We start from the raw sequence: 288,358 nt of genomic DNA on the forward strand, positions 1-288,358 counted from the left end.
TAAACAAAAATTGACATCCGCTCACATCTCATAAGCATTCTCTCACTGATACCGCAATGTTATTCCACTTTATCCACATCATAGTTTTCATGTTGGCAGGCACATCAATACATTTTTTCTTTTTTTTTTTGGGAGAGAGCGAAATAATAAGCAAACAAACAGCACACAGTGTAGGAAGGCAGGCTTCTACGGCCTCTTGTCAAAGTCAATTAGAGTCCTCAGGTAATGACCCTATTTGCATTGTAAACCAGGCCCACGTGTGAGAGGGCTAATGGGGCCACTACCTGAGGAGATTAATTGAAAGTGACATTGCTTGAACTCGTTTTTTCTAGCACAGCCCCCTGAAAGATCTTCTCATCTTATTTTAATGCCATGCCACAAGTCTAAACAGAGAGGTCAAGTCATTTCAAACTTTGACACGAGCGAGAAGAAAGGACATTGTGGTGCATTATGTACACAGCTGCATGCTGGCCGTGCTGCTTTCTCGCTGTGAGCCGCGGCTATACTGCAGAGCAATGCTCAAAAGAGAAAAGGGTAACTTTAATTTACATTAATTTAAGTGTTACTCACAAGGCATCGTACGGCGTCACATTAAAAGCCCATTAAGAATGCATTATTAAAGAAACTTCATAAGCTCATACTGCATGTACTTTAACACTGTGCTAAAAACCTTTTGGGGAAACTATACATCTAATAACAACCGCGTACAAGGTCCACAGTCCATTATGGAAAACGTCACAATGTACAACAATGCATGTAATTTTCTGATGTGTTTATGGAAGTGGAAGACAGTTGTGTAGATGCTGAAAATGACAATATCCTTATCATTATCCTTTGGCACACACAATGCAATGTTATTAATATGTCAAAATTTCCATATCAACTAACTACCAGGTAATGACAGCTATTATGGATCCTATGGATTCATGGAGGACTGGGGGTGGGAAGCGCATGCAAACACATTCTGTGCAATTTTCCACCGCATGGCAAGGGGGCATTGATATTCCATCTGGAACAAAACATGCATAAAGAAAACTGTCACATATTATTGTCACCCCCTCTTATCCTGTCTAATTACTCACATTACCTGTAATTATAGTATGGCTATAATATTATCAATATACAGCTCTCAGGTCTATCTCTAATATGAAAATTAAGCAACCAAAACACTATTACAGTATCCCATCTGTTTCTCCCCCCCATACAAAGCAACAGGAAAAGCAGTAATTTGTTCTCTTGGCCGAGGGCAGGCGATGTGCATTTTCAGAGCGGAAGAGTTGTATTCCACCCAGCTGAGCAAGGCTGGGTTAGGAAGAAGGGATAGATAGATAGGTGGATGGATGGATGGATGGACGGCTGGACGGATGGTTGGAGGACGCAGCCACTTCCACACTCTAATGACTTATTTAATATTGTAAGAGAAGTGACCTTGAGATCAGAGAAGTGCTGAATTTCTCTCCCCAGATGGCAAACAGAAACAATGGAGCCGTCATAATTGTGGCATTACAATCCAGCACACAGCCAGCGAACAGAGGGGGATTGATTAGAGGAGTGGAAAGGTGGACGACTTTGTGAAAAGGTCGTTGCACACTTTACCTGGAGTTTTAATATTTCCAGCCCTCTCTATAAAAGTGGAAAAGAGTGAAAGAAAGAAAGGAAAAGAAAAAAAAAAGCAGTAAGAACTCCTGTGTGATTAGAGACTTTCTGGACGGTGATATTTTTCCAAACGCATTAGTGAAATAAGATGGTAATTTCCTGGGGCCAGGGTGTATCCAGGCAGAAAATGATAAAAGGAAATAAAGATAGAAATGGGTTGGAAATGGGAGGTGGGGGGTGTCTTCCTCTCTTCTCCTGCAGCAGGTGGGCTGGCGTGGAGGTTAATTGAGGGGTTAACAGGGGGTGGTGTCTGCTGAAGGTCAGACTGCTGTTCCAGCCAGCGGGAGGTCCCTGCTCCCTGATGGCCTAACAGAGTGTTGTCGGCCATGTTTCCATGTTAGTGCTGCTGCTGCTACATGAGCACCTCCTCTAATGGAGAAAGGACCAGAGGAAGGAGACGGAGCAACACAGAGCTGAGGAGGGGCGGAGTGGACAGACTACAGATGGTGGCAGTCTTCAAGAAAAAAAAAAAAAAACTGCAAAGGAACTTCTTGCTGTACTGTTGCTCTCCCACTTTGAAGAGGAATTTTAAAACAATGGTAAACTAAAATATGTAATTTTTGAATTCAGTGTTTTTTGTCAAATGCTGCAAGATGCCAAAGTCATCTTTTATGTGCAGAGGCCTTGCAGTTGTGTTTTGCTGGGAATTAAAAGATACTTTCACCTGTAAGAGTGGAGTGATCCAATCCGAACACCACCTCACTTTTTGTTCCTCCCACGCCTGTTTGGTTGACTCCTCAGCTAAACCTGATATCCTGCACCAGGCTCAATAAATAGCTGTGAGTAACAATATCTGTTACTTTGTTTGCATGTCATGTTGATTTCATGCTGCTCCCGGATATAAAGCCACAATTTAATTTTAGCTAGCAATGGCTTCCTCACATCAACTCCACTACTACAAGCCTCCAAACTGCAGTTTCTTAGTGAGTTCAACAGCAATTCTATAAAAACATTTGCTTAGATACTGCTGCAGCACTAGTAGTAAAGACTCGTAGCTATTTCAGTTCCAACAAGAAGGATAGTTTCACTTTACTGGACAGTTAGTTAGTCTTAATTGGGTCGAGGAAATATTGTTCCCTTGTAAGTGGCGCTAAACCAGCCCTGTTGGAATGTTCTTCTATAGAAAATGCAGCCCCTAAAAATCAATTTTACTTCATTTTAGTGCCTCCTAGGAACTCTCAGATCTTGGTGGACGATGAAGATAGTACTCAAGAACAATAGTTAGGAAAGAAAAATCCCTGTTTTTAAACTGAGCTTACCATGCCTTTAAGACCATGTTCGATTTATGGCAATCAAAAGACACACAAGGAATTGTCTGACTAACACTGTACTGCATTAAAATTAGAGGGATGCAAGATCTGCAAGTGGCAGCTGCACTACTAATGCAGGACGGTCTGCTGGGAGAACCACTGTGGCTTCTGCTACAGTCAAAGTGTTGAGGACTGAAGGAGGCCTCGTTTATTGCTTTAAAAGCCTCATGAAAAAAGTCATTAATTTCAACAATTCACTGTTTTGCCTTTTGGCCAAGAGTTTCTTTAATCCAGTTAAATGAATGTAATAAATAAATAGTTTTCCCATACACACACTTTCCCCAACACATAAGTGGGTTAAAGTGCAAAAGTGAGGTCATCACTGACTCCTGCCAGATGAAACAAACAGAAGCAGAGCTTTTACATGATTCTCATGCTGCAGTGGTAAACGGAGGTGGTAAGTTTTAAGACAAGCTGGTAATTTGGTGGTGAGGGATTTAACCTCATTACCTCTTTTTTGGGAGAAAATCTCTTTCCGGGTTAAGTCCTGTATTGGCTGGATTTGGTGTTATGCTGTTGACACGAGTTAATCCTCATCTCAACAAGTGGAGAAAAACATACAGAAAACAACAAGAGTGCAAAAGAAAATGACCTTCATTACATCTTGATAATGTTTTATTTTCAAAAAATGATTGATTTGAGATCAGAGATAATATACAACTGACAAAATGAGTTGCAGACTCAAGGTAGAGAAAGGATGCACCATGATGAGAATAAGAGGATCAAGTGTGAGGCATAGAATAAAAAAAAAAAAAAAAATCAAAACCATCAGAGTACAGTCTAGAAGGACAAGTAGCTACATGTATACACTGTTTCTTTTGGGTAATTCTTCACATTATCTATATAGTGTTTTCCTTGCACTCTTTAGCCGGCAACCAACTTGTGGCCGGAGTTAATCATAAACATGAGAACGAGGTTTAATTTCATACACATTATCTGCCGCAGAGGTGCCGATCCAACCTCTTTTACACACAATAACAATCCGCCATTAAGAGGAGCTGCACTTGACAGCACATTATCTTGGTTGGCGTGAGGAAGGGCCGTTTTTTTTTTTTTTTTTGTTACCATTTAGCAAGCAGTGCTAATGAGGGCCAGCATTAAGTAGCATCACTTAAACAACATCAAAGCAAATCTCCGAGACAAGAAAATGACTCCACTGGTGATTCACCACAAACTCATCTTGAGATACACAGAATTAAGGAACGGAGGGGAAAAAAAGGAGAAGAAAACTGCCTTTACCCTGCATTAGTTTACCATTTCAACTCGACAGTTCATGATTCCTTTTTGTATTGTGAGTCAGTGGGCTTGATACCCGAAAGCCGCTTACATAGTAACCAGGGTCACCATATTTTAATTCCTTATCACGGCCTTCTTGAAAGAGTGCAGTTCAACAAGTCATACTTACACAGTATCAAAGATACATTGTATGTAAAGCAACATCACAGAGAAGACCTGTACCATACGCAATTGACAAAGTCTAATCATCGATGGTTAATACTATAGGACTGTCATTGGAATAAAGGAATAAGCTCCGCACATTTTACTTCTTAACATGTGTAGTGTGCTAGCCAGAGCCCATTGAATTAAAGAAAGTCAGCATCTGCATTGTATTTCCAGTAAATCCAAGGCTTCAAATACATCAAATCATGAAAAGCGAGATGAGATTCTTTGGCTGTAGACGTTTTCCAGCATTGAGTAACAAACTTTGCAAATAATTATCAGCTCATCAGCAATTTGTGCAGTTTTGCCGAATAAAAGGCCACTTGAACTTCAAGAAACCCTTGAAATAGAAAAGCAATGTTATGTTCCCAGAAAAGTTCTCTCTTTTAGCTAATCTTTGGTTCCAGAAAGTAGACAATATTAACACTGTGATTTTTTTTCCCGTTTCACACTTTGTTCCCTTTCTTTTGGTTCACTTTTCGTTTTGTTTTTTGCAGTTCTACAAAGCTACAGTAGATGGTGCGAAAATGAAAACCTGTGTTGCAGAACTACAGTATGCAACGTAGAATTTTTGAACTGTCACATAACCTTTTACAGTGTCACACAGTACTGACTAAAACTGCGACTTCATTTTTTTTATGAGCATCAATGAAACAACTGCAATGACAATAAAAAAAAAAAAAAAAGAATAAATGCAATCATGTTGTTTAGTGTATGCAAAATACTGCTTAAAGTAAAGACAGGGCAAGACAAGATATCAGTTGAACCATATTCCTGACATAGTAACAACAAAATCATCTGTAAGGCAGTCTATGATAATACTTTTTAAGCAACGGTTAAAATGCTTGTCAACATGAAAAACTAACATTTAAGACTTACTTGAGTCCATAAGAAGTTTATACGTTGAGTTTTAAAACTAGAGCGTATCTGGAGTTTATTCTGGCCCCTGCTAAGCCGGTTTTGGTGGAGAAGGCTCAGTATCTAAACAGATCTTTCTGAGTAGGCTTACTGAACACACACACACACACACATACACACACTCCACCAGTTACTCAACACCCATGCACACACTCAACAATCATTCAACATAGCCAAACACACACACTGCCTCTCTCAGTGACCATACGTGTTTTCATCGTGGGTCCAGTCCCCACCCCAGCAGAGCCACCCAGTCCCACCCCAGCAGGGGCCTCCCTATGTGGGGAAGCAGATGCCGCAGCACTCCATACAGATTTCCAGACAATCAGAGGACTCGCAGCAGGCGTCCATGATGCCACAGTCCATGTCGCAGGGGCAGTTGCAGTCGTCGCCCATGTCGTCTGCGCAGCAGCAGCAGCAGCAGGCCTCCGATGTGCAGGTGCCGCATGACGCCTGAGCCACCACCATGTTGCAAAGTGTCAGGAACTCACAGAACAGGCAGGCCAGGATGCAGTGGACGCAGCAGTCTGGGGGCGCACCAAACCATCCGGGCGGGCGACGAAGTGCGAGGTCAAATAAATAAATCAGTGAATAAAATAAAACAGGGAGTACATGAAGAGCATGCAGCACACAAAGCCACAAAATACACTGACATAAACATCTGGTCTAGATCTGCACTGGAAAGAAATGGTGAACTGCTTAAAAATTAAAGAATGAACAAAGTGGGAACACGTAGGAGAACAGAGAACTGACAGGCCATTATGCATAACAAAATCTGACTATAAAATCCAGGATTTGGCTGATCTCCTTCTGCACTGTATAGGTCAGACAGCATTTCAATCTAAAATCAGATTGGAGCCGATACTGTATATGTTACCCTGGTATCTTTATTGCTTAAGTGACTTTGTTTAAACCTTTTCAGATCCAAATTCGTGGAGAGAATGAGAGCTCGAACACTCATGCACCCCTGTGTGGTGCAACGAGTTAAGCCTCGCAACGCAAATCCATGTACAAAAAATATTCTCAGACATAAGGCTCCTATTTTCATCACAGGATACCAGTAGAAATCATCTGAGGAAGATGTCTGCAGTGCTCTGAGTGAGTGAATGAGTGAGTGAGTGAGTGAGAGTTTGCTTTCATGCTTGGCAGGTGGATGCAGGTGGAACAGACTGGTTGTGTGTTAGAAAGAATGAGCCAGCCAGGCAGGGGGACTTAAAGAGAATCAGGGAAATTCAAAGAAATGAATTCCTCTCCTGCAGTTTTGATTAGCGGACTGTTAAATAATTGTGGCATTATCATGCAAACTGGCTGGCCTGATCACATAAAGATGATTAGCAAAGTCCGAAAGATCTCTCTGGCAAATTGGTGTGTTAATGCAGGCAATGCTCACATCGCTGATTAACATTTAACCTCCTCGTAGACCCTCTTCTTATGTGGCTGGTGGTGAGTTTCAGTTTGTTGTTTCTCGCCCATTAAGAGTTCCCCTTTAAATTACCAATGGGCCCATTAACCACTCAAATCTGTTTTTGAATGGCTGAATTCCCGATGATTAGTTACATGTTGCATTTAAAATGCTGCCAGGGTTTGTTTCAGCGCATGATAAAAAAAAGAGAATGAATTCAGCTTTTACTATGCCATTTAGTAACTTCCACAGGAGTATCTTGGTTATCCTATTCTAGCACACATTATGGTGTAAAAGAGCTCTTGTCCCAAATACTATAAATTCATTCTGAAAAAAAAAAAATTACTACAAAACTCTGAATTCAATTTATCTTATATACTGAGCTTCCTGTCTGTAAAGGTATTATAGTTTTATCAACTTAAGTCTTAATTTAACCATTCTCTGTATAAAAAAATGTGGTGCAATATACAATGAAAGCAGAAACAAATGAAAACATGCAGAAGTGGTTAATACACAAAGTGAGGCAAACAACTAGAATTGCAATTGCACATCACTACAGAAAACTCACGTACATGTTGACATTCAGTGCATTAAAGCTGGATTAGTTGGAATTCTGAAGAGAGATAAAATTATGTACACAATTTGTTTTCTCATTAAGTGCACCACACAAAAACTTCTGCTGCTGTATGAGAATCACGAAGTCATGTCAGATCGCATCCAATAAAAAGGTGCCCACAGACACTCCCCGCAGCTACCTGTTTTCATGAACCGGGGCGAAGCGCAATGCCGCTACTTTGGAGTGTTAAAAAGGCATGATGTGGACGGATGCAGAAAAATAGCATTACAAACAGGGCACATTTGCATAACTTTCATCAGCCCATCTTGAGCTGTCAGGAGGGGCCGTTACTGATTGGGTTGGAGGGAGAGCGAAAGGAGGAGAGTGTGGAGGACGGCATGGGAAGGCAAGCTGAAGACCGCTGGATGCTCATGTTTGATTAATCAAAGTAGAGGAGGATTTTTTTTTTCCTCTTTTTTTTTTTTCCAGTGCTCAGGGCTGCAGAGCTGACCAGAAGCACTAGCTGACTGTGATACAAACAAGATAGAGAGGGGAACATGAAACGAGCAAGCGTGTTCGCGCGGGTGTGTCTGTGAGTCCGCCTGAAGTTTGAATGCATTTTATTATCCTTATCTAAGGCCGTAATGCTGTCAGTGAGATGGGAGATGCATGAGAATAAATACTTCATGTCTCAGCATCTGACTTGGACACGCGGGAAACCACCATGAAGCAGACTGCTTATTTCATGACAAATTCTCCACTGGTAGCCCTTGTTAATATACTGCACCCTTGTAATGTATATGTATCTAAACGCTGCACAATGCCAATGAGGGCAGAGTAAGTGCTGCTTGGCCACAGCTCAGAGAAAACCTCAAAAGTTCAGCCTAACAAACTTTGAAGGACCCAGAGGGTATAGCCATGCCAGCGATCAGAACATAACAGTAGACTGTGAATACGATATAAACACAGTACATAGGCATTAAGCAGCAGCCGGCCATCTCAGCTATTCACTTGGATGTATAATTCAACACCAGCGATTAGTCTGGATCTTAGAGAGCCCAGCAAGGAGGAGGGGAACGAGGAGGGGGAGGTGGGGTGGGGGGTCGTGTACTGTACACAAGAGAGCTGGACGCAAGGCACATCTCCATGAAGATGGGTGGGAGCGGGAGGGGAGATGGTGGTGGAGGTGGGGGTGGTGGGGGGGGGGGAGTTGCAGACAGGCAGACAGAGAGACAGAGCGAGACCAACCCAAAAGACAGAGAAGAGAGAACAGTGTACACTGACATTGCTCCTGTTCAACGTCAGCGAGAGCGGCCGATGGTGCCCAGAATCCATGAGGCCAAAAAACAGCGTCCAGCGCCTCTGAGGAAATAGTCTGAGACATCTGGAAAGCTAACATCAAAAAAAAAGAAAAAAAAAAAAAGAAAAAAGAAGGCGTGGGGGGGGGGGGCAGCATGACACAAAACAAGCTGGATGGGCCTCAGAGCAGCAAGCTGTGCAAAACATTCAAACTCACAAAGAGAGAGAGAGAGAGAGAGAGAGAGAGAGAGAGAGAGAGAGAGAGAGAGAAAGGGAGGGTGAGATAGCGAGAGAGAAAAAGATAAAGAGAGTGGGAGAGAGTGAGCAGAGGAAGCCTCGGAGGCTGAGGGAATACACAGAAGGCGCACATGGGTAAAGAGGGCAGAGGATATGGGCTAGAGAGCGGAGGCCCACCACATGCAGTTTACAGCGAGTCAGTCTATAATGCATGACCGAGGGAAAAGTCAATGCTGGAAAGCTCGAGTGCGTAAACACACATACACACACACACACACACACACACACACACACACAGGACTACCGCTTAGGCAAAGAGAGGAATATTTCACAGCACCCGCAGCCTTGGCCCTAATAGCCTCCAAATGAGGCTAAAGTAGCTCAGAGACCTTAATTGATTACACAATAAAATACACAAACTGAATCACAAAAGAGCCGTGACGACCTCCCCCCTCGATGCTGAACAAAAGCAACGCAGTAAACGGCTCCTCAGAAGCCGAGTGTTATCATAGATTGGTTGCGGTGCCAACACCGCGTGCCAAGAAACACAGGGAGCGTCAGAATCCCCAGAGCTAGCTCCTGCTAGCTAACGCCTTTTATTTCCTGTGTTCAGGGGGCTGTTTAGGAGGCTAATTTCACAGGCAAACAGATTATGTTAATCCGTGTAAACATTCAAACACAACAGCTTGGCTGTTTTCCGGGGGGAAATAAATACTTGAGAGCGAACATATTGATTCAGAGAGCACGCGACTGCAAATAAGCAACACAAAAGCTATAATGAGACTGACTTACTGGGCGGCTGGTGTTGCTTTTTTTCTTCTTTTTTTCTTTTTTTTTTTTTTTTTTTACACCCTCTCTCTTCTCTTCTTTGCCAATTAAGATGTTGAAAACATGATGCCTGTGGATGCATCCCGCCTTTATTCACAAGGTACTGTGGATGTATCTGCCTGCCTACTTGCCTTTGTTAGCCTGCGACTCAATCTGTTGCATATTTCAGGTGATCCTCCATCAAATAAAGATTTGACTGCCATCTTTTATTTCAAGATCTTTTATTTCAAACTGTATCTCAGCCTGCTTGGCATAGGTTTTTCAATAACAACTATCATCACATCTTATTTTTGGGCCTAACTTTGGAGTAAAAGCCCACATGAAGAAAAAAAGAAGAAGAAGAAAAAACAAGCGTCAAAGGCCTCAGGTCAGATGAATAAGTAAGCAGGTAGTGCCCCCTCTGCTCTAGCACCCACATACACACACACACACACACACACACACACACACACACATACATGCAGTCACTGAGGGCTTATGGGAGGGGACATGCAATGGGGCACTGTTAATGAGGACTGAGATGGTTCTGGTGGGATGGCAGGGGAGCTGGCAAGGGCCCAGAGAGGTGTGAGGAGCCATGAGGGGCCCATAGCAGACTGGTCACAACACTTAATGGGCCCCCTGCGCTAGGCCTTGTTAGGCAGTCACACCTATCCGCCCAATGGTAATGGACCACCCAGTCGCCTTCATTACTAGACTCACCTCGGCCTTACACCTGACAAAATGATGGCTACCCCGCGTCGCAGGAACTCTACGAGTTGTTGTTAAGGACAATAAAAGTCACAGGAACCGGATAAGTTATCATTTGCTAGCCGGCAGCAAATAATACCAGAGGTCTTGAGCTCCCATCATTAAAAGGTGAGACAAGGTAAGAATTTAATGTTGCTATCTTATCAGATGATGGTCTTTCTGGAGGGCCTCACTTCAACAGCGAAACACACATGAGGGAAAGGAATTGGCAAGGGGGTGATGGTGCGCTCATTCCTCTGTATGACCCAACATGAAATGAATTTATGACCAATAGAAGGTGGAATGCACAGAGAGAAGTGTGCCAGCAAATGTCAAAGTGTTAGTGAGAATAGCAGCAAAGCAGCCAAAATGACCATATCAGTGTGTGTGTGTGTGTGTGTGTGTGTGTGTGTGTGTGAGGGGGGGTCTGCACTCTCTTTCTGTTGCTGGTACTTTGTCTGTGGGTGCTCACCCTCTGGTAAAGGAGGTTTCTGCGACCCTGTGGAGCTGCCTTTGCTGCGCCGGCTGCTGTCGCTGTTGACCGACAAGCTGGACCTCAGCTTCCTCTGCATCTTCTGCGACACGGGCGTGGACGGATGCTTCCTGGGCTGCTCTGTCGCCGTCGCCGTCGTGGTCGTCGCCGCTGTCCTCGTGCCGGGGTCCGTCCCGCCCATGGCACCCGCGCTGATGCTGGCACCACAGGAGCATGTGCGCGTGGCCCCGGCCCTGCCCACGCCAGGGTGGATTCCGTTGCTGTTACTCAGCGGCGGCATGCCAGCGCTGCTGTGTCGAAGGCCATTTTGGTCCCTGGCACCGGCAGCGTCTCCCTCGCCAGGCTCCGAGGCCGCTGGCTGAGATGTAGCTTGAGGCTGAGCTGGAAGAAAGGGACAAGAAGGGACGAGGGTTATCACTCTCTCTTGTGAAGCACGAGTTTGGGTGTTGGGTGCTTAATTTCACTTGAGTTTTTCTCCATTTTCCCTGACACACATAATATATTTATCCAACTGCAAAAACTCCATTCAACCTTGTCATTCAGGTTCACAAAATGCATGAAATTTCAAACTGAAAACCCAAGTGTACATGAAGGGCAGGCAATGAGAGCTGCAACTTATTCATTCCTAGACAAAATTCAGAGGCTAATGCAGAGGATAGATGACTTCCAAACACTGAAACAAGCGCACATCAAAAAGCATGGGCACTTCAGTTTGAATACTTATTGGTACATCTAACTGAAAATATTTCTGCATGCAGCAATTTACCACTTTAACCAGAGCGGCATCCTAAGCAGGTATTTCTGCTTCCACGATGGCAAAGGATTTGCAGATTCCTTTTACAACCAGCGGTGTAAATGCTTCATATGGTAACTTTACTTCAACTTAAGAGAAGTTGGTCTGCACTCTCCACAGCACGCTCTTCACGTATTTTATTCACTACTGCTGAAGCTTGTGATGTTTAGTTCTTACAAACTGAGCGAGCACAGTAATGGAGATGTACCATTCTCAGCCAAAGCGAACCTGCAAATTTTGAGACTAAATCATATCTTGCCACCATTTTCTAACATCATAATATCGATCATATGGCAAACATTTCAAACAGAAATGACAGAGAGAGGCAGGAGAATATAGGAGCCTTATATGTGACAGGATCACAAAAGCCCCTGCTGCAGGCAGACAGGCATTTGTGGGAGCAGTACCCAGGTGAGTTAAGAAAGTGTGAGAGAATGAGAAAAAGAAAGAGAGATTAATGCAGGGAAAAAAAAGAGAAAGAGGGCCTATGATACTGTGCATATACAAAATAGCTGCTGTCTCTGCAACAGTAATGATTTCCCTTCCTCTCAAAGCTCCGAGATGGCCTCAAATAGTGTTTCTAAATGCATGTGTGACAGCCACGGAAAGTCAGGAGACAGCGACCTGTCTGATAAGACAGAAAGCAGAGAATGTGAGTGAGCAAAGGAGGTGGCATTTCACTGCGAGGAACACCTGCACATTCAGCTCTACTGGGACTTACTCCTACATTACCTTCCTTCCACATCAGAGCCGGTGTGCGTGTGCACGCGCCCGTGCACGGCCAACTTATTGAGATTTTGTGAATTATTCATCCCTTTTTAAGTCTACCTGTATGAACTGTACTTATTCACTTTGTCTCTTCTATGCATTCTGTATACATTGAAGATCTTCTCCACTAAAATCTGGATTATGCCTGACATTACCTGCTCATATCTGCAAGCCGAGGAAAGCCCTTACAGCCATGTTAGCAATGAACGGCACAGAAAAGGGGATTGATACAAGAGTGCAGCTGTCCAAAAACCAACAAACTTTCCAAAGTAGATGCAAACACAGAGCTGAATACAATGTTGGTGCCTTTCTTTCCACGTCTATTTTTTTTTTTCTGTCAGCTCACCAACAAATGCAATTATAGTTAACAAGAGTAGGAGAGAGTGTGGGAATCGGGCCTTGTGCTTTTTAACAACACATCACCCTGGGAGAGGCCGGACGTGAATGTGGATGTAAAACAACGCAATTAAATACAGACACTGGGCTTTGCCTTCTCCTCATTCATGGGTCTGCATGCTGCTTCAATAAACAAATATAGACTTTAGGGATCAGGATTCCATGCAATTTGAATTAGACAATTGGGCAGCACAAGAGAGAATTCATTATGCAGTGATTTAAGACCAGGTTGATTGATCTTCCTCTCCCAAAGACAAAAGCCTTGGAGCCTGCCCATGACATTGTGGGTGAAGACCAAGGATTGCTAACAAGGAGACAGAGAGCGGGCTAGTTTGGCTGTTGTTACTCACTTTTAGCCGAGACAGTTTCAACTTTTGACATGTTTGTCTCTTACCTAATTCTTATGCCATGTATTTTTTAACCACTCTTTTCTCTTTAATAGTTGGCAAACTTTTATTAAAATAAATATTTATTTACATAGGTAATAAACTGCACTGATTGACATTCACTGAGCTTTGTCTAACTGGTCCAAAATGCAATCACTCCCCACGGTGTGTGCCAAATTCATTCTCCACACAGTACACTGCAACATTAACAATGCACAGTAATAAAAATGATCCTATTTCTTTCAGTATTATAAAGTCAACACAATATATGGGCGCCTTTGTGGCACCAAAGTCCCATCTATAGGATGACAGACACTCACAGAAACAATTACCCTTTGTAGCTAGTAACAGACTTTTTTCCTCATTTAGGGTAAGGGAGCTAACCGCATGGGCTCACACACTCTCTCTCTCGCTCACACGCGCGCACACACACACACACGCACGCACACACACACGCACACACACACGCACACACACACGTGTGCAACAAGGCCAAAGTAAGTCTGAGAAGCATAATTACCTTTCCTTTTGAGAAAGTCAAGCTTTCAATTTGCAAATGTATAAATAGTTATTAAGAAACCACCATGTAAAACCCAGAGCACATAAGCGGCAACTCGGGTTTCCGACAAAGTGCAGGGCCTGAAAAGTGGTCCAAACACAAGTCTGCAGAGAACTGCAGCAGGTTCCTGGACACACACCATCACACAGTCTTTATTTTTATCCTGATGAACACGGTGACAGAGATGAATGGACATAGGGGAGTAATATTCATAATCATTGATCATGATAATGATGATAACGTCAGAGATGGCAATGACGGACTCGTACAGTCACTGTGAGACAAATGAAGACATAATGGGAGAAAGCAGAAATACAGTAGACCTTGTTGCTGGCGCTACACTGCTAAAGGTTCAAGTTTGAGGGATCAAAAAGTTTCATGGGTCTGCAGTGCAGCAAAGAAAAAAGAAAAAAGAAAATATTCTATATGATCTGTCTAGCTCTTGAAGAGCAATTTAATTTTCCACTGTATACTATAAAGCTATGTCTAATACAGATTAACATGGCAACCAAAAATGCTTCAGCAAAAAAAAGCAGCAGACAGAAAAGTCCATGTTAAACTGTTTCACAGTCATTGTGTATTTTGATAGTGTAAATAAATGCAAATTTATTTTGTAAATTTAGTTTGTAAAAGTTGCTATATTCCTCTATCCCAGAATGCACATACAGCCTCTGCAGTTTTTAACTACCAGTTTACACAAAACTGAACTTAATACTATGATCATAACCAAATGTGAAAAGAAGTGTGATTACTGATCTGAGTTTTAAACTTCAAGACTTCAAAAAAATGCAAATATCAGCTTGCCTGATGGTAAACCCTAGAGGAGTGATAGATGTACTGTATCTGCAGTGTTCCTATACCACACCAAGAAACACGGCCAGCATCAAAATTTGATATGAACAACTTCCAACAAGTTTGAAAAAATCATAAGCGATTAAAATTGAGGAGTTGTGTGGTTTACCACCAGCGTGTAGCGCCGGGTAGGTGTCCTGAGATAACTGAATGCACACAGCCTGACAGGTTGCATTAAAACACCATGTTTTGGAGGGAGTGATGGCCACACATACACACTTCAAATTGGACTTGTAACCGCCCTATTTCTAGCACATCAACAACTGTTGAGAGTGTACATTTGTAGTTGAATAAAACATGGTATTCCCCTACACACGCTGTCACACACATCACAGGGGAAACTAGGGGGTGAGTGGTTCTTGACTGTCTAAGCAGCATCCCAATTTGGTCCCAGCTACTAGTAGCTGACAGCCTCAAATATCTGGGGAGCATTTTTAAAAGGCCAGTGTTTGATGGATTCATGAAGAACACACAAATATAATTGCCATTTGTCACCGAGTCTTCAGTGGCTGCGCCACACAGGGACCGAACACCGGAGTGCCTGGAGAGCAGTGGAGCTGCACGGGGGATCGCTCTGTATGTAAAACCGAGTATATAAACACCTCCGTTTTTGTCACGGAAAATAGGTCCTACAGGAGGGAACTGGAAATTGTACCCCAAAGACACACAGGGAGGGAGAATATATATGTATCACAAGCCTACTGAAACACACAGATGTACACACACACACACACACACACACGCACACACAGGCAGGCAGGCAGACCTACCAGGAAGAAATATGCATGTATGCATGTCAACTGAAACAGAGCTGTATAAACAAGAATTCTAAAATAGTCGAGAACATGAAAATATAACACAGAGGTCAAACCGGGCAGCGTGGCGATTCTCATTTGCACATTACTATGCCGAGAGTCACAGGTAAGGCAGAGAGCCGATTGAACAACCACAAGCTCTGTGTTTCTAAGGCTCAGTCCTTTTTAATATTAATGCCCCTGAGACAGAGAGAGGGAGAGAGAAGGAGAGAGAGGAAAGGTGTTTGCCTAGGCTTATTAGAATGCCCATCATAAGGAGCATACAGTTATTCAAATGTCACATCATGTCAGCCAAATAAACACCCCAATCCAGATCTTGTATTCATCTCCTAATAGCCATTATTACACAATGCTACAAGTTTGAGGGTTAAAGCACACTGAATAGAATATGAGAGAGGCACCTTTATTCTTAGTCCTGAGTCGCAAACGGCAACGGGCAAAATGCACAGTGGCAGTTAGCTGTGAAATGCTAATTCCACTAACACGGCCGGTGTTTTGTTTATCTTTTTGTGCCTCATATTAGAAAAACATGTATATTTTCTGCTTGGCTGGCCGTGTACCTGCCTGATTGAAATGCTAATTTGTAAATGTGCAATGACCTAGCCGGGCTCCTGTCACCCCCCCACCCCCTCCCCTCTCCCAAAACAGCCCGAGGTATCGTCTCTCCTCCTAACAAACAGCAGCGGCTGGAACAGCCCCTGCCTTTCAATCCAAAGGGATATATTTTCTCATTAGAAATTATACATCTTCCCTGCCCATATTTATAGACGCAAAACCAGGGGAATTATACTGCAGAGAGAGTGAGAGAGAGAGAGAGAGAGAGAGAGAGAGGGAGAGAGAGAGAGGGAAGAAGAAAATAGCACGATGAATGTTATTACAAAGGGCTCTGATTGAAATTTTCCTTGGGCATATCAAAGCCTCGTTTACCGTTTGACCTTCCAAACTCCGGGACAAGGACTTTCTTTATTGTCTGGAAGGACGCGTTGGAAGGAGCGGACGAGCAACTGGAGGCTCATCATTCAAGTGTCCGATCACAACAAAACCCCCCTCCCTGACCGTGATTAGTATCAATATAATGTGGATTTCTGCAGTGTGAAATGAGAGTGAATGGGCTGTGTCAACTGGAAATCATGAATGAGCGTTTGATTGGAAAATTAGAAAAACGGCGGCGCGAAGACGCGGGTGCTGCTATGTGAAATCCGTGGCCTTGTCTTGAGTGTTTATGGACCATCTGACACCGGCTAACAGAAATGTCACTTGTTCTGACAGAAACGGGGGGGGGGGGGAGAAAAAAAAGTAACTCTGTACATCGCACGGCAAATCCCGGCCCTGTCAGATCAATCACGGCCTGTGTAAAAATACGCACGCGGTGTCATATTTATCCAAGGTAAATGTTGATGACGGTGGTGACACGGATGATGATGATGATGGTTACCATGATGATGCTGATGAGAGGTCATCTGACAGTGTGGAGGAGAGCTAAATTACCCCATCAGCAGTGGTGACTTGTTCTGTGACAGGCCTCTTAACTCTATTAGCATCTTATTCCAGCCGGGAACATTACACTTTTGTTCATGTCTCATTTTCTTCAATATGTATCAATATGTAATGAACAGTCAACTCGGTATTGCGCGGCTACTTTTCAATGGCACTTTTTTTTTTTTTTTTTTTTTTTTTCCCCATCTATCCCCATTTAATTCTCAGTGACGGTCATTCAAATTTGGCTCCTCCAACCTGCTGAAGGCAACTGACACTTGAAGAGGACGTTTAATATTATTTCCGAGCTCCCCCTGCACCACCTCCCTCTCTCCGCAGCCCACCCCCGCCCCCCTCCACGCCGACAAGAAGGGAAGCGAGGCATCGGGGATTTACTAATTTCAAATTTGTCAATTTTGCTGCTGATTGAGTGGAAAAAATAACCCCCTCGGACCTTGTTCTGCTTAATTACATTTTACAGTGGCAAAGGCAACTTGAAAGACAAGAGCTTGATTTGACGACCTGAACCTTTCTTTGCACTTGGTATGGGAGGTGCTCTGTGTGTGTGTGTGTGTGTGTGTGTGCTGGGGGGGGTGAGGTAATCATCAATTATCCTTTGATTTCAAAACGGAACATTTTCCCAGATTAATATGTCTGACTGCTATCTAAATCATTAAAACCCCCAATGAGATGCCATTTTCTCTTATACTGTATGAATCACATTGGGGGGGAAGTCATTCACACACACACACACACACACACACACACACACACAACCCCCCTCCCCAGCTTTGGCCATTGAAGTCTCTCTTTTATTCTTGTCTCTTCACTGTTGTGTGGAATTTGGCATGGCGCTAATTTGAGTGTTACTAATGTAGCAGAACACAAGACATCAAGTACACTGAAAGCTTTACAACCTGGGTGCTGTAAGAGACACTAAATGGTGCCTTATTCTCTCTCTCTCTCCTCATTTCAGAGATGAACTTGCACGAGCTTGTTTCTGCATTAGGCTTTGTCAAACGCCTTCATTCTCCCCTCATCTGTTTCTTTCCATCCGAGGGGGGAGAAGGAATGTTGTAAAAAGGCGGCCAAATGTGCGATTGCAGTATCTTTAAAAAGCTGCACATCTTGCACGGATTTAGGCTTTACACAGCTAGCTACCACAATTTCTAGAAAGATCAATTATGACGTGACTCAGAGCAGGCCTGAGGGAGCTGCCAGGCTCCATACTCCAAAAACGTGCTCCACCCTCTCCTCGCTGACGACTCAAAACAAAAACGGAGCAGCAGAGAGCGGGAGTCAACGGGAGGGGAGGAGAGGGAGGGAAGAGGGGAACGGGGGTATTTTCAGTTTCAGTTACATCGATGACTCAAATATTCCGCCGGTTTCAAAATCTCCTTGCTGAAGTAGAAGTTCCACAGGAAACTCGCTAGTTTGAAATTCAACGGCAGGCGCGCTGGCAGGCACATGCGCACATGCCTGCTTATACACATCCACAAAGACATAGAGGCACACAGCCGTGCGGACATACAGACCATCTACACACACACACACACACAAAATACACTGTGCATTTCAAGTTGTATGTGTTATACTGACTCGGTCACTTTAGAAGTGAGAGATGAAAATCTGACAGTAGCACTACCACTCCCTAAAAGCCAGAATCCAGCTGAGGTCTGTCTCCGGGTCAGGGAGGGGATAGACAGTCTATCAAAATACCCCCAGACCTAGTTCCTTTATTTGCTCAGTATCAATCTCAGCATTAACCCTCTGCTAATGGGACAGCTGTGGGTCAGCGCCTCGCGTCTTCGGGGTGCCAATCAAGGCCTTAAGCTGGGAGATCAGCCTTTGGGACAGGGGTGCTCGTCTGCCTCTGAGTGACTTTTTAAACGCGGAGACGGCCGTATCGATTTTAGCTCTAGCCTGAGAGAGGGGAGGGGGTGCATCACACTAAGCAGGGCCTGTGTCAGCTGTGGCTGCCTGTGTCTGGATGGGAGCCAGCCAGGGTCCCCGGTCACCCTCCACTGATCAGGGGGCCTGACAGAATGACCTACCAGAGAGGCACTGAACCTGCAAACACGAAGGGGGCAAGGAGCTGGAAGCTCGAGGGGGTCGGCGCTGGCGGGGGCAACATCAGCAGAGATCTCAGTAATAGAAAAGGGTTTTAACCTTAATGTTAGAGCCAAAACCCTGTTAGAGGCCAAGTAATCCCCCCTGCGCTGCTCTCATTTGAAGTAGCTGATATTTCTCTTTTTTTCCTCTCTCTCTCTCTCTCTGGCTTGTGAAAGGCACCAACACTGTCTTGTGTGTGGGTTGAGTCAGTAAACACAAGCCGAAACTGTGGAGGAAAGGCAGCCTATCACTACTGCAGGTGCATCATACCTGCCTTACCAGATATGTTACATATAGTAAACTATTGGCCAAATGACACCAAAACAGCATGAACCGATTATTTACCCTGATTCTCCTACGAAAAAAAAAAAAAAAAAAACATTGTCGTCCTCCTCAATCAACATCCCAGTGTTGTCTGGAGTCTGACCTCAGCACTTATAAGAGTTCAGTCCATAAATAGAGGTATGCATATCTAATCATTTGGCTCAAGTATTATGAATCTCTTCAGAAAAAGATAAAAAAAAAAAAAAAATACATTGAATAGGCTTGGGCACTTCGGGTAAAATATGCTAATTAGCATACTTGAAATTTCCCATATGAAATCTATCTGCACCAAGACAATGAGAAAATAATTACAACAGAGGTAGAATTACAATGGCCATTTTAATCAACCCCTGCACTAGCATTTCACCCTATTTATACAGTTTTTGATTCCGTGACCCACTGGTAAGTAATCACTTGAAAATTACGGCTTGGTTTATAATAGGTCTATGCTTCAGACACATTATTTCTGCAGAGACAGGGGTCTGGGGATTACAATAAAGATAGGAATCTTGCATAACAACAATCATCATGCGGTTCCTTTAACTGAAAAAAAAAAAAACATCCTAGGAAAAGCCTGGCATGTGGTTAAAAAAACTTATGAGTTACTGAGCTGACTTTGGAATACTGATGAGGACAAGTGTGACAGTTTGAGAAGTTTGATTCTGTACTTGTTGTGCATTCAAAGTATCATGACACTGGAGATGAGAATGATGATGATGATGCACTTGCCCTTTGTTTTATATTACTCTAATTCATAGCTACTCCACCATTTAAATATAAACTGGCAGTGGTATCGTAACAGTATATGGTTGCGCATATAACTGTTAATTGTTGCACTAGCAAGGCATCTTTTTGCAAGATGGGTGCAATTATGTGATACACATCCATTAACCAATCCATTTTTAGCGCTTCTCTCAAGTGTCACATATTCAGTTCCAAAAGGTCAATTCTGCACCCAGGTAATAACCTTGAAGGTTTGTCGCTAAAAAGCCCCATCAGGGATTCACACAAAGGCCAGCCTAATGTCTTTCTTTTCAAAAAGGGAGCCACATTATTTGACCTTCCTTCCTCACAGAGTTTCCTTGAGATAAAAGAAGACTTGTTCTTCAGCAGCTAGTAAGGTCATCTTTATCCACCATAGAAGCGTTTAAAAAAGTATTTGACAATCCAGTGAATAATGTGACGATTAAATGCCTAAAACTGGTGTTGGGTCGTGGCAATTTATTTCGAGGCAGGGACTAGAGAGCCAAGGCCCTGTTTGCCAGAGATATCAGCTGCTTGAAAACCCAGAGAGGTCTCTTGAGGAATGTCTGTCTCCCCCACGAGATTCTCCCTCCTCCCCCAGGATAGTGGAGCCATGGAGGACCCATTCACCGACAACAGCCTTACAGGCAGGGCAGCAATTCCGCATTTTAGTCTAACAAGCCACGGCGGCTGGTAAATCCCCCAAATAATCAGTCACTTTCAATTTTTTTAACAGCAATTTGGGTTTTAAAATAGAATAGCACCTTCTGTCGTGGTGATAATTTCCCATCTTGCTTACAAGTCTGGCTCCTTCAAGCCTCAGCGGACGCTGACAGTACACAAGGATAACACTGTGCCCCTTATAATGGAAACACTGCTTAAGTCGAGAATGAAATCTTAAGTATCTTATTCCTTTACACGCCACGGCAGCTGTTTAGATGAAACTTTGAATTAAATTGTGCTCTCATGCAAACAAATGGGCTCCGAGTGAAAAAGTTCTGAATGATTATGGATCTACTTTTTTGTTTCGCTTTGTTAGGAAAGAAAGAAAGAAGAAAAAAAAAACGATGTCATGCTGAAACATTAGAATTTGTTTCCTCTTCTTATGATGCAAAAAAAAAAAAAAAAAAAAAAAAAAAAAAAAAAGCACTGCCACACGCGAGCTTTGAATCAGAGAGTGGAGGAGAAAAAAAGCAAGATGCGGGATGTGGGCAGGGAGATGATTTCTTATTGATTTCCTGTTTCTGCAGTGAAGAAGGCTCTCAATTACTCCTGCCAGCGAGCTATCTGATTGGTCAGCGCAACAATCGAATCCACAATAAGGCTGCTTGGTCAATGACACAAATAGGCTAAACGGAATCCCTCTCAACGCAAGGATTTCCAACTTACTTTCATTTACCTCAGACAGACACCACCGCACAAAACTTCACAAAGATTATCATAACACAAATTTGGGGTTTTGCCTTTATTTGAAGTGACTACTTCATGTTCTCGTAACTCTCTCAAAGGAGAAGAAGCATATCTTCCTTCCTTTCAAATTCCCTTACCAGACAGTCTGTGGGGGGGTGACATCAATTACAACGCAAAACTGTTGTCACAGGGGCTTATCTGCTGAGATGAAAGAAAAGCATGCCTCCCTGCAGAAGTGCAATACTCCACACACCTGCCAAGCAAGAAAGACCTCTTGACAGAAAATCTTTTATTTTTTTCTTTTTTGCAACCAAATCTCTTTTCCCCTCGCTGCTTCAGTAAACAAGCCACTGGCAAGTCATTAAGCCGACAACCGAAAAAAAAAAAAAAAAAAAGAAGGCAGGAAAAGGCGCCCTGGAAAAGTTAACAACCTAGAAACAAAAGATCTGTTGTGTCAAATGCAAACACAATCCTTATTATAGCCGGGCACTTACACGGATGGAAGCAATCAGTTTCTATTAGCCTCGCTTGACACCTCTCACTCTTCTTAGAAACAATAAAACACGCGCGAGGCTTTGTGACCCGCAATCTGTGGCACAGTGTCAACTCATTTTAGTGGGAAACAGTGCATCTTGACTCCATGAGACCTGCTACCAGCAGCCTAAAGCGCGTGCATTTCAGTGCCAAATTATTGCTTTGCACCGCGTCCAAGTGTAATGACATTTGCCAAAAACAAAGCGACAACATGGGGAGGTGATCGGCGGTTGTTAGCAAAACATTCAGCGTTGAACAGGTTGTTTCTATTATTGCAGAGTGTTACAATGGGACTGGTGGAAATAGGGTGTGACAACTACATTCCATGCGCTCAGAAACAAATGGTGAGAACCTTCCCATCATACGAAATTAGTTTCCCCTATCATTTTCAGAGGAAACCAACTGGGACAACATGTAATAAGATGCAAAGGGGAAAAAAACATTTTGTTTAAAATATAAAAAAGGTTACACCAGATTACTGGCATGGCAAGGCAGACTATTGGTTAGGGACACATCACATGATCAACCTGAGAAGTGTCCACAGACATAAATACAGCATGACACATCCTTCCTCATTTTTATTGATGCTGTTGCGTAACATCAATCCAATGTTAGTTTGTGCCGTTATTCAAAGAACAGCTGAATAACACACCGTTCAACAAGAGAGCACTTCTATGCACTGGCACTATTCATTTCCAATAGGTAAATGTTTGGTGAGGGGTAAAAACATTGTGGCTCAACTGCAATCAGTGCGTTGAAACAGTCCGTGCCAGAAGTGCAAACAGGATTTCCTCACTCCCACAACACAGGGCTGAGGGCTGGAAGGAGAAGCAAAGTGGAAGCACAAGCCAAGACTTGGTCATTACGCTACAATGAGCGAGCAGGCACGTTACCGCCGACTGGCCAAGACTGTGCCACGAGACCCCGGTGCTATCTGAAGATTATTTTATTTGGAAACGTTGAAGTCGATATTTTAGTTGGCCCACCTTATTGCATGTATATGGTGCGACTGTCATAACAAAAACCTTAACATCCACTCGACTGTTCAAGCCTGTTCATGGGAAAGTCATGAAAATATAACTAGTTGTTGAATAAAACACTGCTAGACATCTAGTTAAAAGCTCAGCCATCCGACGACGCCAGCTAAATAGCCTCATCATCTTCACTCTGTCCAATTAAATTGCTCATTGTTGTTTATCATTAAAATAGCACGATGATATCCTGCTGTCCACCCACAGCTTTCCCAGGTCGTTAAAACTTACTTCTTACAGGCTCACAATAATTAGGCTTCTCCTCGGTCACGTGACTCTGCCCTTCCGTGGATGGTTCCCTGGGAGACGATGTTCTTCCTGATGATTCACTATCACAGGCATCTAGGATCACAAGCACCCAATGTTGAACGAGAGCAAAGAAAGAACACCAGTTACACACGGCAAAATATTATGCTGCATAGTGACTGCATGTGTACGCGAGGAGGAGACACTAACTGAGAGCACTCTGGTTGTTTATTTTAATGTTATCCCATTAAGAGCTCAACTGTTCTAAATTAAGGTGAATTACAGCCATTCCTCCAAAAACAGATGTAAACTCTTAGTGCAGGTCAGCCTCAGTGGACCAAATATCAGGGACAGCTAGACGAGCCAGAGGTGCAGAGGCCACGCTGCCTATTTTTGCCAGATAAAACACAGGCCTTTGGCAAAAGCTTGCACAACATGGTGGGGCGGTTCAGGTAAAGGGCCTGCCAGATTTCTGGATCTCATTTTCTCTCTCCCTCTCTCTCTCTGCTCCCGGGTGTGCTCTACCTGCCAAGCTTCTTTTACTGCCATAAAGGCAGCATTCATCTAAATTGGAAAAAGTATGTAGGCAAAAACCCTCGACCTGATAGCTATGCAAAAACAAGAGACAGTTTCACTCATCCCTCTAAACCGTGTCTCTTGGCGTCTTGACACAAGGACTTGCTGACGCTTTGCTCGCTGCACACTGCTGCTTTGTTCAGTAAATAAACCTTCCACAATGACTTTATACATTGATCTGGTGCCAGCTGCCTACTCATAGATCCTGCTTGAGGTTTCAGTATGACAAGTCCTGCAGTTGCATAGGTCTTAGGCCCCACTGGTGTGGTCCCAGACCCGGGTGAAACTGTGAAGAATGATTCAGCAAAACATGACAATCCCGTTTACCAAAGCTGGACGTGTTGATGCGTTTGTTCCAATGCTGCTACACTTTGTTTTGTAAGCAATGATGGATGGCGAAGTGGAATGAATGGTGCAGACTAGCAGCTCTAGATAGATATGGCACAGTCCCAGCGTGGGGCTGATGTATGGTGAATCTTTACCCCGGGTGTGACTGCTGAGATCGATGCACCATTGCCTACAGTAGCAGCAGTTGCGTTAGCAGCAGTACTGTATGATGCATCGCGGTATTTAGTGATCACAGTTCGAAATAAATTGGTCTATTCTCAGTACATCCACAGTCCCCAGAGAGGGAAAATCCAGTCTTAACTGAGAGCGCCTTTGAAGGTCCAGCGAAAATCCATTCGCAATCCACCAGCCCCAGTGATTGCTTACTTTGTCCTACTTTGCTATTTTTTGACAGTGCCATAATGATGCTTGGTATAAATAGGATGGTTAACGGTTCATTGCTTGTTTGAAGAAAAATGAAAAGGGGGGGGTGTAAGCTTATTTTACATGTGATAATCTTACGGGCAACTAGAAAGTTAATTAAAAACTATAATTGGCTGTGGTTGCTGTTAATAGTCACCAGGGCGTTTCTTCAGTCTTTATTGGGGAAAAAAGGAAAAACATTATCATGCCTAACGCTGCAGCAAAAATACCGATGTATACCAAAACCACATGAATCTAATTTACGAGGATGAGGGTGTTATTGTCCATAGTGGGCTGATGAATGCTGACAAGCACCTGCAGATCATTAATGCATTCACTGACTCATTTTCTATATTTATATTTTACATTGTATTTTTTTTCCCCTCATGTTTGACCAAACAAGCAACACGGTTTCCTGGCGGAATACGTGTCTGGTGTTTATAGCTCAGTTTCATTAGCAGCGCATTGGCAGCGTGGGAAACACACACACCCACACACACACACAGAAAAAGACAAACAGCACACAAACTTGCACAAGAGTGAATTTCACCTGTGCACTGAAGCTTTTCATAACATCGGGGGTGTGTCTATATACTTTCGTGTCACAACACCTAAACAGACACTTTGATCACATCAACATTTTGTCTAAGGAAGCTCCAAAATCTGATTTAGGTACAATATGGTGTCAAACAGGACAATAACATAATGAAGGTGAGTACAATCCAATCAGGACGGTCATGCCCATAATACTCTTACACTATCCTGCTATCAAAGCTATTACTGTGTTGCTCATTTGGCTGTGGGACCCTCTTAAACCCTTTCAGGACCCCCTGATGGAGATTCCTGGACATCATGGTGGGAAGCACTGATTTACACTTTTATTTCACATGCCATACACACTCACAGGCCTACAGTGTGTGCCCTTACCGTTTGAGGTTGGCAGCAGAGGACTTGTCTCTTGGTGAGGGCCCTTCCCTGGCCCCGTCGGCCCATCCGGAGGAAGGACGGTCTCCTTGGACATGAGACAGCCGTCTTGTTGGGACACACACAGCGGAATAAGATCCTCCCTTTCCCTCAGCCCTCAGCGCTGTGAAAATGAATGTCTCATCATGAGCACAGGACACAAAGTCACACCGTGCAGGTTATTACTCAAGTTCAGGAGCTGTCTGCTTATTCACACGCCGAGAAAGTGACGTCGGTCTGCAGTAAAAACTTAGTGGAAATTTCCCCTCTCTCCCCTCGCTTTCGCTTTTTCACATAAACTGAAAGAATCCATATGCAACTCGTTTGCTCCGAAACTCTCGGGGTCTTATCGAAACGTGACCGACGCTCGCAGACAGAAGGTTTACAAAACGGAGATATGTTTATAAAGTACAACCTTACCTACCTTTTAAACATGACAACTCCCCTGCTTCAAGTCTGACTTATTCCCCCATCCTTCCTTCCTCCAAAAAGCTTTCCTGAGACGCTGGGAGGGAAAAGAAAATAAGTGAAAGCGTGATTTGCGTCAAGTAACACACACACACACTAAAAAAAAAAGTTTTCAGCAAGTTAACAATGCGTCCTAATCTTCAAGTTTTTTTTTTTCTCCAGATGTCGACGCAGGAAAAAATAACAATAATAATCCTCCCGACGGCTTCGACGCTCAGAGGCGGTTGTTTGCTGAGGATAGTTGCGTCTAAAACATTTTCATCATATCCGGATTCCTGCAGTGGAGCCAGGAAAGCCACTCTGCTCTCCCTTGGCGGCAGAAAAACTTCACAAAGCCCTCCCTGAGCTTATGACCCACACTAACTCACTAAAATAAAATAAAATAAAATAAAATAAAATAAAATAAAATAAAATAAAATAAAATAAAATAAAACAAAATAAAATAGAATAAAATAAAGAGATGGATGGATAATAAATAATTTAATTAATTAATTAATTCAAACAGTAAATTAGCCTTATTTTAGTAGGTTAAACCAACTTATCCTCATATATCTTACATATTAAAGCTATTGTGATGCACAGTCTACTCTGAATTTCACATAAGACTTCAGTTACCCTTTAAAGTGGCTAAATTCAATTCCACAAATATGAGTAAAAAGCGTACAAACTCATTAAAAGTGAGTTTATCCCAGATTTAACACACATTAGACCCTGATGATTTTTCCTTCCATGGACCCTGTTCAAAAATGTATAGCTGTCCATATTGAAGATGGGGTGGTAACACTGCAGTCCTGGAGTAGGCCTCCACATTTCTCACTGAGTTAACTTCTAATGACTGAAATATTAGTCAGATTAAACTGTCAATACACTTAATGGAACCAAATGTAAAGTTTAAATAACTTGCACTGAATGACTATTGATGAAAATTGTCCACAGTTAACTTAAAAAGTGTATCATTGTGATGTTTCGTGAAGCTTGGTTGCATCAAAGTAATTAACAGAGAAATTTCAAAAGACATCCGTTTAGTCACTTTGTGCTGAGTGTGTAGCTCCCATAACAGTAATATTATCTAGAAACACAGTCATTTCCACCAAAAACATTTTGCAACTTGCTGAGTTTTGCGTCATTGTGAGTGTGACCTCTCAGTGGCTGAAGGGTCGCTGGTTCAAAGTTCAAAAACTGCTGAGTACTCACTCCCCAGGGACTTTCTTTAAAAATTAGTTATAGAAATGCATTTGAAAAGCCATCAACTAGAAATATACATACCGGTTATTCCACTAATGCATACCAGATCTATAACTTTGACTATAACTTGATCTACAACTTCTTTAGTGCATGTATGATATGCAACATTGTCTTTCAGATCTCTCTATTTCTTTTCATATATAATTCACTTTAGATAAATGGCGAGAGAGCCCCATGCAGTGTCCTCTGTGTAGTCAGTAGGCTATTGTTAGTGCAGTGTCTTGCTGATTGCCATCATAGCCATTGAACCCTATTGGTAACAGTATAAGTGAGATTTAAGCCCTGGTAACATGAGAGTGTGGAGGTGATTGATGTGAAATATGCCCTCCCTCATTGACTGGCTGAACTCCATTTTCTGCTCCTAATGCAGAAATCACTCCAGGTCCCCGGCATAATGATTTACGATGAATCTGTGTCAATGTTGAACTCGGCAAACCCCACGTAATCCATCTTGCAGATATACCTACCTACCCCACCCCACCTTGCCTCCTCTCGCCCGCCTGTCCCTTGCCTTTGCAATGGGAAGGAGAGGAGGAATGCGGCATTCTCTCTCTCTCTCCCTCTCTCTCTCTCTGTCTATAAGTGTTGAATCCATTACAGGGCTGATGTGTAATCACAGAGGGCCTCCGTGCCCCCTCAGACTGTAATTACCTGGATACAGATACTCCCTCACTCCCTCCCCTAGAGCTGCTCGGAGCCAAGAACTCCGTTAACCAGCATGCAGTGCTTTCAGCCTGCCTATCTGGGTGGCAACATGGAGATATATTTGAGAGATAGGCCCTGTAAGAAATATCATGGATGAAATTGCATTAAAGTAATGGGATTTTGACCTTCCCAGTGTAATGGCCACGGTTCGCATCGGAGATTGAATCATGCACAGTGCAAATCAAAGCCTGCACCTCGAAAACACTGACTGCGAGGTTCCCCCACATATGGAAATCTTCTGAGGACTGCACACGCAACACGACTGCACCGTGAAATCAACCCCCGTTGTCTTTGTCTCTCTCCTCTCACTTACATAGTGACACCGCTGTTGCTGCTGACAAACATTATCTTGTGTGTGATCATGTGCGTAGTGTCACCCATCCAGCCCCTCCTCCTCCTTTGCTGCCTCCAGAATAAGTCAAAGTGGAGCCGGCTGTGTACACACAGTAGGCTGTCACACTGTGTCAAGCGGCAGTGTCAGCGTTGCATCTGTTGCAGTCACATCTCAGAAGACACAAGGAAACGTCTCTCTGTTGACTTCATCTGTTTGTTTGGCAGCCTGCCTGATTGCTGGAGTGTGTAGTGGCGAGGAGAGGAGCCGGCTCAGTTGGTGCACACACTGCCGACAAGTCTAATCCTCCTTTGCTGAGAAGGAGGGAGCCTGGCCCCAAACAAACACACATCTCTGTCTCTCTCTGTCCCTGATATACATGCACACACTCCAAAACCATTCTCCCTCATTCCCACTGCAAGCGCTCACCTTACCCTCCACTTACATGCACTCTGTGGCAGCCCAAGCGTCTGAGGGCTTTGCTCCTCGTCTTGAATGCCTTTGATAAACAATTGAGAAAGAAGAGCATGTGCAATCTATTTTAATACAATAACAATAGAGTAATTGCAGGCTAAGCCAGACAATCTGTTGAATAACATGAGTCAAGGAACCAAGCTGAGCGGTCCAAGTGTTTTGTATGCCGGGGTACCTGCGGTGTTAACTACTGGGCTACCACAATGCCCCCTTATGAGGAGCTTTTTGCCAGCCATCTGTGCTACATGCATTTGGTTTTTGTTAAAGAGTAAAACTTTTGCAGGAAAAGAAGCTGAAGAGGAAAAGCAGGGCTATAGGACAGAACACCTGTAATTATCCCTAATGAGCTTATTCTTCAGCCGACTGTGATTCCGATAGAAATACTAAAGTTTGGAGCATGTTGGCCCTCATGTTGGCTTTAATGGCCAGGCAAAAGAGCTGAGGCGTCGCTTTGAACAGCCAGCCCCGCTGCAGTGCACACCCGTACCTGATCAAATCTTCAAAGATTTTACGCGCAAGTCCATGCAGAATGAGTAGAACTTAATAAGTCTGGCTTTTTGAAGCGAGAATCCAATGTCGGGCTGACCGTGACACCAGCTGAACCCTGACGCCCTCGTATGATTAATAGCATTATGGTAAATCTCTTTTTTCAAGGAGGGAATCGTTTGAGGCTGTCTGATCAAAACATTCAACCTTTTATTGGTCCAACTGTCAGAGGAGGCAGACTTTGTTTTTGCCAATTTGGATCATTCTGTCTGCCTCAGCTGACATGAATAGGGCATGAATTGATAGACTCATTAAAGCCAAATCTCTCTGTCTCTGTGATCACAATGAGGCCTGTTACTGTAATTGATCGGCGCTTTGAATGCAAACAAACACCCTATTCCTCAAGGGACAAGGACGCAAGGAGTTGAGTAATGACTGACTTTCTGCTTGTATAGCTACACATCTGGATTCCAAGTTTGGATGGAGACAAGGGTGCACATAATCAGTAGCAAATGTTCACATAGACGCTCCAGGCTTCATAAATATGTATCCCTCGGATACTGAAAAAGAATGGCAGGTGATTGACGATTACTGTTGACGTTAAAAACAAAAGAGCCCACTCGGCAGGTTATCATGACAACTTTGGCCAGGCGATGCAAAATCCACATGTGAAGAAGGCGCCTGCACCGCAGCTTGAGAGCGCCTTCAAAATGGCTACCGCCGGCTCCCCAAAAATAGACTACAAGATCAAAGTTGACACCCATGTGTGATTAATTTAACTTTATTGACACATTTCCAAAGCCACTGAGACAGCAACTGTGTATGGCCCATCATTCAGGCCTATTGGGGTGCCGTGTGCTGATGTTTTGATGATGGGTGGTGAAGTCTGGTTTAGAGCTTATTTCTAAATGCAGAGGCCACTTGATAAAAGGCGCGCAAACACACATGTACCAAAACGTACACATTCATGTGAGGCCCCTCCACTTTTGCAGCTACAGTGTCTCATCATATGCTGTGACAACTTCCACCGTGGGAGTGTGTGATTACATGCTGCATACCTGCCACTCAACTTTTGAGAAACAGCATCAGCGTGGACGATATAAGTGCGGTATTAACACACATAAAAAAAAATGCAATGTGAAAATATCCCTGACAATGATGACTTAAAGCAGCATATGTGATGTAAGTCTTCAGGTGCATGCAATGGAGATGCTCATGACAGGTGCATCTACTGTAATAATTTTTTTAATTTTTTAATTCAGTGCATTAAGTTTTGACCCAAATTCCTTTATGATCTACAGACGGTGAGTTCTCACCCTCAAAAGTTTTCATCTTTGCTGTCCTTTGCTGCCTTTGTTGTCCAATAGGAACTGATAATGAAAAATGTCAGACTGTTTGGATTTCTGTGATCCATCACAGATTTGTGATTAGCATAAACCATAAGCCAAGATAAAGCGACACTGGCTAAAATCACAGTGGGATCCTTATTTGTTAAGGCGTGACGCCACATAGCCTGTGTGTCCTGCTTTGAGCTTTCTCACACGGTGCCTGTACATACCCCTGAGTCCTGTTAGTGAAACCCCCCGGGTTGAGGCATATCAAATTTTACCCACATGCACGCGCACATCCATGCACATGCGCTCTCCCCCAACACACACACACACAGGCACAAACAAGGCACTAGCACACTACCATAAACATGCATGCTCTCTCTCTCTCTCTCTCTTGCACACACACCTGCACACTCGCACACAAACATGCCTCTTTCTTGATTAATTGGATGCCCTGCCTAAGCTGCCTAGATTAGGCTTTCACATAGAATATAATTTAATAAGACAAATTCAGGAAGTGTATGAAATCTCTCATTTCCTCAACAGAAATGTGAGTTTTAATTTACCTCATGCTGAGATGTGCTATGGTCACCTGCAGAGAGCCAATCCACTGCGCATCGCTCGGCGCATGATGTCTGGCTTGGACAGAATGCGTCGTTAAAATAAACCCCCAATGCCAATTTATGGAACAGCGGTCAAATATTTATCCAGTTGATGAGCTGGGCTGTGTGTTCCTCGCTGACAATAATTAAAGACAAACCAAAGCTAAAGGTGAGCAGCAGCCATGACATCACTTCACAATGGCACCCAGATGGCCTGTTTTGAATAGTGTGTAATGGATGGCACAGAAGTGGTGTGATATGTTATCATTTCCTTCAGGAGCCAGTGGAACGGGGTGACTTATCAGCAGATTGTTGTTGTTGGCTGATATTTGCTTTATAAAAATAGTCCAAAACTGTGAAACTGGCACCTGTGTGACCTTTATTTCTTGGAGTATGCCAAAAAATACAGCTATAAAAATGATAATATAGTACAACATAGTGTTTAATGTAATGCAAACATGTAATGTAAAAACAGGCATGACTAGAAAGTTTAACTGGGTTGTGCAATCGCATTTGAATTGGATTCATACAAAAATGCATTTAAGTGTTGATATCAGTATCGAACATCATAAATGGGAAGATTTTGGATATTGTTATAAGCCAACACATCAATACATCATTGACGGTGATAGGTGAAAGGGGAATTTGTAACATCCCTTTGGTTGTTATTTCCTGTTAGGATGTTTCAGTGCATTCTGAGTAAACATCCGTAATGTCACAGTGACTGCTTATCCAACCTGAGTTAATCTCAACAGCTCAACAGCTGCACAATGATGACTTAAAGCACAATGATGACTTTTCTCACACTGGCAGCTGCGCTGCCAGTGTGAGAAAACAAAATAAATACCTCACTGATCTACTCCTTTGGCCCTGTTCTTCATGGGCATGCCACAGCGGAACATCTCAAACTAATTCCCTAAACTGGAAAAAGGACTATTATTCCCTATGTTACATCACACACACACGCACACACATAATAGCCTCCAAAGATGTGAGAACGAGCCGCCATGCTCTGCGACTGCTCTGCTGTATTCCCCATGCAGTCACCTGTTACCTCAATGGAGGCTATTGAGACGTAGGAGTGAATGGGTATGAATGGGCCCGGGCTGTGTGCTGTGGGAAGGGCCTGTTGTGAGAGCTGGGGTTTCTCTGACAGGGATCACAGCCTGAGGTGCTGTGTGTGTCCAATGAACAGTGCTCAGCACCCTGGGAGAACAATGAGAGCAGAGCAGCTCTGAAAATCAATAAACCACTGGAGCTCTCCATGGTTTCCTTCATAGAGAAATAACAGCACACTGTAGTCTATCTGTGTCTCTCTCTATCTGGCTCTGTCTTTTTCTGCACTCTTGTTCTCTCTTGTTTTCTCTGTAGACAAACATACTTATACGCACATTTAGACACTTAGACACACAAGGTGAAGTAAGGTCGCAGTGTGTGTGTGCGTGCGTCTGTGCATATGTATGGATGAGCTGCGTACCATTATGTTTGTACAGAGATATAATGCACAATATACAACAGCTGCATGTAAACACTGACTCATCTGCATGTATTCCTTGTGCACAGAGGATATTTTCTATACATTCAGTGCTTAAATATGCCCTTTGAAATGTCACATCTAATCCATGGACTCACAGCATTAACGTGAAGGTTGTAAGACGTGCGTGGAAACAAGCCAGGACGGGAGAAAAGGGGGATTTTGAAAATCTCCCATCAAAGTTGTCTAATTATGTTAATCAAGAATTCTCCAAATGTCAGCATTGCTGGAGAGGATGAGATTTGGAGAGAGTAAATGATGAGCCGACCAATCGACTGGACCAAGATGATAGTAATGACGTTAATTAATTAAAGTTGGACCTACAAAAGAGGCAAGCTTAAATCCTGGGCACACTTCAAGAGTGAACACATGAATTAATATCAAGTATCAGTTTGATACAAGATAAATATTTTCTCACGCTGAATCAGCATAGATCCACTCCATGTTTCTGGAAATGAATGAAGTTTTGTTCCAAAATGAGATATCCATTCAAATATCCACACACAGTGACAGTGACTACAACTATTGAATGATAGTACAAAATGAATACAAAAATGTGCTTTTAAAATGCTATATGAAAGTATAGAAATGTAATTCTTTAACAGTTTCACATACTTAATAATGATTATTTGCAACATAATTTCCCCTACACAGATCATAGTGTTTTGAAACAAAACTGCAAAAACATAAGATCGTTCTCTGACCATGTATTAAAAAAACTGGGGCGGCTGAACAGAGTTGGCAGCCCTCTTTATTTCAGATCAGAGATAAAGCTCTGTATGCCTCATTCCAGAAGAGACATGCTGATCTGAGAGCAATATGACCTGCAGAGAGTTGCAGAGAAATTAAGTGTAATACTTCAGCAGTGACTTTATTAGTACTCTACTGTATCGTAAAAACATTCAGCAATTTTCCTCAGAGTTTAATAATGTACCTATCTGTGTGTTTGCTTGAGTCTATAGCTGTCTGTCTTTTTAAGACTTACAAATAACAAAATAAAATGTCCAGTTGCAGTGCACAGACAGAATAAAAAAGTGGACTCTTTACACCGAAGAGAAAACCTTATGAGTAAAAGTGATAACTTTCTGAACTTTAAAACCCTACCCGCCTACCTCAGGGACTGAAAAACAGAAGAAAACAGATCATAGCTATATCGTTCTCGCTCTTCAAAATAAAACTCCTTTGTGTGCAATGAAGCAAAAGGCTTTAAAGTTAGTGTTAAGCACCGGGGGGAGGCGGAGGGCTCGCGGGGCGGTGTACAGTAGCAGGCTAAAACAATCAGCCTGTTTATTGTGTTTGCAATAATTAGATCACTGACAGCGGGAGGGTTTTTCCCTCTGATTCTCTAATTTGATACAGTATCATCTCATCACCATGCCGCAGGTTTCCCACATAGGGAGAAAACATTAATCTAATCTAACACTTCATTCAAAACTCCAGGGGATCCTCTGTTAAGTGTTGCAGTCTCTGACTATTAAATTAATGTTGTTGTTTGTTTCATGATGAAACAAATAGGATATGCGTAATAAATGAGGCATGTTGCTGAGCAGAAAATTTGACAGTTTATATATGCTGCACTCTGGAGGCCACGGCATAATGAATGGGTTTATAGAGCATGGCTTTTTCACTAATGTACACAGTGGCTGCGATAATTTACTAAAAGCCTTTAATGTGTGCAGAAACTTTTAGCCTGGGAAAAACCGATAACGTAAGCAGTTATTGGTCAAAAAGACTGTCTTGGATCTATAATAAGTCACAATAATGACTTTGAACACTGACGATGTTTTCAGAAAATCTGCAAATTAAATACAGTGTCATCACTTTGTTTGCTGGAAAATGTTTTTCCAAAAATATTTGCATGTCTAAAAGAACCTACCTTCCCAAGTGTTTCTCTAATATACATATATGATTATTCAAAGGACACAGGAGTAATTTTCTACATTTGTTGTTGGAACAATGAAGCTCTTACACTTGTACTTCGAACTATTAATTGCGTGTATTGTTGATGAACTACGAATTAAAGCTTATTCTCCTGTTGCACTGATTTCTCTGTCTCTCTGAATGACGGCGCCGGCTAAATTCACAAATGCAGCCGCAAAATCCATCTCAAACATCGTTGCGATTCCGTACAGTCAATGATGCATCAACCATTCTTTAGGCCACATGCACCGACTATGGGAGTAATTCCCATGACGCCGCAGAACACACAGCAATGAGCCTGAGACAGAACAAAACATTACACCCCATTTGCATGTCATTAGGAAAATGGGAAGCCGTCACCCCCTATGGGTTTAACCCCTTATAAATATATTTAAATATATAAATATCATGAATACATTAATTGGCATTGCCCTCACATCGCATCACTAATAGCAGCCATGCTCCCACCATAGAGTTGTCTCTCATGGGAGAGGGTGTGCTTGCAGACGGTTGCGGGCACACCTGGAGACACACACACACATGCACAAAAACAAAAGCCATAAGCCCTCCACACACACATCATGCACACACCTTGACCCTGACCTTCTCGTAAACACACACACACACACACAGCCACGTCCCCACCCCCTTCCAAAAACGCATACACCTCCTACGTCCATCCCCACACCTCCCTGTCACATAGACCCACTCTCTATCTGACTTTACAACACCAGCCCATCTCTCTCTCTCTCTCTTTCTCTCTCCGTCTCTCTCCATCTCTCTCTGTTCTTTTCTCCCCTTTTTCTTTCTTGCTTTCTCTCTGTTTTCACGGTTCAGCGGAGAGAGCAATTACATCAGCGTCGGTCTGGCGGCCTGGAGATGAAGAGCCGTGTGGCTGTGGGCAAACACCTGGCCACGGTTAGAGGAGCAGAGCAGGAGCAGGAGGAGTAGGAGTCAGAGGGGGAGGAGGAGGAGGCGCAGCGTGGACAGATGTGCTGCAGGTTCTTCGGGCCGCGGGGAGGCCTAGGAGCCAGCCGTAATACCACAGCCTCATGATCAGCACAGTGTGTGTGTGTGAGCAAGTGCATGTAGGGAGTGGGCAGCCATGTGGAGGTGTGTGTGTGTGTGTTTTCTGATGGGGAGCAGTGAAGCACAAATGTTGGAATTCACAAGGTGTGTGTGTGTGTGTGTGTGTGTGTGTGTGTGTATTGCAGCAGAGGCAGTGAAGCCCTAAAACAACCCCCTATCACAACCAGTTAACGTTACAATCCTTCACAACAGTCAAAACTGCGTGCCACCGAAGTTTTCAGGCTATCCATTCAGCCTGCGTCTGCCTTTCTACTTATTGACTGAGTCACAGCCATTTGCATTACAAAGGGAAACAGTTTGGAAATATGCAAAAAACATGTCATCTCTGATACGGCTTCAAAATTGCTTCAAACATGCCCCAAAAAAACGCTGCATACAGTTAAGCGCTGCACTGAAAGTTAAATGTAAACAAAACAATAGCATGTAAAACAAGATACTGAACTTCTACAAGTGAAGAGAGAGACATCAAGAGTGAGGGAAATAAATGAAGAAAGAGTGAGAGACTTTGAGGAGAGAGAGAAAGGTGCGTGAGAATTGCAGATTTGCCCTCTGACCCCAGTCTAACCCTCCAAGGTCAGTGCAGGCACACATGTGGCTGCCATCTGGCTTCCAATACCATGACCCTGTGGCTCATGTAGCTTTAATGTTTAGCTTTGCTAAAGCATTAGCATGGCGCATGTGAATAATCTTTCTGAGTGATTTAGGTGTCTACTTTATCATTAACAGGGAAACTAACCAAAAACATCTTCTCAGTTCTTGGTACAGCCCTTTCATGAATTGTTAGCTGCCAATAGTTGCAGTTGGCATAGCCTTCAAATTCCTCTTTTGTTTTGCAATTGCACTTTTGTTTATCAAACCTTATCTGAAAATGTTCATTCTGCCTTAAGGCAATGTAGACACAGGAAATATTGCATTTTTTTTTGAGTGTGTGTTGAAGAGAAATACTGGCTTACTTTAATGAGCTGTTGCTGGTAACAAAAGATCTGTTTGGTCAAGCTCTGCATCAGGATCAGGATGTGCTTGCTTTAGCTCAAGCTGATAGAGCAGCTCTGCAGCAGCAGATCTAGCCAGTGCAGTTCTATCTGCAGCTGCTGGTCTGTGTGCTCTGCTTCTATGTCAAGCTCTTACTCGGAGCCACTTGTTGCAGATGAGCATGGAGCCACATCACGCCTCCTAGCCAATTAACAGTAAAATAAACCCAAACAGATTTCCAATTGATAAATCTTTAATGATACCAGGGATTTTACACAAATGCACACTTGACAGTGCTAATTTAAAGCAAATACGAGGCTTGATTAAAAATTCCCCAGCCATGGTAGGGGAAGATAAATGTTTGAATAATTTATCAGATTTAATTGACACGACTGCGATGTTGTAAACAGAAATGTTTTGATGTTCGTAATGCATTTTGACACGATGAGATTTTGGGACGGTTCCAGGGAAGGAGTCGGTGGAATGCTGAGATAGTGTAGAGGAGAGATTCAGGGGAGGAAAAGCACAGGGAGATATGAAGAGGAGGAAGAGAAGGAGGCAGTGGAAGAGGAGGGAAAGTAAAGAGGGTGGTGGGGGATGAGTGGGGGATAAGGGTCTCCTAATTCATAGGCTGGCTGTGAGTGCGCCAAATGAACTTTTCCTACTCTCTATTTACATGTAATTCCAGATCAGGCTGCCTGTAAAAGTGCCACCGGGTATTTTATAATAACGAATTTGGGAAAAAAAAAAGGAGAAGGTAGGAAAAGAGCTATGAGTATGATAAGGAGGTGAAAGCGATCAGCAAACACAATGGTACACAAACCTGGGAGCCAGCCCCGGGCTAAAGCACTTTAGTTTGACCCCGAGAATGTGACACTAAACAAGGATGTAAATACTCCGAGCTGCGGAGAGGGAGGAGGGAGAGCGAGCGAGAACGAGGGAGGGGAGGCATTCTCAGGCGAAGCACATAAGGTGTTTGTCACAGTGCGGCGTATAAACACACGCACACGTGGAGATAGATAGAGAGCGAGGGAGAGAGAAGGACGGCGAGGGAGGAGAGGGGGGTGGGAAGAAAGCATCGGAAACACGGAGGCAAAACAGAGGAGTCTTGTCATGTCCAGAGGCTTGCGCTCCACTGGGAACCTGGCTGGGGTTACGTGGCCTGCAGGTGCGGGGCCACCACTTGTACGATAAGAAACCGATCTGCATGTGCCTGCCTGCATGCCTGTCCGCCCGGCCCCTGGTAAACATCCCCGTTATCTGCAAACAAACAGAGTTTACTAGTGACTATGAATGAATACATCAAATTTTGATGGAATTGCCATGTCGGGCTTCCCGCGCTCCGAATGCATCTACACCATGATACAATGTACACCTGAATACATGAATAGCCAACAAGGAGGCCCTTGCTGTTTGTAGGGGCAATGTTGACTGAATTTTTAAAGATGTTATTTTGATTTGACACGACTGGCGGCTCAGTGGAGTGTGGGGGGATACAGACAGCCAGAGGAAAAGGGAGAGAGAGAATCATCCAAGGCGGCCTGTGTCTGGGGAGGGGGCGGCATAAACAGCGGTGGGAGAAGCTAGAGAGGACGGAGACACAAGACAATCAGCCGGTAAGGGATGGAAGGGCTATACTGACTGCCATGGGGATGTACGGCACAGGCAGGGAAGGGGGAGGGGACAAAGACACCGAGACGGAAGCCAGCAGATAAGCAAAGACCCTGAGACCGCAGACCCCCCAAATAGAGCCCAAGACATAAAAGCACATGAGGACAGGCAGATGCAAAGAGATATTGTAGACGCACGCCTGCAAAATCAGATGTCAGCATTACCGACCTCGACTGCCTGCAGGTAACTTGAATAACTGGTGCAATTTGTTTTTTCTTGTTTTTTTTTTTTTTTGTTTTTTTTTTTACTCCTTCAATTTATTTCCGACGCCGCGCCGGAGATGTAATTCCACAATGCAAAAGGGGGCCAGGAGCGAGGCTGACATTACAACATGTGTTTATGTTGCCCGACAATGTATCGCTTTCACATCAAAGGATAAGCCTCGCCCTTTCGCAAAGGGAAGCGGGGGGCGAATAAGCGGGGCCCTCCTCTTTATTAACTCCCAATCAATAAACATGCACTCGGTGGTAAGGTAATCAGGAAACACTGGCAAATGGCCTGACAATGTATCAAAGCCAGCGCTCGGAGGCAACGGCACAAACTCTAACAAGCAGTTTATTACCGGTAGCTGTTACTGACATTAGTCAAAAACCAAGAGAGATAAAATAGAATAAGGAATGCGGCGTGGCTGGCTGAGTGGGCCCCTCGGCTGAGAGTGTGCTCCTCTCGCGTTTGATAGCTGCACGCCTCCTCTTTGATATGATAACAAATATAAATTGTTTAAAAACATCAAATGGGCAGCAAGCCGGAGCCAGACTTGCCGTGACGGTTGTCTGATCCAGGGGGCGACGACGTGCCTCGCGCTCAGACACGGGTAGATTCTGCTGCGGGCTTTTGTTTTCAGCGATGTGGTCTGCCGTTACCCACCATGCCTCTCGGAGGAACGGGGTGTCCACCTGAGATCCAAAGCCCCGGCAGAGTTGATTTTTTTTGGCCGTGGTCGGCTTTGCAAAGTCACCGCGGAATGACTTTTTTGTGCTTTTGTCTTTAAGGCTGGGTGGTGGATTTCCCAATTTGATTTGATTCCGATTTACAAGGCCCAATTTTGATTCTGTATTGAATCAGTTTCGGCTATTTCAGTTATTCCAGTTTACATACAACTTTGCTTTCGTCAACACTCAGCATACTGCCACCATTCTTCGTTAATTTGTTCGAAATATGTAAACTCAACTCGGCTTCTACAGGCTGGAAAGTAGGTGTGCTGCACATAAAATTGACCAAAAATCTTCACACATCCACTGAAAAAAGGCATAAATTAAAAAATCGATGTCTATGGATTTAAAGAGTCAATATTGGATTGTCAAAATGAAGATCATGACTAATCAGAACATCAATATTTTAAGCCCTCCTTGCGTAACCTGTCCTCTGCAGCCACACTTCCGTTTCACCCCTTTCCACCCTGTCTTCATGTCTATCCCTGTTCCCATCTGCCTCCGGTGTCCCTCCCCTCTCTGGGGTGTCACAGGTTAACAGATCTGTGTCTCTCCGTCTCCTCCCACCCGTCCCCGGCCGTGCTCTCGCTGTCTGGGACGTTTGTTCAGGGCCGTCTGCTCGCCCCCGGGGTTCACGCACAGGTGAGGAGCCAAGATTGAAACCGCCGCTCCTCCCGTCTCTCAATTTGTTTGTTTCAATCTCAGGCGTGGCTCACATTTAAAGGCGGCGGGCGGGAGGGATGGAGGGAGGCAGGCAGGGAGGTAGGGATGAGTTTACAAGCCTCAGGTACGGTGAATGGGTGACTGAGAAGATGTGGAGGGAAAAAAAAAGCCAGAGAGCCAGCGAGAGAGAGAGAGAGAGAGAAAGAGAGAGAGAGAGAGAGAGAAAATCTCATCCAAATAATTTTCACCCTGCAGGCGCTAAAATGCAAATCACAGATCAAAGAGGTTTGGAATGGAAACTGGCAAGATTGGGAGAGAATATCACGAAGCTGGGGTTATATATGTATGTTCAGGGTGTGAGAGAGACATGCTGCACCTTGGTAATGGAGCTGACCTGTACTCGAATACCACCCCCAAACCCCCCCACTGTCATTTTCCTACCTGCCTTCCACCACGGTACTACACTACAGTATGCTCTCCAGTAATTTAGTTTTTTTTTTTTTTATTTTATTACAGTAGCTGACTCTTTCTCTTCTCCTTTTCCTCTCCTTCTCTCTGTTACTCTCTCTCTCTCTCTCTCTCCGTTTCAAAAGCGTCAGCCTTTTCATCACTTGGCGAGTACACACAGTTTACACAGACACAGAGCTGCTCGCGAGGCGGTGGCAAATTCCCCTCTTCAGTGGTGATACTGAAGGGATGTTTAGCGGCTACGGTGGCCCTTGTGCGCACGTCACCCCCGTTGCGGCGGGCCATTCTGCCGCCCTCATCACACTTGAAGCCCCGGAGAACATAATGTCAGGAAGGAAGGCCGAGCTGCGCCTAATCGCTCGCACAATTGAACAACAACCAACTTTGGAATGTGTGTCTAGTGAGCGCAGGAGCTGGCAGGGACACCCGCTTCAGATGTTTGAAATATTTGGAGTGGTGTTTGATGTAGCTCTGCGAGAAAAAAAAAAAAAAAAAAAAAATGGGATCGTCGCAAAAATGCATCTGGGCAGATCCTGCAGCATATTAAAACTGTTAATTCGAGACCTGCAGTCTAAATAGCAGGCGAGCTCACATCTGGCTCTATAAACACAGATGTGAGGTGAAAAGAACATGAGGGGGGGGGGGGGGGGGGGTAGGTCAGAGAGCGGGCTGACCTATAGATAGAAACAGAGGGGAGTGGTGTGACTGGGGAGAAGGTGAGGGCAGACGCCATGTAAGGACTCCCTTCATTAATGCCTAATTAATGTCTGTCTCCCCATTAATGCCTAATTAAAAATTAATGTCTGTCTCATCCACCTGAAGCTGTCACAACGTCTCCTCGTCTCCTGCATTCTGACATTAAATGTGACATCTTTGTGCTGTTTGTCGCATATTTTTTTGTCGTCTACTTGTCTTAAACTAGGTTTTGGGAGCCCACCAGTGAGGTTGCAGCCTCCAGATCACTTTTGGTTCCTTTTTTTTTAATATATATATTCTCGTTATTAATCATTTTGACCTTGAAATACATTAAACCTGAACATGAGAAAGCTGACAGGCCGATTGATACATGTATTATCAACTTAATCTATGTTTAAATATGTATTTCTTGACAAAAATCGGTGCAGAAATGCATCACAAAGCCTGAAGAGGGAGCACTGTGTAAGGTGCATTGAGTGTATTGTGAGATTGGCAGTTGGCAAGTATTTTTTTTTTCCTCAAGCAAAAACATTTTACTGTAATTCCCTGTGGCAGCTGGTTATTGCTGTTGATAATCATGCATTGACAAGTCAAATAATTAGGTAACCATGGTAACTTGGCCGATGAGGTAACTTCAGTGTCAGGGAAAACTAGCTAATGCTAACGTTTTTCAGATTTATTCATTTATTTGTTTGATTTTTTTGGGATGGTAAAACTTGCTTCACATCACATCAACAAGTAGCGACATCCATGATAAATCCAAAGATATTAAACAAAGTAGTCAATTTGTCAATGAACTTTGGAGGTGATGGAATATCTTAACGACAGTATACGATATAATCCCTGGCCCTTAAATGAAGTCACTTTTCCGTAGCTGTATTGCTTATTGATAACAGAAGCAGAAAGATATGTCAGTGACAACACTTTTATAATGCCTTATGTTTCACTACAACTCAGTATAGGTGATGACAGGCTGTGTCGGAGCTTTCCAAAAGCAGATTTCTTAATATTACTGGGAGCCTCTTCTCGTGTTCTCATTTCCAGTTTGGACGTCCTGCTCGTCTCTATCGGCGCAGCGCTGCAAACTGATGGGAAGCAGCTGGGGCCGCGGAGCTGCCCTGCGTTGCCATGGCCACCGCTGTCAACACCATCTGACCTGAGAACCTGAGGAACAATCGTAAAGTCTGTCCATGAGGTGGGCATCCTCTAATAAAGTGTGCACATTCAAGATGATGAAAAAAAAAAAAAAAAAAAAAAATCACCTCACTGTCATTCTTGTTTTAAAACAATGACATCTGGGAAAGGGAATGCGAGATGATGAATTAAACTATCATTGTGCATTAATGCATTAATGCAGTGGTGAATCACATTTACCTGTCATCAAAAGGAATGCATTTTTTTGAGGCACCGCTCTCTCTTTCTTTCCGGTGACAGTGCAGGAGCAGGTGTGGCGGTTGTACTTCCTTTCCCCGGCCCTGTGTGCCATCCAGAGCAGCACCAGAGGCTCGGGCTGATGTGGATTAGTGATTCGGGGCGCTCTGACTCGCACTGCCACAGGATTGGGAGCACAGCTGGTTTTTTACAGTTGGTCAGCACAACCTGTATGGGGCCACAATCACTCTTCATCCAGCCCACTCAAAGACACTGTTTCCTCTCAGCTCCACTCTCTCTCTCTCTCTCTCTCTCTCTCTCTCTCTCTCTGCCCAGGACCAAAGTATTTGCCTTTAAATGTAAATCCATAATCCTCCCTCCCATCTTTTCTTTCCTCTCCTTCCCCGCTACCCTTTCTCCTTTCACTTTCCTGCGCATATCTGTCCACCCATCCCTCCATCCTCTCTCCCCGTGAGCGCAAGCACCTCTTCATCCCCTCGTTATTGCCAATCCTCTGCATTTTCCAGTGCCCAGTGTCACCTGCTTTGTAATCTGATTACTTCACAGAGGAATTAGTATGTATATTTAATGTAGGCATTTTTTTTTCCTTCTTCTTTTTCTCCCCTCTCTCTCTCTCTCTCTCCTCTGTTCTTTTTAAATCTTGATGAGTGATGCGGGGAGGAACAGAGATAGGGTGGGGTTGCTCTCCTTGCATGTCTGGCGGATATGCCAGGGCCATGCTAATAAATGACAGCTGATTTATGCGTCTGTATTCTTTTATTTATAAAAAAATAGCAAGCGGGCTGATTTCTGATATTAATAATACAAGTGGATCCACTTTGATTAGGGTTCTGTGGAGAGCTGTGCATATTCAGCATTACAATTAAAGCCTCTGATGTGAAATAGGAATGACACGCTAATGAAGCGAGCTAGCGAGCCTGAACCGCGACTGTCCAACAGCATTACGGCCCATCTCGGATGAAGAGTAATTATACGAGGAACACTGAAATGTCATTAAAAATCTTCAGTAAGTGATTTAACCCACCATTCCTCACTAATGCTAGATATTTCTTTTTTTTTTTCTCCTTTATCTCCTCTTCCCCCTCCCCACCACACATCATGATCAACTCCCTAGGTTTCTATTTTTCATGTATGTGTATTTTTAAATTTTCTCTTCCGCAAGCCAAACTTTGAGTTCTCATTCAGAATCTCCGCAAACAAACAAACAAAATAAAGACATCGGATGCCTCAAAACAGACACTCATCGGTATTGGAGTCAAAGATGCGGTTGCGTTGCTCTAATTTAATTGCACTACATCAAAACTTGCTGCTAACTGCTGGTGGTGGTGGTGGTATGTAACCGAAACCATTTCATAAATTCAGATGAAGTGGCAATTAGAGCCAGATGCGATTCCCGTGGAATGAAATGAAGATGATCCTGTCGCCTCTTCAGCTGTAAACACTACAAAACCACTCGCATTCTATCCAGCTCGCACGGCCTGATCCAACACAACTAATGTGCGAGAGCGATATAATGCAGGGGAACGAGAGGAAAAAAAAGAGGTGATAATGGGAAAGAGTGTGTTCGAGGGGAGTGTTGTTTCTAAGAGGATTTAGTTAATCTGATTGTGCCCATTCATTCATGTTTGATGTGCTTATTTTCACAGGCAGCAGATTTACCAGCAGCCGCCAAGGATTGTTGTTGTTTTCTAACGCAGTGGAAAAACAATTAATGAGCTATATCATATTACCATATCATATCCATTACCACTATTGTCAAGTCTCTCTGTGCTTGTGCGTGTGTATGTGTGTGTTGTAGGTGGTAGATAACGCCACAGGCAAGAATTCATGAATATCAGCAGTTTCTCACCATTTTGTTGGCTTAATCCCTTGTTTCAGTTGGAGAAATCGGCATTTCTCTTGCATACATTAAGTCGGTCCCTGCACACCTCGCCCATACAAAGTGAGCTGTGCCTTTACGGCGAGACCCTCTGATGTAATGATGAGTGATTTATTTTGATTTATTTTTATTTTTGTATTGAGGTTACACTGTTGTTTTTTTGTCTATGTCAGCAGCTCCAGTAGCAGCCCCCTCTCAGTGTAAAACTTCAGATGTGCTGTTGGGGCGGGTGCGTTCTGATGCAGGTTTGCATTAAAAAATACTTTTCTTTGACCAGTGTAAACACCAAAATTGATTAAATATAGTATTGCATCACTAAAGATGTGCATTTTTAAAGGTGCGCTATGCAAATTTCGAGGCGATGTAATTTAAGGCCGTGTAGATGCAACTGTCAAAAACCATGGAAGTCTATAGGGTTCCCAGCATCGGATACTCTGATAAGTTACATGCATGTTCCTTTTTTTTAAATTTTAAGTCAGCTGATTCTTAACGGCCCACACTTACATAAACCACAGGCAGTTTTGCATTGTGCGTTTTCCGTTATTTCTTGTTTTGACGTTCTTGTGGCGTCTCCCTCGCTGCAAGTCGCCGCATTTTCCCCTCTGCCGCCTCAAGTGTCAAACTATTTAATCTCTCCTGTAGGTGAGCACTCGCGTGAGCTGTGGGAAAGGCGCGGGGCAGTCCAGATCCTCGCCCCTCGCTGCCTCCAGAGATGCTGACAAGACAACCATGTGACTGGCGTGATGACACCGCGCGACACGGCACCCCAAACCGGCACCGGCTCGGAGGATGGGTGCTGGGGGAGGAGGGGTAGGGTGACGGGATGGGGCAGTGGAGGGATGGCGGTGGGGGGGGGACAAGAGTTCCGCTAGCCCACCACCGAACCAACCATTGTGCCTCCGAGCGATGCAATTATTTTTGCACTGCGTCCAATATCAACTCGAGAGCAATGCAAATTATTTAAGACGCGCTTTTCAGGGCTCGCAATTATAATAATGATGATCTCAATTAGCGTTGCCATTGCCTCGGACTATTTAGCAGGCAATTTTGCAGCCTGGGGGCGAGGGTCTTCGAGAGGGCCGACACGCATTGTCAGGTCAGGAGGGGTGGGGTGGAGAGAGAGAGAGAGACATAGAGACGGAGAGAGGAAGAGAGAGAGAGAGTCAGTCCTTGCACTCTTAATCAATAAACTGTGAGATTAGAGATATTTACCACCCTATCCCACGAGGGGACAGTCCATAAATTGACCTAATTGGTCAGTGTTGGAGATGAGATGAATGTTGTCAACGTACACCATGTAATTTGAAAGGGCAGGATGCAAACATTGGGATAATATCAGTTGGGCTATTACCAGTGTGCGGGGAAACTTGACAGGATCTATTAAGTTGCACATGGCCAGTTAAAGTCAGAGATGTTTATCTTAAAGCTACAGCACTTACAAGTGTAGCCTGGTGTCCTCCGAAGCCATTTCTCAAAGGAATCGCTCTGGCTAAAGTGCATGAATAAGACGTTCAGACGTGGAGAGATGCGGGCCCTGTTTGATTTAATGAAGTCACCAAAAGCATAGTGCCACTGTCAGTCAAACCCTGGCTAGGCCTCTTTCCTTTAAACAGATTTTTGAAAATTAACTCTGACCTATTTAAGTGGATTCTCCCTTTTTTCCCCCCTCTCTTGTAATATACTGCACTGCCACTGTGTATTAGAGGGACTTCTCTCCCCCCGCCGTTCATGTGGAAAAGGCTTGCACCACCAGCTACCCTTTCTTTTATTCATCGCACTGTAAATAACTCCACTTTATGAAAAGCAGCCAGTGTGACTCACGGATACCTCTCTAACCACAACCCATTATTATTTCATGGCCTTTGAAAGAAGGGTCTATAGCAGGCGCTCTCACACTTTAATGTCGGAGCTCCCTCTGATGTTGTGTAGTACACAGCGGCCCTTGTTGCACTCCGTATGCGATCCCTCACTTGAATTCACAAACACTTCCAAGTGCATAAATAGCACGGAAGACGAGTGCCTCGCGAGCTAGCTAATGCTCTGGAACGCCATTGAGGAGATAACAGGAGCCTGCCACGGCTGATGCCTGGGACTGTCATTGGGGGAAAGAGAGGGAGTGTGTGTGTCTGTGCCTTTTTGAAAAATGCTGTTGTTTTCTGACCTCTCATGGGACATCATATGGTAAGAGAGAGAACATGCATCGGCGTTACGATTAAATGACCAGCGGACATGATTCAAAGGGTCCCACGACGTCCCTGAGCACCCTTTGGAACGTGTAGAAGGCTCTCGGCATACAGACGAGCTAATGGGCAACCTATTGGTCATGGTAGATTCAGTTTGAATCTCAATGAGTGTGTCAGTGAGGCTGCTCCATGACCGACAAGGTGTGGTAGGCCTGCTGGAGTTGATTTAGCCACTTGGTTCATCATAGCGTTTCGCCAGTCAACACCAATCAATCGACGGGCACAAGGTGTTTTTTTTTCTCGAGGTGTCAAGAGGATACCGCCGTCCTGAAGACAGACAACTGACAAAAACAGAGTCAAAGCTGCAATAACACAAACCGGATAATGGGGACTGTTTACCCTCGACTGACAAAGAGCTCAGAAATAAGAAGCACGTTATTAATGAGTAAGTCAGGCTGTCAGCTGGCGTCTGCGGGGCCCTCACTCCAATCGGCCTTTGGTAATTCTGCATCGTTCACCTTTTAAGCTGCAATAATTGAAACTGCAAAAAAAAAAAAAAAAAAGACAGTGAGCAGCCAGTGAGAACCGCATAGACTCAATCATGAAGTCACACGCTCATTGCCGGTTTGTCAGTTGAGTCTAAAGGGTCCTCACTTCAGCTGACGCTCCGCTTTTGCACAGTGCACCTTTAAAGCGGCAATAATCAAAATTACGACAAAAACAAAACAAAACAAAAAAACACTTTATCAGCAAATTTGGTCAATGATGAAAACCATGTGGACTCCTCAGTTGAGTCTAAATGGTCCTCATTCAAATCAGAGCCCCTTGGCAAGTTCGACCAGCGGCGCTTTAACCGAGTTTTGCGTCTTTGTTCTCTCCACATGCTGTGCGCCTAATAACCTGACTTTTTTTTTTTTTTTTAACATGAACATGAGAACAGACTTAATAATGCGGTCTGCGCCAAAACCACTTTTGCAGAATACGGCCCACAAGTGAGATTATTGATGCCTAGCTGGGTGAGTCACTTCTTACAAAACCCTTTCAAAGGTATACAGCAGTACTTCAACGTATACTGGGACATGCTTGCTGTGCATGAAAGCGCCGGGCTTGAATCGTGCTGTATGGAGGCTAAACCCATTACAGGTCCAGAGGGGTGGGCGATACAGCGCCTTGTCCCGCTCCTCTAAACAAGACTCTAGGTGCTGGAAGCTGGAACAAAGCCTTGTAACATATACATTAAACTTTAATTGTTTTTTCCAACCCCTTCCTTCACATCTCTGAAGTAGTAGCTCCTGAAACGTTAAAAGTGTAATGCCAGCTAGATTTTCATGGCTGTGCCTTTGTAGAATAAAAGATATATGTGTAACAGAGGGGGTAAGAAAAAAAAAAAAAAAAAAAAATAGTACTCCCTGATGCTGGAGGTAGACAGTTGCTTTTCAAATCCTAGTTTTGGTCCTTTATTTTATTCAGCAGTGAAATGCCATGAATACAGAAAATAATAACGGCTGTTACAATTCTCAACCATGACCTTCTAATGTCAGAGAACCTTTAACGTATGGACACAGTACACGGTAATGAAAAGTATCAAAAAATTAGTTGAATCTCGATCAAAAGGAAATAAAACAAAAAAGTATTCACCAATTACATAAACATATGTGTTTGCTACAGTCCCAATTTACTGTATACATAGGGGGATCATATTCCCAATTATTAGAGAAGGATAGCAGTAGAAAGGATACATGACTCAACTGCCAGACATAATGCTTCATAAAGTATGCACAGAGGTACAAGCAATAAATACACACATTAGGTTAAGCCTTACAGCTACGCAAAGCAGATGCAGAAAAAGCAGGTTTGCTATTAGCGAGCAATGAGAGAGAAACAGTAAAAATTCAGGTAAGTCAGAAAAGAAACACTGAGATTTTTTTTCCGCTTAGAAAAAAGTCTGGTAAATTTATGGGTCCACCAACATTTTTTTTTACATAAGTATGCACAGTTATCAAAATACAGACAAAATCAACCCAGAAAATCCAGACAATCCTAAAATCTAGTGGAGGAGCAGATCGCAGTTCTGGAGGTCTTTCTGGTATTATGTGCAAGCAACTATTTTAGACATTTTTTTTTTTTACTTAATTTATACAAAACCCATGCAAATCTACAGGTAATATGCATTCTGTGGCTGACAGGTTTTATCCTTCCCAAAACAAAACAGTATATCTGAGGTATGCACTCCTATGCATTGTACGTACATTTAGGCCATCGTCCTGATGATTTTTATTATATTCTTTTTATTAATTCTTGTTTCCAGTCCACCAAATGATTTTTAGACATGCATTTTTAAAACACAATATTCCCTTACAGGTAATCTATACATTATCATTCTACAAATGTTTGAGGACAACCTATTACAATGCAAATCTTCCATATCTTGACGCAGGGAATGTAAACGTCGGTTTGAGCCATGTCCTATGAGACAAGCGTAGTAAAGTGTAACAGCTCTTGTGGCATTCTAATAACTCGTGCAATCTGTCATAATTGTTCTGAATTTGTTGTGCAGAGGTAGAAGCTTTTAGAAAGCCTTTTTGGGTAAGTGGGAGAACCCTTTTTTCTTTTTTTTTTTCTTTTTTTTTCTTTTTTTTTTTTTTTTTTTGAAAGACGCAGCGTCCCTTTATTTGGTGTGATAAGATTATTATGAACGTCGTCTTCAAGTCATTTTGCTGACTCCAGCTAAGTATTGAAGGGATAAGCTTTGTTCCTGGGCCCAGTACCCTCTTGAAGTGGAACTGGCATGAGTGTGTGTGTATGTGTGTGTGTGTGCGTGCGTGCATGTGTGCGTATGTGTACTGTGAATGCCTGATGTGCCTGTTTGTATAGTACTGTATGTGTCTGTTGCAACCAATTTCTTGGCCTGGCACAGCACTTGAAAACAACACATGCACAGTGTGTTCCCATTTTGCTCAGAGCGGGCACACACACTTTGCTCGTTACAGTACAATACAAAGCCAGTCAGTTCTTTGACAGCATACATTTTCTGCAGCTGGAGATTTACCAAAACAAAGGACCAAGAAAGCTGGCAGACCTTTTAAAAAGCTCAGGGCCTGTGTATCTGTGAGTGTGTTTGCATGCGTGTATGCTAGTCTCAGAAAGGGTGTGTGTGTGGTTGGTTTTATCGTTTCTTTATCCCATACAAGAGGAGGCAGAATTTTGTGTAACTTTGGTTTGACTGAAAACAGAAATGACCATTTAAAGCAACGACACTTTTCTAGATGACATTAGCTGTGAGGGAAATGATGGGACGTAGTCTCCACAATAGCTACTTCTCTGCGGTCACTAGAAATACCAAATGTGTTATAAAACGCTGGCTATCTATACAGAGTACATCAGTGCAGTGAAGGTAACACCAGTTGTATCTATATAGTTAAGAAGCTATGAAACACAATGAGTATTTGATGACAGGTTAAAGCAAATATCACCTAGAAAAGGTTCCCCTTTCACCTTAGATATCCTCTTCTACAATGGCTATTATTATTTGCTTTTACATGGTAACCAAGCCACATCATTTCATATCAAGTTGAAATTATGACTTATTTGGCTTCACTAGATATTTTTAATGTTTGGTTAGCGATGTTTTCAGTTTCGGTTTCGACGCGGCTCGGAACAAAACCGCCACGGAAATAAGACGTGACATTAGTTTGACAGTCCCACTTAGAACATTACATATTCACCAGGTTAGAAAAAAAAAAAAAAGAAAACAAAACAATGACATGATGTGTAACACAAGCTAAGAAAAAAAAAGAAAAGAGGAAAGGAAAGTAAAAAAAAAAGAAAAAGAAAAAAGAATGGTCAAATAACAAGCTTCACAACAACACAATGTTTCTGCACTTCCATTGAATACACAAATGTTTTGTTTTGGTCATGATCCACTTTTACAGTTAGCTGCTCTCTACCAGTCAAATCACCAGCACAAAATGCCTGTAGTTCAAATATCACATCACCTCTTCCCTACATCTGGCAGAAATCTCCTCTACGCTCCAAAGTGGACGTTCTACGAGTTCTCAAATTACACATCAAAATCAGTATTTTTTTTCCTCTCTTTCTCTTAATCATCTTTGTACAGGGCTAAACGAAACAATCCCAGAGGTTATTCGAAGGTAGTTTGCGGAAAAAGCTTCTCTTTGTACTAGTTTAAAGTCACAGAAGGCTGACCAAGAGGAGTTTGGTGGCTTCTGTCTATAAGCTATTGGCCATTGCTAGTGTTGGCTTTGGTTTCTAGCTGTTGCCTGTGACTGTTTGCAGGTAGACAAAGCTTTAGAACGAGGAGGTAAGGAGAACGGCAAGAAGAAAATTATGCAGAAATGCATTTGTTTCGTAAATGGTGCTTTACACAAACAATTATGCAGTAATTTTTTCCCCCCAACTTAATTTCCTGTCTTTTTTTCCACTTTTCATCACAAACAGATAATAGACTGGAAGCCAACTTTTTTTTTTTTTTTTTCTACAGCTGCAAGAACAGTCTTGGTACCGCAGTTCTGTTACTGGTGTGACTCAGGGAATGGCATTTACAGTTGGTGGTGTCTAAAATCATATTCTGAAATTAACAATGAAAAAAACAGAGCTGAAAATAAAATACTGGTTTTCATAATAGCAACATACAGGCAGTGACACTAATTTCTGAGACTACTCCTGTGCAAATGATAACAGAGCAACAACTTGAATTGAACCAGCAATTGTCTCTAGACATCAACAGCTACTGTGGGTTGAATTATTCACAAACGTAAAACATCTTCCTTTTTTTGGCAGTATATGAGGCCGCTAGCTTTCAACAGAACAGATTTGCTCATTTGTTTTGTGTTTTTTTTCCCCATCCATGAGTTCATCATCCATATCTGTCGTGTACTGAACGTGGCCACGCCATCTCAAATGAAACAGGTCTCAAAGAGTTATTTTTTTTAAAAATCAGACATCTCATGCCTGTCATGTTTGGGGATCCCAAAGGGCTGCAACAAAGAGTTCCTTTGGGCCGGTCTCCATCCGGATGCATGCTCAATAAATAGTCCCAGTGGTGAGAGAGACAGAGAGAGAGTCAGCTGTGTTCGTTTGGGTTGTGGAGTGGTTTCTAGTCTTGCAGGAGGTCTGTGTGAGAGAAACAGTGCGGCTGGGTGGAGGGATACAGTGACCAGACCACTGGTCACTCCAGGTCCTCTGATAGGTTCCCTTCCTCCAGCTCCCGGTCCTCCTCCAGCTCTGGACTGTGATTGGCTGTCGTCACCAGTGACATCGGACAGTCGTCGTCATCCATGTTCAGTGGCTCCTCCTTAACGTGAATTGGTGGCCTGGGAAATACAATATTAAATCGTTCAATTTTTTTTTTTTTTATGTAATTAACTGAATTACTTGAATTAATTATTTATTCATTTCTAATTTTTATTTAATTTTGATTGTTTTTTTCAACCCCAAAATTCTTGTTTTCTGTGCACTAAGCAGTTTACAGTGTATGGTGTGTATTACAGAGAGCAAAATGTTACTTAAAAGACCTTGCAGATGCCAACTAAACACTGTAACTCACATTTGATTCAGTCTGATATGTGCAAAATTTACTGCAAAACACCTGAGAATAAAGGCAACAAGAAAAACATATTAAAACACATGGCTGTCACTATAAAATAATAAGTTAAACAGAGAAAACCTTTTTGGCCGTCAATTCTCTTTATTGCATATGGTACAGATCTGACAGATAAACATTTTGTTGACAGCACTGCAAGGTATACAAGAAAGAATTTAAACTGCCATTACATGCATTATATAGTGTGGAGTAACAACCATGTTGTTTGCGAGACGCTAATTCGACATGACGCCTCACGTCTACTGTAAGCAAGCGCATGAAAATTGCATGAAAAACATGGCCCCTGTAAGGCCGATAAGCTGTGATGTTCCAGACATGTTTGGCATTTAAAAGTTTACTGATGACACCAGGTTGAAATACATGAAAAAGGAAAAAGGGGAAAAAAACAGGCCACATGATAAATAATGGAGAATTTCTCATCCCCGAGCCCCCTGGAGCAAAGGCAGAGGAGAGGCTTTTTTTATCTAGTTAATAGAAAGCGCAGCCACTCGTTAATATGCAGGGGCTGTGCGTGTCGCTCCTCAAGAGGAAAAACCGGCAGCTAGGTTCTGCCATTAATCAACTTCAGCCCCGGCAGTTCGCTCGGACACCATGATACATGTTTTTAACTCTAAATGGATGAATATCTTTAGCCACTGTCAATAAGTGCTGGGCAAAAACCAGCAGCGCTGTGAGCGGGACGCCTCTCCCTTCAGAACAACAGAGGAGTGGGCGGAAAAAAAGTGTGGAGCGACTAACAAGAATAATAATGCTGTCACACACAAACAAGGCTTAACATGATCCGGGGCCCTAGTCGGGGAGAGGGGTTTGTGCCACGATGATAAATCTGACAAAACCTAATTATTTCTGACACGTTGGATGCATCAGGAAGTCCCCCTAGACTTTGAAAGAGGAGAGGGTGGAAAGGAGAGAGAGAGAGAGAGAGAGAGGGAGAGAGAGAGAGACTTATCAAGTAGTAGTCAGTGTATTACGACGAGTCTCACAGTCCCTCTCCTGGGTTGCCTTCATCAGTGATGGGGTGGAGAGGGTGTGGGGCTTTGAATTTGAAAAGAATTTTAAAAGGTACAGATGACTTTAATATTCAGAGCCAAATAAATTAATATTCTGATGTGGTAGGGTGAAGGGAGGAGGCTGGTCTTAGCAGGATGCAAGTGGTGCGATGAATATTTCTGTTTGTGTCCTCAGATTCACAGAGGTGGAGGAAACCAAAAGCCCGTCTCTTTGCCAAAGGACAGAGCAACAGAGGAACACAAACCCTGCTCGCTGTTGTTCAGCTCTGAGGCCAGCCAGTGCTGGAAATGTTACACCATCAACACCTTTTATACCCATACACACACATCCAGCCTTGATCAACTGCATCAAAAGGCCCATTATGGCCTATTGAATGAAAAGGCCTATTTTATCAAGCAGCAAAGCAACCTACCTTCTGTAACACATTTGTACATGACTTTCCTTGCTAAATAAAATCAGATTATACTCATTTGATTTCCTTCAGTGTTGGTGTATGAAATCCTTATAAATCAGAATAAAACCTGAGATCCCCTTGAGAGAATTCAGCATGTTCTGAGTTTTTTTTTTATGCCTTTCAATCCCATTTGATGCCTTAAAATTTACTGAGAAATAAATTTATACAGATAGATGTTACTTTTCAGTGAGCAGCCCAATTAAAACTCCCACTGCTGTTACCAAGACAATTTGTTTCAAGCTTAATGTCAGGCTACCTCACTGAACAACAAGAAACCGAGCCCTTCACTCTGTGAACTGTAAATATTTGAAGACTGTCACCACAGATTTATATTCTCAAAATATGATTAGTAAGTTTGCAACCATTACATGCTGAAAAAATATTATTAATATCAGTTGGTAGTGAATGCATCACATGAATCACTACATCAATAATTATGTTTTCCCTTTTCCTTGTATTTCACAAACAAGGGAGCACATGAAAACAAACTTTAACAAATGGATAGTTTGCATAATGGAGATGGCAAACTGACTGCAAATTACGCTTCGTAGTAATGCAGGCCAAGAACTTGTGTTGTGTATTGAAGGAGAACACAGTTTAATGTGAGCCTGTGGCCACAAGTCAAACGTACAGATTAAAGCAAAGGACCTTGCCAGCTCTCATGGGCTTTTTCATCCGTGAGTCATTTTTTACGCGCCAACATATTTGTGAAGCTTTGAAGAAAAATATGCCACATTCACAGACCTAAGATCTCTGGCACTTTATTAGGACATGTGGATGAGCCATTTAGTCCTTAATGACTAGCTGGCATTATTAAGTCACTCAGGAATAAACGCTGGACTTTGCAGTGTAATAAATACGAGGCGCTCTGGGTGAGTGTGTGTGTGTGTGTGTGTGTGTGTGCATCAGGCGGAGATGCTTGCTCTCACATCAGTTGGAGATTAGCAGCAGCATTCATGCAGAGGTATGTCAGGGATGCAAATATGGTCATTAGTCCAATAGGTTACCAGTAGACTGGGGAGGAGAGGTGTGCACAGGAGGAGGTGGGGTGTGTGTGTGGGGTGCATGTGTGTGTGCGTGTGTGTGTGTGTGTGTGGAAGCGGGGTTAGAGGACAGGCGAACATCCTTTTCTAATTCATTAACTGACACTGAGGAAGGGTGGTTGCTCAACTGTTAAATAGCATAATTTTTTAATATCTTTATATTTTTTAATATTGTATGTATTGTTACATATAACAGTATAAAATAGATTGATAGCAAAGAGAAGCATTTGCTTTTGTCTGAGTGCATGATGAGAGGAAGGTGCACGGTCATTTGAATATATTTTCAAGTCTAATCTTTTGTTTTCATTCTAAGTGGCTAATTTGCTGAGGTTGGCATCTTAATTTTAGAGTTGCCGAGTCTTTCCTAGTATACAGCACTGCTTCTTTAAAGCATACCCTCAAGGATGCATGCTCACACACACAGACACACACACACACAACATGGCCTGGAGCGATCTGGGTTGCGGTTAAGCAGATAGCATTAACCTTTAGATGTTGGGGAAGGGGGAGGTTTGGCTAATTGTTCGATTCATGCGGTTGTGCTGAGGAGGCCTCTCCTGAGAAAGGCCCATGAGGTGATGATGTACTCTTTAGTTTAGTGCTGCGAGCCTCTCCATTATTTAAACACATCCTGGAAAAGCCAGCCATGAAAAACACATTTCTTCCATTTTGAGGTTGTCATGGCTGTGTAAGGCAGGCGGGGACGGAGGGGAGGGAGTGATGGATGGATGCATCGTGCCCTCCACAGCCACTCATGTCAGTGTCAAGGCAGTGTGACCAGACAGTGTGAGGAAGCAAGAGAGCGAGAGAGAGAGTGATAGAGAAAGAAAGAGAGAGAGAGAGAGAGCTGTCCCGTTACTAAAAGTTAAATGACCTGGGGGAGTGGATACACTGGGATTCAGTCTAGAGCCAGGCAGATTTGCTCCACTTAACACCCCATTTCAGAGTGGAGTAAACACATCCAAATAGATTAATGTATGGAGGTCTGGTTGGGATAACTGAACACTCGTTTGTTCTCTCAGATACACTCAGAGAGCGGCGTGGGGCTGGGGAGCTTTCTTTATCCACTCCAGCGGTGGTTAGCTAATGCTGGCTGACTCTGCAACATGTGCTTTAATGGACAGTGGAGGCAGTGTGTTTTTTAATGCATGTGTGAGTGCATGTACCTGAGTATGGGAGTGTGTGTGTCTGAGGGTCACTGATAAGCAGTGTCTGTGTGTTTGTGTGTGTGTGTTTCTCTTTGCCCTGCCCTCAGAACTCCTCAGGTTCGTTGGGGCGGACCCGTATGACATCACTGAGTCGGGGACAGCACGTTTTGTTTTACACATTCCTGAAACTCACATGAAATCAATTTTCAAAAGTGCCTCCTCTCTTAGCTCCATTAAAAAACAGAGATGAGAAAGGGAGAGATTTTTAAAGTAATTAATGCTACAGTTAGCTGCTAAATATTAATAGGAACAGCCTTGCATAAAATATGGCAGCAAAACCACTACAATGCAGACACTGGTGTAATTAAAGATGAATTTGTAATAGGGCCTATTTATAGACTAGTACTAACTGTTATCCAAAACGTCAAACACACCTCAGGAATCAGCACAGCACTGTTGAAATTAATACACCCGAGAGATAGAAAGAAATCTGCTTATGATATAGAAATTGAACCTTGCCCTTAAATCATGGCGGGACCTGAGAAAATTCTGGTACAGTGGGTTAAATACATTTATCAGGCAATTAAACTAACAAAGGGTGTAGAGTGGAAAGCTTGTGGGAGTGTGGGGGGGAGGTTCACCATGTAGTGCTGGCTGAGTCCTCCCTCTCTTGGCCTCTTCAGGCCAATTCCTAGCAAATCCCTCTATCTCATATCACTGGGCAAATCTCTCCTCAGTGCACAGAGCATATCATAGAGGCACTTAGTAATGCTTTTCTCAAATATAATACTAGTAGTACATCTCTAAAACTGAGCATACCGAGATGTGGGAGTGTGTGCATGCAGTTCCATTTGCATTTACATCTACAGTTTTAGGCATTTAGGTTTTACTCAGCGGACACTCAGTGGTCCATGGACACGTTTGCTGTTTGGTTAAGGGCGGTCTTTCTAAGCACTGGCCACTACATATTCATCTGGGTGTATAATTATCGTTTACATGTGTAGTTTACGTGCACGTGCAATGCATACAGCACGAACATGCATGAAGGATGCCTTTACACGTTTTTAAATCGTTCATCAAGGACAGCTTGATCAAGAGCTTGACTGCATATTGCTTATGTTTCAACGTTTCTTGCTGCGTTTTCTGTTTTGTTTTATAATACCTGTGCTGCTTTTCTGACATTTTTGGTCATGACTTCCTTGTAAAAAAAAATTATTCATGTCAATTCCTGTTAAAATAAAGGTAAAACAAAAGTATTTAGTTTGCAAGGACTTACATGTGTCCTGGTGGGGAGTAGCCAGGGCTGCTGTGTCCGTTGGTGTCCAGGTGATCGAGTGAGCCGTTGAGCTCCTCATGGGCGGACTGCAACAGGGTGGGGGGGCTGCCGCTCAGCGTACCGGGAGGACTGCCACCCAGCAGTCCTGGTGGACTCCCGCCCGTTAGGCCGGGGGGGCTTCCACCCATCAGGCCGGGCGGGCTCCCACCCATTAGGCCATGGGGGCTACCACCCATCAGGCCCGAGGAGCTGCTGTTCATCAGACCGGGAGTGCCCAGCAGAGGCAGGGAGGTCTCAGCAAGGGCAGCCTGAGAGGAGAGGAGCAAGAGTGGGGGGAGATGGAGGAAGGGAGTGAGGAATATAGGGAAAGAGTGTGATGGTGGTGGAGTGGGTGAGGAGCAGGGAGAAAGTAATGGAAATGGGATAATGAAATGGTTGGATGTGGGTAGGGGAGCAAGGTGAGATTACAAGGGGTGAGTGTTGAAGAAAGATGGGGAGAACAGGGGAGTGATGAGAGGGCATGACGTAGGAAGGGACAAGAAAGTTCATGTGTGTGAATGCAAGGAAGGTGGACGGAGAGAGCAGGTGGTAAGTTGTGCAGGGGTGGGGAAAAGAGGCAGGGAGGAGAAAGAGGGGGGAGAGAATGACGTCAGTGAAGTTTGCTCAAAGATTTAAAGCAGTAATTATCTTTACAGGACAGGTTTTACAGATTAGGGTCAAAGATGGGTACAAGATGGGACACTGAAAAACACAGGTGCCTAAGTCCCAAGTTTCCATTCTGTTTTGGGCTCCTTTCTCCCCCTGCCACAGCTTGCTGACAACTCCCTCCCCCCAAGTTGCCATTCATATACCCTTGTGTGGTGTGGCTATTAAAGAAGACCCCCAAAAACTTTACCTCAAAATAATAAAAACTCCTGACACTTTCGCCTCCTGCGCATTAAAGTTATATACAGTGATTAAATTTTTAAAGTTTTTGCCATGAGCACCTCGCCGGCGTACACTATGAAGCCAAATCATTTATGACAGCTTGGATAAATATTAATGCACATGCCCTTGCATTTGCACATGCTGCTATCAATCTAAGGTGGCTGCCACAGCTGAAAGAGGGAGAGAGAAGGAGCGAGTTGCTTCCTGACTCTACCACAGGGTGGCCTTCTGAGCCTGACAGTGCGAGTGAGAGACAGAGAGAGAGAGTGAGAGAGAGAGAGAGTGAGAGAAGGAGGCATGAGAGGGAGAGTAAGCAGAAAAAGCAAAAACAGAGAAAAAAAAAACTTGCTCCTTCGTATGCTGATTTTGATGGTGGAGTACTATTATGCCTAAAATGGCTTCTACTGAAATATACAGCAAGCACAGAGACATAGTGAGTCATCTGGTCAGTCAGTCGGCCAGTCATTCACTACTTCTGCCAGCCAGTCAATCAAACAGGCAGCCGGAGAGTCCTAAGTTCTCCTGGGTTTTCATTTCATACCTGTAAGCTGGCGTTTAGTGCTGCTCCATAGCCAAGACTGGAGGGCAGGTTCTTGACAAGTGTTGGGCTTCTGGAAACATGATAAAACACAAATAAATCAACATATTAGATTAAAATCCAGTTCACATTATAACATATTATGCATTAGGGATACAGCAATGTGGGTAATTAAAAGACCATTACTGATTAGGATTTTTTTTTTTTTAGCTACTGATAGTTGACATCTTGTGCTGATATTCAATATCACTAAATTGTAAAAACAAACAAACAAACAAACAAACAAAAAAAAAAAACACTTACTAGAGGAATTATTGTTTTACTGAAATGTTTAAATGTAACCATAATGAACACAGAGAATATGTCAAGTTCAAAATAAAAAGATGAGAGAGATACAAAAAAGCTGGAGATATCACACTGATATCTGATATCTCCAAACAAACAAACACAAACAAACAAACAAATAAATAAATAACAATAAAAAAAAATAAATAAATACATAAAAAAGGCAGATATTGGTCTGATATACTGGTAGCTGATAAATCAGTCTAACCCCACTATGCATATGTTATATATTAAAGGTCTCATAGCAGGGAGAATATGGAATATATGAGAGAGAGACTAATGGTTTATCCGTGGAGATGTGGAGACAGTATGTGATTTTCTATGATTTCCTTCGACCTGTGCTGGTATTACGCCGGTGACCCCCGGATCTAGATCTGAGGAGAGGTGACAGAATGCCTACCCTGTGATCTTCTGCGACCTGCGTTTCTGGTACTCCACCTCGTCTACTGTCCACACTGCGCCCTTCACGTTCTCCACGCGCACAAAGCACTTGTGCAGACTGAGGTTGTGGCGCACGGCGTTCTGCAGAAATGTGACAGACACAGAAAGGTCACGGGATGAGTTAAAAAGAATCATATTCATTCATTATCCATCACAAAAAAGAAGAACACTTGGAAATTGATTTTTTTTTTCTCGCGTTTTGAAGAAATTCTTAACATTCACGCACCATTGATTTAATTAGTAAAAATTGAGTGAGAGTGAATGCTCGTACAAGTCCTGCACACAGTACATATCAATCAGAGTAAGTAGGCTAAAAGGAGGTAATCAGCATAGCGAATGGCTTATGGTGGTGACAGAAGTGGTAATGCCGGGCTTGATAATGGTGATGTCAGTAACCCTCTCTGCTCCAGAACAGCATTGCTCTTAATGGACACATCGCTTTAAAGATGACAGTATTTCAAGAAAAAAGAGAATCACCAGGACACCCTTGTATTGGTGTGTGTGTGTGTGTGTGTGCATGTGTGTGTGTGTGTGTGTGTGTGTGTGTGTGTGTGTGTGTGTGTGTGTGTGTGTGTGCGCATGCAAGAAGGATTAAAACTAACTGTATCTGACATCTAGATGTCCAAATATTCTGCTCGTGATGTCATATCAGGTATTAAATGAATGCTTACTTTAATGAGATAATTATATCTTACAAGTTTATCATCAAAGCTTTACTGTGTGCATTTTCAATTGTAATAAAAATAGGATATATCTTTCTCACAAAATAAGACACAGTAAGGTGTATTCATTAATTACAAAATAAGGGAAATCTAGAAAAAAAAAAAAACCTCTCTTGTATTAATATGAACATAATTAAAACATGCATCAGACTCTACAAATAATAACCTTGGCTTTAATATCCCTGCCTCTCATATTTATCATCTCCAATGATAAATATGCTTGGTGTGTACTGCTCTTTCTCCAAGAAAAGGGGATTCAGAGAAAAACTCATAAGCAGATCTCGCATCTGACCTGAAAATCCCAGGATTTGATTGATCTTAATGCCCATGGCTCTGAATATGATAATTTTAATATTAATGAGCAAATGAGCAGTTTTATTATGCATGCTATATAGTTAGAACTAATAAGCTTCTGGGTGAGAGAAAGAGAGAGAGAGAGAGAGAGAGAGAGAGAGAGAGAGAGGAAAGTGAAGTGGGGGTGGAGGGGTGTGTGTGTGTGGGGGGTATATCCCTCTTTTGAGCTGATGAGACCAAGCTGAGATATTAAACCACCTTTCATTTCTTTCTTTCCTTTCTTCTTTTTCTTCTTCTTCTTCTATTTTTTTTTTTTTAACAAATTCTCCCCGTTAATCAAATGACAAGCCCATCGCTGATCAACCCACTACTGCCTTACAAAGGGGACTGTGGAGCTCTACATGTAAATAGATCACCTTGGTTATTGTGCTGCGACGGAGCCACTGAGACAAGATATTTTGAATGTCATTGTAATGCCACAGATGTTGTATCGCATGCACAGAAGACTGACACTTTTCTAAGGAAGCCAAAAGAAAAAAGAAAAAAACAAACAAACAAACAAACAAACAAAAAAAAGGGTATTTGAAAGGGCATGCGGTGCCTTATCTGCACTGTAACTGCAAATCCTCTGACAACACACCGTGCCGCAACACAATGGCATTACACAACAAAACACGACGCACACTGTACCTAACAAACTGGAAAAGGGCACAGATCTTTTTGCATGACCTCCTGGATTGGCGATCACACGCCCATACGCTCATTTGCATCCCGAATCCAAATTAATTCACTTTGCTAAATCTAGTGCCGCGCCATGCCTTGCATACTGATGAGGGGCTGCCGTGTCTCCCCTCCAATCCTCCGCGCAGCCACAAAGGCCAAAGGCGGCTAACGGACGGCGTTCAGGGGCCACAGAATAAAACACTGACGACACCTAACGCGCGCAGAGGCCATCTTTATCAGCAGGCAGACACACTTCTGGTTAAAAAAGTGCTGCGGGGAAGACATTTTTTACCATCTTTGTGTAGGCAGACAGGACAATAAAGTTGTAGGGACAGATATACAAATGGGCCCTTTTGTATTGGTAAATAAAGAGTGTTCCCTCCCTGACAGGCCAATTCTCACTTTCCTCTCTGCTTTAGTTCCAGATGAACATGCACTCAAGCCCTCACTTGGGCAAATATGTGGCTCGCTGCTATGTGTGTGTGCATGTGTGTGTGTGTGTGTGTGTGTGTGTTTATGTGTGTGCGTGCATCTTTGGCCTAGACACAACCCCCTTCACAAGGCTGAGAGCTGGTTAACAGGCAAACAGCCATCTTTCATACTAATTAACCAATGATATGCAAGAGAAGGTGGTTTCAGGATGAGGAGGAGGAGGAGGAGGAGGAGGGGTAACACAGAGAGGGAAGGGGTTGAGAGAGAAAGAGAGAGCCAGAGAGAGAGAACGAGAGACAGAGAGAGAAAGAGAGAGAGAGTAATTCTGTGCCTCTCTTAACAAAAGGTGCTGATGATGGAGTGGCTGGCGTATAATTAGTGCGTCAGAGCCCTCTCCTCTCCACGCCAAGCCTCCGCTATTAATTGCACCAAATTAGAAAACGATATCAGAGGCAGAATAATTCTTTCACTTGTCATTTCCAAAGAGAAAAAGGCGGAATGGGGGGGGGGGAATAAAACAGAGAAAAATGGGCTCTATTCAAGAGGCAGGTTAAAAAGAAAGGGAGAGAAATACTAATCACTTGATACTGAGTAAATAAATGCTTTGCTTAGGGTTCTTTTCTGACTTTTCAGAGAGGAGGGGGGTAGTCTTTATTCAAAAAAAAAAAAAAAAAAAAAAAAAGAGGATGAAGGGCAAGATTTACCTTCCAGGTTGCAGCGTTGCGTCTGAAGTACGCAAACGTGCGCGTGAACCAGCTGTAGATTTCATTAAGCGTTAACTGCATATCATTAGAGTCCATGATAGCCTGAAATGAGATGGCATCAAATAATGGTTTACTAACAAGCCTGTGCGACGGACACACAGACACACCAAAGCACACATACACGCAACAACCTCACACACATGCAGACACTCACACACACACACACACACACACAAGGACTAATAGAGAGTGTGTGAGTACCATGATTCATGCAGCAATTAATTTTAATCTAATCAGGCAAAGTTAATTTATTTCCCACTCACCTGTCTTATGAGGGTTGCATAAGTAAATGGCGGTCTGACATCTGCGTTCTTATAAAACTCGTAGTTTGGGGCAATCTCTGGAAAAATAAATACTGTGTCACCACCTGAAATAATTGGTAAATTTTATTCCTTTGGGTATCAAATTTGCTCAGGGTTTCATCAAATTAAAAGGGGTGAGAGAAAAAAGAGGGGAGAGGAAAAAAGAGGGTGGGGATACATGGGTTGGAGAGGGGGGGGGTTAGAGGGGGCACATCAAATCAGCATTTTCCATGTCTAACAAAATGCATTTTTAATTAATCTCTCTCGTGAGAAATCTTAAACACTAATACATCCATAAAATGAGATCTGTGTAGATAGTTAAGGTGAAGTTGAATAATTTATGTGTCTTCACACTAAACACAGGCAGAGTAAATATAAACATCAAAGACAGACCGTTTAAAATGCAAAGCTTAATACATGGAATGTCTTAATGTAATAAATATTGTATTTTTCCCCCCATTATTTGAACTTAATTAACATTCATGTAATATTTATGCACAGAGGAAGTTCCTGTCTATTTACATATATAGTGATTAAACATAGGCTTGCTTTTATAAACCCACCAGACGTCTGTTACAAACAACAAGCCTCTGTGTGTGTGTGTGTGTGTGTGTGTGTGTGAGTGTGTTTGTGCTCCTTTATGTCTGTGTGCTTTTTGTGTGTGTGTATGTGTCTGTGAGTGTGAATGTGTGTGTGTATGTAGACATGCGTGTGTATAATTTATGTGTGTGGCACATGTGAATACAATATGTGTGTGTGTGTGTGTGTGTGTGTGTGTGTGTGTGTGTGTGTGTTAACAAAGCATTCTAACCCCAGTGTTGGATGAGCTTCAACACAGAGTAGCATGTATAGGGCAGTACCAGGGATTGGAGATGTGTAACATTCAATTTATAATTTCAACAAACGATCAAATTGGAATAGAGATTCAATTCAAGAACAAAGCAAAAAAAAAAAAAAAAAAAAAAAAAAAAAAAATCTCCAAGCAAATCAGAATTCTCCAAAATAAATTTTAATTCATGTCAAATCACTGGCACAACCCAATGGCACAAATTGAGCGTGTGTAAGTGTAAGTGTAAGTGTGTGTCTGTCAGGGTCAGCCTGAATTCATATTCAATTCAAGCAATTCAAGACGTGGCTTTTCTTCAGAATATTAAAAAAAAAAAAAAAAACCCTTTCAAAGGAGTCACATATTACATCTCAAATGATCAAATAAATCAAATCAAATAATTGTGAATGAGCGCTCTGGCATTAACCTGTGCTCAACAAGTTTAAATTCACATTTTGAACAGGCTGAATTGAACGTGAGCGGACCACCCTGACTGAGTGTGTGTGTGTGTGTGTGTGTGTGTGTGTGTGTGTGCGGCAGTGCTGAGTAGTTGGTCCTACCTGACGACAGGGGCATGGAGTATTTGTCGGAATGGCGTCTGCGCATGGCTCCCATACTGGGGACGTTGGCTCCGCCCAGTACTGAGGGTACCTGAGGCATGGGGGCCATGGGTGTGATAGGCGCCGTGGGTGTGGTGGGGGTCTGAGGTAAGTTGGGGGGTGACACTGAGGGCAGGTTCTTGGACATGGTGACGCTGGACACCAAGTTAAGCTGAGGAGGGCGGAGGAGGACGATAGAGTGGCAGAAGCAGGAGGGAAAGAGGGAGGGAAATTGGGTTTAAAAAGGCAGGGGGGGGGACGAAGGCAGGAGGAAAAATAGAGATACGCAGAGTGGAGAGAGAGCGAGAGAGCAAGAGAGTGAGAGTGGGAGAGAGAGAGAGAGAGAGAGGGGGGAAGGCATTAGTTTGCGGTTTCTCTGACAGAGCCGAGTGTCTGCTCTCCTCCTCTCTAACACAGCTGTGTTTCCACTAACAAGGCTTGTGGAGAGGAGCCAGCCCATCTTCACTAATTACAACCACCAAATTGTATCATAAGAATTCTAATTAGAGCACGCTGTTCAAGATTATCCAACGATCGGCCCCCGTGTTATCCCGGCCTCACCTCTTTTTATCTCTCTATCAGTCTCTCTCTCTCTCTCTCTCCCTCCTTCCCTCCCTCTCTGTCTCTCCACTACGGGCACCCAGTGAGTGGATTGTGCACTGTGAGAATCTCGGAGAGAGCAACCACCTGGCTAAGAGAGCCGGTCCTGCACAGACACGGTGTCAGACCCCGTTTAAAAATCTGTCAATGAGTGGAGATCTTAGTTGAGTTTTAATGATTGTTTTCAATCAAATCTCATTTTCTTGATTCTAATCTGATTCTTTCAGCCTTGTTTTATTTGTAACTTTGTAATCCCACTTGTTTTGAAGCAAGTGGAATTCCCTCTCCCGATCACCAGCTTTTTTTTTTTAGTTTTTAATTTGTTAAAGAAAAAAAATCAGACTAAATGATTTAATAGGATACATTTTTGTGTGTTGAGTTCAAACATGAATGATCAGCTGCAGATTTAGAGGTCATTCTCAGACTTTGGGCACATTCAGCACCCCTCACTTCCAGGGGGTGCAGGTAGCAGTTTCTTTCTCATGGACACGATGACAAGACACTTGACTGTTGATCAAACACAAAGCGACACTTGTGGGAATCAAATCTGCAACTTTTCCATTGCGGGGCAGTCTCTCTGACCACTGGGCCACCCGGGTGGTTTCTTTCTTCCTCTTATTCAACATCAGTGACCAGAGAGTGCTAAGTTAGCCCTGGCGTGAACACCAACTGAAAAAGCGCTTGCTAATCGTTTGGCTTTTCCACCACTTTTGCGTTTGCTTCCCAAATCTCATGTGAGAGGCTCCAACCAACTGGAAAATTCCTAACTGACCTTTTAGTCTCTGCGCTAATTTAGGTGGAATGGTAATGACATTGTTACATATTCAAACCAAATTGCCTTAATTGCGAGTCTACGAGTGGAATGCATCCGTTGCAAGGGTCTGAATTAAAAGCGACTTGAAAGATGGAAGGGAATGGGAGGCTGAGGAGAAGGGAGCGAGGGAGAGGGAAAGGTATCAGCGGTCATTTGTGGCATGTGTTGATAAATACGATGAAATGTCAAGTTTGAGATACTCTGGTGGATGTAGGGCTTCGGCTGATAATTACATGCCCACTTAGCTGTAATGAGCTGCTACAGGGATGGTTTGGGACAAAGGCTGGATAGCATGTAAAGGCCTCCACTGAGGACAGAGACTAGGGACAGGAGGGAGGAGAAGGAAGAGAAAAAAAGGTAAAACAGGGTGGAGGGATACACACTGAAAGATACACTAACATCACTAGGTCAAAAATGAGATAAAATACCTAATCTAAAAGATCATGTCAAAATGAAACAATAATGAAGCAATGTCTCTGCATTACTGCTTATCTTTTTTTCTATTCAAAGGGAAAATAATTGATATTTAAACTACACTCATACTGTAGCAGTTCAGTGAAGCCCTTTAACTAGTTTTCCTTTTTGTTTTACAAGTGAAAGCACACAGAAATGCACATGGACAAACATGCACACACACACACATTTACATGGCCACTGAAAAATAAATATTAATCCATTTTCTCTGCCAGATGTGCAGTCCTGGAAATACAATGTGTACAAATCCCCATATAATTCATACTGGGTGAGGTCACAACAGTGTATGCGAGTGTGTGAAGTATGTTTTGTGTAATCCCTCATTCCTTGTATCCCGCATCAAACTAGAAGGCGAACCATGAATTACTGACTGGAGGTAGCACCAAGGTGATTTCATAAACTGTTAAATAACCAAAAACACTTCAGAGTGAGCCCTGTTGACTGTGCAAATGAGTGTGTGTGGCATGCAGCTTGTATATTTATGATGTTAAGACATATTTTTTCTCCTGTTTTTACTCCTATTACGTAGGTAAGTGGTCCTTCAACTACAAGGTACAGCAGCGAGCGGAACATGTTTGCCGGCATGCAATGCCATATTTGCAAAATGGAATTGATTAAAGTCGAACAGAGAGGGGAGTGAGACGGGAGAGGCAGAGGTGCACTTTGTCATCTCTCGCTCATCTGAATATGTATTCAAGGTAGGGTTGAGAACGAGAGGAGGACATAAAAAGGCAGAGATGTGTGTGTGAGAGAGACAGAGAGAGAGAAAGAGAGAGAGAGGTAGAGAGGGAATGAGAGAGAGAGAGAGTGAGAGAGAGAGACAGAGAAAGAGCTCATTATTCAGGACTTGCAGCCTTGCTAACTTTGATTCTCATCCATCCATGGCATGGCCAAAAGGTAGCATTTAATGAAGTGCAATTCAGAGAGTAAATGGGGTCATATTGGAGACAGTGCACCAGTGTCTTGTACTCATCTGGCACTGATTGTTCATGGGCTGCACTGATGAACAAATAGGACTTATTTCTAGCCCTGATAATACACTCAGACTATTCATATTTATCAAATGTCTGGGTTGTGTCTATCATGCACTCATGTACTGCTGCCAATACCTCCGTCTGAAATCCACCAACCATCTCCCTCGCCATCTATTCACTTTTGCTCCAACTGCACACACAGACACACACACATACACACACACACCACATGTGTGTCTTCTGCTCTTTTTTTGCCCTTTGCCAAATCTTCACCTCAGCTCCCTTTTAAAAAGGGGAGCCTTAAAACTGAGGACTTAACTGTTCGTTTAAGAATTCTGTCTGAATTGCCCCCACCATCAAATGCAATTAGCTGCTCTTTCATGTGCGCTTTATGTAATGCAATACTTCATTAGCATCATTCATTCATATTCAGGCATGGATTATAGGCTGCAAATTCTTTATTGGACGAGATGGAACCAAGCTGCTGTAGTTTTGAAGATTAAAAAAGAGAGGGAGAGAGAGAGAGAGAGAGAGAGAGAGAGAGAGCGATTGAATAATAAATTGGCAAAAAGGGAGTTTGATTCCTGATGGAATTATGGGATAATTATGCTATCTTGTGATTATCAACGTTCTATGATGGGAGGTGATGAGGAAAATTATTCTATTGAAATTAGGCACTTACTAGGCAGCAGAAACATGCTAACAATGTTTTTGCTCTCCAAATATTTCAAAATGTCTAAAATTACAAGGAAATAATGTTTGCAAAAATGTAACATTTTGATATTAAATTCAAATGCTGGTTGGTTTAAACACACTTCATTTGTAATCATGTAATCATGTATCTATTTGGAGCATGAACAATAAAAATCAAAAGACAGAGAGAGAGAAAGAGAAAAACACCATTTCTACACAGACATCATTTTCTACCATCGATGACCTCCTTCAAAATTTTGGATTTTTTTTTTTTTTTTTTCTTGTAAGCAATTTCAGCAGAGCTGTGGGCATTTATGTCAACACTACATCATCTTTACCGCTTGGCCACGATTTTCAGGTGTTTGTTGTTAAATGACATATCTTCTCCTCTCTCACTCCCCTACTTGAGTGCTGCTGTGGCCGGCAAGCCAAACAGTCATCAGTGGCCAACAGGTTGTTTTGGTTATTATATCTATCACAGAGAAATGACCCAGTGTTTTAGCCGAGGACTCTGCGGCTCTGCTATCTAATACACTTCCAAACTCTATTGTCCTCTCACAGCGCACAATACCTGATAGGCAGCAGATGTAACTGAGTATTACAAATCCCATTCCCCTTCCATCTTCTATCACTCACTCACACACTCTCTCTTTTAACTGCCTGGTGGTTAAACTGTTCATTTTCTGCCCGGGGGCCTCATTCATACCAGAGCCTGTTTACGGTAGCCGGAGCAATATGCACTCACTGGTTTGGGAGATGACTTGGGTTCCGAGGGCCGCATGTGCAAGTGGGCCATCATCGCCTGAAGACGCTCACGTTCTTTAGAAAGCTGTTAAGAGAGAGAAGGGGAGAAGAGAGGAGAGGAGAGGAGAGGAGGAGAGGAGAGGCGAGAGGAATGAGTGTAAAGAGTAATGGATGAGTGAGAATAAAGAATAAAAGAGAGAAAAAGAGAGAGAATTGAATTGAGAGAGAGAGAGAGAGAGAGAGAGAGGGAGAGAGAGAATGAGTGAGAGGCAGTTATAAAAATGAATTACATTTTTTTCCCCCAGACTACAGCAGTAACACTTCTTGTGGTAAATACGCTCTGGTTGCTGTGTGTCTCACTTTTCTAAACAGAACATAAACACTACAGGGTCAGGAGAGGGCTGAGGGAGGGAAGGAAATGGAAAAAGAGAGACAGAAAGGAAGAAAAAAGAAAGAAAGAAAGAAAGAAAGAAAAAGAAAAGAAAGGGAAGGAAATGCAGAAACAAAGAAAGGGCTAGTGTAAGCCTAGAGATAAAGAGAGACACAACAGTCTAGCTGGTGATATAACGGGAAGATGAGAGGCTGGGGGAAGGCAGGGGGAGGGGGGTGATGTCGGCAGGTCAGGCAAAACAAATAGCATTTCATCTTTTTGTCAATAGCAGAATTTAGGTCAGCGAGGCTCTGACAGTAACAAGCTAGTTGGGCCATAAATTAGGTGGTCCTGAGTGTCTGCTGAAAGTCCTGTGGACACTGTTAGGGGGTTGGAGCGCAGCCAGCAGCTGCCGAGAGGTGAAAGGGTCTTCCAAACAGGGTGCCAGGCAGCCCCGCCTCCCCGGTCCAGTTAGTGGCCCTGGCCATCGCCTATCATCAATCTAATTCACAAGGAGTGACAGGGACCGGACCGTGTGAAAGGCTCAACCCCCCACACCCATAATCTACACACACACACACACACACACACAGACCGATGCAACCACGCAGACACAGAAACACACAAGCAAGCAAGCGTGCACACATGGAAGTGTGCACATACACAGAGCTGGGCCTCATTACTACTGTCGGCTCTCAGAGAAAAAAGAGAGAGGGACGGAAGGAGTGAGGAAGGAAGAAAAGAAAAGAGACAGGATAGAAAACAGAAACATACCACTGTAATTGGTCACACTTTAAAGTATAAGCTTCACTAGCTGTGTGTTTCGATAAAAAATAATAAAAAAAAAAAAAAGAAAAGCAACAGGAAAAAAAGACAAAAATTAAATAAATAACACATCCTTTTCTATTTTGTTTATTTTTTTTTAACACGAAACAGGAATTATTCATTTTTTTAAGCCCCCGTCTGAAAGCCTAACAAATAAATACATACTGTTTATCGGAGCAGAAAAACAACTGTGTGTGAGGGAGAAAATGGTTGGCTTGGATTCAGATCAGTATCAAGCCAGCCTAGGCCTCTGGTCGAGGACAGGCTGAGAGAGAGGGAGGAACCCTGGGTTACAGTGGGATCTCTTTATACTGAACAAAGTCTGAACTGCACATTTCAGACATCACAGTTCTGATTTTTTAGAGAATACGAGCGCTGATCTAGAAGCTAATTCTCCGTCTTCTGCCTGTCTCAGCGTCCACAGTGTACCAAAATGTACTTGCCTCCTGAGCAAAAGCCTATGCAAAATGGGCTAAAGCGCAAAGTTTGTAATAAGTACAGGTAGTACAAACCCCTCAGCAAGGTGCTACTGTGTTATAGATGTGTGGCTGTACTTTTGCAGCAAGAACTACCACAAAAGAACTCAGGCCTCGTTTCACCGGGCAGACAGGATATTTCCATTTACCGTAGCACTTTGTTTCAGCCTAGTTTAAAACACATAAAGTATTTGTTTCTGATGGAAGAGGAGCAGTTGTCTGCAGTGCTGAGTAATAATGTCGCTCAATCAGCGCTCTCATTATCTAGCCAGCGTGACTTCTTAATAAGGTCACGCTCCACCTACTGAAAATAGTTCCCTCCTTTTGAGCTTTCTTCAGGTGCAAAGTGCAGTTAATTAACACAGCAGACCGGCAGAGATGCGCTCGCTATTAATTGGAAAGAAAGGGAGGGGAAAAAAAAAGAAAGGAGAGAAAATAAAGCACACGCTTAATTCAATTAAAACAGCCATAATGGCTTTCGTTGTAGGGCCCGAGGATTCCTTTGTTTAGTGGCTTTGTTGAATTCAGCAGGTCCTGCTTGTCTGCGAGTCTTAAGGGGACCACAGTGTGGCCTTTCTCTCGCTTCAGTAAGTGTAACAAACATTCAATATGAAGAAAGGATTTTGAACGTAAACTTTACTGGTCTGAGTAATGACTTCAACATTAAAATTAATGTGCTCAATAGCAGACAGTCAAATGTGACACTAATATACACATATAACTCGTGTGCCAACATGCATTGTACTGTGTTAATGCTCTTATGTGCCTGAGACAGAACGTACCTGTATTTCCAGTTGCTGCACCACTTGCATCTGGACTCGACACTGGGCTGTGCTCCGATCATCTAGGGCGTGTTCACTGTTAAGGTGCCTGGAGAGAGGAGGAGACGGGGGTGGTACAGAGGGTGAGAGAGAAGGGAGAAAGGAAGTGTAAAAAAGGAATTTAAAATATGTCCAATGTGTTAAAAAGCTGCTGCAGAAATATTAAATCATATTCATTTCCACCGTGATTAGAATTACGGTGAATAATAATTGCAGTATCAACTTCACTGCTGTTTTGTTTTAATGTTAATGTTTCTATACTGGAACAATTATCCATAGGATCCAGTTATGAGCCATTGTTCCCTGTGAAACAAGGTAATTATACGTAAGGCAGTAACTCCAACATGGCTGTGTGCAGCGCCATGTTTAACATGACAATAGGCCTGCGCCAGTTTAGATGGCTAACTTCAGTGCCACCCTGAGCGCTGCCGTCTACAGAGAATAAAAGATGCTAGCCCAGCAGAACGGCTTTGTCTCCTTCGTTTACAGAAAACAATACACGCGATTTAACACCAGCAACATTTGACACAAAAAGCAGCTCTTCAACTGAAGGTGCATTATCCAGCAGCCGACATATTAAATGTATCTGGTGTGTTCGCCTCATTAGAAGAAAAAGGCAGCCAGACAGCCATAACAGTCAATGAGGGTTTTTGTCTTGATTGGATTTTGTCTGCAGGATACAAAAGAGCCTCGCCATTAAGATAGACCTTTATTCCCCGTAAAGCACACATGCATACACACACAAAGTGTGCGCACACACACACACACACACACACACACACACACACACACACATATAAAACACAGTAGAAAACGTACGGGGAAAAAAGGGGTTTCTAAAGTGTTGTGATGCTGGGTAATGAGCCTCTATCTAAATGATCATTGGTGACAAACTCACAAAGCGGGCTTTGAGGAAGCATGCTTATGAAATGCCAGAGCTGCCACTTTCTCTCCAGTAATTATAGGTTAGCTTGCAGACCCTTCAATGATCATTTACAGCGCTGCCTCCAGTGCATTAGGGGGAGTGCAAAATCTCTCCCTCTGCCCAGCATTCACTTTGTCTGACACACACACTTGCTTGCTTACACACACAAACGCATACATGAATATGGATACACACTGGCTCGCGCACAAAGTGTACGCACGCACGCAAACACAAACACACAAACATGCACACACCCACACACGCACGCTTCCATCACACATTATTCTTCTATTCTTATCTTCCAAACCCCTTACTTACTGTTTATCTGCAATATGCAAAACAATACAACTCATTGAGCCGGCTTCTCTTGGCGTGCCAATCAAAGCTGAACGGGACATTTGTAATCACAATAGCTCAGTACCTTTCAATTATAGCCGCGCACATTTAAAACCATTCCATCTCATTCCTGCTTATGCTTTTGTAACCATTTCAGGTCTAATGCTCAGAAATTTTCCATTATAAATCAAGAATGAGGTAGCATTAAAAGAGGAGGTGTGGGGGGTGGGATGGATGAGGGATAGAGGGAGGAAGGGGAGGGCCGGACGGGTGGATTTCTCCAACCCTGTGCCTAATTGCTGTTTCAGAATGCGCATGCAAAAAGGGGGGCATTTCATTAATCATTTAATCACGTCTCTCGCAGGATGAGGGAACTAATGTTGCAAATACCCTTTTCATTTCACTGCCCATAATGCTATCTTATGCACTTGATGTATGGCGTGTGTCATGAATTACAGCTGCTTCAAAAGCACCGAGCGGGCTGCTCGCTGTCCCTGAAGATACCTCATTACAAAAAAAGAGAGAGGGAAAAAAATCTTTATTAAGTTTGCCTCTCATCGACAAGCAGCTTGTTTTTTTTTTTTTTAATATGTGTGTATGTGTGTTTGTGCGCGCGCGTGCGAAGGCCTCTCGACAGTCCTCCAGCCAGTTATTTTCCTCCACACACCTTCCACCACTGGCCAGTTAGCAAGGCGATTACAGGCAGATTACTGCATGCACATATGAAATATTCAAATAGCGGCATGTCCTACTGAACATTAATAATGCCACACAAAGACTGGGAGGGAGAGAGGGAGGGGGAAGAGAGGGAACAGAGAGACAGACTCACAGGGACAGGCAGACAGAAAACAATAAAAGAGCACTTTATTTACCAAGACATGGTGAGAGACATACCTCAAACAATACCTCATGTCACCGTCTCCTCTCCGAACCATAAACTCTCTGCTCTAATAACTCAAAAATAAATTCTACCTTCTGTCCTCAACTCTTAATCTATTTCCTTTCCAAGCACTTCTCTCTTACATGACTTCTCTATGCATACAGCAAATTCTGTACCAAACTGTGGCCCTGATCTTTGTACTCCTGCCTATTGATTGCGTTTGATTTTGAAGATGTAGGAATTATAATCTCATTCTACCACGGCACTAAGTTGCTGTGGACAACAGTGTCAGCTAAATGCCTAAAATTGATTGCGGTATTGCAGATCAAAGAATGAAAATAAGCGTGACGAAGCAGAGGAAGCAGGGAGAGCGACTCCCTGCTTTCGTCACATCGCCATCCTCGTACCAAACTGTTATTCAAAGCGAGAAGTGGGGGCTCAATGTGAAGAAGGGAGATGCTGAAATCAACTGTCCCACTGCCTGGCCTGCCTAGCTATCACATGCCATTAACGCCTCACTTTAGAGGAATATTGATTTGTGTTTTGAAGAGGGAATTACCCATGTGATGAGGACTGGCCAAGAGGCAAAAAAAGGGGAGGGGGAGGGAAGGAGAGAGATGGAGAGAAGTGGGCATATTGAAGGACAGATAAAGACAAATATAGACAGAAAGACACAGAGAGTCTGATAAATAGAGGGGAAGAGAGATAGAGAGAAATGATGACTGTTGAACCGATACTCCACACTGGAGTTGTTATACCAGCGAAACACAACCTTCTTTTTTGCTTTTGGCAGTCTCTCCGCTCTTGTGAAAAAGTAATGCAGTGGTTTTTCCCCACGAACAAAATCTCAACAGCTGTGAATATGAATATGTATGGGCCATGAATGTCCACTACGGGCCCAATAATAAATCTGCTCAAGCCAACAAACATGGATGACACGGTTCCGCTAATTGTCTGTGTGCATTATGAGGGGCGACATAAGCCCAGCAGAGAATTGCAAGTTAGGCCTTCACGCTGTTTAAGTGTGACACACAAACACAAATGCATGCACACTCAACTAAAGGCATTCACACACACACACACACACACACACACACACACACACACACACACACACACACACACACATAGAGACACAAGCATGAATAAACAACAGCACATGCATGCACACACAAGAATGCACACACTGTACAAAGCATATACATACACAGCAGCATATATAAACACACACATACACACAATGGCATGCATATACACAACCACATATACACAAGCATGCATATATATGTACACACACACGCGTGCGCGCACACACACACACACACACACACACACACACACACACACACACACACACACACACACACACACACACACACACACACACAGTCTCTCTCTCTCCCAATGGTGGCAGTGCATAAGTAATGCCCTCCGTTTTAAAGGTCTTGTCACAGTGCAGCAGACATGTGGTGGGGTGGAGGGGAGCACCGCTATCCAGGGGCCGGGGGCCTGCCTGACTGCCTCCACTGCGTGTGTGTGTATGTGTGTGTGTGTGTGTGTGTGTGTTTGAGTGTACACTTTAGAGAGAGGGAGAGACACTCAGCTGCTGCCTTGTGGGTTTAATTAGCAGTGGGTTATAGACACCAACGGTCAGGTTAGCGGCTGAGCTTGCCATTTTAACATGGAGCCAGCCTGCCTGCCTGCCGGTAATAAGGAGAGCACAATGGTGACAGGGAGGGGAAGAGTTAAGTGTGTGTGTGTATATCTGCAGATACGTTAGGATGCGTATCCTTGGAAAACCAAGGAGCTGGTGGTGGACCTCTGGTGAAGCAAGAACACCCACCTCCCCTCCCAGGGACAGTGAGCGGGGTTTGCTTGGACAGGTTGGACAAGACTGAGGCTCTCCACAGAGAAGGACAGAGCAGACTGTTCAGGCCCTTCAACGTGTGCACTAGGCGTCTACGGATGTTCTGCCAGTGGTGGTCTTCTTTTCTGTGGTGTGATGGGGAGGAGGCATCGGGGTTTGTTGTGCCAACAAACTGAGCAAGCTGGAACTGCACAGAGTGGAGGCAGTGATGGAGAAAAGGACGAGAGAGAAGCTGAAAGCTATCATGGACTGTCTATGCCAAGCTGAGGTGGCTCAGGAGCACGATCAGCCACAAACTCATCCAGCACAAGCCTCAAAGCGCTAGACTCCACTGACTGAGACTCTCAACTCTACACCACTCACAGTTAAACTGTCACCACAGATATGGCACATGGATATACAAACAGATACTGTTTGCGTGTATGTACTGTAGATCTATTACAAACAGCATCCCAATCCGTCGCACCGTGTGAAGGCCAAGTCTGACTGCCTCTGCCACCCTGTGCCGGGCAGCAGGGACCGCCTCGTGGATCACCACGGTCACGTGCTGTGCCTCAGAAGCACAACTTAAAAATTTGCTCACATAACCTGTAAGTGGCTACATCCACAGCTTGCTTGGCTTATACATACAGTACACACAGATACAGATATTGCATGTGTGTATGTACATGTGGGGTTAAGGGCCACAGTAGGGACAAGACATGCATATGGTGAAGGAGAAGCACCAAATTGGTCATGATAATCAAGTTCCTTTTTTCAGCTGTGGGTGGGGTGGGAGGGGGAAAAAGAGAGATCAATATGTGTAGAAGTCTATGCAAGGACTGTAGGAGAGCAAAAAGAGCATCATATGCAAATGTACAGATTCACAGAGCAATGCAATTGATATGAAATAGTTAAATATTTTTGTGCTCACGTTCTGAGTGGTGGTACACTGATATACAGTACATGACAGCAGATTTATGCATTTACCATATGTGCTCCCTACCAAAATAGCTATAGCGCATGCATCGACGTTGCTCTCACTTTCTCATGTAACTATCACATACACTCGCATGCGCACACATGCATACCCCCCCTCCCTCCACACACCCGCCACTCAAGAAACACTCGCAACGATAATATTTCATTTTGAACTTCAGAGAGCTAATTCAGGGTGCCAGCCACCTCGAGGCTACCTTTTCCAGGTGCGAACACTTAAAAGAACACTGAAGAGCTATTAAATGCTGATCTTGACAAGTTTCTCCACGCAACAAAACAATAGATGACTAAACGTGTCACTGCCGCTGAGCTGAACTCCTACAGTGAGCGACAAGATGCCGGCTTGACTTGAGCCCCCCGCCCCCCCCATGCAACTCACACCCAGCCACCATCTAAACTGTCATCTAAATCTGACACCCGCTTTATGTAACCCCGTTTAAACTGCGCGTGTGTGTGCGTGCAAGCGTGAACGTGCGTGTGTGTAGACGACTGGCATCTCCGAAAAAACATGAAAGGACTCCCTCTGACACCGACAATCGCTCCTCCAAGGCACGCCGCCAAGCAGCCATCTTTGTTCTGATGACGAGCCTGTCTTCTTTGTTGGTGACTGTTTTCATGTGCCGGGTGGGTTACAGTACAGAGCCAGCCTCTGACTCACAGGGATGTGTGAGGGAAGTTGAACCCGTACACCGTTCTGTTTTGTAGCAGCCGATGTTCTGGCAAGGGTTCCCTCTGAACCGTCTGCCAACCTGCGCTTTCGCTTTCATGTTTGAAATCTAACCCTTTTCTCTTTCGCTCTCTTTCTGTCTCCCTCACTTTCTCTCTACACCGATGCATCCTTTTGCATCGGGTCTCCGGCTTATCGGATTCATTGCCACATCACTTTATACGGTGTATCTCTGCCCCTCACCTAAATAAGCAGCTAAGCTACCTAGACACAGTATCCGTACAGCACACAGACTTAACGTTTGTTTGCGTGTGAACCAGGAACGCGGTGCATAGGGATAGACTGACGTGTTCTTTAAGGAAGTGAACTGAGGTGATAGGACAAGATAGCAGAAAGCCTGCTAATCCTATACGGGCTTGCTGTCTCACACACACATCTGTTCCCAAGCTGCAAGGCAAACTCCTCTGCCTAGACTAGTGCACATATAGTCTAGATTGAACTATATACTGGAAACATTATGTTAGATGATGTCTATGGATGTGCTGCGTCCCCTTTAGAAAACTGATAACCACATTGCCATTTATATGCTGCATTATCCATTGGGGATAAGCAAACAGACTTGTCAGTATAGTTACATTATATATTCACCTCTGATTCATTTAAACCCATTGCTGTCAATTGTGGTTCCTTTGGGTGTGCTACATGTGTTGATAGAGTGCGAACATGCAGCTAAATTACTTATCCTGCTTGTGCATATGAAAAATTGGTAAACACCATTTCTCTTAGAATCATTTTTTTTTTTTTCACAGACACACCTATTAGCCTTAATGCACAAGCTAGTGCTGTAGAATTAGCAAAAGCCTGACCTAAATCCTGCAGCAGCTCCCCTTGGGTGGACTAGTTCCACTGAATTTTCAGCTTTCTGCAACTTATTACAGTCGCTAGTGTAGAGAAATGCATAATTTGGAAAATGTGCCAGAACAATGTCCCGATTTCAAGAGTTTATGCGAATTCACATGGACATTTACACCCCGTGAAAAACACTCGCCAGATCGTTATTTCACAGTTAATTACAAATCTAATTAGAATATTCAAATGAAAGCTTTCCCTTTCTTTTCTTCTCTGTGTTTGAGCGGGGAGCCATGGAAAGAGTGATAGTGAGTGCATGCAAGAGAGGGAGAGGGAGAGGGAGAGAGAGAGAGAGAGAGAGAGAGAGAGAGAGGAGAGAGAGACTCTCTCTCAGTGAGTGGCAATGTGATAACCTGTAATCGGCAGCGCTGCAAACACCTTCTTCCTTTGATGTCCCCCCGCTAACATCCTGGCAACAAAGCCGGCCAATTACAAATGAGCTAATTAACTAAATTGTTGATGGAGCATGAAGAGTTCATTCGCTCTGGCGCCTGCACCATGACAACAGTGAATGGGGCCTTTGTTGTGGAGGTGAGTGCGCGGCCGTGCGAGTTGCCATTAGCTTTTGACGCTTTTTCACAAACCTATCAGGCCCTTCCACGCTAGTGAAGGAGATTTGTTATGAATCAGAGGTGGTTTGAATACTGTGCTGCTAGAGCACAGCCATGTCAACTGCCTGTCTGGGTGTCTGGTAGGTCAAAATGGCCCTTTGAGAGGCAGCATTTATTTATTTATTTTTTGCCTTTGTTAGGCCCATCTGTAGCAACACAGAACGGTGATGCACCAGTGCAGGAGATAATGCTGCTACTGATGATGTGCAGAAAGGCACCCACAGAGTTAATGGGAAAGAGTGGCAGACAGGCGCAATACTTGGATCCATATGTTAGTCAAACCTACTTCAAAAACTGTCCGAAGTCCTCACAGATGCTCTCGCAGCCGGGCCACTTACACACGCCATGACCGTACAGGGAGTGGGATCCTCCACTTTCCTCATGTAACGAGCTGTAAAGAAAAGAAAAGGGAGGGAAGGAGGGAGGGTATTAGTGTGGGATCAAGACAGAGAGAGCGGGAGCAGGGGGCGGGGTGGTTTCAGGTTAATCACAGAGGCTATAATGGCTTGAGGTGACTTGCGGCTGTCAGGTTACAATCAGTACGAAGAGGTCAAAACAGGTCAGTTCAACAGTGGGCTATTGAATAGCTGAACAGCTACGAGAGAGACCAATTAAAACGGGGAAGTCAGCATGATTTCTTGATAATGGTGGGGTGGCATTCGGAACGGACCAATATATTGGCAGTCTATCAGTTTCAGTTTTTAAATGCAATATTTGTTATTGGCCTGGAAAGTACTTTTACTGCCGACATTTGGCTCTTGATTGTGAAATCTGGCATTCTTGTGACCTTTTTTTTTTTTTCTAGGACTCTGTCATTACTGTAATACAAAAGTCAAATTAGCAGCAGACCAGCACTAACAGAATGCTTAGAAAAGCTTAACGTGTTTTGCGCCTGCATCTGCAGTCCAATTCTTACAAAAATTCATATCAGAATTGGCGGTAATGGGTGCGGAGGTACTGGATATTGCTGTTATTCCATCCCTAGTATCCACCCATGAAAAAAAGACGGCAAGAATAATTAAGACATGAGATCTGAGAACTGAGAATCTGAAGCTCCCCACCCAATCCAAACCCTCAGAATAAACAACTCGAAAAAGGCCGTGTGGACTGATGTGTGAGAAACGCCAGTTCAGCCGACATCACCGATGGAAATCTACAGGGAGCCGGAACTTTGCCTCCACCGCAGCCGCCATCCCATCTTGTAAAGCCATTACAGAAAGAGGGGGGTGGGGGGTGCTTTCAAGTAAACATTAAAAATCCAGACGGCCATATAATTTTCATCAGGAGATTAATACTCTGTGTAACTTATGTTCTTTGAGGACAGGGAGAGTGGGGGTTCTCTGGCATTTCTCAAATGGCACCCAAATAAGTTACGACCCTGCCTAGACAGCACATCCTATTTAAGATGACGGTTTAACCTTTAGGCTTGCCGCTGGTGTACGTGTGTGTGTTTGCGTCTCTGTGTGTGTGTATGTGTGTGTGTGTGTGTGTGTGTGGAAATAAGAATGTGAGAGTCTTGCCGTGTGCTGCTTGCTAGGTTACGCCTGTATGCATATGTGTACGGTCAATGGCTACATGTGTGCAAGCCTACGTAGGGCTGATGATTGTGTGTGTGTGTGTGTGTGTGTGTGTGTGTGTGTGTGTGTGTTTGCGTGTGTATGAGGAGTGGCAGAGCTCACACAGCGTTTTACAGAGAGGCTTTTCCCACATCGATCCGTGGCATGTTAGTAAGCAGCAGTCCTTGACAATACTCCTTGTTCGATCATTATGAGACGCCACACACCCCTCGGGACACAGGCAGATAAAAAGTGTTTTTTTTTTCCTTTCTTCCCTCTCTTCTCATTCCCTCCCTCCCTCTCTCTCTCTCTCTCTCTCTCTCCCTCTGTCTTCCAAGGGATGTCTTCCTTCTAAAGATATCTTTTTCAAGCCCCCTTTTAGTGGTGCTGGAGAGATAGCATCTACTTTAAACCAATTACACAGCACTTCCACCTCCAGTGTGAGTCTCTACCACAGATCCACACACACACCGCTACCCTACGTCCTTATTATAATATCGCCCAAGAAAAGCCTTTGAATAATGCATGGGCCAGATAGGCAGATGTGTGAACAGTCAGTGTTTTGGTACCGGGTGCATTTATAAAAGACGCCATCACAAGGATAAACATCCTGGAAACGCCACTCAAGGCATCACGTATTCTGTTTACATGACAAGCAAGCAAGGAAGGTAATTTTCAAAAGAGAAAAAGAGAGAAAGCACTAAATACTTAATGTACAAGGAGGTTACCTTGTCTTGCCTGCCAGAGAGGCTTGTTGTAAGCATGCCTGCCTGCCTCGCTGCCTCTCCCTGCTTTTGATATCTGTGTGCAAGCTAAGTGCGTTCAATGGCACACGCGGTCCCCTGGGAGAACAAGGTTGTTATTTTTTGAATATTAGCAAGACGCTAATAAACTATTGAACAAATAAACAAAGCATCATGTTTCCCCTGCAGGAACAGATGCTGTTTTTTTTTTTTTCTGTTACTCTAAACGAGGACAAATACGCTACATGGGAGTGCGGAGTTCTGATGTGTACCTACATTAAAACACGACACAAAAACAAGCTTTGCTCCGGCACTGCGTGGGTCCTGTTTGCATGTGTGACAGGTAGCTACCAAGCCGGCGTAACTTTTCTGTCATTTTCATCTTCTTTCCTCCCTACCCTTCTCCTCGTTGCTGTATCGAATAGTGTGGCTGACATTTCAATGCATTACCTCTCTCGCTCCCTTTCCCGTTCCCGTTCCCGTTCCCTCTCTCTTCTGTGGTTGAGGGCGGGGGACTGTCCGTTGGCGATGGAATGGTGGGAGATGGGCGGTGATGCTTTGGAGGGGTTGGAGGAGGAGGTAGTTGAGGAGGAGTTGTTGGTGGAGAGGTCTAGGCCGCCGCCGCCGCCGCCACTGCCACCGGCGCCGGTGCTGCCGCTTCCGTGTTTGATGCCGTTGTCTTCCATGCCGTGACCGCTGCCTCCGGTCACGTCCTTCCACAACTGCTGGAGCTCTGCAGGGCTCAGGCCAGCTGGAGAAAGAGAGAGGGATGGGGAGGAGAGAGAGAGAGAGGGAGGCAACAATAGAGGAGAATGATGAGGAGGGAAATTGTGCAAAAGAGAAGTGAGCAGGGAGGGAAAGAGAGAGACGAGAAGAGAAGAGAAGAAAGCGAGGGAGGGAGAGAAGGTAGCAGGAAGGAGACAAAGAGTAAGAGAGAGAAAAATGGAAACCATTAAACATATATATCGAATCAATACGGCTGCCTGGCTGAATGCAAACCCTGGTATCCGGTGTGAGACTTTTGCCAGCCCACAAAGCTGAAACCCAAGGTTGCAAACTCTATTCAAGAGCCTGAAAAGATTCGCACGGCTGCATGTTTCAAGGCCTTGCCCTCAGTGAGCAGCTACCATCCTGCACTGCTATGCTGTTGACCTGAATTTGAACCCAGCCACCCACTCACACTAACAGAAGCACAGTGAAAACAAACACCCGTGTGTTTCCTCTCTGGCCAGTCTGTCCCTGCTGACTGTACCTGTTACAGCAGATCACTCCTGCCGTCTTCAGTCTGGAAGTCCGTGCACGGCTGTTCCCGAAATCTCCCTCTGTAATCTGCTCCACAATAACAATCTAGTGTTTCAATCCAATCTAGGGGAGAACTGTGAAGCATTGATTACAATGGCTGTGGCTCTCCACATTACACGCGTACACAACGTCTCTTCCCGCTTATGATACTATCTGTGAGATAAACGAGCTTTGTCCACCCCTTGTTTTCAACCTGGCGACTAATTAGGCACTCTTCGCTCCTGTTATTTCTATCTCACATCTTCCTGCCTGTTGTTTTATCGTCCCCGCCATTTTGGTGGTAAACAACAAACATAGGTGTTTACTTGGCTGAGGAGGAGAAAATGGTGCCGGCTCTCTCTGTCCTTTTTTTTTTCCCTTTCTGTTCTGCCTGGCTCTCAGAGAAGGCAGTAAACAACAACAACAACAACAACCAGGGAAGGAGGGGGAGAGGAGAAGAGAAAAGAGGAGCGGGGGAATAGGAACAGAGAGAGAGAGAGGGGAAAACAACAAACACAAACACAGGCAGAGCAGAGCTGAGAGACAGTGAAACAGAGGTAGACAAAGAAAGCAATAATCAGACAGAGAGAGGAAAAGAGAGAGAAGGGAGGACTAAAAAAAGATTGTGTAGAGTTAGGGACAAAGTGAAAGGTAGAAGAGCATACCAATGAGAGGAAAGCAGACAGACAGACATATTTAGAGATAAAGCAGGGGGAGAGAGGTGCATACCAATGAGACAAACAAAGACAAGCAGATTTGGGAGACAGACAGGGAGTGTGGGACAGACGGGAGATAGACAGCTGACTACAGGAAAGAGGAAAGAAAGACAGACAGGTGCACATGAACTGGCAGTAAAACAGAGGGACGCACTCATAAACACACTCACACACAGACACACACATCATGCAGACACTTAACTCCCCTCCCACCAACCTGCAGACAAAGCACAGGAAGCATGTGACCACCGGTGTGGCGTGTCACGTGCTCCGGACCCACACAGCCACATCCAGCACTCTCACTCCTCACCCCCCGTCTCCACCACTCCTCCTGTCCTCCTCTTACCTGGCGGGGGCAGGGTCTGTCCAGGCAGGGCGGCTTGGCCGGGGGCGGGCCCAGGCAGCGACAGCAGGCCCTGCCGCTGCATGTTGAGCAGGTGCTGCTGCTGCTGGAGCTGCTGCATCTGCAGGAGCTGCTGCTGGAAGACGAGCTGCTGGGCGGCCAGCTGCTGCTGCTGCTGCTGCTGCTGCTGCTGCTGCTGTTGCTATAGAGAGGAGGAGAGCAGAGGAGGTAGAGGAGGGAAGAGGAGAGGAGAGGAGAGGAGGGGAGGGAAATTACAGATGAATTAACCACAGAGACGGAGAGGAGAGAGAGGAGACGGAAAGGGAGTGGGGATGTTGCTGTGTGCGCTCGCTTGCTTCCGCCATGACCTTAGCTATACTTTCTCTGCCTCAGTCCTCCTCTTCTTTCTGTGGCTCTGCACTCTCTCCCTCTCTCTCTGTGCTCACTTACTCTCTCCTCCGTTTTGTTGGCTGGCGGTTCCACAGTGCTGCTGCCTTCTCCTCTCTTTGCCAGAGCCGCCTCACACACACACACACACACACACACACACACACACATCTGTACGTGCGCACATACAGAGGCACACATAACAGTGCTGATCGACCAGCTCTCAAGCCTGTCAGTGTATGTGGCTTGTGATTGTGTATGATACTAAGCCTCTGGTATAATCCCCCCTCCCACCACCCCCGCCTCCCCTCCACCACTGATAGTTAATTGTCTCGCCTTCACTGATGGTCTGTTACAGCTTATGTGGCCAGAGGGAACTGGCAGAGAGAGAGATTTACAGCATCATGTGAACATGCACGCAGACACACAAGTACACAAGCGTGCGCACACACACACACACACACACACACACACACACACACGCACACGCGCACGCCACACCTCCTCTCCCCCTTCCACCCTTCCCCTCCCTTGCTCTCCTCACTGCCTCACAGAGTTGTTTACCGCGGGGGCCAGACAGGCGGTTGCGTAAGCCCTGTGCAAAACAACAACAACAACAACAACAAAACGAAAACATCAAACTCAGCCACCGCAGCAAAACAACTTGGAGAGCGAGTGAGCGAATTTGAGGGAGAGAGAGAGAGGGAGAGAGCAACAAAAAAAAAAAAAAAAAAAAAAAAAAAAAAAAAAGCTTTGGCTCTGAGCTGTAAAACAGTGCCATAACAGAAGGGCCTCTACTGTATTGTGAGAAACACTAAAAAAAACTTGACATGGACACACACACACACACACACACACACACACACACACACACACACACACACACACACACAAAGACAAAATTCAGGTACTACTTAGTTATGAGTATGTGTTGTAATATTAGATTCCCACAGATGTTGCGCACTTTAATGGGAGATAGTCAGTTTTTCTACAGTCACACACAGCATACAGATACGGTTTAGAGCTGGAGAATGTAAGATTGAAAGAAAATAAGGTTTAACTGTGATTTTATTTGTCAGGTTTTGTCCTCAAAAGAAAGTCGCTTTCCTCCGCTCTCCCTTCTCTGGGCCCTCCTCTTTCAGTTCAAAGTGTATGTGTGTATAGCATATGTGCATGTTATGCTTGTATGTTTGTGTTGTGTGTTGTCCCTGCTAAGGTGGTTGGGAGGGGGCGGCGGGGGCTGAATAATATAGCGACGCCCACCCCCCACCCCGGCCGTCCAGTGTGCCTCAAGAGAAATAAGGGAGCAATTTCTATTCCATATTTGATGGCAGGGCCCCTGAAAAACTCTATTCACAAATCCAAACAGAAACAAAGCCGCCGGGAGGTCAGTTGCGGCTTCCTGTAGGGCCGGCATAATGGGCTGCTTGAAGAGACTCAGAGATGAGAGAAAGAGGGAGAGTCGAAGAAGAGAGAGAGACGGAGCATGTGTCTTCCTGCGGTACCTCCTTTTTTCTCTTCAATTTAACTGCCTCCACACGTATTGTTTGGATTTGGCCCCGGCCTCGCTCTCGAGGTGCGACGCCGCGTTACGCTCCAACCTGGCTACACAAACATGGCTGGGGCTGTCATTGCTCGTCTCCTCCTCTCTGATTGTCAGAGAGAACAGGAGAGAGACATGTCTGTTGACCGGCTGCCTGTCAGTGTGATTTATGAGCATCGCACACTCTAACTTTAGGAGTAGTGTGTGTGTGTGTGTGTGTGGATCCACAGATACAGTTTATTAACAAGTAGGAGCAAAGACCCTGGACTCTCTTGAAAGAATGTGTTTGTGTGTGTGTGTGTGTGTGTGTGTGCGAACATCCTTAGAAACAGTTCATTAATGAAATCAGTTGCAGGGTCTCTACACTGCAGGAAGGTATCAGGTAGGAATGGGAGACATCAACAAATCAACAAGTAGATGTCAACTTTGTCGACTGTATACACAACAAAATTTAGTTTCCCTCTAAAGCAAGACCTACGCCATTTAAAAAAAGGGACATTACATAAGATTCTTACAATTGGATTGATAGTTTAACAATTACAGCACATTTTGGTGATTCTAAAAGGGAGTCAAAATGTAAGCTCCTGGGTGACAAGAGCTTACCTTGACGGTGATGATGAGTTTCTTCCTGTACACTTTTTTTTATGATTAGCACTTTAAAAGAAAATCCAAACACCATATCTGTGTGTGTGTGTGTGTGTGTGTGTGTGTGTGTCTGTGTGTGTCTTACCTCTTTAGCCTGCTTTCCAGGGTGCTGCTGCTGGAGAAGCTGCAAGTGAAGCTGCTCCTGCTGTTTCTTATAGAACTCTTGCAGGTGTTGCTGCTCAAACACACACACACACACACACACACACACACACACACACACACACACACACACACACACACACACACACACACACACACACACACACACACGCACAAACACACACACAGATCAGGGTACATACTTGTGTAAATACACATCTGTCTCAAGTCAGTGCTATTCATAGGCTGCCAAGAAGAGAACAGGCTTGCCCAAAGCACTGTTTGATTTCAGTTTCTTGTCAATGTGCTTAATTATGTTATTAAGACATATAATTGTAATTACCATTTCGGTGATGTATAGTCACTCTAACTGATTTATATGTAAAATTGAACAAAGAGCATCCCTTTCAATTAGCTTGTTGATGTTTTCCCTTAATCTTGGCAGCACTGCTTCAGCATATGTTGGTTAAGCAGAAAACATTATTGAGCGTTATAAATAACAGTCATTTTCTACTGCTTTTGGCATTCGTATCCTGGCTGTCTTTCACAGTCTTCTCCATATGGACTTTTAATGGTTTGGCGCAGTTCTGTAGGGGGCAACAATTCATCATGTTAACTATGCATTTGGCTTGCCGAATGCACTGACATCCTTTGCAGTGGTTGAAATAAACACAGCAAACTCTCGGAGGAGCAGGTTCACCGCTTTGAGCTGATTCCTTTAACACGCATACTATGACAGCCACTTAAAGGATGATTTTGGTTTTATTTCATGTGAGCCTCAGATGGGTTTTTGGCCTGATGGTGTAGCTAGGAAACCAGGCCACTGGAATGCATGGTTCAATTCTGCGGTAACTCCCAAACAACCATCTACGAAATTTACCTGTCACTAATGTTAAATGAATGGGAGCAGCAATAGGCAGCCGAGGTGAAACCATAACTTGGCCGTTTTTGTTCCAGAAGTAAGAAAACGCCATTCATAATCCCAAAGATGCTCTCAACTACACACATCAAAATGAACTAGCACAAAAAAACATAACAGGGCTAAACAGTATGTTGTGCATTTCACCTTGGGTTTAAACAGAAACAGTGATCAAAATCAAAAAAGATTTTAACATTCGTCTAAAATGTAAAATTCATTATTTTAGTGGGTTGTAATGAACACCATTTCCCACAAATCTAAGGCAGACTAAGATGGTCACACATTTAATCTCAGCAAGCTTGACAGACCAGTGTCAGAGAAAGAGGGGAGCCCCTGGGCCGATTTATTATTGGGCCGTCGTCAAAAAAAAATTACAGGAAGTGTAGTTATCAAATGCTAAAAAGACAAACATAGTTGTACCTTTGGTTAAAATGACAGTATGGGGTTTTATTTACAATGACAATAGCAGTGCCCAGTATGAGCATAACAGCCCACAATCATGTTTCTGCTTTCCTAAAGGATCAACAAAAACACCTGCTGTGGGAAAATACACAGTGGAACAGAACAAAGGCTAACCAGGACGGGACTTTGGCTCCATCTTGCCGAATGTTTTACAATATCTCCAACTTATTCTAGTCACCTTTAGTCAAGTTTAATTAACAACAGCTCTATGCTGAATGAGGACACGTTTTGACCCCTTGACTCCTATTTAGTATTGTTAATGCTCAAGATATGATGCAAAACCCTGAAATATCACATCAGTGCCTCTAAGAGAGAACGCTAGGAACCTTTTAGGCTGTTCTGCAACATGAACTGTGCTTCACCATAACTGACCCCGTGTCCTGCATTGTGTTGTATGCAAACTGTTATGTACACTAAGACCGTTTAGTAATGTGCCAACATCTGGGACTGGCTCTAAATAAATGCTTTCAATTGTCGTATAAAAGACAGCGACAACAGTTACAGCCACAGCAGTGAGACCGCAATCAAATCAAATGTCTAAGCACTCTTAATGAAGGGAAATTAATCGGAATGACTGACATACTTAATTAAACAATTTCTCATTCTCTTTCCCTTAATCAAATGTATGAATGAGAAATGTATTCCAACTCTGACACAAGCCTGTGTCGAGTGTGTACTTTTACAGGATGAGTCCCGGTATTACATCATCCATCACCTATCATCCGACTTCTGGTGTTCATCAGAACCGTGCCCTAGTCCCTCGGTCCCTGATGGAAGCCTGTCAGGGAATTGAACCAGCGACACGCCAGAAACAGTTAATTAGAGGTGACACGAACAAGTACGTCAATTTCAGCTTCCTCTTGGTAAGTGTGTCAAGGGCACAGGCAGTGGTGAGTTGGCATGAGCTGTGATACACCGGCACTGTGGTGACTCAGGACATGTGTGCGTGTGTGTGTGTACATGTGCGTGTGTGTGTGTGTATATGTGCGCCTGCTCACACCTTGGTGAGTCTGCATGTGTCTGTCTCTTGTGTGTCTAGATTTCAGTGTGCCCAGGTGTACATGGTTGCATACACTTCTCTCTCTGGGTGAGTGTGTGAGTGCGTGAGTGTGTGTAAGTGTGCGTGTCTGGTTATGTCCAGGTGTGAGCATGTACGCATTTATGTGTGTGTGTGCATGCAGCATACCAGCAGGTTGGATCAAGGTGTGCATGTGTCTCCAAGTGCTAAAATGTCTGTGCCTGTGGGTACATGTGTGTATACATATACTGTAGGTGTAGGTGTGTGTGTGTGTGTGTGTGTGTGTGTGTGTGTGTACCTGCTGCAGCATAACAGCCTGCTGCTGCTGGAGCAGGGCCTGGAGCTGCTGGGGGGAAAGCACCTGCTGCTGGAGGATTTGCTGCATCTGCTGCGGCGTGATCACCTGGGGACTCATCATGGCCACCGATACTGGAACCTGGACAGGGTGAGTGATAGAGTTAGGAGGGGGGGTGAAGTAAAGAAAAAGAGAGAGACAGGACAGAGAGAGAGAGAGAGAGAGAGAGAGAGAGAGAGAGGTGGACGGTTAGGATTTGAGTGCAAAGGAAAGGTGAGGAGATTCGGCAAGTGGGTGAGGATATCGTAGGGGCGCAGAAAGAAATGAAAGCATGAGCGCATGAGAGGGAGCAATAAGAGAATGGAAAACAATGTGAGCGTGGGAGTAAAATGGATGGAGGAGGGGATAAAAAGGGAGAGAGTGGGGAAAAAAAAAAACAGAGCATCGGAGACGTGTGTCAGGTCTAGTGGCATGGCTCCACTGGGAGCATGGTAATTGGTGACCGAGAGGTATGGAGAGCAGGCCTCCCATGGCCCTGACGGTGGCAGCCTAGAGGAGATGCTGAAGGACAGATGGGTGCTGTGCCTTTGTGTTGCTCATTTTATTTTCCTGCCTCCACCCCGATGGGAAAAGTAAGGGATTTAAATAGACATAGACCTTAATTAGCGGGACCCTTGAACTCCCCCACTTTAGCACGCCTATCAGTGCTGCTATTGTGAAACAGCATAAAAATGCACAACTCCAAAGTTGATTAAAATAACACTGATGAAGTGCACAAATGGTGAGCAGCATCAGTGTGATGTGGTGGGTCGTAGCTGGGAGGTTGGGGTTCATATGAAGCAGTTTTTTTGACGTTGGGAGGATGATTCTTTGAGGAACCGCTCTCTGTGAAGGGGGGGAGGGAAAAAGGAAGCGACTGAGTCTCTGTTTATGATGGAGAGAGAGTTTTTTTTTCTTTTTTTTATCAGCTGCCTTCTATAGTGAACAGAAGTTTTTCAAGTTTTTCATTCTCACGAAAGCAGCCAGAGGCACAATTGTTTCTCTCTCTCCGCCGACATTCCATTTTGAAAAATTTATGTCATTTTTTTTAGGTGATAACAATCATTAAAATACGAGCTGTCAAACTGCAGCTCTGTAGAAGAACTTTACCAAAACAAAACAAAGATACATATATTTCCGCCAAATTCTTCTAAGACAGCAGAGCAAGCGACTTCTGAGGCAGCAGATCAATAGAAAGAGGATCCGTTGCTCATTGCTTCTGTCTTTGATTGTGTGCACACATCCTAACAGGGGAGTGCGGGCTAACGTTTATATTACGCAGCTTCAGTTCCTCATGCCTGCTTAAAAATTGAACAACTTGTGTGGAGAAAAGACAACCCTCTGTTAAATTTTGTTTACTTTCCAGTAAAGTTTTGAAAAACAAGATGGATGAATGATTTGGTATCCACTGCAAAAAAAAAAAAAAAAAAAAAACTCAAAAAAAAAAAAAATTCATCTCTCCCCTTCACTGAATAAGGATAACATATTTTAAACACCGCATACCATAAACTATTTACTGTTTACTATTGCCATCAAGAGTGAAGTCATTTACATCACCTCTTCTTTTCTTTTATTTCCTTTAAAATGTAACAGAATCAACACTGTTGACACTGATCCTGTTGTTTTGAGCATAAAAATAAGTGATAGACTTTGGGCTTGTTGCTGCATTTTGTCAATAAAAATCCTCCACAATCAGTCTTGTGTCATTAGTACACTACTGAAATATCCATATGTAGCAACAACTTCCCATGCACTAATTGTGCTGGTGTTTAGCATAGAGCTGCCACAACAGTAGCTAGCCTATATGGGGTGTCAAGGGGCCAATAAGACATTCCTGTCCTCATCGCCAGCTAATCAAGCTGCCTTGATTACTTTCCATGCATGTCTCTCCTCCCTCCCTCCTTATTCCTCCTTCTCTCCTTCCCTCTCTCTGTCTCTCTCTCTCTCGCTCTGTCAGGCCTTGACACGTCCTTGTTTAGCTCTCCTCTCCTCGACGCCCACCCCCCACCCCAGGTTTTCCCCCCTCTTTGATTAGCCGAGACATTTGCATGGTCACTACACATTTTTCATTTTAGAAGTCATTATGCATTAGTGGCTCCTGATCGCCCGCCTTGACTAATCCTGATGAACTGAAAATCACAGCTGAAGGTCAACTTCCAGCCGGCCCTGCTGCACATTCATATTCATATTCAAACAAATCCTGCCTCCATTGTTCATTAGGGTCTTAGAGAGAAGGGACTCCATCTAAGGTGGAGGAGGAGGAGGAGGAGGAGGAGAAGGATGTTGTGGTACATCTTTTCTCCTCTGGACCCTTTCTGTAAGAGCGCAAAAGAAGACACATCCACAATAAGCGAGGAGCCGAACAAAAGCCGTCAAAAGTTGCAAATTAAACAGGCCGTGTGTAATTATGCAAATGCCTTGCTTACACCTTCAACGTTATTAACCCTTAAAGGTACATTTGCTAGGTAAGTAATTACCCCCGCAGTCACCCCTGGTTTTGTGCTGGATGCTACGACAATGGGACGAGTGCAGCTGAGAAACAACATGAGAGATGCACTCATTAAGAGCATTAATTGGTTGCCGGCTCAAAGATGTTTTGGTTTCACAAAAGGGATGTGGGCTTCGGCACATAAGATTTTCAAATGTAAATACAAATATATGTGTACTGTGTCCATGCAAATGCAGATACATGCAAAGATGCAGTACTTTTAACATAGTATATTGAGATTAATGTCCAAAATCCACAAACTCCAACAAAGGAACAAACCAGAAAAATCAGTCAGGAAAAAAAAAAATTCAAAACAAAAACAGCCAGCATACAAAATCGTCCAGTGCCTTTTACACTTTCATTCGCCTTTTACTGAAGTGATGGGTGATAATCATCTTCATTTCACTGCTGCTCCAAATAAAAAGAGAGGGAGAAAAAGAGAAAGAAAAGGCAGGGGGAGACAGAGAGGGGAGAGAGGGCCTTGGCCCACGTCCATTGTGAAGTGCGGCACAATGCTAATTCCAGCATTTAACTGCATGCTTTTCTGCTTGACGTATCAGAGGCTCCAAGATGAAAGCAGATAAGTAATTGCTCTCCTGATTCTTATTCTTCACTGACAACCCATAAATTTAATTTTACACACACGTTCATTTACATTTTCGAGTATATGACATGATAATTGCAGGAATATAACACCTCCATTCTGCAGGATACTGCACGGGGGCTTGATTGACGTGAGCGGTGAATTGAAAGGAACAGGGGGCTGAATTGCTTCTCCTCGAAATGATTTTGCCACGAAGGGACAAAATTAATGAGCATTTACTGGACGACAGCAGTAGCGTAAACATCCACAAACCATGAATAGACTCTCTCTCTTTCTCACCAAGGATCACAGAAGACGAGCCATGACATCCAATAAGGCTATGCTGCTGTTTCTCTGTAATCCAAAAGGCTACATTACCAATACTCTAAGACACAAAAAAATGTTAATGGGATTTTCTAAATCATTTGAAATTAGCTACAGTTGATGTGGCCACTGGGGACCTTAATAACACAAATGGTGCTTCTCCTTTTTTTTTTAATATGTGCAAATTTTGAGGGAAAAAAGCTGGTTTGCAAATGATTTTTTAACAGTCCTTGAATGTAGTAATTGACTCATTGACATGTGTTTGAGACATGAGTCTGTTTTTAACAAGCGTGTGCTCACAATGTCAACACCCCATTTGTTTATGTCGCTCATCTTAAAAAGGCACAAGAGGAGACGGTGGAAGAAGATGGCTATATTGATGTGAACTTTGAAGCCATATGGTTTGCTCCCAAAGTTGGAGTGCAGAACAAAGGACCTTTAAATTGGCTCCTGATGTGAAAACACTGGTGGGGCCCTCACCAGAACAAGCAGATCATTACATCGCTCTCTTCACACCGTGCCTGTAACCAGCCACTCCAGTACCTTGCGAAAGGTCAAGCTCTTCCATGGAGTGCTCAGGTATCTCTTCCAGGCAGAGTCAGCGCCCAGGTCTCTCGTTATGTTTGATTTGACTGGGCATTCTGGCATTAAATACAAAACACCAAATCTACACTGTGTGCTGCTCACTGGCTGGCTAATTCAGCTGTCTGCCTCCACCTATCCGGACCAGTGGACAAATGCACTTTCAGCAATTACACCCACTCCACTGTGCGGCGCTTTATCTTTACGACAATGGGTTTTATGAGCAAAATCAAATTACCTAAAGCGGGAGATAACTGGTGTATCGGAGCTCAAACTTAAACAATTAAGGGAAACTGGCAGAGAAGAATTCATTTTATTCCACTTCCTTCCATACGATTCACTTAGCGGTAATAAGCAGGGGGAAGTTGGCGATTAGATGTCAGCCATAAACATTGCAGGGGCAATGAACACAGGGCGGGTATCATGAATGGAGGCCAATCCAGTAGTGCTGGACAGGGGTCTGAGCCACGCTACAGATACTGTTAAGATAAATGCAATGAGGAATGGAAGGGTCCTAGCTGGTAATTACGGTGGATCCTTGGCAGGGAGAGTCACTGTTAATTAAAGCGCGAGGTCTGTTTTACCCAGAGAGAGACAGAGAGAGAAATAGAGAGCAAAAGAGAGCGAACAAGAGAGAGGACCACCACTCCTGCTAATTCATCTCAATCCCCTGAGCTCCCCAGGGGGCGCAGGGCCCCAAACTCAGACCCCCCTCAGAGCCTCTGGACTTCTGACCCCTCAACTCCCTTTCAGCTGACACTGCTCATTTACTAGCCAATTACTGCCAATGGTGGCCGCACTATTATTGATAGCAGGGACTCTCCAGTCAAGGACCACCAGGACTATCAGGCAGCTGGCCCGGTAAGTGATTCAGAAGTGCAAGAGTCTCTGGTATGTGTAATGAAAATGTGAGTTTATCATGTTGAAATACATATGTGATTAAGAAGCAGTAAATGCATGCACACACACACGCACACGCACACACACACACTCCCACTCAATGCACATCGTGTATTCAGATTAGGGAGATCAATACTCTAGATTGTCAGGACTGGAGCTAAGTAGATTACTGAATGTTTTCCCAAATCAATTTCCGTGGCAGTTTGGCAGCAGTGCATGGGAAGTGCAATCTATCATAACATAAAGACCCATCATGTAAAAGCCTCTAATAAAAAGCCTGAGGAGATTGGGATGGGCTTAGCGCAATTTCATATGGATTTATCTCTACATAGATAGTCATTGATTAAGACGAGCCTCTTGACTATACTGCAGCTGCATGACATTGCGAGTGATACTGTTTGTGTCATTATCACAACAAATTGTTCCATTTTTATCGTTAAACTGACACATCTCACTCCCTCCTGACGCCTCCCCGCAGGTGCACATACTTCAACGGCAAATGAGAGAGGCAGACAGAGGGAGGGAGCAAGAGAATTGGAAAAAAAAAGTGAGTGCCAAGAGAGGGGAGAGTGCTGAAATAGAAAGAAAGAAAGTGAGAGAGGGAGCGCAAGTCAGAGTGAGGAGGGGGGGGGGGACGCTTTCCTCTGATGTTGCAGGTAATATGGCCTCCACTGGATCAGTCTCTTCATCAAGTGACACACAGTAAATTACAAGTGCTTCAAGCAGCTCAGTGAATTATGGTTCATCACTTGGAAAGGCTTTCCCCCTCACCACCGGGGCCCAGGCGTATCAGATCTGCCGGTTAGGATCCAATTAACACCCTGGCCAGAATCATCTGATTGCATGTGTAAGGGCTGGTATAACTCGTTTATTGCGCCCATGTATCTTCTGTCACAAGGTAAATTTGTTGCTGCTACATCAAAGGTCTGAGCTACTTTTTTTTTTTATCCCTCCCTCCCTCTCACTTTCTCTCAATCCCCCAAACTCGGCTACCTCGCCTTGGGGTTGCATTTCAACTTCTTTTGCATCACAATGATGAACCTGCTCTGTCCTCGCAATTTAGCAATCTTGTCCTGTAGGTGTTGTAAATGCAGGAAAAAAGAGGTGGGGAGGGAGATGGGTAGAGAAAAAAAAATCTTGTTTTCTGGTTACAAAAGCAGTAACCAAGGGTGTTTGACTAAAAATGTGCTGACGTTTTTTTTTCTTCCTCTCTCTCTCTGAGTCAACAGAAGTTTTTCTCATGAATAACAAAATATTTTCCCCTCTCTTTTTTCCCTTCGCTGTGATAATTTTTCTCTATTTTGAGATCCGACCAGAGGGGATGCAGTGGAAAGATATATTCATAAATGTAAATGTGAACTAGCATCCTTTAGCCATACACACTGAAGTTAGCTAACCTATACTCAAGCCTAGCGTCACAGCCCTTTTCCTTGCATCTGTGTGGGTTCCGGATGAAAGCCAATAAGCAGATGAGCGTGGCTACAGAGATGTTGTGATATTGGCTCAGCGGTGAAATGTGGGGACCTGACCTTTAAAGTGTGACACTCCCCACAAAGGCCCAATGCCCACAACCCATGTGATTGGCCAGCGTGAAAATCTGTAGAATCTAAAGAAAACAGATCTAAGAGGACAAAATCAACATCTCTCCTCATCCATAAAACCTTTAACATTTTCACTTTATATCCCGCATAGCGGGATTGGACTAAGGTTATTAGTATGGTCAAAACGTATTATGAGCTGGATAGTGTGGTACACTGCAAAAAAAACAACAACAACAACAAAAAAAAAAAAAACTACATCTTCTACATCCATTTAATCTCATATCAAGTGTTTAAAAAAATGTTTTTCTTGAAACAAGTGAAAAAATCTGCCAGGGGGATGAGATAATCCCACTTGTTTCCAACGCTTTTCAACTTGTTTCAAGAATTTTTGTAAATGAAGCATAATTTTCTGGATATTTATGAGCTGATCTGCCTTATCCGGCCCTGTTTCAGCATATTTATACTCGCTCCAGGAAAAACTCCAGAAAAAAGAGGAACGGTATAAGAAACAAGTGGGATAATCTCATCTCAATGGCAGATTTTTTTCGCTTGTTTTAAGAAAAGCGAGAGTTTAACACTGAATATGAGATGAAATGGCATGTGTGTGAAGCACTCAGGTTTTGAATGTCTAAGGAGTGAACATTAACTAGAGGGTGGAAGTCAGTGGGAGGAAGGGTCAGGGAACATTTAACAGCAACGGGGGCACGTCCGATCTCAGCCATGCCTGGTGATCCTTTTGTCTGGAGTGTATAGTGCAGGAGAGGCCACAGCTGTTTCCATCATTCCCTTTTACACACTTAAGACACCTAGCGGGAGAGGAGGCTGCTTTGTTCATTTGCAGCTCTGTGTGTTAGAGGAGCTCGTTAATGCCCCCTCACACTGTCAAGTCGTCCATCTGACTCGCTCACAAGACAGGGCTAAGGGTCATTCTAGCTGTTTTATATGCGGCCCCTGACATATAGGGGGTGTGACTGTGTCACAATGGGAGCCTCAGGGTGACACCAGAGGAGGATATGTGGTCAGATAGTCGTGTGTGTGTTTGACTGTGTGTGGAGTGCGAGTGTGTGGGTGTTTACTCAACCCTTCCCTAAACACCTAGCACCTGCTACAGTGAAGTTTGCCTGGTGAATCTCAATTCAAATGCGCAGCACTGTACCCACCAAGCTAATTATCTAAAAATTGGTTTTCAGTCAGGACAACTCACGCATAGGAAATGTATTTGTTAAATGATGAGGCATGACAAAGAGTTTGACTTTTCCGGACTAGATCATATTTGATGGGGAAAAATGCAATCCTCCCAAAACATAAAAACTGATTTGAGCAGGAGGAGTTCGGAGGAGGAGGGTTAAAGTGAGAAGCAGCAGCAGGGCAGCTAGACAAGCGAGCTGTAGAGGTAAGCTTCAAAGGGCTTTGAATTTAGGGAGTGAGATGATGACTGGTTAACTATGAAAAGTGCGCCAGTCAGCAACCAATCAGATGATGGTACCGGGAGAGTTTCCTGACTGAAGCAGCTCAGCTCATTTTTACATGCACTGAAGAGCTGCTAAAGTCAAGCCAAGCCTGATTGTTTAGCAGTCATGATCAACGTGCACAACAGAGCTGGAAACAAACTAGACCAGGCCTAAATGAAGCTGCGTCTGACAACTTGATGACTTTATAAAGCCATCGCCACCGTATGTGTGTGTGTGTGTGTGTGTGTGTGTGTGTTGTTGGCTATGTGGATATGCATTGTGTATGTGTGTATGAGAGGGAAACAACTGTCAGATTCATAGGCCTCTGTAATCCTCTCCGTCTCTCCTTGTCCGCGTTTCTTTATTTGTATTCCAAATGTCAGTGTATAAATGCCTTTCAGAGGGGGATATTGCCACAGAGAAGAGGAGAGCGAGGGGAGAAAGGAGAGTAAAGCAGAAACGAGAGGGTGTTGTGTGCCTTGGGAGAGCCGTGTAAGCAGCATGGCGGAGGCAGGGGGATTTACAGGGAGAAATAGGTGTTTATTGAGTGCTCCCGTGGGCTTACTGTGTAATAATAGACCTGTCACATTACGCAAATGTGGAGAAGCAGCTTGTGTGTGTGTGTGTTTTTTTTAATGTGTTTGTGAGACTGTGTTTTTACATGCGTGTGTGTGCGGGCACATTTGATTGCCGTAACGGCATGCCTCCTTGTCGTCAACGACTGCGACGCAGTGATGAGCGAGAGGACAGAATTAGTCAAGCGAGAGCCTTTGGCTGCTAATACACGTAATTAAAACTGCAAGCTGAGGCACTTAGATGCTTGTGTACTAAATAATTTACATGTCATGATCTATGGATCATTTCCCGCTCTTAAATACCGAAGAAGAGAAAAGAAAGGGAAAAAAAGACTGGCAGAGGATTTATCAGTGTCTCTGCCATAAGCAGGATGTCATGGTAATATTAATCCCTTTACTACTTTCTACTGTGCTAATCATACTAGGGGATCAATCTTCCTGATTCCTCCGGTGGAAAATGTGTAGCTTGATTGCCAATGACTCTTATCAAACTGTGAAGCTAATAAAACATGGCACCATGGCTGCCGTTGTGGCCTTATAATCCAGGTAAATAATGCTGCTTTACTGAGAAAACTCCATTAAGACGGGAATATTAAAAAGCCTCTAGTGAAAAAAAAAAGGGAAAGCAAGCAAAACAGGTTATTTTAATCAAAGAGGAGTTTCCACTGCTTTGTGCTGATATTTAGTCAACGGGGCATCACAGATAAAATGGCATTTGAAATGTCTGGATTCAAGAGCACACAGCTGTAAAAGTGACACTTGAACCAGAATGTATTGTGTCCTGTTTGTGCTGGTGTGTAAACCTCGCGGACCGCTTCTCAGCAGTGCCTCTCCTAAGATGCTCTGTGTGGAGACTTTTTTGGAACAAAGAGGTGAGGATGTTAATAAAGGCTGGATCAACAGATGGATTAGCTGGAGCTGAGGACAGGCCGCTCACCGGGCCCTCTGATTCATATTGATTCATATCGCCGACGTGAGGCTAGGATGGAGTAAGCAAATGTAAATATTCAATATTTACCATCTGCTGGTGTTATTAGAGGCAGGGGCTTGGACATGGGCTGACGACTATCACGCACACACACTGCTCTCAACCAATATTGTTCTTTCTGCCATGTATGTATTGCACTGGGTGACTATGCAGGCATTTGTAGATCAGGCTCCTGCTTGTTTGAATGTGTTTATTTCAGCATACAGAACCTCAAGCAGGGAAAGTGCAATGGACCCCATCAGTAAGCTACAGGGTTAGGAAGCTTTTGATTGTCAAACAGTTCATGTTTCAAACTGCTTAAGTAGGGTTAGGCGATAGATCAATATTATGCAGGCATGTTATCATGACATATCATATATTATGTGATATGAGACTAGATATCATCTGGGATTTTGGATAGCGTAATAATGTGGCATGGCGTAAGTGTTATCTGTTCCTGGTTTTAAAGGCTACATCATTATAATATTTTATCCATATTGGCCATAAAATAAATAAATATAACAACCTGCAAAAGTTTATGTTTACAATCCTGTTACTGTGTTTGAATATGCTGATAATATTAACACTCTTGACAGGGGTGAGTTGAATTATTTAAATGCAAAAGCGTGACTGCACCTTTGCCAACCTTATCTCTTTGCCAGTGCGTAATTAGGTACACAGGGGTGTGACTCCAATTGAAGGTGTCGCCATTGTTAGACTCTGTGAAAATATTAACGGGTGAGGTTAACGCCAATTTCCCCGTCTTTAATGAAATGCACAGAGCCCCTAATGAGGTAAACCACCGCTCCTTGATAGTACTTATTAGCCGAGTGGAGGGCACAAACTCTCACACTTCAATTTTGAAGGCCTAAAAATGAATTAATTTTAAAAAAAGAAAGGAAAAAAAAGAAATAAAAACATGGAGCAGATGTCAAGGGGCCTTACATAATTTGACGCAGGAAAACCAACTAACTGTCTTGTTGACTTAAATGAGCAGAATGAAAGACTCCAGTGTGAGGAAAATCTTAACAGAGGGGAAAGAGGAAGATTGCAGGCAGCAGATGCGGCAACAACACGTGAATGTGTATATATGTGTGAGTGTGCAACTGCCTGCATGTGTCTGTGTCTGTGTGTACAAGTGTGACCTTTTCCAAATCACTGACAACAGAAATAGACAGCTCTATGAATCAATAAGGTAAATTAGCGTTGAAGAGTGGAAATGACAGCCAGTTAAAATTAGCTGTCTGTACACTCCACTAGGCGGGCTGACATGTCTTTCAAATAATAACCTCTGGATCTTCCAGTGTGTCAACAACACTATAGATCTACTGTAGAAAAGCATAAAGATCAAAGATGTCCTCCAATTTGTCCTCCTACCATACAAGTGCTAATTATTTTTAAACTCCTCGGTGAGAATTATTGGAATGGGCGATATGGGCAAATGCAAATATCACAATATTTTTTTTTACTGAATACTTCGATATGGATATGTAGGGATGACTGCTGGTGCTTTCATACACACACAGTATTTCTGACAGCAGGTAAAACAGTCTGATAAGTTCAGAAAACTGCACCCTCTTACTGTAAAAACATAGCACTGATGCCATATTGCAACATTCAAAATCACAGATGTTATTTAGTTTCATATCACGATATCGAAAAAAAAATTAATGTATCCCCATTCCTAATTAGAACAATGAATAAAAAAAAAAAAAAGAGAATAGGGTATCTGACAGCTGAAAATATATGGCAAAACCCCATTGTGACTTCAGGGGGAAACTTTGGTCTCTGAGGTCTGTCCCTGTTGTGTTTTTCTTGCATCTATGTGGCGTTCACCTTCCTCGGCACGGGTTTGTCCAGACTTAGAATTCCAATGACAGGTCCGAGGATTGCGCTGGCAAATCAAACACACTTGTGGAACAGAGGAAATCTTCTTTTCGGAGGAGCATGTATTATGGATGGACTTAAGAGATTAGACCGGGAGCTGCTTTACCTGCAGTGGACGCTGCTTGTCCTGGCTCTTTGGAGATTTCAGGCCACTGCCTGGCTGCTGCAAGAGTAATTGCCTCGCTGCTTGTAGAGCCTTGAAAGAAAGGAAAGAACACAAGACAAAAGACAGAGAGAGAGAGAGAGAGAGAGAGAGAGAGAGAGAAAGACAGACAGGTAGAGAGAGAGAGAGAGACAGGTAGAAAGATGGGGAAGAAGGGAGGGTGGAAGGGAGAGAGAAAAAACAGCAAACGATTAGATTTCTTGAAGCTGACAGCAGAGTTAATTCTAATTTCCAGGGACAAAACAGCTATCTGTGACTGAAAACCCTGTCAAACATCACCTGGTATTTTCAGGAACACGCTCCGGAATGATTAACACCACACCGGAGATACATTTTAGTAACAATTCACAGAGCCGTGATCAAGGATAAATACAGTTTGTGTAGCACACCCTTGAAGAAGAGGGTGGAGGGGTGGGTGGGTTGTGAAAGAGAGAGAAAAAAAAAAAAAAAAAAACCTAAGCGTCAGTAGAATTGACCTGTCTAGTGTGTGCTCAACTGAAATACCCACTTCTCTCTGCAAATTACTGCCATTTGCATATTCATAATATCAATTTGAAGTAGAGGCAGCACCATGTGAAGTGTCCCCGGGAGCTGTAATTAAAGTTGACAAAATCAACATCAGATTACCTTTAGAGTGAATTAACTAGCAGCCCAGGTTTTACACTATGCATTAAGGGTGCTTATGAGCAGAGGATGAGTGATTGAGAGATTGAGAGAGAGAGAGAGAGAGAGAGAGAGATCTTTCCATGCCTGATGAAATTGGTTCACAGCTGTTTACACATGGCAAGAGGAATTAGAAAAATCATACGAGTAAAATGTAAAACATTTGTCATCAACACCCTTTGATGTATTTGCCAGATGTCGAGATGATAAGAATCGGAGAGGCTCGGATGTGGCACGATGTATTTCTCTGGGGTTTGATGGGATTGCAGATCCCCCCCCCGCCACCCCCCGCCTGGCTGTGTGTGTGTGTGTGTGTGTGTGTATGTGTGACAAGCAAGCTCTGGCATCACAGGTACGGCGGCGGCTGGGCTAGCTGCTTCACTCCGATTCTTCAAGAGCAGACGGATGAAAGAGTCTGGCAGAAAAGAACATTGCGCACAGCTGCTGCTTCTGCTGCTGTTCCACGCAGCCGTACCCCGTATCCTTAAGGCCCACAAGCATCAAGTGGGAGAGGAAAAGAAACGCTCACACTCACACACACTCACACACACACACACAACAACAACAACACAACAACTTCACAGGTGTTTCTCTTTTTTTTTGATGAAAAAAGAAGAGGACGAGTAGGAGGAGGAGAAGCAAGAAGAGGGTAAAAAAAAAAAAAAACTCTGATGGAGAGTGACACTTCTTCAGGAATCAGGGGCGCTTGTTTTATTTTCTGGTGCTTGCCAGTATCCATGACAACAGCTGCCTTGACAGGGCGTGCATATGGCGCAGCTCTGCCAGTTGGTGGGAACAATGTTTGAACTAGTACATTGAGATCCTGTGCAAACAAGAGGAGGAGACAGGATAGAGAGAGAGAGAGAGAGAGAGAGAGAGAGAGAGAGAGAGCAAAGAGGACGAAGAGAGAGGGAGAGGAAACGGGAAGAGGGAGTGAGGTAGTGAAAAAAAATAAGATAAAGGGGGAGGAGGAAAAAAAAAAAGTTGCCACGTCTTAACCCCTGGGGGAAAGCAGCCACCCCCTGATCAATTATGAAAAGACAGAGCTGGGGGGGCTGCTGGGAGGGGTGGGGGCAGGGTAGGGGGTTCTGTCTGTCTGGCTGCTCAGGAGGAGCCAGGCTTTCTGAACTAAAGTAAACAAACACATTGCACTGGCGCTGGGTCCTAACTGCATTGATCTGTCTCCTTGGTAAGAGGAGCCCAGTCGCCACTAGCTTGTGTGAGTGCGTGCACGCATGTGTGTGTGTGTGTGTGTGTGTGTGTGTGTGCTGTGAGATGTGTTAGCTGAGCTATGGACTTAAACATTAGAACACAAACACACACACACACATGCACAAATGTCTGTCCAATGCGCCCACACACACAGATGTGCCTGTGATGCACACACTCTCAAACACACACAGAAATCACATCCAACGCTCGAGCCAAACTCCATCTCCAATGTGCTGCCAGATACAAGAGGTTTTGTTTGTGTTTTTGGACTGACTTTTTTCTTTTTTTTTTTTTTTCTTTTGGAAACGGAAGGGAAATCAAATGGTGTTTGACTTTGACCACCTCTGACTGAATGCAAGAGACAAAACAACAGACACTCAGCCAATCATTGCACTAATTAAAATTCAGTGGTCAATTAATCTAAGCCTGATTGGTGAATCAAAGTAATTATAAGGCTTACTGAGTCCTACACACAGTAGTTAAGAGGTGAGGCTGGTTGATGAGTGCGGACGGATGGAGCTGTTGAGAGGAAATGTTTATCTATCTGTGAATCAATAATGACTTGCCGTTTCATACCCAAAGTCAAGAGAGCCGCTCAATATATCACACATAGTCAAGAGTAAACAAGAAATAGATGTTTTTAAACAGGACTTCCAATATCCACGCCTGGCAAATATTGGGGTGGGTGTGGAAGAGTGAGAGGTGATGGCTAGAAGCAGAGAGATCAACTGCACGACGCTTATTAGAGAAGAAGTCTGGTCGGACTGCATAATGTGTAATTTTCCAAAAATAACACAGAGCTTATCAACACCGGCCAAACTTTTCCAGAGTGGTTTGTCATGCCCAAAACTGTCTGTCACCTCTTCTGTCAAAGTGAGGTTAGCCAGTTCCATCTGTGACGCTGTGGAAGGTAAGAAATAAAAAAGGCCCTGTCCCTTCACTTTCGCTGCCTCTGAGTATTCAGCCATTACAGCAAAAAGCACCAATTTGTGCCACCCACTTCCCACTCCACACAGACAGAAAGCTGAAACCCATCTCAAAGCACAAAAAGCGGCAAATGCCAAGGAAAGTCATCAAAAGTTTGCTGAAGAGCTGGTGGAGCGGACAAAAACACAGACGAGTGCTGGCGTACCGCCTATTTAACCTGGGTTGCTATGCACGGAAAAATGACATCCCCTGTCCATTAATGCACACATTGTATAAACAGCACAATGTGACACATTCTTGAGCATCAGAGAGAGAGAGCGAGAGAGAGAGACGCTTCGAAAGAGTCGGGCCCTGCTACATAAATAACAAGGCACTCAGAGGCATATTTGATGTTGATATCCATCACTGAGGGTGGAAAGAGGAAAAAAAGAAAGAGGGGGAAAATAACACACAGAACGACCGAGACCGCGACACGGGGATCCTTATGAAAATAAGATTCAGCCCAAATGGATCTGGTGTAATTGGTTTCAGATAGCGAGGTCAGGAGAAAGGCGATACAGGCAACTATTATGCGAAACGGACTGAGAAACAAGAATGTTTACACAGGCATTCCTCTGCTACATTAATAGGCATGCAGAGATCACTGGAGAGTGAGAGAGAGAGGAGACTGACAGAGAGGGAGGGAGAAAGAGAGAAAACTGGAGAAACATGTGTCAGCCATCCATCCATCCTTCCCTCCCACTATCCTTTGCGCTCCCAGCCTCAGTGTTTAGACTCCATACAGAAGAGGGTAATAAGGAACCCATCACAATGCACCTTTGTAAGGAGCATACCGAGATCTTAAACAAGCATGAAATACATTAGCGAGCCCTGCCATAGCGGGCCACACCATTACAAATCTCCAGATTGCTTATTGTGTCTGGTGGAGTCGAAGGGGTACGCGTGAGAAATAAGTCATCTAGCAAGAATGTCAGTCTTTCAAATCCACCTAGAGACTGCACAATGTGCAGCCATGACATTGGAATTGGATATATCTGAGGAGCTGTGACATTGTGTTTGGACAGTGCAGATCACTTCCTGGCTCAGGTTAGGTTGGGAGTTGTAGTCATTAGGGGATATAACGGATATTGGAATGATGACATAGGTATGAAATAAGCTACCTTCATAGGTACCTCTGCACATCCCTGTGGCCTGTGCAACAGAACAGAGCTGTAAACACAGTGTATCAATTATTGATAACTAAGTATAACAATAATAGATTTTTCTATGGTATGCAGAACAGATGTTGTGTGCATGCACTTGTGTGAGTGTGTGTGTGTTTGTGTGTGTTTGTGTCTGTGCGTGTGTGTTTGTTAAAGGGAAGTAAAAGGCTGCTGTTCAACACTAGGCCGTCGGCCAGAACAACTCCAGTCATGCTGACAGCCCTGACAACTCTCACACACACATGCACACAAACACAAACACACACACACACACACACACACACACACACACACACACGCACACCAGGCTTATCTATCTTCCCTTCCAGGAAACACATACAGACAGACACAGAAGGAGGGGGAGGAAAACAAAAAAGAAAAGCGAAAGGAGGAGGAGGGAAATACAAAAAGTGCGGCACTTTATCAAGCTGGAGGGAGTCGCATGCCACGGAAAACAAGGCACAAACAGTTTAAGCTGAACAAACAAACATGGCTGATTGGACTGAGGCTGGCGGGCGGCTGGCGGGGAGATAGGCGCTGACACTACACACCAAAATATTTACACCCTATCTCCTTATATAAGTGGATTCAGGGCAGAGATGGATGGATGGATACAGATTTGGAGGGGCTGACTGGAGAGGATAGACAGACGAGAAGAGGAGGGGAGAAGGATAAGATACAATGTCTGCATACAAAAGTAGAGACTGAGAGCGCACTAAGTTTATAAAAACATGAAACGTGTGACCCAGGAGCATTGTGGGAATGGCAGAGGTTCTGTGTAGTCTTCATATAATGATTGAATTAGAGTGTGGTGGAGTGGCATAGTGATTAACGAGACTGTCCTGGAGCACAGGCTAAATCCCTGCAAATTACAATTTGTGTCCATTACAGCTACAATATAAGACTCATGCATTGCCCTACCTGTCTGTTTATTCTGTCAACATTATATTTGAGAAGGTGGCGAGGCAAAGCCAGCAGCAACACAAAAACTTGAAATAATAAAACTGTTATCCGTGCAAGAGGTTTTGACATATCTATACGTTTTTGTAATGCCTCCTGAAGAGCTATAACAATGTGCACATATTATGGCCTTAATAGCTTTAATGTTTCATACTGAGGAAGACTTAGTCCTTATTTCCTATTGAGCACAAAGCACAATTTAATTTTTTTTTTTTAAATGTATGTGTTAAAACTTGATCTTTCGACCCGTGTTTCCAAAGTGCACTTCTTTCCATGTTTCTTTATAAAATTGACCTAAATCTCACATAAGGAAAAAAATATTAAATTAACTTAAAAAATGAACTTCATCCTTATTTTTTTTTTAATGTTTTATCTGCCATTTGTTTAACTTGCTAAATTAACACGACTACCTAAATTTATAGGATCAATCCAACTCCTGATGTGTACAGGCCTCTTTGCTTGCTATTGATCCCATTCACCTGAAGTGACTCTGGCACCACAAGTACAAAAATTCCTATCGTTTCTTAAAAGGTCAGGCCTGGCAATGACGCACTGGTGGCTCGACAATGGCTGCAAGTTCAGCTGTCTTATCGCCTCCACAAAGCCCACACAAAGCAAAATACGCTTGGATCTCCGCCTCTGCTTAGCTGAATGCTCAGAAAAGGAGAAGCATTATGGCGCAAAAAAATGACACTTTTTGATGAAAGAGACAGTAGCTGGGGGAGGGAGTTGACACAGGAATGCGGGTAGACCCAGGCAAGACAAACGAGAAGTAAACAGCAGGTGTGTGGTCAATAAGGCTGGAGTGGGCAACAAAGAGAATGCGAAAGAAAAATAAAGAAGAAAAACTTGCGTGCGAGAGAAAATGAGGGTAAGAAAGAGAGAGAAAGAGGGATGACTAACTCACAATTTTTCACAACTGAACCAAAGAAATAAGAAAGAAAAAAAAAGGGATTGGGAAAAAAATGCAGGAGTAATGAGCATTTTTATGTATGACTCAATAAATCAACAGTCTGCAGTGAACGAGGCAGCGAGGGAGAGAGAGAGAAAGGGAGGGAGAGGTCCATGGAGAATCTGCTTGGGCCGCGGGACGGAGGGAAAGCTATCCAGCAGAACAATGGGCTTCTGTGTCCCGCTCCACTCTGTCTACTACCACAGAGAAAAACTCTATATCTCAGTATTTTCAGCTACCTCAGCTTCCTCTTTCTCTCCATATGAAGAGATTCATCCCAAAAAGTGACACCTACTTCGAAGGCAACAAAGTAAGACTTGGTATTAGATATTAATTAATTCATTATCTGTCTTGTGGCCGTTTCTTGTTGCATTCATATTATAAAATCCTTAATCTCTTATGAACTTCTGGTTTTGGTCGGCCTCTTCACCACACTTTGAATTCTTCTCTCCTGCTCTTGCTCTTGCTCTCCCTCCTTCCTTCGCTCTAACCTCTCCTCTCTCGATCTCAACATATCCATTACTCATATCACATTATTCATTTCTTCCTCTTGTCTTTTCTGTCTTTCATCCTTCCCTCTTGCACGTCTCTCCCCCCTTGTTTATTGATTCTCTAGATTAAGAATTCCCGAGGTGGAGGATTGTAACACACAAGCATCAAATTATTTTGGGGTGTGCTTATTTGCCTTTCCGTTGCATCTATTTGGCCTGTGTCTGTAGACAATTATGCCTCCCCAGCCCCAGACTCAGGTGCTAATAATGAAGGACAAATAGAATCATATGTGTAAACTTCCCCCACTGATGAAAATTTATATTAACTTTCTGCCACAGTAAACAGAGCTGCATAGCTCCACCCTCCCGGGAGGATTGAGGAGATGAATTCGCTCGCTCCTACCCCAAGAAGAAAGCAAGAGCTCGTATAGAGAGGGTGGGAGGGGAAGGAGAGAAGGGGGGTCTTCCTTCATTGTGTAACCTCACACTTATTTTTCCAGCAAAGAAGACAAAACATGGTTCTGTTTTGCCCATCAGAGAGAAAGTGTGTGTGTTCAGGAGGGGGAGAAGGGTGTATATGGGCCAATACGTGTCTGTGAAGAAGGTGGGATACCATGCCAGCAAAAACACATAACATGGGCAGCCATCGCTCACTGCAACCACTAACATTCACTAACTTCCTACCTCAAGCTGTTATCACCATGTATATCCCATGCAAATACAAGGAAGTATTTGTTCTAGCAAGCGGGAATAATATAGTTTGCCAGCAACATGTGTGCTGAACTTTGCCACAGAACCCCCAAACTGAGCTGAACTTACAAACAAGACTGACTTATCGTAATGCAAAACTGCCTCTTGGCCACCGGGTCTGAAAGTTTGACCATAAAGTGAACTGTCGCTAGCAGCAGTAACCTTTGCTGTGTTTAAGTTAAGGCACTAAGTCCTCAATATATGGCTCTACTCCTCAGCCCTATTTCCCATCTCACTGTCTCAGTGCCTCTTTTCCACCCTTCCTTACTTATGAAATGCAATTTACCCCCACCCCAACACACAGTCTCTCTCTCTCTCCTTCTGTCTGTCCTGGTGGCTCTAGCAAAGCCTTCATTTTCAGCCGTGCTGTATCACTGGGTTTAGATAAGGTGACGGCAGGCCCATTCAGCTGCGCTCTTTATCTGCTGCTGCTCTTAGGGAAGTCCTTTACAGCCGAAGAACTGAGCGCTACCACAATGTACTATCACAGAGAGAGACAGAGGGAGAGAGAGTGAGGGACACAGACAGAGAAACACAGCGAGAGAGGGAGAGAGAGACAGACAAAGAAGAGGACTGTACTTCACTGACATGACAGGGAGGTTTTGTGCATGGGTGGAAGACGGGTGAGAGGAGAAATCTTGTTTTTTGTGTGTTTGTGTGTGTGTTCGGGGATGGCGCAAGTGAGGGTGAGTGTGTTTTTAGCGCAAAGCCACACACTCAGTTGCTCATCCCCTTCCCTGACCTTGCATCCACACACAAACTGCAAATACACACGTGCATTCTCCCTCTCTCTCTCTCTCTCCCCTTCTCTCTCCCTCCATCTTTCTCTTGTCTGCTTGCTCTCTTTCCTGAAGCGCTTGACTTCCTCTTCAGGTGATTATGATCCATCTCGTTTTCACAGTTCTAGGCGAGTGGAGGTCACACAGTTGGATGAATACCTGCTATGAAATGTTGCATTCAGAGCAGCCACAGTACATTGAGAGCAGCGGCTGAGCCCAGTGGAAAAAAGGGGACTGTGGAAGGGGAAGGAAGGGCCTTAGGCAGCAACAGTTTTATGGCAAAGAAAACTACACGTAATCATTCCATCAACAGTAAATGTTGGCTTGATTTTGGATTGGGCACTAGAGATGCCTAGTGGTTAGACAGGCTGTCCTGTAACACCACTTCAACACTAAGCATGAAGGTTTAACAAGTCATTTTTTCTTCTTCTTCTTCTTCTTTTTACTTGCTAAAAAACACAGTTTACATTACTGCAAGTCCTGCATGCATATATCACCTCCTGGTTAGCTGGTGTTGCAATCTTCCAACCCAATGGAAATGCAGCATTTTTGCCGAATTCACATTTTGCCGGTTTCTTTTACATCACCCACTATGAGCATAAGTCAGATTCTAATCCAAAAGATGGTGATTTAGTGATAATTTAGCATATTTCATAAATTAACTTTATGCTGACTTTAGGATTGCCTACCAAAAAAGTAGAGCATGTCTTGTATCATGGCACTTTATGCATGTTGCAAATTAGTGGGTGACCCGTTTACACCTCTGCCAATCAGATACAAGGCTAACAATCACCTGGGACAGTTGTAGGAGACGTAAGACTGAAGTGCAGGTCAATGCGTTTAAACTGAGCTCAAGTCGAGGATGGAAGTGGGATTTTAGATCAGTGTGAAAGGGGTATAAGGAAAATCTTACAGCTTTGAAGTATGCCTTGGCATTCAGTGAGCCTGAGCCCACAGTATGTCTCATGAGTTTCCTTGTGTTTCTTTTGTGAGTGGAGGGCAGGCAGGATGAAGTTGTTTTCCGTGGAGCTTGTGTCTGTCTTTGTTGACAAGCCCTTATTAAGAGGCTCCCACTCCAAAGAACATGGCCAGAGGCGACTAGCAATCTGACTGTGGCACTGGAGAACAAGCAGCCACGGAAGATGTGTGTTTGTGCAGAGTGCCAATACCAATAGACGCTGCTGAGATGATGAATGCACGCTCACAAACATATGTGCACTGTGCATACGACACAAATGCACACACATGAAGATACACATGCACCACACAAACACAGAGACCCAAACACACCAAACATACACAAAACTGTCATCAGGATAAACAGGGAGACAGGACGGCACCATGGCCGTGCATCTGCTTGCCTACCAAAGCGGAGCAGGGCTCATGAAGCAAAACCTGTAACACTGTTTGACGGCAAATATAGCACACGGTGCCGGGATTATTTTGAGAACCAGGTCCGTAGTGTTCAACTGTGTGTGAAGAGGATCTTTCTAAGGCTGTGTGCCCATTGAGTGCATGCATGCGTGCGTGTGAGTGTGTGCCAGGTCCTGTCTCCGGGGCGCTGCTGTTGCAGGTCAATAGTGTGAGTGTCTGTCTGTCTCGTCCTGAAGAGCTCAGGTTGAGTGCTGAGTCTAAGTGTTACTCTCTCTGGGGGTCGATGAGAAAGCACTCTGACCTTAGCTGCAAATGACCTCACCTTACCTTACTGCATGTCCAAACCTCAAGTTAGCAACAGCGGCGGCATTAAAGTCACAATGACATGAAAGATGATTTTTTCATGTCAGAATATTCAACTATTTAACAATGTCAATGAATTCACTAAACTTATATATATATATATATATATATATATATATATATATATATATATATACAAAAAACTATTGATAATATCAAATTCCGACTTCTTCATCCTGTGTATCTTCAATGATGCTGTCATACTAAACCAGTAGGTGGAAGCTAAAATTTCACTCAGGAAAACCACCACATTTTCAAACAGTCATACCACTCATCAAATAAACCCACCTTTCACCAACCAATGTTTCCTGATCTGATCTGTGATCAGCGGTTTATAACATAGAGATGCCGCTCTGTGATAAAGTCTGCTCCAACAAGCTGTTCCAACAGTGAGTAGGCTACATTAAATTAAGGAAGCAAGAAGCTCTCCGAATGCCATTTCAAGACTTTAACACAGTGAGCATGCAGTACACAGCAGATCTTCCATCTGTGTACCACCACAATACCTTATTTACAATTGTACTTTGCCGCACATTTTACCCTTATCGAACATTTGTAGCTCCTGGAATTTGTACATTGCACCTGGCCATACTGTGGCTTTTGACAGTATTTCGATTACTTGTTCAGCCCTATTTTAGACTTGATCAGTTTCCATTCCCTGCCACTAACCCAACGCAGGAAGACTCGCCAAAGCTGCCAGCTTGGCTGTGTGATGGTTATCACACAGTTTACTTTAATTTACATGGCTACCTTGTTGAGCCATTAGCCCCCGTCACCTCAGTGAGGTCACCCTGAGTTGATGGTGATGGATCTCTGAATGAAGGCCACACTCCCGCAAAAGATCACCCCGGTTAATAGCCACTACATCTGCCTCTGGAGGAGCCATGGATCTCTGTCACTCTCCCTCCCCTCTCTCTGTCTCTTTGCTTATGGAGCACCAATCCTTTGCTCCTTCCTCCCTACTCTCTTTTTCTTTCTCTCCCCTGCATTCTGCCTCGGTGGTTGTCTTGTGAATATTCCAATTAAGGTGCTGTGTGTTTGACCTTTAAGTGAGCTGCAGAAGATATAGTTATCTACCTTCCACTCTGACACCCAGCGTCTATCAATCAGTGTTCCACCCCCAACGCTCACCAGAACAGGCTACTCGACTGAGCTGGGCCTTGTGAAAAGTGTGTGTGTGTGTGTGTGTGTGTGTGTGTGTGTGTGTGTGTGTGTGAGAGAGAGAGAGAGAGAGAGAGAGAGAGAGAGAGAGAGAGAGAGAGACAGAGGTGTGAGAATGAGACACAGAGCGAGCTATCATAGGCACAGACTGATTAGGACTAAGGTCAGCACAGAGGCTGGGTGACTCCCATTGATAAAGCTGAATAAATGCATTGAGGCATGTGTATGAATAAATAAACATACACAACAAACATAGCACCACCCATGTATATTCTTGCTACATACCACACGCATACACACACACACACACACACACACACACACACACACACAAAGGAACGTTAAATATTTTTCCTTGCTACCTGGCTGGCTGAGCCTTGCTTCCATAAACAAAGCCTTTTTTCCAGCAGCATCCTATATCACGGTTCTGGGAACAAGCAACCGTGAACAAAGTCATACTTCTTTAGTTTCATTCTTATTCTCCGCCCTTTTCCAAAGGGCTAATCTACATCTTTCATTGAATCAAGAATGGAAATTCACAAGAAATGCTTCTTTTTCAATTTCATGCTGAAGTAGCTCAAGTTAGTGAATGTAATTTCTCCTAACAAGAAAATTTATCACTCTGTCGCTCACTTAGTCTGGCCATGTGAGAAGCGGGCCTCCTTTGTGCATTTTTTTTTTTTCTCAAGCTTTGATGAATGTGCCAAAAGCATGATCACTCCCTTCATAGCACTCCATACAAGGACAGAACAATTACACTGGTTATTAAAAAAATAAAACCTCTGGTTGAAATCTATATGAAAGATAAATGACATATCATTTAGGCTTGTGGTGAAAGCATTACAATATGAAGTCAAGTCTAAACCAAAGGGGGATGGTGGATGTACAAATACTGCACATACTAACATGGACATCAAATGTTGGTCTGAGAATTATGTAATGGTGCACACACAAGCTGGTTGGCACACTGGTAAAACACATATGGATAAGGCAATAAGAAAAACAAGCATTTCCCAGGGATTTTGCCAGTGTGATCATCTCTTCTCACACATTTAAAACTTGAGCCAACAAAGACGTGTTTTCTCGCTGTGACAGAATTTCATGGAAAGCCTAACGATGCAAAAACCTCCCAGAAAGCCATTTGAAGTTTTGTGCAAATTATTTTTATCGGTTTCATGCTGAATTGGATGATGAAGTCCAAACAGGTGAAAAGGAATGCATGGAGAATAGTATCGCTGAAACAATACCACGCATGGCCAAGTCACCGGGCTAATGTATATTTATCATGTAAACTTCTGATAAATGCATATGCAGAAACAATCAAATCTCTGGGTTTCCATTGGAAGCTTTTGCGCCACGGACTCAAGCGTGAAACCAATATCAGCTTAGTGTCTAGTCAAGCTTGAAGCGCTGCGCCTTGCCCACAAAGCATGTTCTGCATATGCTCATGGACGTCACTTTTATCAGGGTGGAACAAGCAGCTTTCCACTGCTATCACTGATCAATTCGTGCGAGTTAAGTCCCCCAGTGTGGGTAAATAAGCAGTGGTTAGGTCTTGATGAGGAATGGCAGGCTGCCTGAGCAGAAACACTAGCTGGAGAGAGGTGGTCTGCTGCTATGGACTCCTACTGTGACTTCTACTGAGTGGAAATTCTGGTTCGAGTATGGCTTATTCACCATATTTCCCTAACACAAGTGTTAACTTTACACCCAAAGATTTGTTTCCCAAAGGAATTCATTTGAAGCGCTTTTTTTCTTTGTAAATAACCTCTGTAAAACTATTGTAAAACTATTTGTTGCTGGCCTCATTTACACAGAGTGATATGATTGACAATTTTGTAAATTCATCATGACTGTTCCCGTCAGTAACACAGATGTCAGCCCACCTTGACAGGAAAGGAAGAACCTGACCCTGGCTGATGCACTATAAAACCTAGCAGCTTGAGCTCTAAAGCCGGCAGTGAGCAGAGCCAAAGCCAGTACTAAGTGACATGTCACTCAGTCTGTCTGTGTGGAGCCGTCTATTCCCCATGGCCTGGGCTTATTTACTGCATTTGTATGAAAAGCTGTGAAGAGAAGAAAGCTGAGAGCCTGGCTGGCCCTCTTACATATGTATACAGTGTTTGGAGGCAATGTGTAAAGAGCATCTCCCTTTGCAGCCTGGTAACGCCACAGCTACAAACAACTTGGGAGAAGGATAGAGCCATTTATATATTCAAAAATGGGTCAGGGATGAAGGTAATCGGGGCAGCAGAGAGCATTAACAAGTGTACAAAAAAAAAAACAGCTCACTGTGATGATACCTGGAATCTGTTAGCTGAGATTCTGTCAAAGCTTTGGGGAGGGAGAACTGGCAATGTTGAAGATGCTACCACTTCCTGCTAGTCATCTTCTTAACCAGATTTGAAGTCATTTTAATATTAGTTAGAGAAGGGGAGGGGGGGTACACACAACAAACCACCGGGCAGGCGTTTCAGAGTCTGATTTGTTACTATTCATGGCTAAAGCGAAGAGGAACTGTAATACTAGACATGCTTGTTAAATTCACAACGCTCCAAAGCTGCCTTCTAGCAAATCCTGCCTCTTGGTTGTCAGCTTAAGACGCCCGGGCATATGCATATGTAGGATTTTTAAGCTCTGTTAAATGGATAGCGGTGTCGTGGCCTATCAAATGACTGTAAGCCACTTGGCTTTTTTTTCAGAGGAGGAACCATTTGCAGAAAAGCAGGCAGCAATGCGTTACCACATACTGCATCGCAAGGCACCCCCCCACACACACTTTGGTACAGTGTGTTTTTTCCACCCTCCAGTTAACTCCACATCAGAGGAAAACAGAGCCATTTACATGTATGTATTCAGGCAGAGTGTGACAGCACTCCACCCTGCCATATTAATGACTAGTACTCTGTTTAAAGCAATGACAGGGGAGTGGCAACAAACAATGACAGAATGCCTGTTCTCAATTGTGAGGCCACGAAAGATGAGACACCATTCACCACCAAAGCAGTTCGCAAATAAATTATTGTGGAGGGTATTGAGCTGAAGCGACTGCTCAGTCCCCTCGGAGTGTGTGTGTGTGAACGTGTGCAAATGTGTGTATGTGTGTTTGTGCTTGCGCGAGTGGACTTATAGATCCAGTCCCATTTATTTCCCAGAGCCAGAGCGGGGCAGTTAGGGAGGCGTAAAAGGAAATGAGTTGTGAAGTGGCCATTGATCCTGACCTGCGCTAGGTGGGCTAGAGACTGCAGGTCTATTGCCCACAGTATGTGTGACTGGATGGCTGGGTATTATTTACACTGAGGCGGTTAACCCTGGCTCAGCTCACTTATTCACTTATCATGGGGCTAAAGCAGTAGCTATAGAAAGCTGAGGAAAAAAAAAGAAATAGTGTCAGGTCAGTCAAAGGGCTGAATCTGGATTGATTGATATCAACTGTAACTGCCAGAAGCTTACATTCAGTGCATTCAGCCTAACCATTAAAATCCAAAGGAAATAACCGTCTAACTCTCTACTTTTTATGGTTACAGTTGTACAGTTTCTTTTATCTCTAATGTATCTCTAAGGACAAAAAAATAACTTGTCAAAAATGTGAATTGTGTGGCACAAGCACACACACACACTGTATGATCTGTTTTGTTCTACCTGTGCTACCCCAAGACCTGCACACCGCTCTGCCTTCACCACTTCTTCTTCTAGCTGCTCGAGCATAAAATACCCATAAGTGTTTGTTTCCACCAGATTTCACTCTGCCTCGGTCCCTCTCTCTCTCTCTCTCTCTTAAACTCTTCCTCACTTATATTCCTCCCTCTCTCCACTTCCATCACTTTATTTCTCGCTCTCCCTCTGTCCCTTTCTCCTCGTCTCTCTTTCAAACCTTGCAGCTTGACATTTCGCATGCTCTCGGGGGACTCCTGCGCGAAATGGAGTTACTGGGAGAGCGCCACTGTAAATTCCAGGAGGCCACATGTAATGTGTCTTAAACATAGATGGACAGCCCAGGTTTCAAGGATCTGAAGAAAGAGCAGAAGGAAAAAAAAGACAGAAGCGCAGGGGGAGGGAGAGGAGGAGGAAAAGGTGGTGACTAGATTGATAATAGAATAATACAGTGTTTTGTCTGGGGAAGGGTGAGCAAACAGCAGCTACGCTGTCATTCATACTCTATATCTTTAGTGTCATCATGAGGGGGGAAACCACAGGCCTATATGTCACAGGCCTATATGTACTGCTCTGTACAGACTGTCTGCTGATAGCCACTCTTGAAAAAAAGGAGTATGGCTTTCATTGTAAATAAGTCAAGATACAAGGACCACCAAGCAAGAGCTGTCCTTTTGCTAAAGGAAAAAAAAATATTTTCAAAAGACATAAATGCTGACACTATCCATGCCTTCTGCAGGAAAGACACTTATCACGCCCTTGCAGCCTTATCTTCACCTAGATGATGATGACCAACAATAGCCTACTTTATGAAATCGTTCATATTTCAGAAGAAGCCTTTTTCCTGTCCTGAGAGGTGATTGATGCGCCAGGCTGAGGCCAGTGTCTTATTTACACAGTTGAGTGGGGCAATCTCAGGCCTGTAAGATAAACCTAATGAGCTTCTTTGTGTAAGGGTGCAAATGAGAGACACCATCATCCCTCCCTCCCCTGCCCCCTCCTTCCCTTTTCATCCAAAGGGGACAGTCTGGGTGATTAGGCATCTAAATTATGCTCAAGGGCAAAGCCCAGATTTGCATCTTAGGTGTGTGTTTGCGCGTGCGTGTGTGCCTTTGCCTGACAAGCGGTAGGATGGATCCTGCGGTGGATGCGGGTACACAGCATCACAGTGACTTTTTAATGTTGTAGTGTTTTCCCTGTGGGCCGCGCTGAAAATATGGAGGCAGAGACAAACAGAGGCCTCGGCAAGCTGTTGTGTACTGTGCACCAGGCCTGCATCCTTCGTACTGACAGTAATTATAAGTCCCAGTGGTCGACACACACACACACACACATACGCACACATATGCACACACACAAATACAGAATGCCAGTGGAACATTCTGTGTCATTAGACTGTTTTAGCGATAGAGAGTATTTACCTGCACTAAACAGCAAGCTAGAGTGGTGGTGATAAAAGGGAGGCAAGTGCACATGTGCATACACACACACACACACACACACACACACACACACACACACACACAGAGTCACTTTGTCCTTTGTCTGTGGGGCAACTTTCTCCCTAGTGACTCTCATTTTTGGGGAGTATTTCATTTGCCCCTAAACCCTAAAAATTACCCATCACTTGCTGTCAAATTTCTCATCCCTTCTATTTCCTCCAGCTAAACAGCTAGGCAGGCAGGTTAATTGCTGTCACTCTCATGTTGGACCACTGCCTAGCTCTCGTGTAGCGACAGCGGTAGCCTAGAAGTAAGATGGCACCTTGGCGCACTCATTGTAATTTACGTCAAAATGTTGCAGTCATTTAAATGGGTTGGGGTAGTTTGCATTTTGCTGCATCATGTGCCTCGGGAAACCACTAAGAAACCTGTCTAACCAGTTCTCTAACTTGCAGACCTCTGCGTTCTCAGTCTGCACTGCTGTGTTTGTGCACAACTGTAAATAACTTGCAGTGCTTAAAAACAAGTTCACCTTTCAGAAAATAAAAATAAAAATGCAACCATGCAAGGGGTGAAATAAAACAAGAACTAATGAACAAGCAAAAGCAAAAAAATATAAAGCACATATAATTTAGGAAAACTGTAAATCCTACATTTCACAGTCATAGCAGAGAGGGTCATCCCCATAGACAAGTGGAGGTCTTTTGTTACAATTTAATACATAACACAGATCCCTCATCTTGCTCTGAATATAAATACCCATCCTACAACAGTTAGCCCATTGAGAGGGGACGGTGCCACTAAGTACTGGCTCATCAATCCCACTGATAACCCTAGTGGGATTAAGTCTACAAGCTACTGTAATCAACTAACAGGCCCATAATGGGACATTATGGTATAGATCCAAAGATCAATGCACAGCCTCCATGTACACACATAGCAGCACATAGTCATAAAACACAGGCCTGACCACAGCCAATGATGAATTGATTAGCAATATGAACCCAGCACATTTTATGCTCTTTTTTGATGAGGGAGCTTTTATGGTGATGATATGGTTGCAGAGTAATTAGGGCTGTGCAACATTCATCATTTGCTCTGATACATATCTCCAGCTGGCAAATTGCAATCAGATACAGTGGGTATCTAATCTGCGATCTCAAATCAAATTAGGTCTATTTAGACAACCTTGGGAACAGGGTGATGAGACCCTGACAGAAATTAGGGTCTAGATATTCAATTGTGACACAACGGTTATTATTCAGATACATCCACATCTGAGCGTGCAGCTTTCACACTGAAGACAATGACCGGACTAATTACAAAAACCCAGACATATGCAGAAATTCACTCCTAAATAGACTTACTGGGTCTTTATTATTTATTTATTTATTTAGTTAGTTAGTTACTTAGTTAGTTGTTTTTTTTGCTCTGTTAGCACATGCAGCTATACATATTTTGATGTGAAAAAAATATCTTGTTAATTCCTTTAACCCAAAAGGTAAGAATAAAATAAATCACTCCCATGTAACTTGGTCTTGATCTGTGTCCTTCAAGCCTTTGGCCAAATCTAAGGCGGCGAGACCTTAAGATGCTGCTTTTCTAATTATAGCTGCAGGTGGTATTTTGGAGCTGCTAGGTAATGGCAGAACCCACAGGGACAGTGGAGAATTCATCAGTGCTTATTATTAATCATCCCCCCAGCAGCGTGATGAGAGACTGGAGCTTCTATACCCACCGGACCACTCAATGTCATTCCAAATATGGGTGAAAAATTACACCCAACAGCCCTGCTTCAAACTGGACTCAATGCAGACATGGACTGGAATTTTCTAGCTGCACGCAGGAAAAAAAAAAAAAAAAAAAAAAAAAAAAAGTGATCGAGAAACAGGCTCAGGCATGGATGTACGTATGTGTGCATGAGCACTGGAACGCATACATGCACACACATGCACAATGTCATTCACTCACACTCTCTCTCACACACACACACACACACACACACACACACACACACACATACACACCTGCCACCATAACAATCAACACCTATTTCTGATGAATACACTAACAGCTCCGAAACAGCAGACGCCTGTGCTAACAAATGTTTAAAAAAAAAAAAAAAAAAAAAAAACTCCTTCTCTTCTCCTCTCTTCCCTTGGACCCAGCACACTCTCCGAAGAGACAGAGTGTGAGCGCGCCACAGGAAGTGTGTGTGAAGTTAACAGCACAGGGCCCCTGTTTTAAAAAGCCTCCAGAGACCTGTTAGCTGGACCGCTCATTTCAATGTGTCTGTCTCCGCGCTGGGAGAAGGCTTGGGCTGGCCTCTTTACAAGGCGCACACTGTCAAGCACCCCCCTCTAAAGCCCCCCACCCACCCACACACACACACACACACACACTCCACCCCACCATGGGCTCTTAGCCGTGCGTCCATCTCAGAGACTTAACTAGACACTTTATGCTTACGTCGCTCTTCTCTCTCAACACAGTGGACCTTTTTCAACGGCTCAGCTTCCTTTGTCACTAGCAACTTTCTGGAAACACACACACCCACTCAGACACACACACTTAAGAATTATCTCACCAACCTGACAGAAAAATGAATATTATCATTTCGCATTATATTACATGGAGAAATGTAAAAAGGTTTATATTAATATGGCAAAATAAATAATAATGATCACTGCATAGACATGCCCCCATGTCCCCTTTGCATCCCTTTTGAGACACAAGTGATGTGCATGCTTGTTATTGTGACACTCTGCATTACACTGGGGGGCTATGGTACAACAATATCTTTACATCCAGATTTCTATTTTACCCTCTCTCTCCAGTGGGTGTTTATCTGCAGTCTTCTACTCAGCACTTTCTAACATAAAACAGAGTGATGAGTGAAAGAGGGAGAGAACTGACCCCAATCAGAGGTGTGTGTTTCTGTGTGTGTGTGAGTGTGTGATGAATGGGGGCCATGGTGCTGTGATGCCACAGTAGCCACCAGCAGGATCATCGGTGGTGGTGCCAGGAATAGAGGATGGATGTGTGTGTGTGTGTGTGTGTGTGTGTGTGTGTGTGTGTGTGTTTGGGGGGAGGGAGGGACTTATGGACCTGCAGGATATGCTTCATTCTGCTACACTGAACACCCCCAAACACACACACACACACACATACACACACAGCACAAACATACAGACAAGCAAGCATCACCCCAACCAAACTAACCACAGGGCTTCAGCTGCCTCCATAAGTGCACGCACACACACACACACACACACACACATAGACATACAAATATGCAGTTGCATGAAAATTCCCTTCAAACCAAAGGGACAGCACGCATCATTACAAACCCGCGGTGTTGTCCCCCTCTCAGCCCAAAGCACAGCCCTCCGACCTCGTCTCCCACTGCTCTTTTGGCGAACTGTCAAAGCCATCATTCACCGTGAAAAGACACGAGAGACACTTGACTCCTCTACTCCACTGGCGCCTGACTTTCACAACTCCTGCCCCCCTTAACAACCTCTCCACCCCAACCAGCCCACATCCATTCATTCTCAGTGTGCACTGACTGAGATCAATACCACCAACATGATTTGCCATAGATTAAAACAAGCATGTAAAAGTATCAAAATGATGAAAATAATGTGAGAATTCAGCAAGATATTTCGGATTAATTAGCTCTGCAATCGTGTGTCCAGCTAAAACAAAGTTATCATGCACAGAGGACAATAAAATCAATATAATAAGAAATAACTAATCAGAGGAAACAGCCTTATCAAGTTTGTTCTGGAGCCAGTCCCACAGAGGGAAGAAACTATCTCAAACTATATTTTAAAAATTCCTAAATTACCTTTTTCTGAAGCTTAGTTGAGGGAAAGTGAGCATGCAAATTAGTCTTTTAAAAGTGTCCCGGTCAAAGGTTTCTCCCTCGTCGGTGTGTCCCTGTGCGAGTGTGTACATCTGTGTGTGAACCTGTGTGTGCACGCTGTGTGCGTGTTTGTGTGTGAAAGAAGCCAGTAACTAACTACTGCCGAGTTAGGAGGCCCTCTGGTGGATACAGCACTGCCATGACACACACACACACACACGCACACACAGACACACACACATACACACACACAGAGACACTCTCTCTCTCTCTCACACACACACACACACACACACGTGCATGTATGATAAAACACACAGAGATGCACACACACCATCCTTCGCTCTCGTTCTCTCTCTCTCAAACACACACACACACACACACTCGCACAGAATTTCCCAGCCAAGTCCATACAGAGGTCCCACACACGTCCTCTCTCTCTCTCTCTCTCTCTCTCTCTCTCTCTCTCTCTCTCTCTCACACACACACACACACACACACACACACACATACATTCAGATGGCCTCAGTTCCAACGGGCACTATGCACACACACACACACACACATTCACATAGCAATAAAATCCAGCAGAAAACAATTAAATGCAAAAGCAACTAAAGCACATCTGCACCTCTCTAACACAGTGACCAAACCACAGCTACAGGGCAAAAAACATCTGGCCAGCACAACAAACAACTACCTAGATTATTTACCAACAACATAAACAAGCGATGACATAAAAACACTGCCTGTTCTCTTACTAAAAAACACTTCAATTCATTAATTAATAAAATACAATTATTATATTTCGGAGTGCCTCCTGCCTGTGTAGAAAAGCCCAGTGCTGCCTGAGAAGAGAGCAGAGTGTGAGAGGAGAGGAGAGAGAGGGAGAGAGAGAGAGAGAGAGAGAGAGACGGAGAGAGACGAGACGGGGGAGAAACACAACTTACCTGCTGTTGTTGCAGATGCAGCAGCTCGACTGTGCTTACTTCGCTGCTCGTGTCACCAGCGCTTGATCTCCCATCTCTACTGCCAGCCTCTAATTGGCTGCTGCTTAGGGTGCTCATTCCATTTTGACTCATTGAACTGTTGCTTATTGTCTCTGTGGCCGACTCCTGCATCATCATGATTTAAAACCTAGAAGTGATTAAGAGGCACCAGTTAGGGCTCTTCTTGTTACAATTCCCCCCCTTTTTTTTTCCCTCCTATTTTTTTTTTTTTTTTTACGCTTCCATTATCAAGCCCTCGGTCCCTCTCTGCAAATTAAAGCATTTAAAGAAGAGGGAGGGGGGAAAGGAAAAGGGAGGGGGGGATGCAGGAGGAGCAATTATGCATTCATTGTGTAAATGAAGCAATACAAAGAGATGCACGTCCTGGTGCTGTTTGAAAGGGAAGGGGTTGGTGGTGGTGGGGCATCTCAGCGTGGCAAATGTTTTTAATCACTAGGATGTGGCCACAAATAAAAGCATCTCGCAGCAGCCATGCATTTTTTTTAGTGGCATTTTCGAATTTTGTATTATTATTACAATAATAATAATTATTATTATTATCGTTGTTGATGTTGTTATTATAAAAACAAAATGCTTTTTATTGGGAAATATGGAAAAAATGTGTTCACACAAATGCTTAAACACATAAATGAACTGATCAATTCTTAATATCTCACTCACACTTCAGCAAAGCCAGGCTACACAGACAGAGAAAGAGAGAGGCACTCCTAAAATATTTGCCGTCTTGAAGCTGTCAGGATTTTAGTGTGCGTTGCGTCTGAATGAAGTTGCCTAATGACGCAAAGCTAATCATGCAAAATTAAAATTTGGTGGAGGGGAGGAGGGGGACTTAGGAAAAGGAGGGAGCACCAAATCACATGGTGCAGACTGGTGATGAACACTATAATGGTTTTGTCCTCTTTGCTGTGGCTAAATAAAATCTGCCTTGCAGGCTTCCATAGAGTACAGATGCTCATATGTCATTTATTGGCTTGATTCCTTTTTTTTCCCTCCTCTTCGTCTTTAATCAAACCTCATATATTCATTTATTTTGGTGACATTTAAAACATTTACCGCTGCTCTCAATGGGAGACAATTAAAACAGACCGTGAGCTGCAATCAAACTATGTAGTGGGAGACCTACGGACCAAGACACAATTTTTTACAACGGCAAATAAATGTAAGATATTGAATTAATTCTGCCAGCAACTATTAGATATGAAAAGCTGGGGAGAGAAAGAAAGGGAGAAAAAAATCTATCAAGAATATCACTAATGATTGTGCTAAAAACAGCATAAATTATGCATATTACCTCCTCTCTCTCCAGTAATAAATGTTTTATCATTTTCCCCTGCATAAATGCTCTGTACCTTCACCGGGGCAGCAAGCAGCCTCACCAACATCAGTCCTCACAATAAATAAAAGACACACTCAGACCCCACAAACACCAGCCAAAAATATACTCTAAAATTATGGATTGTGTGCTGGTGCTATTTGGGCAATAACTCTATTAAATACTATTAATTCAAATTTGATAAAACTGGGACATATGTTTCAGTCTCTTTTCAATAAATTACTGTAACTACAAAAACACCCCTATGGATGTTTTTTTTTTCTTTCTTTTTTTTCAGCAGCCATGTGGCACATCATTATGTATGTTAATTCCTATTTGAATAGTAGTTTTGCTCCTTCTCCTGACTGCCCAGGCAGCGCCACCTTGCCACCCTCCCACTGTCACAATTAAATACACCAGTTTTTACACTTTTTTTTTTTTTTTAAACAAAAGTGCAATTAACACCAGCAGGCTTTTTAAGTGTGAGCATCCTGTATGTGTCCCACTGCTTTTGGACAGAGCAAGATAACGCCTGATAATCAAATGCAACCCCACACGCACTCAACAAAAGAGGAATGGATGATGATTGTGTGTGTGTGTGTGTGCATTTGTGCTTGTGTGCCCGGCCTGCCTGTGTACTGTGAGTATTCTTTGGCCAGTAAATACCATTTTAATGGCGGTGTGTACTTGTGCCTCACTCTGCATGTGCATATATATATGTGTGTGTGTGTGTGTGTGTGTGTGTTTGACAAGGGGCAGATACAGGACAGGCCTTAAAGGATGTCCACAGCCAGGATAAACAGGATCCAGGCAGGGAGAACAAACAGGGCTGAGCTGTTACACAGAGCAGGGCGACAGCTGCCCGGGACACAAGTAAATAGGGAAGAGGCCAGGACAAGGCGTGCTTGTGAACAAACAGGCCCCTGTTTAACACTGCACCGCTCACTACTGATGGAGGGAGACAGACAGAAAGATACAGAGAGAGAGAGAGAGAGGGAGAGAGAGGAGGGGGAGAAGCAGACAGAGGAAGACAGAGAGAGGGAAGAAAGAGAGAGAGAGAGGGAGAGAGAGAGAGAGAGAGAGAAAGGGACACGGGGGGGAGGGAGGTGAAAGACTGGCACATTGTGACATCCAATCCGGTGATGAATCTGAGCATAAGGAACTCAAGGCTGCAGCCGAGATCAGCCGGCTAATAAGTATTCAAATTAGGTATAAATTTTACATGCCCAATGTTTAAAATATTCAGAGAAAGACTGTCTGATTGCCTTTACTAGGATTTTATGAACATTCTAATGGAGACTGGATCTCTCTTTTTTTTTTCTCCCCCCCCCCCTCCTTTCTTTCTTGGAACGGCGATGGATGTTCGGAAAACTTGAAGATATATGAGACGAGGAAATAAGGATTTTTAATAACATCTGAATGCAATGCAAACTACCACCAAAGTCCAAGGAAAATTGCTACTTCGATATTAACAAGCTGATGGAAATTTGCTTTTAATGCACTTGCATGTGATTACTAGTATGTCATAATACTGTTTAAAAAAATAATAATAAAGCGAGACAGAGGGAAAAAATTAGATCGCTGTTCACCTCATGAAAAAAAAAAAAAAAATCTTGGAGGATTATTTGCACCTCATCCACTCACAATACCAACTCCCTGCTTAATCTCACTGCTATAATCTTCCCCTCTTTCAGAAAAATTAAATCTGTTCAATATGTCTAACTAAAAAATAATGATAATGCAGATATATGCAAAATATATTCGCAGAGATCAGATGGTGCTTTAACCTTAATGACAGTGGTGAGATAAATTAATTAGCCATCTAAAGGCGGCATTCAAATCTGCCAATTAGAATGTCAATTAGAAACACAGCCAGGCTGCAGTGATGAGCAGGCCACCGAGCCGCGGATCTGACTGTGGGGGTGATGAAACTGTCAAAGAGAGAGAGATACACACAGCTGCACACGCACACTACCCTGAGAGAGACACTGGCAATACACGGCACCTGAGGGTGTGTGTGAGCATGTGTGGTGCGTGCGCGTGTGCGTGTGTGTGTGTGTCTACCACAGGTCTCCCACGCCCTACGCTCCCTCTCCCTGAGGGGTACCAGCCCTGACCCCGGCTCAGCCTGTCCTAGCACCAACTGGGTCGGAAGCAGCCATGCCACCCCCAGCTACAAAACGGACTGGGGCCCTCGCTGCAGTCCGCGGCGATGCAGGGGCTTTAACGCCGCATGAGTGAATACAAAGCTGCTGGCTCGCCCGCGCGTGTGTTTGACATCCCATAAATTGGCGGTGTCCTGCATTTCGACACAACCGCTATTTGATGCTATTTCCTCAAGCCATAATCTTCCAATGAGGGAGAACCTAGACCGCTTATTATCATGATCGGAAACACTGAGAAGGAAGGCTGTTATTGTCCTGGTAATACGCTGGTAATTCTGTAGGTGTGTTGCTTTGGGAAGGAAGATTATAGTGATACAAAGTGTTTAGGTTGTGGGGGGGTGGGGAGATAGTAGGAGACGGAGATAACTTGATGCTGTCTAAATTTACTGTACTCAAAGATCACAGATGGCTCCATTTCTATTAAGGCGGGGTAAAAAGAGATGTTTCCTGATAAAGTTGAAAAAAAAAAAAGAGAGAGAGGAAGACAGGCACTTTATTTGCAAAGCCTCGCACAAACTCCAGCTTTTGTCTCATTCCTCCTGTAACCGTACCCACGCTTGCTATTCCTCTTTGGCTTGAGCAAATGTTTACTCTTGAATCTTGCGCTGTGTAAATCTGTCTCTTCCATCAGGTGTGGAATCTGAGCGGGGGTCCTGACGACGTATTCGGCCCCGAGATTGCGAGAATTTCTTTTCTTTCTTCCGAGAAGTGACACAACAAAGGTGTAGGGAGCATCGAGTCTTTCATTGCCTCACACTCACTCTCACTCTCACTCTCTCTCTCTCTCTCTCTCTCTCTCACACACATACACACACACACATATCATTAAAGGGGAAGGAAGCAGCCCTCCATCTTTGTTTGGGAGCTCTAAAAGCCCTTAATGTAGCCTCATTACCTGGCCTGTCTCCCGCTCTATCATGTGCAGTAAACACACACTATGACACAGGCCATCCATCTAGTGGGAATACACAGCTGTCTGCTGCGCTCTAACACTGTCTGCTAGGGGGAATTTAACACACACACACACACACACACACACACACACACACACACACACAGTGGCACACACACGTACGCACACACCCGTTACTTTGTAACACATAACGGGCTTGACTCTGGGTCGTTCAGAGTCTCTGGGCTATACGTTTTCAGAGTGAGGATGTTCTCCACTGTGTCTTTATCTACAACACTGATCCATTCCCTCATTTTGCATGCATGACAGTTAAATATATGTATAAAACAGATTTTATTGGGGGGATCAAAACAAAACAAACAAACCAAACCAAACCAAACAAACAAACAAAAAATCTAAATGTAACCACTAAATCTGTGATCCCAGAAGTTCATTCATTATCAGTTCACAGTTCAGGTGGCTGGCTAGAATTCTTTTGGATGGTGAGATCAAAAAAAAAAAAGAAAAAGAAAAAAAAAATAGAAATTACATTTCACAGTCTGCTGACTCCTCACAGCTCTCTGATCAAGTCGAGATATGGCTACCATTTAAAATAATCACAGATTCTGTGCTTGAGTGAAATTAATTCATCATTGCCATAAGTTACTATGCATACAAAATAAAGAAGTAACTGGGCAAGGGTAAGGGCTGATATATTCAATACTTCAGATTGCTTAATAAATCAAAATGCCAGATATGTGCTGAGTACTTAAAAATAGTGCTTAAACCGCTGCATTTTAAAATCATAAAACTGATCTAAAACCAAAAAATCAAGTGCAAAAAAAAAAAAGTTTTAAATAATTCAATCTTGTTCAGAGGATTTGCACAATTTTATGCCTTCTGTGAAAAATTTCTCATAACCATGTTTGTTTGTACATGAGTGTGTAATTTATAAATTTTTTGGTAGGTAGTTGTACAGCCCATGGACGCTATAAGCACTTTATTACAGCCCTGTAGCCTCAAGCAGTGAGTTTAGAGTGAGAAACGGAAAAACGACCACTTGGAAAGCTCCATTCGACAAAACCCAGTCCCCCGGATTAAGCAAGGCAAGCCAGACTGCCGTGCCTCAGAATTAAAAGCTTCCTTTTTGGCACTGAAGGGCCACCATAAAAGAGCATTAATGACTACTTCTTATAAACCTGTGTATGGTAATGGTTTCTGCTCTCAGATAGAGGAATTTCAAAAGTGGTTCACCGGTGAATAGAGATTGCTTTGGAAAGAGGGGGCTGAAGAAATCATATTTACAAAATCAGGAGTGGGACAAAAATGAAAAGAGATGAATATGAATAATGGACTTTGCCTTTTTTTTCGGGATTAACATTATTCAAAGCAACAGAATCAAATGTGGTTATCTCCTGTCCAATGAGCCCTACATTGAGAAAACCTCAGTCGTATTTCAATTCTTCATTTGAGCTGACAATAAATTGTAGTTCTGTGATAGGAGACATTCAGTCAAGAATGTTCAGAACTTAATTCTCTTCTATTTACAATACGGAGATGAGACAGAATGAGATAAAAGACAGACTATTGCCACAGTGTGTGACTGTCTGTGAATGGAGTGTGAGAGTGTGTGTGAGAACCAGTGTTTGTGGTGTAGAGTGCAGAAAAAAATGATAGAAAGAAAGGCAGAGGAGAGAGTGTAAGTGCATGTTCAATTGTACAGCCTGCACAATGTCTCCTCAGAATCATGCATTAGGAGCCCATGAATAGTGTGCATGACACTATGTTAACACAAATTCATTTCATATGAATACCGCCAGCTCTGAAATCCGACAATGGTAAAACATTTACTGCGCATTGGGCTATCCAATTACAAGAAAATAAAATTAAATCTAAGGCCCACATCAAAATAGCATATTAAAATCCACGGACTGTAAAAAAGAAAGACAAAAAAAATAAAAACAAAATCTGGAACTAAATCAAAGTCTATCCAATTTCCTTTGCCTAACAAATATTTTCAGTCTGTCTCTACAGTAAATGTGCATTTCGAGCACATATTTCTCTGGCACAGCACAGCCTTCACAGAGAGAGGAGAGGAGTGGAGCGGAGTTTTCGACTGAATTTAGGCTCGTCCCATATCATTTACATGTTACCCATCAGGCACCTCATTCTGCTGAAGCAGGAGACAGCCCCCCGCCGTGGGCGAGCAAAGACAGTGACGAAAGCTCATCAGTCGGCTCTCATTTGCATATTCGCCAATTCCATTAATTAACTCAGCCCACCTAATCAGGGCTAATTGACCTATAAAGAGAGGAGGCCCAATTGTCTCGTCCAATCATCTTTACCTAGAGTAGAGGAGGCGCGTCGATGAATGCAGGGCACTTCTGACCAAACTGTATTTATAGACCTCTTATATGGAATTATTCCACCGAGAAAAGACACATTTTACTCTGTACCTGAACTAAAATGATGGGGATGGAGCTGCTTTGACATGGAGCTAGTTTTTTTTCCTCTTTCTTTTTTTTTTTTCTTTTTTGCTTTTTAACAGAGAAAACGGACTTGACCAAATTCTTGAAGCTGTTCCTGTGCTCTTGTCAAGAGGAGAAAAGGAAAAACAGAGGAGCTAATGATGGCTGCTGTAAGCGGAGGATGGCCCGCCTCTCCGGTCCTCTCCTCAGCACAGCAGCTCCAGCGGACAGGCGCAGGGAGCCAGCCGCGGCCGGCACAGCTACAGAGACATAGCTCATTGTGACGTTTCCAGTTATTTCTGGTTGATTAGGGTCATTATGTCCCCAGCTCTGATTTATGTTGTCATTCCCCCTCAGCAGTCCTGCATCGATAGATCTTAATGAATTGGTAAATAAGGGTGAAGATTGCAGTTGACAACACCGCAACATTTCTCATTCATACCAGACAAGATTTATGTAACCAATTAGGAGCATAACGGGGGGGATTGGTCAGGAGAAAAAATAATCTTTCCAGAGTAAAATTACCCAAGTCTAACCCTCGACAAAACAGATAATGGGCAGTCTTTAACATCGGCTTAGTCACACTCTCTCCCTGGCCCGGCTGGGGATTTAAAAAAAACTGCTTAAAAAAAGGGATCACTTCTGCCCTTCTTAGGATTAAGAAATTGATTTTACAAATATATACAGCGACTAGTCGACAGTGTACACTCCCTGGCTGGCTCACTGCACCTCTCCATTTTAAAAACACACCAGACTAATCACTCCATATCTGAATAATGTCCAAACCAGAGATGATGACGGAATCAATAGATTAAAAATTAAGCCCTCGCCAACAAAGCGCCACTTTGATATGGAAATGGTAAATTCAAGTAGCTACTCCTGCAACCCCCCCACCAACCAGTCATCCCAAACAGAACCAATGAAAATGAGAAGAAGGGGGAGTGTGTGAGAAGTGTGTGTGTGTGTGTGTGTGTGTGTGTGTGTGTGTGTGGCAGGGGGACATACAAATCAATTGTTTCTGCGAGACTTCACTTAATGTTTGATACATCGATTGAGGAATCATCATTTGCATTTTTTAATAGTCTCGTATTTCAATTATTTAATTTTCAGAGTCCTACACTGGAGTTCTAGGAATCAGCTAGCAGGCAAAGAAAGGCCTCTTTGTCATTAAAAAAAATTCAGATAAAAGTGGTGATCATCAATAGCCAGCGACAGGCCAGGAAGACCCATAGGGCAAGAGTGAACAGAGGTGGAAAATTAAAGCAGAGTGATACGGGAGCCGGCTCCTTTCAGCCTCTCTCCCTTCAAGCACATGCAAATGAGGCCGTGCTGCTTAACTGCATCATTTATGTGGATAATAGCGGCATCATCATTACGGGAACTCAAATTAAATTACATCACAATTAGCATAACAAAGTGATTGGTTAAACTTTCAAAACAAATAACGCGGCTCTGCTAATGAACAGTGTTAATTGGCCGGGGTGCATTCTAAATAAAACATGTAAGTAAACATGTGTTTTAGTTAAACAATTTCAAAAATCTTCTTTTTTTTTTTTTTTTGAGTCATAGACATGGAATAAAAAAAAAAATAGAAAAGAGCAAAAGGCTCAAAACAGAGTATCGCCAGGGGGATTTGTAAGCTGAAATATAAAATGTGTAGCATTTAATTTTATTGCACTAAAGAACCTATTATATGCAAGACTCTGGAGAACAATGTAAATTATCTGCCTTCAAAATGGAGTTGGGCCAATTCTCCATGTGAACTAATCACATAGCTCATTATGCATTAGGGTATTAAATTATGAAGAGGAGTCCCTTTCGCATTCCTGCACAAAACCCTATGAAATGTTAATAATATGCCCACAATAGCCCAATACCATGTCTTGCTCACCCTCATCAATATTTAAGTAAACAAATTATCCCACTCGCCTTTGATAAAGATAATTAGTGCTTCACCGCTTATCAGCCTTGTGACCTCTCTCCTCTTCAAACTAAACATCTGCTCCATAAAGTTTGGGATCCTTTTCATGCCAAGAAACGGGGGAAAATCCAAATAAGTCAAACTTTAAATAAAAGCTCTTGTAAAAAAAAAAAAACACATATCTGCAAATGATTAATATTTGATCGTTATTAGCTTATAAAAAAGGTCTTACAGTGACTGCACCCCTTTATTCTGTTTAACCACCATGAGCCGAGTGGTGAATCTCTGTCTTCTTGATTTTAACGATCAGCGATTAACCTCCATTAGCTCAACGAGCAAGTAGCAACATGGCAACATCTGAAAACAACATGGTACACAACAAACTAACACTGGAGCAAAAAAAAAAAAAAATACCAGTGTATGAGTTCACACGCACACACACATGCACACACACATGCGCACACACATGCGCACACTCACTCTCTCTCTCTCTCTCTCTCTCTCTCTCTCTCTCTCACACACACACACTCACACGCACACACACAAGCACACTGACACACATACACATACAGTTGTACACGTGCACCACAGACTCACACTTAGCCATTCATCAGCACTAATTAAGCAGCAGATTAACAGAGCCCACAGACCAAGGCAGCACGCCTAAACAGTGGGACGGCCAGCGGGGAAGGCAGGAGACACAGCCCAGCAATAAAACACAACCATTAAACACAGCCCAAGAGCCTGGAGTCGGCTACGGATGACAGAGGATGGATGGATGGATGGATGGATGGAAGGATGGATGGATGGAGAGACAGATGGATAGAGTCTGCCTGGCTTCGTTTCTTTTCGTTTTTTTTTTTTTTTTTTTTACCTGAAGGTGAGGAGTGTCAGAGAGCTTGACCAGAGAGCAGGGAGTTTGCCGCTGCTGCTGCCGCCGAGGGTGTCTAGCAGCAACGGCCGCGAGTCGACTGGTGTCACCGCGTGGAGAGGCAACACTATCTGTGTCATCACTCCAGCCCTGTTTATGGGGGATGGCATCATAAACAAGCCTGCTCCCCCCACCGCCTGCCACCCACTACCCACCCCGTCCCCTTCCCCCGCTCCCGCTCTCTCCCTCTCTCTCTCCCTCCTCTCCCTCTCTCGCCACCCAACCACCACTGTGCCATTCATGCATACTTAAATCACCCTCGCCCCATTAAAAAAAAGAAAGCCCAGACGCCTCTCCTGACAATTATTCTATCATTTCCAGTTGTCACCGGGGCAATTACCGGCCGACCGGGGCCCCCTCTGCGGCACGGACATGCAGGCCCGATAGGAGAGGCTTGAGCTGGGGGAGAGGAAAGAGTGGGAGAGAGGAGAGCAGAGGGAGTGTGTGCCAGTCCATGTGTGTGTGTGTGTGTGTGTGAGAGAGAGAGAGTGTGTGTGTGTGTGTGTGTGTGTGTGTGTGTGTGAAGGAGGGGGGGAGAAAAAAAAAGTGCACAAAATGGAAATTTATGGCAGAGACACGGTGGCTTCTCTCTCTCCTGACACTCTGGAAATAATTAGACCATCATTTCTTTCGCCTGCCGCTGATGAAATATATCACAATTACCGGAAAACACTACTTATCATTTCATTCCACTTTTTATTGTCGTTGAGAGACACGGCAATTATTCGGCAGGTCTCTCTCTCTCTCTTTCAGTATTTTGATTTAAAGAGTGACCTTCAAATCTGATTCTATTCGTTTGTATCTGTTACTTTTTGCAAGTAAGTAAGTGTGAGGCATGGTTGCGTGTGGAGGTACCTGTGTGTGTGAATGAGACGGTGTGTGTGAGTGTGTGTATGTGTGTGTGTCAGTGTGTGAGGGAACCTTCACACGAGGAGCAGTGTGACTCCTCGCAGGATGCTTGCCGGCTCTCTCCTCGCGCCTCGGCTGCACGCTTTCCAAGCGGCTCGCACTGTGCTCACTCTAATCGCACATCTGCTTCTCTGAGGAGCACTCGCTCTCTCTCTATTTCTTTCACTTGCATGCACGTGCGCACACACACACACACACACGCTCTCTCTCACACACACACACACACACACACACACACCCCGCCGGACTGCCTCTTTGCTTTTCTCTAGCCGGTATGCCTGGGCTGCAGAGAAGGGAACGGAACAGCAGCAGGGCTGGAGGACGCTGCTACGAGAGGCGCAGAGCCTCATCCGCCACAAAGGTATGTGCGCCTGGCTTTATTCTAGTGCAGTTCAGTGCTTTTCTCTTCAGCTCTGATTGTGTGCATGTCAAAGTGTGTGTGTGTGCATGTGTGTGTGTAGATAGAAACGCTCTGAATGGGATTAGTTAAGAGCTGAGCGGCAGTCGGTAGCCTCCACACTGTGCTCTGGCAGAGAGTGTATAGGGCTCTTAAAAACAATTAGCCACATCACATCAATGCATTACCGAGCAACACGCTTACCATCTATCACAAAGTACTGCTCCAGTACTACTACTACACATCTAAACAAAGTCACTATAACAAACACAAATAGTCCATGACTGCATAAGAAGGAGGGAGAGGGATAAATTGACCTACCTTTTAAACAATGAGAGAGAAATCCACTCTCCCCGGTAAGAAGCATTTGAAGAAGTATTCTCAGAAGCCTGGGAGCATTAGTGTGCATCAAAAATGAAGAGAGGGGGGAAAACGCCACCGGTAGAAAACACAGCATCAGAGGGGGGAAAAAAAAAAGAGGAGAAAAGAAAAAAAAAAAAAGAAGAGAGAGAAACTAGCTGACGCTTGCTGTCAAAGACATCACCAAAGAAGTATTTACAGCGGTATTTACACTAGTGCGAGGGGAGAGCACCTCTGCCTGGTCACGTCCGAGAGATGGCTGGCGTTTCAGTGCTGCCTAATTAAAACAAGTCAGGCAGCCCCGCTGGATTGTTTTGACGCCTGAGGACCAATAGTACACAAAAACCAGTGGCTTGATCGGTGGGGTAGGGGGGCTGGTCGTGGGGAGCGGAGAGAGGAGGGGGCAGAGTGGTGAGAGTTGGCAAGGGAAGGGTGGGGGGTGGGGGTGGTGGGTGTAAGTGTAAGTGTGTGTGTGTGTGCGTGTGTGTATGGGGGGGTTCAGAAGAAGTGTTTTGTAGAGCAATCTGAGAGGGGAGGGAGTCCACAAAGGTTCAGGACCAGGGAGACCTCCACACAGCGAAAGCTCCCTCACTTTTTCTCAAGGAAAAACACCGAGAGGACTCTCATGCTCAACATGCTTTCACCGCTGCCTCATAAACGCGCCTCTAGTTTCCCGTATTAGGGCAAGCCTGCAACAAAGTGCCTGGCAAACTTCAAAAATAGCTCCCAACATAAGAGAAAAGTGGAGATTAAGTGGAGAAATTAAAAAAGGGGAAAAAAAGGGCAAAACACATAAGCTGACAAACATTTCACAGCTTCCCCCGCCGTAACCACAGTTTCCCGATAAAGCTGGGTTTACCGCTTGACAAATGGCAGATGTGTCTTTACAGATGTTCATCAAGCTTCAGATGTTTCAAACAAGTCCATCCCACTGAATTACTATCTCAAATTGTGAGTGCAGAATTGCCGGTCCCCTCCGCCTATTAGAGAAGCCCGGGCAAGCTGAACTGAGCTGAATTAAACTGGGCTGAGTGTGATGTATCGACACGCTTGCAGTACTGTAAACAACGCACACCAGGCAACGAGATGGAACATTTAGGGCTAATGGTGTTTGCCAATCCTTTTGTCAATTTTCTTTTTATTCCCTCCTCTCTCTCTCTCTTTCTCTCTCTCTCTGTCTCTCTCTCTCTCTCTACTTCCCCCTCTCTCTCCTTCCCTTGCATGCCACAGATGTTTTTCTTAGTCGCTCCAACAGACAGGAATCTACTGGCAGAGAAGAAAGGCCCGGTCTCCCCCAGGAGAGAGGAGAACAAAGCCCCCAGTCTGCACACAGCAGATGCAGAAAGCCAGTCCATCTGCCACCAGCTCGCCATGCCACATGGGCTTGAGAGATTTAATACAAGGGGGGGCACTTTTTTGTTTTTTTGTTTTTTTGATTTTACGCCTTCCTATGTTTGTGCCAAATATATACAGCCAAAACAGGCACAGGGAGTATAATGTGCTAGAAAGGAGGCCCTAAAAGTACACGAGCCGTAGCCCACCCACCAAACATCCACTCCACCCACCACCCGCCTCTTTCTCAGAAATATCTACAACACACTATGAAAAATCTTGCAGGAACAATGTTGACACCATAGACTTGAGACGCAACACAAAAATTAAATGTGCGGTTACACATTAATAAATACTCACAGACATACATATACACACATGCACACATGAAACCACAGCATGGTGTTAGCCTATAGGGAGAGCAAGAACGTTCATGTTTGGAGAGAGACACCCAGGGCAGCCATGACAGATTTATTTAGGAAAAGATCTAGCCCCTAACTCGGGGTAAGACCACTTGAACTCACAGCTCTGAGCGATGCGCTGGCATGATTTAACAGGCTCCAAATAGCGCATTATCTCCCCGGCTCCACTGGAGCATATTTCAGCTGTATGATATCATTATTAAGAGACCAAGATAGGCCAAAAGATTTAGCATTTTGATTAGTGTCAACTGTCTGAGCTCTGAGGCAGGGTAAACACTAAACAAGGAGGGTAGAGTGAGAGAGACAGAGGCGGTTGAAAAGAGAACGAGAGAGAGAGAGAGAGAGATGACAAGAGTGCAAGAGCGAGCAAAAGAGAAAAAGACAGCGAGAGAGGCAAAGAGGGATAACATTAAACAACTGCTGTTAATTGCTCTAAGCATCCACATTATGCCAGCAATTTCTCCCATTTCTCTTTCAGCGCTAAGAGCTTGAGGCTAGAAAGCTCCTTCAGCCCCTTTAATAAACTACTCTGAGTGCCTCACTGGAAAAGACAAACAAGAGGCCCCTGGCCTTAGAAACATTGTCTTCACTAGAGGGAATGCTGTGCCTATTTCTACGCATCTGTGACAATTGTGTGCCTCCCCCCTTCAGGTATTTATTTCCTCTTTCTCTTCTTGCAGTGCTTTCTGCTGCCAAGGTCAACAGAGACAAACAGGCCCACCAGCGTCTTGATGTGGTGGCAGGAGAGCAGCAAGAGAGAAGGGGAGAGAGAAGGAGAAAGAGAGGCATGGGTAGAGGGTACGATGGGGAGGGAAAGCAGTGGCGGCTGGTTACCAACCATGGCAGAGTCAGCAGCAGAGGGGGAGCGGCAGCTCTGTGATGCAGTGCGACGGCGTGACGACGATGGCGACAATGTCGCTTTCTCCGTCTCCCGGCACTGTTATCATTTCCGTAGTGTACACACACGTATGCATACACACATACACACAAAGATACACATACTACCACTAACTATTAATTTTCAATTAAAGCCACCATGAAGCATATTGCCTGGTGGGCGTCAGACAGCGTTGAGGGCCAAAGACAGCTTTTCTCCACTCTTGCACACTATACGCCATTGCTGTGCCCTCTTCGTTTCTGCTACCACCACCTCGCTACTACCGAGCTGCTACAAAGTATCAGCTATGCCACAGGGTTTGTCAGACAGCGGCAGCCCAGCCTTCAGCAGTGTGAATCACTCCTTATTAACCCTTCAACAGCCATTAGCCTGAAATAATGCACATCAACACTGGAAATGAATGGAATTTAGAAAATACTTCTTATATTGTGAGGCTGATGCTTCCTATGTGCCTTTGAAAAAAAAAAGAATGACCTTTTGAAATTCAGCAATGCTATCAGCACAAAAGGCTAAGAGAAAGAGAAAGGTGGAGGGAGAAAAAGACCTTACGTCTTTTGTGTGCGATGACTGAGAGAGTTGAATTTGTTAGGAGCCCAAGGGCCAGTGGTATCAATGATGTTCACTTTGCATTGGGAGGTTATCCACTTGACCCTCCTCATATCCTCCCTCCTCCCTCCTCACATTTATGAGCCAATGAGACAAAATGAAGTGATTTTCCTGCTTCTAAAAACTCCCACATAGTAATCACCAATATTTCCAAAGAGCAAAATACCTCACACATGAAATAAAGCACACATCAGCACCATTAAGTAGCTGCCACACAAATGTTCCACAAGCACAAATCATGAGCCACTCAGTCCTACCTACAGAAAAAAAAACAGCCAACAAGGCATAATGAAGGGGTAGGGCTCTCTTAAGTCCTGGGCAACGCTGATCACACAACATGTTGCTTAAGGCCAGAGAGCGGAGACCATTACGGACCGGTGATTATATGAGTGGAAGGCAGCACCGTTTTAATATACTGTACTTAAGCACCGGGGTATCCATGGCAACTTGCCTTATGCCATGCATTCAGAAAATCCCTAATGAAATGCCTATTAAGTGGCTGATAATGACAGTGTCCAAATATATTTGCATATGTATTTCAGTGCATGAAATGAGAGCAGTGCAGAAAAGAAGAGAGTCGTCCGATTAATGCAGTCACAACAGTAAATATATGCTGTGTAGTTTTGTTTGCTTTTCTTTTTTTAATTCGATGACATATAATTGCAATTTTTAAAATCAAGAAATATGAATGGAAACTGTTTATATATGAATTGTGGTCATTGTGTATACAAAATAATTACTGAATAGACACACAGTATTTTCATGAAACAAACTATAAAATATAATCCTAAACTACAAAGTTGTGTTGACGGAGTGTGAATTGAGGCCTCACTGCTTTTCTCTGGAAGTCTCCACATGTGACTTGCATTTGCAACTTGGCTGGGTGCCCAACAGGACATCCCTGAGAGAGTGTTTGCTCGACTTAATATCAACAGGCCGGGTAAGCAGCTAGGGGGGGAACTGTCCGGCCAACCCTGGCCTCAGGTTCCTATTGAAAATAAACCAGGCTGCACATTCATAAGGCCCAGAAATATCAACACACACCGCAAGGAGCCACGTATAGCACTCAGCAGCGTTCCGCTGGTGCCTCTCCAAGGCTTAATGATACCTGCACCTCCCCTCCAGCTGCTGCTGCCGACGCCGCTGCTACACACAGACAGGCAGGCGGGTGAGAATTGAAGTATACATTACAACAGAAAAATAAAAAGAGATCGAAATGACAGAAGTCAGACAGTTCAAGCTGACTGGGCCTCTTCAAAAGAAGGAGCGGGTAGACCAGCGACAGACACTCCAGGTTAAATTGGCCCTCCTGTGCCTCCTTGTCTTTTCCCACTACTGCCCTGGTCTAACCCCCTCCCACCCCCCACCCCCCACCCAAAAAAAGAAGAAGAAGAAGAAAAAGAGGAAAAAAAGGTTTTCTTCAAAAGCGTATTTGAATTAAACAAGTTGATGAAATCAAAGGCTCGGTTGTGCCGGGTAAATTTAAACAAGCAAGTGCGGCTCACAGCAGTTTACCTATTATACAGCAGATTGGAGTTAGATGAAAGAATGGAGCATGGCAGACAACTTCCCTTTTTTCACAGTAGTAGATATTATCATATAGTAAAGGCTGCTGCAGTTTAAATTGGATTCCTACTCAGGGAAGAATACACGCTACTGAGTGTTTTTTTAATGTTCCAGGTCGCTAAGGTGTCATCAAGATGAAAGAATAGCTTAAAAAATGTGAGGTACAATAGCCGTTTCATGCATTCAGATTTCCTGTTAAGGATGAATCTGAAACCCATTTATGACAGTGATCTGTAGTGTCTGAGGATCCCACAGCTCCAGCTCTGCCAAAAAGATTATCGTTCCCAGAACCATGGCTACACAGTTGAATGGCAGCAAGACAAGCTCCACTGGCAGTCAAAAGAGCACAACACCTGTATATGCTATGCAACAACCACTACCTAAGGTCTGAGGAATCTTGTCAATGCATTTGCAAGTAGCATTGAAAAATACTTCTATGCAGGGTGACAGTAATATCAAACACTGACTGAGAATTAGATAACGGACAAAGTTTGGGAATTATCTCCGGAAGTTATTGAAATGTGGAGCATTCTCTTCTTTGACTTGAGACTTGAAGGCTTGAGTCCTCCGATTACCTCAGACTTATGACTTACTGCTGACACAGTGGCCATCCATTCATGACTAAAACACCATTCAACTAGACACCAATTACACCTAAAAAACCCTGATCAAATTAATTCAGGAAAATGGCATCCCACCAAAGAATAATAAACTCATTATATGGAAATTTCAAACTCTGCTATTCTCCACACCGCTGCTAATTCAAACCTAATTTTTACTAGCCACTAATTTGAGGGCGAAGGGCGGGGGATAGGAATTACATCTGGAGGTAATTCATTGTGTGGAACTGAGCCCAGTGGAGGCTAGGCTGCTACCCACCCCCACCCCCACCCCCCCAAAAAAGAGGGAAAGACAGAGATGGAACTATTCAGGAGTGGGACTTCCGGAGCTCTGAAAAGGCACTTTTCACAAAAAATGTTTTCATCATGCTGTCATCAGACAGGGGCTGGAGAAGACGTAGGTGTTGCAGGCATAGGCAGAGTCAGAAAGAGAAAGAAGGAGAGACAGACACAGTGACAGACAGAGAGAAAGAGAGAGAGAGAAAAATCTTCGAGGAATGTGGGACTTCGTAAATGTTTAGGGCTCTTCCAGATGGCTACACTGGCTCGAGTGGATGACCTGGACTTCTACTGAGGAGCAATGACAAGTCAGCGGTGTCTCTGCAGAGAGGTGCTAGCTCCAAAGCCTCATAGTTTCTGATGAAAAAGTCTATAAAACCTCTGAAGTGGCCAGCTACAACTGGGCTCCTGGAAGTGGCTGCTTAACCAAGAGCACACTTTGCCAATGATCTGCTGTTTCAAAGCACTGAGTAGAAGGTGTCCCTTTATATAGTTCTTTTTATATGCAAACTTAATAGTTATCAGCTAAGAAAAATTATGGAATATTTATGAAAATAGTGTTGCAGAAAAGTTTGTTGGGCTAAACTTCTCTACACAGGAGAGGGCTTGATGCTGTGTTTGCCATGCAGTGGACTTACTTGAGGGAAGACGTCTCTCTCAATTACACCGAAAGAACGACAAATCACACCGATCAAGTTGAGGGAGAGAAATGAAAAGTTTGGCTTCCAACAATCAGGCATAAAGAAAAGTCCTTGCAAGAGGACATTAACATTTGATAGAGAAACTTGCCACAATCCCTTCAACACCAGAAGCCCCTTCCCTCCACTCCCACCCTCTGCCACCCCTCCGACAGAAAATGTGTTTTCCAAATGAAAATAAACGGAGGCTGGCCAGTTTGAGGCAGTCATACTCTGGAATATGAGATCAAATAAAGGCTCCTGTGGAGGCTGAAAGGAGAAATGAAATGGCTTCTGAGGGGAGATGTACCGGGTAATAAAATTACTCCTTTATATCTTCCTAAACGGCACATGTTCCCCTGGAGTGGGTAAGGGCTTCACTTTGGTCAAAGACAAGTATGCAAGTGGCAATTTTTCCTTCAGGGAAGATTCCCTGATACACTTCTTGAGACTTGGCGCTCTGCAATTTTCTTGAAAACGAGAAACTATTTCAGCAACAAGTTAAGCGGAACTTTGGAAGTTTCACTTTGATGATGTGCTGGTACACGCTGTCATTGAAAGCTATGTTCCATTAAATTGGAACAGCAAGATGATTCATAAGTCTATTGCTTTTCAATGAGTTCAAACCAGGCTGAAATGTTCAGAAGAACAGTTGCATTTTGCACTAACACATGCAGTTGACTTAGAACTGACCATGATGTACCACAAACATACTGAATCATCTCCTGGATGAAGAATGTCACCACTTTGAAATGGGTTAGATATTCCAGTTATACAAGTGCCATTCCATTTGGCATTGGGGAAAATTTAACGCAAAACAGTCTGAATGTAACTACCTAAAATCATGCAATTGATTTGTAGTCTTAAAACGCTAGTCACAATAATATTCGGATGGAGTATTTTTTTTTTCTTTTTTTTTTTTTTTGCCACAGCAGAAAGAGCTGTATTAGAGGAAATTTGCAATTGGAGGGAATACATTATAATTCATTATACAGTAGCTATTAAACCTTCAATAAAAAGGCTTTAGTACAAGGATTGAGCCACTTATCAGACCTACTCACTACCTTTAAAAGCTGTCCATGTTCAGTGCTCTGAGTGGCAAAAAAGCAATCGCTGATGACTTTGAAAATAGGACTAGATGTACAATTTATCAAAACAGAAATGGCTGGCGGGGATTTGAGAGACATGAGGATTGTAATTGTTTGTTCAAAATCATAGGAGAAAGGAAGACGGCAATTTACGGAATTAAAAACAGAAATTCAGAGACCTCATTTTTAAAAGTTGTCAAAAGAGTGGCTCTGGTAATATTGTCTTAAACGGCTATAAGTAATTTACAGAAAAGTGTATTGTTCCCTAAATTTAAACTTTTATCAAGTAGAAAACCTTAGTAGCTCTTCAAATACAACACTGTTTTATCGTGTTCTCTTAATGAGGTTAATCTAAGTAGACAACAAATTAAACAAATTACTTGCAGATGCACACACGAATCCCTGCAATAACAAATGTGTGACATGTTTCTCCCCAGCAGTTTGTTTTATTCACTCTTGGCATGTAATTAAGCGGTTTACACCATGTTGATTATGTTTATACTGCAACCATGAATTAATTTCTGGTACGAGCATAATGGTGAACTGACAATCAAGTGACAATCTGCAAAGCTGTTGTTTACAAACATATACAACTGGAGAGCATTCTCATTACAGATTCCACAACACCAGAGCCCAAAAATAGTGTGCGGAGCCTGCACAGGCAGCTTAAAACGCTTCCCAAGCTCTTATTGTGGGTGACTCTTAATTTACACAAAGGTGCCCAATTATATTTAGAGGCAGCATTTTCAATACTTTAGGAACTTAGGTGGCATCATTAACTTCCTATCGCTATTGCCTTTTGCCCCTGTCGAAGCCTGTTGCAATCTAGTCAGGAAGACGGATGGCAAAGGGGATGTTTCTGACAGCTTAAAAGTACCCATCAGCTGCCTGCGAGACATCTCCCTGCACATCCAGCCCCGCACCTCCCCAAACAAACAGCAGACTCCACTTCAAATACATAGCAGGACTATTAGGTAATCTTCTCCTTTGTTCACTCTCCCTGAGCCTTGGTGACTAACCTCCATCTCTCCCTGTTCCAACTCCTGCCTTCAAGCTGACGACACAACACTTTCTGCTGCCAGGATTAGGAGTGTGCCATGATGAATGGCTGGAAATTATCTGGAAAATATACACATGCTATCTTATGTATTCAGCGGGGAGTATTTGTTGTGTCACGATGACAGTACCAGTATGGGTTTAAGGCTGGAGAGAAAAAGAGAGAGGCGGGAGGCAGCACAAGGGCTCTTTGTTTTTGGACAGGACAAATCTGAGGTTTCCTTTTGGATATTCAATATCCTGAAAGGTACCAAACACAGTTACAGTAGTCTAGTGTCTGGGGGTTTTTGGAGGGGAGGGGCACAGAGTCTCTCTAAGTGTGTCTGTGAATTGTTGCATGCTTCTTATTCAATTGCTGAGTGGTTTGCGTGAGTCGCTTCCAACAAAGCCTGGCAAATCAATCAATCTGTGAAGAAATACCTCTTATGCCAGATGTGGCACTTAAAAAAAAGACTTGAAAAAGACTTGCTTGTATTAGGGGCTCAGAGGGTCCAAACAGTATAAAACTATGTTGAAAATAAGATATTTATTACAAATGAATCAAGCTGTCAAAATGCTACCCATTCCACTTTGAATTCCTGCTTGTTATTTTAGGTGGCTTCTCTAAGGCGTAGCATGTCAAATCTGTAAGAGTGTAAATGTCTCACTCTGAAATATATCTTCGCTATTTACCTTACAAGTTGCCAAGGAGAATGAAAGACAAATGTTTCATTAGCAGGTGACGTTTTTTTTTTCCTTTGTTTCTTTTACAAGTCTACAGTAGTTCCGCTTCTTGACACATATATGCACGCTCACGCACACACACAGTACAATTATAAATGCAAGGCTTGCTATAGGGAGCTGAACTTTTCACACCTTTCAAAGCCACAAAATTGGATGGTTTTGTGGTTGTGCAGCTGCCGCTCCGCGCTAATGCAAGGCGGTGTCATATGAAAAATATTCCTCTCCCCAAACCACAGGGCTGGTCATTAATGAAACACAGGCCGCGCAGTGAGGTCATACAGAGTCTAGATTTCAGCAGCCACACTTAAAAACCGCTCAGAGAGAATAGAGAAACATGAACACAAATCAGATTCCAGCTCCAAGGACGGGGAAAATAAATAAATAGAGAAAGGCACTGGCCCCTCTCACATTTTCCCCCAGCGCTCTGCAAACAACCGTCAACTGCAGCTCAGAAACAGCTCACAATGAGAGCAGACTAAACAATCTGATCCTGGCCAAGGAAAATGCTAAGCAACTCTGCACACAGGATGTCTCAACCTAATTGCCAACTATCAAATCTCACAATGGAATCTATCCATTTGGCGAAATCTTCACAGCAAAGTTGGCAATATTTTGTTGTGTTTAAGAGTGTCAACTTTTCTGACCAGGAGATGGGGGGTGTGGGGGAGGGGTTTGGGGAGACAATTATCGAGGATTTGATTTGTAGCATATTCTTGGATTCGGTCGGGTTTAGTGAACTTTCAGGAACACTAGCCGACTGCAGCGTGCGCCAAGAGGATAAAAAAAAAAAAGTTTTGTTAGATAAAGGTGTTGCGGGTCTTGTAAACGAATAATTAAAATCCTCAGCATTAAGATAAACAGACTAAATAGGTCCCTGAAGACGCGCACACTCAGGAAGGAGAGAGCACAAGAGAATGAGAGAAGAGGGGGGGAGGGAGGAGGAGGGTAACTGGCTGCATACTGGAGGTGGGCACGAGAGGGTAACTGGAACCATGGGACTGGTATAAGAGACAGGGTTACCGGGAGGGACCAGGCTCTAAACAGGAAACTAATGGGACAGTCTCCACCATGCACCATGTGGCATTGTATTTTCCAGCCAGTCAAAGCCACGCGTGCAGAGAGCCCATGACTTCAAACAGCCAAAATAGCAGCACATTCATGAAACAGAACAGAACTACTGGGAATTAAAGAAGGCAGGGAAAAAAGAAAACACACACAAAAAAGGTAGCAGGCCTCGACAGCAGATGGTAAAATTAACATTTCAACAGTTCCTTCCTTTCATGTAGGTCTCGGCAGAACTTTTTTCTTTTTCTGGAAAAAAAAAAAAAAAAAAAAAAAAAAAACGTAAGAGGGGCTTGGGTTTTGGAAAGATGCAGTGGTGAGAAGGCATCTGGAAAAGGGGAAGAGGAATATTGGCTTATTGCTCCTGATGGTCCACCTCTATGAAAAATTAAATAGGTCTGTTTTGCAGGTTTCCCCTCTCTGGAGTGCCCTAAGCTGTGTTATGGAAACATCATTTCGGTAATTTATACGCCAAAGAACACCTGGTGATGAAAGAAAATAAACTTGTTCTCCCTTTCCTTCTCCTTTTTAAACCCAACACTTTGAATTGCTGGTTTGTCTTTGATGTTTCTCATTTCACCTTTTTAATGTGCACGCATTTGACTTATTTTGCAAGAAGTTGCCATCCACTGTAGTGTTAAGTCGTTTACAAAATGCTTGTCAGATGTCATTTTGGGATCTCAATAGTCACTTCAAAAGGCATTGTAGAGATGCTATCATGGGGAGGCTGAAAGACTGAAGCATCTCTAATAAATAAAGACCCAAACAATGGACAGCCTCTCTCATTTTCCAACCCTGTCCAATGGAGCGGCTCAGTAGTACCCATTAATTTGGACACAGTTATGGCTAAATTACATGTGTTCCACCTCTGTGACATTTTAAATGCAATTAAAAGCTGGTTATGGAAGTGTGCACGGACTTCCCTGTGATGAAGGGAAATCACTGACGTGATTAACATGCAAACGAGCTCATGCTGGCAGACTAGATTGGGGTTTGAAAACCTCAATTACTTTTGTGTGATTATCTATTTACCAGTACACAGATTTCCATTTCTCATCTCCAGCCGAGTCCCCCATGCACGAGCCTCAATTATACATGGCCCACCTTTATTTATGATGCGCACGACACTGAAATACAAGCCTGGGTTATTTTTCACAGTGATGTATCGCCTTTTTACAGACCGTTCACGAGGCACAGCCACCAGACCAACACTTCCTAATGCCTAACCATTTGCTTTGTGAGCATTTAATATCATCTTGACCCCCCCAGTCCATCCATCCAGCCCCCATTTGAACTCAGTTTAATCCCCCTACCCAACAGACAGAGGAAAGAGTAATAGACAAGGGGTGAACATTTTTTAAACAGATATTTTTCTGCCTTTGTACTTTGTCCTTTCAAAATGAAAATGTTTTTCACTGCATCAACTAGCATTGGAGGAAGGAGCAGATTGAAATTATGCAGCCACAGAATCACTCCAGGTTTTAATACAGTATGTATCAGCTTGTTGATGCAATTATCAAAGTAACGCCTGGCAGCACAGGAGGAATCTAATTTAATTCTTTTTAAATGAATGAATAATGACAGAATTCCAGTTTTAAGAGATTTTCTATTGAACATTTACATTACACTGAAAATTTACATTACATATTTAATCAGGCATGATAATAATATACAGTAGAAAACCTTTAAAAATCTTGTTTCTGATTTTGGAAGAGCAGCATATAAACAGATTCGGAAAAAAAAGAATAAGAAAAAAATATATACCTACAACCAATCATGACCCCAGGGAAAATTAATTAACTACTGTACAGTAACTGCCAGTTTATGTTTTTGCTTTTTCAACCATTTTGTTTGAAGTTTGATTGTTTTTTTTTTCCTTTCTTTTTTGCTGGTTTTGTTTTTGATATTACAGTTTATAATTTTATTGTTTGTCAATGTCCCTGCCTGTTTTTTTTGGTTCCCAGGGAGAGAGAGGGAGAGTAATACACATATATGTGGCACAGCCGGGCTTTTCACATTGTGCCCTGCATACATAAAACATACCCTGTTGCTTCAGCTGGAGCAAGAAGGAAAACAGTGCCATCAAGTGAAATTTTTGAGGATTCCTCAAACACCTCGGCAGATAGATCTATCACCTGATCACACTGCGTACAGCAGAAGTATAATGTCCTCTTCTTTGTTTCACATCAAAAGTCTATCCAAAAAAGACAGAGATTATTTTTTGGGGGGGGCGGGGCATACTGTAAAGCAGCTTCTCAAAGGGCAGATGAGAAGAGACACCTTAGACTCAATCTCTTGCTCGTCTTTAATTTAATATGATTTGGAGATATATTTTTTATCTTATTTATAGGTCTATGTATAATATTATTTAGAGGTTCTCAAATAAATGACATGCTTCTTACTCTGAACAGGATTATTAGGCACAGGAGTGCATCCCAGTGAAGCAGTTAGATAATGACACATGCACTGAACACGGTGCTTCACTGATTCCATGCACAGGATCCTGTTCAAGGTAGCCCAGGAACAAAGGGAATCATTATTACTATGTGAACCCAGTTGCCAGGACTCAGCTACAACACTGGTATAAGGTAACCAGAGCAGGTAGCAAAAATGCAGCGGGATATGACTCAGTGACGGAGTGAAACTGGTGCTGAGGGCTGGAGTCATGAGTGAGAGAGAGGGAGAGAGAGGGAGAGAGAGAGATTAAGCTTAGATAATAGTAGATAATGGACAATTAACTCAGGCTAGTAGTGCCAGCTGCAGTGAATAGCGGCTACTGCAGCAGCAAGTCCCCGATCACCACTGAGCCATATTCACAATGGGAATACAGGCGATATCAAGCTGCAGGCTATTGGGCCTCAGAGACGCACACACTGCATTAGCAATCTCCACGACGCCTTCAAAACAATGCTTGCCACCAACAAAGTGTCCCAAAGTGCAAACGCAAGCACTCTGGCGATGGGAGAGTGCCAGTCAAAGTCTGTGGTGCCATAACCTTGTCCATTGTTTCATGTCCTTTCACCATCAAAATAAACCCAGGAGCCGTAAAACCATTAAAAAAGGGGCATGCTGTCATTCCTGAGTGCAGAAATAAAAATTAGCATAATTAAACCTATATAAAAGCTAATTACATAAATAAATGAGCGAACGTCACCACTGTGCATCACAGAGATGATACGTCTGTTCATATCAGGGGCCTCAAAAGTGTTTCTACTGCCCCCCACCCCCACTCCACTCCCTTCAAGCTCCATCTAAATCTATTGATCTGTGAAACACAGGGACCCAGGGGAGGCGATTCACTTAATATCATACATCTAATGATGAGATGAATAACGATTATACCATTTGGTAATTAAACGTCTTACAAACCATTTAACTGACTGCGCGTCAGGAGGGGTCGCTGGAGGTCATAAGGATTGTTTTTCATTTCTCGCTCGGAATGAAAGGAGGAGACATGCAGGAGGTATGGTTGAAGGTGTGTGTGTGTGTGTGGAGGGGGGGGTGGTGGTGGTGGAAAACAGTCCGTGACACAATGGTGAAAACACACTAATGATTGTTAGCAGCCACGACGCTAATCCCTAATGCTGTCAAGACTTTGAAGGGAAAACAATTTGGAGGAGGCGAAGAAAAAGGAGGGAGGCAAGACAAACATCTCACCTTCCTATGAATCTGAGATTTTTTTTGTATATATTTAGAAATCTCATTAGCTTGCGTGTGCATCTTTTCACAATACGAGACGAACGAGTGAAAAAAAATAACCATGCATTTAGTGGAAACAGGAGAGAGAATGAAGAGGAGGGGGTTTTATGTACCTTCCTTTTTTTGCGAAGAGTGTGTCTGATCCTTACAAAGGTGTGTTAAACACATACTCTGAGAGCCAATTTGCTGTCAACATCCACAGCCCTAATCCGTACTTACAGGCAATAATTACCAACGTTGGCATGTCAGTTTGTTGTTACGTGGACGGGCACATTTTCAGGGCCTGTACAAAGGCTTATCCCTCCCTGTAATACATTGTATACAGCAAGTTATGGGAAAGAGCCAAGTCAGGTGACACACCTCCACAGGGTAAAGTTTTGAAAGGTTTTAGGGGGTAACACAAAAAACACTTGAACACTTAGCAAACTAGCCTCCCCTTTCTACCCTATCCTCACAGGACTAACAATAGCTTTTTTTTTTTTTTTTTTTTGCTCTGTGGCTGGCTCCGGCGCATTCACACAGCATTTAGTGACAGAGAGATGTGTGCCGTGCTCCTGGCTCCTTATTGAAAGATAGCTAGTAAACATTGTCATTCCAAAGAGAGACAGGATTAAAGCCTGCTTCGCCCATTGAGAGGAACAGTACACTGGGAGAGAACGGGAACAATAGCCAAATGGAGGACGGTATCACAAGGGTCCAATGTCTGCCATGATGAATATGTGGGAGATTATAACCCATTCCATCATTTCCATAATGTAAAACTCTCTTTCTTCTTCACCCGCAGACTATTCACTAAATAAATGAGAAAACTATCACCCGCGCAGAAATATTTGACAAAAGGCAGAGGGGAGGGAGACTGAGTTCTGAATGACCCTGTGCCTTTGACAATGCAGCCGCCATCCAAACGCATTCGGAAGCAGCGGAGTGAGTAAGACCTGGTATAGTATTTATCACTGGGCACAATGCAAATGTATTACCATGTCACCTATACCACTTTACGGCGCAGAATGGAACCACGGTGAACACAAGGGAGTTTTACATAATACCAGGTGAAAATATGAGCACAGGGCTCTTCAGATGTGTGGCATTAGTGCCTCGCTCGCGCTCTCAACTGGAGGACATGAACAGAAGGATCATTCAGTGGACATTGGTTTAAAACCTGTAGTCACAAAGAGCCAGGCCAAGCATTTAACCAAAGCGCTAACTAGTCGATCTCATAAATCCTGCCTATTTCTCCAAAAGCCGACTGACCTGAACGAACAGAAAGAAATGTTTGAGAGAAAATCAGACAGGAAATTTGCACAGCAGAGTTAATAGTAGAGGAGGGGAAATAGTTGAAATAATGCAGACACTTTGGCTATGGATCTTGCATTCAGTTTGACTCAAATCTCAAGTTGAGAGTAGTGGAAAAATGTTTTATTTATAGTCGATAACTTTTCTTTAAAGACAACGTTTAGAATATCTGTGTAAGCTATTTTGGAAAGGAGAACTTCCTTGAAATACAAGGAAGTTTTCCCTGTATAAATATAGATATATATATATATTTATTTTTTTTTTTTTTTCCAGTCATACAAATGTCTTTAGCATTACAGTATATGCTCACAGTGTCAACAGCACCTACAATAGTGGCTTACATGGTGACGGTGTAAGTGCACCCTTGACTGCAAACCTTTGAATCCAACTGTTACTTTTCTAGAGAGCTCCTCAAAAAACATTAAACTTGTGAAATTCCTGAGCCATAGAAAATACCTCCCCACCCTGCGCTCCACTCACACCTCAACATCACTGACACCTCTTCAGCCATGTGTGTGTTTGTGTGTGTGTGTGTGTGTGTGTGTGTGTGTGTGTGTGTGTGTGTGCATGTGTAAAAGAGAGACAAAGAGAATGCCTGCGTGCATAGCTACATGCGTGTGTATGTGTGTGTGTGTGTGTTACCTGCCAGATCACTGAAGTCCATTCCAGAGATTTCTCCCATGGTAACCTATTTTATTTACTTTATCTCCAATATAATGCTTCAGTGAACATTAGCAACTTTGAGACATAAGTTTCAATCAGTCGTCTGGCAGCAGTGAGAACGCGTGTGCGTGAGTGTGTATGCCTGTGCGCACATGGGTGTGTGTGTGTGTTCAGCCAGGTGCAAAGAAGAGATGAACACCAGCACCAAAAGGACAGCATAGCTTCAAAACGAAGGACTGGCAAAAAGGTCCCAAAATAATACAAAATAAAAACAGACAGCAGAGAGAGAAGGAGTGAGAGGAAAACAAAAGGATAGTGCGAAATAGAAGTTGGGAAGAAAGTGGATAAATACACTGTACAGGACAGAAGGGAGAAAAACTGTGAGGGAAGGGAGTGGTGTATTAAAAAATAAAGGCGAGAAGCAAACTAAAAAGCAATATTGTGCTGGGAGAGGCAGAGAGAGACAGGCAGAAGGGAGGGCAAGAGAGAGACAGATAGATGGAGTGATAGAAATGGACAAAAACAAAGTGAAGGAGAAAGCATGAAAGGGAAGGGAGACGAAGTGTTCTCCCTGGGTAGTGCAGAGCAGGTCTTGTCCAATAAACACAGGTGAGCAGCTCGACAGGCCAGGACCACCGGGCTGACTGACAGGTGAGAGCTCTCACTGACCGCCAGCTTTATGTTACATGACATGAGGAGTGCAACTCAACTGACGAGGAGAAACTGCCTCCAAGACTCAGAGTGCGAGTGGAGGAAGGAGGGAGGGAGGTTTGTGTGAGAGGGCGCATACACCCATACACACCCGTGCACGCATACCCACAGCTGTTAAAAATGCACACACAGTTGCAAACACAAAATACTTTCACACGCACACATAAAAAAAAAAAAAAAAAAAAAAAAAAAAAAACACACAGAGACAGACATGGGTAAGCCATGCCTTTTCCTTTCACAGGTGAGCAGGAGAAGGAAACACCCCGGTGCTTCAGTCACTTAGAGGGAGAAAGTGAGGAGTCGCAGGCGGGGGTGCAGAATGTATGCTGTGTGCCGACTGAATCTTTTCCACATGACGGGCCTCGGGCTGTTTTTGTCAACTGCACTCTGAGCAGTGAGGAGTCAGGTAGTGTGACCACATGATTGCCCAAGAGGCACCTCGGTGAGAGGGGGTGAAGGGGAGAAATGGGGAGAGAGGGAGTGAAAGGGAGAGAGGGAGAAAGAGAGAGAGAGACAGAGAGAGAGAGATAGGGGGCCAGGGACAGGACCGATGCAGCACGCATGATGAGGTGTAATCACAAACCCCATTCAGAGTGCAGTGGAGTTTGTCAACATACACACATTCACATTCCACTGTCTGTCAGCCCTATGACCCAAATCGAGCATGCTGTGTGTGTGTGTGTGTGTGTGTGTGTGTGTGTGTGTGTGTGTGTGTGTGTGTGTATGAATGTATGTCTCCACACACACGGGCGCTTTCTGCCCATTTCGCCTCCAACCAGGTAGTAACAGTTGCACTGTCTAGGCTTGCGGTTTGTGGTGAGGAAGTCAGATTCCAAGCTCTTGTAGTATTTCGCTGCCGCCTGTATCCCTTTTCAAGCCACGATCAAATGATCATAATGAACAAAGGAGTTGGCTTGTTGCCTCTGGAGTAAAAGCTTTTTCAGTGGCTGTGACCGCGCAGTTTGATTTGAAACTTTCACTTGAAAAAAAAAGGAAGACAGAGAAAGAAAGAGAGGGCCATAACTTTTTAGAAGGCATTATCTCCTGAAGGAATCTTAAGAATGTTAGGACTAGGACACTACAAAATGTGTCATCTTTTTTAATGAAAATACGTAACGCAAAAAATGTGTTTAGATGCATTATATGCCATGAAAACACCAAATGCAAAGAAAGAAAGAAAGAAATTCTGGGTGTTAACAGTATTGTCATTTCATTTAGATGTGTATGAAAAAAATCTCATTCCGCACATAATAGGAAACAGAACTAACTTAATCTGATTTACATTTATACAAACCTTCTTTGTATCTGATTATTTCAACAATGTGTGTCTTATATCACCACAGGAGGCCAAAATCCCTTTGTCGCAATTGCTTCAGAGCTTGAAATAATACGGTAAAAAGAGCTGTGTTCCTAAGAAACCAATTTCTATGGATAACAGATGCGACATTATTAACACAATGTTTACACTCTGGAAATGTATGTGTCTCGAATATTAAGAATTTAGCATTGATTTATTAACAGTTCTTGACTGCTCTAAACATTGTAATATAATATGAAATCCCTGAGATAAATATCATTTGTCAACAGGTTAAAAGAGTGTAGTTTTAGTTTATGTCGCAATAACAAATTCCCTATAAAACACTGGTCTGTGAAGGCCTGACATAAACCGAGGGTTACGTGTGCTCGCTGAAAAATGGAGGTGGATGACAGCTTGGTGATAACACACAAGTTCAATCTGTCAAGACAATCAGCATTTAGACTTTGGGAGAAGAATGCACGACTGTGTGAGACCGATTCATTGGACACGATCACCTGCAAGTGAAGCCACTCATAATTCTTCCCACCTGAAATAAGGGGTTCAAACTAATGTCAGGCCGCTCTGATGTCATGCCTGCCTGGGGTTGGGTTTCACAATAATCTCAGGCTCTTGGAGAAATGCCATCAAGTCCAGCTTCCGCACCCAAGCTTTCTCCAATTAACTTGCAGGGAAAGAATAACACACGAAACACTAGATCCCTACTCGTTTATAGAAATTAAGCTTGTGCATGCAGTATTTGCAATCAGTCATTTCCAGAGTACTTAGCCATGGAGGCCAATGTGTGCCTAACACAAGGTGTACCTATACCGCTGGATAAAGCCATGTGGATATTGAGGCCACAACCCCAAGTTTCATCTAACCTCAAACACCCTGAGCGTAGTTAAATTCAGACGATTTTTCTAATGAATACAGGTTAGAAAATCCTGCATGCTGATTTCCTTTTTACATAGACAGTCAACTACATCTTCTGCAAAGCAGTTTGAGAAACTGGCATTTTGAAAACAGAGGGTGAAAGATAAAGAAACAAGAGAAAGAGAGAGGAATACCATAGGCAGCCATGTGGATCAATAGACTCATTGAGCCTCTCTGTCTTCTCTATCAGGAGTGATAGCAATACTCGTTCTGAGCCTCTAGCGTCCCTCTTTCTAACTCCATTCTCATGGCAACTGTGCAGTCTGGACAAATACTCTCAGTGCAATTTCTTTTCTTCTCCTCTCACCGTCTACCCTGCATCTCCACCTCCTCTGTGTTTCTCTATCGAGATCCTCATTTCTCTTTCACATCAGACAGGAGCAGGATAAATAACTGACACTTGCTAAGAAATGGTGAAGGGAGAAAGATGTGAAATGTTCAGGTGGAGTAGGAGGTCTGGACTGAATAGATCTGAAGTCAGATGCGTTAAAACAATTCAACCTTGTTATGGTTATATTTTGAAAGCGATGGGAACCCGGCATGATGGGTTACATATGGCGCATTTTCGCCAGCACCGAAGGACAGGAGGGAAAGGCTGAGAATATACATATCAGGTGTGAAAGATATTTCCTGTGTGGAAATAATATAAGTACAATTCCAGAGTCTATTTAAAAGCAAGCCAGCTCCTAATCCGAGAGATCAGCAAAGAGCAGGACGTCACTGGTCCCCCCACTTTTGCTCCAATTTGCTCACAGCACGACACTATCAGACACCAAACCAAACCTCATTAAACCGGAATATGGAAACTTGGGGAACTTCCAAAACTTCTAACTTCTCTCCCTCCCCTCCTCCCTAAGCGCGAAGACAAAACAGTAGACCATAGAGAGAATGGCGCATGAAGAACAGGAGCAGATCCTTGGGACCGAGAGTAAAAGGAAGGAAGGGAGGAAAAGAAGGGAAAGCAGAACCTTTGATGAGTAAGACTTTTTTTGTTAAGAGAGGGGGCTTAACTTTAAAATATTCTGGGTGGCAGTGAATGGGGGATTGACCAATGGCCCTGATCTCAGCCACACACTGGGGCACTGGGGTTAATGGTGGATAAAGATTAGAAAAACGGGGGTGCTCTGCCTGATCTCCATCCACCCCCCATCGTTTTCACCTTCTCCACCAATCCCAAATCAGCTAGACAATGGGGGCTGCCAATGGGGAATGGTCAAAGTCCCTTTGATTTCTGCCTCTACCCCCTCGACTGCTCCGAGTGCCCAGGGTAAAGACCCGTGGAGGTTCCCACTGCTCGCCCACTCATGAGGAAGACAGTTAGCAGGCTCAGAGAAACCATTTGAGGATTGGAAATGGAATGACAAGAGGTCTCTGATCTATGACAAGAATCAATTTCAAATTGGAAATGTGAGCAGAGGGCTGTTCCGTCCAAGCTGCAGCTTCTTTAAAGCGGCCAGAGATATACTTAATTGCTGTAGATTTTTATATATGTGTACACTGGCACTGCGGACTACAGCGCTGGGGCAATTATACTTTTTTTGCAATGATTAGAAGACTTTTTTTAGGCCAGCAGATATGCAGTAAGAGTTCATCTTTGAAGATTTAACTGGATACTAGACAAATTAAGAACTAATATTCAAATCTCTTTTAGGTGGAAAAGGAAATCTGGGTTCTGCTGAGGTCTGTGAAGATGGGACTCTTGGGGAGGTGTACCTGGGTCTGATGCCCAGCCACCCAGCATCTACACTCCTGCCCACACGCTTTAATCATATCTGGACCTCAAAGGCACAACTCTGCAGTGGAGTATTGAGATAAATAGATTTTCTCCCTTAAGTCTGGGGTAGAATATCTAAATAAACCTATGGCCTGGATTCAAAGCAAACTGACAGTATTCTCCGCCTGCAACCTTGAAATCATCCATCTTCATAAACTCACCAGCTGCCTTACTATGCTGTTGAACATATAGACAGATTTATTTTTATTATTTATATTGTAAAGATTGTAAAGGTGACTTTTGCAACTAAAGTGCGAACATTACAAGTGACAGCAAATGGAACACATAATCACAATTTATCACGGCAAAAGCAAAACTTAACAAGAACTAAAAACTTTTTTCAAATATGCCATTCTTTTGACCAAAACCTTGAGTTTTCATTTCCAAACATCTATGGTTAATTCAGCAACGCCAATTCTCCTCCCCATCACGACCTCAGAGGACCGTCTGGCAATGTGTGTTTATGTGAGTGTTTGTGAGTTCCAGTCTATGGGAGAGCCACTTCAGCTGTGTTTGAGATATAATTGGTGTGTCCCATTATTTGGCCCAAGATTCTTTACACTCATTCGCGCACTGACTTGGTGACAAATTCTTCCTGGTATCATTAGCTTGGGATAGAAAGATATCTATGTCTGATTGAGTTTGCAGGGCTACAAAAGATACACAATTGGCCAGTTGTTTGAAACTGATGGCTGACATCAGGTATTGGCTGTTAAATTTAATGTTCATTACTAGTTAATATTCAGCTAAAATGACACAGGCTTGAGGGATGAATTATCAGATCTCTCTACATGTCTGATGACTGTTTTTACTAGCAAAGTGCATCAGGCTGTCACATCATGTGGTCATGTCATGGTCATCATGTGGTGTTTTAGTTATGAAGACTCTGCTTTTGTTGTGTATTAGAGGTAAGAAAACTTTATGCAATAAAACTTACACATCTAAAAAAACTAAAAATGACTGGTGTCACCAAAACCCTGCCTGAGTTTGAATAAAAATCTCTGGTAAGTAAGAGGACTTTGTACAGGACTTTTCTGTTTGGTGTTCTGGCTGAGAAATGTGTAGATTTTTTTTTTTTTTAGATCCTAATAACGCTTCCAATACTTCATTTTTCATATTGGTTTCAAAATACTACTTTAAAAAAACTCTTTGTTGACAAATGTAAGTGCATTATAATCCAGCTTAAAATTTACTACGACACCTGCTTTTTGTCATAAAATCAGAACACACCTCACTGATTTCCTCTATAAAAACTAAAAGGAAAGATTGGTTTTCATTGTGAGAAGTGAACAATTTCAAACTCTTTCATACCTGTCCAGACCATAAAGGAAGTATCAAGACCAAAAATCTCTCAAGTGCTGACAGGTATCATTTTCTGATACCTTCCTCTTCCGTTTTGTCATTCCAGCACCCAGGACTGTGTTACCATAAAGCCGACCCCCACCAACAATGACTGATGTGGCTCATTACAGTGCACACGATAGTCTAGATAAACAGACAACACTGGGCATGCGGAGGATAGTAAAACTTCTTTCACTTACCACTTCAGAGTCTAGAGAGTGTGTTTTCTGGCCTGTTCTACGGACGCAGAGCGGGCATATTTCATCCTGAGAGGAATAATGGGAATACAGACATTTGGACTTAAAACAGAAGGAGTATTCAGTGACAAATGTGCTCATGTTTTTGTGGAATTTCTATCATTTCTGCAGTGAGTTGCATTGCTAAGGTAACGTGTTCTTGCTAACATCCGGTTGAAGCCCACGTGACTCCTGCTCACTTTATTCTGCGCTTTTACACCACAAATCTCAATCAAGGCATGCGCAAAGTAAAAAATAGAAAACATAAAAATAGCTGATATCCACGCTTGCCCACATTTGTTGGCCCTAATGCATATCATAACTTCTAAGCTAGAGTAGATTGAAAATCCTTGGGGTGTGAAAACCAAACAGGCACAACTGAAAGGTTGCCCGGCAGAGGGGGAATTCTATCAAGGTGGACAAGATGAAGATTTGTTACATTTGAGGGGGAACGGGGCCCCCTTGACCTCAACTAGCCACTACAATCACCCAAATAGAATAGAGCTAACAACGGCATGGCACCAATACAAGAGACATACCTTGCCTCTAGACAGGAGAAAGATAAATAAATAAATAAATAAAACTTGACTTTGATGTTGATAATGGACTTCAACAGTAATTAAAACAAATAAAATGCATTAATGAAACTTACTTTTTAAGATGAATTATCCTGACTTTTTTTTTTTTTTTTAATAGGGATACTGCTGAAACTTTAAATGACACTGTTAATGCTACTCTAATCTTTCTCAAGCTGAAGTTTTCTTTTCTTTTTTTTTTTTTCCCCTGACAGATAGACATGAAGGGACCGTGTTCCTATACTCACCCTAAAGGAAAAAACTTGCTGTTGTTGTCCGTCACAGGAGTGGAAGGAGTCCAGCGATGTCAGCTATCTGGGATGAGAGAACACGTTAAGCATGCCGTTAGTCGAAATCTATTTCATGACGCAGTAATTTTCATTTCTTTTCCCAGGCGCATCCAGTGCTGGTGCAGACATGTGTGGGCTAGATTGCGTCTTGCATAACTGTTTTCTGTACGGCTTGTAGGTGAAAGCAATAAACTTCAGAACAACAAAGTGCACCTGGATTTTGCTGTGAAGCATGTGAGAGCATATGTGTGTGCGCGCGTGTGTGTGTGTGTGCGTGTGTTTGTGTGTACGTATGTGTGTGTACGCACAAGCAGGCAATGTACAGTACATGCTATCGCTACAAAGAAATATGTGACAACACCACCCCACCCCACCCCCACCCCCACCCCGCCTCGCTCCCTCTCAAGTTGAAGGGTGCAGTGCCTGGAAGGCTCAAGCTCTCAACACTGAGTAAATCACGCAGTTAACCTGACACGTTTGATTTCTCATGTACTTTCATTCAGTTGTCTGTATCAAAGGACACATGCTGTGGCATCTATGCACTTTGGAGACCATGAGTGTTGATGGTTTTTACATTAATCATACAATTACAAAAGCGCACAATACTGCAGTTGCAACCATAGACTGCCAACTACAGACATTTTACTGGGCATATATCACATTTAAGTATTAGCAAATTTTTAAATCCTCCTGAGAGCTGCTACCCAAAGCTGGAAGGGGCAGAAAATGGCCTGGATGTTCCTCTCTGAGATTTTTTTCCCCCTTTTATTCTCCCAGAATTCCAATGACCCCTACAGGCAACCAGTGACTGCTGAATCCTAAGGAATGTGCTCTCTGAACTGTACAAAAAGCCCTCAGCCCCGAAGAGCACTGCTGAAAACAAAACCTGCCAACTGCTATAATTTTTCACTGTTTTGAGTTTGCGGAAAGTGTCGCACAGATTGCAGTGCAACATTTACCCAGAAAGAGGGTGGGGGAGCAGCGGACACCAAACCGTGCACTATCTGCTGGGCAAACAGCCATGAAAAGGTTTGACAAGGTCAGTATAAAGAATCAAACAGGGCTGTACAAAATCATATCATTCATTTGTATTACCCATTTCCACATACTGCACATCTATGAATAACAAATATTGCACTAGGTAAATATAGACATGAAGAAATAAGATGGCCAAAATATAAAAATGTAATGAGGTTGTACAAACAGTCTACATGAATTGACTAACACTATTAACCTTACAGCGAAGTACAACATAAGAGCCACTTTTTTTTTTTTTTTTTTTTTTAAACATGTATATAATTTGGATAAAAAACATAATTTCAAGTTAATGCTCCTTTCACTGAAAATGATTTGCTGGTGAGTTGACTTCAATATCACAACACCTCTGGGCTGTGCAGATGTCATATTTTATTCACTGGAAAAGCATTAGGAATGCTATTAGTCTGTATGACCTTCAATTCATGGGGATTTACAAATACCACACATATCTTTATGCCAAATACAAAACCATCTGTAAATTCTATCAACTTATAAATACGGGAATTGCATTCAAGTATTCATGAAGGCCTAATAATGCTATAGGCTGATATTTACATAAAGCGCTCGCACACTAAGTCAAGATAAACTATTTAAGACCCGGACCACAAATACCTCCACATCGCAGGAAAGGAGGGTCCTGTGATGAAAGAGGACATTATGCTAACAAGTCAGATTACTGTACACAATAACTTTATCTTAAAAGTAAATACCATCCTTGGTGTTGGAAAAGAGGGGGGCGTTATGGAAAGTCACTGGCAATATTTTCTGTGGGGACCAAATGCCCCTTATCTGTGTTAGTCGAGCAATTCAGGCCCGCCCGAACAAAGATGAGTCTTCAAACTCATTCTATTCATGGTCAGACGTGTAATTACCCTCAGCTCACAGTCTAGACGTAACTGCATTCACAGTATTTAAGACCCCCTCTGCAATGTGTGGACGCCTGCTCCTGCCGCCGAGTCCTGCACGTTAAATCTGTGGGCAGATAAATTAGCGAAGAATGCAATAAAAAAGACACAATGAGAGGAACTTTATCCTCCCCGCTGCTAAATGAGATTTCTTTGAAATGCAGATCAGTGGTGCTAGATTAGTGAATTTTAGCTGCTGTCAACATCATAACAAAATACAAATGCGATTGTTCGCTGGCGCCTTATCTCCTTGCTTCCATCTGCTGGCTGGTTATTTACTCCCCCTTGATTTACTATGCAGATCTAAATAAGTCGCATCAAAAGGAGGGCTTACTGCACAATGCCTTCTTAAGCTTCTACATCAAGGTATTTGAAAAACCGGTAGTCACATGAAAAGGCTGCCCATCAAAGGCACATCTCTAATGAACTCTCCCATATCAGAGGGGGTTTGTGGGGCCTGGCTTTAATGCCGTCTGTGTGGGGAGAGAGAAGTAGAACTAGAAATCAGACCCACCAAGCCATGGCTGAGAAGAGAGGGGACGACAGAGAGGGGGAGGAAAAGGAAGAGAAGATGAAGAAGGAGGAGGAAGAAGAGGAAGGCCCCAGTTCTCAGATGAGATTAGCTCACCAAATGGACTACCACTGAGTCTGTCCATCTCTCCATTCATTCTACGAAACCCTAGGCTGAGGGAGCTACTCATAAATATCAAAGAGTATAATAACGCTGATTAGCACAGGTAAGAGAAAGTTAGAGTAACACTTAACTGGACAACTAGAGAGTTTTACTTTTGTTTCTTGCTATTTTTTTACAGGATGGGGCTATATACTGTATACGGCAGAATATAACAGCACAACCTCAGAGAAAGGTTAATGCAGCACCTTCACAAGGCTCCATCATTCAGTTCAAAAAAGCTCTGGGCGATAGATTGATATTATATCAATACTGTGACATAAGACTAGATATTGTCTGACATTTTGGCACAAGTGTTGTCTTTTCCTGGTTTTAAAGGCTGGATTACAGTAAAGAAGTGCAATTTCATTACTGTTCTAGCTGTCCTGTTATTTGCCTCTACCTGCTTGGTCATCATCATATCAACATTGTTAATGACTGTTATCAAAAAACTCTTCTGTCTTATGAAAGCACCAATAGCCATGCCTACAATGTCATAATATCAACAGAGGTATTGAACCAAAGATACTGCATCACAATATTTGATTTTATCCACATCTTTCAGCCCTAATTAGGGTGTCAGACAGACCAAAGAGCATTAATAGATAAATGCTCAAGATGACATATCAATCCAGTCCTCAGAAGGAGAGAGAGGGAGAAAGTGCCTCTTAAAGATTTTCAAATACAGGAAAGAACAGCGTTCTCTGCTATTCTGCCTTCTCATTCTCCCCAGTTCTGCAAACAGCTTTGGTAATCTCGCACAGAGCTTTTGCATTACGCTCCTGCAATAACCTTTAATTTCATGGTGTATTTGTTGCATTCAGCACACAGGCCGGATTACAACCGACAATCTTCAGACTTAAACCGAGAAAATAAACTGCATGGCGAGATCATGATCTGTACCCCCCACCCACCACCATCATCACCGCCACTATCCTGCTTTGTAACAGTGTGTCTGGATGAAGGGGAGACCCCCACCAACAAGCATGCAGTTTACCAGCGAACAATTAGCCCTGGAGCAAGAGCAGGCCCAGCGCTGGCACATGTGGTTAAGAGGCGAGCGCCGCGGGAGAACACCAGATGATGAAGGGATGAGGACAGGAGGAGGAGGAGGGAGTAAGGGAAGAGGATAGAGGATGTTGGGAGGGGGTGTATGTGGCGTGTGCCAGACACGCGTGTGCCAGTCTTTGGCTGCTGGGCATGTCCTGCTTCATTCACTGACTGCCATTCTTTATGGAGAGAAAAGACTAAGCGAGAAAGGGATGACCCCCCCCACCCTTCTCAATTTCAAGTCGATTTTGACTCAATCTATTCTCTCTGTGTCTGAATTTTAGGCAGCCATCCAGACTGAGAGTTTTACAACAACGAAGGCATCCTATGGCCGCTTTGCGACGGAAACCCAACTTCTCCTCGCCTCCCTCCCCTCACCCCGCCTCAAGCATCTCTCTGTTGTGTAGCGTGCCAAGTGGGCCCAGTGCCAGTCGCATTTGCAACCACGAGGGACCCTTGTCTTTTTGCCTTGCCTAATGAAATGACAAAACAACAGATTTGCATATGCAGAAACAGGTGTTGTAACAGGTTTGACTCCTCTTGACCTAAGCTGTGTTAAAGAGAGGAAATGCAGAGAGAGAAAAAAAAACATGCAGGGAAAAAAAAAAGTTTATGACCAACAGCTGCCTAGAGGTATTTAGGCTCTGATGGGCAGTCAAGTCTGCACCATCTGCCCTGCTGCTCGCCAGAAGTGACAATCTAAATTAAAAACCACTCATCAAATATCATAAAAATAAACCATTGTGTTGCCGCGTCCATATGTTGTGGCTGTTTCATCTCGTTCTCAGAGTGCAGCTTTGGAGAGGGAGCTTCAAGGCCTAGCTGTGATCCAGGGAAAATCCAGAGAGCCGCACAGTAGCCTGTAATTACCCTCCCACCGATCCCCTGTCTTCAGACCAGAGCCCTGCGTCATCCTACACATTATCCGAGTCCATCCTCTCCACATTACAGAAGAGAAAAGTTACCAGAGCCAATGTGGTGAAAACATGGCCATTGTTTAGAAAAGGATCAGGGGACTGCCATCCAAGAGCACAAGCTGGGTGTTCAAAGGGTGAAAAAGGGGCATACACTACACTTGCTAGTAACTAGATAACTGCTGCGTTTTATGCAAATTTGCCACGCAGGAAATAACATACTGCAGTGGACTGTGACTGTGTGGCTGTGAAACAAGGCAAACTGGAAAAAAAACATAAACATTTCTGAAAATGTCAAATGTCTCCCCTGCACATTATGACCAAATTATGTCCTGACCCAAAGGGCTGGAGTGGAAACATTCCTTTTGTCCTTTACTCAAAGACACAGCTACTGTACAACAACACCCCCTCCCACCACCGACCCACCACCACCACCCAACCCCCACTTCCATTTTTCCTCCTGTTTTTATTTAGACGAGTGAGACAGAAGGAACAAACCTGAGACAGTCGTGACCCTACGCGAGTGTTGTAACTTGTTCTAGAGCTACGCCGGCAGAAGGCAGCACCATATGCCCTCAGCCCCGAGCTGGATGCTCTTTCTGCAGCCTAATGTGCCTGTCAAAAACCGTTACCGTCACAAATCCCCCATGTTTTTTTTTTTTTTTTTCTCACAACATGTTTGAAATAAAGAGTGTTTTTTTCCCCTCTTTCTCTCTCTCTCTCTCTCTCTCTCTCTCTCTCTCTCTCTCTCGGGGTAAAGAGGAAAGGTCCTCAATGACGTGCGAGGCGCCACTGAAAGCAGGGTCACTGTTTGTGTTCCTCGTATTGAACAGACCATCATACAACCAATCAATAAGCCCACGTTTCCTGTAGCTGAAGCTCAGCTGGTATAACCATGCATACATTACACAGTGGCCAACTTGTCCTGCATCAACATACTCTATTAAATGTGTAACATGTTAACCGGGCCATGTATCATCAAAGGAAATTTCCCTCACTATAGAAAGTATAAAGCATAAAAACACACTTTTAACATTAATTTTAAGCATTTCTATAATTTATTATTAGTTTATCATTAAATATATTTAAAATGCATGGAATTTGCAAATGTATTCTCTTATCTGTCAAACAAAGAACTAAAAAAATTAAATAATTTTAAAAAAAATACCTGGATTTGTTTTCATTTTTTGCTATCAATCATTTTGTTTCAGCAGATGTCATTGCCAGAATGGTGGATATCTCGTTTTTGGAATAAAACTTCACATCATCACGGAAGCTCAGATGTCCTGACGATGCATAATTCAACACTAACCAACTTTTCCTCACTATACTCGTTCATTTGATGATTGTCAATCATCAAATGCCTTCATCAGAAAGAGGTGTCACAATATAAAGCGCTCAAAAACAAATGGCTGTGCTCGCTGGGTGCCACTGTTTGCCTCAGTGCTGTCTCACTAGGTTTTGCCTGTTTACAAGAGTGACAGGCTGAATGTGGACTGAGCAATGGTGACCTTGCCTTTTACCATGAGTGACCCTCCATCTTTAATTCAGGGCAAGACCCCAAAACCAACACATTCTTTCACACCAGTACACTGTCCACGCTGTCTCCATCTGACCGTGACTTGAATAAAAGCTGCCATGCCTTCACACCGCACTGACCAGCAAGTAAACATGCAATTGTTGGCTGGGCAAGAAAGAATGAAGGAAAAAGAAAAAAAAAACTAAGGGCATAAAAAAGATGCAAGGTCTGTGGCTGTGTGATTCAAAGGAGGAATGACATAGTTTATTAGATAAACAGGTTGACAGGTCAGATGGTGTTACAGGCCAAGCTTATGGCATTTTGAAGGGTCAACTCAAGGGGAAACCATAAGGACAAAGTCATGATCAAGACCATGATCCTGAGAGCTCTATTCTGGATGAAAAAGCATGAAATGTTTTACATAGCTGTGATAAAGCAATATTGAACACACAGACCCAAAGTTTGTTGATCTTTTCTGTTTCAGACGGTGAGGTTATTTGCACAAGCCAAACCTACACTTTTTGGCCTTTGGGAATTGGGCCATTTGTTTGTGGCTACAACAATCTTTGCAGGGTGCCATGATGACATTCGATATAATATTTAGAAAACAATCTTTTTGGAAGGTTTTGACCCTTAATGTTTTGGACTAAATAAATGCATAACCACAAAATCATTCACAACATATCCAAGAAAACAGCAAAGCAATAAAATCTTTGAAAAACACATTAAAAAAAAAACTACATAACCATGAAATGAGATGAAACAAATGGCCAGTACAAAAAAGTTGGTGATACAGTGTTGACCTCTTTCTCAGACAGCTCTTAACTCACCCTTGTGTGGGTAGCCTGCAATCTCCTTTCTAATCCCCATCCCCTGACCCCACCCTGCACAGCTTTCTCCGGCCAAAGAGTCACAGCATTTCTCGCTCACAACAGCGTCGAGTCCGGCTTAAGAAATGACCCAGAGCGTAACTAAAAAAGTCTGAGCTGTCTCAGACTCTTAGTAACTGGGGCACACAAAACACTATTACTGTGATGTGGATAATTACAGTGCAAAAGGGGGGCCTCTTAAGCATGTAATACACTCTTTTATCTTAAGAAGTCAATCTCTCTGAGGCTGACAGCTTGCACCATATGATCCTGGTAAACAAATACTTTTGCGCGGCACAAAAGTGCCATTAAAGGCCAAAACTGTCAACACAAATTCCATTCTTACTGGGGGGAGGGAACCGAGGTGGGAGGGAGGGAGGTGCGGGAAGGAGAAGGGGAGGAGAAAAAAAGACTTGATCACTTCTGGTTGCTTTAACTTGCATGGAGGTTGTCATGGAAACATTTCTATGAAGTTAACGGGGATAAAAACAGAACGCTTTCCCGTTTAATTGCCTTTAAGCTTAGTGACAGGGTCGAGTTAGCTATATATGAAAACACAGAGTGAGTAGGTTACATAGATGGACTCAGTGAGATGTTTAGAAAAGCGAAGCTTGTGCACCACTCCCTTGATTATTCTGCCCATTTCTCCCCCCAAACACAGCAACACCTCAAGAGTTGAGCAAGCAGTCTGCTTCATTACAGAGGTGTTGGGGGATGGGTGATGGTGCAATTCAAAAGGAAATCCAAAAGTGAGCAAGAGCTGACCTATTTGTTTCACTGCCTAAGAAGTAGCTTGACTCAAAAAACAAAGCAGATTTGATACAGGGATAAAATCCACTCTATTTTCCCCCACTCTTCACCTTGTCTGCACTTTCAACCAGAGCAAATGCAGATAAAGTTTTCACAAGACTCTCAGAATGATAAATAAATTGCAAAACATTTTCCACTCAACTCAGCTGGTGGCAGCAATTTTCATATCTGAGATAAAATCATGCGTCAACCCGTGATCACTGAGCTGAAAGCTGAATCTTAATTTTGATAAATGATTGAAATGTATGACAGGGTATACACATTAATCCTGTGGAGGACAATTCATTTTCCTATTACCATAATATAGAGCACGACCGCCTGATGATGAATGCAGTAATCAAAAAATGGACGCAGAGTGGGGAGAGTCAGGGTAATAAGTGCACTGCTCCCAACAACGGTCCGCTGCCATTAGTCCCCCCTCCATCTCTCCCACTGCCTTGAAAAAAAAAATAACACAAGCATCACTTTTCTACAACACAAAAGTGACCTTGGTGACCACGCACACACCCGCTACGACATGTAAGCAACAAGTAAACAAGAGTGCACGGCTGTTACAAATACACTTCAACAAATGATTACAGGGGTTCTCCAACAAGGGGCTGATTGTGAACTGTCGCTGACATATTTCACAAGGGGCATTTATTGTGGCCTGGGCTTTGAAGAGTGAGAGCTGCTCAGTGAGGGGGGAACTGGCCCACACCTGCATAACTGAGGAGGGAACACCTGTGCACCCTGCGGCTGGAACAAAGAGGGTCGGTCCTGCTAATCCAGGGGTGAAAGCTGATCAGAGGACAGGCCCGAAGAGTTCAGCAGCTCCCACTACCTTGTTAGCCATTCTTAAAAAAAAAAAAAAAAAGTTACACCTATTGATTTTTTTGGGCCGCAGTGATTGCAGAACAGTGGCAAGACACTGAGAGAGTGATATAGAAGAACAGAGGTGAAGCTTTTTATAGCTGGGGTTTAGCTTAATTACTCCGAGTACAGGTCTATCATTCTGAAAACTGATAAGCTGCCAGCATCACTGTTTGTTCTGGACAACGAAAAAAAAAATGGAATATTAAAATGGAGCGAGCAAGCACGGTAAGGTGTTGTTGACTGCTGATAATCATAGACAATGATCATGCTGGTAATAAACTGATGATGATAATTAGAATTATTCAAGGCTGCAGCCTGGCTTTGCTTCAGGGTTGAGGGATTTTTAGTATTTTCATGTATATACGTCTCAGCTTAGAGAACTGTATTGATGTTTTGTAAAAATCAGCACTGACAGAAAAAAATCATTTCTTTTAAATCTACATGCAATATCTGAAAAAGTGTGTGTGTGTGTGTGTGTGTGTGTGGCACAAGTGATAACAGCATCTATAACCTTGTAAGATTAAAAAAAAAAACCTACTGTATACTTAACACTGCTTTTTAAAAGTCACATAGACGACTGTAATTTAGAATAAGCTAAAATATACAATATACTTATTACAAGTTAATAATTGACTTTGTTTTAAATATTTTTCTTGCAACTATTGCCCCATAGCAATACCCAAGAAATTCTTGCAAACATCTGCTTTGCTATATCAATATTTTTAAATGTTCCATGGCATTAAGGTGCGCACACTGTGACATTTCATGATACTTTAAGTATAAGATCACATTGCATAAAAATGTAATAATTTATAATCATCATGAACATTACCATTATTATTTGAACAGGCTATCTTTTAGATGTGGTTTGGAGATATGTGTTATTGCTCGCTGATGGCAAATGAAATGAAAAATCCCTGATATGCACTTGACTTTGCTCGCAGCCTGACTTCACAGTGGAAAACGTTCAAACAATACGCAGACGGGCAACAATAAAATCGGCTTTTTGAAAAGTCAGTGGTCAGCGTTCAAATAGCAAGGCACAGGCTGGACAGTGCGGCTTGACGGTCCTCACATAAAAGCACCGACTGGTGTGCTACGATAAGTTAAACATGTATTAGCTGCTCTGCATTTAAAAAACACACAGCAAGTCCGTATGTTAGGTGTAAATTATTATGTTGCCCGCCGGCTGCCAAAGCGCTGGGCAAAACTTGTGGCCGGTCCACTTCCTAATTCAAGTGCAGTGGACACACAAGTACAAACTAAAAGAGGGTGGAAAGAAATAAACACTTGCGTGGAAAAAACTTACCACGAAAAAATGGCAGGTATATTTCCCTCTTGGTAAAGTCAAAGGGACACACCAGGTGAGAAGTCGTCGTCCTCTGTACTTGCAGAGATCTTCACACGTGACTGTCCAAGTTCACCATAACGCAGAGAAAATGAACAACAAGCTGCAGAGTAAATAAAAAGCTCAAATATTCCTCCGCTGGGCGCTGCTGTCGGAGACACACACACACTCTCCCGCTGTCTTCCGTCAACGCTGCTGTTATTACTAATGCAACAGAGGAAAAACCAGTACACTGAGTCCTGTTTGAATGACGCGCAATGCGAAGAAGAAGCGGCTTGTTTTTTTGCGTTACGATTCAAACACACATCAAGCTGTATCCCAGCAAGCAAGTATATTTGGGACTAGAAACCCCCCCAGGGGAGGCACTTGCTTGTGCGCGGAGGTGTGTGTTGTTATTTTTGGGCGTACTGCGACCCCGTGTGACGTCAGGTCCACCTGCTCTGTAAACAAAAAAAGTATTTTAAAAAGTTTGTTGCCCCGCTTTTGTCAACGTTTAACATTTTTACGGGTTTGGTCGTGCAGCTGACGCCCCTACCAGAGCGTTCAGCGTTTTGCTCATGGACGCTTCGACAGGTTGTAGCTGGGGATTGAACCTGTAACCTTCCGGTTACGGGACTGTCCCTGCATCCGCTACATAAGCAAATAGTGCGTCCATTTTTGCATTTGGAAAACTTGAGCTCAAATGATGGAGGTCTTGTCCAGATTTAGATTTTACAGAGTCGGCTCACTGCAAAGGAGTTTGCAAGTGGGAAGCCTATATGGAAAAATCACAGTAACATTCCCATAATGTTCCTATAATATTCCAACAGGGACTTGTAGTTTGTCTGTGAGTTTAAAATGACCTTATAATACTTCATGGTATTTTTTAAATCTACAAAGGTATCGCAATGATATTCCTAAAGGGACTTATGGTTTTTTCTGTGGTATTTGTGTAGTATCAGTCTAAAACGTATTAAAAAGACTTTCCTCCAGCTCTTTCCCGTAAGGGCAATAGCCTGCTGGGACTGCTGGAAATTAGGGTAAAGGAAATGCACCGATAGAAAGTTGAAACTAAATTACTGGCTGTAACAATCGCCTGATCCAAATGAGGAAAAATTATACAGGCTATCAGCAACGTAGCCTACAAGTAAAGAAGATAAACTATTGACTATACTTAACGTAGCAATCAATTATGGCATTTTTGATTACATTATTATACACATTATTCATACATTTTACAAATCGTATATGCATGTTCTTTATTCAGTAACTTACCAGTTTCTAAAGAAAAGACGATTAGGCTATAGATTATCACTTCGAAGTGTAAATAGGCAACAATATGTGCATGAATTGATAAGACAATTTATCATCATATTATGGTAATTACATTTTAGAGAATCAGTTCCATATTCTCTTGTGAAAACGTTTAGACCATTAATTTGATCAAATAAAAGCACTTTTAAAAAACTATACACGGAAGCGGGATGCTCCACGTGTTTGACTTAAGGAATGTCCCTGGTCCATCCTTTCATATTTTAATGCGTCGATTTAATCTATTTAGAAATTTAACAGTGGGTCCGCAGCCACTCATTCATTGAACAGTCAAAAATGCGAAACATCTGCTGCAAAATCCCCCTTCTCTCTTTCTCTCTGTCTGTCTCTCTGTCTTTTTTTTTTTTTTTTGTATTAAAAAGAAACTGATAAGACGTTGACGGTTTAAAAAAAAAAGACCAGTCTATTTTTTTAAACATCTGAAAAAACAGCAGAGAAGTTTTGAAAAATTATGAATCACGGAAACTCCCTTGTCCCATTCTTTCAAATATCTCGACTTTATTCGGCTATGAAGTTATTGCAATAGGAATTACTGATTCTGACAGCAATTGTGTGCTGTTTGTATTTTCTTTTTAAAGTCTGGGGGTACTTCCCAATTTGTCAATATGGCTTTAGGATCCGCCATAAAAGCTGCGATTCTTTTCTGGCCATTAAAAACACAAAACATTCAACATCTTGTTTGCATTAACATAACGCCTGCCAAATTGGCTTGTTGCTGATGAATGATTCTTGTCACGCCTTTACAAGAGTCAAAATGCAGGAATTATCCTACACTTTTTCCATATGTCCACACTGTACTAACAGATCATAATAGGAAAAAATGGCAGTCAAATGTAAACTCAAATCAGTTATATTTATTGCCTTAAAATATGCATTATTACATTTTAAAACACCAGAGGGACAGACCTATAAAATTGGCGAACATTATCTATAATGGCATGACATTTTATTTTTTAAACACATTTTAATTGCTGATAAATATTCGATTATGAATAGTCTTAAATAGGAGGAAACAACATCTCGGAAGTGATTGGAATTGGAAGGGAGAAGAGGTAATGTGGTCAATATGTGAGAATTGTGGTGTTTTGCTGCCACCTACTGGTCATTTCTTGGTAGTCTATCCCAGTGCGCACACAGGACTGTAGGTAACCCTCATGTAGAAACCCCATTCATTTTTTTTTTCTTGTTCTTTTTTCTTTCTTTTTTTTCATACTAAATTGGATGATATTGAATGAACATTGCTCCGCAGTTGAAACTCATTATCACATAAGACACAAAAAGTAAAACTGCAAAGGCATTTGGTTAGTGTATTCTGACAAGCATTTTGCTCTGATCTTATAGTGCCATCTGCTGATATACATTAGACATAGTGATGTACAGTTCATAAATAGGATGTAAGGGCATCAGAATGTATTAGCCACCATTTGAAATCAAGTGATATCTGCACTTTTACGGCAATTAACAATATAACAAAATATGTCGTGGCAGGCATTCTAATTGTTTTTGACATATTTATAACAGGTTCACAGACTTTAGACTCTAAATTTTGTATGTATTTGATGACAATGTTCACTCAATCAAATTCACAAAGGACTAATTGCTGTCTGAACTCTTCAGTGAAATCCCTCATATATTTATTTGCCTTTACAGAATTTGCAAAAGACATTTTTTGTGATACTATCTAGAGACTAAAACCACAATTTTGAGGTCTAAAGAGAACCTGTTTGGCTTCAAAACACAGAACAAAAGATTCTTTCAGGACAGGAACCAGTCCACATACCTGCAGATTGTATAACCAAGTGCGACAGTATATTTACAAGATTTATTGGATTTTCAGGTATAGTTACACCACATATCCAGGATTAGTTCAATTAAGCTTCCTATCCGAGACTTGCGCACACACGCACATGCACGCACACATACACACGCAAACACAAACTGTGTCCACTCTGCAGAAGGACACCAGCATGTAATCTGCAGTCTTATGTCCCAGGATGCAATGAACCGAAAAAATTAAGGCTGCATCTTAAGCAAATGATATGAGAGGCTCTTAAGAGGTATTTGATCCAAACAACTGCAATACTTACTTAACTTAGCTGCCTCTCCAACACTGATGGAAAATAATAATTTGATACATTATTGATCTCAACAGGGAAATTCTGTTTGCGTGCAACTCCGGAGGGAGGTCGGGGGGCACGGTCAGGTAGAGGACAGCTCCTTGCAGCAAGCACAAAGTCAGTGTCTGTCCCAGGAATCCTTAGTTTGCTCTCAGCGCGTCAGGAAGTTGAGGATTAAAATGAATGTCACCCCATGTCAATAATTGAGAACTTACAAAATAAAATATCCAATATATAACAAAGAATTCATCCAACAAAATTCCAATTATGGTCTATTTTACAGTATATTCAGTAATTCAAGTTGACAGAATACCTTTGTCATTTTATAAATGTTCAGTTCATGCAAGGGTGGATGTATTATGCTTTAAAGATGAACTCTTCAAATTGGCAGTTTAATCAAACACGCAATGAGTTATTTAACATATGCTCAGGAAATAGAGCAACAGATAAATTAAGGCAGGCTATTAATCAACAATTTGTTGTTGTGTTTTTCAGTGAAGTGCATGGTAAATTTTCTTGATTTTGGTTTCCACATCCAATGAAACTAAACAAGTAAGTGCAAAAACAAAGTCAATGCTGATGAACGTTGCTCGAGTTTTGTGTCCTTCAAGTCTGCTAGTCTTGATAGAGGCTTCTTCTCCCTTGGCCTTGAAGCAGTGCGCCTATATATTTACATTTAGTCAACACAGCACAAGGTGGAAAGATGAAACAATATCTGAGAGCAAAACATATTAATGCAATATGGAAAAAATAACCACAGTGATATCAGGCATCAGCCATCAATGAGCACATATATGCAAATAAGCACGTACAGGTTCTGCTTGCAGACACATGATTGTCACAGGGATTGAACACACAGCCTTTCATGCAAAAGTCTCACTAATCATTAACCTGTCCTGTTTACCACAGACATAAATAAACCATTCCATGACCTGACATATTAAAATCCACATCTCAGCCAATAAGATATAGGGACCCTATTTATATTTCAGTTGTGAAGTCCCATGTCACTTACACTCATTTAATTCCTCTCAGATTAATGAGCATGGAGAGTTGAGGATGTGCAGGAGGAGACAGCATCGTCCTGGGACAAAAACTGGCCATCCTCATCATCACCCACATACAACAGGCACTACACAACACCACCGGCCACCATAGGTGAGTGTGAAATCTACTCAAGTATTTTTTTTTTTTCATTTTCTTAAGAGGGAAATGTCTTGGTTGAATGTGAAACATGCTGAACTCTGACCTTCATAAGCAATTGGACACAGTCATGCTGTTTTCCCGTGTTCATTTGCCATTCTCTTATTACTGTGAATGTAAAATGTCAAGGACAATGAGGGTTAAGGGCAGATTGTTAGCTTGAATTTGGGAATGTTTTTACACCCAAAATAACTGAAGGACAAAACCACTGACCACGTAGTTGCAATGCAGTCCATGCAGCATGTATTTTTTTCCTGCAAGTGCAATGTATAATTTTTTTTTTATTTCTTTTCATAACCAACAAACATATTGTGAGAGGATAACTGACTTACACTGGTCTAGTTATATGTGTCCTATTAATAGGCCTGGCTCAGACTCACAATGTTCAGCTGTAACCGGACTCCATCTGTCAAGTCACGTCGCGCCCGTTCTCCCTTCTACAGTATCACTGCAGTCAGGGTTGGGGCACTCTGCTTTGTGCCACCCTCCAAGCCGGACAGACAGCAGGACAGGCAGACGGGCCTTTCTGTTTTCTAGACTCAAATTGTGGCCTCTGGGGTGATTACATCTAATGGAGGCTCTATACACCCCAAGTTGGGAGAAGGATATGGTGGGGGAGGAGGAGGAGGAAGAAGAAGAAAATACTGAGGCACAGGGGGAGGCAGGAATGGAGGCCTCTTCCCCCATTGGCTCCACAGATGAGGAAACAGAAGAAGACTCGGAGCCGGAGCCCCCACCCGTGATCCGCAGGAAGGTGTCGTTCGCCGATGCGTTCGGCCTGGACCTGGTGTCTGTCAAGGAGTTTGACAACGCTGACGTGACAGAGTCCGTGGTCAGCGAGCCTCCTGAGAGCGAGGTGATCGGTCCCTCTGAGGAGTTCTACCTGTCCTGTCTGTTTACAACACCCTCCACCCCAGAGGAGCTGGACCAGAGGCTCAAGGAGCAGAGGATCGAGCTGGAGAGCATTGAGCTTCTCCCAGGAACCACCACTCTCCGTGGCATTATCAGGGTGGTCAACCTCACCTACAGCAAGTCCGTTTACGTCCGGGTCACCCTGGACAGCTGGACCAGTCAATTTGACCTGCTAGCAGAGTACGTGCCTGGGTCCAGCGACAGGAAAACAGATCGGTTTGCCTTCAAGTACTCTCTGGTGCCTCCCTTTGACAGAGACGGGATTAGAATGGAGTTCTGTCTGCGTTATGAGACACCGGTGGGCACTTTCTGGGCTAACAACAAGGATCTGAACTATGTGCTGTTCTGCCACCGGAAAGTGAGGGAAGTGAAGGCAAAAGACCAGGGGCCTCACGTGGCTGAGGAGAGTGCCAGCCTTAAGGGCAAGAGGAGCTGTCTCAAACCTAACAGGTAATGGTGACTCTATTTTAAGACATACAATATCACTGCTGAGACACTAATGTATTTCAGACAGACAGAAGGCCTCATCACCCTTAAATATCAACCGTTACTACCATTACATGGTAATCCGTAATCTGCCTTGAGGAAGAACACCGAGCTTGAAATGTGTTTCAACTTAGTATAGCTGCCTTACCGAACTTATTTTGTGTCCATTTCTTGCTTTGCAGTACTTTTGATTTATACCACTGGTGGTATAAACAATTTTAAAACTTACAAAAAATTAAAACAAAATAAAATAAAATAAAACTTATCAAAACAAGCAAAAAAATTGCAATCTCTAACTAAATCATCTAAAATCTTGACTAGACTGTCAGAAATAAACCAGAAATAGATGAAAGGAACCACATTGCTGCCATTTATTGGCAAAAAAAAAAAAAAAGAAAGAAAAAAGAAATCAGTTTTGACACAAAAACTTTCAAAATTGCTCAGAAAATGTAAATCATCCTAATGAGGGGTCGTAAGGATACAAGATGATATTGCTTGCTGAGTTGCCACTGTGTTTACAGTAAAGTACTTCTCAGAAACTTTTCAGTGATGGATGTTTGGAGTCTCTGACACATACCACCAATTAAGATCAGGTGTCTGTCCAGGTTTCCATGACATCTAACCTTGGTAGTGAGAGACAGATATGCCTACTCTTTCTTTTTTTGATATCAATTTCAACATCACCTGCCATTGTTGCTTTTATGCTCTAGAAACTATGTGTCTTTATTATGTATATTTTTTCACTACCTGTGGAGGCTGTACCCATGCTAGCACAATATGGTGTGATTTTCCATTGTGCTTTGTTCAGAATGGTTTAGTGTGATGTAAATGTGTTGATGCTGCACCTTATTATACATAGCACATATATGGAACTTGCATACACCCTTCGGACACTTTCAAAGGGTGTATGCAAACAGGATCTCAACATATCAGCAGACACTTATTAGAATGAACCATAATATTATTAGGGCCTGTACAGATAAAGAGAAGTATGAGTGAGATGGGGGAATAAAATCAGTGTACCAACTTTTACAGCTTCTTGCACTTTCCATAAAACTGACTAGATCAATCCAACTAAAAGCTCTAATACATAGCAGATTTTTGCTATTTACTCCTGCACCTCAATCATGAAGATTCGGGGTGCTGCAGATTAATGGACAAGAATTGCGTGCAACCCAACATGATCCTGGTATTTTGAGCATTCAGTGTAGTTTGATCACCAAATGCCCCAGAGGCCCATATCATGTAACTAGTACACATAACTATATTGCATAAGATACAGCAGGCTATATAACATTGTGGAATTAAACCCCTCAAAACCCCTGGAGAATATAATACCTGGACACTGTCTTCATTTGTTCAGTATTATTTATTCAAGGCGCAATATTATTTTATATTGTTGATTTGATAATGCTCTGCCTTAAAACATGTTAGAGAGTTTCTGTACTGTTCCTGCTCCCATTCCTTCCTGTTTTTGAACCACAGGAAGGGAAGTGACGAGGAAAAGATGAGCGAGACCGTTAAGATAGAAACAGCTTCTGTGGGTGTGTATTTACCACTGGTTGCATGTGTGGGCGTGGGTCTGTGTGTATATGTCTGTGTGCATGTGTATGCGTGTATGTTTGTGTCATTGGGTGTGAGTGTGAGTGGGTATATACTTGCCTGAGTGTTTGTTTGAATGTGTGTATGACATAAAAGTGTGCATGCAAACTTTGAACCTTGAGCTTGTAAATCTGAGTATCTGAGTCATTTATTTTGCAGAAGCAGCTGCAGCACAGAAAGCAGAGGAGGCTGACAGAAAGACAGCTGACAACACAGAGATACAGTCTCTGCTGCACCATGAAGAACACAAACCTTCGGTAAAGTTTAATCACTTGTTTCAAGATGGATACTTTTGATAGTTTTAAGATACTAATGTCAACCATAAATCAACATTACCAAAACCATAAAACAAAACAGCTCATTTGATGAACATGAAATGCTGTATATGGCCATACAAGTTCAAACACAATTCTTACTTGTCTCCAAACTGTAGATATAAACAGGCGTGCTAATACTTGTGCTCTTTCTGCAGTGGTATGAATGATAACTGAGACAGAGATGCATGTAGGTGTAACATACTGTTCTGTACTGCGCTCAGTGAACCGCAGAAAGGGATAGCACGACGGCTAGCACGACACTTGAGAAGATGCTTTACATTCCCCGAGATCCTGCACGTGTAAACTGTTAATAATATCTGCAACCTGTTGCTTGTAATTGTGCAGTAAATGTGATGATGTAAACAAAAATAGGCCTATGGGCTAGGGTTGCAACAGCATTGCAATGCATTGCATCATTGCAGTAACATTTTATTTCAAAGAACATTTGATGAATAGCTCATGAAGCATTTTAAATCAAGGAGCCACACAGTGATAAAAGTATTGATTTTATCCCAAATACTTATTTCATGGCATGTGGTTAAAATGAGGATTTAATGAAGCTGAGGACCTCAAAAAACAGCCACTGGGCTTTTAGCCTCTGGTTATGATTTAATTTAGTTCAACTATGTTCACTTATCTTGAACTCTGACCTTGTGTTTTTGATTGACAGTTGGAGAGCATAAAAAGCCGGCACAGAGCAACAAATTTGACAGGTGCACAGGACTACTTCTCCCATAGGAGGCAGCAAGCACCAAAGGCATCTTCAGCTGACTCAGCCAATGGCCTGGCAGATTTCCAACCACACATGCTACATCATCAGCATCACCATTCTCCACTTTTGCCAGCTCCATGGGGCAGCTCCACCAACCTGTTTCGTATCCGCCAGAAGAAACGATCCAACCAGAGACGGCAGGTCCTCACCTACCACCAAATCCCGCTGCTCACACTGGACTGGAGCGATGATAAACCACAGCATTTGGGAACTGCTGATGCGGATGATATGTGGACTGGAATTAAAACAGAGTTGTCAAAATCTCCACAGGAGAGTAAAGACAATACGCCTTCTGTGAGTGAGCTGTGGGAGGCCTTTCTCAATGGCACAGATGAGGATAGGGCTGAAAAATCCTCTGTGTGTGATATATGGCAGGCCTTTCTTAATGGCCCAGACTGTAAGGATCATTCTGGTCTTCCAGAATCAGAGTGGCTGCAGACAGCAGCATCGGTGTCCCCCTCAAACCATAAAGAGGAGCCCCAAGCCCAATATGCAGTAAGTGAGGAACAGCACACATCTCAGGTGGGTACAGATACACCCGCCTACGAACCTACACACACATCAGCTGAATGGCAGCCGGTGTCACACACTCCCGCAATGCTGTCGGCTATTGCTGCCTTGAATGCTGAAGAGCAGCAGCCAGCAGAGGTGTGTGTCAGCGCCCCAAGAGATGACAACGTAGCGGCCCACGATGCATCCCAAAAGGCAGAGACAAGCCATGTAACAGACACTCTCCAGGAATTTGGCCTCACGGGGGCAGCGCTTGTGTCCGAGGGCTCTGTTGACAGTTCGACTCAGTGGCACAAGCATGCAGTCTGGGAGAGAGAAAGAGAGGGAAAAATAGTAAGAGGAGGAGGAGGAGGAGGAGGAGGAGATGAGCCCCTTTCACCCTATATAGCTGACTTGGTAACAAGCTCTGGGGACACAGGGACAACAGAGATGACAGCAATGCCAGAGTCTCAGAATGCCAGCGCTGTTGATAAGATCTCACAGGGAGCAAGGCTGGCTGAGGGTCTTTCTTCCAGCGGGGAAGGGGAGGTTACAGGTACTGCACACAATGCGACGGATGACATGCTGGCATTTAGGGAGACAATCAGACAGGGGACAAAGGATGGGGGGAGGTTTGTCTTATTCACATCCAGACAAGGAGTGGAGGAAGGGTTCACACCAAACTGTGCAGAAGAGAAAGTATATACAGAAAAAGAGATATTTAGGCCACAGGAATCAGACGAGTGTGAAATCTCCCAGAGGTATGCAGATGAAAAGAAATGTGAGGAATTCAGGCCGAACCAAAATAGTGAAAATGCATTAAAGCAGAAGGAGACAGATGAGGATGAAATGAGACATGCACAGTCACATGCAGATGAATTTGAACCAAACCAAACACATCAGGGAAATTTCAGGCAAAGGCAAATAATGGCAAGTGAGTCCAAATCACAGGAATCGGAGCATGACGAAGTGGCATCAAATAACAAAGACCTAGAAGAATTCGAGAGGACAAAGACAGCAGGGGAAGTTTTACATTGTGCAGAAAGTGATGAGGCAAAGAGACAAGTTGGTGCAGAAGTTGAAATTAGCCAGGTAACAGATGAAGAAGCATGGCAACGTAATGAAAAAGCTTTACAAGAGAATTCCTCAGTCAGGCAGTGGGGAGACACATTAATGATTTCAATAGCGCCCGATAAACCGTCAAGGCCAAACCCAGCAGTTGAGGAGCTACACACCCACGAGGAAAAAGAGGAGGAGAACTTGACACAGACACAAACAGAAGAAAGTGAGGAAATGAAATGCGGTGAAACGGCTGAGTGTGTAACAATCCCAAATCAAATGGAGGAAGGTACAAGCCAGAGTCATGCTGGAATAATTCAGATAGAACAAGGGCCTTGCAGAGGAATAAACGCGTCAGTACAAACACAGGTATTTAAGGAAACACAAACAGCAGAATCAATAGAAACCGAAAAAGTCTTGAGAAGTGACCAAGAAGGTGACGGATTGAGAGCTTTTCAAATAGATGAATGCGAGCCAAACCCCACGGAGATGGTAGAATTGGGGTGGACGCAGACACAGGGAGATGTTGAGAGTCACAAAGTGGAGGATGTAGGCGGTGAGATAAACCCACAAGAAGCTACGGTGAAGGAGAAGCTTGCAAAGAAAGACAATTCCACAGACCTTCAACACCAACCTGAGATATTAAAAGAGATAGAGGAAGATATGAATCAGAGAGGCAAAGACGAGAGGGTGAGTACAGGAAAGCTGAAAATGGAAGCATCGGAGGTGTCGATGGGTGATCCAGAGAACACTCAGGAGGAGGGTAAGAATGCAAAAACTGAATTGAAAGAACAAGAGTTGCCAATAGAGAAAGGTGAAAGCTCTCCGCACATTGAATGTAAAAAATTCTCGGCGGGAACAAAAGACACTATCACTGCAAATGATATCGTAGCACTTGAATTGATAGAGCCAGGTGTGGAGGAGATATTCACAGAAAGACTTGGACAGGATTTGGTCGAGGGGAGTTTGGGAGAGGTGTTAGATCGGATAGATGATGTACATGCCTTTGAGAGAAATGGGGATATTGTAGAGGGAACAGAGGCTGGGCTGGTAGATATGCCCGGTCTTATACATGATAACCATCTGACAAAGGCTGAAACTCTCTCTGAGCCAGATTTAAATGAGGCATTTGACTCTGGTGTATTCTCTCTCACAGAATTGGAAACAGATCCACATTTTACTGCGAGTCCAGATCAGTGCCTCAGTCACTCTTCAGCCACTAGCAGTGATAAACCATGTTCAGTTGAGAATAGCCACTCATTGACTAAAACACCCCAAACTCTGAGCTGTCTTATGCCCACTGTAGACAGTAACCCTTCACGAGAAGAAACTACCGAGACAGACGTTCCACCAAAGCCACCATTACTTGTGAAGGATCAGGAAAGCTTCAGTCAAATAAAAGAAAGATCGGTCTCTCATCAGGAGATTCATAGTCAATCAGATGACTGTGCAGCTGTTCAAAGAGAGGGCTTTAATCAACCAGCCCACCCATCTTACGAGAGCCCAAGTCCCTCTTCGGAGAAGTTGGACGAGGCTAGCGCTCTGGTATGGTGGAGTGTGTTATACTTCATTTGTCATGTAACGAGAACTCTCGTCTGCGCCCTCCTAGTTGCTGCATTCTTTGTCATCACTCTCCTCTATGACTTCCCAGCATGCTTTGCTCTTTACGTATTTTCACTATGCTGGTGGTTTGGTCAGTGGAAGAGGCATCGGGTGACCGTGACCAAGGGGATGGTGGAATAGGCTCAGGGTTGGGGGGAAGGTGGGGAGGAAAAGTGGTGGAGGTGCTACTGTATGTGTAGCTTTTCTTGACATCACCATAGGCCTCAGACGTCAGATGTAATGTCAAGGACAAGCCTTTTTGCCCAAACGTGGAATTCAAAATCAAACATATTTGCTCTGTGGAGGGAAATAGATTGGGTTTTCACATAGATATCTCTGTCAAAGTCCGTGATTTAAGCCAATGTTTAAAACATGAACATTTTTATCTGCACACATTTCTTTCTTAAATGGGACTGGATCCACTGAGTTCTGCTGCTGTTAACAAAAGGTTAACACTGCTATGCATATTAAATTCAACACAGCTCAATGATGTGAGTTCAGTGAGTGGTGTCAGGCTAAACTTAGACCTGGAATGACTCTAGCTTGCTATTGAGACATTAAAAAAAAAAAAATACTAGCAAGCTACTATGTCAGTTTCTTGTGCCATTGGGTAATCTTTTGTCAAGAGTGGCAATAAACATATTATGATGGGGAAGAATACCTCAACTCTATGTGAAATGAATCATGACGGGTGGCTAACCACTTTGCTATTAGGAGTTTTTCAATTAGACAGATTATTATCAGGTTATAAAACGTGTGTGAAAATTTCGCATTTTTACATACAAGTAAATGTTCAGATGTCATTATTATGAAGGAATAAGGAAAACTCAATTCACTTGTCCCAGAGACAGTTTTTTTTTATCTGGAATGTCTCCAAAAAGGCCAGCAAATGATGATGTGACTTCTGAGGCCTGTGTCATTGTCAAATTTGATAACTTTTGGTATATTTAAACAAATGAGACTATGGTCAAGGCGAATGGCAACCTCTATGTCACACCAATGGTATTGTTAGATTTTGCATTTCTCAGAACCAACACTGCCTTTCCCTGTAAACACTGTTGCTTCCTGTCATAAAGATGTTATTTCTTGCCTTCCTTCCTTCCCTCCCAAGAGTTAGTCCATTTATGCTTGTTCTTTCTTTGGCTTTGCTGAGGACAGTGAACAAATTGGAAGTGATATTTTCAATCTGCCTTTCGCTGCTTCCACCATCTAAAACTGAAAAAAAAATCTGTAAAATGTTTGTCTGTGAGAACAGTGTTCTCTTGCTGTTTTGAGCTGTAAAGCAATCTCACTTTGTACCATAAAGCAATGCAGCAGACTTCCAGTGAAATGTAAGATCAGTAGAGGCTGTCATTCTTCTCAGTAATGGTCTCATTTGTTGTTCTAATATCCCAAAATTAATGTGGCAATGATGTATTGATGCCAAGATGGTACATGTACAGGTAGCACCCGTAATGTGTGTGTTTGGTTGTGCTTGGTTGTGTTTGATGTTTGGTTGATTTTTTTTTTTTTTTTCTCAAATCCTCAAATGATTTTCCCAAATTATAGGATCAGGGGAGGTTTGCAAATCAAACCTGTTCATTGCAACCACATATTAAAAAAAATCAGGCAGTGGTAACACTTTGCGTCTTTATAAGGTTTACAAAAAGAACCAAAATGACATTTGTCAGTCACTGGAAGGGAGAAGCAGTTCAAATGGTCTTGAATTCAGCTGAAGCAGTTCAATATTAAAATAAGAGTGATTGATTCTAATTTTTTTTTTTTTTTTCAATTCAACATCTAAATCTGAACTGCTCACGATGAGTCAACCCTGTTTGTTATGCCTGTTGTGTGTATGATGTGTTTATGTTTTTGCTGTGTTTTATGGGCCCAATATCACTTTACACAGTGTACCAAATGTAACAAAGTGATAACGTGTTTTATTCCAGTAGATGAATAATGTGTGGTATTGTAGAGTTGGAGGTTTGAAACATTTTCCTTTCTTTGCTTTTCTTCAATAAAAGAAATTATTATGACTCAAGAAACAATTTCAAACTTTTATTTGGTCTCCTGGACAGATGGCTGGAAAATGGCTGTTCATTATATTGATTTCTTCTACATTTTCTCATGCAGTGTTTCAATACATCATGACCCCACCTCTGGGAAAGGGGTCAGCTGAGGCAGGAAACCATTAGATTATCAATTATTTCCACAAGAACTCAAAACTGTCTGACTGAACTCAACAAACCTGTTAATCAAAGCATATGATACATTTTCACAAATGTTGGCTGAAACTTTAAAAGTTGGCTATTTTAAAATTGAGTCTTGCCCATTTTGTGACAACAAACACCCAAACTAGTCCTATCTATTATGTTTTCAGTTCTCACCAAAATTATAACATATTCACAATGGAAAACTAACTTTTTAGCATTTATTTGAATATTTTGTAGATCATTTTAAAGGGACATATGGGTGTGACACCACACTAGTTGCAGACCCTCTAACCCATATGACTTGTATGATATGATGCCCATATGATATGATCACCACCTGTGATCCAGAATTTGGGCCAAAGCTGCTTGTCATCTAGATTGGGAAAAAAAAAAAAAAAAAAAAAAAAAAAAAAAAAAGAGTCTGGCCTTTGCTATCATGGCTGTGAAACAAGTTGCCAGAGGCCAAATTAATGCAATCTTCTAAACCACATTTTAAAACTCACTTTTATAGACTTAATTATATGCAATTATCTTTTATTAAATGCCCTTGATCTTCCTTTGTGGTTTGATTTAATTTTTCCTGAGTTTTCTTTTTGCTTTTTACTAACTGTTTTTGACTTTTTTTATGCATTTATAAAGGGCTTTGTAGCTTTGTTTTGAATGTTTCTGCAGAAATGAAAAATGTTATTTCTCTTAAACACATAACCCCACTGTAAGCTTAACAGTGACTCAATCTCTCGTCATCTGCATTTCCAACACAAATACTAATTTTTTCTAAAGCCTGTGACACGTCAAGCTGATGGTCAGCTGCTGGTCCTCTCTGGGCCATCACTGGTCCAATGACTGTGTACAGTGGGTGTGGGTGTGTCCTACACAATTGGCCCTCATTTGCCAACCAGCTGATTCATCTTGTTGAATTATCAGAGGCCAGAGAGCTTTCTGATTGGCTGTTTAGCCTTAGTGAATCAGGGCATAAGAAGACAAAGAGAAATTGGGTGGTAGCAAGCTATCAAACTTTCTTCATCAAGCAGAGGACCAGGGCCTGATTGTGCCAGTGCCAACTTTTCATCAGACATTCTTTATTTGTAAAATGAATTCTTTAGAGATTCACAGTGGTGTGAAAATTATGCACTAACACTGCTTTGTTTCTTTATATTTCCATGGTGCTGAGGCCTCTTGTATACTTTTTTGCCCCCTCTAGTCTCATTGTGGTGTCACAAAAGACTCCCGGTACTGAACTCCCTGACTGGTTTACGATACTTGCTTTGGCAAATTGTGCTGGATACAAGTGTCGGCTAAAGTCTTAAAATGTAAACTTAAGTTGTTGAACTTAAGTGGAGACACAGCTTAATGTATATATGAGGCTTTATGAGCACCTTATATGAATCGTTGGCATTATCTGCTGTCTGTAGTGTAATTGGAAAACGTCACGTGTTCTTGCTGGCAGCGGTTCACAGACAGAGTGTGTATTTTCAGCAGCCATATACTCTTTCAATATCACTCATTTAAGTTGACCCTCAGATGACCCCCTTTGCAGATACATATAGCACCATAGAGTCAGCAGTTCCTTGTAGGTGGGTATCATAGCAAGAGGTAGCATCAAATTCATCAAATTAACCAAAAATGTTTTGAGCAGTTAAAAAGCAGAATTGAAAGATTTTTAAAGGGCATCATCAATAGAAATATGCCTGAGTCGACATCAAGGGTTTCTTTTCTGCTGTGGACTTTTATTTTTTATCAACCAAATTAAATTATCAGACAAGTCCCGCTTTTGAACTTGTGCACCTTTGGTGTAAATGACATGCCCCCCATCCTTGCTGCTGTCTGTAAGGCATTTATCCTTACAACGTCAGAGCCAAGTCACAAGACTTGGAATGCAGTCAAATTCATACAGCAAACAGGTCATCTAATCTCTGGTGCTTATGTGACTTATAAGTATTACATTAGAACTTGGCCAATAAAGAATATACCAAGTGTTTCATTCCAAAATTTTCTCTCCTCCTTTTGATAATGTGACACCACAAGTAGGACCAATTTACAGGATGCATGCCATTGCATGTGTGCAACTGTACATATTATTTGTTACCCAGGTGCCAACTTGGCTCCACAAAGAACAAAACAGACAAAATAATTAAACAATATGATACTTACATGAGTTTTTAACAGTGGTACAGGCCATTGTATGAGTCCGTCCAACTGCGACATTTTTAATGAGAGAGATGATGTAGATCACATGTTGATGTATACTTGTATACATAGCACAGTTTCTGCTTGGGTATGTGTATTAGTCCACCACACGCTGAAAGATCTCTTGTCACTGTATGTGTTAGATAAAGCGGCGCTTTGAGTGACACTACAGTTCAGTAGAAGTCACTTGATCCTGTCTGGGGTATGCTGACCTTTTGTAAACTGGCGCCGATCCCATGCTGGCACCTTTTGTAAACTGGCCAAAAGCCAATGTTGGCACAGCAGAGGGCTGCTCTTCACAGGGCATTGCTGTGAGAAGGCACAGCACAAACTGGCAAATCCAGTGTGCAGAAGAAAAGGGAGTAGTGACTACAGAGAAATGCATTATGGCTGTCCAGAATCTAGTTTAGCTTCAGCTGCAAGGCTACTGAGTTTACTTGCCATAAGTGACAGCGTTATATGAACTGACTATCTCACATGCCAGCATGTGAATGAATCACTTTCACTGGGCAGGTTGCCCAGTGAAAAACACCAAGAGGTAACTATCTGCTAATTAAGAACAGGATCCTCTGTGTGTCTTACTCGTGACCAGGACAACAAGATCGCTAAAGGCCCCTCCAGCAAATTATTTAAAGGTTAGATGGCCCTTTTGGGCCCTCCCAGGCACTCCCACCCTTCGGCGGCCCTGGTTGGGAAAAAGGCATTTTTACCTATTATCAACACAAGGTAGTTGAATTGTCTTGATATAAAGTGCACTAGTATGAAGACAAAAAGAAAAACATTTGATCACTTGATTCTATGAAATTGTTGAATTTATCTGATAAGCAATGGAGGGAATTTAAATTACCTCATGCCACTGGCAGTTTTTGATGTGTTAAGGAAAATCTGATGCCAAGACTCAAAATCAAATGACTTTTTAAAATAGGTATATTTGTTTTGCTGCATAAAGCTCAGGCTACAACTTACCCTCAGTTCATATCAGGTCATTTAAGTTCCTGATTGGGACCAGGGAGCCAAGTTAATTGACTCTCTGGATCACACCCTGAACCTTGTGATACAAGTCTTGACTAAAAAGAGAGCACATCATCAGACGCAGTGCTCTCCTTCTCTCCTCTCACATTACTGTATGTATGTATGTGTGTGTGTGTGTGTGTGTGTGTGAGAGAGAGAGAGAGAGAGAGAGAGAGAAAGAGTGGGAGAGAGATGGAGAGAGAAAGAGAGGTGTACTATAAAAAGGCTCTCTCTATCATGTGAGAGATATTCTTAGGCAAGCGTTCTGGTATTGAGTATTAGACGCAAGCTTCCCGTGGCCCGATTTCCATCATCATCCCATCAGTTACTCAAACATTTATTATTCCTTCCTACTGGGGAGACTAAATGTTAATTATATGTAAAAGGAAATGCTGAGGCAAGGATGCAACATGGATTTAGTTCTATGCAGCAGTGAGAGGAGAATACTGCTACCACTGCCAGCATTAAGGGCTTCACTCCCAAAAGTGCTACCCATGCTAAAATATGCAAGGCACTTTGGATAAAAGAAAACCAAATGGCATAGGCCAATAGCATTTAATGATCTGACTGCAGTATATAAAAAAAAAATAAACTCCCATTTTCACCAATGCCAAAGTGCAATCTTACCTTGCTGCCAGCAGATGGCAATGCAGCCCCAGTGTTTGGATACTCCCCATGCTGATCTGAAACAGAAATCACAAAATATGGGAATAGTGCAATCACCTCAAGCACACATTTGACACCATCTGCATAATCCTAAAACTGAGATGTAATTTTGCATGATAGTGGGCCGACCCAGAAAACCACAAACAGATAACAATCTATGTTTTTTCTTCCCTGTGGCAGTGTTGCTGTGCAGTGCACTGCCGGGGACAGGAGGGTGCATGAGGACATTGTATGTGAGAGGATGAGATCGCAAACCGAGGCAGGCCCTCGCTGCGAGGCCTGAAGGGAACAGAGGCACTCTGCTGACAGACTGGAGACCTGACAGACTGCATCGTCTACACTCTCCCCAGTCTACTGAACCACTTTTTATTCATTCGCCTCTCCATTCTGCCTTCCCACAGCCTCCCTCTTGGCACCCCGTGGTCCCCTCCCTCAACCTTCAACCTTGCCAGTTCCATCTCCCCACAGCCCTCCTTGCCTCCCTCAGCTCCCTCCTTTAAGACCACTCACCTTAACCTAACCTTCCCCTCTCTCCTTTACTCCCCCTTTCCCTCCCTCAGTCCACCCCTTTCCATCTTAGTCTCACTTCTGCCCTGCTTCCTCCTCTGATTGTTACCCTCGGCGACTCGACATTCCCAGATGTCCGTCAGCGCTTGCATCAGTGAGGCAGCCGGGCTCTCTGCTGTTGCCACTTGGCATTTGGTAGCTGTGCGTACATGGGACACCATCACCTCCCATTCACCACTAATTGCAGTATACTAACCTTCAGAAGATTCTTCAGAGATTAAAGCAGTGGAGTGGTGCCATAAGGCTGCAGGTTGTTTGAGTGTTTCCTGCATTTGCTGTCACACTAAAAACAGCAGAGACCACAGCAGGACACAACTGATTAATAGTAGCTCTATATCATCAATCAATACAATAATGAATCTACTGTATGTGAGCTCATTTCCAAAATGGTATGTTTGTAATAAATGTTATCATTTTGTTAACAAATGATATAAGCCTATTATCCTTTATCTTCAGCTCGCTCGGTCCCATTGGCTGGTTTGTCATTACAAATGCCTGCTGCTTCATCAAGCTTTGTTCAAACACACAGAACTGTATTTTCAATTCTAGTGGGGATCCGAAGGTTTTCAAAGACAACAAATATGGCCTGCTGAATTTTTTGGGAAATGCATATAAAATTATGCACAAGACTAGATTTTCTTTTTGATGTAATGGTGCAGAAGTAGAACATTAGCACTTTGAGTTTGAAAATTTCAGTAAATATAACATATATGTGATCAGTAGGTGATTTGTTATTTCAGGGGGGATGGCCAAATGGGAGCCCCCCCCCTGCTCCCACACCACCAACCAACACACACACACACACCCATGTACATGTCCCAAAGGACATTGTTGCAGGATGCCTTAACCATAGCTGTGAGATGTCTAATTATATCATATATGCCTTGCTTAATTCTTGATACTTTGATTTGACAGAACTGCTATTAGAATAAATGCATATTTTGCGTGGGCCTATTGCTTTACTGGATGTGGACATTAAGCAGTTTGATCATGCTTATGTTTCAAAACAAAACAGAGTTTTGATGGCATAAACTTCACCTCGGATTATGTAGCTGTAGCAGCTGAGCACGGTGCGATGATGAGTGCAGGTTATCTGTAGTCATGTCTCCCATAAACTATTTTGTTTTTGAGGTGGCTTGCTCTGGGATGTATTTTCAGCAACACAGACACTACTGAATTATCATGGAAATATTCGACGAATACTACAGGAATACTACAGGCAGCAGTGTGTCTCGAAGATCCTCTTCCTCTTCTGTGACTACAAGCTGCTACTTGTCAGTTTGATTATAAGTTGACACTACTCTATAGAGTATATAGGCTGCAACGTAGTATAGAATTGAGTAGTTATACTTTAAAGTTTACAGAATATTATAGATCCAAGATGAAACTCGCAGAAGGACAGGATTGAGAGAAAAAGGTATAATTACAATCCTGTCTGGTACTTCAGCACCATGGACAGCTCCATGGATTTATCAATACACAGCATGGTCAGGTGACGGATACTGTATTTCAGAGCCATGAGTCAGGGCCATACATTCTACCTTGCACAGACTTCACAGTTAAAGGATCAATGAGTCAAGCAGACTAGACTAACATATTCAGCTAAACATTCCTTTTGCCCCTGCACTCTCTCTGCTATTGGTGGATGGAGAGAGGGTGTTGCATGTCAACAAGGGGATTGCAGCCTTGGTCATTTTGCTAATATGGGGGATGGCATCTCTCTTCATATTGCCTACTGAGTATGATGTAGCTTCAGTGAAGTGTTGCAACTTGCTGATACAGAATATTTGTGTGACATGCAATATGGGATTTTTTTCTAAGCTGAAATTAGAGTTCAAGGGGTTAAACGGGATCACGCTGTCACTTAAAAAAAAATCTCGTACTGGAATCAAATATATGCTTGCTGGATTCCACTTTTAGAGGGCACGTTATACACCATGTCTTATGTTCTTATGGTGCTCATTGCAATACTTCTAGTGCCTTTGCTTTCATTCCCAGCATAACAGTGAGCTGACAGAGTTGTTTGTCATCTTTAGCACTGTCGACTGGGTTTGTTTCACCACAGCGAGGAGGTGTGAGAGGAGGATGAGGAGGAGGGAGAGACAGAGATTTCACACATGAGCAATACTGTATTCGCATGGGGTTTCATCATGTTTAATCACTATTTTGAACAAAAGAGAGAATGAGGTGAAGAGGAGTTGGGGAGAATTAATGTGCTCTGTAATGTGCTGATTCTGAATGGCCACACTGGATTCCTAACATGGCAAAAAAAAAATAGAATAATGTTTTGTTTTGTTTTTTAACATTTCTTTCTTTTAACAGGTGAACAATTTCATCAGTACGGGAGTAGAAGTTTTTAAATACGCTGTTCCAAGGATTTTATTTAATGAAGTGACATTATCTTGGTCCTGTTCAGGTGATCAGCCAAGATAGTGCCATTTCCTCAGGAAGTCTATTAAAGCAAAAAAAAGCTGCTTCAGGAACGAATGAAATGCTCTCACCCCAATTCACCTTTTTAAACACAAATAAGAGCAGTAGGTGAAATGATTTGTTTAGATAGACATTTTTTGCAGCGCAGAGTGAATCATGATGAGCTGTTTTTCTGTGCTGCTCTGCAACTCGGCCCACTAATATGAGGAGACGTGCCATTCCTGAGAAAATTTCCCTCAGGCGGCGTGTCCTGAACCTTGTATAAAAACCACACAGGCGGCCAGTTCCTTGTTGTCTGCAGGCCACAGTGACAGCTAGCAAGCAACCTAGCCACCGGCCATTGTTAAGCAATATTTTTAATGCCAGAAATATGCCCTTCACCTTCTTCATGTAAAATTCAAATAATGTCCGATCACCCAGGCTACAACTACTGCACCTATGCTATATATAATGCATGAATCATTCAGGATCTTGCAGATAACTTATTGCTACCAGTCTGTTTTCATGAAAGATCATATTGCAAAATAATCAGTTCTCCTTATCATTTTCAATCCTGTTTGCCGTGGACATTCACATGGCTAACACAATGACAAATGGATATAGTTGAGTTGTAATCTATAGGAGAGAAGAGTATGAACGCTATACTATGGAATTTTTTTGTTGTTGTTGTTGCTTTTTGTTTTCTCTTTTAACCCTGCCACCCCATTTGTCTCAGCAGTGCTTTGACAATGTTGCACTTCTAAAACAGTTGAATTGGTTTAAAGCCTGCCTGCACTGAAGTTCTGTGCCAGTGAAAGCCATTTGAAAATTAAGGCTAATGTCTTTGTGCTGCTGTTTTCAATGGAAAGGGCTCACCCTGCTTGCTTCTTAAGGACCCAATTCACACTGTGTGAAGTTACATGGGTCTTAGGCGACGTCAGATCCACACATTATTCCTACATTTTTTCTTTTCAGACATGGACTATTGAACATGTTCACTGAAGATTTTGAGTGTGCTTTCACTTGTACACAGGTTTATTCAAAACCCTGGCTTCTTTTCCATCGGCCCATGGAGTTTTGAAGATATTCCACTGAGGTAAAGTCTTTAAATATTGTGCAGCTTAAATTCACTTTGATGGTGTGCAAAGACTGAAATGCAACTGAAACATGCAAAATGTATTGGATCAAAATGTATTTACACATTTGAAAGATATTTAAAATAAGATATTTAATTTTCAAAGATCAAATACAAGTTTCATATGACAGTGTACATGTACATGACAACAATTTACCGTGCAGCTCATAAATGAACCTTCAGTCATGCACCGTCATCTATGCAAGACACATTTTTTTAGTCACCTATAATATTTGGAAAGATTATGAAATCTCTCCTTGATTAGTTGTCTATGCAGAATGTCCATGGTGTGACATGGTTCTGCAAATTATTCAAAACCCAACAAACTTGAAAGATCCAAGATCAGTCCATGCATAAATACTTCATAAATGGGCTGTATGTTAATGATTTCTTGGAACCTCCGGTCACTTTGGTTGTGCCACCTCTTTTGTTTGATATTTGGTTCATTTCATGATGCTGATTATGGCTACAAGTTATTTATCTATCTATCTGACGAGGCATTAATATATAAAAGGCAATAATACTAGCCATTACTCATATATGCAGTAAGTACACATATTTAAGTGCCAATGTGTTAGCCACTCAAATAACAATTCTCTCGTTTCCATTAGAAATCAAAAACAGGTAAAAAAAAAAAAAAAAAAAAAAACTCTGCTCATAATTGTGGTTTAATTTGCCTCTGTGTAATCAGACTAGTTCTCGACACCACCCTTCCCTCTCCACTGTTGCTCTCCATGCCAAGTGCATTTTTCAGAGGACTACAGGGACTAAAACTAGGGTATCGTCATGCTTGAAGTCAAGTCTGCATCTTGTGAGAGGTTACATGTTGCCATGAATGACTGGAGTGTAAATATTAAAAAAAAAAAAAAAAAAAAAAAATCTTAAGCACCACTTCACAAATTTGTGATTGAATAAACTGAGGTGGTGAACCTCATGTTGACCCAGCAACTTGATTGCAAATCCAGCGTGTCTCAAATAAGCCTCCCGTGGTTGCATAGCAACAATGGGGCAAATGGCATATTGTCCTCGTCTTTTCTGGGCAACAAAATAATTTTTATCAAGAAAATGTTTAACTTCTTTGGCAAAGGCACATTTTTCTTTGTATCGTCATTCCAGAAGTAGAGAGAAATTTTGCTGTTTGAGGAGTTTAAGGAGCTTAGCTTTGGACTAAGTGATTGAAAACAGTGGTGAGCTAAAGGCTTCTAGGGATCAAACTTGACACGTGAAAATAAATATCCATCAATAGCCATTTGTGGATAAGTTATTCCCAACAGGTCAGTTAAGGTCAAAAAGATGTTCTCAAGGATTAAGTTAAGGCTTAGGAGCATGGACTGGAAGAATCGGAAGGGTTAAGGAAAAGCTTCCGAGATGACCAGGCAGGCCCTGAGTGTGTGACAGTCCAAAGACGAGCAGGCGGCCTCTGTGAAAGCCCTCACTAAATCTGTCTGGATGCCATTTAGAAGCTTGGCCTGACCTAAATGTCAGAGCAACATTTGACAGAACCATATAACTCTCTCCCTCTCTCTGTCTCTCTCTCTCTCTCTCTCTCTCTCTCTCTCTTTCTGCTGTCCTTTCTCATTCCCTCTGTCCTTCACTGCCGCTCTGTGATGCCGGTCTCACAAAAGGGTTAAATCACTCAGACACAGCTCTTGGTGTCTATTCATTTCAAAGGCCCTCAGGCTCCTATAAGACTGGTATAATAGGAATTGAACACAGAAGGGCCCGCAAAAGCTATTGACCTTCTCTTGTGTATTCTTGAACCTCTTAAAAACGTTTTAAAGCCTAAAGATATATGTTGTTCTTACTATTAAAAAGTGATTACCAGCATCCATTATGGCTCATTTTTCACTTTTAAAACACACAGTTGTTTCAAATTAAAATTTGATGGCTGAAAATACACAATCCAGCTGGATTCTTTGTAAATGTAAAAAGGACAGATGATTTTTTTTTTTAGCATTGGTAAGATAGAGTTTTTATGAGAGTCTTTTTATGAGAGCCAGAAACATTATCCACTGATTTTGTTGCCCTCTTTATAGTGGAATTGGATTTTGAGGCTAAGAGTTTTGGGCAGAAGGGACAGATTTCTGGGTGATTCATTAAGTGAGTCTTAGAGCCAAGGTAAACTGTGTCGTGTTTCGTGTTCATGTATGTGTGTGTGTGTGTGTGTCGCATGCAGATGTCTTCATGCATGCATGTATCTTTTAAACTACATAAAAGATCAAGCATGTGTGTTTGTGCCAACTACAAGATATCTGTGCATGTGTGGGTGTGTGCGTGAAGGCACACAAAGGCTGTAGCATGAGAGAGTGTGTGTGTCTGTGTGTGTGTGTGTGTGTCTGTCCCTACAAGATGCATCCACAGTCATGTTTGTGTGTGTATATGGCTCTGTGTGGGCAGTTCGGATTACACAAAGACTGCGCCATATTGAGACCAAACATATTGTTGGCAGCCAGGCTCCCATGAATGGGCTTCATCATGGTGGCTTCTCTCTCTCCCTTGCTCTCTCTTTTTGAGGGAAAGGTCACTTGACGAGCAGGCTCTCATTTTCTCCACTGATTCTGCATTCATCGTTCCCTTGCTCTATTCTCAGCCGTCCCATTCTCCTTTTCTTTTCTTTCTCTGTTCTGAGCACATTTCCCTTACCCTGGTTTGCTCTTGCATTTATGCTGCAAAAAAAATCTCCACCTTAACTGGCAATTTTACATAGAATTGAATCCCATCATCAAATTGTCTTAAGTGGAAATATATGGCATCTGGGTGTGAAAATGCCACTTGTTTCCAAGGCAAGGCAAATATTTTTAAAGATTTTTGGGGTGATATTATATATAAAACTGCAAGGTGAAAACACCAAATTATCTGGCACAGATTGTTTCACTTGTTTTGTGAACAATAGGACTCACTACTAGATTGAATGCCTCAAACTGAATGACAACACCCAACATTACCTTGCTCCATTTTTTCCATGTCATTCTCCTCGCTACTCCATTCCCCTTCCTAACATTTATCCTTTCTTTGTTGCTCTCCCTGCCAGCTCGCGGCTCCTGCCACTTCCTCTCCTTCTGTTCCTGTCCCCGTCCCCCCTTCACCTCTCCTTCCCTCCCTCTCTGCAACTATCTCTCCCTCCAACCTTCCCTCTCTCCCTCCAGTGTGCTCAACACTAATCCTTCTGGGTCAGGGATTGCTTGACTTGCCACAGCCGACTTCTGCCCTACTGTCCCTCCACACACACACACACACACACACACACACACACAGATACACACAGGCAAGGATGAAAAGGCATGGCAGGGGAGGTTAAAAAAGAAGCGAGGATGAGAGTAGGACAGAATAAAACAGATGGAATGAAGGAGTGCCAGTTGTTGAGAAGAAGGATTAAGAGGGAAGGAAGGAGAGAGAGAAGAGATGCAAAGAGAGACATAAGTTACAGTAGAGCAGTTGGATGTGCCATCAAAAATAACGAGGTAAAGAACAGGCAAGTAATGGAAAAAGCATGAAAGATAGAGAGGGATGAGAGATGAGGAAGGATGGAAGGATGGGCAATCATGTTGACAGCGAGAGGAGAAGGAAGAAAAATGGAAAGAAGCTGGGAATATACAGTAGATAAAAAATAGGGCTGTGGAGTGCATGTGTGACAGGAATGTGGGACTTTAAAGAATCTCGGGGAGTGGAGGATAAAGAAAGGAAGCAATAGAGGGATGAGGGGGATGAGGTGCGCACCCTGCTGCTGTGTACGAGGTGACCCTGAATCCGATCGATTTTCACTGGAACATCTCGGCTACCTTAAATCACCGGTGTGTACGTGTGTATCTGTGATGTGTGTGCACGTGTTATTGTCTGTATGCCCGCTGTCTGTGTGGGTGTATGACATAAATCTCCTGGCCAATGACACACAGTGTTTAACTGCTCAGTCCAAGGTGCCATTCAGTGACTTTTTATTACTGCTGCCCTACAAAACATGCACCAGGACCCATCTTCTGGTAGACAGGGCCTCATTTTCCCCCTATATGTGTAGCAGGGCTGGACTGGCCATCTGGCATATCAGGCATTTGCCTGGTGGGCCGGCAAGTCTTTTGGACTGAACAACCTTATTATTTATTTATTTATTTATTTATTTGAAATGTTGAGGTACAATGGCCCATTATTCATAATTGATTCTGATATTGGCTCTTTGGACAGTGAAACTTTTTTTTTTTTGGTTGCTGTTGCGGTCTGATTGGCCCATTATTCATGACTGACACTGGACTGGCCTAATCACAGCTGAGGGCCAAAGCCCCCTCCCCCTTGTCCTCGGCTGCCAATCAATCAATCAATCATTTATACCACAGACAGGTCAAACAAACGTTAAAATGGAAAGGAAGCGCAAGGGAGGCTGGGAGAAATTGAGAGAAAAGAAATAACAAGCCCTTCAGGCAGATGCTGCCAATTGTGCAAAACTTTGTTGTCTGCTGCAGCAGCTGAAGCTGGCAGAGGCTCCTCAGCACCTGTGGCAGCAGTGGTGACTGATGATGATGGAGGTGGTCGTGAGGGGGATGACGGTGCTGGGAAGCTTGAACTTGCAGTAAGACACCCCCCCTCCCAAAATTTCAGGATCCCATCACATCTGGCTCATCTTTGTTCAGCCACCTCTGGTCACCAGGGAGTCAGCCGAGAGTGAGTGAACTGGTCCATTTGTCCACAGCCCTTACCACTCTGCTTTGTGGTGGTTTAGGGGATCAGTACCATCATCTTTAAGGGGACCACAAGAATGGTGTACTTGTGAGTGGTGTTCAAGCAATTAAATAAAAATATTTGAAAAAAAAAAAAAAAAAAAAAAAAAAAAAATCAGTCATAACAGGGCTCCAGCACCTTTGGTATTTGGACCCCTAGTAACTACCCTTGGCTATTCATTTAACATAATAGGTTATTTTAGCCAGACTCTTAACAAAGTCTTTTCCTGACTTTCTCTGACAGTTCAACATTTTATATGGTCAGTTTATGTAGCGTCTTAATTGATGAGTTATACATTTTTTCCACAAGGTTTACATGTACTCTCAGGTTGTTGTAGGTTTCCTTCACATGTCCAACAAAGTCTGTAAAATCACAGTTTTCATATGTAAATGTCAAACAAATGAAATATTAAAAAAAATCTTTCATATCTTACTACTTGAGATATCAGGCCCATATCAGGTCCATACACACATACTAAACCAAAAAAAAAAAAAAAAAAAAAAAAAAAAAAACATGCAGCAAACACTTTACATTAAGTGTACATTAACTAATGTTAACTAATGCTTTACTAAAATTAATTAAGCATGATACTCAATATGTTAACTAACATGTATTACACATGAACACTGACATTACACTGGTATTAAAAGCACAAAAAAAATATCTGGATTAAGTAATGTTATACAATTTCAACATTAAAGGAATACTCCAATGTATATACACCCTATGTATATATGCATAGGGTATATGTACAATGTATATACCCTTTTCCTGACTTACCCAGCCTGAGAAATGATGTTCAATACTATTTTCACTTCTGTGCGTCCAGTGGTTCACTTCCTATCAATTAGCATTTTGTGTTAGCTTAGCATAAAGACTTGAAGCCTATGGGAGTCATTAGCCTAGCTCCATCAAAGTGAAAAATAAACCAAAGCTGCCTTATTTACCCAATGTATCATGTGTATTTGAAATACATGTCTTGGAATTAAATTAAAATGAAAAAACAAAACAAAAACTAGATTCTCTTTAGTTGTTTTAAGAAAAGATGATGGACTACTAAACACATTTATCCTTCCGTCTTTTGCATGGCTGATGGTATAGGTAGATCTGGCACAGATTAAATTATAATTCACTGCTAATGTGTAGCAATGTATGCAGTTGTTCATGTTTAATTGATGCTAGCAAATGCATTAGTTAATGAATACTCTTGCCCTCATTCTACAGTTAATTAATGAATTTTATCACTGGAACAGAGGTGAGTTAATGGGCCCTCACATAAAGGAAACTTCCACCCAAAACATGATTATTTTGCAAACACACAGCGATGTGACAGTTCCCATACATAACTGCCTAAGCATCTGATTGAGATACTTCCCTCCTGTCCTCTGTCCTCTTGCTGTGTGTCCCCTGCTCATTGGCTGTCTGTCAACAGCACTCACTGGAACACTGCCCCCCGCTGCTCCCTACACACACACACACACACACACACACACACACACACACACACCATGAAGAGGGCTCCGTCTGAGCCTGGGGTCCCTACGGGTCTGATTAATGCTCTCTCCACAGGACTCCCAGTGGGAGATCACTCACGCAGCACACACTTGTGTATATATGCACAACTCTGGTCTACACACACACTCACACACACACATAAAAATACATACACATTCAGCCAAACACAATGCATACACACAGTCACAGACACAGGAACACACAAATGTGTGCTTGCACATGCATGCCACACACTGACACTGACAGCATGGGATCTGCTAATGATGTCTTTGCCTCCAGAGCTAAAGGTATGGGCAAGAGGGAAAGACATGTTCTATATAGCACTATGTCACTTCGCCAGTGTGTGTCTGTATGAGTGAATGACTGTGTATGTGTGTGTGTGTGAGTGCATGTGTGTGTGTGTGTGTGTGTGTGAGAGAGAGAGAGATAGAGATTTGTAGTGCACTGTAGTTATCCAGCTCTCTACAATGATATAGTGAACTCCAACAGACCAATAAGCTATAAAGTTACAATTTTTCTTGAGGGTACATACTTCGAAAAGCAATTTTTCAGGTACTAGATTTACTGCGGTTCATCACAGTTCACTGGCTGTTGTGGAAGTTAGCGTCTCTGTTTTGTGAAAATGGTTTAGTGAACAATTGCACTCAGGCACTCAAGATACAAGCTGTAGTGAATAAAAGGCAGTGCACCACTTGAAGCCCGACTATGGTAACCTCATCATCCTGTTCATTTTCTAAGCTCCTCTGAAAATGGTTCAGTTCACAAAGTGTTGTATAATTATCTCCCCCAGTCACAGTCCCAGTAAAAATGAGATTCCTTTCTGGCTAATGGAAGGAATCTCACTCCAGTTTTGCTGCCTGTTTTCACTGGATATTTGTATTTGTACGAATTAGTCGGGATGCCCTTTTTGCCCGGCAAAGCAAACATTTGCTTCCAAGGCATGTTAGAAATGTCTCACATTGCCAGTGATGTCAGTTGAAAGGCACTTAGATGTGGCAGGGTGGCCTAGTTGTTACAGAGGCTGTCCCATAACTGGAGGGCCGCGGGTCCCTGCAATAGTCATGTCACCATGGATAAAAGTATCAGATAAATACTTTAAGATGCACCATGTAACATTTTCATGAAAGAATAATGCCTAGTTTTCAATCTAAGTAGAATGTTTGGTCTGAACTGAACAAGAGAAAGTCCTCCCATTAGCTATGCAGGAAACTTGTTAGTTTTGCTCATATGAGCCCATGTGGTCAGGAACAACCAGTGTTTCCACTATTATTCCTAACATGACAGTATTCTGAATTTGATACAGTTCATGTAATGTAGCAATGTAGCATTTTCTGATTGGGACATGTCAGATATGTCAATATTGTTCGGGTTTTATTAGCATTCTTTGGTCATGTAAACAGCACATTCAGACCATGCATCTCAATTGGAGTCTCAGCCAGCCAACAATTTGCAAGGCTGGGTTAGAGATGCATTCATAAAAGAAAAAAAAGCCCACATTTCTGGTTGGAAGGAGAAGCATATCTACTTTTAAACATTATGAAAGACTTGGATATCAAACAGATTTTTGAATTCCAAAATGCCAGCCTTTTCAATAAGGTGGCAGGATGAATAAAAGAAAGAGGCTGTGCTCGCACGGTTGAAAAAGTCGGAGTGTGCATGGGGCAATAACCTGACTGCTAAAGTGCATGTAAATACCTTAACTTTTATCATGTGTGGCAACAAGCATTGCAAAATCACAAAACTTGCAGAGCGTGATTTTAAACTTTTTCCATTTTGGAGTTGCCTGCTCTGTAGCTGTTCATGCTGACCTGTGACCGGGCACCTTTCACTGTACCACAGCTGGATCCCACCACTAAAATAGTAGAGGGCTTTAGGCATGTCACCCTGTGTCAAGTGACACAGCAGAAAGCAGAAGAGGAAGAGGAGGCAGTGTGGGATGTGGAAGAGGCAGAGGAGTGAAGCAGAAGGAGAATTAGGGAATGTCGCTGTGTGAATATATGATTGAGATATCTAGCAGACTGACAAAGAATGAGCTGACTCACTGAGAAACATAGGAAAATACAGAGAAACGCAGAGAACACAGCTGCTACTACAGTATAGCTGGATTCTTTAAAAAAAGAATTATTATTTCTTCATGCGACTCTTTTTTTTATCATGGAAATTGGCTGAACTATATCAAGACCTTCTTCACTGAGCGGAAATTGTGTCCAAGGGAGGAGGCTATTATCCCTCACCTTGAAGTGCTTAAAGACATACACACATACACATGCATACACACATAAACATGCAGACTCTTTATCTGTCCATGGCTTTCTCTCTCTCTCTCTCTCTCTCTCTCTCTCTCTCTCTGCTAACAAGGGGAGTGTAAGTAGAGACAGGCCTGTTATGGTTCACTAGCCATGGGGCTAGTGCAATGTGAGGGGATGTGCGTGTGTTATACTGAATGTGCGTGTGTGTGTGTGTGTGTGTGAGGTAGAGAGAGAGACTGAGAAAGTAAAGGAGATAGGGAGAGAGAGAGCAGGCTGCCAAAGCCCAGTTTTCCTCATTGCTTTTTACACCAATTGATTTTAGTTTGAGTGACAGGCCAGAGGAAACAGCACCTCAGCCTGCTGCTGTCAGCTTATGTGAAGAACTGCCTCTCTCTGCTCCACTCTCTTTGTCCCTCCCCTCTTTCTCTCCTCCCCTCTCTCTATTTTCTTCACCTACACACACACACACACACATGCACAAACACACTAACTTCCCTGTCACCTCTCTCTCAGTCACTCTCTTCACTCCAGTTGGCTCTCACTCAGGAATTCTGAGCTGTCCCTGAACATCTGCCGATCATACTTTTCTTTGCCATTCCGCGTAACCTTTAGTGAACTTTTCCTGTCGCATCAGTCACCGGGGTGGAGGTGGGTGGAGGCGAGGTGGTGGATGTTTTAATAAGCCGGACAGAGTGTCTTTTCCAGCTCAAAGTGAAGGAGCGGTATATTACATTAAGAGGTGCGCCGGAATGCAGACAGACTTAGGGAAATGATATGCCTCGAATCCTGCCTGTCAACACTCCATCAGAGAAAACATATCATAAAGGGCTTAGCGGCTGTATACCTTGTCTGCGAGCACAGCAAGAGGGGGCGGAGAGCCAAAGCCGCTTACAGTGGGAACTGCTGTGTTGCCATGGTGACCGTCTTTGCATTGAATCGATAGAAGAGAGATGCTTGGATTTCACACCCCTCCCTCCATTTAGTTCTTTTTCTTTCTTTCCGTCTTTGTTTTGTTTGTGCGATGTGCATGCACATTCGGCACACACACACACACACACACACGCACACACATTCTGATGCACATTCACAAGCACACAAACACAATATACCGCAGAAAGAACACACACCCATTAACACACAGACACTAATGTGCAAATATGCACACAAAACCCACAATCCATGCACAATCCATGCACGCATACAGACACACACATAGTATATGCCTGCATACACATACACACACGCATTAATATACACAGTCACTCACACAAACACACATTGCTTGGACGATTTACACAGGCCACCAAATCTTGTTGTTTTGTTTTTCTATATCCCTTTCTTGCGATCCAGTTTAGCCTGCGGAAGAAGCAAAGATACATAGAAATAAATCAGACCCACATTCCAAATAAATAAATAGCCCTTGTATGGTTTAATGCAGCTGGCCCTGAAAGACCACAGAGAGGCAAGAAGAAAGGATGGCGTTGCCCCATGCAGTGGTGCCAGGAGGAAATTTAAAGGTGGCAGCGACTTCTAACACGGCCTGAAGTCGTCTTTGAGGATTGTCAGATCGAGTCCTGAAATGCCACGTCGGAATCTGCACAGATCTCAGGTTCCCTTTCATTTGCCTTAGCAAAAACATTCCTGTTTTTCATCCCTCTCTGATGAGCAGATAATGATAAAAGTGTAAGGTTTTGTATGATGTGTCATTCCAATTATCCTTTGATCAAAAATGCCTTTGATGCAAAATAAGATGGACGAGGAAAGATTAGAGGGGTTCATATCATAGATGTAGAATGGACAGAAAGGATATGTGGTGCAGGATCATGATAATTATCCTTGACACTCTCTAAAATGGCTGCCACAGTCACTTGAGGTCTTTGTCTTTAGGAATTGGGTGTGTTTGATTTGCGGACAGTGCCCGGCACTGTGCAAGAAATGTCAGAGTGCTTCATCGGAAATTTGGAATGCTTAACACAACTATGGCTGGTATGCTCAGCTAAATGAATCCTTTGCCATGGTAACAGGTCTGTGTTTTCAGAGTTTCATGCACAGAACCTATGTCTATTTCCATGACAACGTTATGTAGTATTCTATAGCAAGCAGCTAATAAGTACCAGCAAAATGACCACTGGAGACTGCAAAAGCTTCATGTTTGAACAATAAGTGCCCTAGTGCTTTATTGTTTCCGATCTTGTAGTAACTCATATGGAAACATTAAAATTTTTAATATATGAACATCTTCTTAATACATATTATAAATACATGCATTCTCCCCAGTTTTTCTTTCACCAGCCATCTCTGTCATATGCATATGTTAAGCAGGTTTTGGTGCATGTGTATGATCATATGAGGGTAGTTTTTATATATTATATATATAGGATACACACATATGTTCAACATGTTCTGCTGCACATATATCACTATATATGTTCATATATTTCCTTACCAGTGCATATGGAAGAGGTCAGGGTGCAACAGTCTGCCTTTTTCTTGGTGTCATGTTAATTACAGAAACACACTATTTCTAAACAACCACATACCAGTGCCTGCACACCATAGAAACTGAATACAACTATTGTGGGTCTTTAGTTCATGGCAACTTGGAGAATTGGTTCACCTTTACCAACTATAGCTTACCCCTTCATTGTTGCCGTGAGCACACCTTATACCTACCTGCTGTATCTGACAGCTCAGCACCTTATTACCTACCTGTTGTCTGATTATTAAACAGAGTCCCCTGCACACTGCAACTGTTTATTACTTGTCACTTACTCACTATATGTTTTACTATGTACATATAGATTCTGTGAATATGCCATTCATTTCTTATTCATTATTATTTATATTGTATGCTTATTTGCTCCCTGTATGTGTAAGTTATATTATTACTATATATATATTTTTTTTATTTTACTTGCACAGTTGCTGGAGTAGTTGCAACCCCATTTCACTGCTGCTGTACATGTACAATCATGCATGTGACAAATAAACCTCTTAAATCTTGAATCATGAGTCTTGACTGACAAGGAGAGATCCACTGAATAGCCAGGTGCTCGATTTGTCACAACAGACACATCAATTAAGTCAATTAATCAGTTCCTCAAAGATGGCTGCTGGTAGATTCACTGGCAATGCTACAATTCCCTATAAAATTCAGGATCTATCCATTCAATTTCTATGTTGCACATGCACACACACAAAGAGAGGGCACTGTGTCGTCTTAGTGAGCCGCACAGCTATGAGCTACCCTTAACTTCAAGCATACATACACAGGCAGTGAGACAAATGCACACGAATACACACACAGACAGTGTTTCTAACCCCATTACCAAAGAGTTCAGTTCAGTCCAGGCTTACCAGGCAGCATCCGTGACTCTAGAGATGGGGAGAGTGATCCCAAGCCTGGCAGGCTGACTGTAATACTGTACATAAACACAGGGGAAATGAAATGTCACCAGTGTGGCCGTGATTGACAGAGCACTCATTTACCATCACGATGGACCCAGTGACCCACACGATTTGACCAAAGAAAGTCAAAAATACCGTTACATATATATATATTTTTTTCTTTTCCCTCTCTCTGTCTCATTCTCTCACCGCCCTCATTTTAAAAGAGGGGGATGGGGATTCCATTTGAACAGGCAGCCACGGTGTCGCTTGTGGGAGGGAGCATGACTCAGAGAGAGAGAGCTAGAGAGAGAGAGGGAGAGAGAGAGAGAGAGAGAGAGAGACAGACAGAGTGAGAGAGGGAAAGAACATGAGAGGTGTCTTCCATACACTAGACGATGCAATCCTTAGCAGGAACACAGAGCGCGTTCCACCAATGGCAGCTCACGCATGCACCGACGCATGGAGGGTTTCCACGGCTACCCCCAACCTTCCTTACCATCACCCCCCCACCCCCTTTCCTTGCTCCTCTCTTCTTCCTCCTCCTCTCCTTTCCTCCTATGCCTTGGAATGAATGTCAAACAGCTAATAAACACAACAGCATCGTGTGTGTATGTGTGTGTGTTGTGTGTGTGTGTGTGTGTGTGATCACTGCATGCCCGCCTGTTCCAAATGACCGCCACAGTCGGCAATCAGCACATCCTCTTGTCTACACGACTCACGCTGCACAAATGTAAGACACACACACACACACACACACACACACACAGTCAAACGGGCAGATTACACCGTCCCCCACCATGCCTGTCTGATTTGTTGAGTATTCATGTTTGTATTTGTTTTGCTCACAGTGGAGGATTTAATATACAGCCATGCCCTCCCAGTTGCAACATCTTAATGCTAGAGCTCTCGGCACTTGAAACTCCACCACAATGCACACTTAAGGGATTTGAATCCTGACAGAGATTTCCATCATTTGGGGGGAAAAATGACACTGAAGGAAAAAAAAAATGATGGTACAAGAGTGACAAGAATGATCCATAACATAAAATTAGAACAAATTATGGTGCTGACAGTATAGGTGACATGAGTCATCAGTTCACAAAATGATGACCCTTTTACAGACTGGATTCTCTCCATTTTCTATTTTTTAGATATTTAATGAGGCATAACATGAGGTTTCATTTTCAAAGTGGATCTAAAAGTTTTGAGATGAAACTCCTCAACAAGACGGATAATTTACACAGTGGAGTAAAATATTGTCAAAACGCACCTTTAAATGTCATTCTGCTCAGTTTAACTGTCCACACTGGTCCAGTTGGACAACCACCAACTTTCTGTATGCCCAAGTGCCTAAATCAAAGGGATCTTTGTCCACATTAAGTGTATTAGCATCATCATGCTTATACAATGGCCACTTGCCAATAACTGAAACAAATGGGTGAGCTAATTATTTAGGGTGCAACATGTACAGTTTTTTGTATGTGTCAGATTAATATTTGGCACAGCGAGCACACTAAGCAATTAGGCTAACATTACTGAACTTGAGCCACAGCATTGTACACATTGTGAATTTGTCAAAATGCATTAAATACAACACATAACTGCACCAAAATGCCTTAACTAGCTCAGGGTTGATTTAACATTATGCCACTGGCTACTGCTGCAAAATAATCACTAGCCATTAGTTTATTATAATGGTTAGCGACAATAAGATTGATATAATGAGCACTGATACATCTGATTCAGGTATGTGCAGTGGCCATTTTATAACGATATGTATTTGCTAGTATCTGTATTTGTATGGATGTGTTACTACTTATTGTAAAATGACAAATCCATGCACACATATTGCACTTGGTGAATAAAGCGACTTGGATACATTTGAAAAAATTCTCCCTGTACTGTAAATGGAGGGAGAATTGTAATCTAAGCTATCTGTCCCGATCATAGTATTTCAGCTGTTAGATTGTGATTTGAAAGAGCAGATGGAAGGGGTAATGCAGGGTGCTTGTTGCTGGGCGGACTGGGATAAGATCACAGCTATTGAGCAGAGGTATCTCTGAGAGAGCCATGTGATTATGTTTAAAATGAGATGGCCTGAGGCAGCTTTCTGTGTGTGTGTGTGTGTGTGTGTGTGTGTGTGTGTGTGTGTGTGTGTGTGTGTGTGTGTGTGTGTGTGTGTGTGTGTGTGTGTGTGTGTGAGTGTGTGTGCGCGCGTGAGTATCCATTACCTTTGTGTATTTGATACAGGAGAATGTGCACTACTGTATTGAGATGTGTGAGCTGTGTGAGATGTATGATTTATGTGCCTGGATGACACACAGCAGTGTGTGTATGTGCATGCGTGTGTGAGTGTGTATTCAGATACAACAATGGGTGTACATGTGAGCATGCACAAGTGTGTACACATCTGCAAGGGAAGACGCATCCAGTGTGCGTGTGTGACAGCATACAAAGGTGCATTTATTTTGAGGTATCTCTGCACAAGTTGCGCGTGTGGGTTTGTACTGTATGAATGTACACACGCACGCATGTTTCTGTGTGTTGGACTGGCAAATGATATTCTAAATTTTCGCCTGCATTTGGATGTTTGATGTGAGTGCAGGCAGGCGGCCTGCTCGGCTGCTGTGAGAAGTGGCACACTCGGATCATTAATCAGACTCGACGGCACAGTGGGTAGCAGGCAAGCCACAGGAGAGCGCTAATGCATGCAAATGTATACTCGTTTTGGGGGCAGGTTGAGCCAAGGACAGAGCCTAGCCAGCAACACAGAGAGAGAGAGGGAGGACGAGAGAGAGAAAGAGAGAGAGAGAGAACATTTCACAGCTCTAGGGTGGAGGCCATTCCACTCTGCTGTGGTCCATACAGCTGGAGCACGAGTGCGTTTGAAATCAACATGACAGATGAGAGAAGGTAAAATCGGAAAACCATGCACAAGAGGCAAAGGCAGGCAGATGCAGACCCGGAGTAGCACCACTCAGTGTGCTAAATATTCAGATATGATAATATTATGTTGTGCTGGGCAATCACGGCAACATTTGACTGGCCAGATCTCATTTCAACAGCAGTATTATCCCTTCTCCAATAACCTCATGCATAATGTGTGCATTTTCAAACGAGCTTTTTAAGCAAGTCATTGGTTTACATGCATGGCAAATTTAGGAGTGAGAGCTACTTCCTGCCGAACAAGAGCACAGCTTTTGCATTCCAGCTCTGATTCGTATGCTCAACACTCGAGCCTCATTACGGCTGGGATTGTACCTTGGTGGAGATAACCTTACATCACTTTTTGAGATGAGCCTTTTACAAAGGAGCTTAGAAATCTGAATAGTGACTGAGTGATGATATCGCTGCGGGTGGGTGTCAGTATCACTGAAGGTAACAGAGGCTCTAAAATCCTCTTTTCCTCCTGCTACACTGTTTAATGTATTATGTGTTACAACCACTTTGTTTAACCAGTGTTCAAGAACCATATTGCTTGGTGGATGAATGGCATTTCATGAATAAAAATTAATATCAGTAAACTATTAATTAAAATGAAAATGTAACTATTTATTGCTTGTATTGTTTAAAAAATATTTTATTTTTATTTTTAGTCTTTTCATTTTTTGTCTTCAAAATGTAACTGGTATGACTCAAAATTCTCATTTCAGATTTCAAAAGCTAAGCTGATTTTGCAACACTTACTAGAACATAGTAAGTATATTAACCCGAGTTTTCTGTTCTGTTTGTTGTTTCATTCCTTCTGTGTTTTATCAAGCCTTCCTGACCTCCCCTTTACTGTCATGGACTGCGTCAAACATGGGAGACATCAATAGGGGCAAATACACACACACACACACACACACACACACACACACACACACACACACACACACGTGCACACAGCTATCATCGTCATCATGTCATCCTCTCCCGGGAAAACATCTGTCCATGGAGCTAATGGCCTGTGAATGAAGGTTTCACTCTTCCCCTGGTTGGTTGGAGGGATGGATGGATGGATGTATGGATGGATGGAGGGATGGAGGGATAAATGAAAAGATGGAAGGAACGAGGGATTGTTCTGCTCTTGCAAACAGGCCATTCAGGGAAATTCCCTTGGGAAAGAGCTTTTTCAAGGTTGTGTCCTACTCCTCTGGCTACCTCAGCAGAGGCGTGTGTGTGTGTGTATTTTTGTGTGTGCGTGTGTTTAAGTGCATGATTGAGTGCATGTCTATCTATCTATCTATCTATCTATTAATCAATCAGTTCATATAGATATAGATATAGGTGTGTATGTGTGTGTGTGTGTGTGTGTGTGCTGACTCGGCCAAGTGCCAGAGGTTCCCACAAGGCTCCCAGGTCAGATGCAGGGTCAACAGCTGTTGGCGAGGAACGCTCCCTGTGTTCATTTTGCCTGGAACATGAGCGAGGCTCAGATGTGCGAGAGTACCATGAAATACATTGTGATGACATTTTTTTCCACCTAAAATCTATCACTCTGGGAGGTAAAATGCCACTTTGTGAATGCATGGCTACGTTGTGGATTTTACATAACCATAGCCATCAAAAGGTGGCAGGCATGCAGTCTGTATAATGACTTATGTAATAGGATTTTGTCAGCATAATTCGCCAGAGCTCAACAGTGTTTACTTTCAATTTCATCAAAGCATTTCAGTTTTATAACTCACAAGTTGGGCTGTATTATCATGACCTGAAACTTGTTACAGGCAAATGATAACGCCCTTCCAAATGCAGCTCTGCAGCCATAAAACTGTAAATGCAATCCTATAGTAACTTTGTTTTAGCCTTTAATTCAAGAGGAAGTTAATGCTACAGACTTCATTATTGTCAGCAAACTGTTTTCCCTTTCTTGGCACTGTTAAAATATATTATTCCACTCCCCTCTCATTGTTTGCAATGTTTGTTATTCGTGCAAGAATATGAAAACTGGCCTGAAGGATTTCAGAGGTTGGCAAATTGCATCTACAATCAATGCCAGGGCTCGGTAAAATCTATGTAAGCCTTGTGTGCAAAATCATGTTTTTATAGATTGGAGCAAAAGCTCTTACAAACAAACCAGACAATGCAAAGCCACTGTTGTAGCAGACTGCCATTATTTCTTTGCATTGTAAATACTTCTTCCAGGCAGAGACCGCAAAATCATCCAAATGAAGGCACAACAGCAGGAGAAAATTAATTACAAGAAAGAAAGTGGGAGAGAGAATAGTTGAGTTTAATTTTTTTTTTTTTTTTTTTTTTTTTTTTTTTTTTTGTTACATGGTTTTTAAATTAGACTCTGAAGACATCTCCCCTGCCCCTGTGATGAGGTTTCTGGGATTATGTTATTAAATCCCTGAGATTGCTTCCCCCTCTGTGTTCCTGGCTGACACAACAGTCTTAGGGAACCTTGCACAGCATTGTCGGACATACAAACACTTACACATGCATTCTCAGAGACGCACGCAAGCGCACACAAAACAGACACAAAATACACACTCAGACAGCTGGGCAACCCTGGCCTGTCCAATGTGAGGCAGAGGATACAGAAAGCGTTATGTAATACTTTGCCCCCAGATGAGACGCTCAAGCTAAGCAGAAGCAGTGACCCTTAGCCAATAGCTCTTTTTCCAAGAAAGGTTCATAACTCCAGGGTGAAACGGGTCTTGAGGATTCTGCTGTTGAAAAGACTGCTCTAGTTTCTCCATTCATCAACGTTATAAATTAGGACATGAGTATTGCAGGTAGGTGAGGGCGCATACTGATATTTTGGAATGGAACCTGCTGATGGCAAAGATTCACCTTCACAAATTTGACTTATGCCAAAAAATGATAGAGGGGGAATAGGATGGGTATTTTTAATTAATTTTATTTTATTTAACTGTGCAAAAACCCCAAGAATCCCCAATAATCATTGCCCAAATATTCCAAGATATAATCCAAATATGATGATATCCATAGTGAAACACTCTGAATATGACAGTCAGAGATTTCATGATTGCAGCATATCAAACTCCAGTATGGGATCACTTTATCCAGAATCCAGAGCTCATGTCACCCCAGATACTGTAGATAGATACCACCACATACAGATATGCCATAAATACACTCAGTATTCTACAAAAATATTGATCTTGGATATTTCAAGACATGACATAAGGTCATATTTGGAACACATACATGACATCCTAATATAATATAGGTTCTAACAATGTTTATTGAGTCCATATTTGGCCACATAGGAAACTCAACATATCCATCAGAAATGGTCCATATTCTCTAGAGAATCTCAGAGATATCCTATTGAATATTCTTGGATTTTTGCCCTTTTCACGCATCGAAATTTACATTTGAAAACCTCAACAGTAACAGCTCTTTCCTAACATTTCTATAAACAATCACACATATACTCAACATAATCCACAACTCACAGGGGCAAAGAGTGTTTAAAGAGTTTTTTTTTTTTAACCATTCTCTGCCAAAGAACACTGGGAAGCTGTATCTACACCGGGAAACCGGAAAGAAATGGTTGCCAAAAAAACTCTTCGATCCGCAGAGCAAATACCCAATCTCAATCCCATTGTGTTGGGATGCCAGGTGACGGGGAGGATAATTTCAGACTGGAAACCTCGCCAAATCACAGAGGAACTTTCTGGATGGATAGTTTGCACTTTGAGTAAGTGGGAACACACTTTTATTTCTTTAATTTTGGTGAAATGTTCCTTTAAGGTTGGTTTTAGGTTCCGTTGCACGTTTTAGAATGTCACACTTGAGGCTGGCTGAGCAAAATACTCCCACACCACATTGTAGTGATTTATCTGTTCAGCCATTTTATTTCAGCTGAAATAAAAATAATACCAACAATAAAAAGGCAGGTTATTCCCTAGCTGGAGTTTTGGAGGTGATCCATACTGACTAGCCGATAGCTAATTTTAAATGAAGGGCCAAATTCAGACCAGTGTATTCTCAAACCAATACAATGCTCTAATCCTGTGTATGTGGATATAATTTGGTGGCAAAGCTGAGTACAAACAGAATTTAATGTATCAAGTGGAAGAGGGGAAGATAACACCACTGAGATACAGATAATCATATATGGAGAGATTTTCAAGGTTGGTGGAATCCATAAAAACAAGGAAGAAAATATTTTATTGATTCCCATGAGGATAGTCTGTCCTCATGGGACACTGGTATGGATTCATTGTCTTGCTCAAGGACACTTCAGCAGATGCTGGCTAACATGGAGGCTTGACTTCCTCCAGTTGAATGTCGGTAGCCTCGCCTTCCTGGTACTCCTCAGCAATTAATATGGATTTAAAATGACTGAAAGCATTGGGGTGCACTTTATTGTATCATGCGGACAACTTACACAGCCTCTAAAACGGACACATCACTTCTAACGCAAAGTAAATGAGTATGACTATATATATATTTTTCCCAAGGCAAAAATCAAGATATTATTGATTGTGTTTTCCTTGTCTTCCTCTAAGACATGCTTTCCCCTGAAGAGCTCATTAGGTATGAGGGCACTGGCACTGTTTTGTATTAACAGTGGGGTAATTTGTGTTATGAGATGTAATGAAATTCAAAGAGAGGAGCCGTAGTAGATGTTGGACTCCCTGGAAATATGTGTCACTTGTTCACTGTGTTTTGTCAGGTGCGTGGACCCACAGACACACTGTGCACTAGACAGTTTTCAGCACTCTCATGAATACACAGGCAAACACAAACCTCACCAAAAAAAAAAAAAAACACAGACACACACAACACCAGCTCTAAACTACTGATTTTCTCTTGGCATAACATCAAGACTATAAAAACACTTGCTAATAAACCAAAATCCCATATTCCCTGTATTAATTAACTCTGGAAATAATAATAAAAAAAACCAACTCATTTTCAGATTTTCACTTCATAGTCCAACAAAAGGCAGGGAACAGTGAGCCGCTTAGAAATTACAAAATGTGATTTGTTTCTTTCATTATATAACGTTGTTTACTAAGCCCTGACCGGAGAGTGACTGAAGGCTAGCAGCTACTGCACTCAGAGGACTTTGAGAGCTGTGAGTCATGCAAGCCAAACTGAGTCACCACCTCCATCTGACAACAAAATGAACTCCACTAATCCATCCTTCTACCTCTTTTTCTCTTCTGCCCCTCCACCTCTTATTTTCTCTGTCATCAACATTATCATCATCATAATGTTGAACTACATATACAAGTAGTGACATAATTATGAGTTGGATTTTTTTTTTTTTCCTGTTTACCAGCCTTGAGTTACTGTACTAGTCATCAAGACTGTACTTTATGGATCACATCTGATTGCAAATTGCACACTTTCAATTTTTGGTCAGGATGCTGTGTGGGAGGGGTGATTGTGCTGCTCAGTCCACCACCTCTAGCACTGAATACAAAATGCATCATAAATAGGAAAAAAAGAGGGTCTCTGAAGACATTGAATAGAAATGAATGGTGCACTTACTGGTGAGCTGAATGGGATGATTCATTCCTCTGTAATTCTGATTACACTCTTAAAAGGAACACTGAGGAGCAGAGTTGTCTGAGGTGCTTAATTTCAAGGCTCTGAGCTAAATCCATATCTTTCTAGACTCATGTGCATAAAATGAAAACGTTTCTTCAACCCGTGCCACAACTTGGAGCTTTAATACAAAAAAAAAAAAAAAAAAAAAAAAAAAAGTTTGGTAACTTACTGGAAAAGATTGGCTGGTTGTAACTTTGCAAACAAGGCTCTTATTTTGGAAACTGTACAGTGGACAGTCACTTAAGCTGAGCTATAAACGCAAACTGTTCAGCCAGCCAGCGAGCTGCAGGTCTGCCTCCCGACAGCCAGCAGAGTCTAGTTATTTCAGTCCGCATTTTGGATGTCCAACAAGTCCTAAAGATAGACCAGCCTTGTTAGTTGAAATTGCGGCTGCTGAGCCAAAAGCTTCATTTACACCAGGTATTAAAAAGCTCTTCAACCCTGCCAGTTTCGTTGGTGAGTTAATCATTACAAACGCATGCTTTGTTCAAACCCACTGACTTTATTTATTTATTTATTTATTTATTTATGCATTCATTCATTCATTCTAATGGAAACCCCAAGGTTGCACAAGTGACACACAAGGCAACTAGATATTTTCTGTTTGATCTAGTGGTGCAGCCATGAAACAATGGCATCACTGGTTTGAATATTTTACTCAGTATAAGTGTGATGTAACTTCAATGAAGCATTGCAACCACCAGATGCAGAGTATCTTTGTGACACTGCTGTATAATATTGGTAACACTTACTTTGGATAGTCTCATATAGATATTCAAGATCATGTGAAATCCACTAGCGTGCCGGTCAAGATACACCCTCCAGTGCTGTGATTGGTCATAATATTTGTTGGTCTGTTGCCTGTTTGTTAAAAAAGGGTTGACATAAACCATCTCCCAACCAGAGCCCTGTCAATGTCAATATGTTGCTGAAATATAGTGTATTGCTGTTGATGTTTAACTTTTAAATCAATTGACATTCTGTTGAACATTTATATAAGACTATCCAAAGAAATCGTGAGCTTTTTTGTCTAACTATGAAGCTACTTAAGGGGAAATTTAAGATACAGTCAGAGCTCAAGGGGTTAAAATGTAATGATAATTATCAACCTTATTGCACCCTTTGCATTTGTATACATTCTTCTTGTCTGCACTCTGTTTGCATTGAAACTGGACCTCATTTCTTAGCACAAACTGAGCAAAGCAAGTGAGGAAGACGGGAGAAGGCATTGTCAACAAAGACAAACATGTCAGTTTTAGGCTCATTAGATGTGATACTGCATAGCCTGTCTTTCCACATTAGGTGGAAAGCGTCATCTTCTACTCCTCTTTCACAGTTTTATTTTCGCCCACAATAGAGTTTGCAGCTGCTGTAGATGCTCCTACAGTGACTTCCTCACAATGGATGCGGGGGTCAGGGGATGACTGGTGGGGGAGGATCATGCCAGAGTGAGGAAGGAAAATGTGACATATCCTCTGAAAAGTTACTCTGTATGGCTGACAGGTAACACTGCAGTCTGTGTGACTGCAATCATGCATACCAGCATTTTGATCAGTATGTACACATTTGAAAATATCTAAACAGTGGGGTTTCTATCTTTATGTGTCATTTCCATTAGAAAAAAAAAAAATCTCTGCATATGGCATATATGTGGCTCCCAAGGTGTTTGCCATGGCTGACTGTAATCACAGGATTGTGTTCAGCATTTGAAAACATGTGGTGAGTCAGTTTTTTCAGGTAGCCATATCAAAATTTCATATCTACTGCTAATCTGCTGTATGGTTGAAATACAGAGTATGTAGTCTCCAGTTTAGGTGGTGCTGACATACCTAATGGTATTTATATGCTGTATACATCAGTTCATCACAAAAAAAGCATAAAGCATGTATGCCAAATTTTAGTGCTGTACAGCGATGTCCTCTGCTGTGCGTTTGCTGTAAATTTAATGTCATAACAGTATGAATCTTTCATAAGATGTTTCTGGGTCGTGGATTCAAGGGTTAAAGTGTCCCTGCAGCCCCACCAGTTCCAGGGATACTGCTGTGTAACTGACCCTGTGCTCTCACCTTCCTGCAGAGAAGGGTAAAAAATAGGTCATCTCCTTCAGGGATCAATAAAGCACCCTACATACCGTCACATTATCACATTATTTATTGTGAGCTACATTTAACATATTTAGTAGACTCTCCTCTTATCCAGCGTGTTGAGTGGGCAGGTCAGGGCTCAGCATGCTGCTGAAGGACACACATGACTGTTGATGGACATGTAGGTTGTTGTAAGGAAATGAACCTGTGACCTTTTGGTTATGGCACAGTGTCTCTGCACTAAGCATCCCTTGTGGTTAGAGATATTGTCTGCAATCAGTCAAGATCCCTTTGCTGATCCTCTTTGGAGCATTGGTTGACCTGGCCATTGGGAGGAAGGAGAGATGCAAGCTTAAAATAACTCCCAGGCTTAACACAGCACTGCTCCAGTCGCACTCTGTAATTACCAGCAGTGCAATCAGCAGACTCGTTAATTTCCCCCGACTGACAGCCGCTGACGGCTCAATCGCAGAAAATGCACTGGTACAACTTCATAAGTAAATGGAACTGACGTCCCGAAGCATTCTTCAACCTCAAAGGCTGTACCCAGAAAATTGCATATAATTATGAACACATATTGTACACACAGACACAGACACACACACACACACACACACACACATATATATAAATATATATATATATAGGCTTGGACACATACACACATTCACATTCATATTCAATGTCATCCATTTTTATTCATTGATATTATGATGCTGCTGAATGCATGCTATACATCTTCACATACAGGCATACTTTTGGAAATTACCATTTATCAAATGCCCTATAAACAAACAAACAAACAAAACAAACAAAACAAAAAAACAAGCAGACCAAAAAATCCCTAACCACAGTGCCATTTTCAAACTGAGGGTGAATTAAAGTAGTGCTTTCCCTTAAGGATAGCAGTTGCAAAGCTACACTGTCTACACTCCCTCTGCAAAGCCCTCATCTTATGTAACATGTGTAGGGTGCCGTGAGAGGTGCTGCTGAGGGATGGAAGCACACGAAAAAGCTTTCTGGGTCTGCAGAAATATCGATTTAAGCGTAAAGCAATGTGAAGCAGTCCTGAGTAGACGTTCCACCAGCAAAGTAATTGGGGTGAGTGAGCCAGCGGAATTGGCCCAGATAAATAGGTCACATAATAGGTTGTTTACGGCTGCAATTTGACATGATGCATGAGAAAGCAGGCAGTGTGGGGGTCATGCTCAAGCCGCGGTGTGACACAGGTGCACCCGCAAAAATAGAGAATAAGGCGAAAGTCGTCTCAAAGTGCAATTGTTTATTTTTAAACATGTAAGGCAAATGATTATTTGGCAGAACCAGGCTGTTTTCAGCGTGGGCACAGCATTAGAGAAATGTCTCAGAATTGTAATGAATGTTACAGTATGTGCTCACTTTGAGGTTATTTGTCCTTTCCACAGTGTAATAATTCACACCAGTGCTGAGCCATCTAAGCTATTCATTTCTTCTCTCCCCCTTTATTTTCATATGAAGTCGCAGCGCTCATCTGAGGCCATTTCACAGCAGCTACTCTGTATCCCTCCTTGTAGGCATTTGGTTTAAACCAATTGAAAGGCTTAATGAAAGGGATGCCGCTTATGACAGCAAACAAATGAAAAAGAATTTAAAGTCTCTGTACAGTGCAGTGGGGAGACGATGACATTTAGACTGCCAGGGTCAGGGCTGTGAATTTCACTGAAATGCATGCACTTGTGGTAATATGAGGAACTTTAATTAAATAAGTTATGTTATGCTCTATTCGTAAATAATAATAATAATAATAATAATAATAATAATAATAATAATAATAATAAGAACAATAATGCATGGATAGGAAAAATATTTCAAAATTGCATATTCATCTTTGTCTAGCTTAACTAAATATTTATAGCTGTACAGTCACATGGATGTCACATGACTTTAATGATCAATAGGCAGTGTCACTATTAATTAATTAATGGAATAGAGTCAGTTCAGTTTACAAGTTGGTGATTTGATGTAAGAGGGTTTTTTCTTTTTTAACAATTCAGTTTGGCTTCAAGGTTGTAAACAAGGGTTTGAATCAAGGATTTGATTCAGTATTGTTAGTCAAATTTTTAAATCCACTATATGTACATGTGCAATAAATGTAATGAAATGCTAAAAAGAAAATATATCAGCAACAGCATGCTATAACATTATTTTTTTCCAAAAAAAAAAAAAAAAAAAAAAAAAACATTATTGACAAAAAAAAAAAAGTAAGAGTAACTCTGTCGCAATGAGCAGGCCAGTGGACCTAAATGCAGACCAGGGAGGCAAGGCTGACATGCTGAAGTCTTTACTGAGGTAGTTAGTGGGTGTACAGGAACAAAAACAAGCAGAAAACAGGATAAAGTATACAGGCTCGGTAATGGAAAAAAGAACTGACAGCAAACTGGCAGGTAGCTGTGAGCTGAACTTAAACACAAACTGAATTAATCAGGGAATCAGACACACACGTGCGTCGGCAGGGGAACAGCGGCGGAGCTGATTGGCTTGGAGAAGGTAAATGAACAGGTAACACAAGGGCAGAGCTAATGAGGGCAAACGCAGGGCAGGTGTGCAGGGGAAGAACACGGCGGGTCACACAGAACAACACCAAAAACAGGGAAAAAACCAAAGCAAACTCAGACAGAAAGGACAGCATTGTGACACAGTCATTCCCCTTATTTCTTTTAGCAGATCAATGCTATTGAACTGGCATAAATTATAACTGATGCAGCAGTGCAATTAACGAATTATCAAACTCCTAGTTCCCTGTGTACAAAATGGCAAAGACAAAGCCTTGAAAGCGTTACATGAAGTGAGGTGCCTCTCTTCTGTGTTCTTTCCCTTGAGTGCAGAAGGGCAACAGCTAGAAAAAAAAAAAAAAAAAAAAAAACAGTGTTTAGTATGTGCCTGTTTGATACTAACCTTATCTGTTGCCAAGAACTTTAAATGGGGTAAGAGAACCAAATGTGTTCAGGAGGTATGAGACAAACTGGATCACCATGGCAACAGAAACCACAACGGTGCCCTTAGCTTCAGACTTGACCAATTAAATGGAAGAAAACCTAAAAGTGTTTGTGTTGTCACAGCATCTTTGCATTCATGCGTGCAATTATGACTTGGCATGAGAGGCTAAAAAAGAAAGTATGCTTCATTTTCCAGCATGAAAAATACCAGGAAAACTGTGGAGTTCTGTTGTAACTGAACCTGAATCAGAGAGAAAAAAAAAAAAAAAATCATTGAAATCCAGGTCAAACGTAAGCTATCGCTTCAAGAACTCAGCTTTTAATGTGAAATCTCATGTTTACTTTACATTATGTGGACCAATAGGGGTAAAAATAAATAAATCATCAAATAAAGTGCTTATTCCATGTCTTTTTTTTTTTTTTTTTTTTTTTTTATCAGTTAAGTCTTAAGGGTCCCCATCGTGTTTCTGATCATGAGAACCATACTGACTCAGCCACAAATTTCATATTTATTCCACTTTTTTTTTTTTTTGAGTGTAAAGGGTCCTCACTTCAATGCATTTTTACGTAGTGTATATTGTATACTGAATATCAGCGCGGCTGTGATTATCCTTGGCACAAGTCTGCACAGGCGTGCTGATATACAGTACAACAGTACTCCCTCTCTTGTGATATTGCTTTTATAACAGTTCCACAAGCAATTCCATTCATTAAATAATGGTAATAAGCAGATAGTAAAATACTTATTTAATACATTTTTCCGCTCCGCCAACACAACTGCTCCCTTTCACAACAGAATGATAGAGTTAGTTGAGACTGGGTGAGATGTTACTTTAAGTAATCTATGACTGTATAAACCACAACAATTACCCGTTAGGTATTTATTTTCAGTTTAAATATCACTATAATTGTATCAGATGATGAGGCTTGGATGAGAATGGTCAATGCACTACAACCTAGGCAGCATGTGTGGGTGGTGCTCGCTATCTCACACAGCTTTCCCAGAAATCCTGTTCTGCCTGCCAACCTCCGGTCTTGCTTTGGAGCACCACAGTGGCCATCATCATAGCAGCATTAAGATCCCAAGAAATGCCCACACACACACACAGACCCACACACAAAATGTTACAAACAAAAGCCATCTTGGTAGCTCACGTAAATAGAACTTGTGATTCTGAAACTTGCTTTTCCAAATTAAAATAAATAAATAAATCACATGCACGCACGCACGCACGCACACACACACACACACACACACACACACACACACACACTGCTGCTATAACAGCTTCCGATCTTCTGGGAAGGCTTTCTTCAAGATTTTTGAATGTGTCAGTGGGAATTTTGGCCCGTTCATCCAGAAGAGCATTTGTGAGGTCAGACACTGATGTTGAATAAGGGGACCTGGCGCACAGTCTCCGTTCAAGTTCATTCCAAAGGTGCTGGTGCTGTTCTGTCACACCAAACTCACCCAACCATGGACCTTGTTTTGTGCATTGGGCCACAGTCATGCTGGAATTTGTCCATATAGGGTGTGTGTATATAGATAGATAGATGATAGATATGGACAGTTGGACAGTAATCAGGATAATCCCAATGCAACATGATTGTAATGTTAGATTAAAATCCCACATAAGGCGGCAAAGAACAGTCTGGCTTGTGTGTGTGTGCATGTGTGAGCTCACGTGTGTCTGTGTGTAACTTTTGGACCAACATTCCTGTGTAAATGGATGCTGCAGATGATGAACCAACCACATGATTGCGTTCATCATTGCATGCTACAGAGGTGACATTTACACCATGACAGGAAATGTGATGCGCTATCAATCTCACATGCATACATGTGCACACACACACACACACACACACACTATGAATGAATGTAATGCTGTCAGCTCTCAGCCATATATGACTGATATTTGTAGAATGGTACAGACGAGCATGCAGCTGAAGAAAATGTGATCATTTAGAGTAAATCTGTATGCATGTTGCCACAGGCTCCTGCCTTTTTTTTTGGTGACGCGTGTGAATAAAACAGCTGCTAATGTAATGTACGCATTTGAAGAGTTATTTTCCAAAACATTCAAAATCCATTTTGTGAAAAATGAAAAATCATTACCTGAGGTCTGTCCCCTTATAGCTCAAAATATAAAGGATTCAGCCTATTAAAGTGGAATCATTTCATAAACTAAGGGATTACTCTTCCTCCCATGCTTGGAAAAGTGAGGTTATTTGTTTTTAATGATTTGCTTTAACAGTTGAGTAATATATCATTTTGGGCAATGTCAATTTTTTTTCAAATGGTGGATGTTTCATTTTGGGAGAAAATTTGTCATTTCCCTCTGTTGTGCCTAAGGCAGGCATCCTGCACTCCAGTCATCGCCTTCTGCCACAACCTGCTGGTACCAATCCTACTTGTAATTTTCCTATCAAGCTCTATGAGGAAAATCATAGTGAGAAACAGCCATTATGAATAACCATTTAGTAACTCGTGTCCATCTTTAATCGCTGCAGTCTGATGATGATGCTTCGGGCTTAATGTGATTCCACAGACCAGATCCTCATTTGCTCATACGTAGTATTTAATGAAGCATGTGCTGAAATGCTAAAAGCTGGATGGGGAACTTGATAGTTCGGTACTGAGTCTGGTGAAGTTTATGGGTTGAGGATATTTAGGAGTCATTGCACTCAAAGGGACTGAGAGTAAATACTTTATTTCACTGGATATGATCTTAATATATGAAAATGTTTGTTTATAATTGCTCATCAGATGTGGCTGAAAATACTTCAAATGAAAATCATACCACAGTCAGTTCAAATGATGAACACCATTATCTCCTGGTAATGACATGGTGAATGTATCTCTGTATATATTATGTATCACTCCACCTTGGTTAGTTCTCATACCTGTAACTGATACAAAATAAACTCTGAATTATCAAAGTGTCAGACAGTAACACAGCAACAATTTGCCAAACTAACAAGGGCAGCAGCAATAAATTACAATAATTTGTGAAGATGATAGGTATTGAAGAAAATCACTTTTGAGTTAAAAGTGCACTATGTAAAATTGATGCTTGATTCAAGTATGGACCGTTAAGAATCAACTGGGGAAGGAATGCGGAATACGCACATACTTTATCAGTGACTCGAGGCGATGATTAGAGCCATGTAGACAAAGCAAGTCTACGTAATTAGAAGGTACTCTGTGCTCAAGACTCAACAGGTGCATCAAGCAGTTCAGATCATCAGAAAAAAAAAATGAGCTGAGGGTGTTCATAAGCTTATAAACACCCTCAATTACCCAGGAGACACGTCAGTCAATCAAGGCCCCAAATCATATAATGCAACAACAATAAGCACACCATGATATAATAAAAACAATAAAGAAGAACAGCTCCTCACACTTGACTTGTTATCTATTCTGCACATTGGGGATGAGTAGCTTATGGCCTGATGTTTACAGTCCAGATGATACAGATGTTGATACTGAGCCTAATTATATCCTTGTGTTGTCTGTGGTTGTTCTACAGTATTTAAGGTGTAAATGATTTTCTTGTGTGCCTCTTGCGACCCATAGAAATCAAACCACTGGACGTATAGAGGTGAAAATGGTATCAAATATTGTCTCAGTCTGGGTAAGTCGGAAAAAGGAGTATTTTGCCCAAAACGTTGTAGCGTATTCCTGTAATCATACACTAGGAAAGCAATGTCATCCCGCAGTAAAAGTGATATGTAATATGACTGAAGAAGTGATCCAGTCTGATAACATGCAACGCAAAGATTACTTGATTGCCCTTTAGAGTATTATACAACTGTTGCCATGCTGCTTGGATGGCTGATTGCTGAATTTGCCTCCTCCTTGTCAACATCCCATGTGAAAAGATAATTATTCTCTGCCATTTGCCTTTTTACAGATCTATGATGTGTTCGACTCATCCCACATCCCAGGCAGTGTGACTCAAAGGCCTTGCAGCCCTCAGCGCAAGTCACACTACGTTACACAGAACCAGGCTGCCCTTCCTTTCTTCTCTTGTGTTGATTCAGACCCTGTTAAGTATTTAACATCTAGAACATTACCACAAAAGCCACAGGACAATCCATTTGTCATGTCCCTCACACTACAATTCATTATGGATCGCGCACTGGCCCACTACAAAAGCCCCAATTGCTTTTAAGGGTTCTTTTCTCACTTTTTTTTCTGAGAAACCAATTTCAGAATATAATTAATCATTGAGGAGAGATGTTTTTGTGCTATTTAGTGAAGGTGGACAACTCTGTCTCCACCATGGTAAAAAGTAATTGAGGATGGATGATGCTTACAAAACCAAGGCCTCGGAAGATTGGTCTTTTCAGTCCTCTCTACCCTCCAAACCACATTTCAGAAAAGATAACTTCAACATTGTGCCCTTGACCAATACTAGACAAAATGAAAGAAGAACAACATGAAAATCTTTCAATTCGATTTTTTTTATTAAAGTTGCAAATGAAAGCCTTAATTTAACTGCATCCAACGCTTAATTTTCACATCATGTACAAAGCAAACTCCTTTATGATGAAGTGATTGTGATATATCTCTGATATCACTTTAAAGAAGTAAAAATTGAGCAGTAATCTTCTTCACATTACTCTACTGAACTCCCAGGCACAGATTCCCTTACATGTACATGTAAAGAAAAAGCTGATATGGGTTGGGCTGTCACATTCACTTGGCCTAACTGTCTCACTTACAACAGGTAAACATGAATCAAGGTTTATCAGTAAAGATGGTGGTGATGCTTTCTCCAACAAAGGATAAAAGAAAATGTGGCAGTGCATTCTTAAATAAATTTTAAAAATAAATTACGCAAATAGACTTTTTAATTCATTAGCAACAAACCTGACTGAACCGGTGAATCAGCTGAATAAAGAGTCTGAAATAGATGATGTGTTGAGTAGTAAAATAGTTATACAGAGACATTCCTTTCACATAATTTGTCTATATTCTCCATGTGGGGGCAAACACCAGCCACACACACATCATGCAAACACGCTCACCGACACTCACTCAGACAATCACACATTTGAATACTGATTAAATGACATGTGGAGATGGACATTTTTGGAGTGCTTCCTTGCCAGCCTCTTTCTTGTGAGCTGTTGATTGCTGGCAGCCGATGGCACTTTACATCAATTGAGGGGGAGAGATGTCTTCTGAAGAAAGCGAGAAGAGAAAGGAAAAACCAAAACCCTTTGAGATGAGTGATTGCAAACAAGGGCTATTCTTACACACAGACACTGCAACACTGAAAGGCATATACAGTATGTTGGTGTAAAATGTCATATACGTCATTAAATGCTAATGCCACTCTCTTTATCATGACAACTTGACATCAGATAAACAATGTGAAAGGGACATAACTGATAGAATTACACTTAATTAGAAGAGTCATAAATATTCATTAACTTATCACAGTTATGTCAGTGTTATGCCAGTGTTATGAACTTAAATTAAGGTGTTTCTAATATATTTTCTTCAGTGTGTTGCACTGGTACACTTACTGACACAAACACAGAAGCATACAGACACATGCATCTAGCGCGCACACACACACACACACACACACCGACACAACGTGTTCAGCATGTCCTGTTCAATCTCCTCAGTGTGAAGGTTTAGGCATGGGGCCTTGGTGCTGAGCAGCACATTACAATGCAGAGCACATGGCCAGGGGAGATTAATGTCACTGTCCTGACGTGTTAGATAAACACTCTCATTTCTACATATTCCCTCATCTTCTCACTGATCAATTACCGGCACTGCTGAGATCGAGGGAAAGGGCTGGAGTGTGTGTGTGTGTATGTGTCTGTTAGTCCACACTCCTCACAAGTTTAGTTACCAGAAGGTCCACTACAGAGGTCACACTTCTGATGGCCTCACAGAGTAAAAGAACCTTTTTTTAGGGTGTTAAGATTAGGATTTAGGACAAGGCTTTGGTGGGGCTTACAAAAAGTTGTGTTTATGTGTGTGAGAGGAAGAGACAGACGGCCAAAGTGAGACAGTGTATGATGAGAGAGAAAGGAGAATGCAGGAATGTGTCCCTATTCATCTTTTTGTAAAGAACGGGTCAGGTACAGAGGTATGGCAGGCTTACAAGGTCAATATTTTACTTTGGCTTGTACACTATAATTAAATTAGAGCCAAAGTGCCCGAGGCTACTTCACCCGGGGAGAGCTGGAGAGATATGGACCCTGAACGTCCACACACACACACACACACACACACACACACACACACACACACACACACACACACAAATAGTCCTGTACGCCAAATAATTTGTAGCTTGAGGTGCAACGTGGCATAGCATGTTTACTCACTGCAGCAACTCCGATTTCAACCTTTTTCAATGCGTTTCAGGAGATCAGGATCGTACAAAGTGGGAAAGTTAGTTTAGAAATGGTAGGCAGAGAGCATGCGGTGTGAATTTCCTAGCTGTTCAAATCGAATTGATCCTCAGTAGCCAAGGTTCATTAAGTCCCCAGCAGCCAATGTTTTCAGTAATGTGGAGAATACTTGTCTCTTGGCTGTTCTGGTATTTTTTCTAAAGCTTTGACCTTGATCATGAAGTTGCATGGTAAATCATAGCCTATGCATGTCAACACTCATTTGTCTTCAGTGGGAATATGAAGCTTCAAACAAGAGCTGCTGATGAGCTTGACTGATCTATGTAAAATAGTCTTCATTGTTTATAGCAGGGCCTGAGGAATAAGGACATGAAGCAATGACAGCCTGTCAGCCTAATTGTGACCAATAAGGGGATTGCTGTCAGAAATCCCACCACTGTAGAATAATTACACAAACACAGGATTAATTTGCATTTTAATCTTATCGGTTCACTTCTCCGCACTTAATAAACAAATTAAACAAAAGGGAGATTGCAGAAATATATTCCTGCGACACAAGACAAAGGCCTGCTGAAACAGAAAGTAAATCCGTTTTTTTCTTTTTCTTTTTTCTTTTTTTCCCCGGAGAGACTGACAAATTAACGATCCGCGAGGCAGTGGTTAGAATAAAGCCGCAATGCGATTGGCTGAGCGAACCAGGAAGTGCAGCCGCTCTGTTGCTGTCATCTGACTGTGACGCAAGCGCCGCTGCTTCCCGAAAATCATCAACAGTGGCGGCGGAAGGCAACATGGCTCCCAAACTTGAACTCCCAAATGTTGCAGCGGTCCTCTGGGTGATCTTCCTGGCTCTCATCCCGCCGGTGGAGGCGTACGACATGGGCGACGCCTTGGCCCTGCTGCTGGGCACGGTCGTGTCGGTGGTGGGACTGTGCGCCCTGCTCGGCTGGTACGCACGGAGACGGAACGGACAGCTGTGAGGCGCTCTCCGGGTTGTGCGCCCTGGCCTGGCAAACACATCTCGATATTATGTTTCCCCCGCGTCCTCCCACAGTGACCCACCCCAGCTCTGATGTCCTGAGGAGCTACTGACACACGCCTCGTGTCCAGACTGATGAAAACCGTGCCTTATTGGAGATAAAGAGTCGAGAGGAACGTGGGGAGAGCGGTGAAGCAACAACCAGGAAGACCAAAAACAGGAACTATTAACTTTTGCACTGCTGAGGGTCTGAGGACCAAAAATTATAGCCTCCTGTAGTAAAACTGCTGTTTATGCTCCTGAGGATGCCTGCAATGCTTATTGTGGCAAGATTTCCATGCTTTGGGCGGTCACTGTGAAATACAGATGAATATGTTTTATTTGCAAAATGTGCAACACAACCTCTCCATTGTTAAGAGCACAATATCACCATGTGTGGTCAAACAGAAAGCTGAGCTACTGTTACCCCAGCTGCAATTAACAAAATAACACCCAGGCTTTATGAATAATAAATTGCTTTATCTGATGCTCTTTGAAATCCATGTGTGTGAATGATATATGAGTGAAGTATCATCATAGTAATTGTAGGTGATCCCAGAAACGACGCTGCTGGTTGCAGTGATGGCCTAACATCAACCCCTGTTGCACTGGACCGACCTGTTTTCTGTTTGCGCATGTTTCCACCGGCAAAACCCTTCCAGACACCGAAGGCTACACCAAAACAATTATCTGCAATTATTAAATGCAAAGTTTATAGCAGTCAAGCCGTCCTTGGTGTCTCCAGCTTCGGGCAGTCTCACCTCTAAATATGCATTTTCAATTTAGGTGAAATGTTTGTGTTTTTCTCCTTCCAGTTAGAACACAAAATAACAGTGTCCAGTTTTAGTAAATATTTATCCCAGTAATAATTTTGAGTTGATTGGCGGATTGTTTATCTACATGCACTCTACAGCTGATATGGCTCTGGAGCAAGTTTTCTCACCGTCAAACTGATGTGTGTGGTTAACACTGATGATTTTTGCATAATCAACAATGTGGGTGCTTTTGAAGGTGCAGTTGCTTCAAAGCGAATTCATGGCTTTTGCACATTTTGGTAAAAGTAACTCAGAAAACAGCATGAGTGAACTAATGTGCATAGGGAGAGTTACAGTTCCTATTTGTTTCATGACTTGGAGAAATTTTATATTCTTCGATATTTAAATTCAACTTGTTGAGATATTTTTGTATGTACTCTTTCAGTTTTTAAAGAGTTTCATTCCAAAATGTACCCTTACAAAATGATCACTGGCATGGTATTTTTGAAATTATTAGTCTTGTATGTGATCTTTTTTTTTTTTTTTTTTTTTAAGCTAGCAATACTGGATATCATCGGTTCAAAATATTGATCCAAGGACACAAGGCTTTATTTTTTCCCCTCACTAAATGCATTTTTGATCGAAAGACTTCATTTACCTCTTCTCCAAGGATATTTGTTTTCACGTGGAAGAGATAACGATGAAATCTGGCATGTATAGTAAAACAACTTTATTACCTGCCATACTGGATGATTAAAATTTGTCCACCCTTTAACCTTGGGTTGATGATGATACATCTAATTATTTGCAAGCACCGTGCCAAAATGGGGGATTGTTCATTCTGGGCAGAGAATAGGCAACTGGAACATTCACAAAATCATTATTGTGTTCACTCAAAAGTAAATAAGCGCTCACTGGTACTGATTATATATTTTTTAGTGTGTTACTCTTTAATCATTTCATTGAATATGAATCTGAATAAAACAGAACTTGGGTAGCAGTGCTTCTTTTGGAGTTAAAAACATGTCATTAGTCTCTCCACCTCTGGTGTATCCAGTAGTTTTTGCCAATTAGCCAGCCTTTTGGTGGGCCATAGGAAATGGGCATACTGTGACCCTGTGTGCCGCCCTGTGTGTTTTAATGGCGAGTAGGTGTGATACTCAGTGGACTGGGACTGAAAAACTGCCCAAGTTGACTCTCAGCAGCAGCCTTTTAATCATAAAAAATACAAATCTGTATGGTGCACCACTGGAAAATGATACCAGTTGCCAGCGGTAACGCAACACATTTCATACATGTGTGATTATAACTAATTCATGCTTGATATAACAATATTCCCACCACTGCGTATTATGTATGTGTGTTGTGTTTCTGTGTGTGGACTTGAGAGTGAATGGATCAGCGTTCATTTGTTTCACTGCTCATAACATCATGGCTCTCCATACATAGCTCAGAAATCAAATCCTATGAATTTATCATGCAGCTCAGGCAGAATGAACAACAGGGAGCAGCTTGTCAATTATGCATATATAGCAGAGTCACTCTACCTTGAGGTGAACCATTGCCTGATTTAACCCCTCACTTTGTACATAACAGTCCCCATTTCTGTAGAAAATATGGAACAGGTAAGAGCATAAGGTTAAAGAGGTCATGATGACATAACAAAAATCAATGTAATATTCCTTTAATATAACAAATTGTGGCTGTGGTATTTAATGGTGAGATTTTCATGAGCTTATGGGTGTTGTTGTTGTTTTTATTATTTGTTGTATAGCATTTTCTGAGGTTTCCTACTTGACCTATTCTGTAGTTTTACACTGACATTATGTAAAATATCCTTCTCAAATGTTTCAGATGATTACTACAGCTCTTTTTCCTCAGTTGGAGGCTTGGTTTGGGCCTACATATTGTATGTTTCAATATAAATTCAGATTTGATTAACTAACCACTCAAGGTACCACTGATAATACCATAGCCCCTTTATGCACCCACAAAAGTAAAAATAAATAGGGTAATATTTCAATATATGTGTGATAAGAATCCTATTCCAGTAACAAGACAGGTCCCTATGGAGATATTGGAAATATTACAGCGGTGCCATAGATACCACATGGAATAAAATTACCATAAGGTAAGATAATGTCACTATATCTTCCATTGAGTATCATAGTCACGTCATATGAATATTATAGTGTTTTTTTGTCCGGGTATGTGAATGGTGATGAGTTGGCAGCCCACACTGAACCACATGTACTCTGCTGACGCCGATGCTGCCCCCACTGGTTTTGGGCTCGTCGCTCAAAATAACAAGTCATTACTCATAAGTCGTTACTTATTTCAAAAGAAGTTTTACTAATTTGCATGCTCCCGTCACAATCTAACTTTTGGCAGCAACAAAAATGGGATAACTTAATTAATTGTCACGTGAACACGGCAATAAAACAACAGTTTAACAATATCAATAATTCAAGTCGAGACAAAATCCTGCTATTCTCTAAGCCAAACAAACTTGAGATGGTGACTACAGCGTGCCGAGATGAGGTATGATGTGATATAGTTTTAATAGGCTACATATCTGATAACTAGAGGGGGCTGATGACAAACCTAATGCCTGACGGTAGAGGCTGAAACAGCAATTTGTAATTCCTGCGTGCAGTAAGAGCCATTGTTGGTGCACACAGGAGGTGACATTACAGTAACGCGTTACCAGCCAGCAGTGGCCCCGCTGAGCAGATGTTGCCGTGAGAGAGACAGAGATGTTGCTGCAACAAGAGACAAGACGCGTCTTGGATCACAAATAGGGATCCAGTGCGCATGCGCAGTCCTCTCCGTTTACTGTATATTCACCGTGGAGGAAAAAGGGGGCAGGCAACAAACCAAGCTTTTTTAACAGCAAAACCTGACTTCTGCAATGTAAATAAGCTCCAGGAGGGATACGAAATAGGATTATCAACAGGTATGGTTTTGACTGATCTTCTCCTCGGCTGTTCGTCTCATTTGGCCTTGGTTAGTGGCTCCGATTCTGGTCTATTCCTACCGGGTACTTGGGAAATTGTTCTAGTCTAATGGACGTGCGGATCCTCTACACTGTTATGCTTTATCCAGCAGTCTACCGGTTGGGATGCAACAACAGTGATTTTATCCTGCAATGCTCTCGACAGAAATGTCTCTTAGAAATACCCGAACGCGCGTAAAACACTCTTCCGACAGTGGGAGGATGCGTAAAAACGCGTAAGTAGGCATAAACGCCCATATTTATCAGATTTAGTGATATATAATAGCAATTGTTTGATATTGATAACATCGAAAAATGTATGTCGAAACATCCCATATTACATCCGCCAGGCTTAGAATTGTTAGAGCTGACAGCATCGATAAAAATGCGTCCATCCCATTTGATATCATCATTGCATCTCAACATCAACCAGATATTTGTGTTAAAAATCAGGTTTAGTATTTGGATTATTGAGTGTATTCTCTCAACTCATTGTTTGTAATTTGTCACATCAAAGATGAGGTGGAAAACGGATGAGAGACCGGCTCAATAAACGCCTTAATGAGAACATTGCTTATTAACGTGAGACTCGTAATCCAGTCAACCTTTAATCAGACAAAACATGGATGCTTTATTCTGTATGCACCCTTCGTTGATTTTCCACAATGCATGGAGGCAGGGCAAGTTTATTCGAGGCATCCCTCGGTTCAGATAGCCTTCATCTGTTCTGCAGGGTGTAGGGTGTGATCAAGAGCTTTTTTGGGGACTGCATTTCTCTTAATGTTTCACAGTGCGCTATATAAGAAAAAAAAAATCTAAAATCCACTCCAAACCTTTTGTCTACCCCATTTTTTCCCGACAGACGGGTAAAAATGCGTCGTCTATTAATGAACACTCAACGATGGCTTATTATTATCACGGTGCCTTTGTTCAGTCAATTCCGAGCCCCCATAAAAGAAAACTCTATTATTGTAACTAGGATTAATGCTGTAGTCTAATCAAGCTCTTTCGTTGTCTCCCTGTCTTTCTCTCTCTATAGACGAAGTATTCAAGCTGGGGCAGAGCTCTGCACTGGCTGACTGCATGCCACTCTAAATGCAATGAGCTATCTATGTGAAAATGTAAAAAATAATTAAATAAACAAATAATAATAATGATAAATGCCATAGGCAGAGGGGGATGATTACTTTTCACAGCCTAGATTTTGCCAGTGCAGTTAAAAACAATGCAGCTGTTGTATGTGACTGAATGCTGATGGGTGGATAATATTTTTCAGGGATTTTTTTAGGTGTGATGAGACAAAGGAACAAAGGATGCCTTAGAAGAGAGGTTGCCTATATGCCTGGAAACCTCTTCAAAGCACACCGCCAAATGGATCTATCGCCTCCCCCTGCCACCTCTAGATCATGATACTTGGCTGAAGCTATTCCGCTATCTTTATGATCCCTCCTCCATCTATGGCGAACTATAGCCATGCAGGGGACCACACCATCTTGCAGAATGTCTCTCCTCTCGCTACGTTCCTCAAACTGACCTCTCTGGGTTTCATCATTGGAGTCGGTGTGGTCGGTAACCTCCTGATCTCCATCCTGCTGGTCAAAGACAAGAGCCTGCATCGCGCACCATACTACTTTCTGCTGGACCTGTGCGCTTCTGACATCCTGCGCTCTGCCATCTGCTTCCCCTTCGTCTTCACCTCCGTCAAGAATGGATCCGCCTGGACCTATGGCACGCTCACCTGCAAAGTGATCGCCTTCCTGGGCGTGCTCTCCTGTTTCCACACGGCGTTCATGCTGTTCTGTGTCAGCGTCACACGCTACCTGGCCATCGCACATCACCGTTTCTACACCAAGAGGCTGACCTTCTGGACCTGCCTGGCTGTCATCTGCATGGTGTGGACGTTGTCGGTGGCCATGGCTTTCCCCCCAGTGCTGGATGTAGGGACGTATTCCTTCATCCGGGAGGAGGACCAGTGCACATTCCAGCACCGTTCCTTCAGGGCCAATGACTCACTGGGCTTCATGCTCCTGCTGGCACTCATCCTCCTGGCCACACAGCTGGTTTACCTCAAGCTTATCTTCTTCGTCCACGACCGACGGAAGATGAAGCCCGTCCAGTTCGTGCCTGCCGTCAGCCAGAACTGGACCTTCCATGGGCCAGGTGCCAGCGGGCAGGCGGCGGCAAACTGGCTTGCTGGATTTGGGAGAGGCCCCACCCCACCTACTTTGCTTGGTATTCGACAGAACAGCAATGCAGCGGGCCGCAGGCGTCTATTGGTGTTGGACGAGTTCAAAACAGAGAAGAGGATTAGTAGGATGTTCTACATCATGACGTTTTTCTTCCTGGCACTGTGGGGCCCCTATCTGGTTGCCTGCTATTGGCGGGTGTTTGCGAGGGGCCCAGTAGTCCCCGGGGGCTACCTGACGGCAGCCGTGTGGATGAGCTTCGCCCAGGCTGGGGTCAATCCCTTCATCTGCATCTTCTCCAACAGGGAGCTCCGGCGCTGCTTCAGCACCACGCTCCTCTACTGCAGAAAATCCAGGTTACCAAGGGAACCCTACTGCGTTATATGAAGGCTTTGCTGTGGGTTTTTCCCCCTCTATCTCTCTATTTCCCTGATTGATCTTGATCTGGGCTTGTTCCCACTGTACAGCGTACTCTCTTTTTCTATCTCTCTTCTCTTCATCCTCCAGTTTTCTCCTCTTCCTCCCTCTCCTCGCCCTTCTTTTCAGAGGTGGAAGTTGGACTGTCAGTCACAAAGCTCTGTCAAGGTGATTGAATATCAAACGTGGAGGCTGAAGGGAATGGAATACACAGGAGGTCTGGACCCCTCTTGTGTTTATGTTTTAGTAAACAGACCGCTGTGGAAGGCCATGCCAATGCAGAGAAGCAAAAAGTAAAACAAAAAAAAAAAAAAAGGAAAGGAAAAAAGAAAAAAAGAATCATTGACAAAACAATGAAAACAAAGGACTGACCCCCTTGCTTTGGATATTTTGAAGATGCGTAATTCTGTGAGGTATGAAATACATAAAATATGAAAAGAAAATGAAAAAAAAAACATAAAACAAAGAAATGATTACCTCTCAAGGAATCACTGGAGATGTTTTACATTTTAAGAGTTGCACTAAAAAGAAGATGTAAAGATGCTTTTTTTGGTCAACAGTTGCCAGTTGCATTGCAAGGACAACTTGTTTCTTTTCTCCAAAACTAAACAATGAATGCTTTAATTTGCAACAGACTTCACAATCGCTGTAAGTAAAGCAAAACTTGGTGACTGTTGGAATATACCATCACAAGAGGATAAAAATGGTTTTAATGTAAGTGATATCTTTTTCATTTTCTGGGTGGGGCTTAACGATGGGGATTTACAATGTGTGGTTTTGAAGTTGCAACTTAAAACTAGAAATTATTTCTTGTAGTTTTACTATCCATATGTCCCTAGTGTCTGGCATTGTTATTTTCTTATCACCTTTTACAAAAAAGAGGAAAAAAGAGGAAATGATGTTTGGATTTTAAAAAAGTTGCTTTTAAGAACAACCTTGTGCTTAAAAAAAGACAGTGAAGAACTAGTTAAATGTTTCATCATATCCATGTACCTAAACACTGACATATTGTTACAGTATTGCTGATGCCACTCCGGGTGTTCTTGCCTTAATGGTTATGATATTGTCATGTTTCTTGGTTGTTGGGTTATTATTATTTTTTTTTTCATTCACTCCTGAAAAGTCCTTTTTAGACGCAAGGGGAGTCTTTTCACATCAACGTAAAGTGCATGTCCATTTTAAAAGCTGGTCCACTCCCATGAGCATCACAGGCCATACACTGAGCAGCCCATTTTTATTCTGCAATGGTTTGCTACACCCCACAGAGTGCTCAGAGCACAGGGAGTGTGTGTGTGCGTGTGTGTGCGTGCGTGTGTGCGTGCGTGTGTGTGTGCGTGCGTCAGTGGGTGCATGTGTGTGTATGTCAGAGTGTTTGTGTGTATGTGTGGGCAGTATAGATCAGACAACAGTCACTTCAAGACCAGAGCCTTAGTATGAAATCTTGCACAATTTGTAAAAAATGTAAAAGGATAAAAAAAAAAAAAAAGACATTTAAGGCACACCGTCTTGTTTCTACTTTCCCTACATTTGCTCTCTACTGATTGTTTTCAATAACTTACTTTTTTCTCTTGTGGCCATTTTAATATTTATTATGTATTCTTTTTGTATATTATAGATAGATTGTGTGTAAGTATGTGAGTCTTTCATTTTGAAGTCCCGAATGTGAGTACAGTTTCAGTTAGGATTGCATTTGCTGAAAGTTAACTGTGTAATCTGTTGCTTACATTTTTGAAAATAAAAATTTTCCATTTTGCAAAATTGTTTTTATCCCTCTCATTGGGCAGAACATTGGTACAATGCATTAACAAAACTGTTTGGGTGTTTTTCCTGGTCATCTTCAGAAATTATGTGGTCAAGGTCGTGTTTTGAAATTGTGATTGATCAAATGATGGCTGATGACCGTACCATTATCCTCACTCTTAATCTCCCCCTCAGGGTAAACATTTGCATTGGTATTTTTAAACTTGTGCACTAAGTGAACTTGTCTCAGGGCGTCATGACAACACTGCATATCCATGTTTGGGATAAATCATTACCTGTCATTCACTACTCTATTTTAAAGCTACAGCTGACTACTGCATGCAAAATGCTACTATTTTGTATATAAAGGTCTAAAGACAATACATTTACATGCACTTGATGTAGACAGTGTCCCTCTGTGAGTTTTATGTTCATGCCAGCAGTCATTTTATGAGTGGATGACAAAATTTTCAAATGGTGGATGTCTTATTTTGGAACAAAAGCCTTTTTTTTTTTTTTTTTTTTTTTTTGCCATTTGGGTTCTGGGGATAGGTAGTCACAACACATGCTAAACTTTGTCATTGAATGTGAAGTGTTTGACATTTAATAGGAAGAATACCCATGAATCTATCCCTGGGTACACTCACTCAACTTCTCTCTCTTGCTGTTTTCATTCCATGTTAAAGGGGAATATCACTGAATTTCAGATTTGATATATGTGATTCCCATACAGCATAATGGCAAGCTAGTCAGCTTTAGTCAATACTCACTGCCATTCCCTTTAGCCAGAAATGATAGAGGGGAGTTTGTCCCATCCATCCCATCTTTAATGTCACGCTGATGTACAGAGCTCCACAAAAAAGGAATTGAAAAAGATGGAACGGTGACTGTGACAAGAAAATTTCCTGGAAATAGCATTTGAAGGGTTTCAATTCAATGTGCTACATATCACTTTTGGGAGAACTTTGCCACCTGAAATTGAATCAGTATTTGAAAAAAAAAAGAAAAAAAAAAAAGCATGATTTGGTCTTCAAAAATATAACTACTTTGAAAGCATACCTTTCATACCTAACCCAAAGAAAGTAGAGCATGTTGCTTTATTTTCATGCTGGCAGTCACTTTGCAAGGATAGGCATCAGCCTGTTCAAATGATGGACATGTCACCTCAGATTGAAATTCTTCATTTTGTGTTGGAGTGCTGGATCCCTGCAATATAAACTCAAACCTGCAAAGGCCTGCAAAGTCATGTTCTTCTTTGTTGTCAGTGGAGTCTTGTACAGCAGTAAAGCATTACAGATTGATGTTCTCTATGATTTCAAGCAGTGACTGGACGACATACAGTATGACATAAAAATACGATTTTTTTTATGTTGAATGGTGCTTGTAAGTGACTTTACATGATGCTGGCAATGTTTGAATATCTACATGTGCATCGAATAATGCGGGATTAATTACTGCCAACTGTGTATGGTATCTGCTTGAGACACTCCAATATTTATTTTAGCTTTTCGCTTTTGTGGAAAATGTGTTCCACTGTCCCATTTTCCCTCCAAAAAAATAATTCAATTAAGTAATGACCTTAGCCTAGTTGCCTGAAAACACAAAATATGATGCTGGAATTGCTTGAAACAGCCCGGCTAAATTACATGCTGCACTGTAGGTGCCACTGATGAGAAATATCTATTAAGGACCCGTTTTCATTACAGGGCTGGCAATTACTGTTTTGTTTAGGACATTGATCATTCCAGTTTGGACCCAGAGGGGCCAAATCAGATGTTGTGAGAAGCTAGCATCTATCCAGATTTATTTATGTTAATGCCATTAAGTGAAGCAGTGAAGTTTTAAGTATATAGACATCATCCCGAAAATTGGCCTGCTTTCCTCATAATCATTTTTTTCTTGTTTTTCATAAGTTGATATCTTGGCAGAACCCAAAGGGGACACTGGAGCACATGGCTTAAATTTTATTGATAGGTGCAAGGATTTACATTTCGACATGTACTGTGTCTTCATCATAAGTTGATGTTTAAAAAATACTATAATACCGGTATATGGATGAAGCTGTTGTGATAATACAAGGCATTTTGAGGGATTTAATGTTTAAACTGGGGCTGAATCTGTGCCACTTTGTTATGGGAGTATAAATTCATACCACCCATATGTATGTTGTATGTTTTAGTCCTACTCAGCATATGCAGATCACAGTTCCTTTTGCTTTTGAGCATTAGCCAATCTCCTCACGTGTTCATTTCAGTGTCCCTGCAATTCTGTCTCTCCATGTCTGAGAAGAGATGACAGACAGAGGCGCTCTGGTTAAAAGCGGTTCATTCTGCCAGACATGCTCTTATGTTGAACCATTTCCCACCAAAGTACTGTCTCTCCTTGGAAAGATCGCGAAGCGCATTGTTCATAATCAAAGCAATTAGGATGTTGTAGTCTACTGTGCCATCTGACTGGCAATGGATCTTTGCACTGTGTTTGGATCATGCGAAAAAGAAAGAGGGTATGTGTGTAATTTTGAGAGGCAATTATAATGCTTTGCTGAAGATACTTTTCATTGAATGATCAGAAGACTTTCTATTGGATTTTGGCTGCCAATGAATAACACAACCATCCCTAATTCCATGTCACTCTCCTTGTATCTCGGTGGATTTGCGCACACGATTTCTGTTTTTTAATGGACTGCCAATGGGCTCTGAAAAAAAGCATCTCACCCTAGCCCTCATTTGCTGTGTATAATTTGAGTAAATACCATCTGTTGACTGAGAAACATTGGCTTTTTTGAAAGGGGGAAAAAGCTCATCTAATACGAGCCTTTTTGCACTCTTAAGCATTTTCTATTTGTATAATGCATGCCAAACCTTAATTAAAGTGCAGTAAGGGTCCGTGCCGAGAAGCACTCAAATATGGAAAGCCGCCTTGAACGGAACGGAGTGGACGACTCAATCTTCTGACAAGCTACTCAGGAAAAAGGAAGAATTGCATTCTGTCTTGGCATCACTCTACTCTGCATATTTGTTTGATTGTGCGGCCATGTTCATGTATCTGCTGCAGCTGTAATGGTTCACTGGGTTACTTTGCATATTCTCTCCAAGGCTTTTATTTTCTTGTTTGAAATGACATTACCTTGCAGTGTATTTCCTTGGATCCACGGGGTGCTCGGTCAGACCATTTTGCTTCTAATGTATGTGCACATGTTTGCATATATGTGCAGATGTGTGGGCATGTTTGCCCATGAAATGCTGCATAATTTGTGGGTGTGAAGCAACAAGTTTGCATACAGAGAGGACACTCCATTTCAAAGCTTTGAGAACATGCTGTAAAGCTAAACATCCACTTTGGAAAAAAATAACTGTAGACTACATGGTTAACAGTCATCAATGTGCAGAGCTGCAGAGGCTTTCTCTCTAATGGTCTTGTAGCTTTATGACTAATGTGCCACGGCAAATTGATAATGGTTAAGTGAATGATAATGTGAGGATCACTCTGTTTTTGCAGTGCAAATTGTGAAACTGTTCACAGCGTGACTATGTTGCTGTGCCTGGGTATGCGTGTGGGTGTATGTGTTACCTAAATGCTTTGTGTTGTGGTCACTTTTAAAAATAATGCAATCTCTTTCACCTTTTTTTTTTGTTATGTTTTGTTTTGTTTTGTTTTGTTTTTATGGCTCTCTTTTAATTCTGTTTTGCTCTTCGTCCATTCATAATCCATTGTTCCTTGTTTGAATAAATGGCTGTCACTTTTCAAAGCTATTATATGTCAAAACACAAGACCAGTGGCCATGTCTAATGCTAAAACATCTGGGACAATGTTCGCAAATCCTTTTACAGACAAGCTGGTTCACTCTAAAAGGGGATTTTCATTTTTAACATATCCATGTGTCTAGTTTAGGTGGAAAAAAGCTATCTTTTGCTACTTTTCATCTCAGCGTGGGTTTCTGTGCTCATATGGTGTGTGGTATTAACATATGCTCTGTCACTCAAATGTTATTACAAACTAGATGCATAGATGCTTTGGGGGGAAAAGAAATCCATAAGAGTGTATTATGTTGTCTGGTAATATTTACCCAAGATAATGAAGGCGAGAGCTACATTAAGATAGGTTAAGTTGCAGGAGGAGAGAAGGTCCAATAAAATAGAACATAATGATGATTTCTACTCCCTGGAGAGGTGGGCATGGAAAAATGTTGCTGTATTTATTGTCTGACAAGCTGATAGCTATTACAGGCAGTGCAGGCCTCTGAATACCAATGATCAACAGGATTCCTGCTAAACATTAACAAGTGGATAAAGATTCCACCACATATTATCACCGTCCTCATGTCTTCATTTCCAGCCACCCCCCTCCTGTAGCCCACCATGCAAATGCCCTATAAAAAGAATATCCCTGTTTTAAATATTAACTGATTAAATTGCGGCTGGAGCTTCAAAGGTTCCGTCCTGCATATTTAAACAGTATTTTTTTCCCCCTGTAATGTGAGATTCAGTGGCAGGATAATTTCTCTGGAAATTTGTTATGAGCAAATTTGGAGTCGGAGGATTTAGCCCCGGCAGTATCTCTGGCGTCATACCTGTATTCGGTCAATGGTATTTTGGGGATATGTTGGGGTTTCTTGACGTGCCGTGTGCAGAAAATACTACAGTTAAGTGGTTTATATGTTCATTTACAGTGTTCTGTCTGTCTAGAAGGTGGTTTCCTTATCAGTTTGGCTCCCTTGTTATGCAAATACGGATCTGAAGTGAAGCCGAGCCACGTTCAGAAGATCGTTGAAGAATTGTTGGATTAGCGCACAAAACGGGAGTTTGTGTTGCATTGTGTGTCATATAAGAAATCTCAGCTTCTACCGATGGATGCTTATAATTTCCTGGCATAATTGAGATTTCATGTTGCTGTTGAATGCATAAGACTGTATTGTTTAGGGAGGCTTATCATATGGTATGGTAAGAAAAGTCCCTCTTCTTAAACAGCTGCTCCACTGCTGCTGCGCTGTTGCTCCACCCCCAAGAGGAGTGATTCTGAAAAATGCTGCAGTGCTGATGCAGCATAAATTCAGGCTGAGAAGATATTTGCACCAGCTGTAACTGTAGGTTTGTTTATCTAGGTTGCACAGCACAAATCCACAATGTTTTGCGCTCCAATAGCCATAGGTAGAAATGCCTATTGTGCCCAGAACAAATCCTCGCAGGATTGAGCTGTTCATATATGTGTGTTGCAGCAGCAGAATGTTATCACACTGTGAGCATGTGGTTTGAGCATCGGAAACTGCCGCTGCAGTATGCTAAGGCTGCGGGTCAGGATGTAAGCTTACATAGGTTCCATTTTTTACTGCTAAATCCTCTTCGTTGTGGTCGGAGTCAGGAGTAAACATGCACCCTACTCCGCTAAGACTAAGGATGAGTGATGGAGCCACGGACAGATCACGATTGGTGGACGTGGCCCGGTTAGTACTTAAGCACATGTACGCCAAAGTTGGAATATGCAGAGAGAGAGCGCTGGCCGGGAGTAATCCTCCAACAAGGATTACCCGTGTCTTTCATGCTAGATTAAAGGGTCCCATGATACCCGGCGTGCCGTCCAAATCCTGGTGGGGGATCAATGTGCTGGATGAGAAATTATCAGCGTCATCATCTTTGTCATCGTCATCTGCTTGATAATGAGTGTGATTTGGATTGCTTTGGTGCAGGCTTTGTTCAATACTGTAGATTGGAAAGATTGACCAATCGCAAGGCAAGTGGTCTCTCACTGTCTGCGTCTCTCTGTGAGTGTGTTGAGATAATCACCTTATCCACCAGGCGCGTACTGCTACACACACACACACACACACACACATGCATACATGCACACAGTTTGATATGAGGAGATCTGGACTATATACCTAGTCAGCAGAAATAAAAAAAGAATATGTAGGTCACATGAAAATTGAATAAGAGTGTCGTGATGATTGTGCTGCTGTTGGTGGCGCCCGACTTAAAAATAATTCCCAACCAAGGAGCTGGTTAGCCCCCTTTATTCCATTGTTAACTCACTCAAATTAGACCAAGCTGGCAGGATAAAACTGACAAAACTAGCAAGCACTGCAAACATTTTGCTATCTAACTGACTTAAAAATTCAGAAGCTGCTATCTGGCTTATAGGGGCTTTCAGAGTCTTATGATCCTCAGTGAGCTGAGACCACAGCATTCTCATAGCGCTGAATTCGCAAAGGGCAATCTGTCATGATGAACAGCCAAACATGTACATCACGGTGTCTACTTACAACATGTAACCACCCTCTTACATCTGCTCACAGTGGGACACATCTGCCCACCCCAAGAAGCAATGTAAATAAATATTTAAGAGGTAGAAGCTGAATCGATGATGACTTTACATATGCATTCGCACCTAGACATGGAGTGAGATGGGGAAGATTCCTTCTTTGCTCTGCTCTTCATTTATTTTTTGGAGCTTGGGCCCTGAGTCTTTGCACCATTTAATAATGCTGTTCAGAACATGGCACAATTAATGATTTGTTTCATTAATTTTGTGTCATGACAACTGGCGAAAACGTTTAGGGCTGTTTATACAGGCATTTTGTTCCCATTAATTCGCCATGTTTTGTGGTGAATCCACGGGCTTTTGGAAAAAGGGGGATATGGGGGTGAGTGGGGGGTGCTTAGTTAATCCACTCATTTCTTGTGTTCCAGCCTGTTCAGCACATTCTGTCTCTCCCTCTCTCTCTCTCTCCCTCCTTTATTTTTGGAAACATCTCATTCTCGTGAGTCAGGCATGTCACGCTCACAAAGGCTCGGTCTAGCGAGCTCTCGCCTCCTCTCTGCCCGTGTCTTTGCTGTTTATGATATTAGAGCATAAGAGAGCAGAGCAGTAGGCAGCAGAGCTCCTCATCTCTCTCTTTGTCACTCACTCACATCCACGTGCAGAAAGAGGGAGACAGACAAAGAGGGAGAGGGAATAATTATGGCTTTGCGAATTTATAATTCACCATACTTACTGCGAAGATGATAGGTAAGGGAGGGATGTGAAAGTTGCTACAGCACTGTAATGACTGCCTGAAAGGCCCTTGAGAAAGGCGACAGGCAGCAATTTCTTACCTGAGCTTGCACATTGAAAAACACTGAATTTATGCCCCATTTGTGGCCATGTTGTGGAAGAAAATCAATGTGATGATGTAACCACATTTTTGGCATCCATCATAATTTGTCGAGTGGTATTGATGTTAATGTTGACAGATGATACCTGACTTGACTGATAGTCACGTCACCTGTACTTTTGTTGTCCATTCGTTGTTGTTTTTTTCTCACCTTTTTTTTTTTTTATTCAGAGGAATGTGTGAACAAACAGCCCAGAGGTGTGAGGTAATTTACCATGTTTCCAATGCAGTGTCACTTCTTTGAGGAGTTTTCTTGCAAATAAGGCAAATACTGTCATTTCCAGGAATTTATTGAGGTAAATTGGGTTGCCCTGGTAACAAATTATTATACAACAAACACTTATATCATCTATTGGCAGAGTTTCAATACAGAATACTGGATTAAATTACTTGTTTAGAAGGACTTTTTTTTTGTTTTGTTTTGTTTTTCATATCATTTGCAGAAGTATATTTGACTCAGCTGTTGTTTCTGTTATCAAAGTGCGTGTGGGAACAGGATGATTCATCTTTTGTGCTAATTATAGAGATAACCTGCTGTAACAAATCAAACATTTTCTGCATAGCACTAAAAAATAATGAGGGACTTTTGTGTTGTTGGATAAGGATTTAATTTGCCCACAGGCAAGAGCTGAATGTTAAACCAACATCTGAATGTCTTCATTATTTTGCAATAATTCTGCTGTTGTAGTATAGTTTGCTGCTGCTGGTAACTATCTTGGTGGAGAGAGTGAGCTTTGGTGAACAGTCATTCTCCTGACAACACATTTTTTTTTTTCTCCTGCTCGAATCCAACACCATTAAGAGTATTAAGACAAATTGACTAAATTCATCAGTGGCACTAATAGCTGCCCTATATTCTGTCGGGGGATGAAATGATCATTTTCACGTGTTTAAAAATGTATTTCCAGTGCAATCACAAACCTCTAAAGTGGTGTCTTGAAACAGAGTAAACCGACGGCATGTCTAGACGACACTTCTTTACATTGTAAACACGGTTGCAGTGAAAAAAAGCGATTTTGTAGCTTCTGTGTTCCAGGGATTCAATTTTCTTCTTGAGAAATTCCATTTACTACATAGATATGTGTATAATTATTTCCCCCCCCCTCCTTTTCTCAAGTCTGACCATACTACAATTCATTTAGCACATAAACACATGAAGCGCTTACCACTGGATTCACAAGCCTCTCTACCCCCTGATTTATTTTCGAGGTGAAATCAGCAGATCTTGGAGCAAGAAGCACATGTTAATTGCAAAAGATGTGCACCTATTCAGTATGCATTCAATAGTCCCGGGTGCATCTTGATTTGCGCCGGGGTTAGGGGAGCAGCGATATAGTCTTGAAACACGAAAGGCCCCGAGCGAAGCACCAGAGAGCCATCATCATTAGTCATCAACAACAGCACAACGACCCTCAAAGGGCAGCATGATGAAAGCTGCCTTCTGAATCACTGCAGCCGTTGCAGCTCCGCCCGCTGGAGCCCAAGCCTCTGTGGGCAAAATGGTTTAACACACTTCAGATTATAGAGAAATAAATCACAGTCTATTTTACTGGCTTTGGTGGCATACATGATGTGTCCATGAATAGGAATTTAGGCGTGTCATGATGCTCGGTTAATACTAAATGCACTGTAAGAGTCATCCCTGTGTGTCATCCCCTCAATATCCAATGTTCTTTTCTTGGTGTGCAATGCAAATATTGCTCTACTATTACATTGCTGGTTTCTCAAGTATAATCATTTCGTTTCGGTTTGTGTTGTGTTGTTCAAGCGGTCCTCTAAAGACTTCAGCTTCTCTACAACCTTGTACTAAAGTTTCATAATCCAAACAGTAATTTGACGGTGAATCTACGCTGTCAGTTGTTTCGATCTGCGCTGCCCAGGATGAACTTCCATTTATCAATGCGACTGTAAAGGTTTAAGTACTGTACGGCGAGCCTCCATCTCCTTTGAGAGTCGGGTTTACCAAAGCTGTCATCCACTTAAGTCTTGGGTTTGCTTTGTTTCGCTGCTGGATTTATGTGCATCACGTCTCTATTAGAAAAAGGCTCTCATTTTAACAGTTTTGTCTCTTGACATAAAATGGAAGCCATAAAGGTCTCTTTTTATGATCACTGTAGTCTCTCCTGGCCATGTGCGCAAGTTAAAGAGGGTTGCATGAAGAAACAAAGGGCTATGAGCTGTGAATTTGCTGAAATTACTCCCATATTATCCCAGCCTCTTGAGTCTAAAAATGGTCCTTAGAAGGCGTAACAGTATCGTATGCAATCTCTCAATCGCACCGTCTCTCTGCCATTGCATCAACAGTCTGTACAAGAAGAGAAAAAAACCTGCAGGTAGGTGTTTGGAGGAGATATTTAGACCTGTGCTATGTGTGGCTGTATATCCAAATTCATCTGTGTGTGTATATATAGCATATGCTGGGTAGTTGAGCAAACTTTTCTAAGCATACTGTCATTCCTCAGAATATTTTGTGCGTCATAATTTTGAGCATGTATAGAGCAGGCAGCCAATGGGTGGCTTGTGTTATTCCCAGTAGAGGGAGAAACAAGAAAATAAGATGACAACGGAGGTAGGGGAAGGGAAGGGAGCACTGTGAGGAAAAAGCCCGGCTCCAGCTTCCCAACTTTCAACCCATTTTACACAGCTCCTCGGGTCTCAAACTTAGTGGAGTAAAAAAAAAAAAAAAAAAAAAAACAGACAGAACATGTTGCTGCTTTATTGTGGAGAAGCCACTCATTTTGCCCCCCTCCTCCTCCCCCTCCAAGCTCTGGAGAGTAGCAGCGCAGAACAGAAAAGTGTTCAAGGCTAGCAAGTCAGACCTGCTCCTCTGTACGGCGCGAGTTTTAGAGCCAGAGAACTGTGCAGAGACAGAATCCTGTGCGTGTCACTCATGAACTGTGTGTGATGTTTTAGCAATAACACCTGAAAGGGGTTTCTGTCTAAGGCTTTTTTTTTTTTTTTTTGCCTGGTAACCAAAAAAAAAAAAAAAAGAAAGAAAGAAAGAAAATAAGTGAAAGATCTCTCACTGGCTCCCTGCTTCCTCAAGAGTTACCATGGCAACCAATCAGCATTGTTGGAATGCATCTCGGACTAATCAGATTGTTTCACTCTAATTACCAGCATGGTTGGCACAGTTCTGTAGACTCAAAGGAACATATTTATCATACCGGTTACACTTGACACTTGCATACATCTTTTGTCATCCAATCACAGTGGGAAGAACAAACTGTACCCGCATTGCTCTCAGCGCTCTTGTTGTTATTTAGCTGCATGGAGATTTGGAACGAGCGCATATGCATTTTTAAACAAAACATGATAGCATCATAGCTGTATGTGTGGTATCAAGGGATGCAAGATTTCTGTTTGGGCTGTATTATTATATTAAGTGGTATCTTTTCTAGCAGCACCATTTGGAAAAAATGACAGCGCATTGAGGAGAATTATCACAAAATACCATGAATCGGTTTTGAGGGGGGAAAAAAATGTAGTTATATTAGATGAGTACCTGGCAGTCAGCATTCAATATTTCTAAAATAAACATGACCCGGTGTATAAAAGCATTTCATCAACAATGCCTTCATCTGTATTTCTTTGTTGGTGTGTTATGATTTACATATGTGGATATACAGTGGCTAACTGGGGGAAAAAATCATTTTAAAAACAAAACAAAACAAAACAAACAAAAAACTCGCCATTGCTGAACTTTATCATTTTATATCTCTCCTCTATGGATAAATAAATGTGCTATGATTTAATCAAAAGCATGTAACATCCTGCACTTTCATTTGAAAAAAAATAACATGTTTTGTTTATTCTCTGAATCAGAGCAGTTGTGTTTTTATGAATGTATGTATTTATTTATTTATTCATGTTTGTTTGTTTTTGTTTTTTTTAATTGGATGAATATGTCAAAACGGTGGAGCTTTGACAGCGGATAATCTCCCCAGTTCCCTCCTTATTCTTCAAAGATGTATTCACAAGTTCAGTAGATATGTATTTTACATTATAGATAATAGAAAATATAGTCAAAGTTAGACAGTGCAGGCTCCTAACTAGCAACGAGGAGGAACTGTGACTTCTTAAATCTACTGCCTGTGGAAATCACTCCTACACATCTTTAGGTGATGTACATATATATGGCCAGTTGTAGGTTTTCCATGCCTCTAAAAAAAAAAAAAAAAAAAACTTGGAGAAATTACCACATACGGTCCCAGAGATTGTTTTTGTTTTCCGTCCCTAAGGTCAGGACTGAACTAGACAAATGTTCTTTCATGTAGTCTGCTCCCTCTTCATGGAACCCACTGCAAAATAATTTTTAGAGCTGAAAGAGCCGGTCTCTTTGGGTGAGTTGAAACTTATAATGAGGGATCTCCAGGCAGACTCAATAAGGAGCTGTCTTTTCTTTGTTTTGGTAAGATTTAAATAGGTTTGGCCTTTGATATGTTGTACTCTTGCCTCTTGGAACACGAACATGGAAGATTTTTCTTTGCTCCTGTGATTCTGACTTTGCTTTTAAGTTCCTTTTTTTGCGGAAACAATTGCAACTAGTAAATTAAGGAAACATTTGCCTGTTTGCGCTGTCAGCAACGGCTTATGCCACTACAGAAAGGCCAGGTTAAGTCAAACATGCAGAGTATGACCATGTTGTTGCTTGCTTACTGTTCATTTATTTCTGTGTTGCCTTCCTTCTCTTTATGTTTCTGTTTCTTTGCTTAACAGGGATCCTCAATCGTCTCTGAATCTTTTGTTATTTCCAAACTGAGTGCAGTTCCGTTTCTCCCAAGAGGCCCTTTTATTGGCTCTCTCCCTCGCTAGTTAACTGAGCCATCTCCGTGGGAGCAAAGCAGCGGCACAGCCTCATTGCATCTCCAGGGTCAAGAGCTCTCCCCGGCTAAATTAGATCAGAAATTCTGATTGCTCACTCCAATTATTTCAATGAACACTGGGTCACATCAGTGCTACTGTGTTCTGCCAGAGAAAAGCCAGTGTGTCATTCTTTCTGGAAAAAAAAAAGCACAAGGGGACAACGCGGTGGACAGCAGAAGACTGATCTTTGTGTGGATGGATAAAAGGAACTCATGATGCATTTATGCTATTTTTATGAGCTGCGCCTTGGACTCTCAGTGCACATCTAAGACATTGCATCGCGTAACATGTTGTGCAGTCTAATCTTATGTTTTTCTTTTTTATATATGATTATTATTCTCTTTGGACCACAGTCCACAGAGTTCAAATGTGCACTTGTTGTGCTCTGAATATGCAGTGTAACAGCGATATGTGATGATGAGCAAAAATTAGCCTAACTGGAAGCAGAAAGTGGATTTCATATGTATGAGATGAGCTGAAGAACAGTATGTAAAATTCTGGGGGGAATGTAGTGTTAATATAATCAGTTCCATCAGCAGCTTGCTCGGCAGCTGAGGGCTATGGTGTGTCACTGATATGATTACCTGCTCATGCGGAGCTCTGATCTCATTGTTCCCTGACATGGAGGTGACTGGATAATACATGCATAATAATGCAGGACTGTCCTGCAGATAAACCTTAGCTGGTTGTATGCAGTAATAAACATGTTGCTTCTAAGGTCAACTCTGGAGGATCAGAAACATCTCATTAGTGTGTATGAATTAATTTTATTTTATAATACTCATTAGTCATTGCACCTCAAACAGTAATTAAAAAGGAAGCAGAGGGAAGGTTTGATAAGCAAATTTGTGACTGCAAAGGGACAGCCGGGGTGAGGAATGTGAATGAGAAGGACTCTGCCGTCTCTAACACAACTCTCACTCCCTTGAGCGAAACACTGAACTCTACGGTTCTGTGTGTGTCCACTGGGGAGCTGTTTTTTAGCTAGCAGCACCAAACAGATACTTGGGGGAAGCGCTGGTCTCGGCTCTTGTTGTTGCTTAGCAACAATTGAAAATCAGTTTGAAGTGTGCCGTCTTTTTGTTGAAATTTGAAATATTTTTTTACTTCTAAGCTCTCCCACTGTGGGGAATGCACAACAGCACATCCTTTCTATTGAAAATAATGAGAAAAACATGCCGGCGTGGTATAAAGAGATTTTCAGTTGACATGTAACCCGACCATCCCAGTGGTGGTGCACAGTGACTAATAACAAAAGACGGCAGCTGACCGGGGCAGGTCCCAGATATGAATGCGTGTTAGCATGGGCCGTGGCATTACTGAGATAAAGCAAATCCTTGATAAGTGAAGGTAAATTGAAAGCTAAGGAACACATATTGGTACAAAAACAGTGTTACATCATGGTGCCTGCTTCCATTTAATACTGCTTTGGGTGCATTCAAGTGGTTCATTTGAGCATCAGTGATGCCGGTTCACTCCATGCTGTTCTGATTGTAAGCCCATCTGTCCTTACCTGAACCCGCTGAGCAAACACCGGAAATAAAGCCCTTGCATAATTGACTCATCTGGACCAAATCACGCCTCCAATTCAGTGAAAAACACAATTTCCTCATAGGTACAGTGAATGCAATCACAGAACATGGACAAAAAGAGTTGTCATGTTGGCTTATGGAGTGCTAACTCAACTCAGGCTTTCAAAACACGGTGTGGAGCAGAGCTGAATTATGTTTGTTACAATGCAGAGGCAGGATTGGGCAATAAAAGGAAGGAGAAATCTGTTGAAGTAAATATGCGATTCTCAAAACCCTCAGGGATGGTACTTTATTTTGCCACTGGTGGGATTTTCATTAACAATGCAGAGTGGATATTCAAACGGCAATGGCTGATAATGCACATTGGCACATTGACACATAACAGCTTTGGAAATGAAACTGTCAGGCTGAGGTAGTGTGTCGATCAGTGGGAGAGAGCTTGAGCATTTCTGACTAGTCTCATCTGGTTTCTCTCGCTCTCTATCTTTCTCTGCGTCACCTCCAACCCTGCCCCCCCCATGTCAAACAGACATATTCTCATCTGCAGTCTCGCTGCATTGTGTTGTGCAAGCTATAAGCTGAGGCTGCCTGATTGTCTCTGTGGACTATTCTCTTTGACTTGGCCTTAGTTTGCCTCTTTCACACTCTTTCTTTCCAAGCTGCTGCTGCTCCAGGGAGTTGCGCTGAGAAGTGCACCTGCATAAGTCCTTCATTTGCACTACTGTCCGTAAAAGTCCTCGGTTAGGAGCTCTTAATGTTTTGCAATCCAAATGCAAGTCCTGCATTTTGTGATTATATTACATTTTGAGGTGCGTTCTAAGTCTCCCTTCACTAATGTGGCCTAACACTGTTGTCTTTTTGGACTGTTGGTGTTACTTTATTCAAGTATTCCCGATCCTGAAAGAGGACATTCAAAGATAATTAAAATATTTCAAGCTTCAAAAATGAAATCCAAACTTACATCTGGTGACTGCTGCAAAGCTGTTAAGCCACTATGTCTATGGGCCCCAAAAAGCTTCCCCTGGCCACTTTGAGCAAACTACACCTTTAAAAAGCTTTGTAAGCCTGCCTCCACAGCTCTGTGATCCTGATCCGATCCATCGAGCACGTCCATCCAGAGCGAAGAGGAAGCTGTTTGATTGCGGAGCGGGCTCCATCCATTCCCACCCTGACCGCCGACACGCAGGTTACAGTGTCCCTGTCTGCCTTATCTCCTGGAGCACCGGCTTGGCTTCATACCCACGGCTCCGGCCCGGCCCCTGCTCAAGATAAAGCCAAAAATAGACCACTCTCGCTGACAGCAAGGCAGCACTAGATAAGACTGTTGTGTCCACAGCTTTGAGTTTGAAATGGGTGGAGGAGGGAGGGGAGAGGAGGGAAGGGGGTGGGGGCAGCGAGGGAGGGCGAGAGGAAAAAGACAGTAAGCAAAATAGTGCTATGGTGAATACATGGTGTTGATCGGGTTTTGTTGCCAGTGCTTGCCCTTTCACCTCTGCTTATTCAACTGCAGATAAGAGAAGCCATGCTTATAGAAATGTACAAGCATCTCTTTTTTTTCTCCTCTTTCCTCACAGGTGAAGCCATTGATTGTGCTTATTGACCCATGTAGTTGAAGCCCCAGCCAATAGCTGGTCTTATATCCTACATGGCTTTCCGAGATAAGAAAATTACCTTGTACTGCATGCATTATATGTTTCTGTGTGTGTGTATGTGTGTGTGTGTGTGGGTCCACACGCGTGTGTGCGCATGTGTTTCAAAGTCTGTGTGTTTGCCTATAGCATCTTTTTCAGCCTCTGCCAGATGGCAAACTGCAAAAGTGCATCTAAAAAGGTTTTCCTCCTCTGGCATGCAGAAGCCAATCAATAGCTGTGTGTCTTAGTAAATTAGATCATGTAGACAAGAGGCAGTAGTCAGCAGAGCCAACCCAAAGTAACCCCTTGCCTGGTTAGTCCATTCTCCATTAGACCACGGCCTGGAGTAATTGAATTGGCCTGTACAAGCCCAGTGCTTGGCCTTCCCTTTTTTCCCCCTTTGACAGCATATATTCAGGTTTGATAACTTAATACACCCGCCAAGAGCTACTGTAAAAGTATTTTATGTGCCCAAAGGGGGTGTAGTGGTTAAGACCCCTACATCTAGAACCGCATGGGATCAGATCCAATTAGAGCATACTTTCCTGCCCTCTTGTACACTTCAGCCTTCAAATTGTATCAGTAAAGACACAAATACAAAAAGGAGTGGCCTGACCACTTTCTCACAAGCAAAACCAGCATGTTTCACATCTTAAATCTTCCCCCTCTATTTATATACATATCACTGTTGTGGTTAATGGTTTGGCAAGAGAATAACAGACCTCCAGCACTCCACACTGTCAAACTTAATAAGACGTGCCTGTCTTCTCTTGTTATTTTGGGGGTAAATAAATCGTAGTGGCAATAATGAGATGCAAGCTAATTATCTGCTCCAAGCCAATCAATGACGAAGCTGAGCTGCTACAGACAACAGCTTGACTTTTTGCCAGCACAACGATGCTGATGGTGTTCGTTTCTGAGTTAAGTAACTGCTGGGAAGAAAAGGGGGAGAGAGGGAAAAGGAGGACAAGTGAGAAAGCAAGTCTCCCATATAGAGAATTTGCATATCCAGAGCTTTTTAAAGAAGGCATTGCTGATGAAGAGTTTTGGGGCCCATCCGTTCAAATGGCTACGCACTGATGTTAGGCATTCAAAGCGTAGAAGCTAATTAGGACGCCATTAGTAGCCTCCCATCCTCTGCCCCCCTCCAGTCTCATTATTCCATAACTTCTGTATCAGATGCGGGGAGGCCAAAAATGCCATTTATAATTTTTTTATCCATTACTGGGGTTGCTCAGCTGAAGTACTCACATTTGCATAATTGCAGACCTACAGGACCAGCGAAGGTTTGCTGTCCTGCTTTGAAGACTCATTTTGACATATGCTGCTCAAACATAACTTCATGACTTGCATCGCCAACATCATGATATGCCTGCATCAGAAAGCTTGATTTTCCTCCCCTTCCTTCACATATATTTATCTTTTTTCAGTAATGCCCTGCTTCATTTTATCAAAGTTAAACATGAGCAGCCCAGGACAACCACAGTCCTCTGGGCACTTGTACCACTTTTCCACCACAGAGACTGCAGCCAGAACACAGGAACCCTTTTCAGGAACCAGGAATGCTTTCCACCAAAGGAGTTAGTCCTTTTTTTTCTCTCTCTCCTGAGGGTTTGAGTTCCTGAGCCCCAAAGTGCTACCTGCAAATGAGATAGCACTTTCCTTTCAAGATCCCATGAACCAACTGCTATTTTAAAAGCAGGGGCTGGGAACTGCAAACGCAAATTAATAAAGGATCGTTCCGTCAGGAGATCGATCGGCGAGTAATTGAGAGAAAACACGTGCCATTTATCATAGAGTGTACAAATGCACACTATGTCACAGCTGATCTCCAATACTCTATGTAAAGGCAGTTTCCTTTTTTCAGCTCTTGCATTTCTAGCATCCTTAATCTCACTTCTGATCCCCCATGCATCACCTCTGTAAAACCAAATGCAACATCACAGCAGCGCAGTTGTCAGAAAATGACTATGGTTAGGGTTAATGACTAGACACCACCTCTTCACACACAAGAGTTTACGGAACTCGCTTTTTCCCTGAAACTTTCTTTTAAGAGCAATATCCAAGAACTTTTGCCCCAAACTTTTTGGTGGAAGGGGCATCTGACAGTAGCTTTTGGGGATGGAGATCAACTTTCCCATCCCCTTTCCCCGACTCCACATTACTCAACCTTGTCTGGGATTTGAACGGGCAACCCTGCAGTCTCTAGTGCCCTTCTCTTAACTCAAGGCCACCACTGCCCCTTGCATCATGGATGCATGACATGACATCAGATGTATTTGTTTCTCTTGTACATGTAGCCTGTGTACTTGTGGTTGCACAGAAGCTGGGGTCAGCACTCGCTCAGAGGGGGAAAAAAGCAAGGGAATGTTTCGTTAGGGAAAAAAAAAAGCATGATGAAGTATTTAGACCTTTTTTCTGCACACAGCATCTGTTAGAGAACCTTTGTTTGTGTGCTTGTCAGAGTCCAGCATGCATGCTACATCACAGCAGCAGTTTATATTTACATCTCTAGCACAAATCCTAAGAGCTTCTATCTTGTAAGAAAGGATACAGAAATATCTATATTACATTTACATCTGCAATATTTATCGGATGCCATTATTCAGAAGCACCAGTCATCATCAGAAGTAACCACAGCAACCACAGTCCTACATAATAAAGGATTTAACCAAACAAAAACAATCAAAAAAGAGAAACATTTTTGGTTAAAAACCTATGCTGACTTTTCCAATTATATCTAAATGTCACTATTTTCTAAGTCTATGTCTTTAATGACTGATAACTCAATAATAATTCATAATTAGCTTTGCCCTCATGCCAGCCATCAGTTTTTTTTTTTTCAGTTTAACTGTAAAATTTATAAAATGCTCGTAATGTTCTCGACAGCTTTTTTACTCATCCCCACCTCCCTATCTCTCCGTGCCTCTCCGTGTCCATCCCTGCTCCTGTGGGACAACATTTCCAAAGGACACGCAACATCTTTCCGCTGATGCTGCTAACCTACGCTGTTGAATATTGTTTCCACCTGCAATTTGATAAATGAGTGCAAAATAAGTAGTTATAAATAGTGATAAATAAAGGCATGTTAAATAAATTCATTTGAGAAGGACATTTACTCTGAGCTGCAGGCCATGGTATGAATTCTAGTTAAGAAAAACGCCTTTGAACCTTTATTTCCACAGATCAGATCTATCTATCTATCTATCTATCTATAGGATGATATGCCTTTATGCATGAAAAGCAGTGCATAAAGGCAAAGAAAGCACAATAAAAATTTACTAATAGAATTCCTACAGTTGGTTATAACCCAAAGACACATTGATCAACTTTTCATCACAGCTGACAGACCTATTTCTAAGTATCATTTTCACTAAATGGAAATGTCTATCATTCAGCAAAACTCTGTCATGACTATTCTACCACCTACCTTTATGAAAACAGGAGGGAAAAAAAATGCTGTCTCAATGTGCAAACCAGGAGAAAGTGTGAGTTGAGAATTTTCCTTTTCGCAACTGTGTGTCTTTCTGCGACAAAAACATTCAGTGGCGTATGTGGCCATAATCCCATGTGACATGGGCAGTCATGGGGAAGGGATTGGAGAGCTGGGAGAAAAAGACAGGATAGAGGCTCTGAGAGAGAGAGAGAGAGAGAGAGAGAGAGAGAGAGAGAGAGAGAGAGGAAAACAGAGGATGAGAGAAAGAGAGGAAAGGAAGAGAGAGGCTGAGAGAGAGATGGCCATGTCCCTGCATTACAGAGGGAGCAAGATGCTTGTCCAGGAGTCAGCTAACAAGAAGAGGCTGCTGCCATTTATCTCGCACTAAAAGGCCCAGGAAAAGATGGGTGGGGGACCCTGCGTGCCTCGAAGGAGATCAATGACGATGGGTGGGGTGGAGAGGTGGAGATGCAGTTCCCCGTGTCTCCACTCATTGAATAATTTGTTTAATTTACTCACCTCATTTGATACACTTTGTGCCGTGGTGAGGCCCTACCTGACAGCGAACTCTCAGAGATAGTTGGCCAAACACAGATTAAGCCAAAGCACCGTGGGGGATTGCAACTAATGCTGGAGCATCTCTCTCCCGGAGAGGCTGTGTGGGAGTTTGGTTTATCATGTCTGGGAAAACAGTTCAGTGTGTTCAGACACCAAGGTGTGATAGAGACATGGCAGCTTGAGGTCAGCGTATGCACATAAAATTATGTTTTTCTCATTATTTTCAAGTATTCCTGCTCAGCCCACTAATCATCCTTTGCATGTGATACACCTGTGGCTTACTGTACGTTTGGGCCCAATTTGTTTCATGTATCATGCACAGTTCCTCAAAATGTGGCTCTTGATTACTATGTAAAAGAAAACAGCTACCATAAATAGACCTAACACACCATTGTAGATCATAAGATAGCTTTTTTAGGATTATTTTATGCTTAATTAAAGAGTGACAAGGGAGAGAGGGGATGACATACAGCAAGGGCCCAGGCTGCAATCGAACCCAGGCTGCTGCAACACAGGCTAGACTTATCGGTATGTGGCTCTACCAGGTGCCTCCAAACAAGACGGCTTTTTACAACCATTTTTACAATACTTATGATCAAAGGTTATCATCATCTAAAAGTATTACTATCCACGAAAGGATAATATAATAAACCAGAGGTTTTCGAAGTTAGGTCCTGGTGTATTTTCCCGCTAAGGTCCTTGACTCACCCCAAAGCAAAATGAGGAATAGTTGAAGTATAATTCACTGGAAATTATGATACAATAAATAAATAAACAAATAAAAAATATGTGAATGAATTTTTTAGCATTATGTTTTAATCTCTCCACTTTGAATCTACTTGTCAGTGTTCAAGGATAACACAAGCCAAAATATCTTTTCATATCAGGGTTCTAAAAGGTAAACTCACTTAAAATGAGTAACTGCAGCTCAGTGAAGGTCTACTTGAGGGTTAGGAAGATGAAAAAGTTTGAAAATAAGTGCCTTAAATCATATTGCAGATTGCAGATTCTCAGTTGCTCCATTTCTTTGGCCATACTCCTTTAATTCCTGTTTTTCCTGCGCTACAATATCTACTCATCCATCTCGGCCTCCTTTTCTTCCCTCCACCTCGCTGCCATCCGTCCTTTGGTATCTCTTTCTGTCATCCTTTATCCCTTAGCTGCTCTTCTGTTTATCCTTCCATATCTCTCTGTCCCTCACTCCCTCCATTTCTCTTAGATAATGGTGGACTCGGTGCAGGAATCTGCTGCCATCCATTCCAAGCGGCGGGTAATGGATTGAGCGCGAGACCTGATCTGGCTATGGATGAGCCAGCCTGTAGGTGTCTGAGTGGGCGTTCAAATGGATTCTGCGAATCTCGCCTAGAATAACACACTTTGTCACCGCAAGCTTTGTCTTCACAGATCTTCCGTGCTCACCGTCAGTCCCCCCCCACACCCCAGCCTATCCCCTTCCTTCAAATAGAAAAACTCTTTAAAACAAGACAGCAGTGTGCCAGCATCTCGTCGCCTGGCTGGTTAAGGGAGATTTTGATGTTGTCAGGACGATTCTCCTCAATACTCCTTAATCCCAGCAATGATGCACATTGCTCCTTTTGTTTCATTGATACCCTGTTTAGAAAAAAACATGGAGACAGATTAAGGGGAAGTAGAACAAATAATGCCAAGCGAATGGTAGCTGATGTTTATCATGACAGCAGGAATTGTCCAACCAATATTTACTCTGTAGTGATTTGGGCAATTATTAGATATTGTGCTCAAAGCAACTGCATGCAGTCACTCAGCAGCGGGAGTAAATGACTCTGAAACGCCACAGGGATATTGTAATCTCCACAGAGTCCATGGGCAGATACCTGGAAACCAATATAAACCAACATCTGGCAATGAATTATGGATGGAGATGAAATGTGTGTTCTGCGCCTGTCTCTCTGCAGGAGCCGTTATTTGCACTCTCATAAAGAAATGCTTTCTGTCATGGCGGGTGATATTTCTCAACATGTTGTGTGGCATTGTATCACACACAGATATGGATTATTCCAAGGCCATAAAACAAAAAAAAAAAAAAAAAAAAAAAATCATACAATGATTTCAGGTTAACATTCTAGGTGGTGTCGTAATATTTATGAAATTTTATTTAAATATAGCAACATCTTTTGCTGAAATTGACTAAGCTGTTTCCTCTAATATAATTACTTAAGTTTGTTTCCTACACGACAGGAGCCCAGGTAATTAAAATGTGTTTATCTGTTGGAATAACCTTTGTTGCCAGCAAACTGTGGCAAGGCGCCAGATGGAAAAATACGTGTGTGCATGTGAGATTGTGTGGATATGCGTGCGTGCATGCATGCGTGTGCTTGTTTATTTGTTTGCATATGCTCGCATGCAGGCATTAATCCCAAATTGTGTGTGTGCTTGTGTGCGTATACGTGTGCATGTGTGTGCACGTGCACACAGAGAGATGATGGAAGCACTCTGACTCTGCCTGGAGGCAGCAGCCACCCCATTGTGGGGGGTGAGCACGAGGCCAGACACCTGTTTTTCCAAAAATGAATTATGAAACGAAGCCAAGCGCATGTTATTCCCCACACAACTGACAACAGAGGCCGGGGCCGAAGACCTGCAGAGAGACAGAATGAGGCTGGCACACACGGACTGCTAGACAATAAGATATCCCGAGTAAGAAAGCATGAAGGTTATGAGTCCTTGTTAACTTTAATCGACTCTCTTATATTAGGGAATGGAATTCTAATAGACTTTTGTATTGCGTGCTTTGCTTTGTGGCTGATGCAACTGAATTAAATCGCTGGAGAGAGCCATTTAAATCTTATGAAATATTCATTGTTTATAGGCAGTCTACTGCATGTTTAGACAACTCAGGAAGTAAACATCATATTTAAAATGGAGTTGTCACTTTAATGTATCATGAGTCATCTATGCGTCGTGCCATAATACCTGTTTTGCTAGAGCCGCACACATCAATCCTCAATTAGCTCCGGTAGATTTTCCAAACAATTTCTGTTGGAGTGGAAAAACAGTAGCACCGCGGCAATCGCAAAGTTGGCTGGACAGATTGGCTACTCATGCTGTGGATAGCTCAGTTTTTCTTTTTTCACTTACGCAGTGATTACATTTATTGTGCACTATGGTCTACTCATACCTGCATCCCCATTCTATGTGTCTGCTTGGCGCTGATATGTGACTGTCTAATTCGCTCCTTGTTGGTTTGTACAGATGTCTCACCTTGTCATTACAGGCAGCAACTCCTTATGTAATATTGAACCAGTGCTCCTGAAATAAACAGCAGAGAGAGAGAGAGAGAGAGAGAGAGAGAGAGAGAGAGAGAGAGAGAGAGAAAGAGAGAGAGAGAGAGCTTTTGGCTTCTACTGCAGTGTGTGGGCAGCTGTTGACTGTGCCCATGCGCTAACCAGCGCCCATCGATGTCACACACACCACCCAACCGTTGTGTCAGGCACCAAGATGCCACTCTGACAAGCTTACCAACCAGCAAGCCTTCTGTGCTGCAAAAAAAAAAAAAAAAAAAAAAAACAAGCATTCATCCTCATAATCAGGCTTGGAATCTTAATTTTTCCCACAATGAGATAAAATTCCACATATTTCGAATGGAATCCGTCTTGTTTGAGGAATTCACTGATATGTGTCAACATCCTGAGTCAAGAAAATTCTTGAGACCCTTTGATCAGCATTAGAAACAGGTAACCCAATCTTACCCCCTTGGCAAGTTTGTCCACTTTTCACTTTTTCATGTTTCGGAAAAATCAGATTTTTTTAGGCGTTGTTAGTGCCTTGTTAAGGTGGGTGTTGTTTGAAGTTCATGCTTTCTCCGTCTACTTCAGCAAACAATGAAGCTGTGTTAAGCTCCATGGCTTACTTCGCCCATGGATACACAATAAACAATACACAATTTGCCTCAAATCCGAGCCTCAGCCCTCGGTGACATACATGGCTACTGAACCCACGCATACATACAGTACAGTATGTGTGCCCGGCACAAATGCACATAGACACGCACAGACCTGTGTGGGCACATATGCAGGCGGGCACTGACATGTATACAGGCACACACACACACACACACACACACATGCACACACACACACATGCACAGTTATGACATTCACACTGCAAAAAATGTCAGCCTCAACAAGTCATATTATCTCTTATTCAATTTAAAAAATATATGTTTTTTTTTCCTTAAAATGAAAAAAATGTTTCATTTTGGTGAGACAACGTCGCCTATTTCCAAGTTTTATTTGTTTCAGCACTTCTTGTATCGTGAAAAAAAGGCATAACAAGGTAATGACTCCATTAATACCAAAGGAAATGGCTCATATTTATATATTTATATCTATATAAGGATTTTTTTTATTGCTGTTCATAGGAAGAAATGAAACAATCTCACTCTATTGGCAGAGTTTTTTCAGCTTTTTATTTGTTTATTTATTTATTCATAAGGTTGTGACTGCATAACAGAGATATTTTTTGCAGCGCAGCCTATCATGGAAACATGCTCCAAGCAGACTAATTGCATCACATCACAACACAAATGGATCCCTGAGGACACGAGGATGCGGTGCCTCCCCTTTGGCTTATGCTGACTGCTGCCAGCTGGGCTGCACAGAAAGGGTTAAGTCACCCCTCCCACCACCACCAGTGCCCAGTCATGTAGAAGCAACAGAAATGGGAGCGAGGTGAGGATGTTAAGCCACATCATCAGGTGCATGTCTGTAGCTGTGTACGTGTTACTAGTGAGTGGATGAGGACGGGTAGGCTGTGCGCGTGTGTGTGTGTGTGTGTGTGTGTCTACCCTGTTGCTCATTGTAATAAATTAGCACCTATTTAACTTGTTCTATTTCACATCCAGGGTTTAAATCTTGTTTTTCTTCAAATACGTGAAAAATATTTGCAAGTGGGATGAGATAATCCCACATGTTTCAAAGGCAATTTTACTTGTCTGAGGATTTTTTTTTTTTTTTTTTTTCTAGGAACAAGTATAAATTTGTTGAAACAAGGCAGAATGATGCAGATCAGCCCACTACTATCAAGAAAATGACATTTTATTCAAGTGACGCAAGTTGATTAGCATTGGAAACAAGTGGGATTATGCCACCCCACTTACAGATATAGATATATATTTTAGCTTGTCTGAAGAAGAAACAAGATTTTAACAATGAATATGAGGCTAAATTATTTAAGATGGGGATTTTTTGCGGTCCTCATGCTGCATGTATGGAGAATGATGATGGGACAACATCATGAGCTACCGTGATTTGACAACTGCATAAATAAAATGAATAAATTGGTGGATTTTAACTTGGAAAAGCTCTGCCAACATTCTGCTTTGTCTGTTTATGACTTGGATGTCTGATAGCGCTTGAAGTATGTCTCAAGAGGTCAGGAGGTTTTTCTTTCTACGGCAATTTGTTCCACCCAGGATGTGTGTGTGTGTGTGCCATCCTTGGCCTTGTCGCTCTAAATATCATTGTTCACACCTGGAGGTCACAGGCGCTGCACTGTCTGCTCAGTGCATGTCAAATGGAAAGACAGCATCTCAAAATACCATTAGTATTTCATCATTAGGTCTATTATATGCACAGAAATGTCAATTTGTGTAGCGTGTGATGTGCTGCCGGAGGGTGGCGGGGTGTCTCTCTGTCTCTCTGTGTATTTGTCTAAGAACAGGAAGTGGTTGACATACTCAGGAGGTGTGAATTTCCTGCCCGTGATTAATTTAGACCTTCCTTTGGCAGCCGTCTGCTGTGAACATTTCCTGGGCTCAATTTAACTCCGATCAACACGTTTGCGGCAAATGCCATCTGGTGATGTAGTTATGACAAATTACCCCCGTATTGTGCTTGATAACGCCTCGAAACTGGCTTGTTTATTTTCCTTCAGCGGTTTTCATTGCATAAGTGAGGGTACGGCAGGAGGAGGAGGGGGGGGGGGAGGATTTTATTTGGTGCTCAGCTGATGGTAAAAGGGAAACCGGACAGACAGCAATGCTAAATAAATTTGTCATTTCTAGCTTTTTCCTCCCAGAGGGTTTTTTTTTTTATTTGTGTTGCTGGTGGTGATGAAGCCTCATTGGCTCGGTGGCGCCTCACCTGAAGGTTTCTCCACCACAGAAGTCACGCTGGATTGCGGTAGCGTGGTGAAGAGTGGTGCTGCGTTTTGGCCTGGCGAAGCCCCTCGTGTGGAGTCGTGTTGCGCTGTCTGCCTCTGCCCGCGTCAAGCAACACCTAGCCTCCAAGCCTCCCAGCCGCCCACTTGAGGCGTCCTCCCTTGCCATGTTTTCATGTTCTTTGAAGAACTTTAACGGTGTCTTTGATTCACAGCAAAACAGTTCTGAGGACGCACACAAACATGCGTGGGCAGCGCCATACATAGGCGCATGTATACATATGCATCCACGTCCACAAACAGCAACAAATATGCATACACACACACACACACACATACACACACAGCTAATTGGCAGTTGTTTGTTTTCCAGGCAAAGTTGAAATGAAAATAATTTCTGCGCATTTGTCTACAGACCAAAATAACCTCATAGAAGATAATCACCTATTCAGAACCTTCCACTATGGTCATGTTCGCAGCCCTCTAACAAATATCTATGGGGAGTTAAATTGCAATATCCCTCTCTGTAATGACAAAACATTATGGGCTGTGTGTGAGTTAATTTTTCTGCCACCCCCACGTCCGCAGCCTTCGCAATCTCTAACACACACACACAGGTCATGCATGGCTGGCTGCCTGCCTCTCATGCATGGGCTAAAACCTATGTTTAATTTCCATTCTCCTGTCGTGTTGGCTCCAGTGTAAATTATTAATGTCCCTCGGCAGTAGCAGTAGTTCATTTCTAAGCTCTATATTTGCGTCGGATGAAAAAAAGGAAGAAACAAACTGAGATAGGAGATATAAGGCGAGGGAGATGAAGGGGTGAGATAGAAGGAAGGGGAAAGAGAGAAAGGGAGAAAATGAGAAAGCGGATTGAGAGAAAGGTGTGGGGGGGGAGGATGGAGGTCATCGGAGCTGTTTATCATGCATGATAACATAACAAAGGGGACACTTGTGCTTATCTTGGGGTAGCGGAGAGATGGTGGCGAGGAGCGACGCGGTGACAGAGGCGACAAAGGGAGAGGAGCAGACGTGATCACCGAGAGAGAGAGAGATGAAAAAGGTAATCAAACAGGGGCGCGGATCCTGACCTCCGTGTTACCAAACTCCACGCTCCGCTTCAGGTGGCCTCCTCAGGTCATGGGGTTTTGCGCAGCGACAGAAACCCCCCCCCCACCCGCCCCCTTTACGCACATCTCTACCCCTCCCTCTCTCCCCTCCGCCACCTCTCTGAAGGCTTGCACATGAAGGGAAATGTTATATTTAGCTGAGACCAGTATTTTGTTTGTTCACTGGAAGTAACAGTGCCCTTGGAAAGCAGCCAGAACACTGCAGCACGGCCCCCCTCTCCCTCTATCTCCCTCTCTGTCCCCCCCCACCCAATGCCTCTCTCTGTGTCTCCACGCCTCCATTTCGCTCTCTTTATCACCTCCCTCTCTTTCCATCCCTCTCTCATTCTCTCCATCCCTCTTCTTCCCCTCTCTCCCTTTTTTTTTTCCTCTTTTGAGCACAGTGCACAGTACAGCATAAACAAGTCCAATGCCACAGCGAGTAGCCGACAAAACAACCTCCTCCTGCGGCACACGAGGGAGGGGGGGTGGTGGGGTGGGGGTGAGATTTATCGTGACACTGCCAGGAAATGTTAAGAAGAAACAAACAAACTCATAATACTACTGTAAATTTCCTTGAAGCATTTAGAGACAAAGAAGTGTCAGAAGAAAAAAAAAACACAAAAAACAAAAAAACAGGTTGTTGTTTTGATTGCCGAAGTTCTGATTTTAGGATCGATAAGCTGAGCCATGCACATCTTTTGCACATGCCTTTGTCTTGAATAACTCTCAGACAAAGGCAATCAAAAGTCAGATTTTTGTGTGTGTGTGTGTGTGTGTCTGCTGAGCTGAAAATATTTAGCTGTTCTTGTTTTCCCCCTTTGCTTTTTCATCTTTCTCTGATTCATCGCCCTGGCAACAAAGTGATCGTGATGGGAGAGTGGGAGTCATAATTTGGAGTGCTTGGCGTAAAAGCTCAACATTATAAAAGAGTGTAAATGTGTTACTGACCTATATTCCCGGCCCGCATATAGAGACCCATGAACCAGATCCCTTCTGTATCAACCCATCCATCTGTTGTAAGTCCTTTTCCCCAGAGCCTCGTGGGAGGTAATGCCATGCTGTTCCTATGCTGTGACAGGTGGAGCCATACTGTATGTGATTCATGGATAAATTGTCACAAAGTGATTCTTTGTGCCTGCCCACATCTCCCCCAGGTATTGCATGGTCTGTCTGCGCGTGTGTGTTTGTGTGTTTGTGAGCATGCGTACAATGTAAAACATGTGTGCGAGTGTTTGTGTGGGCGTCTCTGACACACATATCAAGGTTTCTTAACCATGCCAGGTTTAGTCACTGCAACCACTTGTGCATCGTCTGAAAATGAAATCTGGGGAGGGTTCAACCAGGTAAGGAAATTTCAAACTAGGTCAAAAGAAAGCAGAAAATTCTTAACTCTAAAGGAGCTTTCAAATTTCCTGTTTTATTATTTGATGACTGGCTTCCCTTTTTCATCTAAATTGTCTGTTTTTTTTTCCCCCTAGCAGCCTTACACACACCAGCTGCCAGCTGAGGTAAATATTGAGAAAGCTGAAAAGAGGAAATGGTAAAATCGGAAATGTATTTGACCATGGAAGTTCTACACTCTCATATAGCCGAGCTTGCACATGTCATGATAAGTCAAAATACAGGGCTGCAATGGTTCATTACACTGTGCGCATTAGACATGTAAACAAACCCTCTGTAGCTTTGAAAGATCGTGATTATCTGCGACACATGAACGCACTCATTTCAAAATCTAAGACAACTTTAAAAATGAATTTAAGAGTGATGAGGAAAAATCTTGAATTAACAGAGCTTACAGTTTGATCCTTAAACCAGCATGAAACACTTGAAAACTCATTAACAGGGAAAAGTGTGTTAGAAGTAAGGAGAGAGAAAAAAAACAGGGCTGGGAGGTTAGGTGTTTTTGAAGTTTCATTCCAAAAGGAGATATTCAGTGTAGTGTGATCCACATCCACTCCACAAACATGACACGTCTGTTTGCTCCTGGTTAGCTGCTGTCAGTGTTATTATTGTCTCCATAGTGATCACCTTAACAGCACCAACTTTTTCATAATTTTCCATGACCTTTCACAGCTGTATATTTGTTCATAATAGTTCTAGGTTCAACAATTCTTACATTGTGTTTAAGGTGTTGGATAATTTTGTTTGTTAATTCATTGACTGACCTCCTAATAAACTTGACTGTGATGTGGTTCGATGATGAATAAAGACACAGATTTCACAATCAAGACGATGAAAAATGGTTTAAACTATGAACACTAAACTAACTACTATGAATATGTATGAAAGTAATTGCTAAAAGTAATGGGAAAAAAGGATTAAAAAGGTGATGATATAAAGGTCATTGGAGAATGCCTACTAGAGGTAAATGGAGGTAAATGGAAGTGCCATTTAAAAATGTAAAAATAAAAAAAAAACTTTTTTGCAAGTCTGGAAACTACCTTGATTACTGGAATATATCTAAAATCTGCCGAACTATGACCACATTTACATGCACACCATATTCCTGTATTATTCAGAATATCCTCAATATTCTGGTTGCACACGTGTCATGTAAACACGCACCGAACCCGATTAATATCATATTCCGGTTGGAGAAAATTCCGAATAAGACTCCTGGCATATGCCTGTTCCAACCAGAATATTGTGCCATGTAAACACCTTAATCGGAAAATGCCCCGAACTGAAATATTCAGCTACGTCTGCGCATGCTCGATTTGCAAGGAATCCTTGGGCGTCTTTGTTGCTATGGTTACTGCAAGCGGGGAGAATGACGTGGCAAAAAGCAGCAAGAGCCAGGAGACTGCAGTCTGCCTTCAGCTAATGAAAGACTTAAATATCATGGAGGATATCGATGGGAGAAAACACAGAAATAGCGATAGCTTCTTCTTCTTCTTCTTCTGTATTTCTGGAAGACCAGACACCTATACGCGTACTGCTGCCCCCCTGCAGGTTGCGTGTTGCATTAAATAAGAGCATGGAATATGCCGAAACATGGGAATATGCCAAGTAACATGTAAACGGAATATTCCAGTTGCTGCAGCGCATATAAACACCTTATTCGGAAAACTACCTTAACCAGAATATTGACTAATTGATTAATTGGAATATGGTGTGCATGTAAACATAGTCAATAGCTACTGCTTGAATTTAGTCATCAGCAAGCTACTAGAATCTAGCCTAGATATTATAGTAGCCCAAATATATTAAATGTCAAAATGTATTGCTTGACATTCAGGTCCATTCATTTCTCATGTTTTTCAGTGATATGACAAATGCTTGCCAGTGTGTGTATGACATGCATCTCTGTGTGCCACACAAGAACAACTGGGTGGCACTTGAACTGAAAGGGCCACTGTGGGAGTTCACTCTATTATGCCACTTTGGTCAAGTTTTTACATTAATTTAAAACCTCACTGGACCTAATGCTATAACTTTTGTAGACTGGATCATTCACATTTGAGAGATGTCAAATGGACTTCACTTGATAATACACTCCCAAAATGGACAGCACTTTGCAGCAGAAGCTCATTTACATTCTGAGCTGCACATCAGCAGACAACACAGTATCCTCAGCCTCATCAGTGCAATCTGCCACTGCTGTTCCCTAATGGCATCTCAGCACAATGGGGAATAAATGTTGCTCGCAATAGCCACACACACACTGCTCACACTCACACGCACAAAAACACACACACACACAGACAAGAATACTCATGCAAAAGTCCACATACATGTGCACACACAGACACATAAACATGTACAGACGTGCACAGATGTGCGTGCACACCCCACACGCGCGCACACAAACACATGCACTCACACATCCACAACACATGTTACTGGTCCAGATCCAACATCTCATCAGACTGATTCCCCTCAGTTTGCCGATTCGATGATGATTGCCGCTGCTTGTAAATCCAATCAAACAGGTGGCAGCAGACAGGCCGCGTAGAAGAAAGAAACACACACTCGTCTGCAGCTAGCCCGTTAAGCGTTCATTTTCCAAGCACAAATTGAACATTCTTTTCGTTCAGCTCGAGCTCTGAGCGTTTGATTGAAATCATGAATGCGGCGGCGGTTTCATTTGCAATCCGAGGCAGCCTTTTCTGTGTTTCTAATTTATTAGAGCAGAATACTGTGAGGTAAGTGTTATGTTTCTGGTCTGCTGCACTTAGCTAGTACGCTATGCACATATAATAAAAGCACAAGTCTAATTTCCCTTATGAGGAAAGTGAGGTGTAACATTCCATTCAATTTCGCCAGTTCTTTACACTGCCATTCCCCCCACATGCTGAAAATTATTGGAAAGATAGCCAGCGGAAAGGTTGGTCGCCATTTCCCTCCCGTTCTCTACTGTCACCATTACTGATACAGAACATTTCCTGAACAGTTAGTAATTGAGTTTGGTGGACCTATGGCCTCCAGTGTGCTCTCAATAGATGCTGTCCAAAACCATTATTCATATTTTCTGGAAATGAACCATCTGTAAATTCCACTGCCGAGAGAAAAAAAAAAAAAAAAAAACATTGAATTCAAAGCTTTCAAGGAAATTTCTCCCTCTCTTTATTTTTCAGAAAAGCGTTGGCCTCGACCTCAGAGCTGCGAGCTTTGTAGTTGGTGGTGGTATAATACTGCAGAGCTGACAGAATTTCACTGTGTCACTTTACCCAAATGTTTTTTTGTTCTGCTGAACTCTGACTGAGCCAAGTTATTTCCTCTCCCTCAACCTCTGGGCACAAGCCAGCAGCAAATACAAGTCTATAAACCAGATGTGACTGACATGGCAGTCCACTGCAGGCATGGACAAGGATGGATGCACACACATGCACATGACCCTAACCTAACCTCACCCTACCCACACACAGGTTTTTGTGCTTTGAGAAAATTGTCTGTGAGACAATTACTGCCCTTAATCTTCTTTATGCAGCTCCCTCCCCCGGTGTTTTCTCACTAAGTACAGCTGAATACAGTCATTATTAACACTTTTTGGTAAGTTGAGCCATTTATTTAATCTTACAGAGTATGGGACATCATTTACATAGAGTCGAAAGCCTTTCAGCACCATCCATGTCTCACAAAAGTGCATATCCCAGTCATCCTGCCATTTACATACTTTGAAACTCACTTTCCAATTAGTTTTAGAGGAATAGTTGAAAAATAGGAATAGTTTACCATTTTCCTCCAAATGCTGAATTCTAATCAGTTCTGATCTGTCTCACATGCAAATTTTTGTCTTAACTTTTGTTTCATTGCTATGCCAGCACAAACACAATCTGAGGACGAAGCATCCAATAAACTGTCAGCTCTCCGGCGCTCTTAGTATAACTCGAACTTTCCAGACATGTTGCGGGGTACCTGATCTGTCCCTGGTGGTGCTCAAACGATATGCATTTCATCGAAATGGACTACAAACAGACCTGCAAATCTGAAAACAGTCCATTTTTTGAAACCACTGAAACATTTAAAGAGTGCTGATTTATCCGCACATCGCTAATCCTGGAGCGATTCCTCTCTCGAGTCATAACAAATCTTGTGTTATGGCAGATCATGTCCAAAACCCAACATTATGCATCTCATGATACAGTATTTCCACCATCAGCTAACCACCAATGACGTATATGCACTTTAAAATGCTATAGAATTTTGGTGGATTTGCAACTCAGTGTACGCATTGTGACATTCATGCACACACACATACACACACACACAAAAAAAAAAACACAAGTCAACATACCTACATGCATCAAGCAGACATGCACACACATGCATATTAGCAGTCTCACTACAAATATGAGATAAGGAAATATTTTGGAGGGAAAAGAAAACAGAGGGAGCAGAACTGCTGCATGCTTTATGTCCAGGCTCTTTTCAGCGTGGCTGGCTCTGAGGCCCTCCACCTAAACAGCCGTGCTTATCTCAGTCAGCAGACAGAAAAGACTGTGACATGCTTTTGTCTCAACCCACGTCCACCACTCCTACCACTCTTCAAGCTGCTCTCTCTCTCCCTCCCTCCCTCCCTGTTTCTCCTCTCCCTGTCTATCCATTACCCCCCCCCCCTCTCTTCCTTTTGCGTTCATTTGTATTATCACTCTCTTTACTGAAATGCAAAGACGCTTCCAGAACAAACAAACGGGTATCCACCAATTAGCGCGGTCAGGCTTTGCCCTCCGTGAACCTTTCTGGTTGCTATAACATATATGAGCTTCTGCACTGTGACAAAAAAGGGCTGCCGTACTGGAGCTGTAAATGCCCCAGTTGAGAACATCACCGTGGTAGCGTAGCCTGGGAAATCTTCCAGTGATATGGCCCACATCATCCCCAAAGCTAAACTAAAGCTTCACAGCCATGATGGGGATTTCAGGCTGTCAAAGCTAAGAGGTCTGGCTCGCTCAGACAGGGAGTCATTTGTTAGTTAGCTTGCTCCAGTCAAGTCCGGCTACAACACTGCAGAGTGCTTGCCCCGAGCCCAACTTAATGCAGCCTTCTGCGGTCTGAGGCATGCAGCAGATCTTCACTAGCATTACTGCCCTTCTCTCTCTCTCTCTCTCTCTCTCTCTCCCTCTCTCTCGCTTTCACTCTCTCGGCTTTTAGAGTAATGAAGACTACTTAATGGAAATCATCAACAAATGGAGTTGTGTAAATCCTAGAAGGGACAGCATAGAACGTGTGAGCGAGAGAGAGACATACATTTTCGAGGACTGCTCGCCCTTTAGGGGATTCAGCCATCTGGATGTACAGTCGGGATGGAACGGTTCATCACGTTCGCGATTCGGTTTGTACCTCCATTTTTAGGGACGCGGTTCAGTTCGTATCACAGTTTCGCTTGGAAAAATCTAATTGACTCGTAATCCAGGTTCTTTTATTTTTCATTTGCTTTTTGCCAACAGCGCAATACAAAAAAAGACTAAATGGGGGTTTTAGCCAGTGTTCTGAAAACATATGTAGCCTCACAATTTTACCAGGAGATTGATTTTCATGCCCCTCGCCTGCTGTTCTCCCAGAGTCTCATTTCCCCAGATTTTCTACCCATATTTTGATCAAATTTCAAATTCTGGCATCTACTCAGTTATAAATAGCACAAAAAAGAAATCTCAGCCATACTAAACAGCTGTTCCTGAATGGTCAACACACTAAATTAAACCTAAAATTCAGTCTGCATTCTTGCTGGCACTTCTCACTTCCACTTCCATCTTCACACAAAACACTGTTAGGGGGATGAGATGACTTTTATTTTGGCATTGAGAGTTATTCAGATTACTGCATTTTGTTTCTGTCAATGCCATAGGCAAAACAGCATCATATTTGAAGTGACAATCATTGAAATTGCAAAAACAAGGACGGTTTAAGCTCAACTTACACAAAATGTGGCATAAGCACATCATTTATCAGTGACCCTCGCCCCCAACCCTCCCCCTCGTCCTTGTGAAAACCTCCCTATTTTTGGACTGTGAAGGTTGGCAAGTGTGCTGCAAAATCTGTGCAATGTAGCAGCAGAAAGCCTTCATATGTGGCTTGTGGAAAAGTCAGTTAGTAGACCTTATGTTATCATAAAACAAAACAACAAAAAAATTAAAATAGCAGAGTTGAATGTTCTGCATTACAAATGTGTTCGCTTTAATTTGGCATCATCCTCAAAAAACAAAGACAAAAAAAAAAAAGCTTCATATGCAAGAGCTGTGGTGAGAAAAACACACTTTTCCACACATGTAGGCTACACAAGATGCACAACTCAGTATTTAGGTGTTGATACAAAAGCCTTACACCCCTAATGTATAGAGGGAAAAGTGTGTAATTCTCAGTATAAATTGTGGTCTAGTATCAATCTTGGCAAATTTGATTAATGAAATTGATATGGCGTGGCAATGGCCATTTCCATACGCTTGTTTGATGTATGGCTCGCTGTGCACCGGCGCCATTAACGAAGCCTTGGTGTGTCACCTAATGAACAAGTCAAGGCTTCCTGTCCTCCCCCTAAATGAAGACGTATCATCACGTATGGCAATGAGGCCGAGGATCAAACCCCTCTCTGGCTGCCTCCCTCTAACACACTTATCACACACGCCACCGTGCCAGCTTCCCACAATCTGCTGCGGGAGAAAAAAATGAGCAGTTCATTGAACAGTTCATTTCCAAAGCAGCATACATCTGTTTTGGATAAAAAAAAAAAAAAAAAAAAAAAAAATCATAATTCAATGTGTCTGAGGTTCAGCCTTCAGTGTGTGAAAGTGCTATCATTTTGTCAGCTAAAGACTTATTTAATGTGCTTTAAAAAGTACCAGTATCTGGATTAATTTAAGCTCAGTTTATATAAGTGAATATTGCTCTTTTATTTCAAATGGTGAGAGTAATCTCTCTTTGGAGTGAAATGTTTGCATTGAATGTATATATCTGGTCCTGCTGGTGATTTTATAATGGCCTCCACTCTGTCATGTTGATTGATGAATCCTAAACCTGAGCCTGTATAACGGCTGTGACTCGCAGCGTTCACTCACATCGCGGTTTGAGTTGTTTATGACTGCCAGGTGGTATCATTTTTTATCACAGTTTACAGGACAGAAAGGATGTGGTTAATCATGATAATGAACTAACAGGCTGCATTTCATTACATAAATAGTTAAATGTTACAGTAAAATATTACACTCGTACAAATATACAAGTTGCATAATGAAAGCACTCTTGTAGGTGGTGGTGATAGTGATGGCTGGGTGGCGTGCGCTGATCTATAATAAAACTGGGCTGCTGCTGATGTAATAAAATGTGAAGCCTCCACAATGCCATATTGTTATGTTTGAATTTGTACCAATTTAAAACTGCGGCATTATCATTAAAACTATAAACTCTAGCTCTATCAAGCTCACCCTTCTAATTCACCTGTATTATTAACAGAGAGGTAACATCTGTCCTCCCAGTCATCACATACAACCACAACTAAGGTAAAACGTATTTGTAAAACAATGAAAAAAGAATGTTTTTTTTTTTTTTTTTTTTTTTTTTTTTTAGCTTTCATTATTAGGTTTATGACAGATCTACACTAGTATAAATGACTGAATGCATGACTGAGCCACCGGAAACAGCAAGAACACAAAGAAAAAATATTCATTTGCACCCTATCTTAATCAGTTCATCCTGTATAAATATTGATGGATGATGATCGGTGGTTTTGAGTCTACAATAATTTGCAGCAGCTCAAAAGCCATTAGTGAGCCAGTTCAAGCTAGTTTATGCTGTGCACAATGAATGAAAAATTCTGCAAAATACCTTTATTACCAATAGACAATAATACCATTTAGTCAATCTGTGTAGATACAGGCAACGTTTCCATAAACATAAAGCTTTTCCATAATGTTATCAGTTGTGGTTTTAAAGTCATAAGCTGTGCATCTTGTCATTTCAGTTTCGTTTGGGCGATATGTATTTTTCCTGTGGCTTCAACTACAGTGGGCAGCGGGTTATGCAGCTGGAGCATGTTATATATCTGCGGTGTCATAATGGAGGCATGATTTTTTTTTTTTTTTTTTTTTTTTTTTTTGTAGCTGGTCGAACTCACTGTTTACTCGCTTGCAAGTGTGAACCCCATGCAAGCAAGTAAACAGTCTTAAGGCATTCTGAGGTAATTATAATACTATTAGTACCGTAACAATCTGGTATGACTATCTGCTGCCGCTTCATCAGAAGTGACAGAGAGCAGATGACCATTAGCAGTTGTCAGTTCTAATGCAGAAGAGATCAGTGCAACATCTCAACAGTGCCACGTGGCATCCTATCTTCCCTTCTTCTCCATTTCCTACAGTAGCATCTCAGAAATGAAAAAGGCGAAAGGACGAACAGCCAGTAAATAAACCAACATTTAAGCAAACAATTCAGAGAAACACTCCCCCCTCTCTCTCTGTAAAATAATAACATGACTGGTGAAATGTGATAAACTGATGCCGGTCATTCTCTTTCTCTTTGTTTTTCCTCTCAGCCTCCTCTTCCTTCTAGTCCTCTTTATCGGTGTTTGCTCTGGGCTTAACATTCTGGCTATCACTTCATCTTCCAGCCTGCCGTTCTTTCCCGAGCTCTTCGCCGCTTCCCAGCGTGTTTCGCTTCCCACTTGATAGCCCCCCACTCCTCTGCAGCACGATGAGGTTATCGGCTGCCGCTGTCACTATTGCTGCCGCCGCTGCCTCTGTGTTTATTTGCGATTGCTGGTCACCCCTATGAATCGAAGGTTAGGGTCCAGCTATATCTTCCTGTTGATTATCCTCACAGATAGTCGCCTAAACATATACAATACCAAGGATGTCACATGTGATGTCAGAGATCGGCATCCGGGTCCAATCCAGTCATTTTTAAGTGCTTGGGATAGATATAATTTCCGTCTTCCGCACAATTTACATCAACTGTCGTAGAAACTGTTCTAGAGGTGAGCCACATGCAACACAGCGAAAGATCACATTTCCAATAACTTGTTAAATGAAAACTATTATCAGACAGCTTTTCTGAATACTCAATTCTTATTGGTCAATTAAGCCATTCTCCAGGCTTATTGTCAAGGCTGTCTTGTTCCAAATCAATCTGCTTCACAATGCCTTGCTGCCATGTATGTCGGGGCCTAATGTTGACAAGCTGGCTACATAAACAGAAAAAAGTAGATGACCTGCGAAACCCAAAAGGGACTGGATGACGGTTAACCTCTGTCGTGGAAAAATCTGAAAATGAAGTTCTCAAGTCCGAGATTGTCTTTGTGACTTTTATTGCAAGCTTTTGCAAAAGGGTCAGTGCGGTGTCCGATCAAACTGAATAGCTGAATGGCACGGTCTGACCACGGACACCAAATGTTCAGTGCATTTATAGGGAACAGGTCATGCAGAGGTCATTCAGATGCTACGGCATGTCACACAACTACTACACAGTGCCTGCTTGCATATCAGACAGTTATTGGACAGTTCATGTTTGCTTTTTAACTGCGAGCAAATACTGAAGCTAGACAGTTATTGACATTTGAGATAGCACTTCTGCTGAGTTCATAAGTTTACGAGGGCGCTAAGTCATAGGTTAGGAGGGTACAGTGGAGTTTTCCATTACACCTCCGTTAACTAAATTGCTGGGCTCCAACCACAGCAGAGAAAAGAGCTTTCCTCTAATCCAAGGTGACTGCCTCCACTGGCTGCATGCCTGTTTAGGCTAACTTAGTGTCATGCAGCCGACTCTCTGCATTCCCAGTATGTAATTCCCTTGAGGCAGTGTTGGTATGGCACACTGAGAGGAAGGTGCACATTCCTCTCGCTCATCCGGTCAACGTTTCTATAAGCTGTGAACTTGTGGCGATTGAGAAATGAGTGTTCACTTGTGTGTAGTCTCTCTGCTCACACAGGTTTTCTGTGGGGGAACTTTAATTCCCTGGCCTGCCTTCCCCTTTAAGATGTTTTTGTTGGTATTTCTCTCTGTAATATTAGTCATTTTCAAAAAAAAAAAAAAAGGGGGGGATGTTTATTTGCTTATCAACATCACTAACAAGTTGTACATTTTGATTATGCCTCTTGAGAGAGTAAAAATGATTAATATTCTGTCAAAGTACAACCGAGTACCATTCAGCTCCAAATGAGGGCATATTGATTCCACCTGGGTTAGAGTGGCACTAATTCCAGAGACCATCTCTGATTGGCCACAGGCAGCAGGTGGCAGGGTATAAAAGGCTTTGAGAGAGAACAAGAGTTTTTTTTTTTTTTTTTAAATTTTGTTTTGGGGTTGGGGGCGTGGCTCTCGGCTGTTTATCCACTCTCCAGGAAACTGGAGGAGGAGGAGCAGTGTTTTGTGAAGTTTTCCCACTAATTCTCTGCAGAGGACCTTAAGTAATGCACCTAATGTTTATGTTCCTTTTCTTGTGGCCGCTCTGAATGCATATTTTCTAGCTGAACAAGCGACACCTCAGTCACTGCTGGGCCATCCTTCCCTCTCACAAAATCAACCATCCTCAAGTACAACACTTAGAACACTTGGTAGTCTTGAAACATAAACTCAGCAGCACCCATCTCCCTCGAAAAAAGGTTTTATTGTAAGTTCTTCGCTTTTACTGGCGCTAGTATGGAAATTACTCTTTTTTTTTTCTTAGCTGAGCTTTATTGGCCAATAAAAAGGCCAATAAATTATTATTTTCTACCAATTTATTGATGTCTTTCATAAGGTAAAGCTGCGTAATAGGTAGGATAATCAGCTCTGAGGTGGTGTCATGACCTTCACCTCGGCAGCAGTCATTATTTTTTGAAAGAAGACCACCTCGTCATGGATCCCTTACTTAATGTAAGCTATTTTTACTACAGCAAAGCAACTGCATCATAAGCTTAACAGACTGGGATGGCTTTACTCAATTCAGTGCATTCACAGTGTGTGCACATATACACACATGCTTGGATCAAGATGCGGTATTGTTACGACACTGAATGATTCAGATTGGGATCAGGGACAAAACAAAGTTGACTGGGACATCCCCGTACACTGCACACTCTCACTAAACCACTCTCAGGCTCCCGAGAACACATGCCAGGCTGTGGATACTGATGCATGTTAGTTTTAATGCACACCGATGTCTTATTCAACTTTCTCTGTGTCACTGTGTGTTTTTCTCGGGAACTGTGTTTGATCAAGACTTACCAGAGGCTCAGAGGCCCCCAAGTTCCAAATTATGACTAAGATGTGTCGCCAGTCTGGCACCCTGCTCCACGGCATCTAAATTTACCCAATTTCAATATCACACCACAAGAAAGAGCACAGTTTGACAGCCTTGGACAGTTCTTTATTGGTAACTGGGGCACTGTGGGGGTAAAAAAAAAAAAAAAAAAAAAAAAAAAAAGTGTATTTCTTCAAGCCATCTGTGGGTGAGTCATGACCAGAGTACATTACAGATTGATATGTCATTATCAAACACTGGCCTTCTGGCTGCCGAAAAGAGAGGGACGGAGGGACGGAGGGAGGGGTGAGAGAGCGAGAAAGTAGGATGAGGGATGATGGAGAGGGAGGGAGGGAGGAGGGGCGAAAGGGACGGGAGTGAGGGCAGAAGAAAAAGATGAAAAAGCACAGAGGGAACGGGAAGGGGGCAGCCAAAAATTGCAAAGTGTGTCTGTGTATACATGTGGGTGGCCATCTTATCATGCACTCCACAGAACCCTTGGCCATCTGCGAGTGTCCAAATGGGAAAAAGTTTCATCAATAAAGTCAAAATTGAACTACTTACTCTCACAGCATAGCCTGTGATTCATCAGCAGTGCAGCAAGCACTCAAGAGTAAACATTTGCGAGCGAAGCAGTAGTATAATGCTTATGGGCCTTTTTTTCTGTTTTGGGGAGGAAAAAAAAAATGGTGTGTCTTGCTGTTGCTGGTTCATTATACGGAATGATAGTTCCACATAAAAAGTGAGACGGCCGGGTCTGGATAAACACTGGGCTGTTTTTTTATGACTTAAACTCTGCAGCAGATGAGCCATGCCAGCGATAGCTCTAGCGGGAGAAGGCATGAGAGAGACGAGCGAGTGGAGAGAGAGAAAAAGAGGGATGGCAGGAAGACGGGGCGAGACAGGAGAGAGGTGGCGCTGAATAATGGCAAGGTTTGATTTTACAGCGCTGCACCTCTCTAACCCTTCCAGAGAGGCTTTTCACTACGGGCCGTTAATGCCACCTCTGTCTTGGAGCCCCCAGCAATTTTTATGCAGACACATATTTGCTTTGTGTCTTTTTTCTTTTTTTTTTTTTGTATCTAAATGTTCCGACTCAGCAGCAGTATGTAATATTGAAAGTACCTCTGGTATATGGGGTAATACGCCAAGCATTCTATTTGAACTGCAGTTTCTTATTTGCTCACTGAGGTCGGACTGTAATAAATCCTCGTATAGCTTCCGGGCTTGTCGTATATTTTTTCTGTTTTTTCTTTGTTTTTCATTTCCTTTCTTCTGTATACCTCCATCTCTCTCTCTCTCTCTCTCTCTCTCTCTCGCTCTCTCTCTCTCTTTCACTCACTCTGGCAAAAGCGCTGTTTTCTTGTGCGTTTTTTTTCCCAGTCTAGTCCAAGAGTAGTGAGTTGTCCTTTGACAAAAAAATATTCCTGTTCTCGCTTTCTACTCTGTATCCTCCTCCTCCTTGTCCTTGTCCGCCTCCTCCTCATTTTCCTCCTCCGACTCCTGTTATTAGGCAGAGGGCTCACGATGACTAAAACACATGCTTAATCACACAAGATCACAACAGCTGTTCCAAGAAGGTTTTGTGATGGAAGGTTGCCGTGGCGACAGCTCGACATGTCGGCCTCTCTCTCCTCGGTGATTGGCGGCCCCTTTCTAACGCTGCTCGGATCTTGGACGAGAATGACTCAGGACAATTCAGTGTGTCACCGCAAATGGCTCTGACAGCACATCGAAGCAATTTATGATGTGTCGGTGACTCTGGGAACTTCATAGACGACGACCGAGGTTGCACAAGGGTGCGGTGTGGGCCTGCTGTCTTTTTTTATTAGCTGATGAAACATTCATGTCCCATGTGTACGATGCGTAAATTAATACATGTAACTGACTTAAAGCCTCTGACACACCAAGCTGATGGTCAGCCGTGGGCCCTCGTTGAGCCATCCTTGCCTATCTGTGGCTGACAATCACACATGGTTTGTCCGGCGTCTCCCACACCCTCAGCCCTAACTGGCCCTTGTTAGCGTCCAACCAGCCGACTCAGCCTGTTGAACTGGAGGCGGAGGCCGTCGGTGAGAAAGGAAGAGCATTCTGTTTGGCTGTTCGGCCCAAGCAAATCAGGGCACAAGAGGAGAATTCGATTTTTTAAATTTTTTTTTAATATTGTAAAAGCTAGGTGGCAAATTAGCCAATCAGAGAGGAGATAACTTTCATTTTATGTTGATTTTGGCGGCCCCTGTGGACAAATGCGTTATTGTTTCCCAGAATGAAGGTTGCATTTCCCATGAGCACCACCGTTTTGTGTCGTAAAAGCTAGTTCAGTGTTAACCAACCGGCTGGTGGGGTGACAGCTCGGTCTGCATGGCAGGCAGAGACCTAAACATGTCTGAGAGAAAGGAAGCGACGTTAAAGGCAGGGAGGACAAGACATCGAACTGTGATAGTTAACATGGGCTGCCAGTCTGATTCCCCCTCTGAGTCCGCAGGAACACCGGCCTGATGACAGGCATTTAGAATAACTATGTACAAATAGCCAGTCCTTATGCTAATAGTCTTGTTTGCTTATGTTGGTCATATTGAGGCATCAGTAATAAATTGAGACTGTTTCGTAACTAGTTAAAACTCCTTGTAGCTGCTTGATGTGTCCAGATTTAAGACCACTTGTAGTCGAAACGGTGATGACTGAACAACTAATGGAGCAGCAGTGCACTGCAAAAACTCAAAATCTTAGTTTAAGATTATTTGTCTTATTTCAAGTCAAAAATGTCTTATTCCTAGTCAAAATATCTCATTACACTTAAAATAAGACATGATCACCTCAGAAGTAACTTGTTTTTAGACAATTGTCTCTTGTTTCAAGTGAAAATTTGCTTGAAACAAGTGAAAATCTGCTTGTTTCATTGGCAAAATGTGTTTCTTGTTTCTAGCTAATTTTCACTTATTTCAAGTGAATTTTTGCTTTTTCCACTGGCAAATTTTGCCAATGAAACAAGCAAATTTTCACTTGTTTCAAGAGAATTTTCACTTGAAACAAGTGAAAATTGTCTAAAAACAATTTACTTCTGAGGTGATCATGTCTTATTTTAAGTGTAATGAGATATTTTGACTAGAAATAAGACATTTTTGACTTGAAATAAGACAAATAATCTTGGTAAGATTTTGCGTTTTTGCAGTGTGGAGATATCTATTTTCCAAACACCTGAATCCAGTCTCAGGAGGAGGAGGTCAGAGTGAATTAGGCAGGAAAAATGCCACTTTGTTTATAATCCTGTAAAGTGGCTGCGTATCATGCTGAAAACGTATGGTGATTTGGCTGCTTTAAAATGTGGGTCCTCTTACGGGATGACTGCACTGAGCAACCAGTTGCCAAGCCTAATCACCTTATTTAACATTCCCTCTGAATCTTTATGATGTAAGGGCAGCTTGCATATGATAGTGGGCATTTTGGCCTTGATATTTCTAATGAGTTTCCATAAAAATAAGTTGAAAATTATGCGCTACGCATGTGTTGGAATATTTAGAATCAGCAAAGGAGACTGAACTCCCTTGATATGAGTCAACTAACAATTTTGTTTTTAAGTTTCTGCTTATTAACGTCTCTGCTGAAAGCTTAAGCAAAGCACATGAGTGGAATTTAAAGCTGTAAAAAAGTTCATTTTGTGCTTTGATGAGATAAACTTTGCATCCCAATTCAGCGGTACTTGTAGGTACTGTGCATTTAGCAGAGAATAAAAAAACCAAACAAACAAACAAACTTGACATAGTGCTTTTAGTCAGTAAGGAGTAACTTGAAATACTGCCAAGGTCACTGCAAATTGGTCAGGGCCAAATTATACCTGATAAGAAGGCAAACTTTACCAGGTATAGTGGCAACATTAAACTTAATTCCAATGCCACGTAAAGGGCTGGAAATATGTGAGATTGGTCTTGACTCATATCCAGCAACATTTATTTTCACTTCTAATCATTAATTAGTTTGCACGGAAGAGACATCAGGTCAGTGTCTTGTGAATTTATTCTCGGCAAACTTTTCCTCAGCATCCAAACTGTCAGTTTCCATCCAAAACAGCAATTTCTCTGCGCTTCTGTCAGACCAAGGCCAGAATAACAAACAAAACCTCTCTAAGTGAATAAGGCATATAACCTCACAAAATGAGCAGGAGCCAAAATACAAAATAACGTACTTCGCTAATGAAAAAAACAGGAGAAACTGATTGGTCTGACTGCAGCTGGGTTGGGAGTGGACGAAGAAGAATGTTACCCTTCGTAGTTCACAGGGCCCACTACTTGAGCCAATGGCGCTCAGTCACCTCCACCTTCAATAAGCAGCCAATCATCTTGGTGCTACCAAATTACACAAGAATCGAAACATTAGAAACACAGAATTTACGAGTTTGACACAAGACTCTTCTAGCTGACCCTCCAGAAGCTTAAATCTGATCATAACAGTGAGCATGCCCAGTAGAAAACAGAGCAAATTGAACCTATTACATAATATCCAGGTCTGATCATGTCAAAGTACTGCATTCAAAACACAGTGAATATATTTTCCTAACAACATAGTACAGGCATTTAAACATTAGTATATCTACATATGAATGCATCTTTGAGTACTTAGAAAAGCGCTATATAAATTAGATTTATTTTTATTGTTATTTTTATTGTTATTATTATTATTATTATTATTGTTGTTGTTGTTGTTGTTGTTGTTAACATAACTCCAAATTATTAGTTAACTTCTGCTCTTACACCGGGGTCTCTTTATATGTGAGATAAACTGATGAGCACTAAAGTTAGAAAAACTGATGAGCACTAAAGACTCTTTACCACTTCACCAAAAACCTCATGTCACTCATTACCTCAGGCTCTGGTTTCTGTCTTTGGTTTTTGTGTTTCTGTTTCATCCAACTTGTTAAGATGATTTTATTCTCTTCTGCATTATTGATGGATCAGTCGACTTTTACGTCGCCTAATTAAATTATCATCAGTTTTATAGGGCTTACTAAGCACGCAGAGCTGATTGTGTTTTTTGTATTCAGGGCATTGAGAGCTTTCGGCAGAAAAACCTGGTGCTTCCAAGGAGATTTCAATAGTTGCAAAGCAACAGTAGCCGTGACCAGTGCCTCAGCATGTCCAGTTCTTGCTGAATACGCAAACAGGATTGTGGGACTTGTGTGAAAATTGCACCTAAGGTGTGAACATTCATACATGAGGTTACATTTTCACAATAATATAACCTAGTTCTTTATTAAGTAGAAGCAGCTGAATAAAGAACAGATGCGATTTGTAAAAACAAACTATTTCAGTATTAGTAGAATTTACCACATCACACACTTCTCGGAAAATATACCTTTGATCTAATAACAGCGATCTTTACTGTGTGTTATTATTCAATTATTGATGATCTCCTGAAAGAGATACAATAGCTGAGCCATGGCATGTTTTGCTCAGTAAAATATCTGTAATCAGTAAAGAGTAGCAAAGTTGGAAGGTGGCATAAATGGTGCAACCAGATAATCATATATAATGTGCTTCCCTTGACAGTAATATAGTTGCACATCAATGGGAGTGTCTCATGTAATGGGGCTGGTCACTGATTTGATGGGACTTGATGTTCCATGGCTACAGCACAGAGAACTATTTCTGTACCAGAGCAGATGACACAGTGTGCTGTCCAGAAAATGATTTCTGTCTAGGTTTAAGCATATGTGTGTGCGTGTGTGTGTGTGTGTGTGTGTGTGCCTGTTGCTAGGAAAGCCTGGATTGGAAAGCGGTAGAAGCTACAGTCGTTTTTGCAGTTAAGGTAATGACGGTAGCACACTGGGTAATTTAGGGTCAAACCTGCTACACCCATTCCAATTAAAAACCTCAACAGTTAGAAACTAATTCAATTATCATCTTCCTAATCTATCTTGCAAGCTGTGGATTATCACACAGGCTGCTAATAAGATATGATGACACACTTGTTCAAGTATTGCTGCACCAGTAGTTTAGCCTACATTTTGCCTTTAATGAGAAAAGTTTGCTGGCTATCCATGCTAGGCTATGCTACTGCTTTTAATAAAAGCAGGGAGTTCTGTTAAATGGGGAGCTGTGTTAAATAATTGGGTCGGAAGTCTGGATGTAATTGGTGAGACAGTATCTGATTCCCTGACATTGGCAAGAGAAGGCAGTATATTTAAAATTTGATATGGGTGACTGCCTTGTGATGATATTCATCAGGTTTCACACAAGTTCTACAATATTTATATTGCAATATAATTTCGCCCCTCCCCCACTGTTATCTCACACACTCCACTTTGTCTTCAGTGTCAAAAGTAAAAACAGCACTGTAGAGCAGACTGTTTAAGGGCTGCCAACATCAAGGGACTTTGAAAGATTGCCAGTTATGCCTGAGCAGTAACGGTGTTCAGATTGTAGCTGACATTGTCTGACCCCACCGACTGAAGTACGTTTTTTAGCAATAATTAGTAAACCCCAGCACAGCTGGCCATACAAAAATCATCACCTGCCGTTCCTCTACAACATTGCTTAAATATAAGGTGCAGTGCCTCACCCAAAGACCTGTATTACCCTCTAGTCGGTTATTTCAATATCATTTCATGCCAATTATTTTATAAGAATAGGAGACACTTTTTTCCCAACCCAGCTGCAAACCCGGTTTGTCAATTAAAATTCATGGAATCACAGATGTTATAGTGAGAAGTGAGTGAAGTAACAATCTCTGTCCAGTCCTGTTGGGTCCTGTAGTGGAAATGAGGCGAGAGACCCATCATTAGGCTTTTGTAATTTCACGACTGAAAATATCCCGGCACAGCCCTTTCAATCCCCAGTCGATAACCTGATAGGGTCACAACTCCCCTCCGCCATTTCTCCAACCCCAAATAGGCTTTACTGTATGCACTCACACACACGTGAGTGCACACACACACACCTGTGTGACATATCCCCAATAATAATCTACTGAGGCGAGTGTATTTTAGAAGTCATTTTCAGGCCAATCAGGCATCTCCCTCTTTATGTCTGCGCTGTTATCACTGCTCTAATGATGCATGAAAGTGCTTCATTCACTCACCTTGACATTGTGTATGTGTGTTTGTGTGTGTGAGAGAGAGAAAGAGAGAGAGAAAGTGAGGGAAAGGAATTTGAAAAGCAAAAGGCAAGTGAGTGGGGGTGTTAAAGAGAAAGGGCAAAAGAGACCAAATGAAACAGAGAGAGAGAGATGTGTGTGTGTGTGTGTGTGTGTGTGCCAAGTATTCTCTGTGAAGCAGCACTGAGAATGAGGACACTCTCCATGGTACAAGTTGAATCATCAGCCAGAGCACAGAAGGTGTCCTAACCCTATCGTTGCCACTAGTTGCGGATGACACACTTTTCAGAACATTTCATTTGCACACATTCGAAAACTCACAAATTGCGTCCAGCATCCCTTTCTTTTGGTCATCTGTTTGCAGATACTGTCTTGCAGTGGTTCCTGGTTTTTGTCTGGAAAAACAACCAGCAAAGTATGAACGTGACGCCGTCTCCACACCAAGGCAAATCCTGTTTGTCAATGCTCTGACTCTCTCTCTAAACATTTTTCACTCACATCGCCTAGCTCATTACACATATCAGATGATTGAGATTACGGCATTTTCTGAGAAGGTTTGTGTTATTGTGGTATGGGGAGGGCTGTGGAGGTGACTACAGAGGCTCATGGGTGGTCAACTAAATGCTGTTGACCTCATTTGGCTCTCTTGAGTTATTTGTGTCAAAAGTCCCCATTTGTGCAGCACTGGCAGCTTGATATGCATAGCAGGGTACTCCAGTGGTTAAAGAGACAGTTCTGTATTAAAAAAGGTCACCCATCACAATACCACAAGGCGTCCATAGTCATAAGCCCTGTTAAACAGTACATAGAAATAATAATAAATATATTTTTACAAGATCAAAACTCAGACGTCCATGCTCAAGTGAATGCAGCATGGTGTGTGGAAACCATTTGACAGTTTTAAGAGGGACGTGACTATGTGTTGAGTTTCCCGTTTTCTAAAAGGGCGTTGGTAAAGGGTTTTAGGCTTAAATGAGGGCCAGTTTGACTGTGATGAAGAGAAAAAAGTAAGCGAGAAGCTTCAGCAGAGCGGTTAGTTTCTCATCAAACATGTTTGATATTTATCTGCTCAGCTGTCGGCTCCTGGGAAGGAGAAGAGCAGTCTGCCACAACACCACCAACAAGGAAGCAACGCAGGATCAAAGTCAGTTTATGTTCTCTTAAACAATAAAAACAAACCAACGGCAGGAAAAAAAAACAGCTTTACCACAGTCCAAGTTTAAAAACTGTCATGAAAGTCGAGTTGATAGAAAGTTAATACCGCCACAGGACTCCCACTGAAGACATCCGAAAAAATATATGGAACAAAATAGACAAAGAAAATAAAAATCACTGACTACAGTTGGGGGAAAAAATGATAGAAAGTGCCTGACAAAATATCAAATTGGAAACGATGACTTGTCCATTGGAAAGCATCGTCATAAACATTCATGGCAAGGGAAAAAACAATATCTGCTTATCTGTGCACAGTGCAGGCAAAACAAAACAGAGAATGAGGCACACCTCCTTTTACACAGTCCTGCATGCATTCCATTCGGAGATGGACATTTCCCCAAATTTCAGCACCAAAATGCTCCACTAGCCTGTCTCCCACCGCTCCTTTAACCTGTCCCTGCAGGACGGTAGAGTTAGGCTAACAGCCTCTCCCATTACCAATCACTCAGTTACGGCCTGCAGTATAAAAGGTCATTTTGTAGTTTGAGAGACACCTCTTGATTCTCTCTGCTTTGGTCGTTCTTTTGAATCACCTCTGCCACTCCATGTTAAAATTTCTAGCTCTGCTGCTTACTTTTGGGGAAAAACATAAACAAGATTCTTAAAATAAAAATATGAACCAAGACAGGGCAGTATTTGCTGTATATTTTGATTAATATTTATCATAAAAGTCAGAAGAATTGTTATAGTCAAGTCAATCAACCTGTTGTAAAGTGTTGTAGCCTACATTTCAACAAATAACAGCAATATGACAATTCCTGTCTATCTACCAGCCCCTCTCCCCTCCCCTCCCTCTGTTATCTAGGTTGCAGCCAATGGGTTTCTGGCTCGCAGACTGGCCAACAGATGCTGATTTGTTAAACCTGAGAGAGCACAGGGAGAGTCCTGAACGCTGCCCCGTTCTCTGGCATGATATCTTCTCTGCAAGTTCGCTTCATGCTGCAGCCGGTGCACCGCGGAGCAGAGCAGAGGTAAATCTGGTGACCTAGTCTTTGTCTCGAGATCCATCTGCCGAGAGGAGGCAGGAGCAACTGGACTGTGCTCACACTTGACAAACCGCTGACTCATCCGGGCCAATTACGAGACAAGCGCATTAAAGTGCCACGACAGAGATAGAAGTCAAAGCCCTCGTTTGTGAAACCATGTGTGTTTAATGAACAATGCCATTATCATCAGCGCCGTTGATCGCGAAATGAGAATCCATTCGGCAGAGGTGCACACTTGACTTTAAGGCGCTGTTTGGCATTTCTCACAATGGCACAAACAGATTCATTATTTGAATCGTAATTTTCCCCCCGTCAGCACAATTAATGAATCACACTTTTAATCGTCACAGCTCAGTGGGACCGAACAGGTCGGGTTATTAAAAAGTCATTGCTGCTTCACACGATGATCTTAGGGTAAGGACTAAATTAAACTGGCAATGTATGATTGCCCTCAACTGGTAGTTCTATTCAAAGTTCATGTTCTTGCAGAGAAAAGAAAATGTCTGTGTACTTTAAGCTGAAAGTTAATATCAAGTGGAGAAATGTCAACACTTCGCCATTTTTAATAATAAACTTGAGTGAAATTATTCTCCTCACTCTTTCTCGGAGCCAAATGCAAACTTTTCATCTCTTTGAAGTTGCATCTTATAAAACATCAAACATCTTATGAAATAATATTTTACATTTGACATTGTGCTTTATCCCAACAAGGTTCTTCATCTGCAGTGCATGTGACATGAACTGATTTCTTGCTGCCTGAGGAAGGACATTTTCTCTATGTGTGCCGCATATCCAGCGCTGGCATCATGTCTGTGATGTTGACAGAGGATAAGCAGTGTAATAGCTGTTTGAATTGATCCCTGTGAAATGACAACATGTCTTGGCAGATGAGGCATCATCATTGTCCTGTAGAGATGGATGCCTTTTGAGCAGGAAGTGACTGAGTGGTGGATTTCACTGCCTTTCAGCATTAATCAGCAGAGGGGGATTTATTTTTACACCCTCTCTCCATGCAATACAGAGTGTGCCTCCTGCCTGCCCACTGGAAAAAAAAAAAAAATCCCAGCCCCTTCTGAACGTTGTTGCTGGGGAAGATGGAGAGGAGGGGGCACATTAATATTCTCACATTTTATCCGTTTTATCCTCTGTCTCCTCGTTCTTATTCTGACTTTGTCTCCCTCATAGTGTGTCTTTGAAACCGCAGTGCAAACGGACTGTGAATCTGTTAAAGTTTTTAAGTAAAGGACATTTGCTTCTCCTTTAAAAAAAAAAAAAAAAAGGCAAATTCCACAACTCTTGTGTGTTGAGTACTGTGGACGGCATCTGCTTCTATTCTTTCTGTTTCTCTCTCTGTCTCTATCACCCTCTCCCCATTTTTTCCCCTCTGTCTCAAGTCACAGACTTTTTTTTTCCGAAATTCATTTCAGTCTTGATGGATATACTAAGCACCGACGGCTTTTGATTTAGGCTTCTGATGCCGTCTGCCTCTCCTAACATCCACTTTGGGTGCACCGCTCCATCACATTGATTTCTCTGAAGATGAAACTGTGATTGAACAGACCTCTCCCAGCGACGGGTGCCCCCACATGTGTCTTGCACAGTTACAGCATATGAAGGGAGAGCTTGATAAACCCTGGCACCTGAGTGGCAGACGGGGTGAGCCGTTCCTTCCCCGCTTTGCCAGCCGTCCTGTGCCATTCAGGGTTCATATGACCTATTTAAAGGCGCTTTGTATTGGATTGTCATTTTTGCTGAAAAATTACTTCCAGTGACGCATTTGAATGCTAGCAGAGAAGGTTATTAGTCCTGTCACAAGCAGCAACCTGGGTGATCTGCTTCGTCGCTGCCTCAGATCAAGTTTGTATTTAGGAATCAATGAGAGACTTTCTGCAGAGATCAGGGGCATCGCGGTAACCTCAGTTTTGTTCAAATTTTGTTGAAGGACATTTCTGTTACATTTTTGTTGCTTTCTGCAAATTGCATGGTGTGTCTTTTATCTCCTTTTTTTTTTTTTTTTTTTTTTTTTTTTACTACAACTCGGTTTTTCAACAGCTTGAATTTATGCGCATTTTGATTTTGCACATGAGAAAACCTGAATGGAAACACTGGTATTTTGGAAAAACTCCTAAACCTGCTTGGCTGAAGTGAAGATGTTATCATATTGATAAAGGCAAAATACGAAAAAGGCTGATTGAAACAGATTATTTGAAGATGTAATTACTGACAGAAAACATTGCAGTGAGCAGGATCACATACTTTAACAAAGCCATGTGACTAAGTGAGGCCTGCTTTGCCCATGCACCGCATCTCTCCATCTTCTAGTTCTCTGACTCTCTCTGGCTTTATCATCGCACACTTCTCAAACAATTTGCAGAACGAGTTGATAAAAATGCACATTGACTCGCATTTTCTTTTGCTGAATCTTCAAAAATGTGCTTAAAAGTATGTGCAAAATTTGCATGGCACCAGCTTACGAGACATACTTTAATCTCATCAGCATAAGAGAGACATGACCAAGCAGTTTCATACATAAAAAGCACAATTCTGGACCGCCAGATGCACAGAGCAAAAGTGGAGGAAATATAATCACCACATGGAGAGAAAGTTTCTGTTTGACAGGTAATATGAGCCTCCATTCTGGAAACACCAACTCCGTTTCTCAGTCATTCAATTACAACAGCGCAATCAATCATGTTGAAGGCCGTATTTGGGTCAAGCAGCACTAAGACAGAGCACTTGGTGGAATCCACACTCATCAGGGTACTATTAGTAACCCTGAGAAGTGCAGTCTTAGTGCCATGAGTAGATATTTTCAAATGAGAGACTCCAGGGTGTAAGCCCCCCGTAGTTACATGCTCCCTGTCCTAAAAGTACAGCGCACGAAGCTGTCAGGATAAAAATCAGGTGCGATGGACTCATGCAAGACAGTTGATCTGGAGGGGAATGGTAAGTGGAGTCAAAGTGGGAACATTGCTATGTTGGCAGTCGCGCACAGACAGAGCAGATGTCAGGTCAGCGGTGAAAAAGGAGGCCGCTAAGAGAAGCGATATTTTCTTTGAGTGGACTTGCCGAGGAGCAAGGCTTTGGTTAAAGCATGGCAGGAGTGCCAAGGCTGACTCACGAGGCTAAGTGAAGGACAGACGATAAACGTGAGCAATTCAGGTCAAGCAGCTGGAGGGCTCAGATGTGGGGGTTTTCGTCTTAGCAAGGCCTGGCTGAGTTTGGACGGTTAGGCACCAACATTCGCTAAACACACATGTAAACAAATCCCTAATAAAATCTCTGCCATGACTCACTAGATAAGGACACTCTTGACTCTTTGTGTATGTGTGTGTTTGTGTGTGTGTGTGTGTGGGCGCTCAGTGTGGTAAAACAGTTTCCTACTTTACCTTGAGAGACAAGGTCGACTATGTGCAGAAAGTGGTAAACATTCAAAATATTTCCATTGCGTGAAACCTGAAAGACAATTTCACAGCAGGCATCCGACAGTGAGAGTTCACATTCTCAAGTTAGATTTACTTTCGCTCAAAACATGTGACCCCCCCCCTCCTTGTGCATCCACACACACACACACACACACACACACACACACACACACACACACACAACAGATTTCTAGCTGAATGCACTGCCATTTGCCTCCTCACTATAGTTTATCTATTGCAATAACAACTTGGGAGATTTCATTTGGCGGGTGTCTCCTGACTGTTTGTCATACAGATGGCGTGCTAGGCTACGTCTCGGAATAGTAAACACATCCCGTTGTCTGAGCTTTGATGTGTATATTTGGGGTGGTATATATATGTAAGCTTGACTGTGTTCTGTGTATGTGTCTGTGTGTGTGTGTGTGTGTGTGTGTGTGAATGTGCCAGTGGTGCTCCTGCAGTCAGGCACATGCAAGTGGTGTGGAGGTGTGTCTGACATTAGAATGAAGGTACCCTCTGCATTATTCAGATGAACCTGTCTCCTTTAGTCTCTTGCATCCCTCTCCTCTCCTCTCTCTCTCTCTCTCTCTTCCACCTATCCTCATCTCACCCTTCTCCCCCCATTTTAAATGTAACCTTCTCTCTCTCTCTCTCTCTCTCTCTCTCTCTCTCTCTCTCTCTCTCTGGGTATTGTTGGAGATCACTGAGTGCTTTGACCTACAGGCGCTAATGAAATATCTGCACCATTCATGTGCTCTGATTGGGTTTTTTGAGAAAAGGTAATCACTGTTGTGGGCTGTGGCAATGGTCTGTCTCGTGGAAACGGTCAAATGCATACCCCCCTCCAGACACATACACACACACACACACATATGCATACACATACACACATTGAGTTTCTAAAACTCATTTGACCACTGGACTCTTTCAATTATACATGAAAGCAATGCTAGGGCACTAATTAAAAAAGTGTGGTAACTCGGCTTATCTTTTCCTCACAGATATACTGCATGTGGCCTCTTTAGCACCAAATGACCTCAGTTTTTCATCCGGGAAAAAAAAAAAAAATAACATGAGCTGGAGTGAACCAATTGGGTGTATTTATCTGGGGCTGTGATGACCTTACACCCTGAGACCGTCTCTTCATCTCGACAGCTTCCCCCCGTGTGTGATCAGGCTGTGACTTTCTCAACCTTCAGGCCGCCCTGAGCTGTCACATGACCTGCTCTTCAACTCAGGGAGTGGGTGCGCACACAAACAAGGCCCTAGTTTTATGCTGGAAGACAGTGATTCACACAGTATCCACATGCACAGATGCAGCTTATTTATAAGTGCAATAAAATGTATTTCCTTTACTTTGGCTGTTTCCTGTGGTTTGTTTTATTTAAGGGGATGGTAAACCCAGTTAAAAAGAGGGTTTTCTTATTTGGTATTAGTCATGAGTGCCATCTTTATCATCCACCAAGATTTGAGAGGTTCTGAAAAGGATCTCTCAAATCAGGTGCAGCTGAAGAGTCAATCAAAAGTGAGCGTAAGGAATAAAAACTGAGGTTGTGTTCTGATTGGAGCCTCCACTCTTTCATGTAAAAGAATCTTTATAATCGCCTGCAAAAATCATTTGTTTGAGTCAGGAGAAAACAACCAACAGGCATCTGTCTGCAGGTGAAGGACTTACGATTCTTACAGTTTCTACATGCAATGATGACAATTAAAAACATTTTAATGAAAAAATTACATTTTTTAATTGACTGTTCAAGATTGCATTAAGAGTCATAGTAAAGTAAAATAGGCAGCTAGACTATAATACCCTCAGTGTATTAGAAGTAGTTGTGGAGTCCATTTTCAATTAAAAGAGAGTTAACAATTTAGTTTTCAGGCCACAGACGTCCCAATACATTTTTTTTTTTCAATGTTCTTATTTGGGACAAATAGCACGCTACAATTTCAGCGTAAGAGTCTGTAAATAAACCCATGATGTGAAAGGAATACTGTATATGCATGAAAAGGACTGAGGCATGTTCCCAAGTTGTGCTTTATGTCAATATCTGATAAAAGTTGCAAGCTCAGAAGCGCACGCACGCACACACACACACACACACACACACACACACACACAAGGTTTTGCTTTATACCCTCAGGGTATTGAGTTAGCCTGCTTCTTGATGTTCCTCCAATCCTTACTTTTATCATGTTGCATCAGCAGAAAATCCTAAATAAACCTTTTAACAGGCTTCTCCCCAGTAATGCAGTAAATAGGCTTCTGATTCTAGAGGCCAATGGGTTTATCTTGGTCCATAAAAAGCACGATACAGAAACATTTGTGGCACGAGGTGGAGGATAGAGGCAAGTAAACAGCTTCTCTTTGGTGTGGCTGCTGAGATATGAGCCACAGACACCATGAAATTTGAATTTTACAGCTGTGTAGGCCTACACATCTACATTAATCTCAGGGATAATTTCAGAGCGACTTTCTTTCATCCAGACGCTCAATTATTTCCCCCATGCAGCAAAGTACATTTTTTACCATGACTAGAAAGTGCTTTACAGTGGCTAAATTCACCCATCTACACACTTTGACTTTTACACAGATATGAATGTACCCTATTAATTTCACTGATCATCAAAAACCAGTTGACATGACGCACAACACCGCACTTAATAAATAAGCAGCAAATCCTATATTTTTTAATGCGGATGTGATGCTCACCAAGGTCAGCCACTGTGTTTAATGTGCTGTATTTGTTATGTACATACAACATGTCAGCATGACTCACTTCTTTTACTCACAGACTGTCTCTCTCTTTCTCTCTCTCTCTCTGTCTCTCTCCCCCCTACATGTATATGAAGTGAGTCAGCCTGTCCCCAACTCGTGCAAAGAGGATGATGATGATAATGATGATGACAGTAGTGCATGTGGTAATAATAAAACAGTGAAATATTATACTACTGCAACAAAACTAGAAAAAAAAAGCTGCAGCAATGTCACAGTGATACATTAGGGACTGAAACACCACCATTGCCTGTGGTAAGGTTATTATCAACTTCTGTGTGTCTGTAGGAACATTATATGACTATTGTAGGACTATCATCTGTTTTATTTATTTATTTATTTATTTATTTATTTGGTATGTGTTTTTTAGTTTGCTCAGTGACAAGGATTTTACTGAACGTCACTGTGCTTTTGGTCTGTTTTCCAGATGGAAAATAAAATAGAAAACAAGCAACACACCTGGAATGACACTTGAAACTGAACAATAACTACTGTCAATGGGGCCTCATGTCTCCATGCGCGTAGTGCGAAAGCAGTTGTGACACTTGCGAGGTGCCGTAGTGTGGAACCCGGAAGTACCGTTAGCAACACAAAAACAAAAGTTGCAAGTAACAACCAACATGTAAGTAACGCTCAGGTGACAGCTTTCTTTACAGCAATGAATGCGTTTCTCATGCGCACTGTGGAGTCTCTGCACGGTCTTCCACACACTCACATGTGATTTAAAAAGCCAGCGCTTAGCTTGAAGTGGCTAATTTAACGTTAGCGCAAGTTAGCGGCGAAGCTAACGTTAGCCAAAGTTAGCAAACTGGCCCGGCTAGTGTGTTACAATGCCACATCGCCGGAGGAGCCCAGCCTGTCTTGCACTTCCGCAGTCTGTGTTTTGGACCTGGGTGGTGGTTGAGCCGATAGATTCCTTTTAGCTTTTTTATCCTGCTGTTAATCATGTCTTGACAGTGCTATGGTAGAAATGCCGTCGTCTTCTTCAGTTAACCCCTCTTTAGCTGCAACGAAATGGTTCATAGGAAGCTGACTGTGGTTTTCAAACTGTGATGTAAGTTAAATCCAAAGTTAGCCCGGTGTTACCTTCCTGGCGAAGTTTTGATTGCCCGTGGAAAGGATGTTATAACTTGATTTAATGGTTTACTGCAGTAACATGTCTTTTAACTTCTCTCACAGGGGTTGATTTTGCAGAATGCCTTCAAGAGGCATAGTCCTCAGTTTGCAAGTCATCTGAGCAAGTGGACTAGTAGACATACACACAACCCCAGCTTTAGAGAGAGAGAGAGAGAGACTGGACAGAACTGACAGCCAGGGGCCTCATCTGAATTTGAATTTGTTGTTTTCAAGTCAGCCATGGCTCGGGAGGAAGAGGAAGAGGAGCTGACAGCTGATCGACCCAAGGAAGTGGACATGTTTACATCAGTGCGTTTCCTTGGATACTTGTCCAGTGTCAACCTTCTTGTGGCAGTGTGCGTGGGCATGTATGTGCGCTGGGAGGAGACAGATGAACCGATGATTCTGGTTATTTTTATCCTGGGCCTCTTTGTCCTAGGGATAGCCAGCATCCTCCACTACTACTTTGCAATGGAGAAAGCCAGCCTCAGTTTGTTCCACCTGTGGTTTGGTTTTCTACTCGGACTCCTGTGCTTCCTCAACAGCCCTACCCTCGATCAGAATGTCAAAGAGCAGGTCACCAACTATCTCCTCCTGGCAAGTGTAGCTATGAAAGCTGTATGGGCTCTGACGGAACGGATATGCAGCTCTCTCCGGTACAAACCTACGTTGCTAACTTCCATCGAGCTTCTGGAGCTCCTGGGATTCAGCATCGCCAGCACTACCATGGTTTTTCACAAATCAATCGCCATAATCAGCTTGGTGGTGGCTCTCGGGGCTCTCGTTGTGGACCTGAGGGTGAAATCACTTCTAGCCTTGCCGAACCTCGCCTGTTTTGCCTTGGTTACCTCTCTTGTGTTGTTTCAGGCCCTGGGCATCACAGCCAACCCCTATGCCCTGGGCTGCTACCTGGGCAGACTGCTTTGTGAGCCCTTGCTGGATGTGTACTTCAGCGGGCTGGGCCCCAGTGAACGCTGGCTGCCATTTCTCTCCCTGGGTAGGGTGTGGAGGAGGCTGTCCCTGCTGCCTCTGAGTCTGGCTGAGCTGGCCTTCTTTGTCCTGGCTGCCTTAAAGGTACACTCAGCAAATTGTAAAAAATTGTGGTGTGAGCAAATGGACATTTCTGTTACCCAGCTATTAGGTTTCTGTGTGACTGTCTGTGAAGAATGAGGAGTAGAGAAAACTCAGTAATTTCTCAAAATGAGATTTGTAGGTGTCTTGTATATAGTAGGTTACATATTTGAATCCCATGTTTAATAGTAATGTTCTATTCAATAAATTTGTCTTTTCCCAGTTGAGCCACCTGGAGCTGTGGTACCTGGTAATCCCAGGCTTCTGTGTGTTTGGTCTCTTCTGGTCCATCTGCCACACAGTTCTGCTGATCACACTCTGGGGCTTCCACACCAAGCTGAGTGAATGCCAGAAGGCATGGCGGGCCCAGCGAACTGGTCACCGGAGCCTGGACCGGGTCATGGCCTCCAGGGGCATGAGACACTTCTGCCTCATTTCAGAACGCCTGGTTTTCTTCTGTCTGCTGTCAACGGCCATACTGGGAGCTGTGTCCTGGCAGGTAGGAAAGACAATACCAGAGAGAATACCACTACCACCACCAGTACTACTAATAGTAAGGATAAATTTACATTATGTTTGCACAGCATTTTTACCAAGTTACACAGTGCAGAGATTATTTCATACACTATCAGAATCAGAATCAGAATCAGAATACTTTATTGATCCCCAGGGGGAAATTACTTTTTGTTACAATAACAACTCCCACTCAAAGTGTAAAGTAAAAAGAGCAATTAGTCAAGAAAAATAAAGAAAGGAATATAAATATAAATATAAATATATATAGAATAAAAAGAAAGAAAAAATATATGTACAAGTGCAAACATGGACAGGAGTTATTGCACTATAGGTTATTGCACATAAGTATGGTACTGAATATGCATTATTGCACAGGTTATTGCACATAAGTATGGTATTGAATCTCTATCTATCCTGCTTATTGAAGATACGTACTGTAACAATCACAAATTGACTGAATCACAGTTCCTCTCTCCTTTCAAGTATCTGTTCAGAAAGTCCACATACTTCACCTTAGTAGAATGCATCATTTGCCTGCAATAACTCTTCAAGGCTGCACATAAACATATCATGCACCCATGTCATAAACCCTGGAGAGAGATGCCAGTGGCAATGTATACTTATTAGTTGCTCCCTAAGCTCAGGCACTGCTGCTCTCAAGCGTAACCAATTTAATTAGCACTTTAATATCCCTATCTACTTACATAAAGAGCAGCAATAACTTATTTAGCCTTATTAGACGTTTACCTTGTAAGAGTCTCAGGGGCCTGAGCCCTAATTTGAGATCGGCATACTGCTGGTGTCAGTGGCAAATTTGCTTGAGAAAATGGGCGTTGTCAGTGTTCAGATATGAGAATGTCAGTATTCAGTGCATGGAGTTTGGCTTTTGAGGCACTGCAGCCAGTCATCTGTCCATGCTACTGCAATACATTTAAGTGAGTTAAAAACTTAAACCGACATAACTATGTATACCATTCAACTTAGCCTAAGCTCAGAAAACATAAAAGATGTATGTGTAGGAAGATATGCAGTGTATTCAGTAACAACTTCTTCAGTGCCTCTTCGTTGCTTGAAAATTTTAAGTGGCTCTACAGGCTTTTAAAAACGTATCGAATGAGTGCAGTACAGTTTTTCAGGCCTATAGCTATACCCTGGGCAGTTGAACATATTCTGCGAACTGAAGTGCAGTTTCACTTAACCATGCAGGTATTGATTTGTATCCAGTAGAAACAGCAGGAGTCTTATTTAGACACAGCACCGTACTATGAAATCAAAGTGACTTTTTGAGGATGCTAAATTGCATTGCATACCATCACAATGAATCAAGAAATTGGTTGCACTTAAAGCTCCATAGCATCCATAGAGATCTCCTTTTTTATTGTGTGTGTGTGTGTGCGAGTGCATGTGTATCCTAATGTCTGTGCCAACATGAATTTTTGTATTAGTTTGTGAATGCACATACAATATAGACTGGCATCTTTCTTCTGCTTTAAATAAGTAGCGTGCTTATGTTTTGTCTGCTATCATACAGTGCATCCTGTCTGCCCTATGTAATATTCCTATTAAAGCTTGATCAACGTGCACATTCTCCTGAAATGGGTGGTGCTAGGAGCAGATCCCCAGACACATTCACTGCAAAAAAATCACAACTTGCTCCCGCACTCACATTAAAGCTCTGCTGTTTATTGGGTCAACGTTTCGGTCTATCAACCTTCATCAGGACCAATAATAATATTCCTAATATTCCTACCATGCTTTTTCCTGCACAGCAACTGTAACTGTCTTGTAACATGCCACCACCAATTAACAGACTCAGATTCTTTCTGTGCAAGTTGTGCATGATCAGTGAAGGTGATTCTGACATACATCAAGAGGACTTATCAGGCCTGTTGTGTTCTTTTTGCAGCCCACCAATGGTCTCTTCCTCGGCGCTCTGCTGGTGGTGCTGCCCCTGGAGTCTCTGGCCCACGGCTTGTTCCATGAGTTGGGTAGCTGCCTTGGGGGGACTTGTGTTGGCTATGCCCTGGTCATACCAACCGCTTTCTGCAGGTACTGGGAAAGGGATCAGACACAGACACACAGACGTGTACACATGTTCAGGGGCAAACATGCTTGAATCATTCATGTGTACATTAGATATTTGTATCAAGGACATGCTCTGTCCCTACGTGCAGCTTTCCACAAGACCTGCCAGTTATGTATGTTTTACAGACCACATGCTTAAATAAACACAGCACACCCAGGCTGCCCTCTTGCAAGTTGCAGCATTCCCAATCATACACATATACATACACACATGGAAGACTGAGTTGGGCGCATGTTGTCTTTTTTGGCATTACAGGAGCTGGTACATGCTATCACTCATTCCAACTCCCACTCCAGTTAACACAAAACCAACTGGATAAATAGGCCAATAACTATGCATAAACATGCTGCTAATGTTTGGGCCCTTAAGGGATCGTTCCAGTGCTCCCTCCCCAGCATACTAAATTGTTCAGCTGGAGCAGCTAGCCATTAGCTGCTGCTGCGTCTCCCAGAAACTCCCTCAGTTGGCCAGCGCTTTTGGAATAGCTTAGTTTTGATGATGCCGACACATTTACGTTGTGCACAGTGTGTATTCCTGTAGTGCATGTTGAGTGTTTACACGCCCAGGGCCCCAGCACCCCTTCTTTCAGCTGGAGAAGCTCGCCAGCAGTTATACATTCAGTTTTACATACTGTCACCATATCCACGTGCCACTGGTTTAATTTGAATTCCAGCCTCTGGTCCAGCAGTGCACCGAAAGTCAGAAGCGTTTGGCCGGTGATCCCGTTTATGACCGCTCTCTTAGCATTGAAGCTCTTAGCTGGCAGTTAGCTTTAGCATTCAGCGGGGATGGCAGCCGTAGCGCTTTGGTCTCCAGGTGATTTTGGATGCAGGCCCATGTCCTATTGGAGCTGTGGACGCTCTGTATGCCGAGGCTGTATGCGCAGGGTCCATAGGGAGGACTGAGAGCATGATGAGAATGCAGCAGTGTATAATCGGCTGTTTGATGGCTGCAGATCATGTTTTCACAATGACAAGAGCCCCATGGGGTGAAGAGAGAGATAGTGAGTGAGATAGGGATGAGAGGGAGAGGCTGGGAGGGTAAAATTGCCGGGTCTGTGGTGAGACACAAGGAGTGGGAAGAGGTTGTAAACAGTGAGGGAGGGGCTGGTAAAAGTAAAAAGGGACAGACGGAGAAAAGGAGCGGGAGGGGTCGTCAAACAGGGAGGGGTG

The 288,358-nt window shown here is 42.6% G+C and overlaps 5 protein-coding genes and 1 long non-coding RNA gene across 14 annotated transcripts in view; 4 read left to right on the forward strand and 2 right to left on the reverse strand.

The window, feature by feature from the left end:
* Positions 1-3,559: 3,559 nt before the first annotated feature.
* mdfic (MyoD family inhibitor domain containing) lies at positions 3,560-26,336 on the reverse strand. Of its 2 annotated transcripts, XM_030045497.1 has the most exons (5): positions 26,028-26,336; positions 25,568-25,727; positions 23,300-23,410; positions 10,848-11,249; positions 3,560-5,851 (listed from the first exon to the last, which is right to left on the reverse strand). In XM_030045497.1, exons 2-5 carry the CDS (start codon positions 25,659-25,661, stop codon positions 5,601-5,603), a joined length of 858 nt encoding a protein of 285 aa, XP_029901357.1. In that variant the 5' UTR covers positions 25,662-25,727; positions 26,028-26,336; the 3' UTR covers positions 3,560-5,600. The 2 variants fall into 2 exon arrangements, with proteins under 2 accessions (XP_029901357.1, XP_029901358.1); XM_030045498.1 differs by lacking the exon at positions 23,300-23,410.
* Positions 26,337-38,477: 12,141 nt separating this feature from the next.
* On the forward strand, positions 38,478-53,618 carry LOC115354946 (uncharacterized). 2 transcript variants are annotated; one of them, XR_003927828.1, is made up of 3 exons: positions 38,478-38,614; positions 42,235-42,385; positions 53,453-53,618. It is a non-coding gene; the product is annotated as an uncharacterized LOC115354946 (long non-coding RNA). The 2 variants fall into 2 exon arrangements; XR_003927829.1 differs by lacking the exon at positions 53,453-53,618 and adding an exon at positions 42,625-43,198.
* Positions 49,224-165,110, reverse strand: foxp2 (forkhead box P2). 5 transcript variants are annotated; one of them, XM_030045486.1, is made up of 21 exons: positions 164,830-165,110; positions 154,849-154,915; positions 153,990-154,055; positions 120,335-120,521; positions 99,530-99,619; positions 88,090-88,227; positions 85,376-85,465; positions 82,719-82,917; positions 80,826-81,126; positions 78,363-78,467; positions 70,865-70,952; positions 68,413-68,496; positions 65,760-65,846; positions 64,074-64,284; positions 62,649-62,725; positions 62,326-62,427; positions 59,410-59,531; positions 58,668-58,737; positions 57,200-57,507; positions 52,211-52,252; positions 49,224-51,977 (listed from the first exon to the last, which is right to left on the reverse strand). In XM_030045486.1, the coding sequence occupies exons 4-21, from the start codon at positions 120,509-120,511 to the stop codon at positions 51,833-51,835; spliced, it is 2,436 nt and encodes an 811-aa protein (XP_029901346.1). In that variant the 5' UTR covers positions 120,512-120,521; positions 153,990-154,055; positions 154,849-154,915; positions 164,830-165,110; the 3' UTR covers positions 49,224-51,832. The 5 variants fall into 5 exon arrangements, with proteins under 5 accessions (XP_029901346.1, XP_029901348.1, XP_029901347.1 ...); XM_030045488.1 differs by lacking the exon at positions 65,760-65,846; XM_030045487.1 differs by lacking the exon at positions 65,760-65,846 and having other exon boundaries at positions 62,649-62,752.
* A 54,329-nt stretch (positions 165,111-219,439) lies between these two features.
* LOC115354847 (small integral membrane protein 30) lies at positions 219,440-220,239 on the forward strand. The gene has a single exon (XM_030045326.1). The coding sequence runs from the start codon at positions 219,521-219,523 to the stop codon at positions 219,707-219,709; it is 189 nt and encodes a 62-aa protein (XP_029901186.1). The 5' UTR covers positions 219,440-219,520; the 3' UTR covers positions 219,710-220,239.
* Positions 220,240-223,338: 3,099 nt separating this feature from the next.
* Positions 223,339-227,858, forward strand: gpr85 (G protein-coupled receptor 85). Of its 2 annotated transcripts, none has more exons than XM_030046422.1 (2): positions 223,339-223,458; positions 224,774-227,858. In XM_030046422.1, the coding sequence occupies exon 2, from the start codon at positions 224,937-224,939 to the stop codon at positions 226,068-226,070; it is 1,134 nt and encodes a 377-aa protein (XP_029902282.1). In that variant the 5' UTR covers positions 223,339-223,458; positions 224,774-224,936; the 3' UTR covers positions 226,071-227,858. The 2 variants fall into 2 exon arrangements, with proteins under 2 accessions (XP_029902282.1, XP_029902283.1); XM_030046423.1 differs by lacking the exon at positions 223,339-223,458 and adding an exon at positions 223,634-223,733.
* Positions 227,859-282,916: 55,058 nt separating this feature from the next.
* Positions 282,917-288,358, forward strand: part of tmem168a (transmembrane protein 168a) — a 12,332-nt gene continuing 6,890 nt past the window's right edge. Inside the window, exons 1-4 of one of the 2 annotated variants that reach the window (XM_030046073.1) lie at positions 282,917-283,019; positions 283,577-284,587; positions 284,808-285,083; positions 287,007-287,149. In XM_030046073.1, the coding sequence (XP_029901933.1) occupies positions 283,754-284,587; positions 284,808-285,083; positions 287,007-287,149 (1,253 nt within the window). In that variant the 5' untranslated portion in view covers positions 282,917-283,019; positions 283,577-283,753. Of the gene's footprint in view, positions 283,020-283,103; positions 283,452-283,576; positions 284,588-284,807; positions 285,084-287,006; positions 287,150-288,358 lie in introns of those variants that run through there. The other variant, XM_030046074.1, reaches the window with a different exon arrangement.

Source organism: Myripristis murdjan, chromosome 23, assembly GCF_902150065.1.
Source record: "Myripristis murdjan chromosome 23, fMyrMur1.1, whole genome shotgun sequence".
Classification (NCBI taxonomy): Eukaryota; Metazoa; Chordata; class Actinopteri; order Holocentriformes; family Holocentridae; genus Myripristis; species Myripristis murdjan.

What these genes read in the sequence shown, in the direction of transcription:
- foxp2 (XM_030045486.1), bottom strand. Translation starts at nt 120,511, where the DNA reads ATGATGATGCAGGAGTCGGCCACAGAGACAATAAGCAACAGTTCAATG. An exon ending in AGGCTGTTATGCTGCAGCAG is followed by an intron (nt 85,466 to 88,089) that starts GTACACACACAC and finishes GTGTTTGAGCAG; the next exon opens with CAACACCTGCAAGAGTTCTA. An exon ending in GCAACGCTGCAACCTGGAAG is followed by an intron (nt 59,532 to 62,325) that starts GTAAATCTTGCC and finishes ACATTTCTGCAG; the next exon opens with AACGCCGTGCGCCACAACCT.
- gpr85 (XM_030046422.1), top strand. Translation starts at nt 224,937, where the DNA reads ATGATCCCTCCTCCATCTATGGCGAACTATAGCCATGCAGGGGACCAC.
- LOC115354847 (XM_030045326.1), top strand. Translation starts at nt 219,521, where the DNA reads ATGGCTCCCAAACTTGAACTCCCAAATGTTGCAGCGGTCCTCTGGGTG.
- mdfic (XM_030045497.1), bottom strand. Translation starts at nt 25,661, where the DNA reads ATGTCCAAGGAGACCGTCCTTCCTCCGGATGGGCCGACGGGGCCAGGG. An exon ending in TTATTGTGAGCCTGTAAGAA is followed by an intron (nt 11,250 to 23,299) that starts GTAAGTTTTAAC and finishes CCTTTCTTCCAG; the next exon opens with CTCAGCCTCAAGCTACATCT. An exon ending in GAAACCTCCTTTACCAGAGG is followed by an intron (nt 5,852 to 10,847) that starts GTGAGCACCCAC and finishes GTGCGCCCCCAG; the next exon opens with ACTGCTGCGTCCACTGCATC.